A 219,458-nucleotide genomic window follows, 5' to 3' on the forward strand; every position below is an offset into this window, starting at 1 on the left:
CTGCTGCAGTGGCCACCGTAGGCACAGGACATGGTGCAGCTTCCTCAGCAGAGCAGGCAAGCTCAGACCTGGCTGCAAGGGCTTCAGCAGATGCACTCCAGCCTGTCCTGTAGGCATCTTGGGCACGTGGACACTGTGCTGGGGGCTGGCTCTGCAAAAGCCCCTCCTGCTTTGCAGACACCCCTGTGGAGGAGGATTTCAGAGCCACCTGAGATGTGTTGCTCAGGCTGGGAGCATGGACAGCCAAGCCCCCCCCATCCCCCACCCCAAGCAGGCACCCCAGCACTGCTGCCGTGTCCTGCTGGAGCCCAGCCAGTGGGCAGGGAGGCTGGAGGCGGCCGGGGGTCTCCACCACTGGCACCAGGAGCACCACCGTGCAAGATGGGCTCCCCAGCACACCCACCACCCGCAGCGACCACACATCAGCACTGAAGAACCAAGGGAAGGGCTGCAGCCCCAGGGAGGTGGGGGATATTGTTCTGGTTACGTGCTGGAGTAGGAAGGGAGACATTCAAAGGAAAATATTAGAATTAAAACTAAAACCAAAATGCACAGAAATCCAGCATGTACCGCAGCGGCAGTACTGGTGCCAGTTTCCCCCCACGCTGGCTAGCTATCACCAGGCAGACCCAGGGGAATTTACTTTTTAAAATATGCTTTGCCAGTTTCAAGAATCAATCTCAGCTAGCAAATCCTTTCCCCTCTCCACAGGAAATTAAACATATGCTCGCAGGGAATGCCTCCAAAACTCATGCGCATCCACTCAGGAAAAGCTCTGCCATGTGGCTGGGGCTGTGCGTGCTCCCACGGCTCTGCCCGACGGCAGCGAGCACCTCTGAGCCCATAGCCCTTGGGCAGCCCTGGATGCTGAGCGTGCCCCAGACACAGGGCATCAGGGAGGAAAAAAAGCACTAAATGGCCCAAGGTGGATGTGGTCTGGCCACAAGTGGTGAAGGTGTAATTTATACATACCCTTAGCAATTAATGTATACCCTTATCAGCAAAGTCAATGCAATAGGGTGTCTGCCAGCTGCTAGCAAGGCAGGGCAGCTCCAGGCAGGTCAGAGCAGAGACCAGCAGCTCATCAGCCTGAGCTGAAGGCAGCACCAGGGTCTGTAAAGTCCCCCTGAACTGGGATGCCCAGGGTGAGCCACTGCCCCCAGACCATCCCACGGGGGCCTAGCTCTCACCAGGAGGGGATGCTGCTCTCTCCAAAGAATGGACACCCACCCCAGGTTCAACATCAGCTCCACAGCACCAGCCGCAGCTGCGTGCAGGTGACCACTGCCACCAGCAGCACCAATGGAGCCATTTGCAGGGCAGTCAGACCATGGTGCCACGGGAGAGGCTGCGTGGGGGATGGCACGGCCACCACCGCCCATGCCACGAGCTTCCCGCAGGCTTTGGGCATGCCACAGCACAGTGCTCCATTTTTGTTTTAAACATGGATGGAAAAATCTTTACATCATTTGCTAAAAGCACTTTAATGTCTTTACACAGGGAAAACAAAATTAAAACATATTACTAATTTGGATTATTTCATTCAGTCAGCAAGCCTGAAAGCACTTGCTGCACTTCAAGTCCAGGTTCAAAGCATTAATCACTCTAAATTCTGCTACCGTTTTCTTTGGGTTTCATTTCTATGTCATTTTTTCATTCATTAGCTATGACCATGACAAGTGACAGACTGCCCTTAGATGCACCTTCAAAGCACATACAGTGAATGATTATTAGATCCATCTAAGTATTGAATTATTGGAACCACCTAAATAAAAGGCAAATTACCCTCTGAGCATTTCTTGACAATTAATTACCTGAAAGATGATTGGAGGAGGCCAAGGTTTCATGTCAGCACTTCAGAGCAGTCTCGTGTTCAACTATCAGGTCCTTGGTGAGGCTGAGATGTGAAGTCGGGGCACTGCCACATGCTCAGCACCAGCGTAGGCTTTCCAGAAGCGTTCACAAAGTTAAAAATAAGTGCTGTGCTGTTTCTCTTCCCCAGTGAAGAGCAGGACCGGTTACTTCAGTGTTTTCCCCCCAGCCCTCTCTTTGTCTTCTGGCTTTGCACTTACACAAGTTTTCATTAGAAAAGATCATCTTTCCTCAGCCCAATAAAAAGCAGGACTGCAGAATGAAGGAGCTCGTTCACTGTTCAGTCTGAGATGCTGCTGCAGTGCTGCCAGCATCTCTGCCTTGTGCATCGCACCAGCATCCCCCGCAGTGCAGGGCCCTGCTGGGTACATTGCTTGGGGACAGGCAAGCCTGGCTCCCACAGGGACAGGCACAAACAGCAGGTAAATTGTGAGCACAGGAGAAGGTGCTGCTGAAGGTGGGCTGAGATGTCCAGCTGTATTTCACCAGTGCTGACATCCAGCTGTGCTGGTCCTGGACCACACCGAGCAGCCACATCATCTGCTGCTCCGCAACACTCAGCCTTGGCCAGGCACCCTCTGGCACCTCTGCTGCTCCGGCAGCAACCTTGCCCAGCAGAGAAACACTTTTTATTGTACTGGAATGCTGGAGGGAGTACTGGACCACAGGGGACCCAAACAGCACCCAAACTGGCACAAGAAAAGCCAGAGACACTAACAGGGCGCAGGGAGGGGAAAGAGTGGGAAGATGGTTTGGACACTGAACAAGGGGTCAAGGCTAAAGTTCCAGAAGATGAAAAAGATATTTTTATCCTGGTTTTCTCAAAGAAAAGGTTGGCTCAGAAATAATGGCAGAAAGCAGCCCTAGGGGGTTACCACAGACCCGACAGGCAGAGGGAAGTCACAGGCCACCCCAGCCAAAGGCTTTAAATGGCAGCAAGGACACCGAGATTTGGCATTTGAGGGGCACAGAAGGCAGCTGCAGATGCTGCCAGCTCCTACCTGCTGTAGACCCAAGTGCTTCATAGGCGAGACGTTATCCACATCCCCTCACAAATTACTCTCACCCCATTATTGCACGTGCTGTTAATTCAATGTGATGAGCACTGGGTTTTTTCCCCCTGGCATTTGGCAATTTATCTCCTAGGCTAAAACACGCTGTGTTGGAGAGTGCCAGGGGCTGCGCTGGGCGCGTCTCAGCCATGGTGGGTGCTGCAGGTCCCACCAGACCCAGGCAGGGAGGCCAGGTCGACCCCCAGTCCAGGCAGGGAGCCTGGGGGAAGGCCAGGCACCCCCTCCCAACACCAACCCTATTCCTCACTGCCAAAAGGGCCTGAAAGCAAAATGCTGCATCACAAGGTAGGGCTGCTCTGGGTGCTGGGAAGAAGCTTCCCTGCTTGTGTATGAGGAGGTATGATTATGATGATGGGGGATGAATGCTAGAGGCAAATGAAAGCCAGCAGCATCAATTGCAACAACTGGAGGAAGACAGAAGGAGATGCTCCTGGGCACAAATTCATCTGTGTTTCTTCTACTGTGCCATTGAAATCTCCTGCTCCTTTCATCAACTTTGTTGTTGATGGTGGATGATCCTATCAAAGGTAAGGACATAATAATGGGGCAGGCACAAAGGAAAGTAAAGTAGCAGAACAAAACCAAACACAGGCCTGTCTGCCCCGCCTCTCCCACTGCTGACCGGCTTTGGGGCCATCCTGCTCTTCCCAGCCTCCCTGCGAGAACACGGCATCTCAAAAAAGTAACAATGAGCTTGTACTCATCACATTTAGATGTAATTAAGACCTTGTTCCTTGATGCTGTCGGACTGAACACAAGTTCAGCACACGCCTATTACCAGAAACACTTCCCAGGAGCGCACAGTTCTGCTCCCAGCCAGGTGCTGGGTTCTTTGCTGCAGCCCCCACTGGGTCTGCAGCTCTGAAGGGCTGGGGTCCCTGGTCTCTGGCAATGAGGGGGAGTTGGGCTTTAGGAGTACTACCAGCAAGTAGGGAATTGACCTCTCTTTCCCCAACCAGCTGGTCACCTAATCACACATCCAACAGCTTGCTTGTATGTTGGCTGCTCTGACAGAAGACACATGTCTCCTGACACCCTTTGGTGCGCTTCTGTCCTGAGACCCTCCCCAGCACAACCCTGCAGTCAGGCAACTGCTTGTGCCATCCTGGCTTTGTAAGGATAAAAACTGCACAGAAGCGCTACATCATCACCACTAACACCGTGTACCTCTCCATCTCAAGATGCCTCATGGTAACAAGACACGCCCTCGGCACCTGTACAGGAGATGCTGCTGCTGCTGCACTCAGGGACTGGGGGGACAGGGAGCCAGGGGCAGCATGTGGGGTGACAGCTACGGGCCCTCCAGTGGAGCCAGCACTACATCTGCGTGCCACTTTGTTAGCTGCAGATGGAAACATCTTAATTCATCCTGTTGTTTGCCACCTCAGGTAGGTCTATTTTATCTCAGGAAAAGTTGGTGCTTTTACAAGGAAACACCATTTATTGAAAAGGAGAAAACAAAAGAGTCCTCGAGGAGGAATCGATGGAAGCTGCCTTCCCAGTCAATATTGTCTGAAAAACAAATGGGTCCCACTGCAAATCAAAGGCACTGCCACATGTGCTCCGTAAAACACTGCATTTGTTCCTGCTCAGCCAAGCAACAATCCCTGGCCCCTCTTCACATCATTGCTCAAGAGTAATGTTGCCATCAAATTTTCTATGAAAAAAAATAGCAGAGATGATATGCTATGATGCACATATTTCACAAAAGACAGGCTGCTCCAGTTAGGGCAACCTATTTAAAAAGAGAAAAAAACTTATTAATTTCCCCTCCCAGATTACAGATCAGCTTCATCCCTCCACTGACACTATTGTTGGAGTCTGTTCCACTGAAAATGCACCCGATTTCCAATCCTGGGGAAAAGGACAGCGAGTTTCAGCTGTACTGTCTCAGATAAGATTGAGAGTCAAGCTTGAGGAAAAAATATTTAGAAATCATTTGTTTGCTATTGTGCTCTTTGTATCTTTACCGATTTTCCTTTCTAATAAAATACCCAAATCTCAGTATTAAGAAATGCTGAGAAAAAATGTTCTGGAGAAAGTTCCTGTGCAATGTAATAACTGTCCCTGGCATCAGGACAAAAAACACAAAATACTCGGAAATAGTCAAGCTCGATATTTTTTTAGCACACAATTATTTTGTATGTAAAATCTCAGGCAGGTGCAGCAACAAGGCATTGCCCTGTGCCAGGGTCATGGCGGCGAAGCCCCCCAGCACACCCTGGAGCAGCGAGGTGCCCGCACAAGGCCCCGGGGCCAGGCCATGGCCAGCTGCTCGTGCAGCTCACCAGCGGCACGGGGAGCAACGGATCTACGTGGATCACATCCATCTCTGAGTCAAGCAGTCTGCATCCAGAAACAGAACTGTACATGCACATGCAAATCATCATGCACACCAACTCTCCTTTGATTTGCATAGGCTGTTAGATTCACAAGGCGGTGCCCAAGCGAACCTGGCAGATAATTGCAGTGCAATGCAGAGGCCGTGAATATACACTTCAATGTCCTTTTTGGTAACTAGCGAGGTTAACCAAGTTAAAGGCACAATAGGATAATAAACCTAATACCAAGGCTCTAAATACCCCACTCTGCATACCAAGAGTCAAGTGGTATTTAACAGCCAAATGGCAAGTTTGCCTCCAATGTCCTCCTCCCTTTGCTTTTCTGGCAGAAATCTAGGTGGAGAAAAATCTCTTACAGCACTTTTGTACATATGCCAGCAACGGGAACCCTTGAATGGTTCTACAATATAGTGCAGACAAAAGTATCAGTCTTTCAAGAAACAGCTTTAGCTCATTTCTAAAGCGCTTTGAAACCTTTATCTAAAGCCTTGCCTTTCTCAGATAAAAGCGTCACCAGCTTCAGACAAGAGCAAGATTGAAGGATGAGTTCCCAAAATACAGGGAATTCTTCCTTAATAGTCCTCAATGATTCAACCAACTTCAAGTTTGGAAATGCTACCTGGAAATACTGCAGTGGTTTCCAAGGGATAAACTCCCACCTGTACAAACGCCCTTCTCAGGGGCCAGGAACCTCCTGCCCCGCAGAGTGCTGGGGCAGGGCAGGGGGGAGAGAAAAAAGAAAACAAGAAACAAAGCCCACCCACAGCATGCCCACAGGAATAGCTTTGCTCTGGGGTTTGCCTTCTCTTGCTCACAAACCACCAGCAAACCCTGCTGGAGCACTCGGCACGCCCCGACCTGCCCAGCACCCGAGTCTGCTGCCAGGGCACCACAGGCACCTTCAAGCCGTAGGTCCCCGCGGGCCCAAAGCCCATGTTGTTCTGATGGGCTTCACCATCCCAGAGCTCTGTGCTCCTGTGGGGTGAGGAGCATTGCAGCTTTGTCTGGTAATCGTTCCGATATGCCAGACTAGGAAGTACTTACATATATACATGTGCATTTTTAACTTCAGAGGGAAATCAACACATATGTTAGCGTGCAGTAGTGTGGAAAGTTAATTTAAATGCAAATGCTGCATTTGGCCCACAGAAATTAAGAAATACCCTCAATTTATTGTTCATACTTAAAGTTAATGATTATTACCACTTCAGCCAAGTAACTAGACCTGCTGGAAAGAAATGATTCAGGTCTTGATTTTCAGCTAAACAGAAATATGCTCAGATACAGCCACTTGGCCTTTTAGGCAGACTCCTCACACTTAAGCCCAGGGCAGGTGTCCGGGGTGTGCATGCGAACACCCATGAGCACATCCCAGCCACGCACACACGAGCTGTGGGCAAGGGACACATGGGTCCCCTCCGCCCGCCTCAACATCAGCCCTCCTGCAAACCCAACGCTGGCTGGAGCTCACTGTGCAGCTACGAGCACACACTACTCTGAGACAACAGCCTCACGTGGCAGCTGCAAACAAAATACCTGTGCTCGTTATCCAGCCAGAAAGGAGTCTGTTCCTCCAGCTGAACAGTGTCTTACCCAAGAAGCACTTAGCATCACACATGTATTATTAAAGAGACTGACCGCAGGTACATTATGCAGATAAGAACATAAACCTGTGTGCCCAGGGACATTGTCCTACCACCAATTATATAGCTATTTTATATATAGGACTTTTCCTGAAGGCAGACGGCTCCATAGCCAGCAGTTATCGACACCTCTTGCAGCAACTGGCCCTCAGTGCAGGAGGCGAACGGTTGGAGCCCCCGGGCTCAGCCGGGCTGCCCACGAGCTCAGAGGGGACAGCACAGCTCCAGCACCCAGGGCTGCAATTTTGGGAGTTCCTCAGTCCCAAGGCAAAGCCCCAGGGGCTCTCTGGCCCGGGCGGCTGTCGGCATTGCTGGCGACGGGCACGGCAGCCCACAGGGATGTGTGGCTGTTCACTCGGTCTGGGGCAAACACTCACCCAAAGAAGCAGTGAAGCAGTGGCAGGGTGGTCTTCACCCAGCTTGTGCCTTCAGGCACAGACGATGCGCTCTCACCCAGCAATGCTGTGGAGCACACGAGGAGCGTGCCCACCTCACACGCCTTGCACCTTCACACGTGCCCGACCTGCCCCAGTGCCCCGCCAGGGCCCACCCCCCTGCACCCAGCCGCTGCCTGGGGCTGCCCCGCTGCTGAAGCCCCCAGGGACTTTCTCCCCAGGACCTCCCCCAGCGCAGGGTGCCCCTTCAGTGGGTGTTGGGCTGTGCCAACACTGCACCCTGCTGCTTGCGGCTGCTGCCGGTGCAGGGGGAGAGGGTGGGCGCGCAGCTACGGAGCGGGGTGGCACTGGCAGCCTGGAGCCAGCCCTGCGCTGCCCCAACTGCGGCTGTGCCCAAAGCTGTGCTAGCTGCCTGCACGGGAGGGGAAGGGGTCTGCTGCCCTCTGGGGATGTGGGGGAGCCCCACCTGAGCCGAAAGAGCCCACCCCCCCGGCGAGGCCCCACACAAGCCGTAGCTGACAGCGCCAGCCCCGCTCCTGCAGCTGCTGCGCATCAGGGTCGGATTGAAGCAACCAGGGAGGTCTCTGCCCCCCCCCCCCCCAGGGTCGGGAGCGGGGTGAGTCCCCGAACCAGCAGCAGGAAAAGACGGGCAGGTAAGGCGGGCACCTCCCGGCTCCCCCGTTTGTCCAGTGCCGGAGTTTTTTGCCCACCCAGCAGCTGGAAATGCCACCCAGCGCCCCGGCTCCCAGGGTGGGACAGCGCCTGCTCCCGCGCCCTGGCCGCGCAGGGGGCCCGGGGGGACCGCGGGGAGCGGCAGGGGCCGGGGCCACCATCGCCCCGGGCTGCGGTGGGGGCCTGGCGCCGGCCGGAGCTCAGCGCCTGCCGCCGCGGCAAATCGTCGCTCCGTCGGGAAGAGCGAGGGCGGCGTTAAGAACGCGCCGGGATGGGGAGAAATTAACCGTTAACGGCCGCCGGTCGCTCAGGCCCAGCGCGCCCGGCCGGGGCCACGCAAGGCGCTGCCGGGCTGCGCCGCCCTGTGCCCGCGCCGGGAGCGGCCGCTGCCGCCCGGCTCCGCAGCGGCAGCACCGGGGTGGGGGCGGCACCGGGGAGAGGGGGAAGTCACGGGCGGGGTGGGAGGCACCGGGGGCGAGCCCCGGCTGCCAGCCCCGGCTCGGGGGCGGCGTGCAGCGGGCCCCCGCGCAGGTTTGTCGCCCCAAACCGCCCCGCGAAGGCGGGTCTGTGCAGCCGCCCGGCGCCGCACCGGGAGCCCTGATGGGGAAGGTCCCCCCGGCAGCCCATCGCCGGCACCGGGACACCGGGCCGGCCCCGGCGCCCCAGGGCCAGCGCGGCACAGCCGCAGCTCCCGGCTGCCCCCAGCCCCTCCGCCGTTGCCGTTCGGCGGGGCCCTGGCAGCCGGCGCCCCCGCACAGCGGCTTCCCCGGGGTCCCGCCTGGCTCCGGCAGCGCTCCGGGGGGCGGGTGAAGCGAGGGGCGACGGCGATCCCGGGCGGGGAACGTCCCGCTGCCGCCCCGCCCCTGCCGGTTTACAGCCTCTTCCCTTCTAAGCGTAGCCAGAATTGGGCCCAGGTGGCCACCCTAGGGGTGACGAGGCAGAGCTGTGTCCTCCTGCCCTGCCCATTCTCCCCTGGACCATCTTTAGGGATGTTGCCCGCTGTCTCCCAGTAAAACCACGGCGAGCCCGGGCGCAGTCTGGTGCACGGTGCCACATGTGCGGCAGCACATGCCCTGGCCCTGGGGTCAGCTCCTGCCACCGGGCCAAGTGACAAAGGACACGGCTCCCAGGGCCCATTCAGTATCCCAGTTATGGCACGAAAAGCCTTGTTGTCAAGAGAAGAAAGGATAAATAGCTTAACACGAGCCTGTATGAGTTAGGAGTACTGGGGAACAGGGACTTTTAATTGGAAATCAATTCTCAATTTACTGATAACGTTGACACTTTCTCTCAGAGGCTTCATTTGGCTCATTAAATACCGGTGTAACTGCGGGGACCTCCTCAGCTCAGAGCCCAGCGGAAGAACGATTTGGATGCAGATGCAGCACAGGCCTTTGATGAAACCAGCAGCACATGTGCGTTAGGAAAACTGTTTAATTACACTGCTTTATCCGGTAATAAGTCTCATAGTTAAAGCTGCTGTGCCTTGAGGTGCCGCACATAAAGAGCGGAGCCCCAGCTGAAGGGTGACGGGCACTGGGGGCTACGTGCGAAGGGTGCCTGATGCTGGGGGCTGTCCGCACACCTCCATGGCAGGATGCCAGCTGTGCCGTGGCAGCGGGGGCCGAACACACAGCAGGCTGCCAGGGACAATGTCCCCCTGCACTCGCCACGGTTTTCATATCCACTTAGCCGGCTCCAGTTAATGCTTCAAAAGCAAACGCAGGCCGGTCCCCACGGCCATGGTGCCTGGCAGGATCAGCTGCCGCTGCAGGAAGAGCTTTTGTTCATCTCCTTGGCTTGCACGTCCCCCTAAGCCCCCTCCTCCTTCCCTTTGGTGGGTGGGATAATCGCTCTTGTCCTGTTTGCCATAGAGCAAGCACTAAATCATCTTTGTTTTAAGCTCGTTTTGACAGCTGCTTTTGTCTGATACCACTTGTGCATTGCAGGCACGTATCCCCTTCCTGGAGCCGAGTGCGACACATCCTCAGTGGCAGGGCGGGGGGGACACTTGGATTTGGTTTTCCAGCAGCAGGGCTATCATGGACCAGGTGAAGCAGCTTTGGCTGCCCAGCAGCTGACAGTGGGTGTTTGTGGGGAGGGGGGCAGTTGTCGGTAACAGCAGTGGGCAGAGGGTGGAGGCACAGGGCCCCCAGTCCCGGAGGGGCTGTGCCAGGGAGCCCCAGCTGCAGGCAGCAGGTAGACCCCTCCAAGGCAGAGCTGCCTGGGGGGACCAGTGATGGAGGAGGGGAACAACCCATACCCCCACCCTTTGATGTGAGGCCGAGGGAGCTGCCACAGATCTCCATCCCTGCCTGGGAAGCCCGCAGGCATGAAGGGGCTCTCAAGTGTCTGGAGGGACATGAGAGCACCACGTCGTGGTCCCCCTCTCTGCTCCTCCAGTGATAATTAGTGCTGTGTAATCAGCTTTCAAAAAAGAAAGCAAGCCTACTCTTTCAAGGCTTCACTACCAAAGCTGCCTTCCGCCTTTCGAGAGCAATGCTGATGCGGTGCTGCTGCACAGGCGAGCGCACTGCTGCGCTGAGCACCTGAGGGGCTCACGGTGTGAAGGGGGGGGGGGGGGGGGGGGGGGAAGTTGTGGCAGCAGCGACAGGAGATCAACTCTCGATCCCCCCCAAACACAGAGGGCGAGCAGGGAGTGTAGTGGGGACGCTCAACCCAGCTCCCCTTGGGCATCCACCCTGACCCACCACGGGAAGGCTGCTCACGATGGGGAGCATGTCCCTGCCCCTGGCGCCAGCCCCCGGGGTAGTGCCGTCCCGCTGCCTTCATTCAGCATCACCCCAGCCTCACAGAGCTGACGTTCCTCCCAAGGTGCAGGGACGCCAAGGTCCCGGGATGCTCATGCAGGCAGAGGGGAAGGTGAGGCCTCTCCTGAGCATTCTCAGCTGGCCCAGCTCCCCACCTGAGACAGCCTTCCCTGTGGGTGAGCAATCAACGGCCCAATGGCACTTTCCCCTGGCAGGAGCTTTGCAAAGGGATCCATGTGCCTGAAGCCATCTTCCCAGCCAGGGCTGGCACCGGTCCCTGCGCTGGGAGCTGGAGGTGCACAGAGTGGTCCTTCCCTCACCCCAGGAGTTTAACAACACTCCTACAGCATCTTCCTCAGCCTTTAAGTACTGCAGTTTCATTCCAGTGAGCTTCTAGGCAAAGATTTGTTGGAAATAAAATAGAAGAACATTCCTGTTGTTTTTACCTAAATGCATTTTAAAGTAAAATTTAAAAGAAGACAGCTGAAGTGTAGATCAGCACAGGTCCTTCCGCACCAACACAAATGGGCAGATTTACATCCCCTTGGAGGTGGTGGTTTGTTGTTTTGTTGGCCTACATCTCTCTTTCCTGCGTATTTTCACCGTATGCCCAGGGCTGAGAGGAAAGAACCCATCTGTGCTCTCAGCGGTTCATCTAAACAACACAGCGGAAGACACAGTCAGCCAGGGCGAGCGACCATGGGCCTGGCTCGCGGCTATGGGGCATCGGCACGGGGATGCTGCGGCAGGGGTGCTGCAGGGCCACCGCCTCTGGCCACAGGGGACCAGCACGGAGAAACAGCAGGCGTGGGTGTGGGTGCAGGCAGGGGTGCTGGCCCACTGGCTCCCAGAGGCAGCAAATATTCTGAAACCACAGCGGGTGTTTTTGAGAAAAGTTAAGCAGTTTTATTCAACGGGATGAGTCCACACCCAACCAGCGGCTTCATCTACATGGCATCATCAGCATACATGACAGAGGACCCACTCAGACACTCTAGCTGAACGGCATCTCACCATACGTTACAGAGACAACACCAGAGGAGGACGATGACCGTTACAAAGGGCAGCCAGCCAGCGGTTTCCTAGGCTTCCCAGCATAACCAAACCCATCCCCACCGGACTTCGCAACCCAGCCACTCGGAAGCAGATGAGGCTCGGGACATCTACTGCCGCACTGCGAAAACCACAACACTGCTAGTTAAATAACACAGTCCAGGGTTTACAAAAATGACCTACCAGGGGTACTTCAGCCTACGGAAGAAAGTGCACTGTCGTCGCTGCCCAGGACCGACACGCCTGCACATGTTGCTGAGTCTGTACACAGAAGAGCATGCCACAGGTGCCGCCGCTTTTGAGTCAGCACCATCAAAGGCAATGCTGAGGGCCGGGGAGGGTGGGTGAGGACCAAGCTGCCCCTCCCCGAGGCGGGTACAGCACCACGGGACAGGATGGATGGGGCAGGTCATGGGGATGCGGTGGGGTCTGCAGGAGCCGAGCCGGAGGTCGGCACTCGCTCTGCACAGCAGAGAAACGACTGCTCCATGAAGACACCCTCCTCTCCCTGCCCTGTGCCCGAGGAGGGGCTGTGCCGGGCCCTGCGGGGAGGGTGCTCCCACTGCCCGCTACGCAGCCCCGAGTCTTCACAGTGAAAGCCCTGTGAACTCTCCGAAGCCTACAGTCTTCACGCCTTTAGAGAGGTATCAAGGATCGGGGTGAAGTTACTCACAAAACATGAGCAGGTTCCAGTTATGATACTCCTACAACATATGCGTTTCCATTTTGTACCGAGTTAGCTTACAGAAAAATACATTTCTTCCCTTAAATTTACAGTAGTTAAAACTACAACTTGAATACCTTGTTAAAAAGGGGTAGTTTATTCTTCAACAAAAGTCTTGGTTTTCTTTTCTTTAAAAAAAAGGAAAAAAAAAAGAAAAAATTAAAAAGGACTTTAAAAGCAATCACCCCCAGCACAACGCAACTGTACAAAGGAAATCAGGATGTGTACAGCTCCTAGGACATTAACTCCAAGCATTTGTTCTGGTGCTCAAAAAGGCACTTAAAGATATTAAAAACCCACAACAAAACAAAACAAAGGAAAACAAAAGGCAATAATTTAATAGAAAGACACTGGAACTCGTACCGTATCTTCAAAAGTAAGAAGGGAGGAGAAAAAACCCCGAAACCCTAATAAACATGGGTTTGCTATCAAGTCATCTTTAAAAGTATATATAAAAAAACCAGAAGACTGGCAAAGTGAATGTTCTCCAGGAACTAAATGGAAAAAAAAAAAATAAAAAAAAATTACTGGCAATGAATACACAGCTCTTGTGCCAAATGGGTTTCTTCCCTCCCCCTAAAAGCACATTTGCTGGTTCATTACTAGACCAGACTGACAGACTGTTTGAACATCTGCTGCCCGTAATGACAGAGGCATTGACCTCAGGGTTAGCCTAACTTAGGAAAGGGGGGAAAAATTATGAAGAAAAATAAACATCAGTATGAACCAATTTGGGTAATTACAAATGTCAACAATGTTAATAGACAAGTACATAAACACCATTTCCCCTTACAGCATTATACGGAGAACAATGACAGAATCACTACATACAGTACTTCTCCCCCACTGTACACTGAAAGGTTAGCTTTGCGGCTTCACTTTTAATTATTATTATTATTATTGGGTTTTATTTTTACATTGAGCTACCTACTAAGTGCAAAGATTTGGTGAGTGGCATTGGCTTTCATCTAACCTTAGCCTATTTTTTGTACAGTTTACATGTTAACAGTTACTTCCCAGCATTGAAGCAAGTACAGCAATATATACAGGACTGGCAGGGGCAGCAGCCAGGCTCGGGAGCAACACGTGCCCATGCTCTGGGCATAGGAACAAGCACTGGGCCAGCCCCCGGGGTCACGGTGCCAGGTCTGTGCCCGGCACGGAGGCACCAGCAGCCTCGCAGGGGCTGGGGGCAGCTGGCTGCGGGCGAGCTCCCCAGCCCTGGGGCGAGCTGTGCAGGACTGAGGGGCTCAGCCACCCCTGCTGCCTTCGGGCGTCAGGCTGCTCCTCCAGCCCCGCACGAGCCGCGGTCCGCGCTGCGGAGGTAAAAGGAAGATGAAGGGTGGAATAAAAAAAAAAAAAAAAAAAATAGTCCCTGGGCAGGTGACTGCTGGATGAGGCAGGAGGGCTCGCTAGCTTCTCTGCCCAGGGACAGACAGAACTGCAAAAATCAGAGCAGGAGGGAAGGACGAACATTAAGGAGCCATCAGAGCGGCTTCTCTATGCAGCCGAGAGACTGAGGATGGCCCGTTTCAGGCTGGGGTTGTATGTGATCATGCGAAGTGACCAAATTAAACCATGGGTTATTGCATGGAAATCTGTACAAGGAGGAAAAAAAACATGCAGGAGAAGCACAGAGTGTCTTGAATTCAGCACTTACAGAAAAGACTTGATTATCAGACAAAGTACCATGCAATCCCCAGCTCTTTCTGCATATTTTTTCTCTGGGTTAAATGTTCAAGAGGAAAAAAGAAAATGTAGATTCTTTTGCATAAACTCAAAATGTTGTATTATATAGTACAGTACAGAAAGTGCAAAATATCACCCCATCAGATCGGTTCCGCATCTGATATGGTCAAATATGGCTCATGCTTTTCATGCAAGACAATGCAATCTGAATCAAGACCCTCACGTACTGCTGTGCAACTTCAAATAAAGGAACACTGTTGTAACAAAGCCTCCTCGCCCATTTAGTCCCATCTGTCGAGATACCATTAGGATTTAACACAAAAAGGAAAGGAAGAAAAAGAAAAAGAAAGTGTATGGGGAAAGGGAAGTGAAGCATCTCAAAACTGTGTAAGTTACTCTATGCTTTACCACAGGTTTGTCACTAGTCCTTGTTCATTCTGAAATCTTCAAGAAAAATCAGAGTTCTGCAGATCCTGCAGCGCAGGCAGGGCAGCACCACGCCTCGGTGCAGCAGCAGTGTCCTCCTCCCTGCACCACGCCGATGGAGCACGTCTCCTTTTCCAGGTGTCTCGCGATTCAGCTTGAAAAGACATTCCAGCCAGCCTGACACACGCCATCATTTATGCATTTCCAGCTCTTCTCCATAGGCCAGGACTGAACAAACCCCCCTGTATCTCCCCCCACCCCCCTTTTCTTTTTCTAAGTGCCAAGAGGTGCAGAAAATGGCCTTGTATTGCTGGATGCACTGCTGCTATGGACCTCCACACACACACACGCACACAAATAGCCTGGAAAAAAACCCACATGAACCCAGCATCTCTAGAGAGGAGATTTCAGAGCCAGTTTCTGAGGTAAATCTACTTTTTAAAAAAAGTCACCAAATTCTGTACACTTTTTTTTTTTAATACATACTTCTACACAGAGCTTGTATTCTCCAGTGCCAACACATAGACCCACCATCTCCTCCTGCCATAGGACTGCAAGCTTGGGAAGTGTTTCTGCACGGATGGAGGTGTGTGTGGACACATATGTACATACACACACACACACACGTATGTACAATCAACCACTGGGCCTAGGTTACGCACTTGTTCGCCTTTTGGAGAGGTTCCTCTTGAGCACGGTTCAGACTTGCCGCTTGGCCAAGCAAGGCTTTGCCAAGCTGCTGGCCCTGCTCCCGCCATCCAGGTGCTGGCTCTCCCCGCGCCCCAGCCTACATGGTGCCAGATTTATCCGCCGAGCTGCTGGGGAAGAGCTTCTCAGTGGGGGTGACGGCGGGGCTGCCCACCCCTGAACTGCTGCTGCTGCTGGAGCGGTGCTGCACCACTGGTCGCACCGGCCGCATCGGCGGGGGCCGCAGCTGAGCCCCGGCCAGCCGGGCCGACAGCGCGGGCTTGAAGGTGGTCATCATCTCTGCAGTGGAGCTGCTGCTGCGCCGCATGGCAGCATCGGGGTCCCGGATCAGGATCGTATGGAGGGGGCTGGCAGGCTCTGAGTTGGCAGCACCCATTGGGGGGTTTTTCATGGGCTCTAGCGTGTCCAGGACCACATCGGGGGCCTGCTTGGCCGTGTTCTGCCTCTCCAGCTCCCGCAGCTCGTTCAGCGCCGTGCTCATGGTCTTCTCGATGTCCTGCAAATGCCACCACCAAAGGGACGTCAGCACCGTGCCACAGCATCACCCCACTCTCCTGCATCCCACCCCAGGGAGAGGCCCCCCCGTCCTCGTGCGCCCCAGTGTGCAGGGGGTCTCTGACCTAAGACAGAGCCTCCAGGCAAGGTGGGAGCTTTGGGGGAAGATGTAAAGCCCAACCTGGCCACACAAAGGCACCCTACATCTCCCGGGTCAGCAGGGGTTGGGTCACCAGCTCCAAAGGGAGAAAACCCCGAGCACTACGAGCAATGGGGTGAACACCAGCCTGTCCACACCTCCAACGAGACAGGGCACCTCCACCCCCCCCAGCACTGAGGGTGGGCTTTCCCCGAAGGAGGAGGCCCTGAAGACGCACAGGAGCTCTGCCAACCCTGTGCCTACAGGGCAATGGCACACATGGGGTGGACACGCAGAGGGCTGTAGGTGGAGCAAGCAGCAGATGGCAGCTCACCACACATAAAAGGGAGGTGGCCGAGGTGAGATGGGCCCCAGTCCCTCACCGCACGGCCTCCATGGTTCTGCACACACAGACCCTCCAGTAGGTGAACCCAGTTCAGCCAGACGTGCCCACTGAAAGCAAACTGGCTGAACTGCCTACAGCTGTAGTTCTGATGGTCTCGTCTGGAAATAGAGGGGGCCCTAGTTCAGCTTCACTTAAATCCACCTCAACTGAATGAGGGAACTCAGAAAGAGACCATCCGAAAAGGGACTTAAGGCAACTGAATCAATCATTTAAAAAGTAGCTCTAGTGGCTACTTTCTCCTCCTGTCTCCTCCCTGTCCTTGTGTAGAAGAGTCCTTAATTTTATAATGCGTACAAGATACTCGATGAGCCTCAGGTAACATTCAGAGCATCAGCAGAAGGCAAATAATTATCAACTTAGCTCCTATTCTATTAAGCTGTTCAGATAATGAGTGAAAATATTCTCCCAGAGCTAAGCCTCAGCACTACCAAGGCCAACAGTCCTACAGACTTCCAGGTAAGTATTTATTTACACCAGCTGAGTGAGAATCTTTTACAAGGTTTAAAAAAAAAAAAAAACAAACCAAAAAAACCCACAAAAGCCAAGGAAAATTGTCCAAATCGTGCTCTGCCCTCAGCATTCACCCATCCCTCTGAAGGCTCTGGACCCCACAGCCCTGCACTACACCTGGCGAATACGGCCCTGGGCATCGCTGCCCATCAGCCGAACCTGGGGACTCCGTGCATGCCGTTATCCCATCCCAGGGCGGGCACGGTACCCCAGCTCGAGCCATCGCTCAGGGTACGCGCTGCGCTACGGCTGTAGCTTTGTAAATTGATCACACCACAAGCAAGCTCTTAATGGACAGAGAAGCTGGGCAGCGTGCTGCAGAGCAAGAGAACAAGGAGCATGGCTGGTGGAGAAGCAAACAGGACAGTAAGAGTTCTTCCTTTCTGCAATCATCATTCATTATCCCACTGAAAGCAGCTGATTCTAAGTAAAAGAGCCTGCCAAACCCCGTGGCACAGCAGCTGCTGCCAGTGGTGGGCAGCAGCACCCCCCCCAGCAGCTGCACCCCTCTGCCTGGGCATCACCAACCATCCTACAGCTGCTGCTCCTGCCTGAGGGTGGCATGAAGCAAGCTGCCGGGTAACTGCTGAAATAGGGGATTCCAAACAGCCTGTCCCCACAGCATCCCAGGCCCCGAACGGGCCCAACCTGCGGCCGCTGGGACACGTTGGCAGGGACTGTGCCTGAGCTAGGGGGTCCCCGAGAGGCTGGAGGATTGTGCAGTCTGCTCCATGGAAGGACCATTCTCTGAGGTGTTAACAGGCTTAGTAAAATGGTAAAACCTGCCTGAAACCTGGCTGGGAGCCTCCCACCAGCAGTGGAGAGACCTGCAGGCTATGCTGGAGGCAACATGAATTTAACAGGTTCTGCGGAACTGATGGTCTAATGTGACACTGAATGGTGCATGGCTGGAGGTATCACACTGGCATTAGACTAACATATCGAGGTCCCAGCTACAAACAGCCAGTAACAAACCTGAAACACTTTTCTCCAAACACTGAGCATCAGTCAAATTCTGATTTGGCAAATCCAGTTTTCTCCTCCTAAGCTCCTTATGGAGCGTCAGATGAAGATAATGCGCTTCCCTCCCTGTGGGAGGCAAGTGCTGCCAGCACATTTCCGTGATGGATTGAATTTTTCTGCCTATTTTTTTTGAAGAAACAAGGTTTGCGGAAGGAGGCAGTATCTTTTATTAGACCAACCGGTACAGTTGGAAAAGCAGGCAAGCTGTTGGCTGCTCATTTTTATCTTTAAACCATCACAGCTACAACAGCACTGTATATTCTGAAGTGTGTTGAGATGGAAGGGGCTCTGCGGCACTACCCCAGTGACGTTTATTTTAAAGTCTCGATCCCTGGGCACCAAGAGCCACTTCACAACCCTCTTACCTCAGCAAGCGCTTCTGCTTCTAGAGATTTCTGATCTCCGAGACTACTGTGTCTAGTCGATCCACAGGTCGATCTCAGCGGGTGGCCATCAGACAAGGCCTTCCTGTCTGGGAAATTGATGCTGCCTGCACTGCCGAATGTCGCCATTCTGCGCTTTTCAGGACTCTCAATCCTGCCCCTGTTAAGAGGTATTTTGTGGGGGCTGCTAGGGCAGGCCGCTGCTCGAGGAGGAGTGTCTATGCCAGGACCCATCCCTCGGGGTGGGCTGTGGGTGTCCCCCCCGCTTCGACGGCGAGGGATAGCTGCACCGTCAGACCTCAATCTCACTCTGCAAAGAATCCATCACAAGACTAGGTCACTGTCCATCAGATCGAAAGCATCTGGTTGCATGCTGTAAGACAAATCGCTCAGCAATGAGAGTTCAGATCAAACCAAACTCGAGCCTTTCAGCTCCAGAAGACTAAGGCAAGAGGGCAGACAGACATTTTAGCCAGTGCAAAGAAAGGGACAGCATTGCACCTTCTTCACTTGTTAAGATCTACGTCAGCAACACACATTAAAACCCCTCCACGCTCGCATTATTCTGCAGTGCTTACTGGAGCCTTCCCTTCTGTCTTGCCCTACACACACACTGACTCTCGCCACACATGACAGCAACCACCTGTGTGTTCACAGGAAAACAAGGGTTTCCTTACCGGCCCATCACTCCCCCAAAGCCATAGTCCACAATGTGATCCGTGGGAGACTGGATATCGTTCTTGGAGGAGCCTTTATCATCCAGCAGCGGTCCACTGCTTGCCTCGCTGTCTGCCTTCTGGCTCAGGCTGTCAGAGAACGCATCATCCCTAGGAAAAGGAGACCCCGATCAGTAACAGGGCTCTGCCTGCCCCCGGAGTGAGGACAGGGCCCAGCCACAATGCAGGCCTGAGCATCACCACTCCAGCAGCTCCAGACTTTGCTAACAAAGGGCTAGACTAAGGCCACCACTTCGGACAGTACCTGGAACTTGGAAAATGCAAACATCACATTTTCGTATCCCCCTGCGCTGTAGTTGCCATTTTAATGACTCCAGGTATGGTACTTCAACAGAAGCAGCATGTGCAAAGGACTCCGAGACCTGCCTATAGGCCAGGTGGGCACTCAACCATGCCAGGTCAACATACATGGGGGCAAGGCCAACATTAAGCCTGGGTCAGGACGATCGATGGGGTTCAGGCACACTGAAGTACAGTGTGCAGTGCTCGGCTTTATCAGCCTGAACAAGAAACAGTCTGAGGCAACACATGGAGAGGCAGATGTGAACAGGTCCAGAATTCCCACCAAAATCATTAAACCTTGGAAAACATGGCCACCGATTTTAGATGGCTAAAGCGGACCTTGTGTAGTTACATGATTTTAACATCCTGGATCAACACTTTACTCACATGTCTTGCACCACAATGTACTGGTGGGGTATGAGGCCATCCACACCATTGTGTCTCCCTTCCCACCAGTCTTCTGACGCCCGATGGTACAGGAGAAGCGAGGCCCCTTTCTTAAAGGAGAGCTCTCGTGGAGATCGTCCAATATAGTCAAACTTTGCTATGGCTTCAATCTGCTCCACTTCTGCAAAGGAGAGCAGCACGCATAGAGAAAATCTTAGTTCAACAACCACAAAGGCACAATAAATCCAAGAGAGACATTGCACCAGAACAGCAGTAATGCTGCTGCCCTAGCTTCCCCAGGGCACCTTACACCGAGTACGAGCCATCTTATTTTTAGACTGATCAAGTCTTTTTGTTCTTCCAGCCTTCCTGGAATTTCTCACAGACTCAAACTACCAGCAATTACAAAAACTACAAACCAGATGGGGACTAGTTGAAAATTCCCTATGTGCATATGGCACCATCACCCACACTCCCATTTTCTGCAAAGTGATTTCTTTGGTTACAGAACCCCATTATCCTCCAGACTAGGATCTTGTCAAGCTGTGTCAGATACTGTGATCAAAGCCCTGCTTACCTTCTCCTTCCTTTCCTTAACCTGGAGACAGTTTGGCCTGAATTATTGATGAGTAACGAATCCTCCTTTGGGGATCCCCACAGAAACAATGATACTGGCTCTGGCCAGGCAGCTGCTCTGCATCACACCCCCACATCTGCAGACCTTTCAGCACTCTTCTACTGCACCACTTCTCCACTTTTTCTAATTTAAGCTCTACCAAGCACCAGAGATTCACTAACTGGCAGCTCAGGGCCTGAAATCCAAGAGGGCTGAAGCAAGACTTGACTTTAGGAGGTCAAGAGCACACCAGGAGCCTTTGAGCCCCTGGCCAAGGGCATCACAGCAGCAGCTGCTGGTGCATGCAAAGATGAGCCTGCTCAGCGCTGAGAAGCCCAGCTCTGCTGCAGATCTGTTTCCAGCTGGGAACACTGAATCCCAGAGAAACCGCTGCAGCAACTGCAGATCAGTGACAGTATTTCTCTCTGCACTGGCAGAAGCAACTCTGAGACGGGTGAAAAAGCAGGTTGCCATCACCTGCCTACCTCTAGCCACTATCAGAGCCAGCAAGCAGGCAGTTAATATACTCTGATTACTTGAGACACCTGATCATTTTAAACCCCACCTGGAGACTGGCAGACAGGTGATGACAAAGTTAAACAGGGAAAATCCTCCCAGTTCCTCCAGATCTGTCACATTCTCATTAAAATACAGATGCCTGCTCTGCTCCATCTGCCTTGTCACTAACCAGAGGCTTGGCGTCAGCAGCCATCAGGACGTGACTCATCATTCTGCTCAGTGACCAAACCCATACAGAGGAGAAGACACCGGAGGAGGACATGGGAGATGCTGCATCAGACCCCTGCCCCACTCCCTGTCCCACGTGGGACAGGACAGGTCACTTCAGCAGGCTGATTTTCCCCAACTCAAAATACACATCCACACCAATACCAGCAGGAGGGTGTTTTGGGAGCACTGCACCAGGATCACCAGGGAATGCTCTGGAAGGAACATTGCAGGGGATGCAACCTGGAGGGCTCTCACAACCCTGATAAAATGAGATTCCCAGAAGGAAGGGTGCACGGGGAAAGGGAGAGGGTAAGAAGGAACATGTAAATTCACAAAATAAAGCTGCTCCTCTTCTCTACACTTGCACCACAGTTAATCACCCGGAAACTCCAATCAGAGCTATTAATGTGACTATCCAAGCATAAAATTGGCTAAATGGCAGCTTGCTCTCCTTCATCTTCTAGTCCTGTCGGCTCCTGCCTGTAGCCAAGAGCAGGTCCTGAGCCGTCCAGCCCTGCTGTGGCCTCCCCCATCCCACAGTGCCTGCCAGCCAGGCACTCCTCCCACCACCCCTCCGGCGGCTGGTGGTGGCAGCGCTTTGTCGGGGCAGGACACATCCAAGGCATCAGAAGCAGTCGTGAAAGCAGAAGAGGTGTCCAGCTCCCTGGTGTCCTTCCAACGCAGCAAAGCCCTGCCATTAAACGGCATCATGGGGCAGCACGCCTACCGTCCCCGCCAGTGCCAGCAGGGTCTCCAGGAGTCTCCCCCAGGCAGAGCTGCCAGTGCCACTGGGGCGTGGGAAGCACAGCGCCTCCCCCTGCACTGGCACCACGTCCCGGAGCCAACAGGCTTCCTGACCAACTCCGTCACCACGCACCTTTCCACGCTCGCCTCTGTGATTGCTATGAGCTTTACAGCTCTCACTGAGAGCCCACACATGAAACCCTGAGCTGGTTTACACCAATGTGCAGGCAAGCAGGAGCTCACAGAATGCTGGACCTGAGCCCCCTCCAGAGCGTTATGGAACACGGATGATCCCAGCTGCAAGGGATTCACACCTGGCTGCACGGTCCTGGCTCACAACACAGCCTGCTTTGCCCTCCAAAGGGCCTGACACGAGCAGGAACGAGCAGGCAGGTATTTTGTCACCAAAGGAAACAGAACTGACTGCAGGGAACACCAGGCTGCAGCTCGCTTGAATACAGGGGCATTTACTTTCTGCCAAGGAGACACCTGCTCCACAGGGGATGATCCAGAGCCTAATGAAATCAGCTGAAAGACCCTCGCACTTCAGAGGGCCCCCAGTGGGGCCACTCAAGTTCACTGTTTTCTGCACAGTGCACCCAAGGGAACAGATTAATGGAATCTCATAGAACAGCTCTGGAAAAACCACCCCTGTATCCTGCCATGGAAGCAGACCACTGCAAAGGTCCACACACATCCTATGGTGAAAACCTATACACAATATTTATTAATATGCATATTCATTACTAAGCACACCAAAACATTGTCCCTCACTACATGCCAGACACTGGTCCAGCCTCTATTCTGCTTAGGAGTGAAGGACACGTGGCTTTCCTGCATGCACAGCTCTTCTAACAAGACCCAATTTTCTGCCACTCACATCTGTACTCACCATCATCACTGGTGTGTGGCTCTGTGCCGTTGTCATGGTCAACTTCATCGATGGTGCCTGGCTCACTGTGTGGGCTGTCACTGAAATGAAATACACCGTGCTTTCAAAGAATGAAGGAGATTCTGTTCCTAAGGCACTCAGGATATCTGAAACAGTTACATTTTTACTTTTCATAGGACTGAGATGGTCATTTTAAATCACAGCAGATCTCTGAGCTTGCTTTGAGAACAGCAGACACTCGCACCACAATCTCCAGGCCCAGAACATCATGTTCCGTTCCTCTTATGTCTTACTTGTATTTGGCAAAACAAGTGTAAAGTGGTATCAAGTTAAAATGTTCCATTCACTCATTCACAATGAGTTACAGCATTTTATCCTCTGCTTGCATCAGTAGGAATGGCGGCAGGTAATCAGTGTCAGGGAAGATTAGGTCTCGGAAATGTATAAAACTTACACAAAAATCACTTCAAGTCTGTTACAAATACTGGTTTGCTGAAACTCAGATCTGAATGTTGGTTTAGAATTCCAGCATCTTCCCGACAAGCATCTAATATCACTTACACTTCTCACGTGGGAGTTTGTTTACAGAGTTTTCCTACCCCAGGTATAACAAGTAGGGCAAACTGTACACCAGAAAGACATGATGCAATGGAACCGCACACAGCTGATCCTGTCCACAGCTAATGCAACCTCATCTGTCTTCCAGCACTGACAGAACAAAAGGAACTGGAAGGTTCAGGTTAATTTTGGGCTAAGGGATTTCATCCAGCTAGCAAATTGTGATGGAACTATGGGACTTTACTCAAAAATCCCAGCCTAGGAGAAATTTGGTTAGAATTGACCTGAAATTCTGGTTCTGTTCTGAACACACTTCTGCAAATATGCAGCTAAAAGAATCTTCACAAATATTAATATTCATACTAGAAAAAAGTTTTTCCTGAAGTTTTTACTAAGGTTTATAATGCTGAGTCAGCATGAAAAAAATAAATGCTTGTTGAAACTGCCTACCCGGCATGGCTAAAATCAAAAGCAAAACTGATGTATTTACGTAGATACTAATTAGTTAGCTGTGCAAAATCCTCTTAGTTTTATGAAAGTATTTATGGCTAGGAACCATGTAGACAGCCTGGTATGGAGTAAGATTCTCAACCAGTGTAAAACAGCACAAGCATATCAAATATGTATCACTTGTACACCTTCTTCATAACATTTAACAGGAACAAGTGCAAAAGGGCATGCCCCTTCTGCAGGGGGCAAATCCACCCCAGTGCTGTGCTCGGCTGCCCTGAATATTAAGTCTGAATTTCCTCAAAGCCATCCTCATACCCCATCCTCCTGGGGGTCTGCTCCCGAGATACCCTCTCCTACACTCAGGTGAGCTGGGGTCAACTTCTGCCTGCCAGGGTTCAAGCCAAAGCTCTGCATTTTGTCACAGGTTCGCAATGTACAGTGCCAGAGGGGAACCCTCACACAGGCCCAGCTGTAAGCTCTGCAAACAATGAAATCCTGCCCCCACTCCTTACCAGTACTCCTCCCCTCCAGTCATGCACTTCTCGTAGACAGGTCCTTCCAGCTCTCTGTGGCTGGGGAAGATGCCCTCGTGGTTAATGATGATGGTTTTGATGACCTCATTGACATGGGCCTGGCAGGACACCGGATCCTGCCCATCCGGAATGTGCATCAGAGTGGGCCCGAAGCAGATGGCCAGGTTGTAGGGATCCATCATGTTCTCATCACTGTACTGCGACAAGCTGCAAGCACAAGTGTTAGCGAGGTGCAGTGCCAACCTTCCCCGTTTGCTCAGAAAAATCTTCCACCAACAACCCCCCACCACCCAAGAAAGCAGTCATCGCTGAGCTGTCCATCTTCCCCACACACAGCCATGGCTGGGCAAGGCCAAGGAAGAAGCAAAATACAGCTCTTCGTGGCCATACCAAAAAGGACTCATGCAGCAAAGTCAGGGACTGTCTGACAAAAACAGCAGGGCAAGGAGAAACTCAGTGAAAGAGGGGGGGAAAAAAAAAAAAAAAAGACTCACTGATTAAGGAAAGCAAAAAGGTATCTCATGACAACGATGACAGCCCGAGGCAGAGTGATGATGATCTGCTGGATCTGGTGCACTCTCTCGGTGGGGTTCTCAATTTCTGGAACACACAGATAGAAAGCGCATCTTTAAACCTTCTCAGGACCAGACAACACAGCACCAGAGGGACTTGCTCCAGTTCTAGCAGCCTACTACGCAAGGAAAACAACAGCCTGTTTCTAGATTCAATCCACTGGTTTGGCACTAAGGTGTGAGCAGAGAATCAGGCACGGTGCTCTTCCATGGGTGAATTCATGCATACATTCAGATTCAGCAAATAAAGACATTTCCATGGTTTTATTTTTAAAATAACTGTTCATGCGTTATTTAGTTCATTCCCCAACAACCGCTCTATTCCTCAAAAGCTTGAGTCAACGTGGCACTAGAAAATGGAGCACTGAAGGGAGCACTGCTTGGTTTTCTAGTGCAGGTTTTTAGATGAGGTTTTTATTCATGTTACTCTTATGGGTTAACCATCAAGTTGTTCTGAGTCCTTCTGCTCCACTCTCCCACTGGCCTTAACAGGAATTTAATCTGAACTGATTCTGAGTCAGCACTTTAAGACTCACTTCTCCACACAGCAGTGCACAAAGCCCACAGCTGCTCTCAGAAACCAGCTTCTTTCTGTAGGAAGGAGGGTGACTCCAGCGATCTTGCTCTCTGTGCCAGCTGACTCAGCCGGGGACCCCAGTACTGCCCCTCATCCTTCTGCAGCCCCATGCCAGGGTGGTGCTGAACCCCCATGCAGCAGCCTCCTCGACCTGCAGAGCTACAAGAGCCCTGCTGCAGCACTGACCCGCTGAGGGGCTCAGCACTGTCCCACAGCAGCTGGCAGCACATTCCAGCCCCCAAGGCTACTGGGTTTTTTACACTAGTATCTGCTCAATATATTATGTAGATAGTTAATCCTGCGACTTTTATTTTACAGAAAGCAGACAAGGAGTACCAAAGCTTTTGTGAAAGCAGTCAGCCTCAGATGCATGGAAGAGACGCTTACTTTACTGTGCTGACACAAACATTTGCTAACCATAATAAAATTCACTGACAACATATAGATGGACTGCAGGCTGATGGAAACCTTTATAGTATTTCATTTTGGAAATTTTTCCTTTTGAGGAATGTATTTACCCTGTTACTGCTTACTGAGTTCTCTGTTTCTTTGGTTTGGTTTAACTTGAGGACTTTTATAAAACAAAAAAATAAATCAATAGATCTACCACAATAGATATCTGTTCTGAAACCCAGAGGAACAAGTTGTCTTGAAGAACTTGCCTTTTCACTTAGCAAAATGTTTCAACTGGCTGTAATTCAGAGGAATTAATGGAGTAATCATCAATCACTCTACAATACAGGCACACTCCTGAATGAACCTTTGCAAACAAAGGGACTTCCATGTAAACTCTCAGTCCCCCATAAGCAAAAGCAAAACTCAGCATTTCATCTGCCACCAGGAAGCCCGGCTTCCCCATCACATCGGCAGGGAACAATGCGGCTCTGCAGCTTCCAGGGGCAGGCAGAGGCCCTGCGACATGCGCAGCAGCACGTGCTGCGAAAAACTCGCTCGGAATATCTTTCCAGGAGCCAAGGGAAATCAAGGTGGCTTTGTGATGCACTGCGGTGGAAAGCCCAAACCGCTCGGCTGCATTTAACCTTTCCACCATAATTACAAAACAAGACAGAATATCTTACAGCAAGGGTGGCATTTTAATGAGCAGTGGTTTTCAAAGAAAGGTTTCTTCAATCTGCTCCGGCTGGGACACCTATCACACACCCTGTATTTATGTGGCAGAAAGTCAGACGCAATTAAGGTCAGATTTTTAATGGGCACAAGGCACTTTAATTAATTTAAACTATACTTAATTGACAGGTAGCAGCAGGAAAAGAAAGGAAAGATGAGGAAAAGGAAGATTCTTGCTAAAATGAGGAAAAAAAAAAAGAGGAGAGAATACTATGCAGAAAATTAACAGATGATGTTTGCAACAAAAACTCCCAAAAGCTTAATAAATTGTGCAAACTGGCATTAATTAGGGATGGTGCAAAAGCATAAGCCTATCTGCAAGCACAGACAGTCACATCACCAGGCGCCAGGCACATTTCCTGGCACTGAAGAGGACCCTTCCCTGCGGGCTGTGCCCTCTCCGGCTCCCCACTCTGCCTGCTGCAAGCCTCCCCTCCACCCCCCCACCCCCCCCCCAGGGGAGGGCAGCCAGAGTGAGTGCTGCAAGCCAGGCTACAAATCCCTGTCTGGGGACGAAACTGGTGCAGAAACAGCCTCCTTCATCTGCCGTGCTACAGGTGTGCTGTGCTGTTTCACGCATCAAAACTGAAAGGCTACAGTGAATTTCCTAAAGTGACTGTATAAAGCAACTGTTCTTGAAAAATAAGAGCACATTCTTCTCTTCCTGGAACAAGCCCATCCCTGCATCATTCCCCTCTAGATATCATTTGTCTTTCTTGACATCACTAAATCTCTTATCAGTTATGCACATTAACATTAAGAAGAGGGGAAGGAGCTATGAGCAGCGAAAGCCAAACGAAGGACTTTAGCACACATTCCCCAGTCAATCCCCCTGAAGCTACCCACGTTCCAAGAGACTTGAAACCCCAAACAACCCCAATGCCTCTCCTGTGAAATGAAGTCATCCTGCAGCCAAAGTGTGCAGCACGCTCCTCCATCATCTCTGAAACATAAAACTCATTCTGCCTTCCTTCCCTCCCCTCAAGGGAGTAATTTCCATGACTTGCCAATAAATAAATGTCATCACTACAAGGTACTGAGAGAAATGAACCCCAGCTGGGCTATCTGTTTCTTCAGTTGCAGAGAAGCAAGTGGAGTTGGGAGAATTCAGGACAGAACAAGAAGAAACCAGGCTCTCCCCACCATTAATTCCAGATCTTCATGATTATAACCCCTGAGCTTCTACCTCTGCTCACATCCCAAAGAACTTTCTGGTCTTCCTTGGGACGGGAAATGCACATGGCAAACACCTGGAGAACGGTTGATGGAGTGAGGCTGAAACCACACCTGCACAGTCGAGAGTGGGAGAAGCTTTGTGAGTAGCCAAGAGTTACTGACTTTCGCTATGTTTAGTAGAAGCCACAGCAAGATGTTTTACCTCTCCCCTGCCTCCAGCACTGCCAACACGCACTCTTAATTTCTTTTCCTAACAATTTCCACTGTAGACCTATAGTCCTTCTTACAGTATAAGGTGCTATTTGCAAAACTCCAGTGTACTTGCCCCCTGTTCATTGCTTCTCTTGTCCCACCCTATTCTCTGAGAAGAGCTGTCACATGTACTTACTTATAGTAGATATCAAATCTTGAAACCTTTCCTTAGGAAAGAGGGGGTTTTCCAGTCCTCGGAAATACAGCTTCAAGACTCCAGCCACTGAATTAATGTCACGTTCATTTTGATCATCAGCGAGGGGATCTTCACCTGCCCAGAGAAGAGTTTTTTATTTCCAACATTACTATCAAGTTGGACTAACACAGCAAGTATTTTCCTAACTCAGTGGAAACCCAGTTTCCCCACAGTTCTGAAACCCCTCCTCTGTGTGGAATGCTAATGCTGTGCGTTTTCCCAGCAAGAGGAGAGTTTAACAAGGTACTCTGACATAGCATCACACTGAGGCATGCTATAGCCCTACCTACTAAAAAACAGTTTACTGTGGAGATTTTAAACCTTTCCTGAAGATGAGGATGTTACTAATCAGTCCTCCATTACAGTTTCCAGCCCAGTGCATTTTTGCATTTAAAGCAACAGCATAGAGAGCTGAGCAGATCTGAGCAATGGTAGGTGAAAGCCTGAGAAGACAGGCTTGGCTGGAGGATGCAATTATACCTCTGGAATAGACTGAATGGTTATGGATGGCATTGTACTGACTTAAATCTATAAAAGGCTTTCAATGCCTAAGGGATTTGGATACCAATTCCTCTTAAATTGGATGCGCAAATCCTCCAGCCTTTGACAACCCCACCGCTGCCTCATTCATTGGCCTGCCCACCTTCGCCCTCATCCTTCTGAAGTTGCTCAAAGATTAAAGCCGTGGAAGCCGTTACCTCCACCTGGACTGATCCCTGCACAGCTTCACCTTCCCTCAGCAGTAGCAGCATGGCTCTGTCCTGACAGCCTGTCCTGACAGTCCTGCACCTTCAAGGTGCTTTTCTCAACAGAATCACTGGCAACTCCACAACCAACGCTGCCAGCAGGCACACATGGCAATGCTGCTCCTCCCTTGGCAAACTGCTGCAGGGAGGAGGAAAACAGATCCCCAGAGAACTATTTTACGGCTCTCATCTGAGGCTTTCATGCTCTTAATGACTGTGGAAAAGATCTCCACACCTACCCCTACTTCTCATACTCTTTCCCCAGGTGAGTCTTCGCTATGGCTGGAGATACAACACTGAGATACCTAGAAGGGGATAAAACCTCCTCGTATCTCGTAGCAGAAAGACCTTTAGCACACGCTTTACCCAGTGTCTAATGCACCCAGCACACACTGGAACGCCCATCAATGGTCTCTGCTCAGACACAGCAGTCCAGCTGCAGCTGCACACCCCAGCAACACACCTCTCTCAAACGAGTTCTTGATGTCGTTGACTTCCACCTGGGAGCCAGGGACTCTGAAAATGCCCTGCTGCTGCAGGCCTGGAAGAGAACAAAATTTTAGAAAAGATTTCTGTAGCTGTTAGGCAGTACGTCCTGGGAAAGAACAGCAGAAACTAGGAGTCGATGTGCCCCGAGAGGCTCAGAAGGGGACAGCCTGCTATGATTCATTCCTGCTGATATACTCCCACCAAGCCCCCCCAGATCAGTGTTCAAAGGGCTCCTGCTGGCCTGGGGCCAGAGCGAGCAGTTTGACCTGAGTAAGTGCTAGCCAGACCGAAGTATCTGCCAGTCATTCAATGCTACATCACAGTCAGTACCACTGTAGTTATAACCTGAGCCCGCATAGCAAAGGCTGCAGGTTTTTCTGCTTACATTCCACTGCTAACGACAAGTACTTAAGTTCCTTTGCAGAAAGTTTCTGTTGATATTACTGAATTAACTTACCATACAAATTGATGTAACGAATGCAGCTTTCTACTACAAGCGGAATAGCCTGTCCTGAATCCTTCATGAAAGGAAAGGAAAAAGTGAAAAATTACTGGTTTATTGATAACAAAGCATGGGAAATCCATTAAAGACTGTAAAAACAGAGATTTGAAAATGAGTGCCATTGAGTTTAGTAAGAGGACAGGCAAGAAAAGGAGGCGTTACACACATCAAGCCATCAAAAAGTGCTGAGTATACTATATGCGGTCAATTATGCACAAAAATAGCTTTCACTAAAGTGAAAGATTGCTGCTTGCTATCTGGTTGAGACAGGGGACTGATGCAACAGAATCACAGCTACTCCATTTCCAAGGTGTAATGCTGAGCCAAAATAAAACTTGTGCTATACCTGTCTGATGAAATAAGCCTCCAGTAACAGAGCTTACAACAGTATTTCCACCTAAAGAAAGAGCCACTGTCAGCAGACGCTAAAAAAACAAAAAAACATACTGAAACACCACAGTGTATGAAATAAACTGCCTGGATCTGAACCTGCGATGAGTTCTGGCTTTTGTTTCAAAGCTGCTTCTCTCCAGGCTGCTCGTGGAAGGAGCTCAAGGGGGAATGTGAGCCATGTCTGACTGCTTAAGTGGACATTTATTTTCCTTAGGGGGCTTGCTTTGGTTTGGTTTTTTTCCCCCAGTAGAGTACAGTTGCATCTCTCTGGTTAATTTACTCCGTCTCGTAGACGGGCCTCCAGTAAATACCTGATTTCTTGTTCGCGCATTCCTCCTTCCTCTGAGAACACAAAAAAGCAGCAGAGCGGGAAAAAAAGAAAAGATTAAGCAAGGATAAGTTCAGTTAGAGGTAAGCATCTCTTTCGGAGGCCATGAACGCTCAAATGCAATGGCAGCTTAGCAAGGTCCAACCCAGGCCTTCAGGCTGTCCACCCTCCCTCCCCACCCGGTCTGCACGCTGCACCCCAGCCTCAGTGCCCTGCAGAGCCTGCCTCTCTGATTTCTTCCCTCCTTGCCCCTGCGGCACTCACAGCAGCCCAAGGCCAGTGCAGGCCCCGCTGCAGGCCACACGGCTCCCCTGGACCAAGGGCAGCCCTGGCAGCACAGCACTGGCCCCCCAGGAGTCCCCACGGGCATGGGACGCCGGCCGCTCAGACAGATTTCCACTGCAGATAATTCCTCCTACACAGGGTTGAACAGGCTGGACTTTAATGAGCATTACTTTTTTAAAAATCAATTTCATAAGGAATAATTACAAGTATTAAAGAGATTACCGGCTTTGTCAGGCAGGCCTGTGTATCACCTGTGACAGTGCACGGTTTATAAATGCTGCCCTTAGGCTCATGGTTGCACGAAGGGAGCCTAAGAGAGCAAACCAGAGCCGGGCAATGACTACTGGTTTACCTAATCCAACAGGTTATCACTACCACTTCCTACAGCATTTTCACTAAAGCTTTCTTCAGTGCAGGATTAAACACTCTAAGTAACTGGAACAGCACCTTCAGAAATCCTTCCAGCGGCCAGGCGATTGCAAAGTGCAGGATTTTGGAGGATCTGCAGCTAGATAGCTGGAGGCATCCTTTGGGACAAATTCCACATATACATTTCCTCCTTATTCTCCTCAAATCTTTCCTTCTGGGTAATATTCTGGGATGAGCAGGGCCAAATGCCCCCTTCCACTGGGACTGCACTGGCAGTAATCAAGTTCATCTGAGTTCACCCCAGCTTAAAGGAAGAAAAAACTCTAGCCCACACTTCGGAGGGGCGCCTGTTGCATGTTATCCGCAGTGGTTTGCAGGAGATGGCCCAGCCGCCCTTTGGGAACCACCCGGCTCGGCGCTGGCCGCCAAGCGGGGATGGGCACCGGCATGGGTGGCAGGCGGCAGGCGAGCTGCCATGTCTCCTCTCTGGGGGCATTTGGAGGCAACAGTCTCCCACGGGAGAGGCTGGCGGCTCTTGCCTGCCCTCCCTCCTCGTCGGGATGCAGGAAGGGGCCCTCGGACTCGCCATGCCCTGCGTGATGGCATCAGCCACCCATCAGCAGCTGGCACAGAGATGAGCCAGCCAGGCTGTTACCATTAACATATTCCAAGGACGAGGATAACATGTCTACCCTCCCACACAGCCATCCATACACGCAGCGTTTCAGTTCAGGGCTGTCCGTCCTTACAACTGGGAGACATTTTCTGGGAGCTTACAAGCCATTTTCCTCCCCAGCCACGGGGGAAGATGACCACCAAAAATACATAGAAAAAGGGAAGGTGGGAGGAACTGTTGATCCTTTGAGGGTGCCGGGCTGGCCTGTCCTTGCTGCCTGATCTTCCTTGCCAGGAAGGAAGCGGTGCCAGCCGAGGGTACGCGGCTGAGTGCCGCATAGCGTGGCCAGCGGCCATGAGAGCCCTTGCTGCTGCCCTGGCCACAAGGCGCGCGGGCAGCCATGGGCCAGGTAATGCAAGGAATGTGCGAGGGGCAAGGACAGCTATGGGGAGAAACCGTCACCGAGGCAAAGCACGTGCTGGCCACGTCAGCTGGGTGCAGGGCAGACCCAAGAGACCCCGCCAAGGAAGGAAAGCAGCCAGCAGTTAGGACAGGAAAGCCACCATTACATTCACAGCGTTCATAAACTCTTACTATCAGCCAGCGAGTACCTTAATGAACGTTTCCATATTCCCGTTAAAGAGTTTATGATTATAGACTGAGAGAGGCCTAGGTCTCCTCATTTTCTGTGGCTTAGGGGGAAGACATGGGGGCCTGGGAGAAAATGGAACAAAATAAATCAACAGAACACCAAACATAAATGCAATGACAGGGTGAGATCTCAAAGCTTATGACCATGAATAAGAAATAAAAAACAGAAAAATCCCTCTGTAAGGACTCAACATGTGGCTCCACACACTCGGCAGCTGCCCACGCCTCAGCATCCCACCACGGACACCACTCCCCCTGTGGCCGGGGACCTGCAAAGAGCTCAGCTCTACTCCTCTACATCGCACACAGTGCCCGTGGCTCCTGGGGACGTGCCCTCTGCTTGCTCCAAAACCCTTTTTCCAGCAGCCTGGAGCAGGCTACCCTAGTACTAACTTGGCTAACTCATTTTGGAGCCAGTGCGGCAACGGCCTCACTCCTGTGTGTCCCCAAGCCTGGCTGAGCCCGGGTGCAGCTGGCAGGTGTCAGAACAGGCAGCAGAGCTAACCTGTAGGCAGCCTAGAGCAACATCAGAGTGGTTCACTATATACTGCACACATAATTGCAAGTCAAGGTCAAGCCTGCAGCCTTTAAGTAATAAATTCAATTTAATCTTGGTAATAGAAGCATTTAACAGCAATAAGCCAACCTAGCCATTACTTTCCATCCCCATAATCTTCCAATATTTCCCTATCAGACAGACTCTAACCTCAGCTGCAGCCCCATACAGCAGTCTAACCAGCTGTTGTTCCAGGCTTCCTGAAGAGTCCTGGTTCCTACTGTAAAAGCTAGTAATCTCCAGGACCTGGAGAGTGACAGAGCAGTAACTACACAAACAACCACAGCCTGAATGAACAATGGTGATCAGGAATGCAGAACCTGCTCCATTCAAGCCAGAGAGTAATAGAACCGCTAAGGTCACAACTGGCTTTGGTACCCACGATCGGCAGATACAATTCTCCTTCTTTGAGATGCCAAATACCAAAACTGCTGCTCAGTGTTTGTGCTGGGAGCAGCAATGACATATTTGCAGTAAAATGAAGTGTTGGTGCTCAGCAGGATTTTTAACACCTGCCTCCTACCTCCACCAGTTCGGCACTCTGTCAACCTGAAAAAGCACGAAGAACAGCTGAAGAGTTCAACTGACCACAGCTACCCCCGAAAAACACTGGGCTATTCCTGTTTATTCCTAAACGGACCTCATTCTGCTCACAGATGGCCAGACAGAACAAAGCAGGAACACCACCTCCCTGTAGCTAACTTCTGTTTGGGATCCACAGGGATGTGAATGGTCTTTCATCTTTCCAGCAGGCATTCCCAAGACTACTCAAAACACCAAACAAAAAGGTGAGCATGGTCAACACAGATGAGCAAACCCACCAGCATCTCTGTAAGAACAGAAAAGGTGGGCATGCACGTTAGGAAGTGGTGTGACCCTACTGCTACTGGCTAGTGACCGAGGGTCCTCATCAAGTCACCAGGAACAGACCTTGAAGACCCTGCTGACTTCAGCAAGGGTAACAGACACCTATGGCTTCTGGAAATGAGGCCATGGAAACGTGTGACTTTAGAGCAGCAATCAGGACTTTGGAGGGCTGCTTTCGTTAACACTATTCACACTTTGATTTCTTCTTCTGATAGTGAAGGACATTAAGACCAAAGTGTCTAGATCTAGAAAAGGGAGAAAAATAGCATAAAATCGCTAACTGATTTCTGACCTGTCCCCTACCCCCAGGCTACACTGATGCTGGCAGAGGAGAGATCATGACTGCAAACGCAAACAAAAACGAGTGCTAGGAGCCTGCATGCGGAAGTTCTCACAGAGCAGAGTCGAATGGACGCGTACGTTTACACAGAGCTGTAATGCAAAGGTGACAGTTGTGATCCGCCGGTTCCTTCATTGGGTGCCTTTAATTTTACTCTACACTCCTACAGCTTCTAACTGCTCCTTCAACGGGTACCTGAGGAGCAGAAGCGACTGCTGCCCATTCAAGTGCCCACCTGACCCTCAGCTGAGCGGCCCCGTGCTGCGGGCCAGGGACCCGGTGCTGTTGCTGCCGTGTAACCTCCTCTCCCGGCCGGGACAGCCTGGCCTCTGGCTGCAGCTGGTGGGAAGGTTGCTCTGCCTACGCTACAGCACTGCCTACACGAGGAGACTGCCTCTTGTTTGTTTTCCTTTGTGAAGTAAAAGCAACTGCTGAAACAAAAGCAACCAAAGCAGCAGGAGCTGTGCCATCACCCCTCACACAGGAGGCGGCTGTTCATGCCTTTGTCCCCACAGCCCCACGGGTGCCCACTCCCGGTGAACCCAGTACCAGAGCCCACGCTCCCCGCGGGTTTACCTCGCAGGGCCGGTGGGGTGGGCTCCCCCACCAGCTCCGCAGAAAGCCCTGCCTGGCACACCCCAGGGGCCGGAGCTCACCTCCTGGGTGCATCCGTAGCCCCACCAGCCACGGGCTTGCCACACACCGGGGGCCCGAGGGTGTCGGGGCTCTCCTGGGACCCGCAGCCAGAGGCGGCGCTTGCAGCGGCTGCCGTGAGGGCCGGTCCGGCGGGGGGCGGGGAGCGCGCTCAGGAGCGGCTCCTTGGAGCACCGGTGCAGCGGCACACTGCGCAGTGCCCGCAGTGCCCAGCCTGCGCCAGGCGGGAGAGACCCCCCTGTGCCCCGGGAGCACCCGCTGCCCTGCTCTGCCCCCCCAGCGGGTGCCCAGCCCGGCAGCCGCCCCCTCCAGCCAGCAGGCGAGAGCGCCAGGCGCTGCCCTCCGCTAGGGCAGCCTCTTCCCCGCCTGGAATGTCAGCCCAGGCTTCCCTGTCTGCTTCAGCATTTCCATCATGGAATGGGGCTTTTTTGCTGGCATTGCAAATTTTCTTAAGCACTGAAACTGGACTGTAAAAAGATGACACGGAGAGAGGTTCTACATGTTCTGGGGAGATGTTTGGAGGCTTTGCTGGCCCATGTCTTACTGTCAGAAAACCAGCACACCCACAGCAAGCCACCAGAGCTCTGTGGAGATGCTTTATGGACTGGACACAGATCAAAGCCTCCTCCCGGTTACACTCGCCCCTAGCACTATCTCCTGCTGTAGAGGGATGAAAGTCTGTGAATGCAGACGTGCTCTGCTCTCCTAGGCAGAGGAGACAGAGCTGGGAGAGGCTTTTGGGGACATATTGAAGTCCTTCAACAAAGAGGGATGGCAGGGAGTGGGTGGACACCCTTGTGTTCCGCTGTCTGAACACAACCCAATCTCAGCTATGCTACAAGGCACCGCACGGTGCTCACACAGTACTTCAGAGCCAGTCAGCTAGAAATTACACTGCAGCAAAAACAAGGGCCTGTTTGTCATCACCCTAATTAATCCACTTCAGGCAATGCAGCTGAGAAGCAGGGCAGTGATGTGGGGAGCCAGGGACTGCCGGCCTTCCAGCCTGCCAGCACAGGGTGGCTAGAAGATGGTTAAATCTGACGCCCCCAAGCTGTGTCAGTACCAAAGCAAACCACCCTTCCCACAGCCACCCTCCTTCTGCAGCCTTTCCCAGAAGCAGATGAAGGGGAAGAAACTGCTCACCTGGTTGTTCCGCATTCAGCTCTTTCACCTGTAAGAAAACACGAATTGCCATCATCTCTCTATGCTAGTCACCACAGAACGACTGTTAACACACATTTGCACAAGCACTCACACACTTAAAGGTTCTGTAAGCGCTGCTGTCAATAGCTTCTGGCAAAAAGAAGCTGGATGTGCCCAAGGGCCCAGCAGGCTGGGGAGATGCCGAGGTGGCTGCTATACCCACCACTAAAAGACGTGTTAGATAGAAATCCAGGACTCAGCCACAAGAGAGGGAAACCATCCTCAATTCCCACCGATATTAAAAAAGGTTTAGTTGCAATATGAAGACCATCTTGTAAATAACCAGATGCACTGCAGGTCCTCTGCAGTAAGTGCTTGTTTACACGAGCTGGGGGTTGGCCAAACCCAAGCAGGAAAGGGGCACTCCAATAAAGGCTGAAGCCCCCAGAGGGGCTGCTGAGATTATCCAACTGCCTCACAGAGGACCACTAATAGCACCAGGATGCAGTGGAGTATTCAGTTCCCCGGCTTTTCCTGTGAGATAACAGCCCATCTAATCACGACCAGGCAGACTCTATTCTGGCTGTCAATATTCTCATTCCCTTCGTATATTTTCAGTGCTTGGATTTTATATAAATGGCAGCATATCACCACTGATAAGATCTGTTCATTTTCAAAAGTATTTGTCAATCCACTGAAAAAAACTAAACTAATTTCACATGCTGTTTTTGCCTTTCTCCCAAGGCCAGGAAAGCTGATTTCTTCTCCCTTTTTCTAAGACACATAAAAGGAAGCATTTGGCTACACATGCCTCCTTCCTGCACTGCCTTGGCACCTGCAGAAAGCAAGCTTGCAGCCAATTCCTAGCTGAAAAAGCAAAGAATTCCACAGGAGTGTTTTGCAAATCCAGACTTCTTCCTAATGAGAATCAGCTCAAGCTGAAACGCAGCATTTGGCATTTACGGGCTAAATATTTGCCGAACGCCTACATAGCAGGATGATCCCATTGCCCAGGAGAAATTCAGAAAGTTTTCATTTGAGAATCTTCCACGGCTGCTTTTGCACAACTCTGTAGAGAATTAAAACACCTGACCCTGCATGCTTCCAGTATGGCATTAGTATGGCTCTTGTGAGAGAGACCCGGATGGCCATCAAATGAATCTTCAACAGTTGATTGCTTCTTGCATCGACCCACAGGAGTCTCAGCACTGTATCCAATAAACAGAGCTCTTTTCTGTGATCTCTGGGAAGAGCTGAGGTGGGTCCAACCTCTGTGAAGCACAAGCTCATCCCCTTGCCTACACCAATTCCAATTTTTGCATCGTTAAAACAAGACCACGGACCATTTATGTATTTTAATTTAAATATATTCTCTCCTGTTGGAGAATCAGGACACTAACTTATCTTCACCTTCTTTACACTGGAAAAAAACACAATTTTTAAAAAACCCTTTAGAAGAGCTAAAATCTTCTCCCAGGGACATAGTGGCATGTCACTACCCCAGCAGTGGTGGATTCCACCTGGAGCCACTTGCTCCTACCTCCCTCAGAAGTCCCTGCTTGCTCTATGGTATGAAGCCTGTTCGTGTGTATGTGCTCGAAACCAAACCTGTGACATTATCTGGGGTAATAAAAGCCTCCTATAGAAAAGTTCGTTCAGAAACAAGGGTGACTTTGCAGTTGTAGTTTAGAGCAAGTCAAAACCCTATGGCCAGGGGGGCAAGGGGCCTATTAAATCAGCAAGGCTGCTGGCAAATCTGTAACACAGAAGCACAGCATCAAGGACAAGAACACACGTGTGTTCAGGGCTGCGCTAAGAGGGGAAGAAGAAGGAGAGAAAGGAAAAAGGCGGAGCGTTGGGAGTGGGTGGGAATCTCTTTGCTGCTGAAGAAGTAACACAGCACGAGATTCAAACAAATTTCTCTATGTGCACACCCACAAAAAGGAGGGAAAAGAGTAATATTCTAAGGAAGTAATAATTTTGCATGTCACTGGTTAAACTTAGTAGTAGCAGACAACCACAGAAGCCATCAGTCACTCAGGAACACACAGACAGCAGGTAAGACCAAAAGATGACGCCTGGTTTAAAACTGTCTTATGTGCTGGGAGGTTCCTCCCTGGACCTAACCCCGCCACTCACCTTCTCCAAGAGTCTGCTTCAGCAAGTCATGTTTAGCCTGGAGCTTCATGATAAGGTTACTGCCATTCAAATACTCTTTAAATTTCTGAAATTAAAGATAAAACAAACAAGGTGGGTTAAGACTCTTGGCAAAATATATTCCATAATTGATGTACGCTTTTGCTCAGGGGACTGCTGGATGGCGGCTTGGTAAGGCTGACAGGCTCTAACAAACCAGACATCAGATGTGCCACAGGGCTGAGCACGGTCTAGTCACTTCTCACTGCTCCAGCCACAGTCCTGATGATCTTACTAGCCCCGTCTCCTTGGAGCTCCACCTCCTGCCTGGGAACGCAAGGAGGTAGGTCCAAAGAGAAGAGTTCAAAGCTAGCTTTCTTTTGTCAGGCTTCTGGGAATGGCCTGGAAAATCAAGAGGATCTCCCTCCACTGACAGACGCTTTGTCTTTGTGCAAACAAGTGATGCGGAGCAAGGCCTCCCAGTGCATGAGACCTTCCCAGGTTGGGGACCATCAGATGCTTTAAGCGCTGGACGATACTAACTGTGCAGCACAACTTCTCATTTCACTGTCAGACTGTTTGAAATTTTCATTTAGACTTGTGCTTCGGAGTGGTGTTACCGGGTGTCAATTTCCTACACACACCCCCCACCACCACACACACACCCCCAAACTGGAATAATAATACTGCTAAGAGCAAGTAGAAAATTTTCTACGCATATGTAATGTATCATAAGATGCTATTAAGCTTAGCCTATTAACCAATGAGGACTACTCCGGCTGAACTGATGGCTTATTGTATTTTGAGTACTACAGGAAAGAACCTTAGATCTGCCTGGAAGTGAAGTGCAGAGGCAAGGCTGCACGGGAGACACAGCACACAACAGCAAGGCGCTGCAAAGCCAGGCTGCTGCAGCTCCCTCCAACACCCTGCATGAGATGCAAATGCCTTTAGTTCATTCCCATGGGCCCAGGGCACATTTTAGCTGCATAAGCCAGAAAAGGAAGGCTTGGCTGATGGTTCAAAACTGCAAAGGCCTCCAGGAACAGCCACTGGATAGTGACACACTGCAAGGCTGGCTGGACTCTGCTACCCTGCTCTGAGCCACTCCTGCAGAGTTCTGTAAGTTTTCAGTCACAACTCGTTGCTCCAGTCATTCCTTCAAAGAGAAGAACAAGACAGACGCTGGATTGTCAGTCCCTATGCACTGCCCTGCCACTGAAAAATGCTTTCCAAACCCAAATCAGACAGAAGACAAATACTTGAAGAGACTGCATCGGTTCTTGCTCTTCACTAATGAGCACTTAAAATGGGACTGAGCCCTAGCAATTAATGCTTTGTGTCCTGTATCGCATGAGATGAGACTCACTGTAAAATAGAACATTTCAGTTTCCTGCTGGTTGGCTCTCCTCTTGGCGATGTTTATTTTACTCATGTAGGTCTCTGATGCAGCTGATTTGACCGACTCAGTGGAGCGGCTATGCTGGAAGGCATCCGAAACATCAAAATCTTCCACTGTCAGCATGTCCTGCAAAGTCTGCATTGTGGCATCCAGAGTTTTTCGTACCTATCGGAAATAGAAGACAGCATAAGCCAAAACAACTGGCCAACAGGCAGCTCCCAAGCACCGGGCTTGCGCTGGCTGTGGTCACTGGGTGCTCTCAGCGCTGTTGCTGGAAGGATTCTGCCCCTGAGCATGCCAGAAAACCCCCTGTGTAACAGGCTAAAGGCTCAGCAATACAGCCTACGAGGCCAAACACGAGACCCAGAGCGACTCCTTACCTCTTCATTCTCTATCTTGAGGGTGGCTAGTCGCGACTGCAGCTGGTGGTACCTCATCAGCAACTCCGTCTGCACAGGCTGCTGGGCACTGACCTGACACACCTGAGACAGGAATGGTGCCAGAGAGAGACAGGAGAGCGTTCAGTGCATCGTGCACTGGCCAGACACACACATTTAAATAGCTACATGATTCTCTCCAGCACCCACAATCTCCTCACAGCCTCCAGGGAGGCTGCATCATCCACTTTCTAATCAGCAGCGCCTTGGACTCAGGCCAGCACAGAGCATTTTCTACCCAGCATTGGAAAGCTGCACTGTGAAGTCTTCCAATTACAGCAGGTAAATCAAAGCTCTGCATTATAAATCTGTTGGGCAGTTCAGCTGAGAATCAAACCACAGGCTTCCTAATTGGGAGAGATACGGAGCAAGAGGCAGACTGAAAGAAGGAGCCCTAATGAGCCAAGTGTCTCATTAAGAAAAGAAACATGAATAGCAGTGTGTGAAGACAGCACAGAGGGATAAGGAGTCAGAAATAATTTAACAATGATGGTTAGGAAGAGGAGGAAGCCAGCCCAGGCCAGGCTGTGGGCACCTCTGCAGCCCCTCGGGCAAGTACACTACCTCATCCCCCATGTGAGGCTGGAACTCGAACTTCAGTGGAGGGCAGAAGACCTGGTTGCACATGTCCATGATGGTGTGCTTGTCACTCCGTGCATCCAGGTTGTCCACTGCGTTCTCGATGATGTCCAGGCCCTCGTGGCGGGAGGTTTCCAGGTTGTACTCAGCAGACAGGTATGTCCTGAAGGTCCGAGCAAGGCTGGCGTGGAATCCCAGGTCACAGCACTGAGAAACACAGAGGAAAGGTCTAGTCACACAACCACTCCCTCCCCACGCCCAAAAAAGCACTGCATGTCCCAGAGAAACACTGGCCCTGACGTACCAGGATATATTTAACAGTGCACTGCCATACCATATGAAAAGGCAAGAAGGAGAGAGGACTGAAGGAGAAGAGGTACCAGGGAACAAACAGCCAGGCAGTACAGTGACCTTGCCCTGGACCCTCACCACAGCACTGGGGTTTAACACCCTTCACTTCACTGGGAAGGGGACGGGATCTTCTCAGACAGGACAGAGGAAAAAAATCATCCAAAAAGCATGGCTCTCCCTGGCTACCTGCTCAGGCCCAGGGCCAGCGTGACCACAGGAGCCCCACCGACAGCAAAGCCTGTGCCCTGCAGAGGCCCATGGGAGAGAATGGGGCCTGTGCCATTGCTCAGCCCCAGCACTTGCCTTCTCGCCTTGTGAACTGCCCTGCAAGTGCTTTTTACACACCGTAAACCCTACCATTTCCCAAAGTTATCCAAAACAGATGGACAATCAAGCAAGGTGGCACTGGAAAACATGCCCTGCAGTACGGGCAAACCCTTCTATCCTCGCTAGTAAGCTGCCTTCCTCTCGCGACGGAGCAGCTTCTCATGTATAACTGATCGTTCTCATGTTCACCTTGGGAAAAATGATAAAACTCGGAGTTAACTGCTGCCAAAACACTGTACATTACACAAAAGCCTGTTTTTAAACTCTCTTCTCAATGTAATCAAGTTTGGCACGTTAAGCATAGCAACAGCAAAGGGATTTGCTGCTATGAACGTTTAATCACAGCTGAGCAAAAAGCAACTCTTAGCAACCTTCCTCCCAGTCCCCACCGGGAGCCCCAGCACAGCGCGCACCTCCGCAGGGCTCCGCTCTGACCAGCTGCCCCTGCTGCTAGCAGCAGCGGCAAGGACGGGCACTGAAGCAACACCCAAAATTCACAGATCAACAGATGCTGTTCCATGGGGAAAGGCAAGACAGAGAGGATGCTGGAAGCAGGAGTGCAACACATCAGAAGCAGGAGTGCAACGCATCATCAGCCTGAGCCACACTCACAGGGCTGTAAGGAGAGTGCAGTGATACAGAAGGGCTGCAGTCCAAAGCTGAAGCACATCTATTTTTGGCATGCAGGAGTGGCCTGCAGTTACTGATAGAGGATGTAAAGTTAGATAATTATGGCTTTACCCTCTGTGAGGCATTTCATAATCCTACATCCCCAGTGCACTCCTTCCTGTCTCCCAGCACGGCATGGGTGCACCTGCGGGGCATGGCACACACACCCTGGTCAGCACAGGCAGCCAGCAGGGCAGAACGCTGACCCTCTGAAGCTCTTCAGGTACCTCCCACACAAGCACTGTGACCTGCAGAGACATGCCCAGGCGCAGGAGGGCTGTGGGTCACAGGACACCTCCATGGGAGAAACCCTGTGACAAACACCTCCCATGGCAGGCAGCACCAAACTAACCATTGCCAGTGACAATTCCTATCACACACAATTTACATTACAGAAGTTAAGACACTTTGCTGCCACACAGATTAAAGAACAAGCAGGAAATCCTCACCATCTGAGCTGTAACCACGACCACCCCGGCATGGCATGGGCAGGCATGTGGTGAGCTGGCTTCCACCCCACTGCAGCCCCACCAAAACCACTGCCAGGAGGACCACCACGGCACAAAAAGCTACAGAAAAGAGCAGAAAGATTGCTAGTGTAATCTCAATGACCCAGAACGAGACCAACTTTGCCGCAGTGGCAGATCTCCCTGTTGGGAGCTGGCATTTCAGAGGCACCTTCTCCCGCTCTACAGCATTCACGGGGATTACTGAACTGATGCAGAAAGGCACAAAAAGTGAATCTGCATCAGAACATCAGCACTGATAAACTTGAAGTGAAATATGAAAACTCAGCTGGTGCCACAAGCAGCTTCAACCAAAGAAGTCAATCTTGTGCTTTCTGCCAATGCGAGGAGACAGCCCTCGGCTCGGATCAAGTCACACGCAGAGCTGCGTTTGGTTCAGCCTGTGCTAAAAGCAGCAGCAAAACCACAACAGGCCGACCCCGCTCACAGGTACGCTGCGCTCTGCCCATCCCCACCCAGCCTTTTAGAGCAGTGAAACCACACCTGCAATAATGAGGATTTTCGCAGGAATTTTTGAACGGTTATAATCCAACATTTACCCTGCTTCTTTTTAGCTTCTGGTCTTTTAGTTGAAAACATAGGCAGTTAAGGACTGGTATAGCTCTGCCTTAATAAATCATCAAGCAACACAAAAAACCAAAGAATCGGGGTGAATTTCTATTCGCCACTTGGGGCAAAACCTCATTCCAGTGCTGTGAGTCTCTGCCAAGACAGTTTTAGCACCAATGCCTGTACGACTGCTCCATGGCTGCACAAGAAACCGATGAGTCAAGAGGATGCAGCAGCACAGCTGCCCTGCTGCGCCCAGCACGCCTAGCACCCTGCAGGCAGGGGCAGTGCGGGAGCAGCGGTGCCGGGGGCACCACCAGCAGCTCCGCGCTCGGACTGTGAGCACGGACCTGGTGCCCGCAGCCCGCCTGCTTCGGCACAGGCTCGCACAGAGGGGGCTACCAGGTGGGCAGAACAGGGTTCAGGGCCGAGACCCCCATGCTGATGCCGGAGCAGGACCTGCTCTCCTGCCACGAGCAGCCGACCAGTTCTGTGCCCTGCAAACAGGACTGTGCACGTTCCCTGGTGCACCTCCCGGCCCCTCGCTGTCCTTCTCCCACCCGCCCCGGAAATCGTCACTACTTGACCACAAAAAGTAATGCCAGGAGAAAATATCTGCCACTGTTCAAGGGTGGGTGTTGCCAAAGCAGGTAAACCTGAGCTATTACAAAGGAAAAATTGCTGAATGCCACAGAATCTGAGAAGATGAGGCTCAGGGTATCGCCAGATGCTTTTGAGAAAAAAATTCCATGTGAAAACTTTCCTTTACTTTGATGCTGAACTCACACCGAAGCTAGCAGTTATTTGCAATGCCCAGAAATCAGTTGCTAGAGAGAATCAGGGCAGGCACTTTCCTAACATGCTACGGCCCTTGAAGTCTCTGGTGATTAGCGCTGTGCTGGCTGCTTCACACGCTGCTGCCTGGAGAAGAAAAGACAGAGCAGGGACTTCCAAAAAATTCCCAGAGAAACACACAAAGGGGAGGGGAAAAGAAAAAGAAAGAAAAAAAAGACTTCAAACTCCTGCTCCCAGTTCCAGAACAAATGGCATTTTCTCACCCCTCTCATCCCTTTGATGGAAAATAAATTAGAGCCACAAATAATAATCCTTAGCCCTTCTGCAGTGCCTTTCATCTGGAAAGCTCAAAGCTCATCGTATATTAATTCATTAAGTCTGGTAACACCCCTGCAAGGAGTGGAAATATTATAGTGTTCAACTTGAGAAATAAACCAACACCCCAGAGCTCAAACAATCTGGTTTTAGCCAAAATGCCGTCGAAGCAGCCAAATGTGTGTGTGTCTCCCACCGCCCACCATGGCGCTGCGCCGGAGGCGGGCTGGGGGCTGCAGAAGACCACCACCAGCCATTAACCCTGTCGCCAGTAATCCCATTTCAGACACACAGTGGGAACAGAAAGACGTTAAAAGGTTTGCCCAGAGCCAGGAGGAAAGCCAGCGAGCCTCCAGCCCTGCACCAGCACCCTTCCCTAACTGCAATTGCGCGGCTGAGGGAGCACCAGCCCTTCCCCGGCTGCGGTCACGCTGCTGTGCCCAGGGCGATCTCTGGTGGCAGCCAGGCCTGGCATGGTCTGAACTGACGGGGCAGCAAGCACACCATGCCACTGACCACAAGCAAGGCACCAAATGCACCAGCACAGGAAAACAAGCAGTGGTTTAAGAAAGCAACATCCAGCAGGTGGAAAATACGGGAGTCCAAACCACCCCATGCTCCAGCAATGACCTTGTCACTTCTCAGCAGCGGGCAGAGAGCTGCCCCGTCCCCATGGGATGGGCAGATGTCCCCACATGAGAGAGATGCTGGCAGCGACGACAGCGACTGTCAGGTTCGGAGGAACTTGATGGGGTTTGATATGAATGGTGAAGCTCTGCAGAAACACTGCGGGTTTTATGTACCCGAGGCTGCAACAGTACTGGGCTCCAGAGAGAACAAAATGCTTTCCAAACTACTGATGCATCTGTCTCACTTCCTCACCAGTTAAAACACATTTCAGGTGTCTGTTGCAAAGCGTGACATGATGTATTACCAAGATAATGTTTACGCTTGGCCAGGACAATGCTGCGTACTATGTGAGAGCCTAACTCATACCTGGAAAGTATCTTCAGATCTTAGGAGGCATGTTCAAAGAGAATGCGAGCTGCTGCTTTTCTCATTTATTTTTATGGGGAAGATTTATTTGCTAAGTATTTAATATGCAGAAAACAAAACAGTCGCACCTTTGCAGCCTGCAGTCACTGCGCTTCCCTCAAAGCTAAACAGCATCAAGACAAACCCTGTTACAAAAGGTATTCCAGCCAAGGTATGATAAATGCTTGTGAAAAAGCAACACCCCACCACAACAAACAGGCTCTGCATGCTGTAAGCTGGAGCCAGGCAGCAGCAAAGGAAATTAAACCACACCAGGAGAAGGCAAAAAGGGCTGAGATGCATCAGCAGCCACAAATAATTGCTCAGAAAAGATGGGAAGAAGCAAATAAATGCAAGGACTGTCTCCTTTTGATGACCATTACCCTTAATATTCCCCAGCAAGTCTGACGCTGGGCAGGAATGGGCGATGGGGGATGCTGAGGCGCAGCGACAGAGGCACTCACCCCATTGCGCACAGGCGGTTCGAAGGTCGCTGAACTTTTCAGCATTGGGAAGTGGGCGCAGCAGGAGAAAGCGCACTATTTTAAATATAAAGGTAATATCCCCCAGGCTGTCCCCATCTTTTAAGCTTTAGCAATTTGTAGTCTATCTAAACCTAAAGAGTTGCTCCTCTGCCAAATGACGAGGGTGCTGAGGGATCCTGAAACCAAACAGAACACAGGTCCCCTGGCTGCTCAGCACCACCCAGCAAAATTCTTCCTCTGCCCACAGAACACCAGCGCTGGCGTCACTGCCCTGGATGCCTACCACGCTGAGGGCAGCTCAGCTGCAGCTCACGCTCCAGGCGTCAGCAGCGTGAGGGAACGGCAGCACAGGGTGAGGGTGTGACCACATGTCTGACAGCGCGGGACCAAAGCACCCTGCATTCCCTCCATGCATTCCTGTCTTTCTGACTCATAGCAAAACCGTGCCTGTTATTACAAAGAGTACGTAAGCTGTCGTAACACGTCATATGGGTGACTATTGGATTTTTGTGGTCTGAGGCCAGGAATCAGGAAGCCCGTGCTGTAATGCCAGGGCAATGCAACGTTCGCTACTGGGCTGGCTTTCTCCCACAGCCCCTGGCAAGTACCTGTTTTTAAGGTGTTTCCTGAACTGAGTGAAGGGTCCCCCATGCGTGCCACAGCCTGGCTGCAGCGCTCGACAGTTACCATAAATCTCTTCTAAAACGGTCTTGGTCAATCACATTCAGTGTTTTGCCTGAGGCAGCAACCAAGATGTAAAAACTCCTGAACAACTGATTTATTTTTAGCCAAACAAGGAATGATGTGGGGATAGGGCAGGGGAAGGACAGGATCCTCCCTGACCCTTGCAGTAATCAACTCACGCCCTGAAGCATGAGATCTGATTATTTCTAATCAAAGGTTCCTTCACTGTAAGTATCACAGAGCAAAAAAGTATGCGGCCCTTTTCAAATTTAGCTATAATTAATTAACTCTATGGTCCCTGAAGCAGGTTCCTTTCCAGAGGATTTCTAAACTACATTTTATTTCGCTCCTTAGTACCTCTATAGCAGCTTCCTCACCCATGCGTATTTTCTTTAACGAGTTCTTTGATGATTTTGGGGGTCAGGGGTTCTGTTTGTTCGTTTGGGGGCATGGTGTTTTGTTTTTAAGATGAATGCATTGGCAAATTAATATTTTAAAGAACATGATGTCGAGGCTCTTCATTCAAGCTACTGGGAAAAGCAGCCCAAAATGCCAAGAATAAGTTCTTTTCTCTAAAGGAAAGTACTGCTTTTTTGTACTAAGCTAACCAGGTCTACCAAACAAAGACTGAACATAGTCTTCAGGCAGTAAAATTTACAGACTGCATGACACTTCTAAATCACACACCAATCAGCATGTGTGCTTATTTAACAAGCCAATTCCAAAGCCTGTGGTATCCACATGAAGAATAAACTCTTTACTACATGCAAACTTTGGCAAAAAATTTAAAATAGTTTTACCATATTATTAAAGCCAGGACCAGCAAAATTTAAGAAATGTGTATTGGTTCAATTCCCTCCATTTAATACAATACTCTAAGAACCACTTAGTTATTAAAGTATGTTGATTTGTCGTTCCTGGTTACAAACAGGTAGCTATTATTAATAACCTCCATACTGAAGAAGAGTAATACAAGTTTACTGAAACAGGGTGCTAGTCTATGAAAAAGATGTCAAATTTGTGACAGGAAATCAAGCAAATGCACCTTTTTCTCCTCCTCTCTTCATCCACAGAAGCTCTGCGTTGAAAAATCATATGAATCTAATCCTCTTTCTTCCATTTTTTTCCTCTTAAAATGCATGAAGCTTTTAAAGGCATAAGGGTATTTCTGGTTTTATCACCCATTTCCACTGGCAACCTCTGCCCTGCCCAGGCAATTCACACGCCAGGACTACTGCTTGGGGCTCCCCGCCAGCTCAGGCATGTCTTGTTGCACCCACCGTTAAAGCTCGAGGGTTAACTCTGCAACCACAGCAGCTGTGGGTTTTGCTTTTCACCAGCTCAGGCACCCCAGGAACTCAGGCACCCCAGCAAGCCCTACACCCCCTGTGCACACACTGGGGTGCCAGTGTCCACCCGGGATGGCCGCTGGTACCCACTGCAACCTCCCACTGTAAAGCACTTGTCCCAGGTGGCTGTGTGGCACCCTCCAGCTGCTCATCTCGCAACTCCCTGCAAAGTTAGTGACCGCACCTTCTACAAACACACATTTTCTATTTCCCTGTAGCTTGGGTGCTGCAGGCTGCCAGTGGCATTCCCAGATTGCTACCTCTGTGGGAAACCGGGCAGCAGGGACGCAGCAGCCGTGCAGTAAAAATCGCTGAGCCTCTTGAGACAGCCTAATTCCTCCTCATGGAAGCTGTTTATTCTTTTGATTGCTCTGCTGTTGACTTTATTTGAAATACCCCGAAGCCAGATCTCCCAGCTGCAGACACACAGCACGGTAAGCTGCCATACAGGCCCTCCTCCCTGGGCAAGCACGAGTTTTGAGTTACAGATGCTGCTCCACATGAAGGTACGGTGACAGCGATGCTTTGCACAGTTTCCACGATAAAAGATACCTGGCTCCCAGGGCTGGCAGGAGTCTGGTATCTGGCAGAAAGCCCACTCAAAGGACAGCGCAGGAGGAACCTCTGAGCCTTTGGAAGTGGAAGGTTCTTTATGCTGGAAAAATTGCTTCAAACAACAGAGTAAGGCCCCAAAAGAGACCCTCTGCTTGCATAAATCAGTATCTCTTCATTAAAGCCAGTGTAGTCATGCAGAGCTACTCAGGGCAGGGGAACATCCCTGTGTAATCCTACAGGGGAAGCGCTGCACACAGCAAAGCTGCCGCCGGCGCTGGCTCAGCAGGCACAGATGTGCCCAGGCAACTAGCCACTGATGGAAACAACAATGACATGAGCTGCCAGGAGATGCCTTAAAAAAATAGATCCTAACAAAGCAGTCTGTGGCTTCAGCACCTCTGAGCCTCCCTCTGTGGGGGGGTTCAGCCTCCCAAATAAAAAAAGATACAGCCGCGGCGGTAGTGGGACCGGCTGAGCCAGGCTGTTGGACACGGCCATCGCACAGGGCCAGACTGTGTGCCGAGCACAGGGCAAACCCCGGAGTAAAGCCCGAGTCGCAGCCAGCCTGCCATCGATGGCTGAGCTCACCAGGTAGCAGCAGCCTCACTCCCAGTCCCCCGCAGACCCAGCGCCAGCTGGAAACAAACAGTTCTCCTTACCTGCTCTGCCCCGTTCCCTTTTTTCCTTATATTTTCTTTACACATTCTTTAAAGATATATTATGCATTTATACCTATATTGTATTTTCTGGCCTCCACTCCCTTGACATTGCTGCAAAACGTAGAGTTTCACTGTAAGTAAAGCAAATGGAAGATTTCTGGCATAACAACTGTGACCGCCGTTTCTGTGTCCTAACTTGACTAAGCATCACTTGACCATGTGAAAAACGACAATGCCATCAGCTAAGTTTTCCAGGGTCTGAACAATTTGGCAGTAATGTGTAACATTAAATTCCTCATAGTTCCCCTCCTTTACTTGCTTGCTTGTCTCAAACACAGCAAACACACTAATCCACAGAGAAGCAAGCTGCTGTTTCAAAAGGATTTACAGGAGGCTGAACAAGTTTTGGTGGATCAGCACGTATTGACACCAACTGTTATATTTTACTCAGCTAAATCCAGCGGCATCTTTCATGTGACCACTTCAAAATATTTTGCGGCCATTTCACACAGAATTCCAGAGGGATGGATAAGCAGCTTTATCTCCACTTCACATACATGGCCAAAAGAGATTAACTTGGTCACATAGTTAATGACAGAAATGAGAGACGAACTCAGGCATTTTAATGTAAACACATGCTTCTTTCAAGGGAAGAGGCTCAACAGTGTACTTTAAGTCCAAGTCTAATTTGATCTGCCTCTATATTCTTCTCTTCCTTTCTACAGGACAAAACAAAAGGCCACTGGAGACAGAGGGAGGGATAGAGGCGCTCTGTGCCACTCCATGGCTCCTCTGATCGAGTTTTAAATGTCTCATTAAAACTGCAGCCCTGGGAGGACTCTTCACTCTCTCCCAGAGCAGCTGGGACCTTCCTTCTCACCAGACCGGGAGATTAGCAGAACGGCTTTGTTATAGAAGTCACTACTCTGCAGTGATGCCGAGGGCACAAGAAATGTCAAGGCTGTACCTAACAGATGACACTAAGCCATCTGGGATTTGGGGAGAACACTGCTAAATTAGCTGCTCCAGTGTCCTGACTGTTCAGATTTGTGTACAAATCATAAAACTGCACATGGCAATTTGTGCTTGATATGAGGGGTGTGTGAGAGCCTCCCATCACCCCTCCTATGTCCTGGAAAGACAGTCTGGTACATCGTTAATCATCACCCTTGGTGACGAAGGGTGGAGAAGCAGGGAGAATTTGCATAACTGCAATACATGGACACTGCTAGAATCCTATTAAAGCATGGCCAGCCAGGCTTGGAGCTAAACCAAACCTCTGTTCCTACCATGAAGCCCCATTGCACTCGCCCTCTTCCTGCAGACCCGCTCCTCTGGCCAGGCACAGCTCCCCCTGCGCAGATGCCCGGGGCCCTGCATCACCCTGCTCTGTTCACACTGCTGCGGCCAAGAGCTCTGCGGATTCTCTACTGAAGGCAAAATCCTCCCTCCATGCTCAGAGCTCTTCTGCCGTGTCCTGTGAAACAGCAGGGCTACCCCACGGGGCAGAGGACCCACATCCTGCCATGGTACAGAGCCGGGGCTGGCCGATGGCACTCGCTCCCCAGAGTGAAAGGCACCCTTCTCCTTATCATTGTTAAACGTTCTAAGATTAAAACACTAACTTTAAAACTACATCTAAAAACATCTATTTTCTTCATCTTCCTTTACATGGATTACACACCTACAGAAAGCCCAGCGCAGTGGGATCCAATGGCTGTTGTTTCTTCCAACCACTTTCAGTACTAGTGGGATACAGCAAATGCGATCCCCGTCTTCTGGAGAGTGTCGGAACCCTTCTTGCCATGCTTTTGCAAAATACATTGAATTTGTACAAAAGCCTGTTCAAATAAACTGCTCTTCCTTTGGGGATTTAAAATTAGGACACTGGTGTGCAGCTCACACATACGATATTTTGTTTTCTTTGGTGAAAGAACATATAATTAGAGGAATTTAGCTGTGCAGAGTTGAAGATGCTTTAGTTAAAGTCCCCTAAAGGGATTCCTAGAATGGGGAAGAAAAGCCATCTGCTAACTCCAGTGAAAGTGTCAGCAAGTAAAGTAAAGTTGTGAGGAATTGAATAAACAGCCAGAACTAAAATGGAACTCGGCAACTCTGGGAAATCAAAGTCCCCAAAACTCCAAGCAAGTCATTCATTCTTGCTTCAAAAAATAAATGAGAAAAGAGAGAGAGAACATACACAACAAAAGCAGAAACCCCACAGATAAACCCAAGCATTATCATACTTTGCTGTTCAAATGGCTCCGTGACCAAGATGTTACTCTTTTTAGTATGGCTAAATAAATCTTAAATAATAAAGAAAAAAATGACACACTAAGAATACTTTATCATATCTCATAATGTTGAAATCACCAGGGGTTTTGCATCAGACTTACTTTAATTCAGTGCTTAGAAGAATAAATACAAGTTAGTGGGTTAGTAAAGGAGAAAAAACTCCAGCACATTTTAAAATTATACATTTAAGTAATGATGAAGCCAGAAGACTAACTCGGGACTGACAGAACAGTTATTTATGTGCTCACTGAAGCAACTCTAGCAGGAAGAAACTCTGCATTGTGCAATCTATACCACTATGAATATGCTTATTAAAGGAAGAAATTGAAATCCCTTCTCTCAAATCATTTAAAAGCAGCAGGAGTCACCGACACACACGTGGGTTCAGTTCCTACCATCACTAGGAAAATGCTTCCAGCAGTTCCTGCCCTGAGGCTATTTTCACACAATGAGCATTTCTAGTCATACACCTCAGCAAGCACCTTCCCTTGCTAGGAAAGCACTTCCACATGTGCTTAACTGCCAGCAAAGCTGAGGACAGCTAAGCGCCTGCTTGTACTGACAGAAACTGCAGATGCATATAGTAGAAAAAAAAATAATAAATCTTCTGTTTCAACAACAAAACCAAGGACATATCTGATCTTCATTAGAGTTTATCTGTTTCAAACGCAGATTAATCAATGGGCCAGGAAGAAACCTCAGGCTCACCTGGCCTGTCCCAAGGGAAATTCTCCAAAGGCTCTGGACTTTGTGGAGCTCCAGCCGCAGGACACCCTGCTCTGTGCTCTGCCACAGCAGATGAAGCCACCACTTCAACATGAAGTAAAGCACTGTGTGTCTGTGCAGTTCTGAAGGCAGAGCCAACATGCACCAAGAACCAGACCTTAGCATGCTTGGGATACAGCATGAGAGGTGCAGAAAACATGCAGGCAATTTCTGGTTCATAACTGTCTATTAGACATGCCTGAACCATGCAGTTCCACCCAGCCTCCTCTGCTTATGCGTCCAGAAAAGCGTTTGGTTCAGGCTGGTTCATACCCCGCAGTTATTATGAAAAACTCCACCTTTTTTCCCCAGACACTGATGAAAGAAGTTTATATGTAGCATACATATGAATCAATTACTTTGTTGTGTGCTCACAAGGCCACCATAAAGTTCAGAGGAGGCTGACAGAGCGCTGCCCAGAGCAGCTGTGCGTGCCCCATCCCTGGCAGTGCTCAAGGCCAGGCTGGACGGGGCTGGGAGCCACCTGGGCTAGTGAAGGTGTCCCTGCCCATGGCAGGTTGGAACTAGATGGTCTTTAAGGTCCCTTTTGACCCAAACTGTTCTATGATTCTATGACTCCCATACAATGGCAGCTCTAGCTCTGTTCATATATGCCTGCATCAACTGAGGGGAAAGTCAAATGCATGTGTGCAGCTGGGAGGGAAAAAATGTCATGGGAGGGGAGGGGAGGGGGGCAGGCAGGGGGAGTGGAGAAAGTTTACAGCACATTTTCAGGCCCCGGGTAAGCACATTTTAAAGCGCCAACAAATAGCCCTTCATTACCACCACATGAGAGTGCACTGAAGGACCAAACCATGCTTAAGATTTAGCTGTGCACTCATCAGTAGAACACGGGCAGGACACATGCAGGGGGGAAGCACTTACATCAATGAGGTCAGAGACATCGTGGATGTAGTATTTACTGACAGCTGCATTGGTGGCTGCCAGGTTCAGCAGGTAGTCGTTCCTGGCTTTAGTACATTTCAGCTTGTTTTCAGAATATTTGGCTTGTCTCTGAAAAAGCAAAATGGAATGTCAGAGCACAAACAGGATGCTACTTTCACAGCTCCTCTTGCTGCTGGGCCCCACAGCACCCTGCAGCTTGGGTGTGACGTTAATTAATAAATTTTTTTACAGGGTATGAAACAAGGCACCCTGGCCAGGATGGAGGAGATTGCATCTGAACACCCCTGGTACCGTCAGCCAAGGCACAACGAGCACATTCTGCTCAGATGTACCCCATGCACCCTGAGCACAGCTGCTCTTCCTTTATCTGTGCAGTTGTGGAGGTTTTGGCATCAATCAGAATTAGAGGGCCAAATTTTCCTCTCAGAAATGCTGATGTACATTTGGACTTGCTCCAGATTTATGCAGCTGTATCAAAGTGGAATCTGGCCCAGAGGCCCAAGCTACAAAATTTAGAACAGGACCCAGAATTCAAAACTGCATAGGAAAGCAGATGTGCTCAAGATCTGGGGCATTTGCCCAGGCAGACCACTAATCTAAAGGTTTAGCACCAAAGATTAATCCTTCAAAGAAGCATGCTGCTAGACAATGCCCCAAGGTCAACACACGAGCAAACTCATCCTGGCTCAGGAGGCTATTGCTTTTTCTCCAAAATTAACAGAAAAATTACAGTTTCGGAGATTCTGCTATCTACTGAAGCCAGAAAGGAGTTAAGACCAGCAAAGCCAACTGAATGCTGCACTTTAACTCCCAGAGTCTGCAGCAGAAGAAACACTGTTAATTTATATATCCGACCTTTCCTTGCCTGCCACGAGTCTCTGACGGAACCCTGGGACAGCTATTGTTCATGGCTAAAAGTGCTTTTTTTAAAAATATAAGTCATGAACAAACCACAGCCCCCCATAGCAGGGGCCTGGGTCTGTATCAGAAAGCATCGCTGTGCCGAGCCAGACACCCTGCCCCGCGCTGCCCTCCTCAGTGTTCAGCTCGGTCTTGGGTCCCAGCCAGCGCATGGCGAAGGCCACCGTGAGGCCGAGCGGCTGGTGTACCAGCACCTCCCACCGCCCATCTCTGCCACGGGCTCTCAGAGCCGTCACCCTCCGAGGCCGCTCCAGCCGCCCTTCCCAGCCCTCCCTCCAGAGACCAGCACAGCAGATGTCATGGGTGGCCATGTGGCTCCCGTGCGGGTCCACCACCCCCTCCAAAGGCTGCGCTGCCTTATGTCCCCCATCCCCATTTGTTGTTGAGCAGTGCCAGCCTGATTTTGAAGCAAATCCTCGCTAGCAGCTAGTTTTGGCACGCCTCCACAGCCAGGAAGCAGCAAAGAGGCTCATCATGGCCGCCTCAGCCTGCCCTTCAGCAAAGCACAAGCACACAGGTCGACATCCTCCCTAAGCCCTTCCACAGACAGGGGAGCAGCAGCACAGAAGCAGGGAGGGCTGGAGCCAAGCCCCCAGCCTGGCTCCCCATCCTTCCCTCTCACCCACCTTCTCCTTCATTTTCTCAATCTTCTTGACAGAGCTGCGCCGCTGAGGTCTGTCCTCATGCCGCAGAAGGTTCACGCTGATGTCCCCCGACTTGTTGAACTGCTTTTCCTCCTGCTTCTCTGCCTCCTTCAGCTTGCTCTCAGCACTGATGCTTTCTGCATGATACATGTGGTAGGTCTTCATCACCTGAGGAAAGAGAAGTTTGTGAGCACCCTGCCCAATGGCCACATGAAGCATCAGTGCACAAGAAGATGACAGCCACGGGCAGCGTGGAGCAGCCTCAGCTGTGCCAGGGCTGTCTGAGGCTACTATGGCATGAAGCGACAACAAAGTGGGAAGGAAAAGCCCCTAAGTGCCCCTGCCCATGGCAGGGGGGGTGGAACTAATCTTCAAGGTCCCTTCCAACCCAAACATTTCTATGACTTTATAAAATTAATGCCATCACTAGCCCTATTTCAAAATGGCATAGAACCAGTCTAAGTACCACTATCCCCATGCAGTCCCTGTTGCAGGGACAGGCTAGGATGTGCCTCCAGCACACACCTGTGTTCAAAGAGCACTGTGCGCCTTCTGCCTACAGGGAAAAGAGACATAACTTCCAGTGCTTTGCAGCTGAGATAAGCGTCTCCATGACGAGAGACTGTGAGGTCAAAGTCAACCTGAAGTCACTTTTGACCAGACCACTCTGTTCCCACACTTGCACTTGCTAAGCAAACCCATCAGCATAACCCCTGCTGTACCATCCTGACAGCACATCTCACCTGCAAGGTGGTGGAGCTGTGCTTTCCAAGCAGAAATGCAGTTTGTCTCCTATCACCAGTTAATTCTCCTCTTGCTGCTGTGGGTAAGCAGCGTCAGCGCAGACTGCAGCAGCACCGAGCCCTCTAAGTTCCAGATCACCACCAGTGACTCTGGATAGAGGAGGCTGATCTACTGCCAGGAAAACTCCTGCAGGCAAAACTTCTACCACAGCCTTTCCTTTCAGATACAAAAGCCCAAAGGGCACACTGCGATCATTTTAATGGAGCTGGCAAGAGGAGCACATCTGCTCTTCTCTCTTTATGCCTTTAGTCACGTTGTCCCCTTTCATCATCTCCCTTCAGGATTTGGACGTTGTATTCCGCATTGTCTTGACAAGGCTGGAGATGCCTGACTTCTCACTGAAGATCAGCCTCACGCACAGTGCCCAGGTACCACTGGCAACAGCACTGGGACAGGATTGCCTCAAGGCCACAGGTTAAAAAGGAGAAGGAACCCACAGAAGCAGAGTAACTTTGCATAAGCCTTAATGAAGAAAATACAGGGTTTTCCTGAGCTGCAGTCATCAGCAGGAACCAGGAGTGTTTAACTTGGATGAGGTTAAGCTGAAACATATGATGTCTCCTCTTGCCAAGCACAAGCGTCAGCTGCAAATGAGCTCCAAATGCCGCATCGAAGCATCAACCCAAATGTGCCATCGCTGGGAGTTACAATTTTAAGCAACTGCTTGTGCCTTGTTTCTGAGCTTCTTTATTTAAAAATCCTGCAAATTCTAACATAGATCCAAGACACATATTTCAAACTGCAGTTTCTGCAGTGAATGCCACAGGACACACACAGAACAGTTAGTTTCTGGGGTTTTCCTAAGAAGAAAGACTAGAGGGCTTCAATGAGTACTCCTCATCTTTGCTGTCTCCATCTTTCTGGGGGAAACGTGAAAAAGAAGTGTCCTGCGCTTCAGTGCAGTCAGGCAGCAATGAGAGAGGTTTCTCCAGCACCCAGAAAGCCTCTAACACAACGCAGCAGCAAACCCCAACAATTAAACAGTGGTCCAAACTGCTTTATTTTTGTGAAATCTAAACGTTATGAGACAGTTACCTAACCAGAAAGACTTCAGCACAACTCATCGGTACTCTCTGTCCACCCACAGCTACACCGCTCTGCCGCCAGCCTGGGGACACGTTGCCATCACCCCTTTTCCCACTGACCCCAGTGGGTCCCGCAGCTGCAAGGGGGGGGGGGGGGGGGGGACACACACGACACCTCAGCAGCCAGAGTGCAGGGCAGGGTGCTGCAAGGGGGGTACCCAGCCCCACTGCGATCTGGTACCTTTCTTTGCACAGGCTCTTACTGACTTATTTGCTAATGACTGGAGAAACCTTCCTTAACAAAGGTCCTTTCTCCTCCTCTGTATTTTGTCCCTGCTTGAACCTGAAAAGGTAACACAGGAACCAGGTTTAAAAGTCCTCTGAAAGTCTCTTTAACAAAGCACAAAGGACCTAATTTCCATTAAAGTATCTTCCCCAAACTCCAGCATACATGTTGCTGAAACGTGCTTTAAACAGCTCACTGTGCTGACCACGTTCCTCACCAGCTGCCATGCCACACAGCTCTTGGAAATTCAGGGGATATTTTCTGTTTGGTTTAGTATCTGCCTTAATTTAATTTTGAATGGGAACTACCTGCACCGCACCATCAGCCCTTTGATCCGTGCCTTCTTGGTGCTTGCAATTGAGTCACACTGTCCCTGTCTTACGCTACTGTGTCATACGGAAAAACTGCCACAGCTGCATCCCTGGGATCTTTTCTGCAAATAAGTTAATTAGTTGCAATAGATGAAGAAAAATACATCCCAACGCTCATTAGTTATTTAACAACACAAGTTGTGTCTTCCAATATTAATAACACGTTCTGGGTAAAGGCCATTACCAAAATACCAGCTGTAAATGGCAGTGTTTGCTGTCTTCAGCTAGAAGTGCTTTATATTTCTAAGCAGCCCATCATTAAGGTTCTGATCCACCAGAGAAACCAGACCAAAACTGGGTGACCCACATTAAGCACAGGCTCAGGCCCTCCTGAAGTCAAGGAGACCAAAATACAAGCCCAGCACACAGGGTGAAGCAGAGATGAGCACGGCCATAGGTGAAAGCCTGCTGAAGACCCCAGCCCCCTCCTCCCTGGATGCAGCCTATGGCTTAGCCTAAGGGACAACCACAGCGCCAGGTCTGAGAAAGGGACAAATCCATCGACCGACATGGGCTCACCTCCACCTCCCGGGTCTTCCAAGGGAGCGTGAAAGCAAACATGCCCTTTTCAGAGGACTTCTACAGAGTGACACAGAGCAACGTATCAACGCGTTTCTACCACGGGATAGTCAGTGACTTCTAGAGCTGGTACTGACAGAAAACACCCGCCATGGAGGGACAGCCTCCCCCTGCAGCGCTCCCCACGGAAAGGGAGAGCTGCCTCCAGCCACTGCTACACAGGGAATGATTATTGCCATTATGTTTAACCTGGGCAATGCATCTGTAGATACTATTCTAATCAATACAATTAATTTCACAGTTATTAATCCTCTTCCATAATACCTCGTGACAAACAATGGCACCAGTTCAAATCACAGCACTTCTATGGACTCCATCGTGCTGCCGTCAGCTACAGCCGTGTCCCTGCATTACGGCAAACAGCCCACACACCAAACCGCGCGCTGTCAGTGCCACACACGTACGAAATAGAAAGCGCTACCAGAATGGTGCTCTGGCTTTCCTACCCTAATTGTGGCCTGACTTCTTCAGACAGGGATGCATACAATACAGAAAGGGACCAGTGAGCAAAGCAACAGAGAACCTCCGACTTTACGGACTCCAACCTGCTAGCTGTCTGCTGGAGTCTGCACGCAGGAATCAAAGCATGAAGCTGGTTTTATTTCACAGCTAAATTTTTTCTGTGCAAAACTGTTCACAAGCAACTCCTATTTCAGAATGAAATTCATCTACTTCCTTTTTAATTAAAATCAGCATGGTTTGGGGGTTTAGTTCTTTCCACACAGAAAGTTCACAGGGTGACTTGCATCAGAACTTCAACAAGGCTGAATTAAAATCAATCTAGTTATTTTGGCTTAAGTTTCAGATGGTGGGTGCCCGAGAAGCCTGTAAAAATTATATTGTTTCCACACAGTGCACAGAATTCCCCTCTTGAAAAGCTTAAAAAACAGCCTAGCCTAGCCAGGGCACATGTACGATGGATACAGGGCTTGGCCATAGGCAAAATAAACAGCTTCCTTGCGCTGACAGCAGACAAATGACGTTTTACAAGGCACAGCTTGGTGTCCCTTGGGCCAGGGGTCCCTATTCCGTATCTGATTCTGTCAACAGCCACAGCTACTGAATGTGCTACTCCTTGGATACCCAACACGTCGCAATGAAGGCCCGAAGATGTCCCAGAACGCCACCAGCATGCTGGACCAACCTGCATGCCAAGCACGCAATTAAGCCTGTTCTACCTGATGTCTCAAGGACAAAACTACTGACTAGAGAGGATCTGGCTTGCACTGAACAGATTTAAGGTGATCTTGTTTGCCCAACCGGACCTGCTTTTTCTTCATGTTTCATCATCATGCCTGAAAAGCGTTGCCTCTTCCCTGCTCCTTCCCAGCCGGATGATGTTATCAGTTTGTTATCTTGGCAGCAAGGTCAGTTCAAAGAAAACACATTTCCAGTCTGTTTTGCCATTGAGATACATTGTGCTCAGCGTGGGGGAGCAAAGCTGTGAATGGGGGGAAAGCTCAGCTCCAGTGAAATTCTGCCACAGTCTCTATGCTCTTCCTTGGCCAACTGCATGTGCTTCAGACCTCAGCATGCTTCTGATCCTCAAGCTGATCTATCCACATCCCTCAGGTGATGCTCCTGTCCCGTGTTTGGGTTCTGGGTAGACCGGCCCACAGGTATTAAGGTCAGCCCAGCCCTTGTTAGCCTTTCCTTGTTTTGCATCTGTCATGCTGCTGTTGTAATTAATCTTAATTAGCCACCACCACTAACACAGCTTGTAACATTCAACCATCAACAGCACACTCCCAAATCTCACACAGGCTTTTTAATCCAATCTGGCTGTCCACCCACACTGCAGGTCTCACAAAAAATGAATCCTTCAACAACCAATGCAGAAACAAACCTGTTAAGAGAAAATTTATGGCAGAAATTTCAAATAGTATCATTCATGCTCTGTTGTTTAGGCCTATTTTTCAAAAAGATGGAATAAAATAATTGTTTAGGAATAAACTTACTGCAGTGTTATTTATGTACCAGTAACAGATGCAACCAAAGAAAGCAAATACATCGCCTCAATTTTCCAACATAAGACTGACTTTATATTGCTTTGTTGATACTAAACTTCAAATAAAATACCAAAAAACAAATCCAATTGCTACAGGGCAAAAGACAAGCAACACAAAGACTTTTACTGCCCAACTATGAAAACCTGCTTGAAGAGCAACTTCTGAATAGCAGTGTAGGATTTCACCTGGAGGCACAGAGACAGCTCGGCAACCAAAGTGCTCCTTGGAGCAGGGAGATGAAGCTGGTAACACACAAGCTAAAAGTTTTATGTGTTCCTCAGCAGCGGGTCATGTTCAGCCATCATCCACAGGCCACCAGCCTCAGAGAAGCGAGTCAGGTTTCAGCCACAAATTAGCTGCCAACACGGAGCACAGCTGCCGGGCCATTAGTGCCTGGCAGAAAGCACCAGCCAGGAGAAAGCTGAAAGGGGCCTAAAGGCAACACAGCATAGGAGCCTAGCAGGTGAGAGCATTACTGCCACCAGGCATCACCCTGGATCATGCCCAAAACAACTCCATTGATGCTGCAGTGAAGCTGCCGAGAGGGCACGGTGTGGCCGCAGCAGCCCCTCACAGCAGGGCCACCGGGAGATCTTCCTCTGCTGCCGTCAACACCTGTGACGAGTGAAAGGTTCCTCACAAACACAAGAGGAATGAACAGGCTGCACCACGGGATGGCAGGACGGAGAGCAAGCCTCCGCAAGTCACTGCCACGTTGAATGGGCATTTTGTTGTAACAAATGATGTTGCTTGCGCTCCCCTTGCTGCACAGGCTAGGCATGGGTAGGATCAGCTCATTACTCACCGTGTAAAGCTCGTTGGTGACTTTCAGGAGTTCTTCATGCATCTGTAAGCCAATCTCTTTACTCTGGAAGACAAAAAGAAGAGTTGAGACTCCATTACACTCACAACGTGCAGTTTGAAAGGAAAAACTATTTTGGAGGGAAGAGTAAAACTGTATGACTTCCAAATACTCCTTGCTTGGAACACCCCCAGTGCACCGTGGCTCCAGAGGACCTCACACCACTCAAAGGGCTTCAAACTCCAGAAATAGGCAGGAGGCATGGAAAGAGGGAATGGGATCCCTACAAATGCCCGGTTCAATCTCAGGAAGAAGAAACAAGGTGACAGGTTTTCTCCCCCTGACTAGCTGATCAAAGGTACGCTGAAGGCGCCCTGTGCTGCCAGAGTACTAGTACAGGACACCATGGTGCCAGGAAAAGGGACAAAGGCTGGGGACACTGGCAAGCTGGTAGGACAGGGAAGCAGTGAACTGTTCTCTTCTTTTCTTAAACCGAGTGGCCAACCTCATCCTGGCCAAGCCAGAAGTACTTGTCCCCAGCACGTCCACCCCGTCCCCAAGCGGACCCTGTTAATCCCAGCAGAGCCTTTCACACCCATCCTGCAGACAGCAAAACCACAGCAATCTCTCACAGACCTGTGAGGCTTTTCTTTCCTCCCTTCAGCTGACAATGGAGGGGGTGGACCTTGGCAGCACAACCAGCTTCTGGTAATGCCCCTCTCAAATACCTTCTGCCCCTCAGAGATGTGACCTCTCCTGGCTCCCCTACTGAAGGCGAGACTTGCCATTCTTCGCTCTGCAGTGCAGTTAACAAAACCACGTACTTTTTAATTCTGGGTATTATTTTAGAAAACAAAACGGCCCCGCAGCATGAGAAATGCCCCAGGGGCCTTATGTGCACCACTTCAGAAATCCTGTCTAAGATCCTTCCTGCTCCAGGAGCTGAAAAGACATCATCAACAGGGCTGCCAATCCACATCTGGGCTCCGTTTTTTCCATTTCTAAACATTAACACAAAATACAGATGACTGCCTCTTCCAATCTGCCTGTGACAATGAAGTTTAAAAGTAAACTGGTATTTTGATTTCCTTTAATTTTCTACAAATCCTTAACAAAATAAAATGCGTGATTATAAACATGAACACATTCAGTACAGTAAATCCTCATGCTATTTCAGAATTGCTGCATTTTTGTTTGAGGTCGATGTTTGTCCATGGATCACCCAACCTGGGTTTCAGAGACCATGATGAAGAATATCACGCAATTTATTTACCCTGCAAACAGACAGGGATTAATCTAGAATTACAGACAATATTGCTTTGCCTTTCCACTGGCAGGATTTACCTCCAGCCCGTAGCCAACTCACTGTGTGGACCTGACATGTAACGCCCGCCCCCCCATTCTGGGGACTTGTTTCACATTAAGCCTGGCAGAGTGCACAGAAGCTGGGCCCGCTCCATAGCTGGTAGCGTTTTACAGCTTGACTGCCTATTTTTCAACAAAACCTGCATTACTGGATGTGGGTGAGCGGCCGCTGCATTCTCCACACTGAGCTGGCTGTGCTAGTGCTACATTAGCTACCCTAACTCACATTATACAATAAACACCTGTGAGTACACAAATCGCTTAGATTTGCATTCTCCAGGCATACAGTATCACCTGTCCGTCTGCCTCGATTTAACAGATTCATTAAAGACACCCGCTGCTGGACTTGCAACTTCCAATCAACTTTCATACTTCAGAGCAAAGATTACCAGGGCTTCCCAGCCCCAGCCCTTCACCTTTTAGGTTTACCCTGACCATGACCCACGCTCCCCAATTTGTCTTCAGTAGCTCCTTTTAACTATTCCCACGTGAGTGGACCAAAGTACCTCTCAAAATGGACATTTTATTACGAAACAGCAACACCATCGTTATATAATAAAGTTTCCGATTTCACCACCGCAACAGCCAAAGTTCAGCGAGCTTAGGGGAAAGCTCACCGCGAGTGTGAAAACTCATGGCATCTTCCTCCCTCCACCCCCCTGTCTGCTGAAATCCTGTCACCAGTTTGTTTGCAGCTTCCCTGCCAGGCAGGATGAAGCGGATCCAGTTGCCTACCTCCCACAGCATGAACGCGGCATTTCACGGGAGAGCTGCAGCTCGGCGAGCCACTGAACGTTTCAGCTTGGCTGCAGATCAAGTCGCTCCCACTCAGAAATCCAGTGGTTGGATGCTACCGTAGATATGCATGCACTGCTTTCCTGCCTCCCTTGTAATTACACGCCAAATCTGTCTGTGGAACTTTCTTGGCTAGGAAACAGTTATTATAGCTTGAAGATGTGTTTAAGTATAGACACCCCCTCAAAAAAAAAAAAAAAAAAAAACCAAACAAAAAAACCCACACACACCAAAAACAAACCACCAAACCAAAAAAACCTGAGCAGCTTCTTTCAGATTTCCTCAAATAACTCCATGAATTTGTGCACACAGTCAGGGAAAACATCCTGTCAGCTTCTTGGCTGGATGGCTGAAGAAGCCCACGACACAGAGAGGTCTTCTAATTAAAGCTAGCTGGACAACCTACATAGATGAAAAGTTTTCATCTTCAGAAGCACAACTGATGCACACTGCTCCCATTCCACCATGCATGAGGTGCCAAGGAGATGCTGAGTACCAGAAGGTGCTAAGTACCCCCCACCACCTGGGAACCTCTGCTGGAAACCCCGGTCCTCCTCCCCACCCTGCCAACACAGGCAGTTGTCAGCTGGTCTCGCAAACCTCACTGTGGCTTGCTAACAAGCCAGAAAGCTATTAAAAGCATGTATCCCTCCAGAACGCGAGTTATTAAAGTCAGGGTCTGCAAGCGGGGGTCTCGGAGCCCAGATGTCCCCAGCCGGCAGGAGCTCAGAGCCGTGCATAACCCCTCCAGGGTGACCCTGCTGCCACACACAGCCCGGGTGCCGCACCGAGCCCCCCGGCCGAGGGAGGACAGGCTTGTGGGGCAGCCATGGCCCAGACCCAGCTGCAGCTCTCGCCTCTGCTCCAGGGTTCCTGTGCAGCAGGGGGGAAGCCCACAAAGCCGTTAATTTTCAAACCTAATTTTAGACTCCTAAATAGAGCAACAAAAAAATGGCTCAGTGGTCAGCAGCATTCCCCTGAGTTACACTGACACAGCAGGACCACAGGTGGATAAGACATTTAAAGACCCATTTGCTTTACAGACACCCTAAACCAAACACCCTGCATCCTGCTGGTGGAGACCAAAATGGTCTCCAGCACCGTCAAGTCCCCCAGCATCCATCCAAGAGGGCAGTGTCCAACCTCGTGATGCTGGCGCCTCTTTTGAACGCAGGCAGGTGAGAAGCTGAAGGACTCGCCTCTTCTCCGCGTTTGCTGCCTCCCCTTTTTTTAACAGGGAAATTACATTTGTGTGCTTACAGGAGACAATGCCAAAATGTCATCCGAGTTCCTTGGTACCATCCGCAAAACCCAAGCTCCAATTTAGCTGCTTGTTTTACGCCTCCCAGTCCTACTAAAAAACACAGTTGCTTGCTGGGATTGCAACAGCTTCAGCCTAGTAGGTTTATGAGAATTCCTGCCTCTGCAAAGTAAGCGGAAGAAGCAACACAGACTACTGGCAACAAAGAATGCTTATTTTAAAGACAAAACTCCCTTCTGGACACCACTTCTTCATTAAATCTCCATCCAGGATACTGCAGTATGGGGCATAATTAAATTCACTGTCATGGAACGTAATTAAATCTCACACTAGGCAATAATGCAGCACAGTTATTTCGGACATAGCAATGCTCTGTCTCAAACATGTAATTTCCTGTATTCCATACTTTGAAGAAGCAGCAAACTTCTTTCCTTCTGCCACAGCAGGGGAGGTAAAAGGGGAGAAACCTGCTCGGCCCAGGGGGGCCAGCGGTGTGTCCCTCGCCCAGGTTGTGCCTCTGCCAGGAGGACGTGCTGCAAGATTTCATGGTGACAGAGACTCAGTCTGACAACAGATCAAGCCAGATCTCTGCAGTGACGTATCTTAGCATCTCCATTTATTCCCTGCCTATTAGCAACATTAACACACTTGCCTTGATCACCTCCTCCTGCGCCAGGAATGCAACTCACGCTGGAAGCTCCAGGGAAATTTGCACAATTGAGTTTTCTTCCTCTACTCATTAGCAAGGCTCACCAGCCTGCCAGAGCAGGCAGGGAGGCTGGCTGTTCATTTCAGCCGCACAGGCTAAGCTGCACACCAGGGATGGTTGGGTAGAGGACGCTGGTCCCCTGCGCTGCCCACGGAGCTCCCCAACCTACCTGCAGGTCTCCACCGCAGCACCTCTTCGCAGAAGCTCTGCAATACCCTTAAACATCTGCACAGCTCTGCAGTACTTGGTGACAGGGCACCATTCCTCAACTCAAGCAAGCAGCATTCCATCTCCGGGTCCTACATTTCCCCGGAAAGCTTCTGCTGGGAAAGAGGAGACAATACCACAGAGGCCACATGCTCCCTGCATCTCACATTTCCGACCCAAGCTCAGCCTACCACATCTACCTCAATGTCAGTGTCAAGGCCTGACAGCGAGTAGGGGGAATCAAAAAATCTCTCCCTTGTAGGTCTCTTCTCCCAGGTAACAAGCAGTAGGACAGGAGGAAACGACCTCAAGTTGTGCCAGGAGAGATTTAGATTGGATATCAGGAAAAATTTATTTATTGAAAGGGTGGTCAAGCACTGGAAGAGGCTGCCCAGGGAGGTGGTGGGGTCACCATCCCTGAAGGTGTTTAAAAAACACGTAGATGCGGTACTTAGGGACGTGGGTTAGTGGTGGACTTGGCCGTGCTGGTTAATGGTTGGACCTGATGTCTTTTCCAGCCTAACTGATTCTGTGATTCTAAATCGCAGCCCACCTCCAGAGCCAGTCCCAGTGGGAGCCATGCTGAAGAATCAGGAAGAGCTGGAGAGTCAAACCCGATTTCTACTCCTGAGCTCCTGCAGCTCCGTACTCCCACTCAAACCACCACCTTTCAAGTCGTGTGTGACACCATGGCAGACTGCGAGGAGGAGCTGCAGGCTGAGCCACCACCAAAACCAAGCCACCCAGAGCCGCTCGGAACAGCACCCTGCTCCTGGGCTCTTCAAAGCAGGCTGCGCTCAGAAAGCTTCCCCTGGCTTGGCCTGCCGCTCCCGGCGCCTGTGGATGCTTTTCTGATGAAAAACATCTTGGGCATCAACTGTGCGACCCAGCATGCCAAGGCAAACAGAAGGAGAAGAGAAATAACAAAGGTTGTCCCAGCACCGACTGGCCGCAGCCTGGCATCTGCCATGTCCTGCCTGCAGCGGAGCTACCCGTGCGCGCTGCGAGGAACCAGGAGAGCTGAAACTCGCCCAGCCAAGGCAGGCAGTAGCACAGACCAGAGGGCATTTCAGACACACCCATCTCCCCATATGAGTCCAGACAACCAACGCAAATACACGGCAGAAATCTGAAGGAGAAGCAGCAGCAACCCATCTCTCATGTCTTGTACCAAGAGGTTCAGAGCAGGTGACATGAGGACTTCTTGGCCCATTTTTAACCATGCTGGCCACGTACCCCAAAGGTGCCCATGACCACCTCTCTAGCAACACCATGGCAAAGATTCATGTTTCTCTCTCAGCCTGGATACACAGCTCCTGGCTTCCAGATGACATTGTGCCCGACTCAAAAATCTCTCTGCAGAAATTTATTACCCTGCTCTGGAGAACAGCAGTTTCTGTGCAGCAAGAAGCTGTACCCACTGGAGAACAATGGCCCTCTGTCACCATAACTATAACCAGCCAGTGCAACAAGTAAATGGTATCATTATTGGGTCTTTTTATAAAAATGCTGGGACACATTTAATATCCCCACGGGCTTCTCCTTCACTGTAACAGCCATCAGCAACACAGCCCCCAGCTTTGGTATCGCTAATGAAAGGTGTTGGTCTTGGGTCTCCAGGCTCCAGCAAACTCTCACTTATGAAAATTGCCATATATATATCGTGGCTTCAGATTAGAGGGTCACAAAGCAAGGCCAGGGAAGGACAGAAAAGGAATGGGAAAAAAAGAAAACACATCACTGGATGGGAACAACTGCCCATTTTGTAACAAAAGAATTATCAAAGTCCAAATCCGGACTTGGCTTACATTTTGTGAGTGGTTCCTGCCTTCACAAATACGAATTACAAGCATCAATCCATGTTCTGCCCTGAGACCACCTTCGGATGAATCCCACAGTTCAGCGCATATTTTCTGCAGCTATTCAAGAAGGAGACAAGTTTCCACAGTTATAATTGGGATTCCTTTGGACACAATTCAAAAATACCTGAAAGGCCAACAAAGGGGCTGTGGATTGCTGAACTGACATCCATCACCATGCTTAAACACAAGCGATGCCAAGACCGCCTATAGACTCTCCTGCAGACAGGCAGGTTTCTTCTTGTCAGAGTCCTCAGGAGTCTCTGCTCCTAAATCTGCACTACCCGTGACAGTCCTGGGGGACATGGCACTGTCACAGAGCAAAGCAACTCCCCACCAGCTCCTATCCCTAGAAGATGCCTTCTGTGCCCCAAGGGGCCAGGTTGTGCCAGCCAGACTCCTCGCATCACCCGCAGTGCTGGTCTTGCAGTACTGCACCCTTACACCACAAATCCACTGCTGCTGCCTGACCCCAGCCCAGCGCACCTCATGCAGTATCAACACAAGTGTCATAACACAGAGGTGCTCTGTCCCTCGATGCCACCAAGCACAGAGGCAGTGTGTATGTGTTGGGAGGGAAGGAGCGGAAAGAAAAACAACAGGATTTGAGATGCAAGCGTGCCATGGATTTGCAGGGGATTAACGGTGTTTTCTGCTCTGTTCCCATCAATTCCTAACTTGACTTATTTTTTGACTGCTAGTGAGCGCTAAGATGGCATGCTTGGAGCCTGGTATTTTAACCCTACCATGCCATCCCAAATTTAGTACACCCAAGTTGGAAAGTTGCTTTTCCTTACGCGCATCACTTAACATTTGCCTATATATGATCATATACACGACTTTATTACCAAATTACTAACACCCATAGTCACAAAAATATGCTTACATACTCAATATGCACATAACTGTATGTGCGTATTAAAGGCACTGTTGCATATATTTTACAGAAACACATGCTTCTTATTTAAAAGTTGTTGCTTCTGTATTTAATTCCTCTATCTGCCAATTTCAGGAATTCAATCCCCATCTCTTCTTTTGTATTTTCATTACAAGCTTTACCCATTTCCTTTCTTGGATTTGCTGGGGTTTTTCAAACTATGACTTAGGGCCTACAGTTTCATTTTTAAAAATTTTCAATACTGATTTTTTTCAGCTTATTCTAGTTATCTGTTCTCCTGGGATTCCAGGCTATTTCTGCATCTCAGGACCACTTTACTAACAACTTCTCCTCCCTCAACAAACATGCATACCTTTGACCAATAATGTTTCACAGCTAACATGCTATTCCCCTAAATACATCAAGTTTCTCCTTTTTGAGTCTGCTGAGCCGAACGATTGGCTCAGACACTGGATGTATGTTACCCGCAATGCCTATGGACAACCAAAGTGGGTCCACCAAGTTCAGCGATGCGCATTGATCTTATCAACATAACACCTGGCTGGCTTGATAAAGTCTCTTTGGTTCTGTGTTAAAATCTTCAGAGTGGAGTTTAAAATCTTGGCTGCAGGAAGTATCCGATTTCCACCCCACCAAACCTCACCAAAAGCCCAAACACTATCATCACCGTCCCAAGGAGCCAGCCCTTGCCAAGTCCCCTGCCGACTTCTGCACCTTGCAGTTCAGCTGGACTCCCCGAGGGCTGCAGCCTGCTCTTCCCCATCACACAACCATTGGGGATATTAAAAAGAAATGGACCATGAGAGGAGGGGTTGCAATCTCCTCCTTCTCACTTTCAAAGGTAACAAAATGCCACCAATTAAGCCAAAAAGAAGCAATCCACTAGCAGAAGATGGCAAACTCCCCGACCCAAGCGTCACCAGCCTTATAGCTGAGCCACAAGCCACAGCTCCCGCCGCAGGAGAGATACAAGCCCCTCTGTGGCGGAGAGGGCACGGCTTCCCTGGGAGCAGTGCACCAGCCTCGGGCACCACTGCAGTTCAGAGCAGCAGCCACAAAGCTGTCCTGTCACCAAACGCAGCCACAGCAGGGACCCCAGCCCACCACAACAGATTTGCCAATGATTCAAGAAATGTAACCTCACTTCTCCTCTACCTCTGAGATTCAGCTTGCACCTCCCATAAGCCCTGCTGCTGAGGGCCCGTGCAAGCCATCCCTGCCCTCAGCTGAGCCAAGGTCAGATGTGGAGCTGGCTCTGTTAAATGTCTTCAACTCAGACACTAAGGCCCAATCCCCACCAGCCGCAGCCGTAGGTGTGCCTGAGCGATGCACAGCCAAACCCCAGGGACCATGCGCTGCTGGTCAGCAGGAGGGCAAAACACTTTGGTGGAGATGCACAAAACACAACGCCCCAATTTACCGATGAACGATCCCCACTGCTGCCAAGCACATCCAGGGAAGCAGAGGGGAGAAGCAGCTCAGCACCCAGTCTGTCTCGACAGATTACCACCGCACTCGCTTCTTAGTTATGCGCATCCTCATACCCCAGATATTTTGTCCCTGCTTCTTCGCTGAGATTGTTTACATTTACATAATGAAACACAAAACCTTGCAGTTCCTCCCTGTACCCACAGCACGTCACAACCCATTAATAAATTCTAGATTGAAGGAATTAAAAGTGACATCTCTGGAAAAAAAAAAAAAGTTACCCTAATTTACCATCAAAGAGCAATCTACAACAAAACCAAACAGCTGAAGCACAACTGCAGATGTCTTTAACCCTTCTGGAGCCTGTTTATTTGCTGAATGGTCCTGTAGAGTACAGTCTCCCCAGGAGCAGAGATTCAAGCATTTTACTCATCATACCCAAAACCAGATCAGCTAAAATAGTGGAAGATCCCTCCTCTGAGCAGTCTTGTGCCAGCTGCAAGGCTGGCCTGGGTGTCCTAAAGCCTTTTACCAGGATGCTCACGTTCCCACACGTGTGCCTCGGGCTTCTCGCCAAACACTGCTGCCAAGCGGGAGGCACAGCCCCAGACCTCTTTTGGGCACAGGGTGCAATAGGTTAACAAAAACAAACAACCTGAATATCCTCAGATGAGACAGCCTCCCTATCCACATTAAGGGCGAATGATGACATAAGATAAGCTTTTCCTATGATCTATCTGAGCATTATTTTCTGGGACAGTGAGTTCTGCTACAATTTAAACCTCAAGGGACAAATGCGAGTGAAATCACAGATCGCAACCCTATTGTTGTAAAGCCCCCTTTGATTAAAAGCAGGTGCTGGCTTCTGCAGGCTGCAGATGGAGTCAGGGCTACTTCACCTCTCCTGGAAGAAGACAGGGGAGGGAGAAACAAGGAGCAAGAATTTCTGTAAGTGTTGTGCCTTAAAAGTTGAAATTTAAATTCAAAAAAGAGGAGGAAGGGAGAGGGGGAGGGACTGAGGAAAAGCAAACACAAAGAAATAATTCTGCTGAATGATTAAATACTTTATCATCTTGTCCTGGCCGAGGATTGACCTGCTACAAAAAAATAAAAAACACAAACCACCAAAAAACCCTGAACACTTCAAACACTCTGTTTATGTCCTTGTTTGAGCACTGACTGGATTTGTCATCATATGGTTCAAAGTGAGACATACCATTTTGCAGACCTAGGAATGCTAACCAGAAGGACAGTCTTTAATATAAATCTCAAAAGAGGGTTCAGAGTAAAATGCAAATGGGAGGGAGATTTTGAGACAGACTTACAAGTGAACTGACACATCCCAACATTGTCCAATTTCTGGAGGCCAGAAGGACAGGAAAAGGGATGATGTCCCACATCAGATCAGCAAATATAATCCTGACCTTGCAGTTTAATTTCTAGTTCAGATCTATAAACTAGAGGAAAATAGCCATAAAAATATCACATCAAATTTACTCTCCAGCTGGGCTAAAATTTCAAGATAACCACTGCTTGGAGAGCCCTTCTCCTGTTTGGAGAAGCAGCCATCCCAGTGGGCTCACCCACTCACTCACTGCTGTTCTCCAGCCACCCCTGTTGAAAACAAGCAAAACGTAGGAGCCATACAGCCAGGCGAAAGGTCCACGGTATCCCTGAGGGCAGCCATTAGCAAATGCCCAGAGGTGGAAGAAAAGGGTCAGCGATGCCACTGAGCACACCCATGCTGTGACGCTGTGTCCCCTGCAGAGCCGGGCTTCACATCTGTCCAGCTGCACAAGGACTCAGGTTACACACCTGGCTTTCAAAAGCATGGTAGCATTAGCTACATAGGTAGCATTACCCATAATATTACAAATGTAATATAATATAGATAGTATTAAGGATGTTTTTCCTTTGTACCGTCTCTTCCTGCCCAGTGCCTGCTGACCACCCATGGCTTACATTAGCAGGCACAACGAGGTCCTTACTCCCACTCAATACCTACAAACTGCTGTGACCCTTCCTGCTCGTACCACATTACACACTCCCCCTTCATTTTCAACTGCAGAGTCCTGGTCCACCTGGACACAAGATTCCTGCAAGTCTTTGACATTTTTTTTTAATTTCGTTATAAATCACTAGCAGACTTCGTCATCTTACTACTTATCCTTTTTCCAAATAATTTACTTGGAACTCTATTGAAATTCTCCTTTCTTTTGTTCCCTTCCTTTTCACCAGTCATTAATCCAGACAACAACCACTCCTTATTCTTCAGCAGCTTCTTTTCTTCAAGAATTTCAGCAAGGGACCTTTTCCAAAGCCTACAAGACACCAAAGGTACTGTGCCAACTTACACACATGATCACTGCTCCTGGAAATACCTCCACTAGATTTCTGAGGCGTGACTCTTCAGAAAGCCATGCTGACTCCTCTCTTGTATCTGCCTACATGCCTGTCATTCTGGTCTCTACTACAGTTTCAACCAGCAAGTCTGTTTTTTAAGTCAAACTGCTGATCTGTTCTCTGAAACCCTCCAGGAGTCTTTAAAAAAAGTCATCACATTTTCCACCTTTCATTTCTCTGGCACTGACGCCAGTTTAAGCACCAGGTCACACTCACTGCTACTCACTTGACAGTTTTATATCTCTGTTTCTTTAATATTCTTGGATAAATATTATCTGGAAAGACTTAAGTGATAGTCCCTTGTACAGATTTGCTCTGCAACATCTAATGACAATTCAGTTGGATAAGGTTCCTCAGGCTGGCAACGCCACCACCCGCCACAAGAAAATCTCTAGTCTAAGCTTTTCCATAACGAGTACCAAGATAAAGCAGCCAGCTGGCCTTTGGCTGTTACCTCAGAGCATTTTTGCACCTCACTCACCTATTCCCCTTCACATCCTGCAGCACACTGCTTTCTCATGATTTTGGAGAAGTTTTTGTTCACTTTGTGTCTTTAGCAAGTTGGAGAATTTTACTTGGCCTGCCTTACCACGGTTTTGCATTGTCACTGTCCAGAGTTCAAACACCTCTGGAGTTTTCACACTGAGATGTGATGTTTACTTTCTAGAAAGTCCTGCTACTTTTCTCTGCATTTTAACAGCGATGTTTTTTTTGTACCTCTCTACTGACTTTTGGGAGGGCACAGTTGTGTAGAAGTCCACAATGAGCTCCTATTTTAGACTAAAATGCAAGGATGGATCCTCACTGAGCAGAACTCACCATAACTGCTTTGGTTACCTTTTTAAAGAGCCTGATGACATCCTCACTGATTTGTGACAGCCGAACGATGACGTTGTTCATGAAGATGTCATTCAGGGTAGCGTGATCTCTACTCTCTCGCCGCGTCTGTGTCAGAACCAGGTACCAGCAGTTCACAGGGGAAAGTAGATGCTGATCTTTCCTAGGGAATTGGGGGGAACAAGAAACAAAAAAATCAAAAAGGTCAAGTGAACAAGTCAGAAAGGGATGTAATTTTCAAACAAACACTATCAGTCTATTAGCATTGCCTTCCTCCACTGCATAGACCTGCTAGAGTCCATCGTGCCCCCAAAGTGTGAGCTCCTCTTGGCTGCCTCCCCTCCCCAGCAACCGCTGCAGCATCCAGCCAAGCACCTGGTGGCCCCTCAGCATGGCTGTCGGAGCCAGCCCACCCCTCCAGCACACAGCCATTGAGCACTACAGCCTCTCCTGCCAGACTGCTCTGACAGCGCTGGCCCCATCCACCTGCGATGATGACACCCGGCCACAGCATCTCCTGCTGCTGCCGCCCTTTGCCTCCCTGTGCCCAGGCCACAGCCGCCCAGGGCAGCGGTGCAGCTCTGCAGCAGAGCCAACCAGCACACCACAGACTCTCCAGCCACTCAGAGCCACATCCTTTTTGTGGATACCACAGGGTCACTGGTGCAGGTCCTGCTGCTGGCCCACAGCTGCTGCTCTGACCCAGCAGACAGCCTGTGCTCAGACACACGGCTACTTGCCCGCCAGCCGACCACAGCAGGACCTCCTCTTTCATGCAGGAAAGGTGCTTCGGCATCTCTGCCAACACAGAAGCTCCCAGTCTAAATATTATGCACGAGGGTTTGTCCTTACTTACCAGCCTCCCAGAGCTGCCGGTGGCAGGACAGAGGCTTTCTGTGCAGATGCATGCTCTGACGCTGACCCTGGGCACAGCCCTGTGCTTCACAGGTATACATGGACCTTTGCATACAATCTGCCCTACACAGCTTAGTTTCTCTGCTCTACCTTGATGTCTTGGGGCACCAAGCATGGTTTCTGGTCCGCTGCTCCATACCTATGCTTTAAAAAAGTGTGGTCTGAAGAAGGTCAATTAGCAATATTACAGTCATACAGTGCAGATGCTCCGGGCAACAGCTCTGAAGGACCTGGAAAGTGCAAGTCAGCTAGAGACAAGGCAAGAGCCAGTCCTCTGCCCTAGCTGGGCTGGGAACCCATCTGTGGCCCTGCTCCAGTCTCCAGGAACCTCTTTCAGAGTTTCTTTCAGCTGTTCAAGTGCTTCCCACAGGGACGTATGGCAGCACAAGAGCCAAATCAGACTCCCAACCAGACCCTTCCCAAACTGGGTGCTCTGGAAGATGGTACAGGAGAAGAGACATCCCTGGCAATCCCTTCAACACTCGGCAAATGAGACAGTTCTGCTTCTTTTTTCCACTCTGTGCTATTAATACAGCTGTCGCTCCCATATTCCAGAAAGAGCCCATTTGCCACACAATCTGTTGTACCGCATTTAGTCCACTAAACAGTGCTGGAGAAAATGTTTTGCATCCAACGTTACCACAAAGTGTCTGTGCACAATATGAATACATTCACATACGCTGAATATTCACGACAGTCTTAATCCAACTCACGCTGCAGTCAACAAAGAGATTGCCCTGAGCGGCACCAGGCATGGGGCAAGTGGCCTGAAGAGCCCCTACAAGCCATGCAGCATCCTCAGAGCAAGCTTGTCCCTACCCGGCTCCATGGGGCGAGACCCTGCAGAGGGGCATCCCAAGACCCTGACTTGCCTAGAAGCCAGGGGTGGTCAGAAAAACTTTCTTTTGAGAGAAATTTCAGCAAACGTTTCACACTTGATTAGAGCTTAACTAATTTTGATACATTCCATCTCAACACTAAAAGAAGCATGCATTGCTCTCCATGTATTGCTTTTAGCACTAATGGCAAATTAATCAAAAGGGAATCAAAATTCCCAGAAATTATATAACAAACAAAACATTTCACACTGTCCAACTGAGACACTTTGGGATAGATCCTCTAAACAAGGCAGCCAAGTGATGTGCTCCAACATTTCACCTATGCTGCTTTCCCTGGCCAAACCAATGCTTTCCTGCAAGACATGCTGGTTCCAGAACCTCCCCTGACACCACCCTGCCTGGGCAGGTCTCCCCGTGTGCCGACAGCCATGCCTGATGGACACATCCAAGCCCCAGAGGCTTCTCCCTCCCCAGCACCTAAAGACACATACCAGCTGCCCAGGGAGTGCCCGCTGCTTCACCCAGGCTTGGCAGCCTGCACGCACCAACAGCACTGGCAACACGGCCTCAGCTCCCCTGTGCTCAAACAAGACTGTCTCTCCCTAAAGTCCTGCAACCAGAAAGCTACCCCATGCCCGCTACAGCTACGCTGTGCAGCTGAAGCCTTCAGACACATACTCCTCCTCATCCGAGATGTCCTTGCCCATGGCACCGGGGCGGGCAGCGCACCTCACCCCTGAGCCCTGGGGAGGAAAGCATGGTGACTCCATAAAATCTCCGTGTGCACATACAGACAAAACCACATATAAAAGCATGAATGAGTCTGGAATCACCTGGAATGACCATGAACAGCCCAGCAGCAGCACCGTGGCATTTACCACCATGAAGGGCTGGGCACAGCCTGCTGCACGTGGCTGTGCAGGGACAAAGGAAGAGCTGAAGACACCGCATTTCTTAAGAATGTCAAAAGCCTCATCAGAATAATTACATTCATGGGGAAGCTGGGGAAGCAGCGCAGATGAATCTAATAAAGGGCAGGTACAAAGCAGTCTGGAAGAATAATATTTTAAGGGAGTCTCAACATGGAGTGAGACAGTGAGGACTCGGCAGTGGTGTGCAGTGAAATGAAGCTGCCCCTATTAACACCATCAATACCATCACAAACCACCAGGCACTCACACCCAGGTGTTTCATAAAGGGGAAGAAGCACTGTCACCTGCACACCACCACCCTTCTAATATTGCAAACACAATAAGCACTGGCAGTGCCATAATACTGCTCTCAGCTGATGGAACAGGCACCCACCCCCCGACAAGCCTTTGTGGCTCCATCTTTAAACAAGAGCACCTTCCCAAGCCCATACTGGCCAACTCCTTCCCCACAACAGTTATCCCCAATGCATGGCACAGCAGCGCCCAGCACCACACAACTGACTTGCTAGTCAGATGCAAGAAGAACAGCTAGCAATTGAATGGCAATTCATTTTCAGCAGACTTTTGCTTAAGACAACAGTAAAAGCTTTGCTCACCAAAGAGACCGACTAAACAGATTAAATGGGATTTAGTAATATGGAATAAATAGGATTTAGTAGTGTAACAGCAGAATCACTGCTCTTGCAGCTGGAACAGGAAAAAGATCATAAGGGGTTAGAGAGAGACGAAGACTGTAAAGAGCCAGGGGCTAGCAAGGCTAAGGGCATCAGGCAGACAAAACCCTCCATTTTCTGGGAAAGAAGCTAAACAGCAGCTGTGGTCTTTGGCCGTTGAATCAAATGACACTAGCTCATCTTGAGCAAAGAGCATAATCCCAGCTGAGAGACTGTTTCACGGACACAGCTGTCAGAAGAAGAGACAAACACTATGGCCAGGGTAGGCAAAGGTGAGCTTCAGCTGATGTGCTGCACGGGCGAGCAGCCAGAAGGAGCATCTGCCTCCACACTGCAGGTGCTGCCACACGGTCCTCGGGGCACAGACACCACTGGCCACATCTCAGTGGCACCACTCATGCTGCCACAGGACCCCGTGCCCCGAGAAACTGCCGGGGAGAGCTGGCTGTGGCAAGGAATGCAATAAGCATCATAGAGGAAAATCCTGAGAGCTACCAACACACATGAAAGCACCGAGCATTGTCCTGCAGAGCCCAGCCTGACACCTCCGAGTGGGCACACTCGAGCACGCCCGGGGAGCAGGGACCAGCTCCTCCAACAGCGATGGGACAGTGGCATTCACAGGAGCCTTGAAGTCACAGCTGCCAGCCAGCACGAGCTACATATCCTCACTGCAAAACAGTCACCTCCAGACTCAAATTCTGCCTTGAGTTTGGCTTTTGGATTTTTTTCAGATCTTTTTCGTTTTAACCAAGCTTGACAGTGTGGTTAAATTGAAAAGAGGCTGCTTTTGAGAACTTGTGCATAATCGCACATTCATGGTTTTTACAATTTTCATCATCAGTTTGAGTTTCACACAATTCCAGCAGCCAGTTCATACTTCCTATTTCAAAGCTTTGTTTCAAAATATTTCCACTGTGGATTTGCCTAGCTTCAACACTGTACGGGTGTGTACACAGAAAACATATACAGTTCATTTTTAAAAACTGCAGCAAATTGGATTTCCAAAAACTGCTTCCAAGTCTGAGCCTGTAGAGCAGATCTGTGTGCAGCATGAAGCACTGACTTCTAAGGATTGGACCACATACAGAAACCAGGGTTTATAAAACAGGCCTACTGTTATCTGCACAATCAAGTCAGTGGCTGAATTCAAGCCTCTTAAATAAATACATAAAAAAATCGAAGGGCTTGACTCCTTCCTAGTTCCTGATTCATATTCTCATTGTATTGTTCAAAGAGTGCAAAGCAAGTCTAATTTGGGTAGCACAGGTCAGCAATGCTGTGGGTGAAAGTCTTGGAAAAAAACATTTCTAGTTCTTTTTATGAACCCTGCACAGTGACAAGACAGACAAGGTCACCACTGATGCTGTTTAGTTTACCCCCCTTTTGGACTGCACAGCTACAAACAAACCTCTAGTGTTTGAGGCAGTCTCTGGCCCATCATTTTGCACCATTTTGCCCCTGGAAACACCTGCTTACTTGAACTGGTGCTCTCTGGAGCTGCGTATCTTGGAGGAGAATCGTTCAGCCAGTTTCTCCAGGCTCCTGGAGTACTCCAGCTCAATCTCAGCCTTCCTGCGGAAGAACTCCTGCAGGTCCTGCAGCAGTTGCAGGCGTGACTCTGATTGCTGCTCCAGACATTTGAACTGCTCGACCAGCTGAGTTCGGATTTCTGCATGGACACGAGAGAGAAGAAAATACAATGTCATCAACAAACTCCGTCCGGGACGGTTGTCCTTTCATGTCTCAGAGCAAATCGGACAGGCCCTGCTAGAGCAGGCTCCCTCACAAGCCTCAGGTTTAATTCAAGGCTTGCTAAAGTCAACAGATTACTTTTTTTTCCAAGCAAAAGCTGAAAAATTTCATTCACCAGTCCCAAAACCTTGTTCTTTGTCAAAATAAACAGCTGTGTAAGTACACAGAGACCAACCCTCAGCGCTTTTCAAGTGCCTTTTTGAAACTTGAAAATTATACTAGAGATTATCTAGTACTCCCTGAAATCCTGTGTTCTATGCATATAAACTAACATATTATTTCTTGATAAGTAATCACATGAATACCCACCGAACAGCTGACAGTGGCCTGAAGGCAGCCAGCACTGTAAATGCATACTCGTCTCACCCACGTCCCCACAGTGCTGCTGGCTTAACTGGCAAATCAAACTCGTCTTTGGCTCAAAGGCTTACAAAGTCTCACACCCTCCGAATTCCAGCTCACAAAACACCACAGACTTTATCTGTTCCAGGTTGGGTTTTTTTGCTTTCTCATAAAGCCCCTCAGACACTGTGACACACACACTACAACTCCCGTAGCCTTTGCCACAGAGGGGCTTGGGTGCTCGGAGGACAAGAGGGGACGGAGCCCTGGGCAGCCCCCATCTCTGCCCCAGCATTGCCAGGGCTCCTGCTGCTGCTGCCTGCACCCTGCAAGGAACAGCCATCCCAGAAGCGGCGGAGACCTCTCCAGTGTGAGCCTTATCCAGCACCGCCGTAGCCGATCACCTCAGACACACTAATCCTGTCCAGCACATGCAAATTATTGGAAGACTGGTTTAACGTTTCTCCTCTTTACACATCAGAGCTGTGTTTTTCACCTTCATCAACCTCGTTTTGAGGATTCTTCTCTCCCGTGGTAAAAGGCCAGCGTCACTTTTTCCAGCTGCCCCTTCGCACATAACACAGCCTGCTGCAAATCCCCAACGCTTATCCTGGGAAGACAGGCAAGCACTGGGAAGGCAACGCTCTGTCAGACCCCTCGCCCTCTCTGCAGGCAGAGTAGCGCAGCACCCGTGCAAGGGGTGCAATGGAAACACACCTTCCAAACCGCTCCCCGGCCACGGGGAAGGTCTTCAGCAGCTCTCTGCAGCGAGGCAGCCTGCGCAGGGGAGGCTCGATCCTGCAGGAGCTGCAGCTGGGCTCTGCCTGGCGGGGAGGCGGTGTGCCCGGCTGGAAACGGGAGGCAAAAATGAGACTAGATGGTAGAAAAAAAAAAAATATGCAGTGAGAATAATTGGACTGAGCAGGGGCAGCTGCACAGCGAAGGGGTCAGAGAAGCCAGAATCGCAGGGGTCAGATGACGAAATGGGTCCGTGCCGTGACTGCCTGTCCCCAGACCCCAAGGGGTGGAGGGGAGAGCAGCCCCCCAGCCCCGCACACCCCATCTGCAGCAGGCAGCCAGCCAGACACCTCAGCCGAGCAGGTCAGCTTCAGCAACAGCGTACGACTGCACAAGCTCACCACGAGAAACCCTGCTTTCTCCCCCCCGCAATGAAAACAGTGCACAGAAACGCACTCTGCTGAGCCGGCACAGCACTTGCAGCCATTTTAGCCCAACAGGAACAGCCTTTTTAATGCTACGAACATTTTTATAAACAATCCATAACAAACAACATATTCTTTGTCTTTCCCTAAGGTTTGTGATTGAGTATACATTTCTCACTTTGGTCACCTGTAGCTGATGGACCCCAACAAGATACACTTACAAGGCATACCTAGCCAAAAAAGGCAGCGGAGAAGCCTGGCAGCAGGAGCCCAGCAGCACTCCTGCTCCCTTCACCACAGGACGGGGCTCGACAGGGCCGGAGCAGCACACACAAATGCACCTCGGAGAGGCTCCAACCCACCCTGTCCCCTCCCCACCTCCCACAGAAGTGCCATTCGCTGCTGGCCTAACGCTAGCAGCGACAGCACCACCACCAATTCAGCTCCCTCCCTTCCATGCCAACACTACTTTTTCCTTTCCAAATTGGTGCCTAGATCCCCTCAAGCTCCACACCCCACCAAGTACGGGGGTGAGGACCCATCTCCACCTGCTCCTTGCCCAAGCATCCTACAGCCTCCTTGCATGGTCCTGCAGAGCAGTGCAACCCAGAGGGCAAATCCTGTGCTCAACCCAGGAGCCCTGGGGCCGGCCAGCCGCTCCCTGCGCGCGCAGCACCCCCAGCCCCCACTACAGGTGCTCACTGCTCAGGGAGCCGTTTCTTTTTTAACATGAAGGACCAGACCCACACCTGATGTAAGCTGGCAGGCAGCTCTTGAAACACAGAGTTTGGCTGATTTATAAATATACAAACTTCTGGCCCTTTCTGGGAGGCAAGGGTAGGGCGGCAACAGAGGGCGCGAGAGCAAGAGGGGAAAGAGCATGATTTTGGTGGCACCAAAGCTTAGCATTTCAATCAGCATCACATCCCAGCTCAGACAGCGTCCAGGCCACAGATCACAGCTTTCCCTCCATCACCTTATGGTCTTACAACACATTAATGAGTAACTCCCAAACTCCATACATCACTAGAGAAGATGCACGTGCACATACACGCCGAAGAACCACGGGTGGTTACTGGAGAAGCTATGCATTAGGGTCACCAAGCTGAGCAGCCCCAGGTTCTCTTTCCCCAGAAGATTTTGGGCTCTATTATCAGCCAAGAGGTCCACAGACGCAACAGGAGAAAGGAAGATGACTGATATTAGTGGGTGCATGCCTCTCCATGCAGCTCGGGGATTCCACCATGCCACAGGATGGTGGGCTGCAGCGGGCTCCCGGCAGGCAGAGGAGGCAGCGGCTCCCAGGGGACTCCAGCTGCTGGCGACTGGAGCAGGAACCCTGGGCACAGCCAGCACCGCAGAGCCCTCGCCTGCCCTCCCACACTGCGACAGGGTACTTGGCCACCTGCAAGAGCCACCAGGAACGGACTGCAATCGCAAGCTTCCTGGGTGATCTTCTGCCTGGATTTTCTGCCACAACAGGAGCTCTGCTTTCTTAAACTTCTGCTGCAAGGCTGCAGCACATTAACTGTCACGGCCTACATGACAGGAGGGTTCAGCCTCTACTAAGAAGAAAGTCCTAAAACTGGTAGAGCTCTTTGGCAAGAGGACTAGACCTCATCCTGCATTCCTTCTGCAAAAGTATGCTAAGAACAAATGGTAACTTACCCACAAGAACGATAGCAAACTAAAAATACCTGTACTGCCTGAGCACACGCACTTGAAATCACTGCACCGTAATCGGGAAGCTCAATGACCTGAACGAAGACAATAGAGCAGTGTCACTTCAATGCTTGAAATAATCTTCACTATGCATATACATATATATGCGCAGAAGGCAGGCTAGCCCTACCAGTCGCCTGCCAGCATAAGGCTGTCCCACAACTCTGCAGCTACAGCAAGGCCCTATCCAGAAAACCACTACTCCATACTGGATGCTGAATTAATAAATTGTTACGTAATGATGATGCAAAGCACTGACTGACATCACAAAAGATCTATGGACAATTTCAAGCTCTCTACATTTGTGAGAATCCCACGTGAAGGACGTTAAAATTGCTATTACAGGAATCTGGCAATCTGCTATTTTTCAACATTTCTTTACAGAACAACTACCATGCAAGACTGAGCCACACGCAGCCTGATAGGTGAACGCAGAGAGCTGCAGGAATAAGACCACCTGCAGCAATCTCATTACTGTGTAATTTAACGATGGCAGTAATGGGACTGGAGGCCACAGGCTGCATGAAGGTCACCTAAAAACAAAAACTCCTTGGAAGCAACGAATGCTGAAAGCTCCAAAGTTAATCAGTCACCTTATGTGGGATCCTCCTTGGGCATTGCTTTTACAACACTTCCTTTATGTTCTTGATGTTTTATGAGAGGATAGGACAATTGTTCATAAAAATGCATCTGAAGCACATACACAGCCTTGGTGAGGGACTCAACACACTGCACTTGGCCACTAGCAATGCAGCTTCCATACCTGAAGTCTGCCTAGATAACTGTGTAACCATCCCTGCAGCAGCCAAAGCTCTATAACTCATTTCTATCCTACATCCTCCATCTGCAGACACAAGGATGCTGGACACAGGAGCCAGAAGGGCCAAGGCCCCAGGCAGAAGAGAAAGGGAGATGTGCAGCAGGGATGGTCAGGGCTCCCCTGTGACTCTGGGCATCTGCTACACACAGACATCAGCCCTCATTCACAGCTGAGCTGCAGAACACCCTGAAAGGAAAGACAATTCCACTATACATATAATGCCAGAAATACCCTTTAAGGAAAAAAAAAAAGAAAACAAGAAAAAAAAAAAGAAAAAAAAGGGCTACAAAAAGAATTGAGAAAAAGAAATTCTCATCACAAATGAGATCTCCGAATGACTGGTATCAGAGTGTCTTGGTCTTTACTCTTGCATCAAAACAAGCAGTATCCCATTCCTATGGTATCCAGCACCATGCTTCAACAGAGCTGCACACCTCACAAACAACACTGCTTCTCCATCCCCTCCTCTTCATGTCTGCGCTCAGACACAGAAAACAGATTTGCTCCCCTTGCAATGGCACTTTCTCTGGGGAGAGAGGAAGGATGCTTTAATGCCACACAGCAATATTTAGCCTGGTTTTGCCACAGAGATGTGTGGGAATGCCTGGAGAAGCTGCATGAACTTCCAGAAAGCGGTACTCTTATCACACCTGAAAGCTGGTCCAGTCCTTGGTAGCTGGGACTCCAGCATTTCTGTAAACCTCGGCTGTTTTTCAGGAAAGATCACACGTATGCAGCACCGCAGCTCTGATTTCATCAGGGAGACTGCTCTTCAGGGACGCTGTTGTGCAAGAGCTGCGATGCCTTGTGGGATCAACGGGAGCCAACCACCTCCGCAGTCATGGCTTCTGACAGCTCCCTTGCTTTCCACCCGAGCAGAGCCGGGATGCGAGATGGCAGGCTGGTGCTGTCATCCACCGCTCGCTCCTCACAGCAGCTTCCCAGGGCACGGCATGCCTGCCACGCTGCAGTGCTGCTTCACGCACACCGGCTTTTGAAGGCAAGCACTTTCCCCCTTACACAACTTGTGCGGTTAACGACGGCATTCACTGGAGCTGAGGGTGGCAAAGAGTAACCACCTTTGAATTAAGCCTCTTAAAAACCCACTGCTATGTTCCTACAGGATACAAAGGTACCAGTTTCATAAAGAAACATTTTTAAAACCTTCACATTCCCCTGCTGACAAATTTCCTTCCCACACAAGGTCAGTGGAAATTTCATTACATCCCATATGGATTTTACATTCCCACTCCTGCTGGTGCCAACGCAAGGCTTGCTTTACAGAGCTCTGCTTTCCTGAGCAAGTTTAATACAGATTTTTATTTAAAAACACAGATTTGGTCTCTAGCTCCCTTTTCACAGGGGATTACAACCCGAGGTGGTCTCCAGTGCAGCTCTTAGCACCCCGACAGTGCACTGAAGCACAAGGAATACCATAATGCTTCTCCAATCTTTTACATTTCCTATCTCTTCCTATTCTTTTCCAGATCTGAGTGACTGCTGCTTGCCTGATCTTTGTATGTGGCACAAAGATTTCTTCTTGGCTCTTACGGGGGTCATTTAAGGCAGTGCAGACAGCAGCAAGCAACGCAGAGACTCACCGAGGCTCTGCAGCTTTCACCACCCCCTTCTCCACATAACAGGAATCCGCAGTTTGTGCCTGTGGGACCTGCAGCCAGCTACCTTCACCATGGGCTCGGTGAGGGTCTCCATCACCTGCCCGTGTGACGTGCTGTGCGCTCTCAAGCCCAGCACCGACTCGCCAGGACCCAGCTCCCCCTTGCCCATCCTCCCATGTGTGCTGCTCACCCCAGAGCCCTGGTACCAAGGAGGACTCAACAATGGCACGTCAGTCCCACCGGCTGGAGAGGACACTCTTGGGCATCCGGGCACCATCAGCAAGGCACATGTTGACCTTCATCAACAGAATTTCTTTGTTTTCTCCCCTCCCGTAACGTGTTGCTTTTACACTTTCAAGTCTCCTTGCAGAAGTTCAGCCAGGCCAGTTCCACATACGCGCGTAGGAGGCAAAGGACAGTCTCTCCGGGCACATACAGCCTGCCAGCCGTGACCCTACAGCCACTCCGCTACCAGCGGTCACACAAACAAAAGGAGATGGCCACTGACCTCAGGAGCTGCTGCTGCATGTTAAATGGAAAAGGTTTGTGATAGAAAACAAAATTAAGGGTTGCTGGTATGATTAATGCAAAGACAGGAACAATAACAGAAAAAACAACATTCTTCAGGGCTCCAGAGGTCTCAGAGCCAGCCGCTCACAAACACAGCCCCCGACAGTGCCTGCATTGTCGCTCCCCTGCTTCCATCATTACTTTGCTGCTGCATTTAAGAGGCACCCTCCTTTCAATTAAAATTAACTTGCTCTTAAGTAGCCTTTTCAGATAACCATGAAAAAATACAGGCAGGCAGAAAAGCCTTCTTCTGCCCTTCATGCCCGCTGCCTAGGGAACAGCAGGAGCAGCCGGAGGACATCCATTTTCTCCCGCCTGCACGGTGGAGCCAGAGATCAGCCCCACCAACGGAGCAGCCACCATTTGCTGTTTGATCTCAACAACCTCCACCCTGCCCCTCTCCCTCTAACCCGGCCTGCTCACGCACTGGAGATGGAGACAGCAGATCCCCAGTGATCCCAAACCCAACACACCTCTACTGACATCTGGGCTGACACCCTGGCAGGCACCAGCTGACAATCCAGACCAAAACCTGCACTGTCTTTACCAGCACTTTGCAAGCAATTTTCTGGCCATATCAGCACAAGCTGCATCAGCCCTGTCCGTCATGAAAGAATTAACAAGCCTTTAATTACAACCTTCAACCAAGTGCAAATTATGTTTTCCATGTTAGACAAGTATCTCTTCAGCACCTGACCCCAAAAACATTAAAATCTGGAAGACACAGCTAGAAAGCAGAGGACATTCATGGGAAGAGATCACTAACCGTGCTTCTGTAATTGGCAGGAGGGGAGTCATCTCCAGGCACTCCACTGACGTGCCTCACGGAGAACCACCTTTAGAAACTACTGGAGTGACACAAGCCCAAAGCACAGGCAACTGGGAACAGAAGAGTTCACATTTCCTTGGGCTACAGTAAAGTCTATAAAGAAAAGAGCTAGGCTGTTAAAAACCTGATGGATGCCCACCATCGCTCAAGGACTAACCCCTTCGTTCCAGCTCTCCAGCAGCAGGTGTGCTCAAAGCCGAAAAAACCTGCCTAGGGGACAGTTACATGGTGACAGGTTGGCAACTCCTGGAATTCACGTAACGGTGGAAGGTCCGTATTTACACTGAATAAAAATAATCTGGGAAAGGGAAAGTAAATGGGATGCCTCGGAGAGCATCACAAAGTTATTCCGCAACTGCTAAAGGTTTCTCTGAGAAATGACCCAAACTAGGCTCAGACCCTTCCTTGGTTCAACTAGGATATAAGTTTTTTTAATATCCCATGTTGCAAGCTTCCCTTGCTAGATTAAAAATCAGCTCCTTGCCACAAAGAGCAAACCTCACCAGGAAAACTCTCCCACTCTGCCTTCTGCCCAGCACTGTCAGGATATGAACAGAAATGCTGCAGGCCCATGCAAGGAAGACTGCCACCTCGCAATTTGTTTTTCTGAACTTAGAATTTATACAAACTTTCAGTAGAAACCAATAAACAAAAACCTACCAAACTGCTTTAGGAAGAGCTGAAAGCACTTGCCAAAAAGCAGAAAGCAAAACGTTAAAATTGTGTAGCTGGTCACATTCCCAGCAGTAGTTAGTCTGAAATGCTCCCACGATTTAATTCAAAGTGCATGAAATCACAAACAGTGACAAAGGAGAACAACACAGCAAGCTGTTCTGCAAACAAGGGTGCTAAAAATTTTGAGTACCCTTGAGCTCTGCTGGGCAGCTGGCTTTCAAGGTTTGCTGCTTTTTTTCCCCCCCTCTCAGTTTGTTTGGTTCTGTTCATAAGAAAGGAGTTTCCACTGTGAGCAGTCTTTATTTAAAATGCAAATCCAGAGGTTGAAAACGCAAGAGATAGGATTTCCTCAGCTCTTCTGAAGCACAGCGGCAGGGATGTTGAAGAAAACAAAATTCCTTGGCAAACCAAGGAGAGCCACAACACTCAAGACAGGCTGTGGGACTGCTAATCCAGCCGAGAGAGATCAGAAGGTCTGGAGATTTGACTTTTGTAAACATTTTCAACTCAATTAGCCCATATCACAGCCAATGACTGCTCATTATTCTTAGGCCACGCACACAGACACGTGAGATGTCAGCAGCAATCCCACTGCCCAAGGAGACACACTCCAGCACCAGGGCGGCAGCCAGGATGACAGGACCACATTTAGCACAGCCCAACCAGGGGAGCATGGCCCTGCAGAGCCCCACCATCGATCCAGGCTCCCGAGACCCCAGGTACAGCACGGGTCTGTCAGCCAAGGACCTCCGAGAACGCTCACACCCCTTCCAAGCACAACAGAGGGCACGCAGAAGGAAAGTGAGCGTGACTGCCACAGCCAGCCCCGTGACACAGAGCACTGTGCATGGGCTGATGTGCCCGAGCGGTGATAAACCCACCAGCAGCAGCCTCCCACCGCCAACAGCCAAGGGGTACATGAATGTTAGCGACAGCACAGAGATGAGAAAAACCTTTTACAATCAGCCTTTGGCAGGTTTGTAAATGAATGGCGACATTTAAAAAACTGCAAGCAAAACCCCGAACAACCCCAAAACCCACCCCAAAACTTGACAGAGCTACTCAAAAGCCAGCTCAGGAAAACAACAGCTGAGAGCATGTACAATTGCTGCCTGGAGGGGAGCAGACCAAGAAAGGAGCAATTTAAAACTGAAGAAAGAGTATTCACATAAACTAGAATCATAGAGTCATTTAGATTGGAAAAGACCTTTGAGATCAAGTCCAACCGTTAACCGCAGGACTGCCAAAATAGATGTAAACTCACCATGAAGAAAATTAGATGAGAAATTGGAAGAATTGCTAAGATTCTGGGTCAGCCAGCTAGAGGTGCAGGAGAAGACATAGCTACTTTGGCAGTGGCAGTCAGTAACACCGTGAATAACATGGTGCTGCTCATGGCAATGGCTGGGTGGGATGGCAGGTCAGCCGGCCCCTGACAGCCCTACAAGCCCACCACTGGGCAGGGGGCTCAAAGGTGGCATGTTTTGACATTATGGTCACTACAACCCAAGTAGAATGCTGAGCCTGGCTGAAATTCTGTGTGCGTGGTTTGGAGCAAAACAACGTGCTTCCGCAGCAAACTGTAAAGAGCTACACGGAGGAAGCAATTCTTTCCATACGGGTTTTGTGATGCTAGGCCCTGTTCCTCCTCCAATATAAGAAGATTTGCAGTCGCTCAGACAGTGTTTTCTACCATGCAACAGCCTCTGCGGTGTCAGAGTGTAAAGGTAGTGTTTGGTGTCAACAAAGAAGCCCATTGCACAAAGTGCCAGAAAGATCTCCAAGGAAAGGTATTTTTTGGCTGCTTGCTTAACCTAAGACTTCCCTCCTAACCAGCGCGACGGCCACTGGCCCTGGATAGCCACAGTGCCCTGTGCCCACAGCAGACGGCCACGCCGTGCCCAGCTCTGCGTGCCCACCGGCTGCAGCTGAGCCCTCTCCCCCACTGTGCCGGGGGGGCTTATGCACGCATCACAGCAGCAGTGGCTCACGCAGGGGCCCCATTCAGCTGACTCTCAGGGGCACTTCTGTTAAACTTCTGGAAACACTGATCTTCAGAAATGCTGGAGTTCATGTGATCACCACCACAGCAAGACCAGCTCTCGTACGTTGAGGGACTTCTGCATTTGGCTTGGAAACTGATACTCACTGGTGTGCCAGCAAAAGGGTAAAGCAAAGGCAATCCCCTAAAGCTTTTCAAGACTTCAGAAAAGTGTTGTCTGCGTTGATGTTGACATCTTGGCCAGCAGGTCAGGGCAAGTCTCATTTTTTCCTTTCCTAGGCTATGCACCTCATCCATTCTCCACTGAGGACGATGCTGGCAGCCATGCACAGAGCCCAAGAATGATTACATGCACCCAAATAGCATACCTCTGACAACAAGGGTGATGCAGTGTTTTACAAAGAACAGAATTATTTTGTACAAACCATGGCCAATTTGAGCACTCATATTAGAAGTAACATGCTTATGTGGAGAGGTCAAGACATACACAGAGCACGCTCATCTCCAGTTCATTATTAACAGGCTGTTCCTTCAACCAGTCCCACCCTCAGCTTGCTAAAGGATATTTTTCATATGGTGTCATTTTTTAAATATAACAATCAAAGTCTAAATTAATGCCACTAGATCAATGCAGCTTTTACCAGTGTCATTATCATTATTATTATTTATCCCTTCTGTCTTCATACAGTTTACATTCTCCTGGGCAGCAGAATCTCCAAATTTCAGGCATTTACAAATGCCATGTTGAAACCCCAGCCCCAGCTGAGATTGTGGCAAAACTCCCACCAGTTCAATGGGGCTAGAATTTCATCCTTTTGCAATAAATGGAGCAAGTGAGACAATCTTGTTCTCCAGCAGTTATTTTGCAAGTCTCCCCCTCTTCCAGTAACCTCTGGCTCCAATACTTCTTACCTCAAATGCTGATAAGGGCCAAGCTCCTTAACTGGCATCAAACCCAGTGGAAACCAACACCAGCAGAAGTACAGTGCTGACTCATGGTGTACTGCTACTCTAGAAATTCCTTGCTTCATAAACAGTAAAACATCTCAAACAAAAATTGCCAAGCAGTCACAAGCTAAGTGGTGGAAAGTATGATGCTCCACAGCTACATTTACTTTTGCTTGTCCCATCTTAGGTCAAAGTGCCACACAAGACGAACAGTGGCACTTTTTCTGCCATACCATCAATGTGACGGTTGCAGCCTAGCACTGTGGCTTTACAACAACCCACGCACTCACTCCAGGAGCCAAAACTCAGTTGGGTCCCAGCAGAGCCCGTTGCCAGAAGAGAGGTGAGGCTGTGTGCAGGAGCCAGGGTCAGCCCCTGGACCTGTTGCAAAGTTGACATATGGGTAACGCATGACAAGGGTAAGATGGACCTATTAAATAAACCCAATTTTACCCAAGGAAAAATTGGTGATGGAAAATCCCAGAGAGTCAAGACTTGTGAAGGTGCATAGTCTGAATTGAAACACAGAGACTACAGGAGCCAAGCACACTCCAGCAAGCAGGAAAGCCTGAAGCTGCAGACACGGGGATGCAGTAAAGCTCCAGCCGGCCGAGCCAGCCAGGAGCCCCGCAAACACCAGCACCCCCAGCTGCAGCCTGTGGCCGGGCCCCTGCAAGCGAGCATCCTCCTCCTCGGGGCGATGTGGGGTTTGGCATGCTGCCCCTCGCTAGCCCCCCACCACAGGGTGCTGCCTCCAGCTGCTCAGACAGGCACAGACAAAAGCAGAGGTTTCTCTAGCAACGGGCTGGGATGGCAGCCTTCAGAGACCTCCTCCTCCTCCCCCCCCCCGGGTACCGCGCACTTCCACTAACACAGCCGGGAAAGCAGGAGCAAGCCCTGCTGCTGCCAGCCCCCAGCCCAGGGCTTCGGGGGCCGCCCACCCACCACCCTGGCTGCGCCAGGAGCAGCTGCTTTGTGGATGCTGAATTATCTGTCCAGGACAACAGTGCTGTCGACTGATCTTCCAAACGGGCAGCCTAGGACAGCCGTTCCTCTAACATATGTTTCACCCTACTGATTTGTGACAAGTGAGAAAACATGCTTGGCAACAAAAGCCATTATTTTCCTCACAACTGGGATTAGACCCAATAGTTTATTGCAAATATAACATGGCAAGTTGGACTCGGAGGGGAATCCAATTCTTCTACAAATATGCAATACACTAAGAATGCCATTTGACTCTCACTTTCTTTTATTTCCCCCGTCAGCCCATTCATATGCTGTCTTCACTAAAAGCCCAGCCCTCTTCGCCACAGAATTACCTCGTAATGTATTTTCTAGGGCTTTGTCATCCTGTTTTTCAACAGTACGCACCACTTCCCTTGGGAGAACCCTCACACACAAACATCTAATGCACCACTGGCCTGGATTCAATATTGAAATGCCAGGCAGGCTGTTACCCCGACCAGAGCCCCTGCCCCAAGCCAGGCAGCTGCCAGCACAGCCCAGGCGGTGGCCAGAACACCCCACACGCGGGGCTCAGCCTCCTGCACAGTTAGGTGTGTATGAAGACAGGCAGGGCAGAGTGCCCCGAGAGCCCACACGGCACAACATGCCCACAGGATGCTCCCGCTCCCCTGCGCCTCCGGCACGGTGCTTTCATCCACCTGTCTCGCCCTGCTCCGCAGCCAGCTCCTGTCACCCATGTGGCTCAGCAGCACAAGGAATCAAGGGCTGGTGCTGCCAGAGGAGCACCTCTCTTGTGACAGCTGAATCCGGGCCCAGGCTTCAGCAGGTCCCAACAGTGACGTTATTCAGCTTAAACAGCCAAGGAGCTACAAGGGCTGGAGCATCCTGAACGCAGAGCTGCCAGCTGCATGGATCTCCAGAGCACCAGCCTGAGGGTGCCCTCGGTGGTGTGAAAACTTCAGGGAAGGCACAGAGCGAACCACGCAAAGCAAGCAAACAAGCCTCCCTCCTTCTCTTACATCTCAATATTAAAGACCCTGTCTAGAAAAAGACAAGAGATTTGGCTCTTAGTAAAACAAAGAACAAGACAAGTCTTTTATCCAAAACTAGAAGTTTCAGATTTAATTAAAAAAAAAAAAAAAGGAAAGAGAAGAAAACATTTCTCTCAAGTCTGCCAATGCCACCTAGGTTGTCTTCATTTTTCATATAGTTTTTTTACGCATGCCTTTAATCCGCAGTCAAAGGGAGTGTGCATCAGGAGCCAGCCTGCTCCCGGCGGCAGCACCAAACCCAGGGCACTTCCACTGAACAGCTCAGGCTGGGCCCTTACGGTGTTCCTTGCTGGGCTGTATGGTAGCCTCTTAATTGTAACCTAAGAAAGGAAGTGAAAGTGTAATAAATTAGACCTTGAACTGAGTGACTTGTTCCCTCCTGGGAAAGCCCCTGTCCTGGAGGGAGCCCAGGGCAGGGGGCCTGGGGGCAGTGTGCCCCAGGAGGAGGCATGGGGCCATGGGGTTTGGAAGCCTTGACTAGCAGCTCAGGGCAGCTGGGGTCAGGAAAACACCGCTGTCGGTTTGCTGCTGAACAAGGCAGTTTCTGGCCCCTGCCCAAGCCCCTGCTCACTCCTGGTGAGGGGGCACAGCCAAGTCCCAGGCTTTCCTGTAAGCCTGGACCAAGAATCCTGGCGCACGACAGGCTCCCTACCATGCCTGCAGGAAAAAAGCAATCAAGCCATGAAGAAAAATTCCATTTCTATATGGATATTTGCATAAACAGTTTTAAACACGGCATCTTTCCCTTCAAATTAGTTCCAACCAAAGCAATGCGATAGAAATGCACCAGCTGTGCTGGTACCCTCAAGAGCCGTGCACGGTTATACTAGAGGGCAGGTGCCCAACGCCGCACACCCCGTCAATAGCCCAAACAGCTATTGTCCCAACAGCTTCACCAGTGGCCATGCCAGCGCCACAGCCTCTCCTCCCAGCAATGTGGCAGCCTGGCAGGAGGTTACTGCCTTCTCCCACCAACGATGGCCACAACACAACTGGAACACGCTAACTACTGCTTATTTTTCTCCCTCCTGATCTCTCCAGCTACCTACAAATTTTGTTTCTCACAAGATTGCCCTGAAACCCAACTCACTCACAGAAAACTTAAGTGGGTAAATAACTTGGTTCCGCCGTTTTCCTGGGCACAACAGCCCTGAGCAAGACAGGTACATGCAGGCTGTAGGGCAAGCAGGCACACATCAGGGTGCACTGTGGTGTTTCACTGTCTCCTTCATTAGGGTTTCGCCATTAACATACCGTGGTTGGCTTGTCACAGCAGCAGCTACCAGAATTACCTCTGCATACATCCCCTTTGAGGGGCCCAAGTGGAGTGTGGGTAAAAGTGAGTTTATAAAATGGCTTTCTAGCCATCTGCATGGAGCATAAATCCCATCTACCAGACTGCATTCCCAAAACAGCATCCTGGTGCAATCCCAGCAGACCAGGGGCCTCCTGACCCCATGGGAACTCGGCCAAACACACGCAAAAGCTGAAGCAAGGGCAGCAAGCATTATCCTTTTCATGAAATCTGCTGGTTCCTGTATCCCAATATGAACAAGCTTTCTACCACATAAGTAACCACTGGTCAGAAGGGTTCAGCAAGGTGATCATGCTTTCACTGTCAGAAAAGCCAGTGTCACTGCACAGGGACAACATGCAGCAGCTTTCTGCAAAGCAAGGCAAGCTGAAGAGTCCACTACTGTGACCCTCCAGCTCTCCCAAGCATCAGCACCCTAACGTGAAATGTCACCAGCAGAAACAGACCTACCAGCTAAGTCAGTCTCTTCTTCCTACACACACACACACCCCCCTGCAGAAACCAGGAGAGAAGAACCTGGAGAGCTCAGAGCAGATACCAGCACAATGGTCTGGAGAAACGTTGCTCCACTGTGGAGGCAGCCTCTCCCAGCTCCACATCAAATATGAGAGACCCTTCCCCCTCAGCCCTTTTCTCTCTCTTAAATGAGGCACAGACAGTCACGCTACAGCAGCCAGCACTTCTCAGGAAACCACTGTAGCAAGGGCAGCAGGTTAGGCCAAACTCAAAATGCTGTAATTCCCCTCCCATTTTCATGTTAAAATTCAAAATGCAAATGAAAGAGCCATAATATTTAAAAAATAAAGCAACTGAATAATTTTTTTTCTTCTACACTTTAAAAATGTAAGTTAGTAAGGAATTCTTCATGAGAAAAGCAGATGTAGGAGTAGAGCAAACGTGATGAGAAATAGGTTATGATCTGACACACTCTGGCTGGAGCTAACGCAGCTATTTCCATTTTACTGTTCACTGGCACTTCAAAGAGGGGAATTCCATCCCACTAGAAACATACACCAGAACTCACGTATCTTTCTAGGTCACAAGATATCTTCCTAGATGACAAACAAGACTACTGCCATGGAATAATTAAAGACAAAATGTGACTGCTAAGGCAGCACAGGCTGCCGCTGTAGGACACCATGCAGGCACAAGGTTTGTCTCACCCGGGTATTTGCTGCTGTGCAGAACTTATAGCCAAAATCATCAGTGGCTTTTAAATTAGTCAGCAGTGCTGTGAACAAAAGGAGAAGAAAAAAAAAAAACCAAACCACAAGACAGACACAACAGCAACTTTTCCAACCTATACGCTGAAAATTTCATAGCATCACCCTTTTCCCCAAGAAACCTCTCAAATCAAGTTAGTCCTGGTTTAAGCAGAACACCATGCTTACAAAAGCACTGAATTTGGCTTAAGACTTAGGCAATGTCCTCTTCCTAGGGCCAAAAGGTGTTGTGAACGGCCTCCAGGAACATCTCAAAGCAGCCGCGAGGCAGCAGGGTGAGAGGAGAACTCCCTGCCCGTGCCATGCCACCTCACCCCCTGTGCCCAGGCTGCGTGCAGCGACCCCAGCCCAGGCACAGCAAGGGGGTCCCACGTGAGTGCCCTGCCTGAGGCAATGAATGAGCTTCAGCCATGATCTCACCCACAGTCCCGGCAGCTGTAAGCCCTCTCACCAGACCTAGTAATAACTGAGAGCAGAACTGGCCCGGTTCACGTACTCAGAACATGATCACTTTGGAAGCACCATTGAAAAACCAAGGCTTTGCTCAAAACAATGTACTGGGACTGCAGCAGCGCGGCCAAAGTTGAACTGTTTTGCAGAGCGTATACCAGACACTATCAGCAGACCCCTCCACGTCCCCGGAGGTGGTCTGCCCAGTCTCTTTCACGATCCAGCTCACAGGGTGAAAGAAGCCTTCAAAAACAACAGAATTATTTCCATCAGCCTCTCCTCCCCATCGTGACAGTGCTCACCAGCAGCAGCAGCAAGACCGAAGCTTCTTTTTAGACGTGCCTGAAACATGCAGGAGATGCTCTACCCACCTTTACCTGGGGAGGTGCTCCTCACACAAGCTACTGAGCAGCCCCTTGTTTTATACAGAGAGTGAAGAAAGATAAAGGAAGCTTCTGGATATCTGAGAACAAAGATCAAAGCTGAGGTGGTAACAACGAAGCCTTGAAATAATTAAAATAAGCTGGGCAAGCACTTAAGAACAAGGAGCCAAAGCTCTGCTGCCGAGAGCCGCCTCGGCAGTGCATCTCACACATTGCTCCTCACGTACTCCTGCTTCCTCTCCTTCTGACCCACACATGACAGCAGCCACTTCAGCTGGCGGCATCTGCCATAAGCTTTTGTCATCCAAACCTACAGGAGTAACCAACGGCACGTTTCCCTTAACAACTGACTCTGGACGCAGACCTGGAAGGGCCAGCCTGGCTCACGGAGGGGCACTACCCAGCAGCAGGGTAGATCAGTGTTTCAGGGGAAGCAAAGCACCCCGTTTCCTCCCTCTGCACACAACATGCCCACGCTCAGGCTACTCTGCCCTGCCAGGACAGCCTGCGCGGCTTGGGCAGGAAAGGGAGGAAAACCAAAAGCCAACCAACCAAGGATACCCAAACAGTGTCTATTCTTAACTTCAGCCCAGCCTCAAGACCAACATTTTCCACGGATGAAGGCTGTCTGACAACAAATATAATGGTGTGTTGCAATTATGTTTAAATTTAAAAACAGAAACAGAAGTTCAAACCCCACGTGGGTGCCAGATGGGAAGCGTAAGCCTACTGTCCCAGAGGGCTGGGCACCCGCAGCCCCCCGTGCTTTGGGAGCACTGACTGCAGCCTCTCCACGTGAAACAAGGTGTCATCAGGGGATGCCCTGGTCCCTCCTTTCCGAGACCAAGGAGAACACACACCCGCTGCCAGGAGAAAGCCCCACTCGGAGGAGGAAATGCTGCCATGCCATGGAAGTGGGCTGGAAACCAGGAGAGGTGCCAGGAGCAGCACAGCTCACACTACCTGGCTGCTAGGCTTTATCACAGACAAAAAGCCCTTTTGCTACTGCCTACTGACTATAAAAATTAGCAAAGGGAAATTGTTTCTTAAAAAAAGAAAAATTTTAAAGAGCTGAATGGCAGAGTCAAAATATCTTTTCTAACAAGAAAGACCAATTCAAGCGTGGACATAAAATATCCAGATAAATCCATAATCAAAACTGGTGCTCAGGTGAACGTATTGCAAATTTTTCCATAGGGCGGCAGCTGCTCTCACACACTGTCTAAATGCCAACCCCTAATGAATTCAATGCGCTGATGACTACACTGTTTTCTAAAGAACTTGGCAAGATGTTCAGCATTATTAGAGAAGACAGGAAAACCAGTAGAATTTAGTAATTTAATACCTTATCTTCTAATAACTGAAGAAGCATCCCAGTCCCACTGACACTTCCATCAGAGGCAGGATGATGACACAGGATGGATTGACAGCAAGAATGGCCAAGTCCACATGTCTGAACCCAAACTTCCCATTGGAAACATTTAGAGGTTAGAGCTGTTCTGAGAACACAGGATCCCATGGTTTTCACTGGGCCATCAGGAAAAGCACCGTGTCTGTCCTGTCCCAGCAGGGACTTGCCACTCCGCTTTGCCCAAAGGCCGAGCTGTCCCGGGCCAGCAGCAATGCCAAGGCCAGGCGCAGGCTGGACAATGACCTCACACAAAACTCTGTGCAGTCATGGATCCCACCTTCCTGATTCCTCCTGGACTTCAGGTGCCTCTGGCACAAACCTCTGTTGGTTCAATAACTGCTGATTATTTTTTCATTAATCTTCCCAGTCACTTGGTGGAAGAAGTGAACTTCCAGCCCAGAGAGCAGCCCACTTCCACCAGTCAGTAACACCATCCTTTCAGGCAACACAGCTTCGTTCACCAAGATGCTCAGTGCGCTTTAGTCTCCAGCCTCCCTCAGCTACCCAAAGACCTCTGCTCTGACCTTCCCAGCTCAGCCACGGCATGCAACTTCATTGCACATGCCATCGCCTCTCATCCTCATCCCCACTGCCCCTTCCCCAGCATGCAGTTGTCAAGAAGTCCATTGCAGCCCCATCTCCCCCAACCAAAAAAAAAGCAGGGACAGACATTTACTTTGGCACAGAGTCCAGCTCTAGACATAGGTCCCACCATGCTTTAGTCTTGCCTACAGACCAGGGCTGATGGACAGAACCTCTGCTTCCTGGTCCAGCTGCAGATCCGGACTTCAAAGAGTAATTTTCCAGCAACCAAGTAGTTGAAATCCATATGGTGACATGAGTTTACCTTCACCTTAAGGTCTCCACTTCAAATTCAGTCTCTAACAAGCTTTGGCCAAAGGTTTTGCGAACAATATGGAAAAGCCAACCACGTAATACCTTAAAAAACTGGTCAAGATGCTGAATTATCAAAGTAGAAATTTTTTCCTCCTTTTCAGAGTAAATAATTGGTTTTGGAGAGTAATTTTCCTTCTTTCTTAACAAAAACTGCCATGTCAGCCAGAAATGACTCAGGTTTTTGCAAGAGAACTCTGACATAGAAAGTAGATCTCAAAACCAGACTGTAACGCAGCGAGTAGGAGCAAGAGAGAGACAGTGTGTGTGCATGTGTGAGCACGTGTGTCCCTTCTTGCAAGGATGGGAATAAGGAGGCAGAACACCCGACCCCTCTGGAGCACACAGACCAGATTTACAGCATATGCACAGGCAGTGGATTGGCAGATCTGTCAGGGGAAGGTGCCCATTGTGAGGAGAAAGGACAGCACCTGCAATGCAGCAAAGTGGCCACACCTGACATCCCACCAGGAGCACGGTGCGGGGCACAAGGCAACACAGCTCAGGATGCCCCAGTGAAGGCAGGGGCAGGCAGGGACTGCTGCCCCAGAGCCCCTCCTCCAGAGGCTGACAGATGTCAGCTCTCCTTTGGTTTCAAATATACAAGACTGCCAGCAGTGCAAGGGACAACAGCGACGATGGTGGATGAAGAAGCCAGAGATACATGTCTGAAGAAAGGAAAACACAGGACCCAGGTAACAAACTTGACAGCTGTCATCAGTACTAGGTTTTGGCAGAAAGCATTAAAAATAGAAATTAAGGTTAAAAAAAAATATTAATCAGAATATAAGTAACTTTGTGCCCTAGGTCCCTTACTCACCACTTCAACTAGCTAGGTTCTAACATTCAGAGTCAGGAAAAATGTGATATACTCCACCTAAAACTACCACCAGGATCAGTCCCGCGCTGCTGAAGGTAGAAACCAGGCCAAAGGAACTACAGCAAGAATACATTTAACCAGTCTCTTAAAATACACCTACTTTTTACAGCCCCCTCTGAGCAGTATGGAACATACGTTAGCAGAGATGCAATGGGTGGAACGGAAATAGGCAAAGGCAAGGAGGGACCAAATGAGAAGTTAAATCAGCCCTGGCACAGGAAAACTGGAGCAAAACCACAGGCTCTGTGCGGATGGCAGCTCTGCTGGAGACTATGTCCTGGCCAGCTCGGGTGGCTGTGTGACCAGGAGGCACCTGGCCAGCCCCGGCTTGCAGTCAGAGGGGACCAGGTCCAGGGAGCCTGCCCTGGCCAAAAAAAATAACTGCATCAACAGAGAAGAACCTGTTTCCACAGAACATTTTCTCAGCAGAGCTTTGCAATTTTCTGGCTATTTAGCAGCAGAACCGGAGCTAGCTTCCTCAGGCCCAGCCTGGGGTAACTCCTGGCACTCAGCACACAGTCTGGTTTATTTCACTCTGTACCACAGAAACTAAGCAAATTAATCCAAACCGGTTCTTCTCCCTTCCTCTCTCCAAGAGAAGTATGGGCGCAGTCTGAGTCCACACAGCAGGTATTGACCCACGTCCTTGTCAGAGAGATGCTGGAGATGTGGCTGACCCTCACTTTCAAGCTGTGGTTTACCACGAGTCGCCGCTGGGACCAAACAAGCTTTGGGGGCCACGTTTACGCAGCAGAAATATGTACATTCATGTTTTCTCCTGCTTTTTAAGGGGACCAGTCAGAAGCAGGCTTAGCATTCCTCGGAGAGCAGCAGCAAAGCAGGTTATAACCAGGCGCTGCCCCACGTGCAGCACCTCACTCGCCAGCCTCAGCCCAGGTTGCTGCCGTGCCTATTGCAAGTGCAGGGCAATGGACAGCACCCCAAGCACCAACACATTAGGTCTTCTCATCTGTGGTCCACCTCCTGGGAGCACTGTCAGCTCAACGCCCGCTCCAGCACCATGACTGCTTCATTTATTTATTGCAAGGGTGGGGAGGTGCTGGCACAGGCTGCCCAGAGCAGCTGTGGGTGCCCCATCCCTGGCAGGGCTCAGGGCCAGGCTGGACGGGGCTGGGAGCAACCTGGTCCACTGGAAGGTGTCCCTGCCCATGGCAGGGGGTTGGAACTAGATGGTCTTTATGGTCCCTTCCAACCCAAACTGTTCTAGGATCCTGTGACTGAACCATGGCCTGCTTTAGCTGAAGGAAAGTTCATGTCAACAGACTGGTCCTTGCCCACCCCACCTGCCTCAGCAGCAGGCATCCTTCTGGTCCTCCTCTCTCCCAGCTCCTGGCACCCTCTCCTTTGCTTGTGAACAGAGACATGCCCAGTTGTAGTTCACAGCAGCATCCACACAGCCCTGTCAGGGAAAAGCTGGGGGCAAATGCTGCTGCCGGGGATGCTGCTGGGAGAGCTCTGCTGGGAGACCCCCCCCAGCAGCTCATACCTTCATTCAGGATGTAAGGGCACCTTGCGGAGGCCCTGAGCTGTGTGGGTCCCTTAACTGAGGATGTTCATCAGGATATCAGCACAAATCCACACACCTGAAGAAGGCAGAGTGAGGGGGGGGAAAAAAAATCCCCCAAAACCGCAAAGCACAAACCACACACCAATGTATTCAGCCTCCTTGGAAAGACACACAAAAAATACAGACTGTGCTGGTACACTTCCAGCCCTATTCTGCCCTTCTCCACAGAGGAGGCAAGTACTGCAAGACTCCCAGAGGAGAAAACTGCAGAAGTGATTTGGTCACACTTGGGTTTTGCTGTGCCAATAGATGTATTAGCCAGACACTGTACACAGAACAGACAGACAGACGTCAGCTTTTACCGATACCACCCTAAAGTGGACACAGAAGGAAAAGCAAAGCTCTCGGTCAAGCTAGAGCCACACAACATGAACCCCCAATGCCTGCCAAACACAGAGGCCTCTTCAGCCTCCAAGCTCTGTACAAAAGAGGAGACTGCAAAATAGCCCCAAGACACAGCCACGTTTGAGGTGCTTCACGGGAACACCACAGCCACCCTCCACGTCTTCCCCACGAGAGCACTGCCAGCAGCCAGGCAGCAGGATGCACGGCCAAACACAGCAGCCGCAGAAAGCTGCAACAAATGAGTGAGCAAGCTAAAGAAGCCATCGTGGAGCTGGGACTGCAGACAACGGATCAAAGAAAAACCACCAGCAACACCACTGTAACGGGGGAACAGGCACAGAAAACCTAATCACATGGTGTTTGCTGTTAATTGTCCCTTCAGCCACTCCTGTCTGTACAAAAAGCTGCTATCAAACATCAAAACCTTCACTGCTGTTTCTTCTCTGCTAATGGTACGTAGACATCTCTAATTAAAACTGAAACAAAAGTTGGCATCATTAATCTGAAATTCTAGCATCGATCTTTTTCTTGAAGTTATAGTCACAGTTAACTTGTTCAAGCTTTCCCATTACGATTAAAAATAATACATTTTCTCTTTATGGAGTCTTTCATAAGATCTTTCGAGGAAGCATAAAATGAAAAAGCAGCAGGCAAATGGGAAAACCAGCAGGGCCAGGCAGGCCAGAGGAGTAAATGTGGATGCTTTCACTGTGTCCTGCTCTGGTTTACCTTGATCTTCAGGGTAAGACAACAGGAAAACGCTCCCTAAGGCGAGACCACCAGGCACAACACCTCCCAGATCCCCAGCCCTACCTTTTCCATTTTCAACCCCAAATTCCCATCTGAACACAAAATGAGGAAACTCTTTGGAGAAGCAGCAGTCTCAGGCAGCCCAAGAGGGGTCATGCTCTTCACAAAACTCTGACAACCACCTGTTTTTGCAACAGACAGTTACTGCAAAAAGGAAGGTTAAAATGGTGCAATTGCATAGAAGAAACTGTTCAGTGAGAGTCGTCTAAGAGGAAGAAGGAAAGGTCAGCAGCTTTCAGAATGAAGCATCAAGCCGAAGCCCATGCATCACAGGACTTCCTTCACGATGAAGAGCAGCCCCCTCCTGCCACGCAGCAGGAGACTGATTCTAGACTATTCTGAAGTCTTTGCAAACCTACGTGCATGCGTGGGTGTCTGTGCCTGGTTAGGGCTATCTGTCCTGCCAGTCCGCTTTGGCAAACAGTGACACGAACAGAAGCCCCCACCGATCTGACAGTGAACCACATGGGAAGCACAGGGCATGCCTCTTGCTTAACTCTCAGGGTCAGCAGAGCTGCACCATGAGGGGACCTGTAAGCACAGACCACAAAACAAAGACCAAGTCCAACTGACAGCAATATAATCTAGCACAACAAATAATTTAAACTTTGAACACAGCCAGAAAAGTAAGCAAACGCCCTACTCCTGTCATCTTTGAAAATATTAATGACCCATTCCAATCACACCCTTTCTTGACAACCCTGCTTGACTTTTATACATCTTTCCTTCATTTAATTAACTGATCCCTGTAATCACTCAGATTCTCCATATTTTCTTTCCTTTAGTCCTCCTCTTCCTAGATTTTGTGAGGGCTGGACACCCAGCTCTAAGGAAAAAAAAAATAAATATCTACGTAGACCACTGCAAAAGGCAATGTTCTTTCTATATTAAGGAGAACAAGCATTCTCTGACACCAAGGGCTATTCTGCATCAAAACCTGCAGATGCACAGCGTGCACTCATGTACCAGCAGCCCAACTGTCCTCTGTGAATTACAGCGAGGTTACACCCAGGCTGAATTGGCCACATCTGTCTCCACTTTTGTCTGACCATGAGCAACAGCGAGGAAGTAAATCTCATTTACTCCCCAATACACCCCGTTGTCTGGGCTACATGACCCTGTATTGATTACACCAATACGCTCGGAGGGATAATTTATAGCACTGAAGGTGAAGTGAGCCCACGGAAACCCTTGGCAACACAAGACTTTGAGGTGGTTTGGGGCTGGATTTTTGGTGGGGTTTTTGTTGTTGGTGTTGTTTGTGTTGTTTTTAAACAAGCCAAACTTCAAAGACATCTGTTCCAAGCCTCCAGCATCCAAATGCTCCTGGCAATCCTCTGCTGCTCATGTCTTTTGGGGGATCCCCACCTTTGCCAGCACCTTGTCCTACAGTCAGGTATGCTGCCCTGTGGGCTCTATCCCTAGCTGCTTCCTAAGCGGAACCGGGATGAGGAGGAGGGGAAAGTGAAACAGCTGGCTTCACTGCGTTTGTTCCTCCTCTATTTTTTCTTGTTAAGAATAGAAGAAGATGCAAAAAATCCCCAAGAACCAGCTGAAGTACTAAAAAGAAAGAGCCAAACAGATTTGTTGTCCTGTTTGTTCAGGATTTAAGAAGAGCAAAAGGAAGCTTCACCAAAACAGACGGGTGATTTTTCCCCAAGAGAAAGCAGATCTTCTGGCAGCCCTCCTGCCGCAGGCTGCATCAGCTCCAGAGGCTTCATGTGCTGTTCTCCCCAGCATGAAAACCCCAGCGCAGGGCATTGTCTCTGTGGGATCGGATGGAGAAAGTCTTTCAAGCACTGAATGCCCCTAGCTGACGTAACCGGAGCTCTGTGTTTTGGGGCTATTAAGATGCAAAGGAGAAGGTATTCAAACCGGGAGAAAGAAAGAGAGCTGTACAAGAATGTGAATCACGCCCTGAGCCACTGAAATGGAAGAAAGGAGATCATTAAATGGTTCACTCCAGCATCTCACATTCCTTAATCCAGACATGGAAAGATTTCACAGATCATTAAGAGAGCAGAGCTTTACAGTCAGTTAAAATAGTTATGCTTGGGTATCTGCAGGAGCTACCCAACTTCCTACACAGTAGTAACAGGATAAAATATTATACACAGAAGTCACATCAGATTATCCAGCAGCACCTTCCGGCCTGAAAAATCTGTGCATTCATGATCCACTGAACCAATTCTCTTCCAGGCTAATGCTTTACACTTCTACATGCATTAAAAATATATATAGTAATTCCTTAAAGAACTTTTCATCTAACATCTCAAAAGCATCCTATAAATTGTAATCATAAAAGCCTCAAAACCTCTAAGAAAGAGGGAAAGATTACCACACTAATTTTACAGATAGGTTAAAAAACCAAAGTCTTTTCTTGGACTTCACTCTTGTTCTGTCCCTCACCGCGCCATTCTGTAGTGGAATCAGGCTTGAACTTCACTCTAAGGCTGTACCTGCTTACAATCTGCGGAGGACACAAAAAATGACAAGGAAAAACGAATTGCAAGGCAGTAGGCTCAAATTTAGGAATGTGTAGAAATCAGCTTGTCTGACAACAGCAGTTGCCCAATTTCTTTTATTTGGCTGATATAACATTCCTAAAAATATCATTGGCAACAGGCTCCCCAAAGACCTCAGCCAGCACAGATGTGCCCAGCAGTCCCCAGCAATACCGGCACTGCCAGGTCAATGTCAGCTGTCCCCTTCCTATGGCCATGGCAGGAGACCTCCATCCCAACCAACCTCTGACTGCCCACCTTACCTCTTCTGCTGCCCCCACCGAGCAAGATCAGCTGGTCCCAAAGTTAGTCAAGAAGAGGATGATCCTAGCTAAGAAAGGCTTGTAAGGTTTCGGGAGCTCAGGCCCAAGGGTGGACGTGCTCAAGGTGAGCATTGTCACAGTGAACATCCACCGCAGCCAGCCAGCTGGTCTCTGCCGACAGGATCCTCAGCTCACAAATCAGTACTACTGCTCCAACTCCAGAGTAAATTTGCACCCTGGGAGGGTCAGTGGAGTCAGTGGCTGTGGGCACAGCACGAGCACCAGGCAAGGTTGCTGGAACATACACCAGCTCCTCTGCAGGCATCCCCCGGCTACCGAGCAGCCCACGCACCATTTGTTCAGGGGCCAGTCAGTTTGGCAGGGCATCAGCTGCTTTTACTCTCTGGGGCAGAGGCTTATTAGTTTTAAAGAAAAACAAGTCACAGACAACAGCCTCAAAGCTATGCATGAGGAAAGCGCCACAGCCTAACAGACAGCAAGCAGTGCTCTGGTCCTACTGCTCTGCCTGGGTACAAGCACTCTGCTGCAGAGGCTGAGCCAAGCACAGCACACCAGAGAAGAGGGAGATAAAACGCAGGGAAAGTCAACATGCAAACCACGTTAGAGGGAAGGTTCAAGCACCATTCAAGTGCAGAGAAGCCTGAGAAGGGCTGCCCAGGAGAAGGTTAACTGTCAGACTGTAACCAACCACCAGAGCACTCCAGATTCCCAGTACCAGAAATTCTTTGTAAGGTAACTTCCATATCCTATATACTTGCCTCTCCATACAATCCCTCACTCTCTGTGGGTGGAGCACCACATAAACTTAAGGCTGCCCAACACTTCCCATTGCAAATGAAAGAACGAGTGACAGTACATATGAACACCCCAATACATTCCGTCTATAAATACTAACCAAATTGCACAAGAGGCCAATTGTTTTCAGGTCTGTGGCAAGCGTGGATGCCTTGTGCATCAGCTCACAAGCTCATCTAGATCCCAGCCGACTGTTACAGCTTTTCCTTAGCGCACCTAAGTGCTTCCTCATCTAAAGTTCAACATCCCATAACCCATGAAAGGCTGAAGGCCACGTGTGGGATCTGCCGAGTTCATGTCCTGAGCCCACTGCGGCTTAGGGGCCCCATCTGCACTCACCAAAGAGGAGACACCAGCAGGAGCAATGCCAAGGATGGGACCAGCCCATCCTCAGCAGCTCCCCAGATCACTCCAGGGCTCTCCAGCTACAACCCTGTGCTGTAAGGCTGGAGGAAAGGCAGTGGTAAGAGCAATACATTTAAATACAAAGCGATGGTGTCCTCCTTCAGCCAAAGGAGGTGACTGTGATTATTTCACCCAGCCTCTGCTACATGGCAACAACAATTAAAATGTGAAACTCCCACTGAAGTGCCTGAATCAATGGCTTTGTAACACAGGCTCATTAGAAATTAAGGTAATGGGAGTATCTTTCCAGAAAAGGGTTAAACCAAATCACCTGGAAGTGTAACTTCTGAGCACAGACCCATGCAAGGGGAAAGCCAGGGACGGGATAGTACCAAGGGACATGTTTAAAAAACCGTGTCCCCAGACAAAGAAGTCCTGCGCATCTCCAGGGGCTGAATGTGCTTCACTCTAAGCATACCCTGATCACCTAGAAACACTGCTCTTCTGCATCTTCTTGGTTAATTATCCCCACCGTGCATCTGCAATTCCAGCACGGAAGAGAGGGGCTGAGGGCAAGCGCAGCATGCTCTGCCTGCTGCTTTCATCAGCACATGGCCAGTGGAAGCCACAGCGGCTGCCGGGGAATCAACGGTGCTGCTTCCTCCAAAGCCTCCGCCTCAGAAGCAGCCAGCCAAACATCAGCCCAAGGCTGACACTTCTTCAGTCCTCCTTCCTTCCTGGAAAAAGCATAACAACACTGGAATAGCAAGGGAAAACTATGCTGTGACCATTGACAGTACCTCTTCTGTCCTCAGACCCAGCCATCTTGGAAACTGCAGAGAGGAAGGACAAGGGTAAGGAGGAATTTCACCTTCCCATGCCTCCAGAAGGCGAGGACCAGCACAGCCCTCCCCAGCACCCACAAACCCAGCCTCACACTGCGCAAGCACAGCCAGCTCTGGCATGGGACAGAGAGGGAGGGTAGAGAGCTGCTTTGGGCTTGTAAAACCAAATTAAATACGGCTTTGACTGGGACCCCATCTCCTCAACTCCTCGCCCCAGGGGACAGCAGTGCCTGCTCCCTGCCGGGGCCAGCCTCCTGGCCGCCACGTGAGAGCAGAGACCCCTCGTATCCCCGACTGCAGCTCTGGGCAGCTGTCCACGTCAGGGGCAGCCAAAGGACATCTCACACACCAAATACAGCCCGCAGGCCTGCCAACTACAATCTTTATCACAGAGATGCAGTTAATAGACGACTGATGGGTTTTCTTGATCCAAGTCAGCAGACCCTTTAAATGAAGGGGAAAATTTCCTCTGGAATGGGCGGTCAGCACAGACTGCAGCACTGCACTCTGGAGTAGTTTAATATTTGATGAGACTGTTTTGCTCTCAAAATTGGGCCAGGTTTGGGTTCCCATTCTCATACACTGGTCTATTTTTAATTGAATTCAGTTTTAGGGTGAAGAAAGACCTGCTGTATCTCACTGTTCCACAGCAGAAGAACCACGTGGATATTCAGAAAGTAAAGAACACGTGATATGAAAAGCCCTTTGGAGACCATCTCCCCACAGCTGTTGCTTTCTCTACCAGACAGGATCCAGCCGAATACTTCACCACCTCATCATTAATTCATCATCTACTACAGACCTGGAGCACATTCCAGGCTGCAGACAGCTCAACTTGAGGCTAATAACATGCATCATGTTGGGATCGCTGGATTGTGCAGCTGCCACCCACAAAGTACAGATAATCGCTCTCGCTTGCTTCATTTCTGTGAGAGTCATCACATCCTCTGGTATGAAGTGATCACATTACTCCCTTCTAAAGGGGGGAAAAAATCAGCGTAAGCCATACTGCCTCCTCTCACCACCTTCCCCAGCATCGCAGGCTTGCTTTATTAGTGGGCACAGAACCAGATGGTTGCAGATAAACAATACAAATGAAAACACAAAAATATTGCCTGTTGCAGTACAAGTGTTGAATTCTCACCCAGAAGATAAGAAAGGGTATTAGCGCCACAAAGGTACTTGGGCAGCTCACAAAAGGAAGCCAGTCAGCAGGCGACCACAACTGATGCACACCAATGTACGTGGCTTCTTCTTGAAGCGCCAGCTGAACAGAAAGTGCTCCCCGCAACTACAGCTCTGGATAAAATCAGCTGTCTCCACAGGTGTCCGTCACTTCTGGAAAATAATCCCTCAAGTATTTTACTTTATTCCTTCGGTATGCACATAGCCAGAACTTCTGCAGTGCTCTCTCTGGAGGACTCTCCTGCCATGCTTGCCTTTTATCACACACGCAAGACAGACAGGATCTGGATGTAAACATTCCTGTTAAGGCACCAATTAAAAAATACCTTCCTTTTCCGCTCACATTCAGACATGCAGAATTCTCCGATTCTATGAATTCACATCCTTCCATACAAGGCAAAAATATGGGGCTTTCAGGCTGACTGAGGTACCAATCAGATGACGACATTTGCTTAAAAAAACAAACAAAAACAAACATGTCATCCTAGAAGGATGAAGCAAATAATTTGTTTATTTATTTGAACTGCTACCTACCTAGAAGCAGATCTAACCTTTGTTCATGACTCCTACACAGTGTCACCTGGAACATGCCACTGTCTGACCCAGCATAACCACCTCAGCTAGCCTGGGTCATGAAGCCCATGCCCCTCCTGGGGTTTTGTAGCCTTGTTTGAACCTCAAGCAACAGACACACGTGCCTCTCCTGCACAGCACTACTGTCACATTTCCCTTCTTTTATCTGAGCCTGTGAGACTGCACCTTGCATCTAAAATACATCAGGGAAAAAAAAAAACCAAGCTCAGGAACTCCCATATTAATTATTTCCAGTTGTTTTACTTCAACTGCTGGCTGTCGGCAGAGATGCTTGCCATTAAATGTCACACTGATGTACGTCCACACAGCCCCATAGGCTACCATGGTGATATGCTGGCTGGAAGTCGGCGAACAGCCCAGTCCTTTGCAGGCAACAGCGCTAGTGTCTGCTTTTTTAATAGATTCCTCCTGAAGCAGATTGCTAATTGCTTCTGAGTTTCGCTCTTCTAAAATAAGCTTAGACTGCAATCTGCATAGATGTTACAGAAAGACTAATGAATTACCCGCCCACCTGAAATTCAAACTTTAGCAAAACACACAGAAGGCAGGCATGAAATCAGCCACTGTCAACTCCCGCTATGCCACTGCCACCCTGCATGCACAGCCCTTGCTCTAAGGATGCAATCCCAGCTCCAAGATTCAGAAAAACATAAGGGACCAACACCACAACACAGAGCAAAGGGAAAAACTCCATACAGAGGTCAAAACTGACAGATTTCAGCATGTCAGCAGAACACCCTGTTTGTGTCGGAGCCTGCGTGTGCCTGACAGGTCTCAGAGCAGCCAGGCAGCTGCCTGTGGTTTCCTCCAGCGATGGCCATCACCGCTGTGCCGGGGCTCGGTCCTGGCCGGGTGCAGAGCCCGTCCCACAGCAGCAGAGCTCGGGGCTGCTGCACTGGGGACGAGGTGAAGCAGTGAAGCAGGGGACATGCAGGGGCTCTTCCACATAACACCATGGACCTGTACTTACAAGTACAGAAAACTAAGACTGAAAGGAAGTGCGAGAAACTGCATCACTGCATCCCTCAAGCAAGAGTGGGGGAAGCACAGGGAAGCACACTGGTGGGCACAGCCCTGCAGCAGTGGGGGAAGCCAGGGGTGAATTAAACTTGCCAGTGCCTGGTTTCTACCATTCATTAAAAAAAAAAAAAAAAAAAATCTGGCTGCAGATGTCCGGTCCAAGGAGCAAAAGGAAGCAATGATGTAAATCTCCCCGCAAATAAGCATTTCATATAACACACTTCATGACTTTACCACCAGATAACCTTCAATAGCAAAAGCACAAAACATTATTTTCCTTCTAATCTTTCTGAATTGTCAGCTGTGCCTGTGACAACTTCACTAAACCCCCACCATTTAGCTCCAGGGCATACTGCTCCAAAATCTTTGCCAGCCATCGCTGCTCTGATTCTGCTTTCAAACACAAGAATACCACGAGTTCCTCCATTTACCACTCCAGGCGGGGGATCAAAACATTGCACGTTCATTAAAATCTGACGCTCCCATGGCCCAGAGACTCACTGCCATGTCAAGTTAGGGGAAACTCACACACCAAGCCTGTAAACCCTGTATTATCTACCACACAAGAAGCATGCACAGGCACATCTATCAAGAAACCTTCAGTGAGTAGAGCGCAACTGTACACATAAATATCCTCACTACTGCACAGTCATGGCAAATACACGTGATGCGTGCATAAGCTGGCACACAGGTGGACATACACACCATCTCACATGTACAGAAAAGCTGACAAATACTCATGCTAAACTCAGGCCATGTGAACACCAGCAAAGGGGCAATGCCACAGCAGGGCAGGGCTGTCACGCCTCACCTATGAAGCTAGCGACACTCACCCTGCCCCTTGTCACTGCTGGATGAATGATCTCTGCCAGCCCACACACAAGGACAACGCATCTTTACTTTCAACTCTTAATTACTTAAGTCTGTGAAAAGACAACAATGAAAGAATAAACAGTGCAGATGCTTTCCCCATAAAGAAAAGCCCTACAGCAAAGCAGGGGTAATAAAAAAGCAAGTGTCTCCTCCAGACAACTTTTTACAAATTAAACCATTCAATACACAAAGGAATAAAAAAAATGCTATCTACCTCTGCGTTAGCTGCACGCTTCACACCACTGACTTCCCCCAGCACAGATCTCCCTGGAAGAACACCTAATATTAAAACCACTACTGCCCTAATCCTGGCAGCTCTTAGGAAGCCTGCTGTTGTTTGGACACTATGCATTACTGTTTCTAAGATCACATGCAATGCTTCCAAAAAACAAATAACAAAAAACCCCCAACACACTTCAGCATTCGCCTCCCCAGCCTGCTACAGCAGAAATCAGAGCTGCCCCCAAGGGCAGGGCTCCAGCCTCTGAGGAGGCAGCTGCAAAACACATCCCAGCAGTGCCATGTCTCATCCCTGGCCTCCAGCTTCCCCCAGCTCATTTTTCCAGGAGAGCAGACAGCCCCCTTCTTTTCCTCCCAGCTCCTTCTTGCTGCAAAGTCCAAGCCTTAATGATTAGCCAAAAATACTCCCATTTATCTCATGTTCCGTACACTTCCTTGTTTCACTCTGTATTTTACTGGGAAGATTGCCTTCACAAATGTTCCAATCCTCTCCCCTACTTAAGTACTCCTATTTTTTAAGGCTTCTGCTTGCTTTCCATGCATACATTTCCCATCACACATCCCTGCCCCAGCTACAGCGCTCTGCAGAGGTGACACGCCAGGGGCCACGGGCAAATGACAAAGCACCGCTCTCCATAGGAACACTGCAGTGACAACACAGGTAGCTAATTCTCAATCCTGCCACCTTTATTCACATGGGCAGCCCTGTCAGTGCTCTGTGCACAGCAACGGCGAGGAATCAAACCTTCAGTCCATCAACCGTTCCTCCCCTTTCAGCTGAGGATGGAGTTCAGCCTTCCCTGCTCTTTCTCCTCCGTCCCCATTTGGCATTCTCTCCTGTGTTCTCCTTCAATTTCCCAACATCCAGCTCTCCTGCTGCAAGCACTCCTGCCCTGGCATGAGTCCTGCCAAGCCAGCAACAGTCACTGGAACCCAGCAGAGTCTTCTCTGACATCTTTGCCATTTACCCTCATCAGTTTGCCAGGAGCAATTAAACGATTCTACATCCCATTTTATTTACTCAGGTTCAACTTGCATTAGGGAACAGCCCTGTCGGTACCTCTCCAGTTCCACCGTTACCTGGACCTCTGCTGCCCTGCTCAGTATGTGTTAGTTGTCTGGGTGAGTGTCAGTGCAGCTGGGTGCATCCTGAAGGTGATCAGACCCAAAACTTCACCTCTCTCAAAAACAGCACACATAGCTAGTTACTGTAGATTTTCTGTTTTAAAACTCTGTTAAATTTAAGTGCTTATTTACTGCTGTGAACTCTCCTACCACAGTGCTGGACATACAGATGTAAAAGCAACACCACCATTGCACTAGTGCACGCAAAGTCCACCTGAATCTGTGTGAGCTCCCTTCCACCACCTGCAGAACTGAAGTACAAGTCTGAGTCACCATTTCATTTTTTCCATTAATCAACAGAGGACCCAAGGAAACCAACCATTTAACTCTATACTATGCACCTTGTAATTACCCATTCTAGTTTTCTTCTGACAGCTTCCCAAAATAGCCTGCAGATCTCTAAGTACATCCCAGAATCTCCCAGCTCACTTCTGCCCTAACTGCCATCCCAGCTGCAGCTGCTGCATCAGCTATGGTATTTATATCCCCTCTCTCTGCTGATTCACTATTGTTCCTTGCTTATTTAGAAGCTGCTTTAACTAAATTCGCTTTTGACAATATCGCATTCATCATTAACATCTAATTCTGACACTTCGCCCTTCCAAAACTGATGCAGAAGTGACATCCTTTGCCTCTTTTTGTGCGGGTGGGTGGGGGTAATCAGGTATTTCCATGCAGTGCACTTTCCTTCCTCCTCCCCACTTCAGAAGTTTAAAGGAACAGAACCTGACTAAATCTGTCAGGAATACTACCAGTTTAGCAAGAGACTCGAGATCACATGGAGCAGCCAACTCAGAACACACCTGGTTTGACACAGGTGGCATTTATGAGCAGATCCAAAAAACCACTGAACTGCTGTTCTCTATTTCAAGCTAATGGGACAGCTTCTTTTCAACTCTCTCCCCTGTATATCTCTTCATCTGCTCTTAGGATGCTTATTCACACTACATTAATATTGCCAAGGCTAACTTAGACTAATTGGAAAGAAAAAGCAATTAGAACTGTGTTACAAAGAGACATGAGGAATATTCCACAGGCTGGTCAATCAGAGCTGACTGACAAATAACTTCTTTTTTAATCTATATATATTTATATTTCCCATGTATTCACAATAACAAAACCCAGTCTGTTCAAAAGTTATGTTTCTTCAATAACCAAGTCTTGCTCAGGCTAAAACACCCACCCTCCTCTTCTGGACCACAATCCCCAAACCTTGGAAAAGAACTTGGCCTAACAGACTAGCACCTATTAAGAAACTGCCAGGAATTCAGAGTTTAAAACATATAAGTATTAATACTTAGTTAAAATACAGAGGGTTTAGGTAGCAGCACTGCCTTACATGCATCATCACCTTTTAATGCCTTACTGTTACATATGAGCCTGCATTCCATATAGAAAATTCCTCCTCCCCTACAAGATCTCCCCAAACCCACCCACCCCCCGTAAAATACTGAGCTTCTCAAGGCAGGTAACTTGAGCTTCCCTCAGCCCTAAGATCATCTCTAGGGGTCAATATTCTCAGGAAATTTCTAGCACATTTCTAGGACAGGGTTTGAGATCGGAACACCCTCCTGAAAACACAAGGACCAGACACCCCCACCCTGCCTGTTCCCCGCAGCAGCTGGCCAGAGGCTGTCCTTCAACAGCGCAGCACATCTGCAGCCCCTCTCAAAGCCATTCTGCTTCTCTGCTTGACCTGTGTGATGGGGAAAAGCTGCTTCTCCAGATTTGTCAGCAAAAGGAAGGAAAATTACTTCAGAAGGTGTTTATCTATCGCTCCTGCACATATGAAACCCCCACTGACAGCTTGATGAAAATCGGACAAAATGTTTTCCTTCTGAAGTAAAAAATTTTTTTGAAGTATAAAGTTGTTAGACAATTACCTCATGGTTATCAAAATACACAATGAAACGACCATAATAACAAGGGCAAGTCAAGCTCAGCAAGATGACAACTTAACATTCTGACCAAGTAGCCTGTAGGCTCAGTTATTTTAAACAAAATTCCCTCAGCCTATATAATACACATGCAATATGTTATATGTTGGTAGCATTCCAAACACGTTATCTTTTCTGCTCTAACCATTTCACGTTTTGAAGGCATTAGCCACAATTTTACCCATCTCAAAACCACAGGATTCAGCACAAGAGCTCCTTTGTGAGTGCTCCTCCCTGGCCAGCCAGCAGCTGCCCACCATCAGGCTCCACCTCACATCTCTTCCCTGAAGCAGAGATCCCTTTGTGCATCACTTTGTCATCATTTATTCTGGCAAACAGCACTACAAAGGATATTGCCCCAGTTCTCACGGCAAGCACATCAGCTCGTTCGGTAGTACCTTTAACCTCTGCCCTCGAGATACCAATCACTCCTCGCTTGGATTAACTCTCTTAAGAAATGGGTGTCCTTCAGGCTCCCCGTAAGGCCAGCCTTTCCTCGCTTTGCTCCATGTTATTCTCATTCTCCCTCACACATCAACTTGCCCAAACATATGCAATTCTGAAATTTGTTCAGCACCATCTCTTCACTAAACCAAAGACTAAATCTCATGATCTCCCCGCTCAACACATAGTTATTGTATAAAAACACCTCCTCCGACTGTCTTTCGAGTAAAACAAGCAAACCAGTTGTCTTGGGAGGACAAAAGGGAGCAAGGGAAGGTCGATGTGGATCTGTCCTCTCACAGTGCACAGGGGTAGGAGCCGGCCCCAGAGCGGGTTTGGGGCTCAGGTCAGACTACCCGTCCGCAGCAAAGTGTTTTGGCATGCACCAGGGACACACGCTTCCTCCCTGCTCCTAAAGTGTCTCTCTGCCTTGGCACAAACCTGGAGCTCCTGGTTTGCACCATCTTTAATAAACACATCACAAAACCTCAGCGACCCCAGGCCTCTGCTTTCAGGGCTTTCTGTGCAGGTCAGCAGCCCCCTTGCTGCTCCTTTATGGAGGGATGCTCGTATGGTCTCCATGTCATAATATTCCAGATGCCAAGCTGGATGAATATATAGCAATAGCGAAAGAAAAACATGGATACAATGTGGAACAGGTGCACATGACAGGGAAGCGGCTGTGCTGTTATTTGTGGATTGGAGAGTTGTAGAATGAACACTCTCACTTTGAACTTTCAGACTTGTATTTTGGATGATCCTCTGGCTGCTGAAAAGCATCCTACCCAGGCAGAGCACCTCCCACCCAAGTCACCACTGGCAGATCCCAAGAATTGTCAGTATTACTGAGATGCAAGACGGACAAGATGTGACATGGGAACAGCAAGGGCACGCTCTAAACTTAGGGACACCTGTAAGAGCAGCATCAGGAAAGAGCAGGCATTTCAGCATCTCAGGGGAGCAAGCGCTGTCAGTCCAACCACAGAGCACCTTACCACAGCTCATCCTACAACAGCCACTGATATGGGAATGCTAAATCAAAAATAATACAAAAAAATAAATCCCCGATCAGCAATGGTTTTAGAATTCAGCCCTGCATATTCTTATTCCTAAATGTCACAGGATCTCAAGGATACTGAAGAGAAAAATCTTTATTTCAAAGTACCCCATGGCTGTAAGCTACTACAGCATTACTATAAAGGCAGGCATCACAGACTTCAGGATCAGAACCAAACATCAAAATTCTCAAGTTTGGGAGTTTTCCTCCAAACCAGCAGCAGCCATCTGCCCTTTTAAGCCCAACTGCTTTGTACCTGTTTCTGTTAATCTAAGGTTTCTCCCAGCTGAGCAGTACGCTATAAGCCAACTGGGAAGAGAGCCAGAAACACGAGCCACAGAGCATCCTCAGCAAGGCAGCAATCCCTCCCCAGCACTGAGGACAGCAAGGCGAGAGCCACCCTGCCAGCCTGGGACATGCCACTGCCAGCTAGGGATGGGCACGCTGCACCACAAGCTATCGGCCTCCATCATGCAAAGAGACAGTGACATCTCAGGATTGCACACACGTACCTAACGGCAGCAGCACAGCAGCCAAAGTGACCTTTCACTGCTCTGGGCTACTGTTCCTAACAGTCCTGGTACTGTGCCCCAAGCCCCCACCTACACGCTGTGCTCCACCGCCCCCGAAGGCACCGTCCACCCTGTCCCACCGCGCCCCAGAGTCTCTTTCGCAGCGTGTCAGCAGCTGAGCAGGCAGCTTGGAGGACTGGGTTTTGTTCACAACCCATCACCCAACGCCTCCTGAACATGACTAAGAGGAACACTGATCCCTGTATTGCAAAGGGCTCCAGCACAAGCCCAGCAACAGTCCGGAGAGCGAGGAGGGTCCCCGCAGCCGCACCGGCGGGCAGAGCTGGGTCCCCCCGACAGCCAGCGCCGCTGGCCGCCTGCCGCAAGGTGGGAGCCCGAGGGGCCCTCGCTTGGCCCCTCGCTTGCTTCAACTGCTGCAGGACCCAGCGCCACCGAGCAATGGTGACGAGCCCTCCCCTGACTGAGGTGAGATCTGTTTTAAAGAGCGTTGCAGCCTCTGAGTGGCAGTGCCAGACAAAACCTGCCCGTGCAAACAGCCCGCCATCGATGTCCAATAGCGCTTTCAGGGCTGAAATCCCCCCTGGAATTGCATCTACTGCTGGAGACAGGGAAACACAGCACAGTTGCAGGAATTCCTCAGGCCCCAGACAGCCAATCTCACTGGCTTGGACCCCAAAGTAAACTAAAACATTCACAATCTTTTTGTTTCAATTAATTCTTTTCTATTGCACATCTCTGCTTACCAAATCATTTATAAATCAAATCAAGCATTGAAGCACATTTTGTAGAAAACTGTCTATTCCTCATATCCTTATGCTGTATACAGACTTTTTTAAATATAAAAATTTAAACAAATAAAGGCGGCAACATGCTGTGACTGCTCCTCACATGAATTCCTAGTTTTATGATTACATCCTGCCATCAGTGCTAGGAATAAACAGAAGCCTACAGTCACACACCGTGGTTTTCCTTTAACACAAGCCTCTGTGGTGGAACAAGTCCTGATAGAGCACACAGGTTCAAAGCACGTCCTTATTTGAATTTGACAGCACAAAGATGAAGCAAAGAACAAAAAAAAACTTAGAGGACTCACTTACTTAGCTGTCAGTAATGAATGTGGAATGTTCTACAGTGTAGTAACCATTTGCAGCAGAATACACGAAGCCAACCTGAGCTGCACCCCAGCTCCGTATCTACCGACACACCACGTTATACGAGACCAATCAAACTGACACCCACCCTTCCCCGCACATGAAGTGTGTAACCAATACCCTGACAAATGCTCCCGAATGGAGATTTCTTCTCAGTTACTAAAATTTTGTCAATGTCAGCAAAATAATCCAGGAACGATCTATGATACAACTCCATGGTATTTGTTTTTTGTGCAAGAACTATTTCTTTTCTCAGACGCTCACAATGAAAGATGATTTGTGCTAGCTACAAGCAGTCAATATTGACCAGTATCACACGAAGCTATTAGGTTGTTCCTGCAGAGCAGCGCCAGCTGATCACACACCAGCAGCAATCATGCACAGGAGCACATTCAAGCTCATTGGAAAAACAGAAGAGATTTATCTCACTGAATTGAGAAAACAAGGTTTTAACTGCTGAAGCACAGCGAGCAGTAAACCAATATAAGGTCATTATTCTTCTCTTCCAATATGCATATGACCATTGAAGCCTCCACCTACACTTCACTGCTCATTCTGTCCTCTGACCTCAACATCATCTTGCCTTTTCTTGCCCTTCTCTAAGGATTACTCACCCAGTACCTTTGCCTACCAAGGCACTCTTACTTCATCACATCACATTTGGCTTCCAGGAGAGCATCTACCCACTGTAATCCAGAGCTAAAAAATTTACTATTTTTAGGCCACATATTTCATTTGACACTAGGTTTTTCATCTTCATTGCCCACTTCAAAGTCAGGAAAGAGCAATGGTGATGTAGAGACAATAACATTTAACAGCATTGCAGAGATGTGTGACCCTCTAAAACACCCAGATCTGACTGTACTGTCAAGACCCTCACCCCCTACAGAAGAAGAAACACACTGGCCGTGGCAATGAAGGAGACCACAGTGCCCATCCCTGCAGCCAAGGGTGGGCAAAAATTTGTTGTATTCCTAAGCTTCACATCCTCCCTGATAATAAAAACATTTGAGAATTTAAACCTACCTGTTCATGGACAGGCAATCAATTTTTTAATGGATGACCTAGCACATCTTTTTGTCCATTTCCATACTGTCACCCCATACGATGACGCCTTTCCTTGTTGAAGATGTACAAAAGTGAGATGAAGAGCATGAGTGGACTTTTGAGCTGGGGAGCACATTTAACAGATGGCCTTTAGCACCAACCATCAAATGGAGTTCAAATAATTGCAATTTGAAGGAAAAAGCTGACAGTGACTTGACATGGTCTCTTACATAAAAATGCACCATATTTCTTTTGTGCTATATCCTTATTCACTTTGATGTATTATCATTCCCTGCTCCTCTTGATTGCTTTTCAAAAGCAATGTAAATTAATGTGAATTGGTAAAGGGTAATCATTCCTATGAATAATTACTGCATGCTAATAAATGCAAAATAGGACAAAATGCTAAGTTTTACCAGTACTGACAGTTCTTGTTCATGATGCCCGCTCCGGTGAAAGGGCACCTACTGAACACTGTCAAAGGAACAGGGAGAAGAGCTGCATCCTTACTGCAAGAGGAGTTACTCTGTACGGCAAAGAACAACAGAAACAGAGATCCTTCTCTTTGTCTAAAGGATCATCTTCCCAAAAATGGCTGGTTTTCTCTTAGCAAAATCCTGTAGGAACCTGTATTAAAGATACGTGATACTGCCAAAAGAGGAAGAAGAGATTAGCAAGAGGAGGAAGACAAATATACTACCAGGAAAAAGAAGATATTGCCAACAAGAACAAGAAAACAGAAGGTCATACTCATATAGACATCTGTTATTAACTCTTGCTGTCCTGCTCCACTGATGGCCACGCAGAGCTCAGTGCCAGCAAGCACTGGGTCCCTGCAGGGCCAGGGCAAGTGGCCAGGAGCAGGAACTGCTCGAGTCAGCTCAGCCACTGCCACCAAACATGACCCCACGGGCTGTGCTCCACAGCACACCCTGCTACCACCGCACTGCACAGCCCGTCCCGCACACTGCCCCAAGCAAGCATTTAACATTTATACTTTCCATTAAACTTTATTAAACTGAAGAGCTTCGCACACACTATTTAGAGGGACCTCCAGCACACTAAATGAATTAAATGCACACTTGAAGAAACATTTAAGTGCCTTCTTAGCAATGGTAGGAAGCTCTGCAAGTAAGATGATCCTGCTTAAAATAAATAGCAGTTCAGAATTGTCTCCAAATTGCATCTCCTACCTCCTCAAAGTCACAGCGGACATTCTGGCATCACGATGGGAAAGACATTAGTGCATCATGCGAAATGTTTTAAATCCAGCTGGAGTACAGCCCACCATTATTTTATTAGTATGCTTTTTAAGAAGTTTAATGTGTAACAGTGGAATGAATCTAAAAGGGCTATTCCCCCATCTTTTGAAAAAAGACAAAAAAACTTCATAGCCACACATAGACAACCTTCATATTTGCACTGTCTATGCATATCTCCTTGTCAAAGAGAATTATCAGCAGGATGGAAAAAAAAATTCAAGTTTATCTATAAGCTTTTTTTTTTTTAATCAGAGAGTTAATTACTAAATTTATTTGAGGCTTAAACACTCTTAGATGGCACTCCCTGTCTTCCCGTTTCTGCCTCTGTGACCCAGGTATGTATACAAGCACTCTCCCTTCCCCAAATGCTTCCCCACAACACCCAAGACCTAAGATCCAGCACTTCCCTTCTCTAAGCCTGAGGCCCCAGGAGGAGCCTGGAGCTCCCCCTCACCTAGGGGACTCCAACTCCAAAACCACCTCCTGACACACACCCCCGCTACAGAACTGCAAGCGTGCCGGTGGGAGCCTGGCTCCAAGCAGACCCATTTGCACTCACCACTTCTATCACACCTCAAACCTGCCAGCACGAAATCAATTTCACTATGTTTTACATTTGTAATCTGCAGTTATTTTCTTTAGGAAAGAAAAACGGATTATTAGTGGCAGGCATAAATACAGCCTTCTGCTACACTGGGAGATCCACCTATAGTCCTACACACATATTTAGCCAATTTGGTAGCTTAAAGCATGTTTACTCAGAGATTTAATGCTTCTGCTTTTATTACTTTAAAAGCTATTCTTGGTGGATGGACGATTTTTTTTAATTTTATTTTTTAAACAAGCAGGAGTTCCCCAAGCTGCATTAAAGCACTTCACAGCTACTTACTAACCTAACTTTGACCTGTCTCACCCAGAACGGTGAAGCAGGCCAGAAGATGCTGATATCCACCAAAGCCAGTACATTGCTCAGAGGCAAAACCAGAGCACCCAGCAGGACACCACAGCTCCTTCTCCAAGGAAACTTCTCAGGCTGCTGTTTTTAAACGATGATCAAATACCAGAGTGGGCAGCCCAGAGGGAGCCACATCTGCAAGGCAAGTTGCAGAATAACCGAATAGAAGGGCCCAGATGACCTGAGGCATCTTTTCTTATCAGCTCTGGCAGAGCCCATGGCTCAGCACCAAGACAGGGAAGCCAAGGTCAGGGCTCAGCAGCAGGGAGGCAACGTGGTGACTGAGGAGCTACAGGATCTGGGGAAATCCACTGTAAATCTTCAAGAGGAAGGCAGAGAGAAAATCAAGCTACCATTCAGACTGACAAGTCCTTGCTAGGAGCACATCATGGACCTCCAGAATGACCAAACAGCTGAGGCTGGCAGGGACTTCTGGAGACCCCCCACCAGCCCAGCCCCACTGCTGGGGGCCAGGGCAGCTCGAGCAGGCTGCCCAGGACTGTGTCCAGTCAGGTGCCATGCATCTCCAAGGACAGAGATTTCACAACCCCTCCAGGCAGCCCACTCTAGCATTAGATCATCATTTAAAAACAAAAACCTGATCAAACACAAAAAACCCATGCTTTACTGCAGGTTTAAGCAGAATTTGTATTTCAACTTCCACCCCCTGCCTCTTGTCCTTTTATTAGATACCACTGATGAGCCTGGCTTGATCATCTTCATTCCCCTCCCATCAGGTATTTATGCACACGGCTAAGATCCCCCTCAGCCTTTTCCTCCCCAGCCTGAACAGACCCAGCCCTCCCAGCCTCTCCTCATGTGACAGATGCTGCAGTCCCTCAGTCATCTTCATGGCCCTGCGCTGTACTTGCTCTGGTGTGCCCATGTGTCTCTTGCCCTGGGGAGCCCAGCGCTGGATGCAGCACTCCAGACGCGTCTCATCAGGGCTGAGCAGAGAGGAAGAATCACCATCACCTCCCCTGACCTGCTAGACAAGACCTTAATGCAGCCAGGATGCTGTCTGCCTGCTTTGTCACAAGGGCGCATTGCTGGCTCACCGTCAACCTCCTGTCCACCAGGAGCCCCAGGTCCTCCTCTGCAGAGCTTTTTCCAGCCAGTCAGTCCCCTGCCTGTGCTGCTGCCTGGGGTTGTTCCTTCCCATGAGCAGGACCCGGCACTTCCCTTTGCTGAGCTTGACGAGACTCCTGCTGCCCATCTCTCCATCCCATCCAGGTCCCTCTGAAGAGCAGCACAACCATCTGGTCTGTCAACTGCTCTCACTTCAGAGCACACATCAACTTCCTTCAAAGTGTCAGTCAAGTATTTCAGGCAGAGGATTGCTGTAGTGGACACCTTCTTCACCTAGGATACAACTGGACCTTAAGAAAAGTTTTATGATTCCTCTGAAGCAATTTTCTTCTTAAAGTCTTGGTGTTTCCCTGTGCTGCCCTTTCTACTCTATTTCAGGCTTAGTCTAAGAGCTGATAGTTTTCTTTATAACGTAATTCCCAGTTGCTGAGGCCAGGCCACACGTCACTTATCACCAAGTCAGCACAGCACACAGAGCACCACAGCTGACGCAGCTAATGAGGCTGCCTTAAACAATATGATAAATGCATGTGCTGATGAGCCAAGGCACCGCTGCTTTGCCATTTGTGCACCTCCACGAACGATGGGTTGTGAAAGCGTCCCCCACCATCCATCACACAGAAACCTACTCACTGGGTCCAGAAAAAGCAATTCACACTTCCCTCTCTCATTCACAGAGGAATAATGGGTATAAAAGAAGATTTATGCCACCTTCTAAATCCTTTGCGAAGCAAAGTAATAACACTTCAGTCCACGTAACTATTTGGTTTTACAAAGGGCGTCAACTCAGTTTAGCATGTGGCAGCCCAGTCGTCAACCTGATTTACAGAGAGTTAAAGCTGGTTTTGCTTGGATCTGTCGTGTACCTAACCAGCAGAAGTATGGTGGAAATGGGCCTCCAGTGTCATGGCTCCCTTTCAAGAGGGAAGTTTTGCTCAGCCTGGGAAAGACAGAACTGGAGGAAGACACAGTAACAGTCCTCCCCTGCTCGAGGAGCTGCTGTGCAATGGTGGCTGAGCCACTGGTCTCCATAAGCACCAAGGGAAGCACATGAATGTCAGCTTCTTTTCACAAAATAAAACTTACTTTAAATATTGGGAAGGAAAAACAGTCTAATCGGAAACAGTTAACAGACTAACCAGGGAGGATATCAGATTTCCCATCACCGCAGGTTTTTATCAACAGATTAGATGAGCATCTGCCACAGACTTCTGCACTGCCAGGAAGATCTGAAGATACAGGAGCAATACCTTTTTTTCAGGGAAATAATACAGTTTAACAAGCCAATGGATAAAATATTAGTTTGAAGGGAGGGGGGCTGAGAAGCCTTTTTGGCTAAGCAGCTGCCACCTCGGAGCCAGGGGACAGCCAAGGCCTTCTCCATCCTCCCCCTGGGGTGCAGGGGCCCCTGGCCAGCCTGCCGGCAGCGCGCCCTCAGCTAACCGAAACAAAATCCCCTTGCAGACGCATGCAAGTAACAGTTATTAGTACAAAAAGGGTACAGCTAATAATATTTTGACGAAATAAACATGAAACTCCTCCCAAGAGTTGTATGCTGCCCCTCAGAAGGAGGGGTTGTCTCGTTCACGTGAACATACAGAGCAGCAGCCAGAGCTCTCAAGGCCATTATCATTTTGATGGCCTTCTGCTTGTTCCCTTTTGGGGAAAAATCACACATAATGGCCTTTAGGGAACTAATTAAGTAAAATATGCTGAAACTGAGGAAGGCAGCAGGCTAGGGACAGATCAAGGGGGAGAGGCAGAATGCATGAAAGAAAACATCTGAGACCATCACCACGTTATTTTTCTAACAACAATGGTAAAGTAATTTTAAGATCAAAATTGAGATTCATACTTTTATCGAAACTTTGAAAATATGGATTATGAATAAAAATACTATCACTTCAGTAAAAGGTTACACATTAATATTTCCCTGAAATAATGGCAGTCTATATGTTATGTGACTATACCTTATTAGGGATTAATTCCAAACTCTTGAATTCAATGAAGAAAATCTCCTTTTATCTTAGGAGCTTTTGACTCAAACTGGTTCTGAAACTGAAGCAAACAAGGCAGGGAAGTTGCCCAACACTGTTTTATTGTCCAAACACCAAAGTAAATTTAGCCATAGATCTCATTAATAATTACAAGCAAATGAACTTTTTTAAAATACATGTGGTTTATCCTAACAATTTCACTGTGTCAGTGGATTTTCTCTCCCCCTCTCCCACCAAAAAAGGTCACCAAATTCCTTTACACACAAATGATGTCCAGTAAGTTGCTTCCAGCTAGGATATTTTATTAACTGCTGGATAAAGAACAGCTCTATTATACAGAGCTATAATTATATTTTAAGGAAGAAACAGTCATCATGGAAGTATGATTTTCTATTTGAATTTAAAATTAGCGAACAAAATCAATCCCCCATTCTAATAAGACTGCACAATCTCAGTCTCCTTTTGAGCATCCACGCATTTTGGCCAGCAGTAAGAGGAGATGCACACACAGGCACTCGCTGGCAGGGCTGTGGGGATTCAGCTGAGGCCAACACATGCTGATCAGCTACTGAGGAACAGGACATCAGCCAAAACCTTCACAGCCACCTTACAGCATGACCCACCCTGCCCACAGGACACAGCCACTTTCAGCACACTGCTGCTCCTGTGAGAGACGGAACAGAAAATACAGCATTATTCTACAGCTGCAGTGGCCAGAATTGCTTAGCCCCGATGCATACCAAATGCTCGTGTTACCAGAGGTGAGGCAAGTTCTCCTTTCACATTGCTCTTCTGCTTCCCCTCTGCATTTCCTCCTCCTGCTCTTAGCTGTCCACTGCACTCAGTGGCATGTCCTTATTTGATCGATACTTATAGAGGACAGAAAAAGAGGCTGGGGGACTGCAGAACATACCCCTGCTGACAGATTGCCAGCAAACTGAACTGAAAACTGTGTGTATTTACATTAATCATTTTGTCAAAAAATAGTTTTTCCCCATGGAGCGTCATATCTGCTTTTTTCAGCAATAAGCTACAGCCTGTTAAAAGGAGGGGGGGAAAAAAAATGGCTTGGTCCAGGGTGGTGGAGAATCAAAGGGCTGTTATTTCTATAATGAGTTTCAGTAAATTTCGTACTCGAAATCTGTTAACAGTCCTGCCAGGCACAGGAAATGGGCACTGCTGGTGAATGATGGGGAAACACACGCTAGCTTTGGCATGACAGCTGTTACTAATTCCAGAAAGCCCAGCGCCAAAAGCCACACTGATCCAACAGCCCCGCTGAAGCTGAGTTCGAAGGCAGCCGTCGTTAGGGCTAGCACAGGGCAGCACTGCACACGGGGGCATGGCAGCCGCTCCCGTCCTGCTCTGGCAGCTGCCCTGGGCACGAGCAGCCTCGGTCTGTTTGGGGAACATATGTCACCAAAACTGCCAGTGCGGCCACTTCAAGCCACAGTCTGCTGCTGGCCAGCGCCTCGATGCCCACAGCTTTGGGCAGCTCCATTTTGGATATGCAACCACTAAGGACACACAGAACAGCTCTGCACTACTTAAAAGCAAGCTGTGGAGCACAGAGCGGACTGGGACCACCGTGCCAGGAGAGCAGTTGTGGCACTGCAGGGGGCTGCAGCTGTCGAGCCACCCACCCACCCACGCCACTGCCTGACCTGGACCATGTTACAGTGCGTTTCTCCCACAAAATGATGGCAGGAATGCGTTTTCTCAAACCTTAACTGGCCAAACAGCTGGAGATTATTTTCTTGCACTGACAAGACCCAGGCACCACCCCTTGATGAGGAGGATTTGGGTTCAACCCACTGCAGTGCTACCAAATACCTGCTTTGACTCCTCACACCCGATTTCCACAGCTCATGTCAAGAGACCAGCAGGTACCAGGCACCCCGGCAATCTGGTCCATCATCTCAGTCCCTGGAGGTAAAATGGAAGTGTTCTCTCTCACACTCACGTTGCAAGACTAGCTCACCATTATAGAAAATGTTCAGTTACCATGGTGACAGGGAATCAGAAAAAAACCTTAAGATTCATGTAAACACAGGTTGTCATATGCAGATTGCAGTATTCTGTACTTCCAGTTCACACCAATTTATGAACTTTCAGTTATTCATCCAGCCAGCAAAATCTGAGTGATTATTTACAAATACAAAAGTTAAAGTTCATTCCTAGATAAATTGCCAACAAAAATGGGCAATTTATCATATATATTATTGATAGTTACTAATTCACTCACCTCCAGTTATGTGTCAATACCTAGTCATGCTAATTTTAATTCCTTGATTTCGGAAGTAACTCTTCCCCGTTTCCCTCGTGCTGAACTTGTTTACATATGTATGTCTCTGTTTTCTACCCTTTGTGGATAACGCACACAGTAAACAAGGAATAGAGGCTTTTAGTGAATGCTTCTAAAATTCACTATATTCAGCTTTGAAATGGTGGCCGGAGGGTGAAATCAGTACCAGTTCATACTGTCTCAGATCTTTTTTAAGCTGTAACTGAACCATTCATAGAAAAACGAAAATAGTCTGAAATAGCTGCAGTTGTGATGGATTTTAAGTTCCAATGTCCTGACACCAGTCACCCATTTTTTTTGAGCCTTTTCAAAACTGAGTTCCAGGAACGCACACAGACATAGGAGTCTCGCACCCCAGATGCCTGCCTACTTCTCTTGCCTATTTTCCGCGTGAAACCTATCAGGAGACTGCAGCTTCCAAGGAAGAATCTAGTCCTACCTCAGTCACTGAGCAAGCTTCTAGAAGGTTAGGAATCAGCCAGACGCCTTCCCAGGCAGCCAGCAACCCTGTCCCCACCACTGCCGCGGCAGCCAGAGGGCACAGAACGCACACCAGCGTGGTACCTACTGCCAGCCCCTTCCATACAGCTCAGGTTTCCCAGCTCTTGCACAAGCGTGTGCGTGCTCCTTCTAACACCAACAGCTACAACTGCATTTTGTCCCCACTGGAGCACGGCAGAGAGCTCACCCTCCCACCCAGCCGCTCGGTGCCAGACACATGGGGCATCAGCACCCAGCAGGACTGCTCTGCAGCCCCTGCATTAGCACCCTCCCTTGTACCACACAGCAAACACGCCACAAGGTTCCGCGCAGGCTGATGCTGAGGTACCTGGGCACTAATGTTTTATCTCTATGCAGTTTACATAGGATTTTTTACTTTACACATTAATTTTCTCTGTCCTACAAAGAACACGCATGCTAACACAGATACAGGAAGCCATCAGGCGGCTCCAAACAATGCCGGCAGGGGAACCCTTCAATAACTCAGCAGCAGCAATAAAGGCCTCGTATTATTCTGGCAGTGATACCAGGCAGTCCACAACCAGATGGATGTATTTGTAAATAAGGCGGATCAGTTTTGTCAGGTTGTAATTGGTTTTAGAACAAGCAATTCCCACAATGGCAAACAACAATTAAAGAGCACAGAGCTCCCACAGTGTGCAGCGCTGAGCAGGTGTTGAAAAGCAGAGGACAGCAATGGAAGTGCTACCTACAATACACAAATGCTTGCATCCTGAGAGGGACCTAATGATGCCACCTAGGAGAACAGGAAAACCCAGCAGCACTGTCAGGGTGATTCCAGAAGCAAGCAGAGCCTCTTCCACCTCTGAAATGTCTGGTGCCCATTCAAGCTGCAACTGGAGGCACAGTAAACACCTTGGAAGTTCAGAACCTGCAGAGATCAGCTTTCCTTCCACCTTGGCAAGTCATCAGGATGGCAGGCTTACAAGGAAGGAACAGTTAAGCTACTGGGAAACTTGAGAGTCTTCACACAAAGATGCTGTTGGGGACAAGGAGTTCTTCCCAGTGAGCTCTGGACACGTGCAGTCTGGTAAAGACCCACCCAAAAAGCTAAGGAAGAGGTCACTGAAGATTTTTTTTCCTTTCTTTCAAAGGTATATTGCCACCATAAATGACTGCAGGCTCAGTAATTAGTTTGGTGGCCATAAATGTCTTCATTGTCATTGTGAGGTACACCACAGACAAGGACACTGCAGCAAATGCTCACTAGCAATGACGCGAGCAGCCTCCAAGTAAGTTCTTGGGATGCTGATGAGACTACACGCACTGGGAACCAGCAGCATGACAGGGCTTATGCCCAGCTTACACACAGTTGCAGAACTCCTGAGAAGACCTGTGACTGTCCCCATGACCAACCGCCACTCTCTCATGGAGCTTATCATCACTGCTTTATGCAAACTACTGCCAGAGCAGCTGGATTACCTCCACAATGAGAGCTCCGCGGCTGATAAACAAGGGGCCCATTCCACCACGTTCAAACCAAAGAACCAGTTCTGCTGGTGCGCCTCATCTTTAATACACTGCCTTAAACAGAGCGCTGTCCCTCCTCATGAAACCTCTCAGGTGTCACCCACTCCATGAGAGATGACATCATTAACCCTATTCTCAAGGTGAAGCTGCTTTGGTGCAAAGAAAGCTCACCACTCAAAGCCACAGCACCGGTCCACTCCCAAGCGTGGTGCAGGAGTCAGGAGTGCAGACCTGGGTGCCCAGCACACCCTCCAACATCAAGGAGATATCCCAGGCACATCCATTGCTCCCCACATTTCCACGGCACCCAGAGGTACGATGGGTTTGGATGCAGTACGATGCACAGTGAGCTGGGCAGGTTACACTGGTTCTAGAGTAAAGAGGGGCATTTGCCACAAGCTGTCGGAGGCCCGGCATCAGGTCTTCTGAGGTGACTGGAGGATGTTTGGGTCTGGAAATGGAAAACGGCAAACAAACGTTCATATCTATCTGTGCAAGAAGTAGTTTCCAAGAAGGGTTCTTGAATATTTTTTTTTTAATCCCCAATGAAAGTTTAATTCTGAAGAAGTTATTCTCTGGTTTTGTGACCTGCAAAATTATCTCCTCATGCCCAGTGCCTCAGGAGAGGTACGCCATCTGCTATATGTTCCTCTCCCATCTGACACGGACGGATGTCTTCTCACTGCGTCCAAAAAGCACTTCTAAAGCAGTAGGCAGCTACATCAACAGCACAATCCACAAGATGTACAAGAACATGCTGTATGATTAGGAGAGGCAAACAATGTGCATTTCTTTTTCCTCTTCTTTCCACTCATCCTTAGTTCTGAGCTGACCTCTCATGCTGTTGGAATAACAATAACCTGTTTCAAGTATCTCAACCTGCCATCCCACAAGAACAACGACTACATGAGTACTCTTTTTGTTATGGTTTCACTTTCAGGGGCTTATAACACAACATTTTCACTTACAGTATGTTTACTTATTGTTTCTTTAGGGATTTTAGCAAGACTAGGTCAAGAGCATAGAAGTACTGTGCAGGAAAAATTGCTTTTAAAAACATGAATCACTCAGAACACCATCAAGCAAGGATGTTGTAAGAAACAAAAAAAAGCTTTAGAAGAAACTGCTGCCTGCTTCCCAATTCACTTGATACACTCCAAATTAAAACTGGTTCAACACTGCTATTTATTTTTCTTCGGGTTTTGCTACACCTCCTCAGGTTCTTCCTGAACTATCTGAAAAATACAATTACAGTGGAGATCCTGATTTCCAGTTTCATTTATTACAACTGCAGAAGTCCCATTCACTTCAGTAGTAAAAAAGAACAGGGCAATAGAAAGCCACTACAAAACATTTAGTGTATTTAGTGGAAAGTAAAATAAAAAATGGTTAAAAGGAAAATCTGGCAAAACAAAAGGTTAATCTTGCAGAGTTTCTGTATGACTGTTAAGAGTCATTTCAAGGAGCTCCAACTGGGATGTCAGTCTTACAGTCTCCTCTGGGTGCAACACTGAATGTACACAAACCTGCACAGTGCACTTACAAGCCGTCTGCTGCAGAACGAACTGTACAAGAAGTCCGCCTTCTCCACCTCTCTCTGGCTGATGCACATACCCAGCCCTGGCCACAAAACACAGTTCAGTTCCCCTAAGGTGTGAAACGAACTGGTTTCCATCACAGAGTACGGCTGGCTGTCCCAAGTTATCAGTATTTCTGTACAGCACCTACATAACCCATTTTTCTACCCATGACGGACATAATGTCAGATTGCAGCTTGCTCTCTCCTGGAGCTGCAGTACACCTCCAGGATGTGAAGTTCTGCATTACTTGCACCACAGTGCTAAAGATCCATCCGTGCCAGTGCTATAGCCAGAGGAACACCGCATGCTGCCCTGAGGAGCCGACAACCTCACTAAAAAACAGGAAGCGGCAGTTGAGTTGGCAAGAGGCAGCCAGGCACCTCAGCAGTGACTTATCGCCACAGATCAGCCCAGCAGACTTTTTTTTAGACCTCACAAAACAACCACACTTCAAACAGATAGTTAAAGGAGAATCACGCAGCACACACACTACCCAGTCACTGTCGCAGCACAGAAGACTCATCCAACCGAAGCAAACAGCGGGCACACAGGCAACTTCTAGCCCTCGTGCAAACACCAAGTTCAAGGACCTGGCTGCTCCTAAATGGCAGGGGAGTCAGGAGTGCAGACCTCTTGCCCAAGTCTCCATGCCTCTGCATCACCTCATCAGCCAAACGGGCAGAACATTCCTGCCTGCCCCTGGGAAGTGCTGAGAAAATGAATCATTAATACTCTCAAACATTTTGAAACTATTACATGGGTATTTACAGAAATGCCAATGTTACTTAATCCGGTGGCCTCAGAGTGTTGCTTTGATGCTGCAAGGGAAACTGTAACGTATCCAGCCAATTGTGTAATGCCCTACACTGGGATAGAAATTGTTTTCTGATCTCTCTAGCAATCACATTCCACCCTGAAGCATGATACTTGATTGGGCTGACCTCAGCAAGCTTAACTGTACATAATATTGACAGTGAAAGTACTCAGCCCTTTTGAAAATACGCCCATCTCCAAAAAGAAACAATCATTAGGCAACACTGTAAAGCAAAAATACATCGCGATATTCCAGCCATATTTGGTAGGGTGTAGCCCTGTTGAGCACCAATGAGCAAACGACTTCCCAGTAAACAATTAGCACCCTCTTGTACACTGCGTTATTGCTGAAGTACTCACTGTGAGAACCAACAAGGTTCTTACCTCCAGGAAGAGACATACTAAAGGAGAAGCCTCTGCCAGACTTCCTACGACTGCCGGGTTTGGAGGGGTGGATGCAGACAGCTCCCATCACTGCAGTACGAATGGCAAGGTGAAGGATTCACCGTGACTCTTTCCTACCCTTGCAATCTACATTGCATGATCCCTCAATGATGTGCGAAGCACCATACATCGATGCGAGATAGATCGAAGAGGGTTTGTTTCAAACCCACAGCACCACATTTGGCAGTATCAGAGTCATATTTTCAAACAAAACACTATGTTTTGGCCAGAGCAGGACTCTCCCATCCCGTAACAGTCATTGAGGGCATGCTGTCCATCTGGAGGAGTTAGCACATTCTCCCAAATAACAGAGAGGCAAAAACAGCTGCCTACAATAACATTTTTTTTTAGACGGCCCAATACATCTTCATCAACTAACAGCGTACCTCCTTCCAGTGGAGGTCACTGCTGATAAGCGGCCCACAGCATCCTTCCAGAGATGCCGTTGAACAGATACCCTCATCCAGCTCACGAGGTTCGGAGACACAACACCACAACCACCATGGGTCACCATGCTGCAACACCAGCATAAATCCAGAGTAACTAATCAGCTTTTGAGGGCAAACAAGAACAGAAGATGGGGAGTTTAAGAGAAAACTAAATCCTACCAAGACCAGAGAGTATATTATCTTGCAGACAATATTTCTTCCTTCACTAACTGACCAGCTTAGCACTGTCTTCTGTTACTCTCACACAGCTTTAGTGTATCACTTCCCATTAAGGACACAAAGCAGTTCGCAAAAAGGTCAACAGCACTGTTTCCACCTAGTCCCAAGCTGCAGCCCACTGTTTCACACTGCACTCCTACTCCAGGGTGACATTCCCAAACAGGACTGTCTCCACAAGGTTTCGCTTCCTGATCATCACTGTCTAGCCATGCAACTCCAGTCTTCCAGTTCTCTCGCAGCTTTAATCCTGCTACACTGCCAATACTGTAAAATGACAGCTGGTTGGGGGTTTTTTCCTCTCTAGATCAGGGAAAAGTCTGTATCTTTAAGATTTCAAACACTAACAAGATGTCTTGAATGAAATATCATTTAGGCTCTTCCCAAGTATCAACTAACCTTTTCTCACAAAACAAAAATCGTGAATTCTCTCAAGCATTTGCCAACACAAAAGCTTTAGACTGCCACACCAAAAGTCTCATCTCTAGTTCTTACTCTTTTATGAGTAATCTCAATGATTAAATTACAGCATCCTTCAGAGTTAAACTTCCAAGAATTAAAAAAAAAAAAAAAGGGGGGGTGGACGGGGATGGGAACATAGACTTCTCAAGAAACAGTTCATTTATAGCGACTGGGTCACTAATGCTAGACAGTAAGTCCCATCTATTGCAACAGGACCTTCTCTGAGCCAGAAACTTTCAACAGCAATATATTTATCAATATAGAAAGTAACTTACTGATCTGGGTATGTCAGCTTTCACCATACACTAAGGTGGAATTCTAGTCACCCTGGGCAAGGAGGAAGAATTTTCATTCCATTGCAAGGATTTTTATTCCCATTAAACCATTATTGATTGATCAGTGCATTTGACAGAAAAAAAAACTACTGTGCACACACACAACGCCAGCAACCTAGAATTATCTAACCGGTGATCTTAGGCTAAGAAATCTGTTCTTGAGATCACCTTCCCTAAATGAGCTGTTCTAAGCAGCGCATCACCTTGGGCACTAACCAGCACAAAAGAGCCTCAGGGCCACAAATTACTGTTCAAACAAACAAAGCTAATCAATGCTACCACATCTGAAAGAAAACCTAACTTTGGGGCTCTTCTGTGGTAAAGGGGAAGCTACTGTTTCATGAGGTCTGTGATGGGGACTTCTGCTGTGGACCTCCAATGTGTGATATTGTTCCACAAGGCTGGACCTCAGAGGTGAGGCTGGTCCAACAGATGGAGAAAGGCAGTGGAAAACCAGGCTCCCTTTTTCCTGAACGGGAATCACTAAAGCCAGACCTCTATCTCCTGATCTCCAGTCATTTACAGGGTTTTGTATCTACCCCCCCCCCCCCTTTTTTTTTTTTTTATATTTACTCTTGCAATACAAGCAAGATAAAACACTTGAGTCTCACCTAATCACTACAGTTAGCTTTGCTATCTAGATAATAGCCAAAGCAAGAGCCATATGGGCAAAATCCTCACCCTAGACCTAGAGCTGCAGCCCCGAGCACTCCCACCAGCAGCAGGGCCAGCAGTCACTCACAGAGCTGCACGCCCTCTTCATCTGTTTTACAGACAGGCCACCAAGGCTCACAGGCCAGGAGGGTCACACCTAAAAAAGTCAGGGTTGCTCAGCTGAAGAGCAACCTCCTCTCCTCTCTCATCTGATATAGACACAAGCAGGGAACTGTAGACGATTTAACTCCACAGTCATTCCAACAGAAAATTACTGCTCTTTCTTGCATGCCTGCCACTGCTACAAGACAGAGCAGTATTTTATAGAGCTACTTTGAGGTGCAAGATGCATTAGTGACTGCAATCCCTTGTCACATAGATGACTGTTCCTCCCAAAGGCCTGGGTGAAAAAAAAAGTAAAACCTTCCCACCACCACTTTAAAGCTATTCTCCAACTCCAAAGAAGAGTGATACCCTAATGCAAATTCTTTTCTGAAGCTGCTGGACACAGAGGGGCTGCGTATTTTTCCTTAACTCTCCAGCTCCCAGACTCAGCCTGCAGCACCAAATGCCTTCGTGGAGAACCCCCCCACACGTCAGCTTGGCTTCAGCAGTCAGGAAAGGACATCAGTAAAGCTAGCTGACAGTTTTGTCATTCAGGGAGGCTCACTGCTTTAAGGCAGCTCAACAGCGCAAGACGTGTGTGCAAGAGCACCAACGAGCACAGCCATAGCCTTCTTCCAGCTCCCAGCTCCCTAGGCCCCCCAGTTCCTCCCAGGCCAGGGGCTCCCAAGCTGGGGAACTCACACCAGTACAGACACACCACTCCACAGCCACATCCGAACACAGACTGAGCAACAGCCAAGAGGCACTGCTATTGCTCCCCTCTGAGGAGGCTGCGCCCACAGAGCAAACTCTGGGGACCCACCTTCTAGAAGAGGCTAGGACAGCAGCACCAACTTCCACACCAGAATTACAACACCACACCTTTTGACATATCTTTGTTTTTAAAACAAAGGGGAAGATTTAAAATAAAGAGAATGATTTAACACGAAGGGGATGATTTAAAACCTCTCTCTCCTCACCACGGACAGGATCCTAACAGCTGCCTCCTCATTGATGAGTAATGACAACACTGGGATAAATAACAAGGTTGTACATTCCCCAGCCTGGCATGCAAGGCTTGCTGTGCTGTTGATGGTGCCCTTTTTCACATGAACTCTAAAACCAAGCTGCTGACCGCTCACAGTCATTAAACAATCCCACAGCATTGTGCCAGTGAGAAACATCAGCCCTATCACACTGACTCGCTCCCAGCCCAGGGAAGCACATTACAACTACTTAAACGCCCTCAGTAATTGTGTTTCAATACTCCGCTTCCTCCCCCAAAATTGTGTGTTGTAACATGCTGTTCAGCTGCTGCCCCTTCCCAAGCCACTGCAGCTGTCTTACCAGGGGTAAGAAAAGGGACACCAAAATAAGCCATCTTGGGCCAGTTTTTCAGAGAAAAGCCCATAAATCAGGCACTTGGAGACATGGACAACTTAAAAGTATGTCCAACAACCACAGGCACAGAGCAGGAGCTCTGGGTGAGGACTGGAAGCCCTAAGGAGGTCACCAGTGACAGGTACAAACCACTACCACCACTGTCACTGCGTGGGCTCACGCTGTTCACTTGTTTCTACATCCTCCCTCGCTGCTATGATACATACCAATAAAATACAAAGAGGTGGGGCACACACAACACAATAGTTACCAGTAAGAAATACTCATCTCTTTAAAGAGGAAGGTTTGCTGGCAGCTCAGCAAAAGCCTCCTGGGATTAAATCAACATTCAGGATTAAACAGCCACCCAGGTTGTAAAAAAGGGGAGATTACTTCACGCCAGCTTTACTGGAGAGCGGCACAAGGAACACAACTGCACATGCTGCTGCAGTCCCTCCAGCCCCAAGCCCAACACCAGGCAGTACCTGCTCGAACCACGCTGTCACCTGTCCGAAGTACGAACACCTCAGAAGCTGGTAAACACATTTCAGGAGGCGACTGCTGTTGCTGCTGTGGGTGGTAGCTTGACAAACAGCTACTGAAACAAAGCCAAATTCAGGCAAGAGACAATTAAAGAGCTCAAGGGGGAAGGTTTTCCCCCCTCTTCAATGGGCCAGCAGAAGGGGAGAGTAAATCCTGTGCCTGACAGGTGCTGAAATGCTGCACGCTGAACTTAAAATATTACACCTGGCAGAGGCTTATAAATTTCTGTTAAGCACCTGAAGAGCATTTGGCGCTGCACTCTTACAGCCCTTAAAACTCTTCACCTGGAACCAGGACTAGCTACAGGCCATGAATAAGTGTTATAGGAGTTTTTTACTGTTATCAGGAATAAGGGTAGATTGATAAATAATGCCTGCTGCACCCCAGTACCTGCCAGCTATCAGAAAAGAAAACAACCAGGCTTACAGGGATCAAAATACCCCTCTTTTCTACTGGAATCAGCTCTCAGCAGAGGCCTCAGAGTACCGCAGGACCCCAGCTCCTGCACACCATCATACCCCCTTACCCGAGGACAAGCCATGAACTCCAGGCTGGACTCATTGTCTGGTGCTTCTGACCACATGGGAGAGGACCCCCAGGCGCAGGGGTAACGGAGAGGCTGGAGACCTGGGCCATCCCCACCGGAGACAGCACTCGCCATGCACACAAGGCAGAGGAGCTGCTGAGGATGCACGGACCCGCTCGGGGCAGCACGCTCCAGCCACATGCACACCACACGCATGCTCACTCCTGTTCCCCACGCCAGCCCCTGAGTCCAGGGCAGGAGCCCAGGGACACAAAGTCAGCCTCCAAAGCAGAGCAAAGCCCAAAGGAAGCCTCCTCACCATGGCATGCTTCCAAACACAGATGCATTTCATTTATTTAACAATTAGAAGAAAATCACCTTAATGAAAGGAACCTGAACCAAAATCTGACCACAGCCTTCCCATGCGAAGTGCAGGCTCTGCCCCAGGGGCCATCAGCTGCAGGAACAGCCACTGGCTTCCACGCTATATGGATGCTCCCATGTGAACCCAGGGCCTAAGAAGCACAGCTGCTAAATGCAACTTCTGCCCTGTCCTGGGGGTCAGGGCACACTAACAAGCTTTAACCCAGAGCCTCAGCCTCCCCCTTCCCTGGCCATTCGGCAGGAGAAGCCGGACCTCCCGCACCACGGTCCAGCTAGGCGAGTACCCCACAGGCTGCCCAGGGACAAAGCCCAAGCTGGCAGCAGGAGCCAGCAACCTGGACCCAGCAGGAGCGAGTCCTGCAAAAGGTTCATGGCTCGTCCCTTGGCCACTCGCTCTCTTTGCCGGCTTCTCCATCTTCACGAGGAAAGCAATGTTTCCTGCTTATCCTGCCAGAGGCACCTCCACTCTGCTGCATTTGCTTGAACAGCATCAGCTGAGGCCAAAGAGCTGTGTCTTACAAGGAAAAAACATTTTAGTGATGTCAGCTGCAGGTTTTTTGGGGTTTTTTTTGGAAATACCACCCCACATTCTGCTAGAAGGGCAGCACACAGGCTTTCAGGCCCCTGTCCAGCTCCCCATCTAAACAGGGCTGTGGCACCTAGGGAGCCTTTGGGTTTAGTGATGTCTTAACAAGAAACAGCAGCCACGATGCCTTGGCACGCTTCAATCCTACCGTCCACACCAGTGCCACGAGGCCAACCGCCTGGCCCCAGCGAGGCAGCACCCAGCACCGTCCCCGTGCTCCTGCCGCACCAGGCACGGGGAGCAGGTGCTGACAGCGTTGGGCCCACAGCACGGCACCCCAGCACCCACGTACACGCGCTTCTGACCAGATACCGCAAGCTGACATTCCTCCTCCTCTCTGACCGCAGAGGGGGCCCAAATCCAAGGACCGTAGGAAGGTCCGTCCCCCCAGCAAGCACACAGAGCTGCCGATGGTCGGTGCGCGCAGGATCCTGCTGACTCAGTTGAGCCATCCCAGCCTCCATCAAAGTGCTCGGGACTTCAGCTTTGCAGGGAACATCTCTTATAGATTCAATTTGTTTCCATTAGAGACCGCCAATTAATCTTTACTCTGAACCACATACACACTTCTCTGCTATTCTCCACACGTGGCCCTCCCAGTCCCCGCACACAGAGGTCTCATGTAAAACCCCTCTGCCAGGACCACGCTGCCAGACCCCACCAAGGAAACACAGTGGGCAAGTGGAAACTGACAACATATAAATCCATACGGGAATCAGCCAGACAAGGATCAATGCTGAGCAGTTATTCTGAAGTCTCACAGCAGAAATGAGATCAGATTCATCAGAATCTGCTCTCTGCTGCAGATGACTCCAAGCTACACCAAGGCATGGCCTGCAGGTCGCGCTTCCCTACATTTTATTAAGCAAGACAATCAAGCCAACAGAAATTTTACATCTGTTTCTGTGATTAATATTTAGCAGTTTCTTACCAGCCCACCCAAAGGGGCGGAACTTTCTTCTCTTTTGCACAGAACAATTTCATTAAATGGGCTGTCAAGTTTCAAGCCTCAATGCCTCCTCCAAGTGGGAACCAAGCTTCCCTTCTAAGCATGTATAATCCCAGAAATAAATTTGGTCTGGGAATTTTCCCAAAATTTTCTGAGCAAGGTGGAAAGAGAGCAATAGGTAGGAAATGAGAATAGACATAAAAGAAGGGATGCAGCTACTGCAATAGAAAAAGTAAAATGAAGCTAACAAGCAATGATAAATTAATGTAAGCTGCTGTTTTATGGAAGTGGGAAAGCACACAGTGGTCTTCTTTGGCCCCGGGTTTGCAAGCCTTTTTCATGTTTTTGTATGCTAAATCTGTCAAAATTCTAGTTGTATTACCAATTTACACAGCAACTAAGAGTCCTAGAAATGCAAGAATCATCCCTTCACCACTATGCAGCCAGACGCACCATTTAAAGACTACCATCTTTAGGATCACAAGGGATGCTTTTCACTTGCCAGCCACATGACAGAAGAAGATGCTATTGACTCACAGCAGCCTTCCTGCCAACAATAACCACAGAGATCTACAATGACCTGAATTTTGCCAGGGTTAAAGAAAAGCTTCAGGAAGCAATATGAAATTACACAGTCAATCAACACTATGCCCAATTTTCTGCAAGATTTACAATGCTGTACCACAGACGGTTGCATCCACGTAATTAAAAATGGTTAGTTTTGCTGCATTGAAGCAACAAATCACGCGTTTGCCAGTAATGGAAAAGGCGTTTATTTATCTTTCTGGACAAACAGACCAATTAAAACTGTACGTCTGAAAACACTCACTTTAAATTGTGCATCTAAGATTCTACTGCATTGTGTATTCCGCCAGTAGCTTTAATGTGGCAGTTGTAAACATGCAGCCATCTCTTTATTGGCATTTATTTTTAATGCAATCATTCCTGCCTGCAAACCTAAGCAAGACAAATCAGAAAAATCAGCCTCCTAAAAAGTATCCTCAGTATCTTCTTTCTGGTACCGTCAAACAAGCATCTGCTACCAGTCCTGGGGCCAGCACTCTCCCCTCCTGACACTGAAGGACACAGATCAGCAGCAGGAGGAAAGGATGGACCCACGGCAGAAGGACTGACAGGAGAGACCACAGCGTGGGAAGGCACCCGCCAGCGGGTTTCCAGGAGAGGTGAAAGAGAGAGGTCCCCACACATGGGCAGACGGCAAACGCTGCGGAGCGCCACAAGGACAGCCAGCCTGCAGCAGCCACAGGCAGCAACGGCGAGGCACTTCCACCCCTAAAAATGGAGCGGCACCGACCCAAAGCCTCGGGCACCCTGCACGGCTACCAACGCTGCGTAACCATGCCCCAGCCACCAGCCCCCAGCCCTCCCTGCAGCATCCCGCAGGAGCATGCTGCAGACGCACCCGCGCAGAGCTGCGCACACGCAGGCACACACCCTGCACACACCCCCTATCTTTTCAAAGCATTTTCAGAACGACTCCTTCCCACTGTGAGGAAAGCAGACACAATCCTCCAGGGAGGGAACGAAGATAGAGAGTCATTATGGCTGATAAATCACCCCTGTGCACAAAGATTATTCACCAGTTAAACTCTACTTACGCCAATCATGCTCCCCGCACAAAGCACGGACTCATCGATTTTTCTAAGCGAGGCTGCTGCACCCCGGAGCACAGGAGGTCGGGGCAAGGCTCAGCTCCCGCAAGGCAGTTACTGACAGGCTGTCCCCACACCATTCGGGGACTTTGCTCGACTTCCCAACAGCCTGGGCAAAGAGGGCTTTCAGCAGAATTTTCCTAAAAATCAGTCTAAGCAACATGATTTTTAATTTTTTTTTTCCCCCAACATGTTATACCCAGCTCTCTGTCAGGCTCCTCTAGTAATACTTGGGCAACCAAGGCGTTCTGTACGGCCCTGCGAGAGAGCCCCCGCGCCGGCTTACACACTTCCAGGCAGATCACGCTGGCCAGCACACTGACCAATTCTAACCATCTCCAAGATCTATCTTTTAAAGGCATTTTAAACACACCTCTACTGTCACTCACTGTCACTTCCACCCATGCCAATCTATTCCTGGAGTTCGCATGCCGTTTCCCACCTCTCCACTGCTGTTTTCTTGACCACGCCATAGGGACCACCACTGTGCCATGTCCAGATTTCAGCCCCATCCTCCACAGTCAGGCATCACTTCTTCAAGTTCTCAGATTTTACCATCAGCTCTTCCATACCAACATGTTGTTTGTCAGTCTCCCTTGCTGCCACTCCCTCCTTCCTTTCTCCCCATTTCTTCTCCATTTTAGTCCTTCTCTGGAGATTTGGGTCTCTGTCTTCACCAGGGTAGCAGTGGTTTAGATAAGAATAGAATAATGACTAAATCCCTGAAGGAAATAAACAGGGTATCTGAGATAATGAGGTGGCCTACATGAAATCCCTAGGTCAAGCCAAGAGAGATGAGGCCTTGCAGAAGCGGAGCTAAGTGGAGGTGGGTGTTCATGCCCGCTGCTGTCACAGCCTCAGAGGAAGGTTTAAATGGTGACAAAACCCTCCCCCATGGCAGGTTTTGCTGACACTGACAACACAGATCTGTTGCGTTTGCACACGCAGCACACAACTGATCAAAGAAAAAGTCCTGCTCCCTCCGCAGAGCATCCTCGGCAGCTGGTCCTCCTCAGGTCCCTACTAACACAGTGACCAACCACTGACTTTTCAATAAACCCTTCTGCCAAGGCACATTTTCTTCCAGCGCTCCTATGCAATAATGAAGCACAGGCTACCACGGAAATGAACATGAAATCCTTCCACACCAGTTCCTCTAGAGCCAGATGTTAATCCTCCTCCAACAGTTTAGCAACGTGGGAAGGTCAGAGCCACCCTGGTCCCTGCAGGGAGGTGACAGCAAGGGTGACAGCTGTCAGGACACAGCCACAAGCACCAGAGCCCCTTCAGCGGCACCTCAGCAGGGGCACCCCGAGACCACCTTGGTTGTGTGACAGACTCAAAATCTCAGGGATGGAGTTGCCACCACCTCAAAGGCAGCCGGGCAGGCAGCACACGCAGACTCTGGGGTCCAGCTCTGTCCGCCTCGCTCCAGCTTCAGGTGCAGTTAAATCCTGACCACATCCAAATTAACTTTTATTGGGATGAAAATACAGAGAGAGTACCCTAAATCAGACAATGGACATTTCTGCAGGTATAATAAGGCAAAAAATAGTATCAAGGAAATTATCACCAGCCCATCAGCAAACTGTCCGCATTACAGCTGACAAAAAATGTGACCCAAAACGCGATTGCTGCGGTGCAATAAAACACCCTTACACACAACGCCAGCATTAACTGTCTAACATATGGAAACCATGAGGCTACAGAAGTCAGGCCAAGAATGATCGCGGCAAATGAGTATTCGAGTTACAAACAACAAGAAAAAATATAGATAAGTCTGCAGCGAAGCTTTTGGAACAGATCAGACCCAACCCTGCCTCCAGCTACCCCTCCGCAGCCCCAAGCCTCCAAGAAGCAGGAACCACTGGGCCAAGGACACCTTTGAGAAAAACCCGGAAACGTGGGGCAGTCTCTCTGAAATCCCCTCCTGTAAAGTAGAACAATACCACAGGCTAAAAGAATATTTCATCTGCTTAACTGCAGGGTGCAATAACATCAATTTGCCCAAATTACACACAAGCAGAAAGGTAATTGGCACTGAGCAGAGCATGTTGTGACTGTTACATCACTCTTCAAAGCCAACAACAAAAGACTGAAATGCAAGAAAGTAAACAGCGGCATGAAACCAACAGACAGCCCCTTCCCCAAAATCCTTCTGTCTGGCATTGCACTGCCGCATTTAAGCGGCTACTCCTCTCAAAGCGGTGTATGTGCAGATAAGGCACCACTCAGCTGAGCTTAAGATCCAAAGCACTGAGTGACCTCTAGAGAAAGGAGGATAGCTGTCCAGTTTGCACATTCACAGGTTAATTTTCAGAAAAGCTATTTTTTACCTTTAATGAACTCTGCCTTAACCAGAGACTTAGACATAACAAAACAGTGAACGCACACCTATATAAAACCACCAACCAAAAGCAGATGAGAGCCAATTTTATATAACAGCAGGGGGACTCGAAGGGAGCAGCTTAACGAAGTGCGCATTTCACCTCCTCTAGCTGCCCGTGGTAACAGGAATTATCAGCAACTAACAGAATTGGGAACTGCTGCAAAGGCGAGTCGATTTACAAACCGAAGTTCCAACGGTACCAGTGGATGCAGCTGGCTACCGAGACCAGAACCCGCTCCCCCGCCAGAGGCGGCCGGGCGGGCCGGGTTTGCCGGGAGGGCCGCACACCCCCCGCCGCGCTCAGCCCCCACGGGCTGCGGGCAGCTCCGCAGGGCACGGACTTTTCACTAGTAAGTCTAACTGCCACAAAAATTCATTCGGAGCCTGATATTTGATGCTCCGTGGTCTCCACCGACACAACCTTTAATTATATTCCTCCCTACCACGCAGACGCCAGGCGCTCCCCTCGGAGGTCTCACCCTGCGCTGCGGGCGCAGCAGGACGCTGCCCTGCGGCGTGGCCCGGCCCAGGCCTTGCACCCGGGCTGCGGGATCAACGCGCTCCGGGCCGACCCGCCCGCAGCTGCCGGCGGGCGCACGGAAACAAAACACAGGCACCCCCGGCGCCGCCGCCCGCCCCGCGCCCAGCCGCCCCCGCCGCCCTCGGCGGGGAGCCCGGCCGTGCCGTAACCGCCCGCGGCGGGCGCTCCGCGGGACAGCGGCCCCGACCCCCGCCCCGGCCCCCGCCCCGCACACAAAGGCGGGCACGGCAGCCGTGCCCGCCGCCCGCCCCGCAATGCAGCGGCCCCGCTCCGCACCTTTGACTTGCGCCTCGTAGTCGGCGATGATCTCTTTGTCCTTCTTGAACTTGCCCTGCGATGACATCTTGCGGGAGGGCGCGGGTCCGCCGCGACACCGGCCCCGCCGCGCTCTGCCACGCCGCCGCCTCACCCGGCCGCGGCCCCGCCGCCGCCCGCGGCTGCCTTCATTGGCGGCGCCGGGGACACCGGGGCCCCGGCGGGAGCCGCAGCGCCGCCGGTCTCAGGAGCCGCGCCGCGCCGAGCCGAGCCCAGCCGAGCCGCGCCGCTGCCCGCCGCCAGCCGAACCAGGGCCCTGGCGCCGCTGCCGCGCTCAGGTTGCGCGCGGGGCGGGGCGGGGCCGCCGTGAGGGGCGGAGCGGGGCGGACGGGCCCGCGCCCCTTCCCCGCCCCTGGCGGGCCCCGGGCCCGGGACACGGGGGGGCGGCCCCGCAAGTATCCCGGCCCGTGGAGCGAGGGGACGCCGAGAGCCCCGCCGAGGGACGGAAGGGCTCCGCCCCGCCCGGCCCTCTGACCCGTCTCTTTGCTCGGCTCGGCCGGGTTCGGCGCGGCTCGTGCCCGCCGCTGTGCAGGTGGGAGCTGCTCTGGCGCAGGCGCCGCCGCTGCTCCCCGGGGCCAGTGTCAGCGCCCCGGGCGTGCCGGGCCCCGGCAGCGGTGCCGAGCCGAGCGGTGCCATCCCCGGCACCCCACGATTAGGCAGCGGCCCCCGAAATGGCCGCGCTCCCCGAGCACCGCGCTCTCAGCCCGCTCCCCGGCCCAGGAGCTGCACCTTGGCAGCTGCGACGGCTGAAGGCCTGCACTGCCTTAAAGCCAGTAAGCTTTCCGTATTACGGAAATACATCGATCTAGAAGCTGTTCCCCTAAGGCAAAGATGTCAGTTACTACAAGGTTAAGGGCAGAGCAGGGGAGCACCCGGGCGGCGAGGCCCCGAGGGCGGAGGATGGGTCTCAGCGGTGCCCCAGGACAGCCCGGCCCCACGCAGCTACCCTCGGCGAGGGCACGGCTGATCCACAGCTGCAGGCCAAAAATTCAGCCACAGTGGATTTACCGACATAAAAGCGATATTAAACATGAGCATAGCGGCGTGAGAGAGATTTACAGCACACATTTAACGGGAAGGCTATCCAGCTCAAGCCAGAATATCTTCTGACTGGCACCGTCTTTTAAAACTGCATGAGGAAAGCTCCAGGACCCAAAACACGGCAAACTCCATCATTGAGAGCAGCAAACAAAAGTCTGGTTTGGCTTTTCCCACCCCAGCACACAGGTAAAAGGCAATTTTCAGGAGAGAAACTCCTGCTTTGAGTAATCCTTACAGAGCATCACCTCACAGTGTGTCTGTAGGTTGGCTTGTGGAGGTAGCAGTTTGTTCTCCCTTCATGACATTAACCCTGGCCCTGGGTCCTTGGTCGATCACTGAAGTACACATATTTTAGGAAAAACATTTTGGAAAAGGTATGGTGCTCCCTAAATGTCCCTCTCTTTGGGCCAGCACCACTACACTGCTCCTGCTTCTCTTAAATCCTATCCTACCCCTCCCCCCCTCCAGAAACATTGTTTCCTAGCACTGTGTTTTCCCTGCTGAGGTTTGGAAGTGTGGGGGGTTGGGGGGCTCAAAACTAACTGCAAACCAAAGTGGGATCCAACCAAATGGCTGTCAGAAGGTACAGATTTCCAAGTGAAGGTGTGATGCAGCTTGAGGGGGTGCTGAGGCAGCCCCTTCCCTCGCTGCCTTCAGCCAGGTGAGCGGAGGCAGTGCTGTGACAGCAGCCTCCCCTGCCTCTGGGCTGGGAGCCGAAAGCTCCCATCCAGGACAGCTCAATTAGCAGTGTAAAAGTTGGAAAATCTCTTCAGTGCGGGCACCATTTCTGGAGAAACAGAGCCTTGTACATGAGCGCAACACAAACATTTACTGCGGAGCCCCTTGCAAGATCAGGGTGTGATGTACGGGGGATTGGGGGATCCTTACAAACTAAGGATCTGATCCTAATGAGTTCTCTAATTTCATCCAGAAGCTGTTTTGAGAGGGGCTGCACTTGAATAGATTTGTCATTCTTTGTGAACAATTAGGAAAAAATGGGGGGAAATGGTCATTCTAGCAGAAGCAGCAATACTACTTAAGGTTCTTTTCCAGGATTTTCTGGAAAGAAAAAAACTTCCAGCGGAGTAAGAAAGAGTAGCTGGGGCTCAGTGCCATGAAAAAAACCACACACTTTTGTCAGCAATGAGTTTTCAAAGGGGCACATACTAGTTCTTGCACTGGCAATGGCTGTGTATCCAGCCTCTTGGGAAGCCAGACCCGCTGTATGGTTTTCTGTCCAGCCCCAGCAACGCTCCGATTACTGCTCTGCACAATGAATCCTTTTGTTGGCATCTTGTGTGGAGTGAATTCAGGGAGATTTGATGATTCACAGTTATTCTGCCAGCTTACAAAAAATAAACCAACCCTATTAAACAAATAATTTACCTAGCCCTAGCAGGCGACACAGAAGAGCATTCTACATTTCCAGCAGCCGTAAAAAGACCCAGAGAGGAGGGAGACAAAGAAATCGCTGCTGGGGGAAGCAGTAGCCATTGCAAGAGCACCAAGGCTCTGGGCTGCAGGGCTGAGCAGCCATCTCTCCCCAGCTCCTGTCAGGGCTGAGAAGCTCAGAGCCTTTTGCAGAGGCAGGACAGAAAGTTGCTTTAGACACCCACTAGGCACAGGGAGAGGGAAGAGCACAGGGACCACAGGGTAGGAAAAGACACTGGAACAGTGGCTGTGAGTATCAGTCAACTTTGTGGCAGGGGCAGAAGCAGCCAGAGGACTAGCAGTGGTCTCTAGGACATTTGTGCTGCGTGGGTGAAGCAGGGCAATGCACTGTGCCAACAGCCCGGGGTTTGGAGGAGCAAACCTCGCTGGGAGGTGAGCTAGCAGGGATGGCAGCCATCAAGGCGTGAAGTGACAGGAACACAAGTGGTTTGGTGGAGCGGCTCTATGAGTTTAATTTTGTGCCAGTGTGCAGACCCGCGGAGCCACCAGGCTCTCTGAATCAGCGGCTGGCAGAAGTAGAGGGGTGAGCCGGGAGGAGCAGGGCAGCCCCAGCACACCCCAGTAAAGCAGCGCTGTGGTCTGCAAAGCGCTGATGCGATGGAGCCAGGCACAGATGACGGAGGAAGTCAAGTGGGGAGAGAGGGTAAGAATGAAGGATCTGACAGGGGGAGGGTTGGGCGCAGCCAGCACAAAAGAGGCAGGAGGAAACAAGCAGAGAGGCTGTGAGTAATCCTAGGGGTGAGCTGAAAGGATGCAGGAGAAACCCAGGTGCAGGACCTACTTCCCTGGTCTCAGCAAGGGAAGTGGGGCAGGATCAGGGGAACATCAGTGAAGGAGTGTTGGCACCTCCGTTAAAGACAGCTAGGAAGTCTGGAATTAAAAACAGCATCACTCACAGATAGCCTTAGTATTTTGTGTCAAAGTAACTTCGAAACACAATTTAGCTTGGTTTGAGTAGTTTCACAAGGCTCGGAATGGTGGGATAGGAACAGATGAGCCAGCTGGAAGTGCGGCACATTATTGTTTAGTAGAATGGACAATAAAGAAGGCAGAGAAAGAGTCAAAATACTGTGTGCAGGGAGGTGGCTGGAAGACAAATTTATCTCCGATATTTTTCTTAGGTTGGGTGAGGAATTTTTGGTGGTGGGTAACAGCTGACATGGGGAAATGGAAGAGAGATCAGAGATCTATTAAGCTCCTAGCAGCTGTGATGAAGGAAAATAGAAAAATAACATAAATTTGCACAGAACAGGAAGATGGCAAGATTTTTCATTTAGATTCTGTCCAAAAAATTGGATGTGTAACAGACCTTAAGAGAGGAGAGTTTGAGCAGGGCAAGGAGCTGATTCCAGGGTGTTCGGGTGCACGTGTGGAAACAAGAAAATAGTAGGACATTGTAATTGAAGAAAGGAGAAAATGGGAGTGTCTTTGGCATTTTCTTGTGTATAACAAATCACCTACCAAACAAAAGGGTCCTGAGATAAACCTCAGTCTGCTACAGAGTCCACACAATCCTCTCCATTAATGCGCTGTTCCTCTGCACCATTCACACTAAACGTTTATCTGCTGCTCCAAAAGCACGAGTTTGGTAGTAAATCTTGCTCTACATAAAAACAGTCTTTGGCAGAACTACTCTGGTGGGAAAGAAGAAGAATAACAAGCATTCTGCAAACCAAGTGACAGTCCTGCAGCTGTCGGGCTTGGTGGGGTCCAACAGCGATGCTGCTGGAAACCCCTCGCTCCCGGCCCACACCCACGCACACATCGGGGCAGAGGGCTGCAGCTGGTGCTGTCCACGGACAAGCAAAAGCCTGACTTTATGCGAACAACAAACGCAGCTGCATTCCCTGCAAGGGGAATCCAGGAAGGGGCTGGGATGCTGTGTGTGAGTCCCAGCCCAAGGGTTAGCCTCATGGAAGAAAGACTGCCCAGGGCTGTTCTTGGAGTGGGGCTAGGGAGGGGACGCCGAGGAAAGCTGAGAGGTGTCAAAGAATGATCCTCCAGGAATACGAGGTCACTGGAGAGGGTACCATTGGGATGGGAAAAGATCTGTTGTATACAACTGTACTGTAGTTTCCCAAAGCAAGGAAAGCTAACTTACGTAACGATTACATGCTCGTAAAGTGCAGGGATAATGATGTGTTCCTCTGCAGCAAAGACCAGTAGGGCTGGGACCTTATGGTTTGGAGCTCTCTCTCAACAAAAATACCCCAAAAAACAAACAAACAAACAAACAAAACCAGAAAAAGATAAGCACAGGCCATTGTATAATATATTATAATTTATATATAAATAAAATATATTTATATAATACTTTATAACCCCAGTGGCTGTTACTTCTTGGAACATTCACAAGTAACAGGAGAACAAGTACCAAAATTTTTTAACAACAAGCTGTGTCATAGGACAGATTTTGATTTTCTTACCAGATTGGTTCAAATATGTGACTGCCCCTGAGGTCAAAGTTGAGAATCTGAGGCTGTTACATACCTTTTCCCAGAATGATCCGCAATACAGTGGTGAAAGAAAAAACCCAAACTATCACAAAATTTTGTAACAGCGTCAGGATTTTCTGCTATTCAGATATCACTAAGAATAAAGAACCAGCGATGTCTGAAGAAAAATAATCCAATCATGTATTAATGTTCTTTAATAAATGTCAACGTCTAAGATCGTTTGTGGAATTTCTACTTAAAACAGCTCTCTAAAAGGAAGGATTACATTATAATTCACTTTGTGACACTTTCAACACAGGATTTTTAAATTAAGAATGGGATGGGATGGGATTTAATCATAATAAATACTTCAAGCTAGAGATATAGAGAAACCAACAGTAACTATGGCAACGTGGTCACTCCAGTAAGGCTAATGCAGATTATTTCCAGGGCAGTAGCCTTGTGTGTGCTCAGGAAGCAGATGTAATGTTTGCTTAAAGCAATTCCTAAATTAAGGAGAATTCTTTAGGCAGAAGCTGTCTTGCACTCTTTGTTTCCAGCTTCAGACTGTAAGTGTTTCATGATATGCTTAACATATACATAGCTGCCTTAGAAAAGTATGAAAAACTGTTTCCAGAGAGATGCTCGCATACTATTGCCTCAGGTCGGGCGGACCCTCTGATAATACCAACTCTAAGATTAGGGATTCTTTGCGAAGGGAGGCTGGAGACAGGCTGATGGGCATGCCGAGCCTCAACCGATACGGACATTGAGCTATTTGTTAAAACCCTTCACAACTTTATGCAAGTATTAACAGCTGCAGCATTGCCCCCAGTTACCCATCCCAGAGTAAGGCAGCTCATGCTATGTGACCCCAAATCTTCCATGGTCTTTCTGCTTTCATGAGATCTCAGAAGGGCAGAATGCACTGTGCCACACCTTCGTTTGATGGAGCTGGGGAAGGGGGGCAACCTTCACCTTTGATGTGTTGCAGGACCCTTTGCAGCCTGCTGGGGAAGTTGCCATAGAGCCCTACTTGGCGACAGCAACTATTCTAGTTTAGGCTCAGGGGTTGCCAGGAGATGTGGGCTTTTCTTCAGGCTCGTGTGACCTGCAGCAAACCATGGAGAGCAGCCAGACTCAGAGAGATTGCTCATGCAAGAGAGCACTCCAGTGGGATCATCTGTGGAATAAAATCCATGAAATACAAACTAGGGAACCAGAATCCAGCACTGATGGCCTGTCTGCTCCATGGATATTGCACAGCACTAATATAACTGAACAGCTGGAAAAAGACTTCCATGTACATGTTTCCCAAAGTAAGAATAAACTGATTGGAGACATGTAATATGGAAGTTGTGCTGCACTACATCACTTTTGGTTTTTTAAACCTTGCATACTCTTTTGCTGCCAGAAAAGTGCTGTTATCTTGTCATATTAGCAGGAGAATGTTCTCCCTCTGTGTCCTTTTTATGTGTGTAGTGAAGTGCCGTTGTAACTTGGCACTGACATAGCTATAGCGATGTATCCTGTCTTTACACCCAAAATAACTGCATCCAAGGACAAATCTTGATTTCCATATGCCTTAGGTTTTCCATGTGAAGACTCTGGGAGGCTGCAAGGCTCAAGATATTGAGCCATTTGAGATAGATGAAAAATGGTTGCATTTCTCTAGGATGGTACTGATGCGGTTCCTTCACCAGATGCAGAGCTGGAAGAACAAACTAGGGAGCAGATCTAGGAAAGAGCAGCCCCTTTCTTCCCATGTTTCAAGATGCCCAGAATCTTGATAGCCTGCCTCACTCAGGACCTGCATCACTGACTAAAAGCTCTGACTCCTTGGCATAACCTGTGGATTCTTTCTCTTCCCCTTTCCCACTAGGAGACTGGAAGTAGCCCTTCCCAGAAGCCCCACAGTAAGCAGCAAAATACACAAAATGTGTAACTGCTTCATTACAATCCTTGAGAGGCAGAGCACGCTTCAAACAGCACAGGAGAGAGCAGTATCCACGGGGTGATGAACAAAGAAAAGCTGCAATTGTAAGGAGAAAAAAAAGGGAATCAGAAGCAATTACTGTCACTTCCATCTGTGGCCTTTCTCACACTATGCAGGTTTTCCAGTGCAGAGCTACAAGGACAAGGTGAGCTGACCCAGACACTCTCCTTTAGCAGTCCTGGAAGTGATGCTCAGCACAAGCCACAGTGATAAAGCTGGTGGCAATCTGTGCTGGAGGTGGCCATGCGTTCTACAGCAACAGCCTTGAGCCAACAAAGCAGTGCTGGGAACCTTTCGGGAAAGAAGTGTTGTGCTGTGGACAGTACCAAACAAAACTTGGTGCAGCAAATTTAAAAACTTGGTGCAGCTTCCACTATCTATTCTCCAGATTATTTGCCGTTTACCTTCACTAATGTCCGTGGGTAAGAAGCCAATTTTTACTGGGAACAATTTGCTAAAAGGGGGCTGCATTGCCTCCCAAACAGTTTGCATAGGGGGACCCAACATGTTCCTTTTCATGTAAAGCTTCCCAAAAGCTTGCTTTTTATTTTCATTTTATTGGGCATTTCAACAGCTCAGTTGTAAGTAGAAGGATATCTTCAAAAAATATGAGTGTAGTATCTTTGAAGATATTAATATTCAAAGAAAAGGAGCAGTCTAAAAATACGAGCCCTGAAAAAGACATCTGTGTTTTTCATTGTTAACATTTTTAAGCCTTTATAGTAATGGTAGAATTTAGCACTATGCTGGTCAACAAGTCACTGTAAGAAATGGGAATATTTTCTTATGACTAAAGCCACAAGGTATTATGATAAACGACTTGACAACAGCAATTCTGTAAAAGGCATTTGAGTCAAAATCTACTCAGACTTTGGTGTAACTGTGCAAGGCCAAAGTAGTACTACACATTGCGTAAGCAGTTGTGAAAGGTGTCTTACTGTTTCCTGCGTAAGATCTGTTACCTCTTACTTCCTTGGGGAGATTATCAAGACTATGCGGTCAGGGCTGCGCTGTCATTTCTCTCCTGCAGTCTGCAGGTTCTGCTGGTGCCTGCGCCGCTGCTTCAGAAACAGGGGACCTGGCACCCACACTGGTGGCATGGAGCACAGGGTGTCAGGCCATGGTGAAAGGTGGCCTGAAGACATGCTCCTTCAGCATGGGAGCCCCCAAGCCGATCCACATCCTTCCTCTCAGAGAGGAATAGTCACAGCTGCCCCTGCAAAAGGCAGGAGGGTCTGTTGTCCCAGGCTCTTTAGGAAGGATGTCACCTGCACAATGCTCTCATTTGCATCCTAATATCCAAGGTGTGCATTTGATATCTGAGTAGCTGTTTAAGTCCTATCCATAGGATGGGTTGGAGTCCTTTGCCCTGTACTACTTAAGGCCACAAGTAAGTGCTTTTGCCTAACAGCTTTCAGGGAGATGCAACAGGAATCTTGTTTCTGGTTCACTCCGTTGGTCTGCTTCTTAGATTTATTCCTGTACTAAAACCACGGTGGCTCAGACTTCTGCTTGGGTTAGTCTCTCCTGTACACACCGTGCTGAATCCGAAGCTGCCAGAGCTATACTTTATGCTCCCACTAATTAAGAGTAAAGCTAAAGATGTAATACTGCATGTGGAACAGCCAACTCTCTTTCCCCGTGTGTTGTTGTTCCTCCCTGTCTCCATTTCCCCTGATTCCCTCCCTCCCCACGGGTGAGGATTGCCCCCGTGCCCTTCCAGGAGAAGCAGCTCCACCACGCAGCGTGGTCCCAAGCCGTCGCCATCTCCTCCTGCCTGCAAGGGCAATGGTAGTTTCCACCATGCAGCGCACGGCACGTTGCCTGCCAGCCTGGCTTCCATGGGCTTCAAGGTTTTGGTATAAACCTGTAACATTTGTTGCAGTTGAATTTGTAGTTTGGATGTGGTTTATTTATGCTTTGCTCATATGGGAGGGTGCTGTTCTCCCCTGGTTACCTGCTTTTCCAAGAGTCCATCACAGTTTTAGCAGCAGTCCATATTTTGTGTCATCTGACAAACTTCATTGTCCTTCCTTCCCCTTGCACCCGTCTTCTGCAGTGATGAGCATGGTTAACCCTGTCTGGAGCAATGCCCACGGCACACACGGGTGACAGTCAAACACAGAGAGGCAGAACATTTGCTTCAAAGGTTCCGCTGTAACTGTCTCCATGCAGAAGTTCCTGACCTCCAACAGCCGAGGGTCTGAAGACGACAGTCCCACCAGACTATGTGGTTCATTTGTCATTCTGCCACAGTGGGGGGCTTTCGCGTGTGCAGAGGTACAGGTTCAGTGGCCTTCTCACGGTCTGCCTTACAAGAAATGAAGACTGTGGGGTGCGGGAAGAGGAACTGAAATGCAGTATTGCTTTAAAAACAATGTTAACTTCCATAATTTCAGACAACCTCTGTTACAGTAATTTAGATTATACATTCCTGATCTACACCATTGGCATAAATTGAACTTTGCCAAAACCAAACTTGCCAAGAACTGTGTGTTTCTGTTTAAAGAAGGCTTTTTCTTTTTAAGGATTTGGGGATTTTGGTACAGAATATGAGTTGTGGCTTAAAATACATAATGCCCACATGTAAAATAAATAAAGCCAAGAAATCTAGTGTTTATAATCACCCACTGGATTTAAATAAGTTAATTTTATTTAATTGGTTTCTAAGGGGAAGGAGGAAGAAGCAACGCAGGAATTCTTGTCACAGGAAGGCATGATTTCTATCTGAAATCTAACACAATTAGTGGAGTAGGATTCAGTTACTGAAGGCAAAAAAAGAAGGCAAATCAAGAGTCAATTGAGTTGCTGCAAAATTTAATATCTTGCTGTCATCTTTGTTCTTAGTAGAGAGTTGCTGTAGCAACAGACCAAAAAAAGAACTTGCACTAGAGTAGGAGCTTGCTGCTCTTTTAACAACATCTTTTTATCATCCCTGAATTACTGTTTATGAACAATCACATCCAGCAGTATCAATGACTACAGATACAAGGCCAGATCCTGCAGATACTAAGCCGATCGCACAAAGAACTGTGTTTTCAGCTCCTCTCTGTAGGTTATACGATGGCAATTTTCTTTTGTAGGATTGAGACCATTTTTATCACATGCAAGATGCAGCTATTCCTCGATCCATTTATATCACCAGTGGCTCTGCACTGTGCAGATTAGAATTGCTTGTGACTATGGATCCTATAAATAAGAAACAGCATTTCTTACCACTTTCCAGATGATGCAGATAGCGCAGTAGCTCATGAGGACAGGGCATGGGGCAGCAGACTGTAGCAGCTTCTGGGCTCATTCCACAAGGCAGACCTTCCAGAGCCATGCGCATGGGTCCAACTGAAGCCAAAGAAGTGTTCCAGCACGTCAGTGACTGCCAGGCACCGACTTACTTTCTGACATTTGGGTCACTGCTATTTATTGTTTGCAGTTAATTTAGTCACACATGATCTCCGTTTCTCCATCTGCCATATGAAACCCACTAATCGCATTTTTAGGCACTTGGGGATGCAGAACTTGTAAGAACAGGATGGCCAAAGCCTGGACCTGCTTCAGCCATGGTTGGAGGGCAGCCGTGCAGGAACTTTGCCTGGGGACGGGGCACACCTGAGCCCCTTCACCCACACCCCTTCAGCCCAGCAGGACCAGCACCCTTCCAGCCTGGACGTGATGGTCTCTGAACATATCTGCAAGAAAACAGCATCACCGCACATCACAGCACACCCACCTGACATGATGCTTGATTTTATTTGCCAACAATGGACAGAAATACAGGTTGATAAACCTCCCCATTTCACAGCCCGCGCCTTGCCAGGGCCAGGCATTTCCAACAGCAGTCTCTTGTTGTTTGGCAGCAGCAAGGGGCACAAGGCAGGAGGAGCGTGAGGGTGGGCATGGGGCCCACTGGGACAGAATTGGGGTCTGACCTGAGACACCAAGATCTTGGGCATATCCCTTTTTCCTCATCTGTAAATGGAGTTAGTGTTCCTCCTTTCTTCTGGGGGTACTTCCCTGTCTGTTGATGCAAAGCCTGTGTGAGGGCTAGGTATCACTGCTGTCTGCCTCTGTGAACGAGCACCATCGACTTGCTGCAAAGGGTCAGCCTACTGCTACTTTTTTTCAAACTTCACCCTGTTGCTCCTCACTCCGGCATCTTTATCTGTCCTGAACAGTGCTGTGGAGTACCAAGTCCAGGTATCAGGATTGCGGGGACCCTGCAGCCATGGAGTCCTCTCGCAGCAAGCTGCCAGGCTGCCAGGACGCCCAGCCCGCTGCAGCTGACAGGAGCAGACCATAAGGCTGCCACAGCACACCACCCTCGCCAAAGTGACCCCAGGCTGCCTTCATCCTCTGTCCCCAGGGGCACAGTGCCCTGCCTGCCTGTGAAGCTGCTTGAGCGACAGCTGGAGCCCTCCTTGCACCCTAGTTTGCATTTCCTGGTGAAATTACTCAGGTCTGTTGTGCTTGAGACAGATGATCCATAAGTACCTGCAGTTGGACCCAGGCGCCGGGGGAGGAGGGAACACCATGCTGCGCAGGGACACCCAAGCCCCCCACGTCTTTGTTCGGCAGCCGGTGGCAGCAGCCGCTGCCGGCTCCTGCATCACTGGGGGCTTCCATCGGGAGAGGGGAGAGGAGAAAAGGAAAAGCCTGGGAAACTGAGCCTGCACTGTGCTGCTCGAACAAAGCGCTATTGTTCGGGGGGCTCAGAGATGCATTTTAGTAGGCCAGCCTGTCCTCTGCAGAGCGCGGCCCCAGCGCAGCACACAAGCTGAAGGGAAGCTGCATGCAGGGCCTTCTGTCTAAAGTGACAGCGATTGATGAAGGAAAAGGGCCAAATGGAAAACACGCCTTTCAGGAAGAATTTAGCCCTCTCATTAGAGCTGAATACAGCTGGCCAAAGGGGCCTTCTCGCGCGGAGAAGCCCCAGGCTCCAGCCACATTCACAACTTCATTGTAAATTCCAGCACGACAGTGTCACTTCCTGAAACAGAATGGAAAGTTTTTGGAGGGGTTTAAGCACCCCTTCTCAGTAACACACGCCTGAGGAGGAAGCTCTTCCTGTCCCTCATGGCGCAGCCATACAGCTCCCCGAACCTGCACAGGGAGGGGAAGGAAAGTGGTCAGTGCTTTTTTTTTCTTTTGAGAAAGAGCGAGGGCAGGGGATCTTGCTCACCTGTTTAATTATTATTATGATAATTTAATCTCTTAAAACAGAGGAGACTATGTTCTTAAAGTTTCAGTGCAGCTTAGGACAGTGAAAAGCATTGATAAAGGGGAAAACATAAGAAAGAGAAGAGCAGCATAGAGAAGAAAGAGATCAAAATGAGAAATTTCAGTGTTATTGTCCACCTAAGCACCATAAGAGTTTGGGTAAATGCACTTGCATTGGCACAACTAATCACACAAGGTTCACATAATGCTCTCACCTCTCCTCTGCCTGAACTCTGCCCGCACATCTCCCAGCTCTGCTCCTGCCTCCACAGCATATTGTCCACTGCCTCCAAAGGGCAAACATTGTCCCCTGCAAACCACCCTCTAAACCAACACTGAGGCTGCCAAGGCGATGTGGAGCCCCTGCCCAGGCAATGAATCCTAACCAGGAGGAGGCAGGCAGCGGGTCCCGGCACAGAAGGACTTTGGGTGCCCCACCATGGGGCTGGCACAGGCACCCAGTGAGCAGTAGGGCTGGGGGCTCACTGCAGCCCCCATGGGGAGTGCGAGCTGGGCTGGCTGAACATCCCACATCCCACATCCCCGTCCTACATCCTGCATCCCATATCCCACACCCCTTCTATCAGTCTCTGCCTGCTGCCTGCCAGGGCAGGCTAATCCCCCTGCCCCGCCGCACAAGGAACTCTTCTGGCTGCTTCCCAAGGGAGCGGTGGCCTCACCTGCTGTCTTCAATAGGGAAACATCTTTACCGAGTGCCACCATTTAAAACACTGTGCCAACTGCACACTGAGACAACAAAACACAAGTGTTCATCCTTTCAGCATTCACCCATTTCTTTTCTTTGTGCACAGCCCTGCACCGTTTTGCTAGATGTGTTCACGCAAGTGGGGTTTCTGCAGAAAACTGTGTTAGTAGAACCCAGGAGCAACAGCAAATTAGGAAACCTTCAGGTGTCCTAGAGGCTGGGAAGCAAGTTGTGCCAAACAGCAAAGGACACAACTGCTCTGCTGTTACAGCAGTTCGCAAGGCAGCACTAAGCTACCGGCATGCAACGAGCATCCTGGCTGTGAGCAGGGCCAGCGCAGCGAGCTGGCTGCAGCTGAAAGGCACCCAAGGAAGGGCTGTGCAAGAGCCTTCCTGTTGCTCACCAGGCATGCCAGTGGGGTACAACCACAGCTTTCCTCCCCAGTAAGTCTGGCTAAGTCCCAGGCAGGTTCTACAGTCTGTGCCGATGTCTCTGCTGCTACAGTCAGGCCAGTAGTGTCTGAGGCAGCCCACCCATGCCCCTCTGCAGCGTAGATACACTGAAGCTCAGTGACCAGAGGAATGAATTTTCTTTCACAACTTGGAGCAAGTTAAGGCTCCTCACCTGCCCAGTCAGATACCCTCACCCACAGCTTACACATGTGGCTCTGCACAGTAAAGGCTCGCTTCTCCACTGCCCCACGCTTTGCCAAGTCGGTGCTGACACATGAGGTGGGTGCACAGGGGCTGGGCAGCCACAGCAGCCTCAGGCGCCCTTCGCGCTGACACACAGAGTGCTGGCACAGGGACCCGATAACCCGGCCCACGCCCCACAGCAGCTGCAAGAGGCTGAAAGGTTCAAATACAATATCCAAGGTCTCAGTAGTAGCAGCCCACCTGGAGGAATGAGGGGTTTTTTAGGAACTCAGGCTAGGCACAGAGAAATGGGTTCAGTGCATTATTCATGACTGTTTCATCCCATGGATTACCTGCCGCTGGCCACATATAAGAAAACACTAACGCTTCCAATTACAAGTTGCTTCCCAAGTTCTTGGCTTCAGTACTCATTTAACAGACAGGGATTTTCTGATTTCCTCCACCAACTCAGTTGAATGCAAAGTAGCTTAGGATAATCACAACTATATGAGCTGAAGGGCCAGTGCAAAGGGGGAAACAGCCTGCGCATTCAAAGGCTGGCTCTCTGGGGGTTTGTTGCAAAGGCAGACAGAAAACTATTCAGTCTGCACCACTGCAACACGCTGTTTCTAGCATATTTTGTTTCCTCAGACATTCCCTTCTGCTCAGGCCCAAATTACACCCAGACTTGCTTTGCAAGGTTAAGCCAACTCTTGGTACAAGGCATATAACATGCATGTGCTTTTGTATTTTCATATGATAAAAAATGGAGGAGAATGCTGGTAATTATTATTGTTATTATACAGTGACGCCCCAGAATTAACCCCATTGTGATGGTGGCTTAATATGGGTAAGAAAAAGAGCACAAGGAGGGAGTAGAGTAGGGTAGAGTAGGGTAGAGTAGGGTAGAGTAGGGTAGAAGAAACACTACTTTTTTAAGGAAAAGGATTAGAGCAGTAATGCAAGAAAGAAGAAGAAAAGAGAGGCAGAAGTAAAGCAGAAAGTAGCTGGCTTCCTGCTCCAAACCCAGGTGCCATGCAGAGGGCGAAGGCAGAACAGCCCTGGTCCATGCCAGTGTGCAACTGCAGCACAGGCCAGCATAGGGCAGCAAGCACACCCTCCTGCGAGAGGAGTGGGCCAGGGGTGTACTGGAGCCTGCACTTTGCTTTTCACTATGAAAAAGATTTTCCACACAGGGGCCATTTAACACATTTTGCAAATCCTTCCAATTGGCTGTGACTCCATCCCTGGAGCAAAACCAGATCAACATTAACACATTGGCACCTTCACATCCCAAAGGTGCAACCAGAAGCAGCCGGCCAGCCTGACAAATCTGCAAGGGAGGAACATGAACTTAAGAAGACCGGGAACGTTTTGTAAGCACAACACCAAGGTGCAAACTTCTTAGTGCTCCCCCTTCATTCACAATAAAGAGCATTCACAAGTAACAGCTACTGAGAGCTTCTGCCAAACAAGAAATGCCTCTGTGGCAGCAACTGTGTCCACACCAAGCCTGGACCATGGCTGGGCATAATCCAATGCCCACAAGATAGTGCGGTCCTTGGTGGTGTTCCCTCCACCCTACCCTCCCCAGTGTTGCCTGAACACAAGTTTTCTTCACAATTGAACAAAATTGAAGTTGCTGTGCTGGCCAGATAAGGCAGCTGCTTTCAAAAACAAGATGCAAGGAGGGTGAAACTGCCCCCCAGCACTAGTGAAGGAAACATGATTATCAGCAAAGATTGGACAATGTTAATTATATTGCTTTATCAACAGCAGCTGTTGATTGATCATCCCAAAACCAAACCTGTGCGAGTCCTGGGAAAACCTGGCTGTTTCCCATCCAGCTCCCCGCTGCTGGGTCAGCAGCTGAAAAACCACATTGGAAAATACTTGAGGATGCCCACAAAAGGAGGAGTGGATGAAAGTGCAGGGAGAGCCTGGACCTGCAGACAGCACCCAGCTGTGTACTCCATGCTTTCACAGGAACTGCAACAGGGTGGGACAGCAAAGGCAAGAGTGTTTAGGGCACCGTTGGAGTCTGGATCAAAAGCCACTGAAGTCAGTAGATCATCTTCCACGGATTTCAGTTGGCTCTGGGTCAGTTTCAGAACTATTTGGAGGAGGGCCTTTGAGAATTGAACGCATTCCTGTGGCCCAGAAGTATTGGATCTGGCTGAAGAAAAGCCAGGCTCCCTCCCAGCACGTACAACCGACAGCAGGTAGCAATACCTGTGCCTCCCTCATGCAAGCCACAGCCTCTGCGGCAAGCAGCGCTGCCATGGTGCTGCAGCAAAGTTGCACCACAAGCACTGGGGCCTGAGAAAGCACAGGGTGGGGTTTTTTTTCCATTGTCCTAATAAAGCTGTTGCTTTGGGGCTACAGTGGCTGATCCTCCCTCTTTAAGTAGAGTCAGGGTTCATCTACACCATTACAGCTAGCTAGCTCTGCCCCTGTGTCCTGGAGGCACTGCCCTGCCGATGGAAAACCTGAACCCAGCAGAGTCATGCTGATAGAGACATGCCTTCCCATCGAGAAGAAAGGCTATTTACTGTAGCAGCATAAATCAAACTTTCCTGGAACAGCTGAAGCAACATAAGCACTTTGCTAATATACGCTATATCAGCACACCAGGAACTGGCCAAGCACCCTTCCTGGGTCTGCGGAAGGGCTTGGGCAGATGTCCACAGCAACAAGGTGTCACCATGCCCAAGCAGTGTGCTACCACCCCCTGAACAAGGGTCACTGGACCCTACCTCAGCTGTAAGGACAGCGATGCTCCTTGCAGTTCACAGTGAATCCCATCACCTTGCACATGCTGCAGCTCAGGCTGGGCTGTGGGGCTCTGCACCAGCACAGAGTAAGGGCTCACAGACCCCCTGCGCTCACCGCCACGGGGACACCGCTTCTGCCGTGGGAATGGGAACAGCCAGGGGTGAAGAAAGGGAGCAGTATTTTGAACCGTGACAGTAATTAGCTGTGGGAACATCTGCCTAAGCCCTGACTGCGGTCTTCCCTGGTTGTGCCTGCAGAATGCAAAGCAACTCCAGAAGGGAAGCAAGGACAGCATCTGCCTTTATGCCTTGTTTTTAAAGCTCTGTTTTCTCCCCTCTATTCCCAACATCACTGTGCTTTCGGTTTGAAAATCTGTGTGCATAGTGAATCTAATTTGATTTTTATCACTTTTGTCTCCCTCTTTCCATTTTTCTCACTACATTAGGTTTTTGTTCCAATGCAGTTAAAAGCAGATTTACTGTGTGATGAGCTGCTGCCTTGCAGTGTCTGGCAGAGCTTCAGAGTAAAGACAAGTGTCTCATAATAGATATGCTATTGATAAGCTGGGGAAGTTTTCACAACAGGGAGACCCAGGAGAGCAGAGATTTTCAGCAACAGCAGTAAACCCAATTGTATTTGAGCAGGTTCTTCTGGATGGAGAGCTATGCCATGTGAAGATGAAGCACTGTGTTGCTAGAGCTGCAGGAACTGTGTGGGACTGTCAGGGAGGCTCGAAGAGTTCTGACAGAAATAGCAGCCCAGCTGTTGTTCAGTTAAACCCTGATGTTTGGTTTGCTCCTTTCCCTTTTTTTAAACTCACCATGTGTTGACTGACAGTGCTGCTTTTGCAGCTCTGCGAAACATGAAGGTGGGCAGCGAAACAGCTTATGGCCAGAGGTCTGTTCCGGCAGTCCTGCAAGCTTGCCCCAGCAGAGCTGTGCATCACACCCCCGCTACCCAGGCTGGGCCAGTTCCTCTTGTGATGCCACTTGATGGGGTGCATGTGAATCCCTCCTTTTAGACAAGATCAGGAATGTCCTGGCATGCTCTAAGTATAGCCACCATTGCTTTCTGAAGAAAAAGCTGTACTAATTTGCATTGGCACTGATTTGGCACTAGTTTTTCATGTGCCAATGGTTATGATGTTTCCTTTTCCTACTCTCCCCCTAATCACTGCAGTAAGAAAAATCTGGTTTATAGTGACAGTGGCATAGCCATTAGCTATTATTTAAATGTATACAGACTCATAGATGCTTAAATGTACTTAAATTCAAATGCTTGGAGGAGGAAAAGAGGACAAAGGGTATTTTGTCACCAGATAACAAAAAGTACATGGTATAAGAAAAGCTACCAGTTAAAAAATACTAGAAGATTAAAAAAAAAATAAATTACTGTGGGCTTTTAACGTCTGTGGTTTTTAGTCTTAAGGAAAAAGACCACCCTCCCAAAGCAAGCAAAATGATGGGCAGAGAGGCAGTCCTAGAAAAAGTAAAAGCTAAGCCAGACCTGCCACGATTAAACAGCAGGGTGCAGGAGCAAAAGGGTCCAGGGCGCCGTCATTAATTATTCCCCCAGCAAAACAAAGGTGCAGTTACTTAACGAGAGACACACCTGAGCAAATCCCTGCATGGGGCTAAGCAGACGGAGCCAGCAGCTCCATCAGTGTGGCTTCATGCCGGGCTTAAGTGACCTACCATCACACCAGTGCGGAAAGGGTTGCGCTGCCCTGCTGCCTCCTCACCCCTCCCTTCATCCTCTTCCTCCTGACACCACTGGCAATGCAGTGACCCAGCTCACCACACTGCTCTGCCTGAGAACTAAACCTGCCAAAAATGTGCTGCAATTTTTTAATTCATCCAAGTTAAAGAAATTCTGAAATGGAAGGTAACAGTGTATGTATGCCAGTGCAATGCTCCCAGGGCACAGAAGACCTCTTCACACTACGCTACTCCAAATAGGAAAACTTCCATTTACTGAGGGCTCCCCAAAAACACAGCCCAGAAATCAAGGTGCTGACCTCTGAAAATCAAAATCAAAAGCTCGAGTTAGCTGTCTCCAAAGGCAAAGTGGAGATAGACGCAGCCTACATATTTGGGGTTTCAACTTCTCAAATAGCCAGATGGGCTTTTTTCTTCATTTCACTGCTAGAGGATACGGCAGCGACCTTGGCTGCCTGCATCAGTGCATGTCCTGTTGCACTGGAATTTCACAGCATTGCAGAGGTGTGATACCCAGTTAGCTCTCACTGTACAAACACATCTCTCTTTGGTAAGGACATAACCCTACCTTACGGAGCAAGCGTTTCTTCCAAAGCACTGGCATTTCAGGGGTGTGCACTGGATACAACAGCTCCCAAATCTGAGGAGCGGAGTAAAACACATGTGTAAAACAGCAACTCACCAGGGTTCTGCCAGCTGTCCGTATGCCCAGAATCGGTGCAAAGTGTTGCTGTCAGATCTAACTGGCAACCTCAACAGTAATACAAACAACAATACAGACTGCTTGCTCACAGGGAATCAGGGCCAGTATTACAATTTGTATGAGAGGCAACACTGGGGGGGTGTGGGGGGTGGATTTTAATTTAAAATAAAGGCTGGAGTGAAGAGAAGGCTCTTTTTTTTTTTAATTTAGAATACTTCAAAGAGGCATTTAGCTCTTGAGAAAGAGATAATGCTGGTATTCCTGTCCTGACAAAATGAAAATCAGAACAGACAGGATTCGGTGAGAGAAAACAAAGGCATGGAACTCACTAGAAATCACACAGCATATCACCAGCAGAGCCCAAAATTGGTCCCAGACCCCCGCTCCTCCATCCGCACCGCCCACTTCAGGCTGCCCGGGGCAGATGGCGCTTGGCATGCGCTCACCAGCCACATCACTGCATGGCAGCGAGCTTCGAGCCAGGGACGTACACCGATTTATCTGCACCTAGCTACAAGGCCAGGCCAGTCTCCCTTCCACAGCAGCCTCATGGGCAGCTAACACAGAGCCCCTCAGCACAACAGCCCGGCCCAGGAGCAGGTCCCACCTCACACTGCCTGGGAAACACAGCGAGACACACTGACCTGCCAGCAGAAAGCATGGTGCTGCCAGTGGCACAGAGCAGGCACCAGGCAGCACGCCAGGCTGGAGCCAGGAGGCCCTGGGACCAAGGGTGAGGCGGACCTTGGTCATCAGTGATAACAAATTAATCTTTCATTTCAGTTTTGAACTAAGTACCCCTGCCTCAAAGCTGCAGATAAAAATCCTGAAAAATATAATCCAAGAGCATAGTAAAGGCTCAGATGTCAAAGATGAGCAATATCGTGAGCTGTTATTGTTTTAATTGCAATTTCATTATTCTAAAGGTAGCATCATGGTTTTCAAGGACTAACGCATGATTTTCTAATGCTTGCAGTCTGGCTTTCTGTATGACACATCAAATGTCAACCAAGTCGTACATATAAGCCCACACTTCATTCTTGTCACAAGATGCTGATTTACCTGCACTCAGGATATTATTTTTTCCATCCTCTCTCACACTCACTGACTCACTCTTTCTCTCCCAAATAACTCAAAAAGAGCTACTTACATAGCTCTTTTCATGTCACAGGCTAAAGCACCTATTCAATCCACCCTTCCTTCTTTACAGAGAAGTTTCAAGCCTGGGCAGCATGACCCGAGCTATGCAGGATCTCACAACATCCTCATGACCACGTAAGCAGCCCCTTTCTGTAGTCACTGAATGGTACCACCAGCCCTCTCATCTAATATTTGCTCATCTCATTCTCTTTTCACTTAAAGGTATGTGTGAAACAGTGCATTTTCTCAGTGGTTTTGTACGAGATTTTGGTTAGGTTTTTCCCCATGCAGATATGCAGATAGCCCAGAAATATTTACAGAAAAGGACTAAAAGTTGTCTCTAGCATTAAGAGCTCCTTTCCCTTCTACTAGACTAAGGAAAATAGTGCTGGAAGATGCGGTCCTTTCACAGGCACCGTCCTGGCAGTTGCTGTCTCTTGTTTCTGTGAGCCTTGGCATCCTTCCCATGTCCCTTTTCACTCCTGGTCTAGGTTCTTCCCAGAGCTGTTTCATTGCCAGCTTTTGGCTTCTAGCCCTTGGCCTGCACTTTAGAGGAGGAAATTGAGCTGACACCAGCACCAGAGCCTGCTGCAGCCTAATAAGAGAATATGCTGTATGCGCACAGACCCGGGCCAGAGCAGAGGGAGCACTATTTCCTGAGAAAATCACTCAGCAATGTCACTCGTTTCATAACCAGCAAACTTGAGCCAGGCCATAGAAGAACAGCATGCAAAACGCTGCAGCCCTTCAACTGCAAACGTTCTAAAAATGCTACAAAAACTGCATCAACATTACAATATTTCTGCACTAACATATTCTGCACAGAATTAAACACTGCTAATCCACAAACGGCTTGCTATGTAAGTGTGGTTCAGGTTTAACATGGGGGAAGAGTTGCTGCTCCCTGTTCCCTCAGTTGTCACTTCTCATCCAAAAAAGCTCCAGTTCACAGAGTATCCAGGTTAAAAAATAAAAGCTAGGTCAGCAGAAATAGTGACTGACACCTCCATGCTCTCCTGTGAGATAAAAGCACTGCCAGGCAGGAAGAGCCACAAATTCAGGAAGCCTGGCACCTTCCTAAAGTTCACTTCCACATACTGATTTACCCCACAAAATAACACACAACTTACTGAAAACATTTCATTCCCATTCAGGAGCCACATCTGACATACTGTAGCATAACACTGCAGGTTGTTTTTCACCGCGGTCTTCACCAAAATGCAGAAAAGTTGGTCCCCTGGAAACTGTATCACACATACAATAAACAAAATATACAGAACACATCACAAATATAGCTTGATACCAAGGCAAGCTGCAAAAGCAATGAACACATGGGTAACGGGTGTAACTCTATGGAGGGATTTGCATGCCCTCCAAAACAAAATCTTACAGAGAGAAATTTGAGTGAATGACCTGTATCAGCAGTAAACTGGATCCATTACTCCAAAAGGGTCATCCTCTGGCCCTGTGAAGTAAGGTTGATGATTCATCACATTTCAGAATTCCAAAATAACAAGTCTTGATTCTCTGGCTTCATTGTTTTGCAGCTAAGACAAATCACTGTCTCGCACTGAAGAGATTCCCTCAAGCACAGGGCGAGGCATGCTGGCGGGGCAGCATTAGAAAGCAGGACACCCTTGCCAGAGGATTGGTATCCACAGCCCAGGAGACTTAACAAACGAGGAATTACTGTGATGCCTGCAACTGTTTCATATGAACCACATCTGATGAAAAAAGTCTACTTCTAACAGCTATGTAGTCATGGATATGGAACAAACAAATCAATAAATTGTAGAAAAACAGTGAGAAAATTTACAGGAGTTTGTTCTAGACTCTGCTCCCTGTGGAATTGCACAACTTTCCTAGTTTCACTTTAAAATACCTTCCTAATTTGATGCCAAATAGCTGGGGCTCAAGTGAAGTCTGGATTCCCTGCAGCTGATTTCACAGATTGAGTTCAACAGTATCTAACCCAGAAGGCATCTCCTCTTAGCCTCCTAAAAATGCAGTGCTGTAGAACCTGTAAAGTAATCAGTCAGATATCTGCTTAAAAAAAACATTCATCACCACACAATAATACTGAAAAGTTCATAGGCAGACCAGAAGATGCAAGGAGTTTGTTTCTGGCCTCAAAGAGCACATAAATGTATGAAGAATTCATACAGATCCGTGGTACTTCATGAGACCCTGCTGGTGACTGTATCTTTGGAACAGAAACTCAATTATCAAATCTGAGTTTTCACCTTACTTACATCATCTTTTAAAAATTACTTAGGGTGAAGGTGTAGCAGTAAGCATACGTGTTATTCAGGATTACTTCTTTTCCTGGAAGAGGAAGGTCTGTCCACCCAAAGCAATATGAAGTACATAAACTCTGCAATTCACTGTGTGAGCTGTGCAAGTACTGAGGACCAAAGGAACGGCAGTGTTTGGCAGAAGAACAGATAGCAGAAAATGCAGTGATTACACATTGCTGCCTCTTACCATGATGCTCCCTGCACAACACTTCCAGAAGAGAAAGGACTGCACTGCAAGCAGGCACCTTCCCAATACCAGCATTAAACACATTGACAAGTGTTTAAACACATTAAACACATAGGCAAGATTGATAAAAGGTCACTCGGCCCACAGGGGAGGGAGAGGAGAGTCCAGTGGCAAAGCACGTGCAACGAGTCAATCCACAGATTCAAGCAGCAACTGCCAGCATGTAGAATAAACACAGTGGAGAGGGAATGGGAGGGGAAAAGAAGTCACAGATTTCCCTCAACTGCTCCAAAAGCTTTCCAGCTGGGCCTTGCAGGCAGCTCCCATCTGGCAGGCAGACCCTGAGCCCGTGCTGCAGAGGGGACCGCATCCCCCTTCTTCTCGGGCTGCCCCAAGGAGGTTAAACAGCAACTGTCCTGGGTGCCCTGCTCTCAGACACACTGTCTGTTCCGTTTACTGTCAAGCGCTCAAGAGGAGACAGCCAAGGTCTGAACACTTTATTTGGGTTTTTTAATTGGTTTAAGCCAGCATTTACACAGCAGTAATTCAAAGCTGTTAATATAAAACACAAGCGGCGAGCACAGTTGCAAACTCCTTGTGTGACTGTAGAAGCGATAGTCGAGAACAGGAACCACTGTAACAGGCATGTTCAAACTCAGAACAAACACGGGCAGACTCCAAAACCATTCACATGTGTGGGAGGTAGGTTGTTTTGTTTTGGTGGGTTTTTTTTCAAAAAAAGCAAGAAGGATAACACAACTTCTTTTTTAAAAAATTTGAAATGGTTATTTCCCCTGTTCTCTGTCTTTGAAATGGAGGTAAAGGTACCGAACATTTTTTTAAGAATGTTTTCAGAATTGTTCAGAAGTCTGGCAGAAGTCACAAAGTCAGCCAAATCTCTTAACAGCTCCTCTTTTTATTGTGCCTGGATGTAGAACAGAAATTTCTTGTAGTATCACCATTTTGAATCCTCATGACTCCACATGCCTTTCTTCTGCTTCACATTCCCTAGCAAGGTGGAAGCACAGAGACAGTTTTTCACTTCTTACACTCTTCCAATTGTCTTTCCCTGTACAGGAGTCAGGCATTCTCTCCACATAATTTCTTTTTACGAAAGAGTGAAGCACAGATGGAAGCATCATCTGAACATGATACTGCGTTCACTATTCTTCATGTACAAATACCCTGAAAAAATTATTTGTATGTGAATTTTTTCATCCAGCAATCTCAAAGCAGAAAGGAACACCAAGTTAATGCAGATGTGATGTCACTTTGATGCAAGTCTTTTCATCACCCACTGTTCTCACCTTGCTTATGTTCTCTGTTTCAAACATCAGCAGCATTCAGACCACTCACTGTCCAGATATTTTCTCTTGAAATGCACCTTTCTAAATGAGATTTCTGATTTGCACATGCCAATGCTCCCAGAGGTGAAAACAACTCTGTTAGCAAATGAACATAGTTCACTGGACTGAATTAAGTGCATGGCATATCCCGTTAAAAGGCATAGATAATGGATAGATCTTGCACTGCAAACATATCTAGTTTTGTTGCGTGTGTTAGATAGATTGACAAAGAAGAAGATTCAGTCATTTCATTCATGGAAACCCCCTTTCGGGGTGACTCACAGTAAGACCAGCTTCCTGTCAACACAAACTCCTGTTACAGTCACTTCTGAGCAGCTCTTCCACTCTACAAAATTTAAAGCATGGGGATATGCTTCCAAATGCACATTTTTGTGCAAAACAGAACTCAAGTAGGCGATCAAACTTTTTGTTTCACATGTTAAAAGATGGTGCAGGCTTCCCACTTAAAAGCAGTTATATTTAAAATAGAAATTAATTTTTACTAGTAGGTCAGTTTAATAGATTTTAAAAAATAACACCCCCCCCCAAAAAAAAAAAAACCAGGCTCCCCAAAAATGTGTTTTTAAGTGTGTGTGTGCCAATCTTCTTTCAAATATTCTTAACAGAAGGATTTCCATTTAGTAACATAATTTAAATCTTCTATGTAGGACATATTTGAAGAAATCAGATTACAATTAAGCTAAATTGTTCGCAGTGATATTCAGTTGCAATGCCCAGACAGGTTATATGCAGAATAAGATAATTCTCAGTAGAGTCATTGCCACAAAGGTCACTCCAATTTTCTCCAAGCTTCTGCTGCTTAAAAAGTTGCAATTTCCCAGTAAAGGCAATGGAGCCTCGCTGCGCCACACACACTGCTATACATAGCACACAATACTTATTAATTCCCAGTACATACATCACCTCAAATGTCGGTGTAGTCTATTCGAAATGCACTGAAATAATTTTGCTTTTTCTAGCACAGAAGTGACTAGTGATGAGTTGGAAACAATGGACTATCCACGAACTAAGGGCTGAAACAACAGCTTTTACGTATGGACAGTTTTACCAACAGGTGCTTACTGCAATGACTTCAGAGAAAGAGGTCAAAGCACATACGTGCCACCACTTTGAAGACAACAGCCTGGTTCTATAGAAAAGAGGCTGAAACCAGGTTTTCTCAGCTCCAAATATCAGTGACAGCAGGATTGCTGAGCATTCACTGCACCATTTGAATGTATGCTTTAACACGACAGATGCTGGGACAACAGCTAGGAATCTTAGGAATCTTTGCATCTCCATAGCAGGGTCACAGAGAGTTAAACAGCAGATAAGCTAATATTAATCTTTTGATATTTCAATACATTTTAAGTCTTGTAAGATTCCATCCTAAAGAATAATTACAAAGACTTTACAAGATAGCTTTTCTGGAGGGGGAAGGCCGGGGTGGGGTGGGGGGGCAGACACGAGGGATGGGGGGACACTTTATAATTTTGTTAGACTCTGTTCTGGCCCTTAAGTGGTATTTGGCCAGTCTTAATATCCAAGCCTCAATTTACTTGCTAATAAATTAGCTGTTAGGAAAACAAAGCTTCACATGAAAGGTATTAGTGAAACGCAAATGCAAACTGTGTTCATCAGTACCCATGGCATCTCACAGAAGTTGTATATTCCTGTAGCATCAGCATCCTTTTGGACTCAGGAACTAATCAGACACATCAGGTATAACAGAAAACGTGGTGACGAACATTGCAGGGTCACAACAAGATTATCCCCCCTCCCTTCTGAATTACAATTAAGAGTTAAGAATGAGGAATTAAGAATGAGGAATGGGACTAGTAGGGACCTCCTGCTTCACAGGTTCTGGGTCAGCCAGGGAGTTTAGATACTACCTGTCAGGAAAAACTCCTCCACCCCATGCTCCTCTAGCCATAGCATGGTGGAGGAGTAAGGAACAAACTTCTGGCATTTAATCTCAGTATTTATAGCTGCAGTTTAAAGGAGATAATGTTTTGACCTTGGTACCATGGACAAAGGCAAAAGATTGCTCTTTTGCTCTTAGCCTTATAGTATTTTTATATCATGTTATCCTTGCACACACCTCCCCCATTTCCTTCTCCCATTTTTTTTAAGAAAAGACATCTCCATTTTGGTCAAATTCTCTTACCAGTCATGCTTTTTAGACCATGTTCCTTTCACCTTTTGAATACTCTCCATTTTCTGGGAGTGCAGCACTCAAACCCAGAAACAGCCAAGGCCCCATTCAAGCCAGTATGAGCAGGGAGATTGCATTGTTTTCTTGCAGGTCCTGTTTGCCATCCCAGCACAAGGATCACCTTTTCTCCCAACATGGCACTGCTGACTGGCACCCAGCTTGTCACTCGCTGTGGTCCCCAGGTTGCCCCCAGCAGACCCACCCTAGCAGTGCTAGCTCCCTGCTGCACCCTGTGCTGCTCCAGCTGTATTTCCTTGCTCAAGAAGAGCACACTTTGCACTCATTGCTGCTGACCAGCATTCTGGCTTTCAGTTCATTTCAATTCCTAATTCTCTCCTCCAGTGCTCCTGGAGTCCCTTCAAGCTCAGTGTTATTGGCAAACCTAGTAAAGCCTTTTCCCTAGTCCATCATCCAAACCATTAATATTGAACAGAGCTATCAAGGCAGAGGGCTGTGACTGTGGGATGCCACGTAACGTGGATGGGGAATGATGCGGACCACCTGGGTTATTACACAGATGGATGGTGTAACCTTGCATATGCACCCCCGCCCTGCATCCATACCAGCTCAGTAGCCTCTGTAGTTGGTGCCTGTACAATACCACCCATCCCCTGCCACGTGATTTTCACATGTCCACCATGTGACAGACAAGGACAGTGCCCTCGTCACAGGATTATGCTACACCAGCCACGCCAACACACAAAGCCCGCTCTGTTGCATAATTAGCATTCACATTTCTTATCACGTAATGCAGGATGTCTGCTCCAGGATCACTGAGCAGCAGAAGCACCCTTGGGACAGGAGAACCAGGAGCAGACCTCAGGCCAAAATAATGTGTTCTGGAGTTCAGATCACACCTGTGGGCCGCAGGTTAGGAACACAAACCTAGTGCAACACACAGGCTGTGGGCAGCTCATTTCTTGAGGAGTGTTGTAAGAGTACGGGAACTCAGAAAAAAGCAAGCAGAGATTAGAAGAGCAGATGTAAACGGGACTGTTTATCCTCAGCAGAAAAGAGGTTACTTTACAAAAATATATTAAAAACCCCCAAATATTCCAGAGACAAAGATGGGCAGAATGGAAGCTCATGATGCTGGCAGCAATAAAAACAACAGTAAGTAATAAATAAATAAATAAAAATGGTCCAAATTTCAACAGCCATTAGAAAATGTGCTCCCCATCCCCTTAATATGTAATCAGACTGAGGAAAGTATTGTTAAAGAATATTCAAGGAGAAAAAACTCAGCAAGACTCTAAATAATTCATTGGAATAAAAAAAGCAGAAGGAAAAATAGAAGTGGATACTAAAAAAGAGACTAAATTTCATGTTTCGTGGCTGAAATCAGCCTAATTAGTAACAACTGTGAGGCTTCCTGGCCTGCTACAGAATCACCCAATTCTGGTCACTCAAGCAGTTACAGTGACTTATTACAGATTCAGACATTTTACTTAGGACCAAACTGTTTCAGTGAGGAGAAATCATCCAGGCTTGGTTTACACCTGAATGAGGTTATTTCACTTAGGATGGGGAAAGGTATCCCTAACAAGCATACCTAACCCACCACTGACACAAAACATTTCTATCAATGAAAAGACCTTTGCTGTTATGTCCAGGGAACTGTTTGGGGTTGGGTTTTTCCCCAAAACCTGTTCATTTCTCTTCTACAAATACACAACAGTCTCCTCTGGGAGAGCCTGGCAGTGCAGCTCCCCTGCCTTTGCTATATCAGCACAGCCTCAGAGAGGCAGCTACGTCCTTCATCATTCACTTTCAGTGCCACTATTCCCCTGAGCAGGCGAAGGCAGGATAGCCGGGTACAAGGACTGCAGCTTCGCACGGGCTGCATGGCTACTCACTCACCTCCTCCGCCCAAGCAGCACACCTGACACAGCACCTTTGATGGCTCAGGCAACCACAGCTTCGAACAGCCAAAACACCATATCCTCTCCTGAGCTGCAGAAAGCCACAGAAGAGCTAGCAGTAATGCTGGAGGAGAGATGGACTCTAAAGATTTAAGTTTAGCAGGATTTCTTTTATTAGAGGGCAGAAGGGTCTGGGGGTAAAATTCAAACCAAAAAGTTTCCATGGGGTTTATTCCCCTCTTCTCCCACTACAGCTATGATTAGACCAACTGATAATGTTTTTCCTTCAAACTTTGCTTCATAATAGGATTAAACAGATTTCAATGTACATATCCTGTGATGGCGCATTCATTAGAACAGCTAGAGGCCGCAATTTGAACAGCGGTAACTGGGACAAGCAGATCTCTGTTTTAAATTCTCATTATTACAATTCCCTTTCAATTAACTTCTTTAAAGTAGCGAAGGGAAAGCAGAAGATTTGATTCCTTTAAACTATCCATCAGTCAGTGGTAATGGCCTCTTTCTGCAGCCCTTTTCTTGTGTGTGGTCTCCTTGATCAGGCTGCATTATTTAAAACACGTGACTGCAGCCTGCTCCATCTGAAATGCTGACTGAAGCTGAAACACACATGAAAAACCCTCAGCCACAGGAAGGATCTGAAAAGTCCTTCTGACTCAGGCCTCTCAGCAGGAGGCAACTTTTTATTACACACATGTACTCCCACACAGGAAAATGAAATTCAGCTAGCTGGAGATGGCCAAATCAAGTTTTGGTAGAAGCAGAGGCAGGAGGCAGCTTGCTGAGAGTGCGTTGCCCTGGCCCATGCTGTGAGGGAATGTGTCTGTCCGTTCAGACAGAAGTGGAACATGCCGATCTCCATGGTCTGCATGGACTGAGCCACCACGTCCAGCACTTTGGGCTGAATCTCCAATCATGGTCCCATGGACGTGCTATGTGCACCAGCACTGCACCACCACCTCTGCACCAAGACATGCTGCTACCCTGCACACATTCATGCACAGAAAGCCAGGACTGGGATGCAAGTTCAGTAGTACATAAACCCAGCACCAACAGGAGGCTTAAACGGTCTCCTAATGAAAAAATCAGCAAATTTGCACAGAGCATTTACTAAATCCTGACTGCTTGTGGACAACACTGCAGCTAGCACAACGCCATTTGCAGCAACGCACCAAGCTCAGATACTGTTTTTTTCCCAGCCAAGTGTGCTGGTCCTGTGGGGGACTTTTGACTGATGATGGAAGGATGTGACAACCCAACAAAACTAGGAGCTGCTTCTCTTAGCAGTCACCTGATGGTGCTTTGCTGTTTCCATTAAAAACTCCTAAGGAAACAAACTTCTATCATTAGCGGAGACCATTTGACACATATAGGCAAGTCCTGACAGTGGCACGGCAGATTCACTGCATTAATTTAAGTAACATCTCTACTGACATCAGTGAAGGCTGGGTATGTTTTGTGGTAATTTATGCAGAGGAACTTTCACTCTATGTCATCACAGGCAGGAAAGCCATCACAGCCATTGTCCGGCAAAGACAATTTCAACAACAGATGGATAGAACATTGCACAAACCTGCCTTGGATTTTGAAAGATGGTGTACGAATGACCCTGTTTACTCAAAGATCCTATCACAGGGTGTCCCATCACAAGAAAGAAATGTGTTTGTGTACACCACTCCTTCCCCCTTCCTCTTCCCCAAGGAAAGTGAGCCCAGGTACAAAGACAGAATTCTTAAAAACACATTGTGGGTTTGCTTCCAGAGCTGTTAAAAATAAGTTCAGGCATTATTAGTTTTCCAGTCTTTAAAGCTTATGCTAGCTCAGAAGGCACTTTGACAAATCCCCATTTTCTGGATGTCAAAGAGGATTCAAGACCATGAAGTTGTATCCCCAACCGGAAGAGCAAGAACTTCTGAACTGTGCAATCTCTTCTCTTCCCCACACATGCCACTAAGGCAACACAAAGGCTTGGATCCCATAGACCTGTCTGACTGATTTGCAGCTTACACACAGCCTATCTATCCACACTTTATTCAGATGTTACCAGAACCATCTGAGGTTAAAACCCCATGAAAAAAAATGAATTGTAAACTACTTCATCTTTGCCTTCTTTTTTATTTATGTGTGTGTAAGAATCTTCTCTTTACTAAATTATCTCAAAGTAAGCCTGACCATCAGTTAGAAAGTAGATGCTTGTAGGTTAAAAGGTTATCTGAACAAATCCCAGTACTTAACCTCTTACTTCTGTAGTATACCCATAGCAACTTTCTGTGTTAGCAGTGAAGTACTGCAGAGGAGAGAGTAAAAGCAGTACCAAAAAGCAAGCTGCAAGAGTGGCATTTGAAAAGGAAGTGGTAAAGCTATTGCCCAAAGTCCCTTGACACCAGCACTTTCTGAAAGAGGTTACAGGAGGAAAAAGCCTGACGCCCTCACACGCATTTTTCACTGAAAAGTCTTCTATACTGCTCATAACATTTTTATATTGGAAGAGCAAACTTTGATTTCACTTCTCAATGCACATATTTAAATATAAAACTAGATGCCCACCAAGTTTACTATTAGTCCAGAAGAAATCAGACCAACAAAGAATGACAGCACATAGATCAGTGCTGTTCAGCCAGAGCTTGTTTGTAAAGGTAGTTGGCAATGCACACACAGCACAGCAGAGCAGCTGCTGAAGCTCCACCAAAGACGTGCATTACCAGTGATTAAAGTGCTGGGAGCGAAGAAGTGATAGGAAGTTTAAAACAGGATTCAATTCTCTAATTTAAGACAGGCAGTCAATCTGCGAGTCCCAAGGTCTCCTTTCTAGGTGAGCAGTTCCCCACCTAAGGAACCTACACATCTGCACCCCTGGCCATCCCTGGTGGGAACATCAGCACCACGAACACTGTCTCCAGGAGGCTGGCATACCTCTCTAGGTGCACTAGAACAACAATACAAATGAAACTAGATAGAAGCCTTCTTGGGGAGGCAAGTCCGCTGATGAGAACCTTTTGACAAAGAAACTGCAACTTAATAGATTCATCAGAAAGAATAGAAGTGAGAAGATTTGAAGTGATTCAAGCAAGGAAACTGCGTAAACCACAGCTCTGGGGTCCTGTTCTCAGCCTTGTTGTTGATATGTTGTATGACCTTCAGCAAGTCTCGAAACCCACAAGCCTTGGCCAAGACCTGGGAGCAACACTGATCCATCAACATGTAGAGAGACCAACGAGGCAGCTTCTAATAAGGGACCTAGAACACTCCAAAGACTTTGGTTGCTTCTTTTGGAGACATTTTATCTCTTAAGGAATGGATGAAAGAGGAAGATAATGTTTTTGCTTTGTACATCAATAAATCAGTGTCATCAAAGCAATAAAAACAGCTTTTGGTTTAGCTACTACCCGATTGTACAAGTAGCTATAAGCAAAGTTTAGCTTTTGATTTCCCTTCACAGTCTTCCTGTTGAGAAAAAAGATTCTTTATTTCAAAAAGAAGGCCAAAACAATTCAACTTGGTCCCAGAAGAGCATGGTTTGTGGACTTTTTGCTACTCTCCCCTCCTCTGTTTAGTAATGCAGGTATTATCATTGTCCATTTCATCTTAGAAACCTGCCATTCTTCCCTACCAATTACTGAAGCTTAAGTTCTAGTCCAATTAATCGCTCACACATACAATCACAAGGGAAGTTAAGTGACTAGCCAGTAAGTCACTGCTGTCACTCTCAAGACCCATCTTGTTTGATTCCCTCCATATCACAGGCAGTGCAAACTGTACACACCTCCACTAAACCGGCATGGTAGCACTCTCTTGTCTTTTGGCATATGGCTGCACAAAGCATCAATAAAAAGAAATGTCTGTCTGTTGTCCTCTACAAGGTCCAGTAGCCCTCTGCTGCCAATTTGCTGTTTCTGCTCTCTCATACCCTCATTAGTATTATTTCTACATCAGACTTTTCTGCACAGCAGAATGTCCCCTTCCGTATTTTCATCTCCCCCTTATACTCACAGTCTTGCCTTGGGTGTTACCATTACTACTGCTGTTGTTGCAGAGAACTTGTCTGTTCACAATAAGCAGCTACATGAAAATTACTGACAGCAGCACCTGAATGCACAGCAAGACTCTCCTCAGCCAAGGAAGGGATAGAAAGCACCGACAGGTTACATGAAACACAAGGAACTAGAGTCCAGTAACATCCAGAATGTCCTCCAAAACTAGCCTAGCAGTGTTCTCAGGTACTAGAAACATTTGTGGTCATGAAGCAATAATTGAGTTTTACCTCGGGTTTAAACCCGTAATCTGATCAGCTGCAGGAGCTGGAAATAAGAAATCTCTGCCATGTGTCAGGGCCTGGCAATACATTCACATGGCGAATGAAAACAAACATTCTGCTGTATCAGATGTCCCTCCATATAAAAGATCTGGCTTATCAGGGCAAATAACCTGATCCAGTAGCAGGAATTCTGCAGTCTTAATCGGGGGGGTGGGGGGGGTGGGGGTGGGGGGTGTGTGTGTTCTGGTTCTGGCTGGAACATTCTCCTTTTTATATAAAATCCCTCCTCCAGGAGGCAACTTGGACTTTACCCAGGAAGACAGGAGAAAGAACTCTGCTCCAAAGCTTTGGAAAGTAACATCAGGCACGCACTGTATCTAACAGACCCATAAAATACTGGTTCTGTGTAAAAAAGCAGTAAGAATAATTCATCATGGGATTGGTTTAACTTTTACATGAAAAATCCTCTACCAGTAGATGGTCATTTTTTCAAAACTATGCTATAGGCAAACAGAAGACACAGGCTGGATGTAGGAATTATTGGGTGAAACTTCATGTAACATACCTGACAGAATCATGAAAATGTCTCCATCCTTAAAACTGAAGTTCAAAGAATTTTACTTTTTTTTTAACATAGTATGCCAAACCCACACAGCTGTAAAACATATCAACATCTCATCTCAGTAGTGAAGGAACTTTATTTTTGCCTAAAAGATCCCACATTGTTCTCATTCTCAGTGTCACTAAGGATCCCAATAAAAATAAATGGCTAAGGGATATATTCGGTCAGAATACGAACTGGAGGAACCTATTCTCTTACATCCATGCCTTGAATTGTCCTTCCAGCAGTAGGCTGACTAAGTCAAAACCTACTTTCCAGCTAGCTAGCTAGAGCTACAATCAGGCAGTCTGATGAGGAACATGCTGTGCCAGTTCCTGATGTCAGTAATGGACCAGGGTAGGTGTTGCTTTGAAACAATGAAAAGCCTTGATCACACTACCTATTTAATAGCTTCAAGCTGTTAAGACATAAATATGTTTTTTAAAAGCACCCTCTAGAGCTAGGACACAGCCCCTTCAGATATTACATATGGCTTCAAGAGAACAAATTTGAAGCCACAGATAATCTATTCTGTATTTCTGACAATTATGTTTCTGAGGCCAATGGTTACAAGTCCTCAGAGACGGATTTGGTAGCACTGGAAATCAAACTCACCTTCTCCAAGTTCCTCTAAATTCCTCTGCTTGTTGAGGACTGAGCCCATAAACCAACAGCCAGAACAGCTCAGATCCTTCCTCGGGTCACAGGTTTATGGTGAGAGAGTGTGCTGGCTGCCTGCAGTAGAAACAAAGGGAAAATTGCTAGGAAGCAGAATATAATGTTTGGCATTGACTTTTAGGAAAAAAAAATCTACAAAATTGCATATGAAACCACTGATCAAACCTTATTTCATTTCTGAAATTTCTTCCCCAGCTGGTATTGTTTTTCTTTCCATTCCCAACAAAACAAGCTTGATCCAATTAAATCCAGTCCTATTACCAGCTAGTGTAATTTTCCCAAAGGGAAGTAGGAAGTATTCTTCCTCCTGTCAAAGGTGAATTCATCTCAGTGGGCTCTTCACCTGCTAATCATCATATTTTTAGTGATGAATAAGTGAAGCCATTATCATCTGATGGCTGTTACATTAGGGTAATTGCTGAGTCTTAGCAGAGCTGTGGATGAACAGCCCACTGAGCACAGGGAAGTGCCACCGCCACTGTTCCAGTGCAGATCCCAAGGATGGATGTCCATACATACCTCTGGGAACACCTCTGGGATGTCCATACATACCTCTGGAGATGTCAGACCACTGTAGGGGCACAGGGAGGACCCTGCAGAGCCCCCCACAGGCACACCTCTCCTGGGGGAGGGCTTCAGACTGCACCAGGGTTTAATATAAGGCTCTGCAAGAGCATGAGCTCACTTAGACACTCCAAGTGTCATCCAGCAGAGGTACCAGGGATTTGCTTTTAGCTTCAGGCTGCACAGATAGGACAGGTGGAAACCACGGGTGTTTCCAGGAAAGACCCACAGCTGCCTTGCCCTAAATGCCAGCTGCAGCTGGCCACCGGCTTGTTTGCTGAGTTTTATCAGGGTGTCTGGCATCTCTGGGCTACTCAGGGTTCAAACACATAAAAGTTGCTGGCATAATTCAAATGCCTTTTTGCTCTCTTTCTCATTGGGTATTTATTTATTTATTTACCACAGCATTTGCGTGCCTCATAGTTTCACTGAATGTCTCATAACTCCTGAGGTAGAGGAGTGCAATTTAAGACATTTGAGAGGTGGAGAATTGTGACAGGATAATACTTTCAAGCATGTCTAAAGGGCGTAAGAAGCTAGACTCCATTTACAGTGTGTAACCACACTGGAGCTCAACAGTCTGAAATCACTGGAATTTGGACTTTAACTAGCTCTGTTTGTTACGGCGTGCAGTGTAAGTGTGCAGTGCTTTGCTGCCGGGGGACCTGCAGCCCAGACAGGGATGTGCAGATGGGTTCCTTCACAGTGTCACAGTGGAGCGGAACAGTTAAATACTCAACAAGGGATCTAGAAAGCTCTCTAAACCTAAGCTAGCCAGCAGGAAATGCAGAGAGGGGAGGTATGGTTCAAGCCATAAAGCAGTCAGACACTTCTGAGTTTTCACTTGAAATTCCCCACCTGGCCTGTGGCACATAAGACAAATTATCTTTTCCTCCAGAAAAATGGCTTTCACAACTGGCTGGATTACAGAACCTTGCCCTGCCATGTTTAGAGCTGGAATCATGGTCAGATGTGCCTTGGGGAAGCACTTCAGCTCCCAGACCAGACCATCAGTGGTCCAGTAAGTACTGACACTGAGAGGTAACTGCAAAGGCAAAGACTTAACTCCCCACCCCGCCCCCAGGCTGAAACAAACAGCTAGGACACCCAAAGAGAAGACTTCTTACCCAGGTCATGTGGAAGAGGAGCTTTGACAGACACTCTCTCTCCACTCGACTGACAAGAAAAAAGAGAGCGCATAAAGCTAACTGCAAAAGGTCCTTTCTTTTGGGAGGGACTGGGGTGAAGGGTAGATACGCTTTGATTTAAGCAAGAGGTTGATCTCTCTGGATCAGTTTCCATGGGCAAGCTGGAGAAAGAGAAGGTCTTGTCTGAGAATCCTCCCAGGCCTTGGGCACCAACTGATGAACATCTTCAGGAATTCAGCAATTATGTTCATGTCTGCTGACAGAAATTTAGGTATCTGTGGCTTTTAGGCACCCACAAGATTAGGCAAGACTTTTCAGTTGCTGGAGGTACCTGACAGCTGGATTTGGATGCCTAACAACTGACTTGCACACATTCACAGAGAAGGAAGATGGTTGCTCAAGAATTTGAGACGAGGTAGCTGGAGCTGGGAGCTACCACTGCCCTGTTCTCTGAACAAAAGACCAGCCCAATCCATTTGCCAGAAGCAAAAAATGCAGCACAGATCTGTATTATCTGAAGTAACAGGCAACTCTTTACCTAAATACACTTTTCAAAGAAACTAATTTTCTAAAATCCATTCAAAATCAAAGGAAAACTTAACAATGATGGGATCTTGCTCATCCATCCTCAAATAAGACTTCGGGCTTCAGCTACCTTCAGCTACAGTATTTGAACCACCCCTCCTTTTTACCCTCTAAATGACAAATGGAGCAATTGTCTATAAAAATCTGCACAAGTCTGAAATAGCTTGGGAATCAATTTTTGGTAACATTCAGCATTATATGAATATTCATTTTGTTGGCATTTCTCTTCACAGCCATGCACACAGTGCAGTAATTTCCTGTCCACGTGCAAGACTCTATTATATAGGGCTTCATTGGTGTGTGCAGTGCATTAGTCCTCGTTAACGGTAAGCTGATAGGATCTTGAAATGGAGAGCTAATACAGCGCACCAGAGGGAGAATGCTTTATGAATGTAGGAAGAGATGTAAACAGAGTAAAAGAATACTATTTCTTGAGTTTCTTCTGATTTTGATTATCACAGTGAACCCAGGATTGCCTTGAGATAAGACTCAAACGTATCTAGTGAAGCCAATGAGGCTATCCCAGAAATTAATTTGCTCTACTATTTTCGTACGTATTTTAAAAGAAGCAATGGCTAAATATGCAGAATATAGAAAGCCAGTCATTCTTACATAAATGTGTGATTTTCTTCATAGCCACAACAAAATGTGTGGAACTGTGTTTTTCCTGTTCACGAATTTGGATCTAAAATGTTTTGTCACCACAACCAACAGATAATCCTGATCTGTCCTGCAGTGTGGCATGCTGGTACAAGAACAGAGAGACAGCTGGAAAATGTTATATATCTGTGACTTGCCAGAAACAAAAAAGGTCTCATGCAGCACTGAGTTGGAGGGAAAAATCCACGCAGAAGAAACTTGTACTGAATTCAGGTAAGATCTACATAGCTTCCACCATAGCACTGAATAAAGGCAACAGCATGGTGCTACAGCTAGCAGTGCCGATTAGCAGGCTGCTTCTACAGGGCACAAAAATGTCATTTGCAGTTATCTGGTAATTCCCAGAAAGACAAGATTGCCAACTGTTTTGAGAGTCCTGATCCTACCCGAAGTCACTACTTCCAATCTGTTGATGTTTTCCTTCCTCACTGTCTAATTGGCATTGTTACTGTGGTTCCTTCTCAGCAATTCTTCCAAAGAATCATTTCTAGGATGGTTGAAATGCTTCTTTCCATTCAAGGACATTTCAGGTAATCGACTCTGTTGGCCCTGACGTTTACTCATAAAGTCTCCACAAATTACCACAAATAAAGGAGTGACAGTAATAGTTCCTCTACTAGCGAAGTGAGGTGCAGTATGCCTGGAACCAAGGATGCTTGTTCTTTCCACCAGGCACTCCAGGGTCTCCACAGGCAGGACCCTGAAAACTCTTCAGCTTCTTCCCAACAGCCTCCAAGAGCAGAATGGGACTCAAGGATGGGTGAACCCAGAGACCATGAAAACCAAGCAAGCACCAGATCACACTGCTGGACCCAACACACACTGCTGCTACAACATAAACCCTAGGAGATCTTTGGATGACAGACATCAGAGAAGCACTGGCTGCATGTCATTAATATGGACAAGCTTTTGCTTGACTGAGCGACCAACACATCTGGAGTGACATATGGCAGCTTACATGGGGCTTTGCTATGAAGGTTGATGCCAAGGATTTGGGTTAATCGTGTTGGTTTTCAGTCCAAAGTAAAAGTTGAGATGGTCTGAACCAAAATCCAGACACTGAAAAAGATCGGCTGTCTCACTTTAAAGGTTTTCTTTGATGCGGATTTCTTAGATGATACATCATGGATATTAGAACTTCCTATCCTCCAGGTTTTCCACGGTGGCCTTGCATACTTAGGGATCCCGACACTCCTTAATGCTTTTTTAAAAAACTGGCCTTCTCTGAGGGCCCTAACTTGTGTTTTTCTCCTCGTGAAGAGCAGGCTCCTTCTTAGGTACATCTTAGGAGGCACAGGCTTTGCAGTTGTATGTTGACAGGCTGATTTGGAAGAAAACATATTTCTTTGCTCAAAGAGCTTTAACCCTTGCAAAACCAAGTGCTGAATGGGATTCATACAACAAATCCCTGTTTACTGCAAGACAAACCATACCAGTTCACACCAAATTAATTCCACAGCTCTGAAGTTAACTCAGTATAAGCAGTTTCTCCAGGCAAGGCAGGTGCTGACATAACTTTGTGCTTCATTATTGGGAATGCAATGCCATCTCTAAATTTGTTTATGCCCTACCAAATTAATTAAACCAACCCAAGAAGTTAATTTCAGTTACTCTCATCCAAATTAAGAAAGGTCTTTGAACATCTTTCACTGCTTTCATTGAACTTTCATTGAAGTTGTGTAAAGCTCTATGTGCGCATGAAGTTTCTTGCTAGATGAGGCTCCATATCAGCAGAGTTTTTGTTTAACAAACCTTACAGAGGATAAACCTCAGTTTCTCTGGGCAGAGGTGTACACAACACAGTAATGAATGTCTTGATAGGTCTGACATTTTAAGAGCATCTTTTACATTTTGTAGTATGAGCTTCTCATTCTTGTATTATCTTATCACTCATCTGACTTCCCAGAGCACCCCCAGCTCTGCAACCACACATGCTTCCCACACGGAAGTTGCTAATTGTGGCTTATTTGTTCATGTGCAATATCTGCTGGGGACAGGAAAGGCAGGAGGTCCCCTCGTTAACAACGTACCTCCAGTGAGAAGGCTTTGCACACAATTTCTCAGTTTGTTAACTATTTGCCTTGGTTTATCACCTGCTAGCCTAGGTTCACACCTCTTCTGACTAAGGCACAGGGCTTACCAGTGCTACAATAGATAATAAATACTAATCCTCCCCCATACAGTAACCATCAAGTTGCCAGTTCACTCCTGTTCTGATCATTTGGTTTCAAAATAACTGTACTTCAGCTGCAGATTCCCAAAAACACTACACTACATTATCTTTCTCTCCCACAGGTGGAAACAGTAAAACTCCAGAAAAATTAAGTAACTCCATAAAAAGTGCTGCTAAGGAACAGTTTACCACTTCTGCCTGCCAGCCTGCTGCTCTACCAGCCTCGTGTGACAGGAAGAAAAGCGACGAGGTCTCAACACCCCAGACCATCGCGCTCTCTGCCACACTGCCTAAAACCCCTGTTCTCAAGAGCCAGCCCTTGCTCTGGCATGCTAGAAGGCTGGCACTACAGTTTCAAGCTGCTCCAAAGGTAAACTGAACCGTGCCAGCCTCACCACCAGCACAGAGGGAAAGCTGCTCTTGCAATCTGTCTGACTGACAGTGGTTTGCAAACACAGTCATGGAATCACATAATCATTTAGTCATTGCAATCCATCATAGTCCATGCTAAAAACCCCTCCAGCCCCATGTTTTTTGCTGAAATTTGACTTGCTACAGTGTGCCTTGTCCCAGACCAGTGCATACTTCTCACATTGTCCTAGAGCTGACCAAGGATTCATTTGCTTGATTTTTACTCTTGAAATACACGGCTGTTCACCAAAGGACTCCAGAGACTTTCTGGAGAAAAATCTGATCCCTGCAAAATAGGGGAATGGTGGTACCAAAGCAGTCCAAGAGTGGCAACTGAACTTTTGCGAAAGGCAAGTACTTGCTTGAGTTGTTTGAAGTGCTTGGTCTTTTTGTTTGTTTGCTTGCTTCGCTAGCTATCACACAACATTTTTGGCAAATCACAGACTCATAGAATCATTTAGGTTGGAAAAGACCTTTAAGATCATCAAGTGCAACCATTAACCCAGCACAGCCAAGTCCACCACTAACCCATGTCCCTAAGCACTGCATCTACACATTTTTTAAACACCTCAATGATACAGTTCTGAAAGATTTGTCACTTGAGTTGCCTTATTTAGGTATGAACTGAAAGAATCCATCCAGTTGTCTAACAGGTCACCTTCAAAAAAACCCAAACACCCAAAAAAGCCAGAAACCCAAAATTCTCTCACGTGGAAAGCCAGTAACAAAAATTAAAAGAAAACCCCAGTTCATCATATAGAGATCCAAAACATGCTTTTTTAAAACAAATTTGCAAACTGTGCTTAAGTGACTCTTCCAAAGTCACAGAGCAAGTCAATGGCAAACTAACCATATAACTGCTGTGCACAGTCATATGCTTATTCTGAGCTATGTGACGATGCAAAATCCAGATTATTCTTTTCTTATATTCATCCTATAGTCCTAGTTATAGGATAAGGTATTGGGTTTAGTAAGTTAAGTTTATTGTAAATGTGGTTTAGTAAGTTAAGTTTATTGTAAATGTTCTTTAGTTATGTGCCAATATTATGAGACTCCAGGATAATACTAGGACACTTTCTTTAGTTGGATGATTGCTTTTTCTGTCATTCTATGGATTAACCCTGAAAAGCAAGAGTGAAAAAAAATACAATATCCTCTGGGATACAGCCTGCTATTTGAAGTGTGCCTTCCAAACGGACAGACGCAACTCACCCGACATACCAAGCCTTCCAGACAAATGGACAGCAATGTTCTTCTTCAGGTATGTACTAAACCAGCCATGAAATTGATGCTGCCAGCTCATCAGGAACTGCTATTGTCTGTAAATGAGTCTAGCAGATCTACCCAACAGGTATCTTCTTGCTTTAACTGAATGTTTCTTTTGCTGGGAGCCAATTCAATTTCTCGGCTCTGGGAAAGGGGTTTCATAATGGACATGAAAATACAGCTCTGGTTTTGTCTTGAAGATACTTTGTCATTTTTTCTCTCCTACCAGAACACAGGTCCAATATTGTCTATATGAAAAAAGTATATTGGCCATTTGGATAAATGAGAATATGCATGCTACTACCAGTCTGACAACGCACACAGACTCACACAGAATAGCATGGCAAGAGTTCCCTTTTCCACCTATGTTTGCAACACTATGCCCCAGCTTACGTATTTATGCAGCACCAATTACCAACATATCTATGGTCTGCTTCTACAGAAAGAGATAGAAATGAATCATACACAAACCAGGGGTTTTTTTTATCTCATAGTCACTCAAGAAGGCTTTGAAATGTACAGGAGCTTTCTATACCCAAGGGTTAATCAAAGAATGAGAATTAAAATACCTAGTTTCCACAGAAACTGTTCTGAGTTTTGCCAGGGTCAGCTCTGTTCTGTTCCATAAAGTACTGAGTAGATGCTGTCACCGCAGTGCATCACTGTGTTCCCACTGAAAGCAATTGCAAAATTCTCATAAGGATTCAACTAATACACCGATTTTGGTGTCAGCCAGGAACATTCAGATGGCCAAGTCTGCACCTTTCAGCTCACACAGGAGGACTATCCTCTAATTCACTGTATCAGACCCTTCTTAAAATAAGATCTTAACAAAAATGTTAATGCAGTTACATGTATTACACTGCCAATGTGGCTCCCACATGGGAAGGTTTGTCCTGAATCCCCGGGCGAAGATTTCTCCTTACACCCACTGTCACACATTGCACCACAGGGTGCTGGTCTAAATGGTTTTGCTTCTGTCACTCATAAAGGTGACATCTCCACCTATTCAAACTGAAAGATGCTACGGCTCTGCATTTACAGAGCACGTCAGGAGTCTTTAAGAGGAAAGCTGTGAACAAAGTGTGGTATTATTCTAAGAAACAGTCTTGCATGGGTATTAAACAAACAGATACCTTCAGCTACTGCAGGACCTGGCCACTGCCAGGAAATTCTGCAAGTGGTGCTTGGACAGACTTCAAAAGCTGAAGCATAGCAGGCTGATTACCAGTTCTCACCTTTCCATCTGAGATCCACTGGGAAAGGTCAGAGCTGCTGCTGATAGGCCAGACAGATGGAATTAATTTTAGTGTCTGGCAAACACCTTCACCCAAATATGCTGAAAATTCTGCTACTGAAAAATAGCTCAGCAATCTGAGTTTGTTATCCCACTTGAATCACAAATCTCTCCTTTGCTGTAACCATTGTTGCAGTACAGCGCTAAGCAAAATCTGTAAAATCAATGTGAGCGGCAAGACACGCACCCTGGGACGTGGCCTGCTTGGGTTCCCTGCTGCTGCCATCCACTGCACTAGCCAGGCTGGTGCAGTGCGCAGCATGCCCATGCTGCTCTGCAGGCACGGAGCCTGCCAGCAGGATGCTCTGTATTGCGCTGACCAGCAAACTACACTAACTTTATCTACAACTTAGAAAATACCGTGGTAAAGCCGTAGTCACGGGCTGCTTCAGCAGTCACTGGGCACATAATGTGTGGGGATGTAAGTTTGTACAGCAGCCATCACACCCCATATTGTGGCACCGTCACCGCACTGAAAAGCTCTTGCAGGGTGGCAGTTGCAGTTCAGAAGAAGATGCAAACATGCCCCGGTGCTTCTCTCTACTTTAGCTTATTTTTAAGTTCTCATCGCAAAAGCCATTTCACAGAAACTTTCTCCAGCATGCTTATGACCCAAATTCCATGGGTTTATTTCTATATTTTCAGACTTGAATTGCAAGTTAAAAATAAACTGATGGAATGAAACCCACACCTTCCGTCTCTGAGACACATTCTCACGTACTTCTCATGTGAAAGCAGAGGGATGCTTCAGAAGGCTTAATGGCAAGAGCACATCCTACTTGTTGATAAAATGTCACGGCGGAATCGGAACGTACACTGGAAAATGAAAACAAACGGCGCTGTTGCCAATACCACTGCAACTGTGGAAGAACAAGCTGCAGGGACACGTTGTGTTTACATTTATAAATCCAATGCTGGGAAAAGGTAAAGACTATGGGATCTGAAGAAGAGAGGAGGAGGGAAAACAGTGCTTCTTCAGCTTCATGCAGTTCACACTTCGTCATGCTGACGCAGTCATGGTCAGGGAAGATATTTAGTGTGGTCTGTCTCTCTTTCTGTGCCTCCTGAAAAAAACATTCAGCAGCTAGATTTTTATTTAAAAATCAATTCCAGTGCTGGAAACATGTCAAAGGCGCACCACAAGATCAAGGAAACTCAGGACTTGTTATAACAAGGGAAAAAAACATTAAATGGCCACCCATGGTTTGCCACCCAAAGGCAAACGAGTTCTCCCGGCAGGCGCGGCTGAGAGCAGTGCAGGTGCCCAGCTGGCAGGGCACATCGCCCACCCGGCCAAGCACGCATGCCATCCGGCTGGCACCGCGGGGACGGGCCTGCACTGCACAGCACCGGGCCGCTGAGGGCCCGGGGGCACCGGGGGAGCTGTCGGCGCCGTCCGGTGCACGCTCAAGAACATAAACCACCGGCGTTCAGGAAGGCGCACGGAGCCACGGCCTCCACGGACCCTTCGGCCTTTCGCTGCATTGTTCGGCGACAGCTGCCCATTCACCAAGGACAGGAGCCCGCCCGCTGCTGTCCCACAGCTGGGCGTCCGACGCGGGCCTGGTCGCTCGGCGCGCCCGCTGCCTGGGAGACAGGCACTGGCACCGGCGACAGCTGCTCCATTAACGAGCCCGGGCAGCAACCAGCGGCCGGAGGAGGGGCCATAACGGGGCGGTCTGGGCCCCCCTGACGGCTGGGCCGCGGCACACCCTCCCGCGCAGCGCCAGCAGCGGTCCGGCGGGGAGGCCGCCGAGGGGCAGCAGGGGGCGCTGCCGCCCTGCCCGCCGTGTGCAGGCGCGGGCGCGGCGCCGGGCCCGGAAGCGGAAGCGGCGGCGGCGGGTGACGCTGCGCGTGTCGGCCGTAGCGGCTGTTGGGCGGCGGGAGGCTCCGGCGCGGCCCGGCCCGGCGGTCACCGCCTGTCGGCGTCCCTCGGCGGCGGGGCATGGCGGAAACGGAGGCGGCTGGCGCCCCGGCCCTGGGCGAGGAGGGCGCGGAGCTGGCGGTGGTTATCGGCGCCACCGTGCCCACCGGCTTCGAGCTGACGGCGGCCGAAGAGGTGCAGGAGAAGCTGGGCTCGGCCGCCAGGATCAGCAGGGACCGCGGGAAGATCTACTTCGAGGTCCCGGCCCGGGGCCTGCCGCAGGTCCGCCCGCGCTCCCCGGCCCCGCTCCCCGGCCCCGGCAGCCGCGGCTGCTCTGGGCTGGCGGGGGCTGCGGTGCAAGGCCCTGCCCCTGCCAGCGCCCCGCGTTGGGTTAAAGCTTTTCACGCGCCGTGCGCGGCGGAACAGGCTCGGAAGCGGCCGCGGGGCTGCCCCGCCGTGCGGGCGGTGCGGTTTGTGCGAGGGCAGGGGCAGCCGCAGGCGGGGAGCCCAGGGCAGCGCGGAGGCGGCTGGCCCCGGCCCCTGCCCGCACAGCCATCCCCGCACCTATACAAAGGTGGGAAGGTGCCTTACGCCTAGGTGTACGGTGACCACATTGCAATGAGAATAAGCATGCTCCCCTAGGCGTAAATGGTTAGTAATTCTCATTTCTTCTAGGTCCATCGTCTAAGGTCAGTGGATAATTTATTTGTTGTTGTTCAGGAGTTCAAAGACTATCAGTTTAAAGAAAATAAGGTGAGTCACCCCTCATTTTTCAATCAGTTCTGGGTTTTGGAGTGCTTTTGGGGTTTTTTAATTTAAAATCAGTTTTAGAAAGGTTTCAGTTTCATGAACAAGTTTGTGGGGTTTGTGGGGTTTGGTTTTTTAATTTGATATCTGCTGGCTTTTAAAATGGCAACGCAGTCATGTTGTCCAGCGTCATTTCTTCAGTTAAATTTGCATAGGCAAAAATCTAGGGTGAGAGCCACTACCCTGCTTGTAGGTCACACTTAGATGCAGGACAGTAAAGTATCACTTCAGTCACTTAGCTCAGTGTTAGCTGTTTGACAAGATAAACAATGAAATACTATGAGTCCTGTGACTTTCAGTGCAATTCCGTTTAGTTACAGCAAAAAATGCACAAAAAGCTGTAAGCTTGGCTTAAATGTGTAATGGGTTACATGTTTAGGAAACTAATTTGAGACTTGGAAAAAAGAATAGCTTTTTAAAGAGATGGAATGACTTCAAAGCACTACTTTTTTTGCCTTTTAAAGGAAGATGCTTTAAAGGATCTGGAAGATTTGGTTAAAAAACTGCCTTGGACCGATCCCTTGAAAGTTTGGGAGCTGAACAACAGCTTAAAAAAGAAAAAGACCAAACGCAAAAAACATAATCTGCAGAGTACTGCAAGCAAAGAGAAGTTGAATGACAGTGGAGAAGAGGAAGGAACAGATCAAAAACACGATAGTAAACAGGAGGACTGTGCCCAAAACAGTGCAGGTAAAGAACCTGCCAACAGCCAAGATACAGAAGAGACAGAAGGAGTGGCATCCCAGAATGGGGAGGAGGAGGAGGATAATGAACAATCAGATGCTAAAGATGAACTGCAGGAGGGTTCTGGGAGCGAGACGAAGGCCAGTGACAGTAAGACAAGCGAAGGAAAGGCGAAGGTGTTGAAGTTCCGCGTGACATGCAATAGAGCGGGAGACAAGCACTGTTTCACGTCAAACGAGGCTGCAAGAGACTTCGGTGGAGCTGTGCAGGAGCACTTCCAGTGGAAAGCTGACATGACTAACTTTGATGTTGAGGTATAGTGTTATGCCTTCAAAATACCTACATTTCTGTTGTAAAAATTCATAGTTCTTAATTCTGATGCTTAGAGATCTCCAAAATACTTTCAAAAGATTACCTGTTTTTAGCTCCAGAGTCATGCTGAAATCATGGCTGCCTCAGAAGCATTCATTTCACTGACACATTATGCATGTCCTCAGATCCCACCATTTGCTAGTGCTTTGGCTATCCATAATAATACTCTCTTTTTTTTGGCCCAGTGAGGGCTCCTCTCCTCTTCCTCAGGTTCTTTTGGTCTGCACACACTGTTGTCTTCTCACGTTAACTGATTGAACATTGCTGCATCCAGCATAGCTGAGCTGTTGCTCAAAAGCTTTCCTCTCAGCCACAGTAAAAGCTCTGGTACTAAGTATTACCTCCCCCTCTAGCATTTGCTCTCGTTCATATTTAAATGTAACGTAGGCACCTCATGCTTTACTTTTACCCTCATTAAATCTTTCCTTAATACATTGTTTTGTATTGCTATAAGTTAACGGAAGATATTCCATCCAGAAGCTGTAGTTTTATGGGTGAAGGGAACAAAAAGGGTTAACATTAACTGTCCAATGTTTATTTCTTATGGGGAAAGCAGAGATTTGGAAAGGCCAACCAACAGGTGTGGTCCAGCAGTGGTGTGGTGGGGCCACCATTTTTATGGGGCAGACAAACTTTTTTTCTTGCAAGTCTGCTCACAGCTGGCTCACTGTCCTGTAACAGTATTTTCACCTTCCAAATTAATACAGTGGAGGGGACCAAGAATCTGATTTTCATTGCTGCTTTGCAGATGCTTCACTGTGACTTGCAGGACTTGCCCGATTTCTCTCTTCTGTTTAAAGAACAGAACTTCTAAAAAGTCAGCATAATGGTTATAGTACTTTCTGAAGTCTTGTATGAAAGATTTGGCATGAATGAGAAGATGCTCGTTCTCGTTCTGTATGAAGGAGAAAATGTGTGAATGCTCTCCTAGATTTTGTCCATTACTGCCATTAAAGTGATGCATTGCTTTTCTTCCAAGAATGCTCTTTATACATAGTTCCTGGTTTTAAAATTGCCATCTAAATTTCTCATAAGTCATACTATGGAAATAGTATGGCATACTATGGAAAACTGTTACTCCTGAAATTTAGTTGAAGTTTTCTTTTTAGGTTCTTCTGAACATTCACAATAATGAAGTAGTTGTGGGTATTGCATTAACCGAAGAGAGTCTTCACAGAAGAAATATTACGCATTTTGGACCCACAACTCTTCGTTCAACTCTCGCTTATGGCATGCTTAGGTCAGTGCAATTGCGTAGCACTGTATTATTCTCAGTTAACAGGTTATTTTGTTTCAGAAATTAGATCTTTTATCTCCTTACTGCTTCATCAAAAGCCATTTCTGTTAATTCTTGAAGGCAAAAAAAAAGTTGCTGAAACAGCATGCTTTGTAATTAAGTGTATGTTTTCCAGCTAAGTAAACATTTGCTGTTAGACAATTTTCAAAATACCTTAGCACATTCTTGAAAGTATTTCTTCTGTTCATTAATTACCATTTTATAAGCAAAATAATCACATAGTTTTTTTGTTAGAAGGGTAGAATCAGAGTGATTAAAGTTCCGTTTTTCTTCCTTACAGAAATTCCTTTTTCTCACCCTGTCTTTTCTTCTGTTCCTCAGACTCTGTGATCCACAGCCCACGGATATCATAGTTGATCCCATGTGTGGTACATGTGCAATACCAATAGAGGTGATTCTTCCTTTATTTTTTCACTTAATAAAACTTGACAGTATCTGCAACTGAACAATACGTGTGAGTTCTCTTGGTAATAACTGAATAGCGAACTCCAAAAGTACCTCACCAACTTCTAAACAGATACAAATACACTTTTTGTAAGTGACCTTACTTTCCTTCCCAAAGCTGTAGGTAACTACGTTAGGAAGAAACTAAATCCAAAAGCATTTGGAGCTTTTAAGGTGCATGACATAACAAGTGTCTGCTACAGAATTTTAAAATCGTTGACATCCGCTTCCAGTTGCTTTGTTGTATTCTGTCCTATTTGAGTCATTCTTTTGTTGTTTTGTTTTAAATTAAGCAATGTTGATGCTAATGTTGCATGTTATCAATATTTCCCCTCAGGGAGCTACAGAATGGCCTAGCTGCTACCATATTGCTGGTGATAACAACCCACAAGCTGTAAAGAGAGCAGCAAACAACATCCGTTCTTTGCTAAAGAAAAATGAGGATAAGGAAAGGTGAGAAGAGTACAAGTGATTTTCTTTCCTAAAGAAATCCATTTTGCATTGTTGCATTGGACTGTCTTGTTCTTATTTTCCTATTTATTCTTTTGCTAACCTTATAGAACACCTCAAATTAAAAAAACACTCAGTAAACCATGTCTGAGATAAATGTCTTTGCACTTGCAGCAGTACTTCCGTGGGCATACCATTAGACATCATTCAGTGGGATATTTGCAATCTGCCTTTGCGGACTGGTTCTGTGGACATTATTGTGACAGACATGCCGTTTGGAAAGAGGTGAGGGATCACTGGTAGAGTTACCACGCTTAACTGCCACTACTGCATGTGCTTGCCTGTCTAGGCTTAGGGTTCTCTCAATTTTAGTTACTTACCTGTGGGTCTAATTAAGAAGTATTGATGTACTCTATATTAAAAACACAGGTTGCAATTAACAGCAGATGTGGCCCTGAATGAGCTAATCATGTCTGTAAGACCAACAACAGTTACCTGATTTTTTCCATGATCGCAAAGGGGATCTTAATTTATTTTGCAGGGTGGGGTCAAAGAAGAAGAACTGGGATCTCTATCCAGCCTGCCTTACGGAGATGGGACGGATCTGCACACCGGGGACAGGCAGGGCTGTGCTGCTTACGCAGGACAAGAAATGCTTTGCCAAGGTATGTTCTGTGACAGAAAATCGAACCTTTTTACACTTGAAAATATTTTGAGGAGAAAATGGTAAGCTGACTTCATTACAGAAGATGATCTGGTTTTAGAGCAATAATTAGTAACATTTAAACACAGGTTTGGACCTGAAGAGTCATTTGACAGTGCCATCAGATGTGATTTAGAATAATCAAAAGTAATTTCTAAATAATATTTTACCATTATTACTGTATCTTGAAGCTACCACCACTCTTTGGCTGTTTTGTTTTTTTGATTGTAGGCCTTGTCACGAATGGGACACATCTGGCGCAAAGCTCAGACTGTGTGGGTGAACGTAGGGGGACTTCACGCAGCAGTGTATCTTCTGAAACGCACCTGGGAAAGAGCAGAAGAAAAAAGATCGTTCTGGTAACCTGTGTGGAAGAAAGGAGACTCCTCAAGAATTTCTTGAATAGCAGTCTGGTAAAGTGGACACCTGAGAGCATAGGTCTGTCAATTCCTAAAGAGAAAAAAAAACCAAACCAACAACACGCAAACAACCTGTGTAGAAATTGTGAAACGTTAATATTGAACCAGGGATCAGCTTCAGAGCTATCAGTTGTACTATGTGTTCTGAAACATTATTTAAATCACTCCTTTCCTCCCTGCCACCCAAACTGAAATTCAGTAGTGGAATTAGTAATGCTTTTCTTTGCCTGAGTCTTGTCTACCATGTCCATTGTATTTTTTCAGTTAAATGTTTATTTCCTCTGCTTATAGTAGAAAACATGTATTGGCAGCTTTGGAGGTAACAGTTAATTTATTTCCCATAACGTAGGATTTTTCCAAACTGAAGATTTCTAACTTACACCACTGCATAAATGTAAACTGTGATAATAAACCTGTATCTGTTTTTCATGGTCTGATAAGCAAATGCCAATTAGTAAACGGTATGCTGATGCTACTGTTTTTCTTACCTGTTACCTCAGCTTAGTGCTAATTCCTAGTAAATATCTACTCTATTTTAATGTACCACTGCCATGGGTGAGGGGGGTAGCACACACAGCCTTAGCAAACTGTCTGTAGTTACTGTTTGAGAACAGAGATACTTTTGGCAATTATATTTAAAAGTTCATGTTTTCAGTGTCTACTATAGACGCATCAAGGTGGCAATACGCTTAAATTCATTAGGCGATTTAACTGCCATTGTTATGCCACAATATTTACAAAAATGTATTACCTCTTGAATAACTTGAAGTTGCAAATATTTTTTCTTCTGTAAATGTACTGTGATTTCTGAAGCCTCTTGCTCTTTGCTCATCAGAGGCTGAAAACACTAGTTACCAGTTTGCCATCTTCATTAAAGTGTTATTCATGATAAGTATGTGTGTTTAGAAGTGAATTAACAAGCATTAAAGTTTCAGAAGTTTTGCATAGAAGACAAGTCTTTATCGTATTCTTTTTTTAGTCCGTGTCCAGTGGAGGATAATGCAGCCCTTCATTTACCACGCAGTTGTCATCTGGATAAAATAATGACAGCAGTGTCCATTTAATTCTTTCCCACACCACACAGTTCATGTGACAGTGTGAGGTGACACACACAGTTGTTGTGTGAGGTGGCTATCTACTCCTGCTCTGTTGAACTCTGCAACTTAACCTGGATACATTACTTTCTTAAAACGCATTAACACCTTGGGGGTTTGTTACTGCTTTGTTTTGGGTTTTTTTTCCTAAGGAGATCCAGGCACAGTAACATTTTAAGACCTTAAGGTGTGCATTTTGAAGTGTTGGTTTTTGGGTGGGGTTTTTTTTTCTCGAGTTGAAGATTAGAATGAGACCAGTAAAATGCCTGTCATCCCTTTTGGCCTGAAAGGTGAGAAGGTCGTTTTGTTTTTTTAAACCACAGCTAACATTAAATAGATTCAAGATGTGACTTAGCAAATGAGGCTTTAACTAACCTCAGGGTACGGGAACTAAGATTCTTGACTGCTGCAGAGAATTTATATTTGATTTTCAATACTCATCACATTAAAATGTACAGCCTCACATAATTGTGTCATATTTCATAGGAAACTGAGTTTGAAATCATTAAAGAATGCAGGAATGGGAAGATGTACAGAGAGACATGTATCTCTGCTATCCTATAAATGTAAATCTGCTCTAAGTTGTATGATTTCGAGCAGTTTCTCTTAAAGGTTGCAGTTCAGGTTTTATGGAAGATTGGTACCAGACACCTAAGAATAACAGGTTTTTGTCTTACTTGAAAATCAGCCTCATTGTTTATATATATCTGACAGTGCTGCACACAGGTTCTTACAGTATCAGTATCTGAAATACATGCTCCTTCCATGATGTGAATTTACAGTTTTCCACTCACAGAAGGAAAGCGGTGGAAGTGACTTCCTTTGAACAAGGGACAGCAAGCAAGCCTGCCCAGCATTTCTTACTTTTTTTTTTTTTCTTTTTTCAGTACAGCTGAACATGTAACTGACAGTGTGTAATTCTCTGCCTTCCCTCACAGGCTGCTAGAGGGACAGTACAGAAACTACAAAAGGATCCCTCATCAAAGTCTTGTTGCAAGTTAAGCATTCTAAAAGAAAACACTGAGGTGTTGAGACATGCAAGGAAAAGGTGTTGTCTTGGTACTTTCAGCACTGTAATCTGCAATGACTGGAAAAAATATGCTGAACTGCCTTCAGGCATGAAGTGCTGTGTTCGGAGGGGTGTCTGTTGTCACAGAGCTGAAAAAGCAAACCATCACCAAGGGAAGCTCACCGATCCTTCCAGAAGGGCTGAAGGCCTTTGCACGCACAGACGAAAAGCTGCCCGCGCTTGGTGCCGGGTGGTTTTGCCGAGGCTGTGCAGCAGCTGCGGGCGGCTGCTCCCGTGCGGGCAGCGCTGCCCCTCGGCGCGCAGGCCGGCACCGCGCTGCCCCGGCGGAGCAAGGCCAGGAGCGGCCCGTGGGGTCCCCGGGCGGCCGGCGGAGGCGCAGGCCGGGCCTCCCCCCGTGGCGCTGTGCCCCCGGCCCGCAGCAGCGGCCTGACGGGCGCTAGCCCCGCGGCTGCCGCCGGCCTGCCGCTACCGTGCGCTCGGCACGTCGTGAGGCCGGAGCGCGGCCCTCCCGGCCGCTCAGCCCGGCCGGGGCCCGGTAACGGCGCTCTGCAGCGCCGCCGGCCAGACCCGGCTCCCGGGCCCGCCCCTCACAGCCGCCGGGGGGCCGGGCCCGCCGCCGTGCGCCTGCGCTTCGCCCTGGCGCCTGCGCGCCGCCTGCGGGAGCGGGCGGGAGGATGCCGGGGCCGGGGCCACCGCGGGGCGCGGCGGATGGCGGCCCGGGGGATGGCGGCCCGGGGCTGCGCTCCGTCAACACGCGAGAGCTCTCCGAGGTCGTCTTCAACAACCGCAGCCCCCGCTCCGTCCTCCCGATCTGGGTGGACTTCGAGGGCAGGCCGCGCTCCTACCCGGTCCTGCAGCCGCGCACCGGCCGCCTCATGCACAGCTACCGGGGTGGGTGCGCCGGGGGAGCCGGGCTCGGGGAGCCGGGCTGGGGGTAGCCGGGGGAGCTGGGCCGGGAGGGCCGGGCCACGCCGGGGGAGCCGGGCTTGGGGAGCCGGGCCGAGGCCTTCCCCCTGGCCGGCGGCGCGGGCCTCCCCCGCGCATCCCGCGGCTCAGAAGCGCGATAACCGCTGCGTCTGCACTTCGTTGGGCACCAGGTCACCTCTGGCTGTTCCGGGACGCGGGGACGAACGATGGGCTCCTCGTCAACCAGCAGGAGCTGTTCGTAGCGGCTCCCAACGTGAACAAAGCGGACATCACGCTGCCAGGTAAACCGAGCCGGGGCTCCGTGTGCCCTGGGAAGGGCCGGGGGCCGCGCCTGGGCGCTTTGCACCTCAGCGGGAAGCCGAGCGCTCGGATAAAAAAACCTGCCTCAAAGATAGGAATAGATCCTGAGGGTTGCTAGGTAGAGCTGTGTAGTGCGTTGAGCAGAGCTGTTGACAGACTTCTTGCTTTAAAGATGCCCCTGACAGCTCTTTTAGGGTGCCCCACGGCAGGCAATGTACCCTTCTCCCCTCCTAGTGCGCCTAGCATGCTGCAAACGCTGCTGCTGCACGGTGCGCCCTGTGCTCACGTACTTGGAGGAGTACTGTCTGTGTTGGAGGTGAGCTAGCGAGAGCCCTCGTGATGAGGTTGTGTGTGTGTGTGTGTGTGTGTTTGTTTTTAACCTCAGTGTTCACCCTGAAAGAGAGATGTCTCCAGGTTGTTCGCAGTCTGGTCAAACCGATGGACTACAGGAAACTGGACATTGTTCGGTCATTATATGAAGAGCTGGAAGATCATCCTGATATCAGGAAGGATCTTCAGCGGCTTTCTCTGGAGAGAAGTGAAACGTTGAGGAACGGAATACTGGAATAACATTGTTACTCACTCCGGACTCTTTAAATAGCAAACACAGAGTTTAAGCAGGGATAGTCACCGTGAAACATGCCAACAACTGATCTCTGTATTGTTAAGTTCCGAAACATAAACTCAGTTAAATTGATGATGGTAAGTCAGATCCAAAAGACTAAACAGCATGTAAAAGCATGCCAAGTTCCTGATGGTTCAGCTCTGTTCTTTGTTACATATGTTGCAAACCAATGACTCTAGGGGCCTTGTGCAGATGAAACTCAGAAGTTCTAGTTGGAATATCTTAAGAACACTGCATAGGGATGTAAGATCAGGTCATCTGTTTGGAGAATACGTGTACAGATGAACTTTCATTGTTTTAGAAAGTAAATTACACTGAGGAGTAATTTAATCCAGGCTCTAATGATTGTAAGTGGCAGACCAACACCAGTTTTGCTTGAATAATTTGTTTTTGATGAAACTTCAGTCTCTCACATTTAGCCTCGATTTGCCTGTGAATCACAAAGCGTGGGCGTGTTTGTGTATGCAGGGGTTTCCATCACCATCTTCTGAGGACCTGACCTGAAATGTTACGTTGGTGGAAAGATGACATACGTAAAATGCTTGGGGGTTTTTCTGCCTCTTACCTTTTGCATTTATCAACCCTAAATCCATGTCCTATCCACTCTGAGGATGACGCATTTTTACACAGGTCGTACCTTGATTGCCTTATTTCTCCTTTATGACTGGGTTCTTGCCTAGTTTATCTCAAGGTGACCCAACCAGTCAGCCATATAGACTGGATCCTAGGTTTGGGGCACTTTTCTCCTCCTCAGCCACTTCCCCAGCTTCTTGCACAGGCGTATCGGCTAGCATTCGTAGAAGGTAGATGCTTTGAGTCCTGCCTTTTCCCATCACAGTGCAGTAGGTTAGGTGGTAGTGGGAGGCCTTTTTGGGCAGCGTGGACCACTTGAGTTGCTATTGTCTCCTAAGGAGCAGAGAGCAGACTCATACCAGCTCATACAGGCCCATTGCCAGATCCATGCTTTATAAGAGGCTAGATGGGCAGAGAAAACATTTCTTTACCTATATTCTGATTGCCCCATTCTTCAATTAGAATCTATATTTGTGTGACTGCACACATGTAATTCAAAGCAGCGTAGTTTTTAGCAGATAGGTGAATGGTCCACCAAGTAACAGGTGTAGTGCTGTTTGATGTTAGAAGCAGACTGACAGGAGATTATAGCAGGTTATTGCTGTGGCGTATGTTTCTTTCCAGTTACACATTCTAAGCAACACAGCTGTGAAACAGAATATTGGCATATTCTGTAAGTATGAAATGTCTCCCATTTTTGTAGATTTGTTTTTCCTACTTTTTTGGATTGTATGAATTGATCTTTGTCATAAAAATGTAAATCAGTGCTAACTTTTTTTAATCTTAATTGTCAAATAACAGTATACAGCCAGTCAGTGACACTTGTCTAGTACAACATTTATCACTGCTAATGGATCAGATTCCTTGGACTCCTGCATGTTAGCAGACAGAAAAGCATACTTGCATATACATGACTTGCCAAAACCAAACATATGAAAACTACCTCACAGTCTCACCATTCATAGGAGTATCCTGTCTTTGCTTAACTTTTAGCTACATCTACTGAATTCCAAGGCAACTTAAATCCTTTAGCTACAGAGCAGCTCCTGATAGGCAACAATTAGTTGCGGGTGCGTTGTGTTAATTTGCTGTGGTTCAGCCTAATTTCTAAGGAACGTTCTTCGTCCACTCTTTGGAGGATTGACTTGAGGGTGGTTTGTTACTGTGTAGAAATGAACCAAAGATCTGTCAGCCCCGGACAGCCTGACTGGTGAGGGTACACCCAAAGCAGGGAGCATTGGAGTGTTCCTCAACGACTATTCAGTTTCAATTGCGTAAAAATGCAGAAACAATTGTGAGGGTAGGGACCATCCTTCAACTATGTGGTGTCATCTGCAGTCACATATCTACACAGTCTCTCTACCACCTTTCCTGCGTTAATTTGTGTCTGAAAAGTGAACCTTGAAACTATTTCTTTGGAAGACTGCATTTGCCCACAAAATGTCAAGTACAAGGTGGTACTTCCCTGAATCCTTGAGGTATGTGGGTCGTAGGACAGGAATTTTACAGACCCTGCGTCAGTTTTTTAGCTTTAGCCTTGGATTTAAGCATAGATCCCGTCTGTGCACAGCAGGCCAGCTACTCTCCATCCCCTCCTGAGGTGGCAAATGCCTCATGGAACAGAGGCCAGACAGGGACTTCCGGATTCCACACCAGGCAGCTATTGCTAAGTTAGGCACTGTAGCTTCTGATTTTTAGTAGCAAAGTATGTTATTTGGATCTAGCCTCACAACTTTATACTATCATTTCATTCTGCCAACGTTAGCTATTTGCACAGCCACCAAGAGTAGGAAGTACTTTTATTTTTTAAATTATTGCCTGTTGCTTAATGTATAGCAAGCGTCAATCCACGCTTGAAATCTTATACTTTCCCTAGACAAGGAAACAAAGGAAATTCTTCCATTTTGCAGATGAAATTGAGTTTTCCAAAGTTAAGTAAGAAGTCTGGGAGAAGAAAAGGACTGAACACGAAGTCCAATGCGGAACCTTGTTCATGCAGCTGCCTCCCCTGTTCCTCCCACAGCTCTTTCCTTGTAATGTGGATACGTTTTGTTGTGATACTAACTCTGTAACAACTTTGCTAATTTTAGCTCTCACATACCACCTAAATGTTGATTTTTTTCCTGTTGACAAATCATGAAATACCCTTTTTTTCCCATACATCACGTTTAAAAACTTAGCAACTTCCTCTCTAAGATGAGAAACACTTAAAAACATCTCTCACGAATAGCTGATGAAGTTTTGTTTTTACAGACCACTGAGTCACACCGATGTTACATTTGGTCCTCTTGCCACACTCTGACAGCACCATTGCAAGTCTTGCTGGTCCTGTCTTGTCTTTTTAACCCAACATGGCAGTGACAGTGAGCTTGTTAAATAATACCTTCATTTAGCTGGGCTAGTCCTAAGAGTCCAGTTATCAAATGCTGACAAGGCCCTACCATGGACTAGTTTAGCAATAACATCAGCCCAGCTGTGTATTTTACTTTTCTTAAAAATAAAACAACTTAGAGGCATTCTAGCATAAAAACAATTAGATTGCATATTGTTTGTCATTGGAATGCAATAGCTCATAATATTTCTGATATAATTTGGTTTTCTTTCTTCAGCCAGACCCATGGCTTTGAGTATTCAAAGTGCAAGGTGCTGACAGATACGAGGAAGTAATTGACACAAAAGTCTGTTCAACTAGAATTGTTAGAGCAGGTGCATAAATGCTGTACTTTTTGTCATGAAAGAACTATTGATAAAATATGTTTTAAAAAAAATAAACAACAAACCCAGATGTTATAGATAGGTAAATTTTTGGAGAAATCCTCAACATGTGCAAGAAAGTGCACTGCTGTTTTCTGGAGTGCTCCTTTGGGTCAGAATAAAAGAAGACTAGAAAAAAACCCCGCAGCTGGCTTTAAGAGATGAACATTGGAAAATGGAGCCTCCTACTAGTTACTCAGCTAGACTGGTAATGAATGAAGAGTCGTCCAACTTGAATAGGTACATTAAAAATTCGAGTGGTTTTCAGTGGGAGCTGTAGCACTGTCCCACTTGACAGCGAGGGAGCAGCAGTAAGTTGAGTGAGAGGTCAGGACCACAGAGAAGGTTCCAGCACACACGACTGCCAAGTGTGGTGCGGTGGGAACACGCTGCTGCAGGAAGTGGCGGGTCACAGCTGAAGGTGAAAAACACCAGAGAATAACAAATTATTCTGATGTTCATTTAGTACCTGAGGGCTGAAGAAGAGCATGCAGTGGTACAAAGTCCTGCCAAATACCTCATTACCTGAAAGTGAAGGCCAAACAACAGGAATACAGCGGATCATTCTAGTCTGTGTTTGAAAAAGTAAATTTTGGTTCCCTTGTAAAACCTTTTATTAAGTATGTTTAATGCAAAACTGTATGCACACTTAGATGTGTTCTTTCTCTTCATTTTCCTATGAGGCAAATAGTCCAAAAGGTTTCAGTTTTCTTTCCAGTATCCAAGGGAAAGAAGCATCCTGTCTTTCTGCTTTTATCCAATTCTTTGCAACACAAATTTCAGTCTCACCTCATTCAGAGGTGTTCTGATCATCTTTCCATGACAGAGAATTCAGGTACATGTCAGAGGGACAGTAAGCAGGGAGAAGCGAGGGGAAAAAACATAAATTTAACTCTTAGTAAAGTACTACTGCTAAAACAGCTGGGTCCCACAGTAATCTTTGAATTGTGATATTTTAAATAATAATAGGCTTTGGCTATTTTTGTTTAGGGTTTTTTCCGTCTTGGCCTTGTAGCTATATTAATACCACATTTTTTTCAGCTTTTCCTTGTGATGCAGGGGTAAGACATTCATTGTTACTTCAACAGTACTTGAAAGATTCACAGTTTCTGAGGTAAGTAGTATAGAAAACTGCCAAAGTTTGGAAGTTTGATACTGAAAAGAAGAGTTAGCTGTACTGTAAAATATATGCAGATAATAAAGAAATAGTAAATTAAAAGCGCTCACAACGTACAGCACCATTTGCAATTAGTACAAAAGACTTGGGGCTAAATAGGAACAAAAAGACCGGGAAGAGGACTGGGCTACAGTTGCGTTTCCAGGCTTCCCCATGACACCCGCAGTCAGACAGACCGTTTCACCAGAAGTGTTTGTAGCACGTACACCGGCAAGTTAATGAGTTAAAAATTTCTGTCAAAAGCAGGTTAAATAAAAAAAATACAAAAGGAGAAAACGAAAACGTCAGAAAAATCGACGTCTTGAAGAATATATTTTAAACCTAATCCTTGACTAGCAAGACCTGGCAGGTTGTGTGCTCCCCGCGCCCTGCTGCGTGGCGCGGCGGGGCGGGGGGCGGCGGGGTGGCTGCCCGGCCGGGGGGCGGCGCTGTTCACCCGGGGAGCGGGGCTGCGGTGGCCCCCGAGGAGCAGCGCTCGGGCGCGGGCGGTGCCGGAGGGTGCCCGCTAGCCGTGGCGTGCGGGGAGCGCCCTGCGCCTCCGTCACGGGAAGCTGTCGTTTGGCAACCGGGCTGGAGCGACGGGCGCCCGCGGGGAGCCGCTCGCCGCGGGGCTGACGTGGGCCGGAGCAGGAAGCGGTGCGGCCCCGCCGAGAGGCGCTCGCCTGTGTCCGCGGCTCTGGAAGCAGGCTGCCGGGGCCAGCCCCTTCGGGAGGAGGAAGCTGTTGAGGCGACTGACGCGCGGCCGCAGGCGCGGCAGGTCAGAGCGGTGAGCCTGGCCCCGCTGCGGGCGGCCGCCATGCGCAGCCGCCGCTGATGGCCGCCGTGGGGACGGGGGGCCGCGACGCCATGGCCCTGCGGCAGCCGCCGCTGCCGCCGAGAGCGGGCTGCCCCTCGGCGCTGTACGTCCACAGCATGCCCGCCTGGGTGCTGGAGGATTTCTGCCAGAAGATGGACTGCCTGAGCGACTACGACTGGATGCGATTCGGTGAGAGAGGGGCGGCGGGGCCGGCCGCGGGACCGGCCGCGGGACCGGCCGCGGGGCCGCGCAGCGGCACGGCGCTCGGGCGGGGCGGTGCAGGGGCGCGGGGCGCAGCCGCCCCCACGCGCGGCCCCCGCCGGGGCGCTCCCCGCGAGGAGCAGAGCCCGTCGCCAGGGAATTCCCGTGCGCCTTCCTGCTCCGAAGGCAAACCCCAGACTGACGGGTGGCATTGGGTGGAAATGGGTGGCATTCCGGCCTCCTGCGGTCCACAGCCTCTCCCGGGCAGCCAGGCTCCCCTCTGCTCACACTCCATCTTCAGCTCACCTGCTTTTCACAACACCCCTCACATCTGCTGGAAGTTTGGGTTATTTTCTTTCTTCCTTCACTTCATGTATATTCCCTCACGCTTACTGCCCCTATTTTTCTCAGTCCTGGCCGCATCCAGTTAGTAATTACAGAAAATGTAGTCCATGACACTTTTGTTCTTTTCTTCTGTATTGCAGTCCAAACAACTCTAACCCGAATCTTTTCTTAGTTGGCCTACCTTCCTTTATTTCACGCAATTTAATTTCATCCAAGGCTTCACTAACTCTCTGCTGAGTAAACTCTTGCCCCAATTAAACTTGCTGGGATTAGGGTGGGACTCATCTTTGCTCTCTTCAGACATATAAAAGTGTCTGTCCAATGTCCTTCCAAAGCCAGCAGAGGCATGAACTTGGGAGTATTTCTTCCCACATGCACACTCCCCGGCCCAAGCCTGTCTTGTTCAGGCAAACAGCACATCAGGTGTGGGTCAGCGGAGGGGCTGAGTCAGGCATGCACCCTCCGTGGGTATCTCCACCCAGAGACCACAAATGAGCACAGCAGAATTTACACAAAATTCCAGGTCAGAGCAGCAAGGCCACCATGTGTCACAGAAGGCTCTTTCAGCACAGTGCACCCCAGCCTCTGCCTCTCCTCCCGCCGGCTGCAGGCTCCCGGGGCCGGCAGCGGCAGCGTGGGAAGCCGAGCCATAACCCCATCCCAAATCTAGGGCACTCCCAGTTCCTGCTGCCTCACCCGGTACAAAGTACTACAGTGAAGGAAGATTATGGGGAAAACATGCTGAAAAGCATGACTGGATTTTCTTTTTGGGTCTCTGATATAACAACATTTTTTTCAGAATAGTCAGGGGAATAACAGGAACGTCTTTAGGAACTGAGTTTTCTTCATGTCCACATAGCTAATTTATTGTGATCTTTCCTTTTAACAGTGTGCAAATGAAAAAGCAAAGTGTGTCTCACACCTTACCTTTCCCTGCTTGCACTTGCTTGTTTTTTTCTAATTTTTAAACAGAAATGTCTGTTGTCTCCCACTAGCCTCCTACGTGATAACTGATCAAACAGAGCTACGGAAAATCAAGTGCATGGAGAAGACGGGGATCAGCATAACAAGAGAGCTCATGTGGTGGTGGGGAGTGAGGCTGGCCACAGTGCAGCAGCTCCTGGACCTGCTGCAAGGACTGCAGCTCTACCGAGCAGCTCAAGTAATTCTGGACTGTGAGTAGCTGCCCCTTCCTCCCGCAGGCAGCCCGTGCTGCTTCCCCAAGCACCCAGACCCTATCCAGTAAATCTGTCTTAGCTGAAGAAAGTTTTTGCTGGAAGTCTAATGCTCAAATTCTAAAATTTCTCCACCGACTCTGATTTTCTACTCTCTCAAATAAAATCTATGGTAGGAAAGGAAGAGGTGACCTAGAGGAGGAATTGCTGGTCCCTCTAGTTCATCATCCTGCCTTTGCAGTGGCCATCCTAGATGCTTCGAGAGGTGCCAAAGAGGAAGTGGCTGTGCTCTAAACCAGGGGTGGTACCTTCATGCATCAGACAGGGTTTCAAAACAGAACTTAACTACAAATGTTTTAATCTTTCGTACCTTCTTGCTTCTCTGTGAAACTTTGTCATGATGTTGCCTGTTTGAAAGAGAACTCTTGAAACACACTCTTGAGTCTGGATAGAGAGGAGGCATTGTTTTCTTCTGCGCAGGGTGCTCAGTAGTGTATTTCCACAAATCAAGCACCCCTACTAGGATCCTTCATCAAATGTTTATGCACAGGAGTTACAAAGCTCCACCTAATATAATTATTCTGCCTACCTAATCTTCATTTTGCTGAGCTACTCAAGTTTTCTGCACCTGCGTGGGAATTGTGCTGAGCCAGCTGAAGTCTTTTACACCTGCGTGGGGGTCTTAGAGGGCCTTCGGTGGTCGTTTGGGGAGGAATACCCCTACTCTTTTTATACTTTTAAGGTCACGTGTCATCTGATGACACAGAGCCCCTCTTTATTTTGCCAGCTTCTCATTAACAAGATACATGTCCTTGGTCCAAGGATGCTGTCCTCCTCCCCTGGAACTTTCTGGCCTTCAGTCATTATCTATCTTAAAAAAAAGCTATAAAATATATTGTAGATAATTCTGATTCTAAACCCTGACAGATATTTATGTGGTTTCTTTCACAGTTAACCTTTGACCTTTCTGCTGCACATTCACTATCAATTATACTCTAATTACCAACAAACTCAGAGTAGAAAAACATAGAATCAGTTTTGCCTATGCAGCCTGCTTCCCTGCATCATAAGAAAAAGGTTAAGAAAAGGAGAAATGGTTTATCAACTACCTACATTACTATTTCCTTATCTCACTTCGTATTTTCTTTATTCCTGTCATATGTTCTCCTCAATCCCTCCCTAAATTAAACAAATATAGTCTTTTCTAACTCTCTGCATGTAATTCTTCTCACCTATCTCCCATTTGCTCTATTTCAGATTTATCTTTTTGAGGTAGGATGATTAGAGTTTGAACTCATTGTGCCTAGTTAAGGTAAACAATTGCCTCACTGAAATCACAAAACTTTAAAACAGAATCTTGGTTTCAGTTTTTCTTCACAGAAAATTATGTTTAAATTGCAGCTGTCCATTTTTGTAAGCCAACCTGTATCTTGATCTAGTTCTGCCACCAAATCAGTTGAACCCTGGACAACACACTGTCTTGCTGTACTGAGCTGCCCTAAAAAGTTGAGTGGACTGCATTCCCCTTTTCACACACATTCTCACCTGAAATCTGCTTTCTGGAAGTGAGATGTTTGCATGAATTTTGCCAGTTCTCCATAAAGAACTACTAGAAAGAAAAATTACAGATTTTTGTTATGTAGCCAAAAATGCTTAGAGAAGTACTATCCAGGTGCATACGGGAAACGCCTAAAGCTCATGAGGGCGTACGCTTCCACAGCTGGAAAAGGTACAGGAGCCCTATTCGCTTCTCGTGTTCCGTGCCTGGGAGACTGTCGGTGACGGGTGGTTCTGAGTTACACCAGGAGCGGCTGTTGCGACATGGCAGCCTGGCTCGCAGGGCCGGGCAGGGCAGTCTGAGCTGCCACTGCCATTCCCAGCACCCCAGCTAGAGGCATTTCTCATGGAAAGTCCAGTAATGCATCATGAGTTTCTTGCCACAGCATTTCGTTGTGTAGCACTGCTGTTTTTCTGTAGTTTCCTGGCATTAGCGTGACTTTTAATCTTCATTTTGGTATAGCAGAAAAAAAATCTTCCAACAGCGGTATTCTAAATTCTGCTTTTTTTTTTTTTCGAAAAAGGAGTATTAAGTACTACAGCACAAGCAGCCTTCAGGCATTCTCAGTTAATAGAACTGATTTTTGCCATCACCTATATGCAGCCTTTTGATTCAGCAGATCCCCTTTCTGACTGAATACAGTCAGAGCATTCATCTTAGGAGACTGTAACAAATCTTAATCCTCATCCCTCAGCAAAGCAAACAAAGCTACAGGAAAGCAAATTCAAATCTGTTTTAATTTGTCTGTCAGTAATCCTGTTAATTTAGTCACAGTGACTGTGACGGTCCAGTCTGAGTGGACAGGATTGAAGATAAAATCTTGGTATTATTTTTTTTTTTAATCTATCTGTTGAATAAATCTGATCTAGATATTACCAATGCAGTAAGCCTGGCTCCCTGATAATGGTATTTTTATGGATACTCTGGAGTAGAGGGTGACTTCCATGATGTGATAACATTGTTGCTCTGTGCTTGTTCAGTATTTACACAGCTGATTCCTAGTCCATACAGAGAGTTCCTGGGTGCTCTTACATAAAACAGTATGATCTACCATACTTTAAACCCTAATCAGAGTTACAGTCCTTGCCTTCTTTCCCTGTCAGAGCGTATTCTGGGGCCCACCTTAGTTTATAGCTGGCTTATTTAATTGTATTCCTTTACAGAGTTTATTGATATTTCTGTAATATAAACAGCTTTCTATGTTGTGATTTAATAAAAAAAAACCCTGCATTCTCCTCCTGAGAAATATAAAAACTGAAACTGCAAAATCACTGAACGTTTTTACCACTGCATAACAGCAGCAAAAATTTTCAACATAATTTTTATCTGTCATGCAGAAGGCTGCCTTTGTTCAGTCAGGTATGATGCCTTTTCTTTCCTATGTGGGTTAATTTTGTCATTTTTGCAAAAGCTGATTTCAAAGAGCTTAGAAAAATTACTAGTTGTAACAACTGAGATGATGCTGCTTTTATCCCAAGCTAGAGGGTTTTCTCTTCTCTCACAGGCCTTGAAAACAAAACCATAAGTAGATTTCAAACTGAGATTAGTTGAGCACATTGCAGTGGTGAATCACTCCAAGAGAAGCTTCATGTATTTAATTTCAGAGAGCTATTGCTTGTGAACCACATTGTTGGATTCAAGCAGATGTATAGCACATTCAGTAAAACGAACCCCTGGAAGCCCAGAGGATCACTTAGCCTGGTCCTGTGTGCAAAGGCCAGAATACAGCACTGGATCAAATCTTAAGAGGCAGCATTTCCAAGCCCCTGACAAGATTGCTTACACAAGAACCAAGTAATACTGTCTCTGTTTATGTAAAATGCAAAGAATCAGGCTTCCCATGCAACAGCAGCTTCCAGCAACGATGCCACTGAAAATAAAGATGCGACACAGACAAAAATAATGATCACCACTGAACAGAAACATTCGTCATCCATCTGTTTATCTGACTGGTTTGCTTTCAAGTAGTATGTCAGTATCACTGCAGCTTGCACAATGCTCACCTGACTTCATCATCTGGAACAAGAGGGGATTACCTGCTTTCTCTTGTGCTTCTGTGATTTACCTTTTTTTTGAGCCTTCTCAAAAACATTTCTGAGACTTTTTGGACTTCACTTGCCACAAGCTGCAAAAACTGAGGGGTCTCCCCCTGTTAAAAACAAACCCCAGTCAACTTCCTCCAGACTGGAGGACTATACTTTGTGATTTCTAAGAAAAATCTTAATTTTTAAAAATTGTACTGAGCTGATGCAAGTAAGCAGTGGTCTTTATAATGATTTCTGCAGGCTAGATAGTAAATAATGAAAGTGAATATTAAGAGATCACAGCAAGAAATGGACATACTGAATTCAGCTCATTAAGACACTGAACTGATGTAACAAATCCAGCATACCTTTGTTTCTTTGATTTCCTTTGTGATAATGGGTGAACTACAAGGTTGGACTGTTCCATGAAGGGCTTCATAAGGACTTAGAACCGATTTTGGGTTTGACTCTGAATTCTGTAAAGCAATATGAAGGCTAGATGAAGAGGGTTTAAAAGAGGATGGAAGAGCAATTCCTGTGGAGTGATCAATTTTTAGTTATGTTTCTGGATGATTGATATTAATTTCTGTCCTCAATCAATTCAGATGCAATAAATTGCAAAACTACAATGAAATTATCTTTTTTAAAAGCTTCTTACAGTTGTCTTTTATATTGAACTCCGTAGCAAAACTTCATATTAATTTAAGTGGTAGAAAGCCTGGATTATTTTATTGTTCTGCCATTTGGAAGTAGTTTAATTTTGTCAGAATTAACTCAGTACAGGCATTCCACTGTGTGCTCAGGCATAAGCAGAAGTGTTTTACAGCAGGATCTTTAGTTTTAGAAAAATCTTTCAAGTCTTTACCCTCCATTTCTGCTTTTGTATCTTTATCTGAATAAGCTTATTCAGGTGATTCCTCTTGGGCAGATATAGAGAACACATTGCTTGTTTTATCGGGCATTTTAGAAGACTAAGTGGTCCTTACATCACCATAATTCTATTCATTCTGACCTAAAGGAATCAGATGCAACACACAGATAGATGTTTTGCTGGCAGATTACTTCCAGGAGAGTTGTACCTCCCTTCAACAATTTCTTGCACTACTCTAATGACACTTCTGAATGTCCATAATAATATTTTTTTTCTTTTTTTCAGTTCTTTAGCTTCAGTGGTGACCTGTTTGTCTGTTGTGCAGGAAGTTGCAAAATTCATGAAAAACCCTGAAAAATGAGTTGAAAGAGGGAAGTAATTCTAATCTTGGAGACTTCCAAGTTAAAGTACATGAGGGAGAAGCCAACAACTGCAGAATACAGGGACTGTCAGTTTTGTCTAAAGGCCTGCCGACTGTTCAATAGCTAATTTCAAAATCCCATGAAATTTGGGACTTCATAGTATTCTCACACAGTAATAAAGAAACATAAATAAAAAACTTGATCATTCAAACTGTGTTCATAGGTGACATGGAAGAAAGTAGATACAAACCCAAAACAGAGGTCGAAGGAGAAAACTTGCCTGACATGCATGTGCCCACTTCTGCCCTTACTGCTTTTCATATACTCTTGCTCTTCAGCCGTTAGTACACTGAAACTGTTCTATCTTGTCTTCTCTTTAACAGTTCTACTGAATCTTGGCTTATTATAAGTAGCACAGAGTATAAATTAAACATACCATTTCCTGCTTGTTTCAGATACTCCCAGTGCTTTGTTTATAGAAAAAAAATCCCAAACCAAGCACAAAGCTGTTATCTGATTTCAAATGCACATAGAGGCCTGGAGCTTTTGATTCCAAGAGCACCAACCATGTTTAAGATACAAAACTCATAAAACAGTGTGACAAAACCCCCCTTGTATTAATACTTGGGCTTGTTTTCTTTTACATAAAACCAAAACATTAATTTTGATTTTTAACAAAATGCTAAATGCATTGCTGATAAAAGGTGCCAGGTAGAAAGAAAAGTTTAGAACTACAACCAGGAACACATTGTTATCAGGCGGTAGAAAGTCCTTGTATCACCCCTAGTGCACACTGGGCATTTCCAGCCTCAGTTTTAAATGTATTCATGGATCGGAACTCAACTGCTCCTTCAGGAGGTTTTGGCAGCCTTGTATATCACAGTATCTTGAATTTTTTTACTTTTTTCCCCCATTCTAACTGTAGCCTAATCTAATTTTAATAATTCCTCTAAGGTGTACATATTTTTCAAATCCCTGTATGCTGAAAGCATCTTTGTACTTCTTTTAACCAGACTTTTAACGCTGAGATTTTGCCAAGCTGTATACAACACAGGATCTTTTACAGCTGTAGTGAATCAGTAGTTTGACCTTTAATTTTTCCTTATATATCAGTGTCTTGACCTTTGACCATTTTTGTTTTCCCTAGATTGTCTCCAGTATGTTTATTGCTCATCAGAAGTAAAAGTAGGATTCTTCATTGCAGATAGTTCTACATAGGGAAGTGTTTTCTGACAATGAGCACAGTCATGACACTAAAACCACACAACTGAAAATAGTCCTAAAATATTTCACTGACTAAAACTGATATGATTCTGCCAAACTTCCTCTCAGTCCCACGACAATTAACAAAGAACTAGATGCCTTCTTTAGGCTGGGAGATATTTGTGATTTGAGATCACTGGCTGAAGGATGCTATATAGAAAATGACAAAATATACTATTAGTGTTCACTTTTTATATTAAGAGACTATATATCTTTTACGTAGTCATCACTGGTATTTGTTTGAAGTTATCATTATTAATTTTCAGTAGTAGTTAATGACATTAATATGGTCTGAATTTAACACTAAATTGCTTGAATGTTCATTTCAGTGTTCACGTTAACTTGCAGTCTGTTCTCCTGACTAGAACTATTTCCTGATAACTGTCAGTCAGACTATTTTCCCTGGTAATCTTCATCTTTCCTTAATTCTCTTTTGAAGGGACATCAGCCTCTAATATTACCAACAACAAAAAAGAAGAGCTGGTAGAGCCACCTAAACAGGAGAACACACCTTTAACTCCCACAGAAAATAAAGAGAGAGAAAATGAGAGAAATCTGTTGCCATCACCAGACTCTTCACATCGGGAACCACCACCAGCAGGTAGTAAGTAAAGTAGTAGATTCTGAATTCGCTCTGGCATTGAAATGGCCATGTAGACAAGACTGCTTCCCATTCACTTTCAGTATAGTATAATGAATATATTGCTCTTCAAAATGGTCACATTTGAGTATTTGCCTTTTTCTAGCACTGTTGTCTCCTGAGCTGTTTACTCCTAACTGTAGCATATGGCCTCCTGTTCCTTCTTCATATAGCTCTCTTGGCCTTGAGACAGGCTGACTATATCTATCCCGTGGGATCTCAAGATGTTTCCCAGGTCTCTGTGAACACGCTGGTCCCATCCTGGCTCCACACTAAGACTAGATCAGTGCATACATTTTCTGCCCCATGTCCCTATTCCATGCAGAGTAAACACAGGCCAGAGCTGACCTGTGCACAGGTCAGCAAGCCCCTCTGCCTGGGAGAGGGAGGGAGCAGAACCACAGGACATACCAAGGACAGCATCTGACCAACAGTATAGCCACAGGGAGCTCTGTGTCCCCGAGCCAGGGCTAGAGAGATCTGCATAGTCATCTTACAAAGAGGAACCAGGAAAATAGCTCCCTATCTTCACACAGTATTTCACATTCTGGGAGCTTGTCACACATTATCCCTGCTTACAAAATTCAGCAAAATACCTCAGACCTTCATAATTAGTCACAGACTGTGGTATTGTAAAATAAGGCGTATTTTCAATGCTGTTATTTCAGTTTCAGGTGCTGTTCCTGAAGAAGCCTTGTATTCACTCCCTTTTCCTCCGCCTCCCCCAAGAGACCTTTTGAAATCCTTACAGTCAAATCCTCCTGTCTCATCAAGTGTGAAGGTAAATTCCTTTAGCACTCATTGATTGTAACAGTGAAAGTTGCCTTTATGACATTCTATGTTTTTTTGATTATAGTTTATCTCTCTACTTGTATAAAATACAGATCTAGTGAAAAAGTGGTGCTTGATTACAATTTGTTTGGACTGAATATAATACTAATGCTTCAGTTAGATTATTTATGGTTTACATCACTTTTTTTGCCAGTGAAGGACCACTGAGGGAAAAAATTAACAATATTGCATACTGCATAGCTCAGCATGGATAACATGCCCAGCAATTAATTTTAAAGGAATTTCCAGTACAGATTTTACAGAGGACTTAACATTTCTGGTGTGATTGTAGGACAGTGCAATATATACCACTGACTAGTCAGAATGGCATACTTTAATTTAAGTTTATGCTTAAAATGTAATTTCTGCTCAAAACTGGGCTATTATCAAAGTTAAGTCAGGTTGCCCATAGCCCTGTGTAGCAAGTATGAAAATCTCCAAGGATGTAGGTTCCACCACCTCCCTGAGTCCCTGTTCCAGCGCTTAACAATCTCACTGGGAAAAGTTTTTTTCATGTTCCTAATGATTTCAGCACGGAGTCTCCTGTTCCTTCCTCCCTATAGCTCTCTTCTTTTTAAGATAGTCTGGCTAGATCTGTCCTGTGGGTTCTCAGAGTGTTTCCCAGATCTGTGTGCACACTCCGGTTCCATCATGGTTCTGTCTTGGCCTGTTTTCTTTGGTTTATTCTGATCAAGTTTTTTTAAAGAAGACAGTGTTTTAAGACTTTAAACTCTTCCAGAATAACAAGGTTCAAGAGTACCAGCCAGAAAAGAAGATTGCTACAAACAATGCAATAGTTTCAGAGTTTCTTAAGAGGGAGCTTATGTTTTGTTTTTTCAAGTCTGAAGCACATTAAGGTTGTGGCAGCTGTATGATTAGGCTACAGTGGATCTGTAATAACAATTGGCATTAGGACTTGCCGTGCTTGAAGCAACAAATAATTGTGCAACTGACACCAGATGCTTCAGAAGTAGATGTGAAGTTTCCACCATATAAATACATTATAAGGGACCCTACTTTCTATTCCAAATGTTTCTTAATGCATGCCCCAGTCATAAAGATTAATATTTTTTGTAACTTTGACTGACTGTTATCGTTTAACCACAGCTGGTAACCAAATACCATGCAGCTGCTTGCTTACTCCCTCCCCCAGCCCCCCAGAGGGCTGGGGAGGAGAATTGGGAAGGAACGTAAAACTCGAGAGCTGAGATAAGAACAATTTAATAATTAAAATAAAATAGGAAAAAATTGTAATAGTGATAACAACAACAATTATAATGAAGGGGGTGGGGGGCGCAGGGAGAGAGAAGAGGAATAAAATCCAAAAGGAATGGAGAAAAGAAAACAAGTGATGCACAATACAGCTGCTCACCACCTGCTGATCGATGCCCAGCCAGTCCCCAAGCAGCTGGCAGCAACCTGGCCAGTGCCACCCAGTTCATATACTCCGCATGACATCATATGGTATGGAATATCCCTTTGCCTAGTTTGGGTCAGCTGTCCTGGCTGTGTCCCCTCCCAATATCTTGTGCTCCTCCAGCCCTCTGGCTGGCAGGGCCTGAAAAGCTGACAAGTCCCTAACTTAGTATAAGCATTCCTAGAACAACTAGAAACATTTGTTATGGACATTATTTTCACACCAAATCCAAAACACAGCACTGCACCAGCTACTAAGAAGAAAATTAACCTTCTATCCCAGCTGAAACCGGGAGACTTAACATCACTACAAATAAATACATGGACTTCTAATCAAAACTAGGTCTGTTTTCTGGGGAAGGTGGAAATGCAAATCGGTAACTGTTTTCAAGTTTCCTCCACTATGCAGATTTTTTACATCAGCAAAACACACCAACAGAGGTGTTACAAAGGGAAGCCCTAATGAGTGATTTGCACAGTACCTTTCAGGGTTTCTTTCAACAATCAGTGATTGCTTAAATCATGGAAAAGAAAATATGACAGCTGAAAGAAAGAAAAAGCGTATGAATTTTCATGAGATAAACATGTTTTTTCTACAATCTGTAGCCTTGCAGCTCTTCTTGTCCTCAGCAGGAGACAACGACTGACCTCCCCAGTGAGAGTCTTTTGTGGACCCAGAGGGAAGTTACTAATGCCACAGATGGTTTCAGTGACAAGAGCAGAATTTGTGAAGGTACTTTTGCAGATATCTACAAAGGTCAGAGGAACAACATAGTGTATGTCATCAAAAAAATGAAAGAGGCAAGTACTCCATTTTTCTTTTTCTTTGAAGGGGGCTACATTATTAGTATCTCTCAAACATTAGCAGTTGTTGTGTAATACTGTATGGGCAAGGGACCAGAACAGCTACACAGGAGAGGTAAAAAGGAAACTATGTAAAGTGAGTAAACCTAGGTTCAGTAAACACATACGAGAGAGGTGAGATGAGATGATACTCACTTTACTCATGTGAGTAGTTTTATTAATTCTGTCCATGGCAGTAGTCTGCAATGGAGCTACCTGCATTAATGATTGGATCAGAGGTGTCTTTACACTGGGTTTTGTTCTGATTGCCAATTAATTGTTGCCTTTGACACAAAGTTGCCATCCATGATACCTGTCTGTTTTCTAAAGTAGCTTGTCATCTAGAGACCAAGAGATCTGTATGAACGTAACAACTTAATAATTACTATTGACAGTCTATCGCACGTTTTCATTTTTCAGACAGAATGCACAAGCCCAAATTCCACCCAAAGATTCTTTCATACAGAAGTACAGATTTGCTTTCGGTGAGTGGTTGGCTTTTACATGCAGTCCGGGCATATCCTGCATGTGGCCTGTTGCCTGTGTGCTGAGTTTAAGGCTGGTGTGTCCGTCTGCCTAGCACTGCACAGTTTCAGGGACAAGGGGGTTATGCACTGCTTTTGCAGGAGCCCTGGGGAAACAGCGTGCCTCCTGCTGGTGCTGCAAGTCCCTGCTGAGAAAATGCAGCCACTTGGCCAGTCCTGGAGATGGCAAGGAAGCCATGCCTTCTGGAGCTTTGTATCCCTCCTACCCGCTCAGAACAGGGCTGCGCTGTAATGATCTTTGTCTTTGCTGCTCTTCATGAGCCTTCTGCAGTCCTGCTCAGGGTCATTCTGTGCCTCTAACTGCAGGACACAATTCCCAGTTGCCTTGAATTTAGCAATTTATTCCAGCTCAGGAATGTATTTTTCTGTGTTGCTCAACTCATTTGCAAATCATTGTCGATCTGTGCCCTCAGGTGTTGTCATGTCAACATCTTGCAGCTGCTGGGCTTCTCAGTAGAAACTGGATTGCACTGTCTGATATATCCATACCTGCCTAATGGATCACTACAAAACAAACTTCAGTGTCAAGTAAGCAAATAATCTGGGTCTATTATCTATCTGCAATTACAAATCCAGCCCTGTTGTTGTATGAAAAGCAATTATATCTCTGAATTCTGAGAACCAACTCAAAAATATCTGCCCAAATATTTTGACTGCAAGTACTAGAAAGGCTGCAGCTGTTTTCCAGTTCTTCTACTGCAAAGCAGATGAGGTCAAGAAGAATTTTCTGCTGTGCAGCCTTTAGATTTTTGAAGTAGTAAGGAATCTGCAGAATGTGTCTATTCATACTGTAACATTTCATTAGGTTTGTGAGTATGTTCCTGTAGAATTCATCATCATATTCATTGGCATAATGTGCTATAAAGTTTTACAAGGGCTCAAGAGTGAACAGTTTGAGACGTTCACACCTATCGAAAGAGCATTTGCAGAGGAGACCATTGGGCAGAGAAACATCAGAAAAACAATCCATCAAAACCAGCACTGTGCCTCAATAATGGGCAGTACTCAATGCTTTGGACAAGTGGGATTGTTGCTGTATGGTTATCTCACTGTGTCCTATGGCAGGCAAAATGTGCACCACTATGTAAGAACGGGTTCCTTCCTTGGCCTAGAAATCAACAGTTTCTGCCTTGGACCAAACTTTTCATTTAGGTCAGCAGGAGTTTTGATTAGGACTAAAACTAAGTCTTTGGGTTTCAAAACTACTGATGTCTTACAGTTTTTTATTCTGTAAAATACCATTTTTTTCCACTCCCTTGCAGGATGATTCTGCTCCACTGTCCTGGGAAAGGCGAATTAGCATTTCTGTAGGACTCATCCGAGCTGTAGAGTATTTACATAATTTTGGAATTCTTCATGGGAATATCAAAAGGTGAGAGGTTTGGCATATCAGCACTTCCTTGGTCAGCTGTTAATTCCAGGATCTCTTTAATAATAATGACTGAAAGCTCATGCGATTTTGAAATCCATTTGCGGTATCTTTCTGCCACTTCTTGTTCTGTAGAGTACCTACCATTTTATATTTAATCTGTCTCACTTCTCTAAATGTTGGAAGTATATTCTTTGAACTAATTTGTGGAGTATTTGTTCTTCCCCCTCTCCCTTTCCACCATTCTTTATCCTTTCATTCATACACAGCAGGTGAAACGCTGGAAACTTTCAACGCTTAACCTTAAGAGTGCAAAACTGCAATTCTTTACCTCAAGTTAAAGGAATTACTTGACCAATATTGTTATTTGGCTTTTTTTATCACAGCTCAAATGTCTTGTTGGATGAAAACTTTGCACCAAAGCTTGGACATTCAGGTCTGCGATTATATTCTGTTGATAAAAAATCAGAGTATGCTGTGATGAAAACCAAAGTCCTACAAGCTTCTCTTACTTACCTGCCAGAAGACTTTATCAGACACGGCCAGTTAACAGAAAAAGTTGATATATTCAGCTGTGGTGTGGTGCGTTGCCTTTTTTCCATGCTCTGTTGCATTCTTTGGTGCTTCTAGACAAGAAATTAGATATAAGAGCATGTGCCTCATATAGTTGTTTTGCCAGCAATTTCATATTACAGTTGCTGACTATATGTGTTTACATCCTGGTTTTAAATATGTTCATGCCTCAAATATACTTCAGTTTTTGAGGTGAATCTTTTGAACAACAGAAACAATATTTTTTTTGTTGCAAAAAAATTATTGCTGATTGTTTAAAAAAAGAGTAGCAGAAAGACTGAAGTTAGGTTCTCAGAATTCTTGCAGATTTGCCACATGAACTGCTATAAACATCACCTGTTAATGTGGATTTTCAGCAAAAATAATTGATAGTATATATGTTCACCTGTCTCCAGGTGTTTCCATTTAAGTAGGAAGTTACTCTGTTCAGTGTGATTTCTTGTCTAGATTTAGAATTACTTTCTTCTCATCCTTTGTTTCAACAATATCTGTTGTACCTAACTATAAAATTTTAAATGCCCTGGCGACTTCTTTAGTTGCAAAACTCATTTTTAAAAACAGAATGAATTCTGAACACATTGTTTTATCTTTCAAATATACTTTCTAGGTCTTAGCAGAGATAATGACAGGAATTAAGGCACTGGATGAAGGAAGACACCCTATTTATCTGGTAAGAAAAAGCAGGAATAATGAATACTAACTAACACAAGTGAATGGGGTTGCCATCATAAAATGTATCTTCATTTTATATAAAGTTTGTTACTTGCAGTCTGCTGTACACCTCCTGAAGAAGGGATGTTTAGAAGCCATATCCTGGTTCCATTAACAATAGCCTACCTGCCTTTAGACAGAAGCAGAATATATGGTCCCATTTCATAAAGCACACTCACGAGTGCTAGCCCAATTATATTAGGAGATAATCCAGAATAATTAGTGCTTAAACAAATGCTTATTTAAGAGACAAGACTTTGTGCTGAAATGCTGCTGTGTGTTTTTTATGTGCCAGGAAGAGGTGTTATGAGGCAAACTGAATGGGGAAACCTGGGTAGGCAGTAAATGCAGTTGCTCTTGATCATGTTTACCAGCTGTTAATGTATTGCACTGGTGTCTGGAATTTATATCCTAGCCAATTTGCCCAAGCTGTAATTTAACTATGCAAACTACTTTCACAAGCAACCAGAACAGGTGAGGCTCACTGAATACCATTAATGCCATCTTCATGAATACAGACTCCACCTATATTCCTTCCATGGGATATGCTTCTTCCCATTTACCATCTTGTGGGAGCCTTTGAGGGGAAAAGAACAGCACTCTTACTTACTATTTCCAAGCAATTCAGAAAATGAGTTAAAAAAATAAAGGATCCTAGGTTTCTGATTCCTTTAACAAATGTTTGAAAAGTCCTGTGCAAGAACGTGGCTTTATACAGAGTTGATTATTTTCCATTCCTGAAAATGGATATAAGCCTAGAAGAGCTGGATCTGCTTTAGTGAATTTGACATTAGACACGTGCAGAGAAAACCTTTGGCCTCCTCTCCTGTGAAAACATTTCTGTCAGTTGAATGAATGGAGATTCTTAAGCTTTTAGGTCTGTAAACAGCCATTAAGGAGCAATAATAATAACAAATATATGGCAAGACTTATATTCTGAGTGATTCAGATAGAAATAAGCATTTGTCTTAGATTTGCCTTCACTAATATATCTCTTTCCTTTGAACAGAAAGATATGATTGCTGATGAAATTCAAATAGCGAAAGAAAGCTCATACTCCAAAGTAAAAAACTTTGAAAAGCTAGCTGCCAAGGAAATATGCTGTAAATACCTAGACAGGAGAGCAGGACACTTGCTGGAAGAGGTTGCTACTGATTTTGCCTCCGCCATCTGCCTTTGTCTGAGAAAGAAGAATTCTAACATAGCAGAGGTAATATTTCAAATACATGACCAAGATTTTAGTCTACTGACAGCAAGGTCTAAAGCTACAACGTTCCTGCCTTAGTTATTTTGGGGAGTGTTGACAAAAGAGAATAAGTGTAAGCAGGGCTACAGGAATTATTTTGCATTCACAGATTTTGTTGTTAAAAGCAGGTGCTTGTAATTATGGAAATGGCTGAAAATAAATTAAGGGAGCATTACATCTGTGGAGGGAGCACTTCTGGATTCTCCTTGAACGCTCCAGAAGAAACCGATGATGAGACAACTAGTCTCAGCATGGATGTGCCTTCTGCAGGGGAGAACAGAGAGGACAGCACACAGCCTGTGATCCTAGCAAGTGCCGATCTATGCACACCTTCAATAGGAGTTGTGTCACCAGACATTTACTGTGGACAAATGTCAAGGGTCCCTTGTGAATCAGATGAATCCAGTAGTTTTATGTGGAATCCTTCAGAAAGATCTACAGATCAGCTATCTAGCAACAGGTGTAACAATTCAGAAAATATGGCAGCTTCTGATTACAGTATCAAGCGGGAAAAACCTGTAAATGGACTCCAGGAAGGAAATGCAGCATGCACCAAATCAAGTGATGAAGTCTTGGAAATAGCGTCTACTGTACAGAGCACCTTTCAGCAAGAAAATGCAGACCTTGACTCTTCATGTTCCTCTCAAGGTAAATCTAGATAGATCTGAAGATGCACACAGAGCATTCAAATGCATATGATCTTCAAGCTGTTTTAGCAGAACTGCCCGTGCTCCTGTTATGACAACCGAAATCTTTGTAAAAGTGCTCTAGTAGTGTAATAGTAGGGACAAATTACTCTCTTCTCCAGAATTGCTTGGGTTGTTCTTTCTACTTCTAAATGCATTTCAGTAAATATTTTCTCCGTGGCTATGATTTTAGCAATAAACCTACAAAATGTTTTCTGGTTTTCTATCAGATTTTTTTTCCTAAGCCAGTTTTGTTTGGTGGGGTCTTTTAATGTAAAATTATCATCTATTCCTTAGACAACAGATGGAATTTTTTTTCCTTAATATTTGGGCTTTTTTGTTTTTCAGCATTACCCAGAGAGACATCTTGGAAAATAAAAATAAATGATCAAAAAAAGAAGCTCATGGAAAATATTTTGCTGTATGAAGAACACAAATTAAACAGTTCTGAACTTTTTGAATCATAAATTGGATGGATTTATTAGCAGTGGCCACCTCAGAAGAAGCAAGGACTGCCTCTTCATTAGAAAGATGGTAAACATCATGTAAGGTTAAGTAGCAGATCTAGATCAGAAGCATTGGCCCTAACTGAAGAGAACAGAAGCGATCACACTGAGAAGAAATAGAAAATACCTGTTCTGAAGCCGATTAAAGCACAAGGCCACTCTGTAAACAGAAAGGCCTTCTTCCTTTTCATCTGCAATGTAGAAAGATATGGCAAACACAAACAATTGCCATATCATTTACGATCCTTTTGCAGTGTATTTCAGAAAGCATCTACATATAATATATGTCTTACTGAAAAACAGTCCTAGAAGTTACAGGGCAAGCACTAATAAGCAACCAGTTAGCAACACCCTTTATTGTTGTTATCCCACTGTGTACAAGCAGGCAGAAAACTTCAGAGAGATTGGAGAAGGTTTCAGTGTTCAAATAGATCTATCCTATTCCATGTAATCTTTGCCCACATACTCAAAAATACCGCATCACCACAGAGGAGAATTCTTACGCAAGTTCTCAGATGTATTCAACGTGACGCAATCTCAATTCGAATTGCACTGAACATAGTTGTAAGTAAATAATTTAGGCCTTGTCCATCTACTCTATGAGTTTCTTCTCTACTATATACATATACATATGGCACCATTTGAAGTCTAACCTTTAAGTTCCACTGTCAGGAGCTCTAAGACAGTGTTTAATACTTTCTAAGAGTGTTTTTGGCAGTTAATATTTTCTAAGTGTCCTTTACATGTTAAGGTTTCTCATTGTGTTTCACATGGTAACTGTTGTATATTTTGGATTAGGGACAAGATTTTAATTTAAAATATCTTTAATTCTGTTACAGGTTACTTGAAAGTTGATTTGTTGTATTTATTTTGGCAATGGGTTAAAGAATCAGTGAAAGATGAGCTAGTAAGCGGGCCTGTTCACAGTGCCACACCATGTATTCTGAGAGGAACTGTTTTGTGTGTCTCTTGGCTTCCCGAGCATTAGCAGCCTTGGAGTCAGCCTCAGTGATCACTTTAAAAAAACAACTTGTATGCTATCATATTTATTATTAAGTGAAAGCCCCCTTAAGAAAGTGTCACTTTTATTGTTACAAATATTTATTATTTGCAATATTGTTAGTGTATTCTACTCTTGTGCAGTCTGAGGAAATACAGGTTTATTATAAATAAACTATCAAAACATGTCACTCAGCTTACAGACTGGTGGCTGCTGTCTCAGCATAGGTAATAGGGCCTGATGTACCAAAATGGCTAAAATTCACAGTGCAGGTCAGGGAGTATTTTTTAAAAGTATGAATTTATACATAATTCTTTTCATTGGAATTGTGTAATGGTATAGTTTTACTAGCTTTACACAAAGGTCTCTGAGTAAGGCCTCGTATCTTCTGTATTTGTACAGTACTTAGTTCATCGTTGGTACTGTTATGAGCAAGTAAAAGTATTTTAACTAAAAACCTGAGTATTACAATCATCTACACATTTATAAAATTGATTTCTACACTAAAACCTAGTAAAATTCCTTAATTATGAGTACCTTGGATACTATCTATATATTTGCCAGTGTCAGGGTTTTTTTATTTTACCAGAATCAAACGAAGAAAACATTGGTACTGACATAAGAAACACTGACTATATTCAGATGGGTGAATAACTTATTAATTCTAAATGAGATTTAATAGAGATATAATGCTGAAAATTTAATATTTTTTTTTTTATGGGTGTATTTTGGGAGACCCATGATAAATACCTAGGAAGAAATGCACATAGACACACCACAGAGCTGAATGGTAAGCCTGTTTTTTAAATTGAGAAACATAATTTAGACACAGTTCTGTATCACAAAAATGCTTTAAAGATTCTGTTCTCCTGTAGTCATAAAATGAAATTGTTTTTCTTTGCCTTGTTCTATGCTACTTTTAAAATATTTTGAGGTGATACACATGGTCTTGTAAAGTTACGTAAGTATATAATGTAACATATATAAGACACAGCATAGTCTTACAGTAATGGTATTGTTACATAATTTGGCTATTCAGTATAATGTATGTTTTAACCTCAACTTGGCAAATTTATATATCACCATTTACTAATACCTTTGTAAATAAAAAAAAAACCTGAAAAAAACCCTTTTCTTATAGCCTGCTTTTTTATGATTTATGGCACAGAAAATCGTGTCTCAGTCCAACCTATTTAGGTAAATTTGTGTTTTTAAGGAAGCAGCTCCAGGTCTCTTTGCACACACATAATCATTAGTAATTACTAGTACAACCACATTTATTTGGTCTTCATTCACTGTTAAATAGCTGGGTTTTTTCCTTTGAGATGTCCCTAAAGAAAGATTTCACACTAAAATTACTAATTACAAAGATTACTGAGATACAACTGGCATTTATTGTTGTTTAGATGCACAATCTATAGTATATTTTATCCTTGAGACATTGTAGCTCTGTCAAAAATTAAGAATGCTTTTTTTCCATGAACACCAAAATAAGGGCACAGAATGTAACTTATTAAAAAGTATAGTTGTTCTAGAACTATAGAAATGCACAAGTAAAGCTAATTTGGAGATCAGCACCTCCCAAAAGGTGCTGTTAACACCTGGAGGCTGAACATTATCCTGTATTGTTGATTAATGGTTAGAATTACCAATTTATTGACATATTATTCTATTTTTTCTTGTATGTTTGATTTTAATAATGTGAACAAATCCAAACATGGAAACCTGTCTACCAGCAAAACTAAGAAGGCATTTAAGTATGTAGACTGTGAAGAAAGCTGCATCACACAGCTTTTGAGGTTACTAATTGCTATGTAACAAACTAGCAAATTTTTCTGTAACCACTGACCACATCTTATGTGCCCTTTGTAGTAGAACATTTTTGTATCTAAAAATTAATTGCACATGCTGTAAAATACATGGCTTCCAAGACGTGCTAGGGTTTAGGATTTGGTTTTTTTCAGGCAAAAGTGAAATAAATGCATTTCCTAAGATTTGATGAATCGTATTTCCTGCTGCGATTTCTTATACGGTTGCTGTCGTTTGTTAAATGGTAAATTTCCCTAAACTGAAAGGCAGGACTACACACACCTTCAAGCATTCCAGGAAAGCGAGCTTACAAGGACAACCCAACCACACGCGACACCAACCCATGCACGTTACTAAGTAGAATTTTCTTGTGTTTACAACCTGAACCTGCAGTTGAAAAAGTTAAGTGAGTATTTCAAAGTGTAATTCCAAGTGGAGAATATTATCATTCAGAGAAAACAACTACAGTATTATCTACGCAAGGCTACTGACTCTCTAGAAAACCTAGGACTACTCGCACTGTACTCCTGACGTACTCACCCAGCGGTGAGTAACTCCAACCCCTGCGCCGCGTCGCGCCCGCACTGACGCATTTCCGCAGCCGTAACTCGAGCAGTACAACCCGTGGGGCTTCTGCAGCCTTCCCAAACAATACAAATACCTTTTTTTTTCCTCTCGTGTTAAGTTCTCTAATTAATAAAGCCCGTCCTGCTGAGGAAACGCTTGGTACAAAAGCCCAGAGAGGCCCCGGGCCACTCAGCGCCCTCGCCGCGCTTCCCGCCCCGCCGTTGGGGCTGCAGGCCGCACCCTCACAGCTGCGCGCCGGCCGGGCTCCTCAGGGGGCCGGGCCCCGACCCCGACCCCGCGGGCAACCCGGGTCCCGCAGCCCGCCCCGCTCCCACTGACCCGTTCCTACGGAGCGGCCTGGCTGCGGCCGACCGGGGACGGCCGCGGCGCCCAGACAGGAGCGACCGGCGAGGCGGGTGGGGCGCCGTTCCCGGGGTGCCCGGTACAGCCAATCGATGCCAGAGGCGGCTGCGGGCGGCCCAATCGCCGGCCAGCGCTGGCTCCAAGGTCTCGCCTTCGCGAGCGGGCTGTGCGCTGAGGTGCTGTGGGTCCCGTTCTGTTACGTTCCCCGACCCGAGTAGGGGGCGGCTGCAGAGTGGTGGTGCGGTAGCCCCCAGGAGCCGGCCCGGCGGTACGGCTGGGCCCGGGAGCACGGCTGGGCGCAGGGCTCCCCGTACAGGCGTTGCCGGCCGCCCGGCGCTGGGGCTGTGCAGCCGGAGAGGCCCTCGGGGCGCGCCCCGGGGCTGCGCAGTGAGTCCGCGGCGCAGGAGGCCCCGCGGGTGTCGTGGGGTGGCCCCCCATCCCCGCGCCTCTGGGGACCGGGGTAGCTAAGCTGAAGGGCTTCTTCCAGAAGCCAATATAGGATTTCAGGGTGAGAGAGCGAGTTGCTGTAAGGGGCAGGTGCTCTCGGTGGCTGGAAGAGGCGGAGTGTAAAGGTGAGTGCAGGAATGCTGCTGCTAAAACAGCGTTAGTAAAAGCACCTGATCTTTCTTTTTCCCCCAGGCTTGGGCTGGGGTGGGATGACAAAGGTTTGCCCTATAGCAATATGCAGTTTATTGGCAGTGTTTTAATGTGATCTGAAGTGGGACATTATAGAAAACAAATGAAAGTTGTTTGCAACCTGTTTCACAAAGAAATTCTGAATGCGTGGCTGTCATGATTTAAGTGCTTCTTACAGAATACTGGCAAGTGTTCAGTTTTAAAAGAACTTGCAAAGTAGGGGAATGAGTTCATGTTCTTCTTTATTCCCTTATGATGAACCAAGTTGTTTCTGTAAGAGCAGAAAAGGGAATCTAACCCTGCTTACGTTCTCCCTGGGAATTGCTAAGAGCAAAGGAAGAGCCGTGGTAAGATTTGGCTTGCCTGGCATCCTCATGCCAATAGCAAGCAACACTAATACTTTAAATTTCTGTCTGTGACTTAAACTTTTTGCTGAGCCCTATCAATTAATGGTTACCCGCGTCTAAAGGCGCAGTTTTAGTCACAGTCTTTAAGTATATATGTATACAATAATGTAGTATCATTGTTCGCTGTCATTCAGCCCCACAAAACTTATTATCAGTCATACTTTGTAGTCTTGAGTTCTGTTACTGAAGATGAGCCTGTAGGTGCACAGGTAAATGAAAATTTCAGGTTTCAGTCATTTCCTTTTCCTCCAGTTAGTAACTCTTGGAGGGCAATCTAACACAATTTGTGCACTTTAAAGACTTCTAGAGTTGTTCCTGTCACTCATATTTTTAGTTATAAAGTAATATTTCTTTGTGGAAATCTTTCAGATCTTGACTTCCTGTTCTTGTAACAAACTGCAAGAAGGAACACATTGGATTGCGAAAGTACTTTGCTTTAATTATAAAGCTGATGTAAAAATCCTTTGTTGCGGCAAAGCTACTTCATTTTTTTTGCTTCGCTTACTGTAGTTGGTTGATTTCTATAGAGCCTCAGGCTTTCTAAAAGGCAGGTTTTTATCTTGACAAGTGAGGCAATGAAACTATAACATATATTGAGTGTTGGGCAAAACCGGTTGTATTCTCTTTAACTGTTTGCCCCCTTTTTTT

The 219,458-nt window shown here is 47.6% G+C and overlaps 4 protein-coding genes and 1 long non-coding RNA gene across 8 annotated transcripts; 3 read left to right on the plus strand and 2 right to left on the minus strand.

Moving 5' to 3' along the window:
• Nucleotides 1-12,687: 12,687 nt before the first annotated feature.
• SRGAP3 (SLIT-ROBO Rho GTPase activating protein 3) lies at nt 12,688-139,502 on the minus strand. 4 transcript variants are annotated; one of them, XM_055708445.1, is made up of 22 exons: nt 139,131-139,502; nt 76,961-77,153; nt 72,122-72,284; nt 60,363-60,425; nt 54,466-54,651; nt 52,898-53,026; nt 40,638-40,859; nt 40,017-40,118; nt 39,604-39,801; nt 38,238-38,322; nt 36,099-36,126; nt 30,598-30,628; nt 29,849-29,909; nt 29,366-29,443; nt 28,097-28,231; nt 24,750-24,855; nt 24,235-24,462; nt 22,712-22,791; nt 19,731-19,911; nt 19,002-19,151; nt 18,307-18,634; nt 12,688-15,864 (listed from the first exon to the last, which is right to left on the minus strand). In XM_055708445.1, exons 1-22 carry the CDS (start codon nt 139,195-139,197, stop codon nt 15,448-15,450), a joined length of 3,231 nt encoding a protein of 1,076 aa, XP_055564420.1. In that variant the 5' UTR covers nt 139,198-139,502; the 3' UTR covers nt 12,688-15,447. The 4 variants fall into 4 exon arrangements, with proteins under 4 accessions (XP_055564420.1, XP_055564417.1, XP_055564419.1 ...); XM_055708442.1 differs by lacking the exon at nt 30,598-30,628 and adding an exon at nt 32,496-32,598 and having other exon boundaries at nt 139,131-139,500; XM_055708444.1 differs by lacking the exons at nt 18,307-18,634; nt 30,598-30,628 and adding an exon at nt 32,496-32,598 and having other exon boundaries at nt 15,714-15,864; nt 139,131-139,498.
• A 42,879-nt stretch (nt 139,503-182,381) lies between these two features.
• THUMPD3 (THUMP domain containing 3) lies at nt 182,382-188,479 on the plus strand. Its single transcript, XM_055707814.1, has 9 exons — nt 182,382-182,693; nt 183,087-183,164; nt 183,683-184,216; nt 185,384-185,514; nt 185,893-185,962; nt 186,353-186,468; nt 186,640-186,750; nt 187,007-187,130; nt 187,400-188,479. Exons 1-9 carry the CDS (start codon nt 182,493-182,495, stop codon nt 187,529-187,531), a joined length of 1,497 nt encoding a protein of 498 aa, XP_055563789.1. The 5' UTR covers nt 182,382-182,492; the 3' UTR covers nt 187,532-188,479.
• LOC129735890 (uncharacterized) lies at nt 185,644-190,277 on the minus strand. The gene is made up of 3 exons (XR_008731817.1): nt 189,874-190,277; nt 187,339-187,494; nt 185,644-186,012 (listed from the first exon to the last, which is right to left on the minus strand). It is a non-coding gene; the product is annotated as an uncharacterized LOC129735890 (long non-coding RNA).
• Nucleotides 190,278-190,352: 75 nt separating this feature from the next.
• Nucleotides 190,353-193,078, plus strand: VHL (von Hippel-Lindau tumor suppressor). Its single transcript, XM_055707819.1, has 3 exons — nt 190,353-190,602; nt 190,809-190,919; nt 191,324-193,078. The coding sequence occupies exons 1-3, from the start codon at nt 190,386-190,388 to the stop codon at nt 191,506-191,508; spliced, it is 513 nt and encodes a 170-aa protein (XP_055563794.1). The 5' UTR covers nt 190,353-190,385; the 3' UTR covers nt 191,509-193,078.
• A 3,428-nt stretch (nt 193,079-196,506) lies between these two features.
• Nucleotides 196,507-217,036, plus strand: IRAK2 (interleukin 1 receptor associated kinase 2). The gene is made up of 13 exons (XM_055707813.1): nt 196,507-197,052; nt 198,405-198,584; nt 205,102-205,266; nt 205,977-206,083; nt 208,156-208,354; nt 208,817-208,877; nt 209,351-209,465; nt 210,200-210,309; nt 210,693-210,888; nt 211,487-211,549; nt 212,600-212,800; nt 212,965-213,484; nt 213,871-217,036. Exons 1-13 carry the CDS (start codon nt 196,881-196,883, stop codon nt 213,987-213,989), a joined length of 2,208 nt encoding a protein of 735 aa, XP_055563788.1. The 5' UTR covers nt 196,507-196,880; the 3' UTR covers nt 213,990-217,036.
• Nucleotides 217,037-219,458: the final 2,422 nt, after the last annotated feature.

The sequence above is a fragment of the Falco cherrug genome, chromosome 4 (genome assembly GCF_023634085.1).
Source record: "Falco cherrug isolate bFalChe1 chromosome 4, bFalChe1.pri, whole genome shotgun sequence".
Taxonomy (NCBI): domain Eukaryota; kingdom Metazoa; phylum Chordata; class Aves; order Falconiformes; family Falconidae; genus Falco; species Falco cherrug.

Excerpts from the sequence above, each read along its gene's own strand:
- IRAK2 (XM_055707813.1), top strand. The coding sequence starts at position 196,881 with ATGGCCGCCGTGGGGACGGGGGGCCGCGACGCCATGGCCCTGCGGCAG. Across the intron at positions 211,550-212,599 it reads GAAGACACCCTATTTATCTG|AAAGATATGATTGCTGATGA; the intron begins GTAAGAAAAAGC and ends TCCTTTGAACAG. Across the intron at positions 213,485-213,870 it reads CTCTTCATGTTCCTCTCAAG|CATTACCCAGAGAGACATCT; the intron begins GTAAATCTAGAT and ends TTTGTTTTTCAG.
- SRGAP3 (XM_055708442.1), bottom strand. The coding sequence starts at position 139,197 with ATGTCATCGCAGGGCAAGTTCAAGAAGGACAAAGAGATCATCGCCGAC. Across the intron at positions 54,652-60,362 it reads TCACCAACGAGCTTTACACG|GTGATGAAGACCTACCACAT; the intron begins GTGAGTAATGAG and ends CTCTTTCCTCAG. Across the intron at positions 39,802-40,016 it reads TCAAGATAGAGAATGAAGAG|GTACGAAAAACTCTGGATGC; the intron begins GTAAGGAGTCGC and ends TATTTCCGATAG.
- VHL (XM_055707819.1), top strand. The coding sequence starts at position 190,386 with ATGCCGGGGCCGGGGCCACCGCGGGGCGCGGCGGATGGCGGCCCGGGG. Across the intron at positions 190,603-190,808 it reads CCTCATGCACAGCTACCGGG|GTCACCTCTGGCTGTTCCGG; the intron begins GTGGGTGCGCCG and ends GTTGGGCACCAG. Across the intron at positions 190,920-191,323 it reads AGCGGACATCACGCTGCCAG|TGTTCACCCTGAAAGAGAGA; the intron begins GTAAACCGAGCC and ends TTTTAACCTCAG.
- THUMPD3 (XM_055707814.1), top strand. The coding sequence starts at position 182,493 with ATGGCGGAAACGGAGGCGGCTGGCGCCCCGGCCCTGGGCGAGGAGGGC. Across the intron at positions 182,694-183,086 it reads CGGCCCGGGGCCTGCCGCAG|GTCCATCGTCTAAGGTCAGT; the intron begins GTCCGCCCGCGC and ends CATTTCTTCTAG. Across the intron at positions 186,469-186,639 it reads AAAAATGAGGATAAGGAAAG|CAGTACTTCCGTGGGCATAC; the intron begins GTGAGAAGAGTA and ends TTGCACTTGCAG.